The following is a 288,358-nucleotide window of genomic DNA, read 5'->3' on the forward strand; positions in this document are numbered from 1 at the left end:
CTGGTTCGATGGAATAAAAGAGCTGGGAAATTAACTATTCAGAGCAGGTCTACCTTGCCAAACACTGTTAATGTAATCCAGATTTAGCATAGACCCACACAGTGTGACAAGGATGTGGCTTTAGTTCAGTTTTCCTCTGACCCTCTGTCACTCATTCCATGGATTTCAGGCTCTCAGTTCATCTTCAAGGCCCTGAACGGAGCTTCTGAGCTTTTTGGGAAAATTATACAGTGGTCCAGATCTGGGGTTTGAAAATGCTGATAGACAGCAAATCTACTTACAGGCTTTCAATCTGCTTTCCCCTCCTGAATTATAACAGAAGACATGGGGGAAAAAAGTATAAATAACAACCAATAAAAAGTGAGACACTAAAGAACTCCCTTTCATAAATGAGTAAATTTTCAGAAAGGTAGAGGTAAAAAACAAGCAAGAAAAGGAATAATCAAACACTGTGTGCATACGTTACATAAACTCAGTGGAAGAAAGAAAAGAGACAGATGTCACACTGAAAAATAAACCACTAGGGTGCTTATTAAAAGTGACAATACTCCTACAGAAAAATATTGCTGCCTTGCAACAGACATTAGACAGTTTTCCATAAGCAAAAATAATTGTCTTGGTATTTAATGTCAACGATTTACCACCTCCTACAGAGATGCCAGCAAATACATACCCAATCCAAAACATTTTACATATGAAAACAAGGAGCCAAGTTAGGAAAATAAGTACTTGGCTGGCTGAAATGTAATGGATGAAACACTGTTAGGAAAGAGCTGCTGAACTAAACTGGGTCAGGGTCTGGTGATTACTGGGGCTACTGGTAAGCATTACTTGGTGCTACATGCTTAGCTGCAGACCTGAGAGTGTGCTGCTTACAAAAATGCAGGCCTATAGGGAATCAGGCCAGGTATACACATTAATATTTTTGGTTCCCTCACTTCTTTAGTGTCAAATGTTTGATTTTACAGGAGGGGAAATTTTACCAAGTTTTTGCTCATTAGCAAAAACCTGAGAGATGAAACATGGAAAAATTGGTGCATGTTTCTGAAAATCATACTTCAAAGCTGTAAGTGAGATGCCTCTCTTGTGTATAACAGGGCTCCTGTGTTTCTGTAATGTGATAAAATGTCAGACCTATCTTTCTATTTACAATAATTTGGCTGTATTGAATATGTGGAGATATGTCCGAGCATTTTTTGTCTCATTTTTGTTACAGGAAAAAATGGAAAACCATGGTCAACAGCAAGAGATGGAAAATACTAATATCAGCAAGAGTACAAGCTCAGCAGAAGGGGGATTTTCTACCTTGTAAATATGCAGCTAATATATTAATCACAAGGCTACGTAGCCCTTGGCCAGGATCCAAGGATGAAAGATGCATTACTTTTGCCAACAGGAGACTCTCCACCTCCCCTAGCCATGTATGCTACAAAAAGATGCTGAGAATGGTTTTAGGAGTAGTGAAAGCAACGTAGATATGATAGATTTAGTATATAAATATGAACATCCGTAGAACACACCAAGTCTTAACAATATATATTGTGGTTTGCTTTCAAAAAGTGATTAAAGTATTTAATTATGTGCAGAGCATTCTTTAAAAACCCCAAGATTATTAAGTGTTGGGAACACAGTGATCTGTTTTGCACACAGGCAAAAAAAAGATGTGAAAAATTTCCCATAACACCATGGCTTGCAGGGGAGTTTGAATTTGCTTTGACTGCACACAGTTTAAACACTGATGCTGGAAGGTCAGGCAGTGCTCTAAAGAAATCTATCAGAATAAATGGAATTGCTTTGGATTTGCCCTGGATTCAGTTAAACCAGAATCTGGTCTATGAAGTTCATCATGGTTAGTTACACAAGCTAAAATGAATCTCCAGGAAGTTTTTTGTGTTTTCTTCTATTTTATTATGAAATTACGTAAGATTGAAAAAGGATACCTCTAGGTTTCATTAGGGACTACAGATTTTAAGAGAAAGGTTGTTTATTTGTATGTTTTAGAATCTCATGCTCAACTCTAATCAATTGTAATTTATTTTTAATTGCTTTTTAAGTTTCATTAAGCAGTGAACTAAAAACAACTCTGGTCTAAAAGCTCCCCAGAACTCTCCTGCTCAGGTCAATATCTGTTTTCCTCCAGAGGCAGTGAGGACAGGGGAAGAAAGTGAAACTTGTGCCTCTGCAGCCAGGAAGGAGGGAGGGAGGGAGGGAAGGAGGGAGGGAGGGAGGGAAACTTGTGCCTCTGCAGCCCTAGAATTGCAAGGAAGGAGGGAGGGAGGGAGGGAGGGAGGGGAGGGAAGGGAGGGAGGGGAGGGAAGGGAGGGAAAGGAGGGAAGGGAGGGAGGGAGGGAGGGAAGGGAGGGAAAGGAGGGAAGGGAGGGAGGGAGGGAGGGAAGGGAGGGAGGAAGGAAGGAAGGAAGGAAGGAAGGGAGGGAAGGGAGGGAGGAAGGAAGGAAGGAAGGAAGGAAGGAAGGAAGGAAGGAAGGAAGGAAGGAAGGAAGGAAGGAAGGAAGGAAGGAAGGAAGGAAGGAAGGAAGGAAGGAAGGAAGGAAGGAAGGAAGGAAGGAAGGAAGGAAGGAAGGAAGGAAGGAAGGAAGGAAGGAAGGAAGGAAGGAAGGAAGGAAGGAAGGAAGGAAGGAAGGAAGGAAGGAAGGAAGGTCCTACAGAGCCCTTGGCCAGTTGTTTCAGCTGAGAATAATTATTATGCATATCCTGTTAAGTGTGCCATCTATCCTAGGATCTGTCTACTGGAGCATTATAGTAATTTAGAGTAAAACATTTTAAATACATTGATCAGAGTTGGCACTAAAACTCTTTTGAAATGGATCTGGATGGCAGTGTGACATGACACCATCTGGGTTTCTCTCCTGTTTGGACATAGAGTGGGTGTATGCTTTGGCACTGACAAAATAAGAATGTTATCAGTGCAGTCCACATTGACACTTCCCCAGTGAAGCTGGTGCCAAATCTCTCTGAATGAAAACCTGGCCTCCTTGACTTCAACAGGAACTTTGCCATGAACTTCAGGATGGCACACATTTCCCTTCTATCTCGACGTCGAATAAGCTCAAGTGCCATATCTGGAGTAATCTCAGAGGACAGAAGCATTGAGGAATGGACCGGGATACAGGTTTTCACATGGTTCTCTGGCACAGATAAGACAGCAAGGAGCAGTATTCTCCTAAAAATATACAAGTGTAAAGCACTTATTGGAAAGAAGCTTATTGTACAGTCTTTCTGCCAAGCAGTTCATTGTGTGCCCAAGCTTGAAAACGATTGAAAATAGCCATAACTAGATGAAATGTAAATGTTTGCATTAAAATCCTTTATGACAGCAGGACTGGTAAGCCTACAAAACAAAAGAAGAAAAGAACAAAATGCCCTCACACAGCATGACTGCTGACAGAGTAATCTCCAAAAAAGACAAAACCAACAAATAAATACTACAGTGTGTTCTACTTCTCCAGTTACATTTTCTATTTACTTTGGCAATAGTCACTTAGCACCAATGCATTTTGACAGAGAAACAGTAGTGACTAATGGAGGCAGGTGGTATACATTTGAACTTTGCAGACATCAAGCAACAATTGCTGACATAGAGCTGTGGAAATGATGATAAAAATAGAAAATCCAAAAGGTCCGAAGGCCTTATATTAGAAGAAAAATGACAAAACCCACCAAAAAAAAAGAAGATTCATGTGGCTTTCATTCTGGTAATAAAGCTGCAGATGTGGACTCTGAATATGTTGACAGCTAATTAGCTAAACCATGGCAGTGCAAATCGTGTGCTGCCAAGCAGTGGATGAGAAATCTCTTGCTGTAGCATGGGAGTTGTTAGGAGTAAGTATAGCTTGAGAAGGGAACACCAGATTTGTGTTCCTTAGTGACTCCTGTCATCATCAGCAATGCACTTTTAGCTTACACACAAAAGCAAGGAGAAAAAGGACTTTACAGTGTCTATAGAGGAGCGTGTCCTTGCAACATCAAACCTTAATCAGAGTATTTAATTGCAATCTTTGCATGCCACACTTCGTTGTACGTATCACTTTTCATGCTGGCAGACACACTGTGCTTTCTGCTTGAGGGCTGCAGCTGTTCAACACCAGCCCAACAAAACTCCTTGAATATGTACAATTCTAATTCCAATAAAACCAGCAAACAGCAGCATAAATTAGAATGTGACACCCAAGGTGGTGTTAAAAGGACAAACACCTTCTAACAGCAAAGAGTAAGCATTAATAGAGATTAATTAAAGTGTAAGTGAAAGCACAAGCCTGTGTAGAGTCCATGCATCTAGCGGTTAGGAAGGAGCAACTAATTAAAAGGAGGAGATTGAAGGCAGTCAGAATGATAATTGCCTCAATTTCAACCAAGTGAGTGGTTCCCTGTCTCTCCTGCCTGATAGCCATGATCAGGTACTCCAGAAGAACGAGATGACAAAAGAACAGGAGCTGGAATAAACCCCGAATTGGTGTCTCAGCACTAGATAAAAGAGGTATAAGACAATGAGTAACATGGTGCCAGACTTTCTATTCCTCCTGCCTCATGATGTAAAGACAAGGCAGTCAAGGAAAATAGTGAGAAACTCAAATGTGCTCCTTTGCCCAGGGAATTTGCTGAAGCCAAGAGTCCTGAGAGTATCCAGTGTTCTCGGAGAGCAGGAACAGCCAGAGCAGTCCAAATTAACAGCACCTCACCATTTGTAAGGTGTATTGAGAGTCATCCTTCAGAACTGAAGCTGATGGCGATCCTTGAGAGACCACTGCAGTGAGACACATGGAGCCAGCCAGTGCCTGTTTGCCTGCTTCAAGCATCTGATGCCACCTGCTGAAGGTACCAAATTGTTTCCATGTCAAAGCCAAGGTTGGAGCCTGACCAAGGGAGGGCGATGGTCAGATCCTCTGGGATGCCACAAATACTCATCACAGGCACAGGACGCCCCAGGGCATCATCTGCGCCCCACATTGCTCAGGTGACGGGGAGTTCAGGAAAGGATGGCAGGTCATCTTTTTTCTTCAATGAGCACATGCCACGGTCTCAAAGACCCCCACAGAGGGAAATGGACCTCAGCATACCAAACCAAATCACATGCAGGGCTGTTCCAATTTTAGCTGTGTTTCAAGAAATCCAAGCACATAGAAAGTTAGCCCTAGGGCCATCAGTGAGGTATACATGGATCCCAAGTCCAAGTAACCTGGTATGCTCATGTCCATGCAGGTACACTCTCTTTGCTTCACTAAGCTGTGAACTAAGCCCTCCCTATGACAATATCCATATGAACAAGTCAATCACAGGGCTGTGCCTGGGCAAAGACTGGGAGAGTGTGGGTTGTCATAAATGAAAACCCTGCCAAGGAGCCCGCAAGCTCATGGATACAGGCAAGCACATGTCAGCACTGGGGGACACTGGCCTAGGTTTTTTCATGTGTACAAATGGAGACTGTGACCAGGTACAGAGTTAATCTGATAAACACCATCAAGCTCTTTCAGAAACATGCACTCCCAAGGAGTATAGATCAGGAATCATTCATTTCAGCCTAAGGTAAGGAGATAAATTAGGATCAAGCCCTTAAAAAGCCTACTTCTCTTCACTCAAATCAAAGATTATCTAAGATGTAAGCATCTATCATTCAGACACTCACTATTAAGTGACATGATTCCTACTATGAGGCATCTGACTCTAACTGTATGACTCAAAAGCCTGTAATTTGCAGAAGTAGCTGTAGTGCTGAGGACTTTGCATGGATAGCTCAGTTTACCTACGAGCAGTTGCAGTTAGAAATTATTGTATCCTTCTGCAGCATTCAGCTATATTAAAGATTAGTTTGTGAATGTGACCAACAGTAGCTTTGCAGAGAAAAGAGGTTATTAATCAAATGGGATACTCTAACCAGTTTTCTCTGTTGTGTTTTAGCTATAAGAAAGCACGTCACGCAACAAAAGGCAGAGGAGCTGCAGACATGCCATCAGAAGCTCCCAGTAATATTTACTCTGCATGCCATGGCAACCAAGTTTTTGTGGCTGTGTCTACCCCTGGTGTGTGCCCTTGTTTCACAGGCTTGCTTTGCCACCAATTTTGGATTGCCATGTTTCAGGGTCCTGTCTGTAAGTAAAGGCATCCACCCTTTCCAACCTGACCTCCTGCATCTGAATACTTGTGGGCTTTTCCTAATGAACCCATCCATCTTTGCTAGTTAACAATTCAAACAAACATGTCAGTTCTTTGAATGGGAGGAAATATCTTTAAAACATTTAGGAGTTTCAAAGCACCAGGATAGCTTTGCTGAGCTAATAAATACCCAGCTGATTTAACAACAAAAAAAAAAATCCCAAACCCCCAAAAACCCAAAATAAACCACAAAAAACTCTCACAAAAAAAATAAAAAGAGGAAAAGAAAATGTACATATGTAGTCAGTAATGCCCCCATTTTTGACATCTTTGGGTAAAAATGGTGTTTTATATTCTTATTTTAGTTCCAGTTAAGAATTATTCTAAAATATTTTTGTGAAGTGGAAAAATTAATACTCTAAAGAAATTTATGGAATATTTCCATTAGGGGGGAGGCAGGAAACCATCCTTCTGTGCCTCTTGCCACATATCACCCATAAGCATGAAAAAGGTGATAACAGTTGGGAGAAGAGGCAGAGGCATTACATTTTTCAAGTCCTCTGAAAGGTCCAGTTGCTTAGATTTGGGAGGGAGTTCACTCATGACTATTCACAGAATGCTGCCACTTGTGCTGTGAGGATTTGCCTGCCATTTCAACAAAGTGCATCAGTCAGAAAGTAAAGGAGAAACAGGCCTGGTGTGAACGGAATAATTTTTTTTTAAAAGCTTCACTGGGCAAAGGCAGAAGAAAGATAGATGACTGCTTTCAGGTGATACAGGAAGAATACTTTGCACATAAAGTCATTTGTAAAAGTTTTTTAGCAGCACTGGCTAAAGTAGTTGGATAAACAAGATTCAGGGTTTTATTTTGAGGGAGGTGTCCTAGCTATAGTCACTACAATATGGATATGCACTTCCATAGGTTTCTTATATTGGCAGTAAAACTTCTGTGCCAAGAATTTCCTTCTAAGGGACCTCTAATACACTGCATTATTAAAAAGAGGCATTTTCCTCTGCAGGATGATGTGTTTCAACAAACTGAAAAACATGAATCTAAATAGCTCTTTTTCATACAAGAGTAATCTGATGGCTCAGAAGAAAATGTGGTTTTTCCATGTCTTAAAATGCTCTGTGAACCTTACTAATATATTTGAAACCATAAAGAATAAAGACAAATCTATATTAAATAATTTGCAGGCTAAAAATACCTCTTTATTATCTAGTACTTGTAGAGAGGAGGAACCTTAATGGATAATTTTTTATCTATTCATTATTATTGCTGCTGTTGTTTTTATTGCTGTTACTGCTGTATTGTTATTTCAGAGTCTATTTTAAACCACAGTCAAGGCTGAGGTTTCACTGTAATTTGTATAAGTGATCCATAAAATCTACATAATACATTATTGTCACTGCAATACATTAGAGCTTGCATGGAAGGAAAGGCTCTTCGTATTGAATGCTTTCTTACAGGACTATGGAGGATGTTTAGGAATGAAGTGTGAGCAAGCCTCCTGCTCCCATGGCGCATCTCTGTAGTGGCACAGGGGCCAGCTGGGACAGCCTGACAGGTAACACTTTCTTCTAAGGTTTTTCAGTCCTTAAAAAGCTGCGTTTATTGTACACTTGTGCTAAGGCGGAGAAATAGGGATCTTCTCTGCCCATCTGAACACACCCCAAGATATTTACAAGGACATGGAGTGATAGGGCACAGGGGAATGTCTTTAAACTGAAAGAGGGTAGCTTTAGATTAGATATTAGGAAGAAATTTTTCACTCTGGAAGTAATGAGACACTGGCACAGGTTGCCCATAGAAGTCATTGGTTCCCCATCCCTGGAAGTGTTCCAAGGCCAAGCTAAAATGGGGTTTTGAGCAACCTTGTCTGGTGGAAGATGTCCCTTCCATGGCAAGGAGGTTGGAACTGGATGATGTTTAAGGTCCCTTCCAATCCAAACCATTCTATGATTCTATATCAGAGCCTGGGATTTCAGTCAGAGCAGGGTCTTCTCAAGGGCTTAACATCTTTTTTTATTGGCTGTGGAATTCCTTTTCATCAGTGTATGTCTTTCAGTGGGCTGCTGCCACATCAAGACTCTGGTTTGAAGGGATTGTGGTAGCAAAAATGCACTGGAGCAGGGGAAGGGGAGAAATGTGCCTGTCCTCAATGGGTACACTGGTGTCAAGAAACAGCTTGGACAGCTTTGTGGAAGGGAAGAAGCTCCCAGACACTGTGGCATAGGCAGCCACTTCAGTGCTAATTATTCACCCAAAAGTGTTAAGGTAGAGAACTTCTTCCATGAATCTTTCTGTGGGAGACAGGTCAGACCAAAGCAGAACTAAACCAACCAAACCACTTGGCTCCTTCCTTGCTGCCAAATCTTTGATGCCAATGCACTGAGAGTTTTGCATTCTCCAGTGGGAGGTTACAGAAAACCAAATTCCCCTTGTTCAGGGATAGGTCAGGGCCATGGCAGTGTTACAACCCCTCAGTCTCCATGGCAAGAAAAACAAGGGGGGAAAAAGAGAAACTTGGTTCGAAAACATCATATTTCAAATGGGAGCATGTAGCAAGGCCAGTTTTATTTCATGCTCAGCCTTAGGTCACATAAAACCCTTGCCTCTAGGTGTATGAGCTGAGCTCAGCTGGTCAGACCCTGGTGCTAACAACACTAGGGTTGGGGGTTCAATCCCTCTATGGGCCATTTATTTAAGAGTTGGGCTTGATGATCTTTGTGGGTCCCTTCCAACTCAGAATATTTTGTGAATCTGTTATATAAAATCCCCAAATCCCTGTTAATCCTCATGAACACCTCTCTGACACAGGCAAATAACATTTCCTGTTCCTGGGTGGAAAAGCTATAGTATGGAGATTAATCCCTAACCATGAAGACAGAGTGAAGTAAGATTAAAACTGCAGGCACTTTGCCAGCCTACCCATCTCTGAAGTCTAGAATCTCTGGGTTTACCTACTGCCACAAGCCCAAATATTTGCAGCTTTGGTTTAACTCCTAAGGGTGTCAAATCAATCTACTGCCTGTATAATGTTTCTGAATGAGAATTTGTGTTTATTTCCAAGCTGATACAAAGGCCTCCTTTCTACTTGTACCTGCTGCATCCAGATCTCCCTCCTTTTGGTATACATCAAAGGCCACCAGGAAACCTTGAGACAGATTGAGAGACCCTTGGTGACTTGGTAAGGCTGGAGATCAACCTGCCCTGGAGGTGAATCCCACCTGCAGCTGCAGAGCCCCCATGGAGACAGGACATGTCCTGCCACAGCCACACAAACCTCTCTCACCATACTCCAAAGCACGGTGGAGAGCCCCTGGTCCTCTTCCAGCACAAACATATGCACGGCCACTAAAGGAGTTGTTGCTGCTTTCTTGGGTAACCAGGAACAGAAAAGAAAAAAACTAGAGAAGTGACAAGAATTGTCCATCTGAGTTTTTTTAAAAGTTGCTCCTAACACAGCTTCAGCAAATTCAAGTTGGACACACACGTGTATTCCCCAACAAAAGCAGAGAAAGTATTTAGAGCATAGTTCAGTGTTCAGCTGGTATACTGGAAAAGTTTGACAGACAACAGTATCACATCCTTTTGATTTCACAGTGAGACTTTGGCAATGCTGCAATTGTTGGATATGTTGCCTGTGTCCTAATAAAAAAGCTATAAGGAATGACAGTCCCCACTCCAGCCATTGTTAAAGATGTTTATTTTTCAGTCCCTTGGACACTATCCACAGATCAGACACCAAAAGCTCAGTGTTCACAGTTACATCCCCAGGCTCTTTTCAGGTCCTCAGCTTGCATCTGTATTTCCTTCTCATCATTGGGCCTCTTGCATTGTTTTTCTGCCCTGGATGTCCAGGCAGTTTCTGACAGGGAAGAAACACCATGATGTCCAGTGTGATGATGAAATTCTGCTGACCTGGGAGTGTTCACATTAACTAGCAATTCAGAAAATATTCAGGAAAATGACCATGAATCCATTTTTAACAATCTGGGTAACACCACAGGCATGGTGCTCGCTCTTCACTAAGATGGTATGTTAGCTATGATCCTTACAAGACCCAGAGGCAAAGAAACATGGTCAACAATGATGAAGCAAGGGTAATTAAACATATCAGCTAAGGGTTGATCAGAAAGACTTATCTCCACTTGGGAGCCAGCCACCTGGAGTCAGAACTCCGTGGCCCTGTCTCTTACTCCCTCTTTTCTCCCCCATGTTCACATGGGACAAACAAGTCTATAATGTTCAGCAATAAAGTTTTGCTCTGTTTGAAAGCTGGGTATAGCAGACATGGGATATAGCTGTTAGTGACACCTGAATTGCAGTTAATTCTGACCAAAAACCTGATACAAGAAAGAGTTGACAGCGAATGAAGGGAATGGCAAAGAATCCTAATCCTTGTATTTGCTGGCAGCTGAAAAGGCAGCAGACGTCTTCATAAAACAGCTTTGCCCCTCCTGGGCTGACACGGTGCTGTCAGATTGAAAGGGCATGAATGCCAACTGTGCTGCCCAACATGCTTCAGCAGGGGGAAATGCTGCAGCCCGTGTTTGGCAGCGTGATTTGCTGTCAGAGAATTTCATAGCCTTGGGGTGCAATTACCAAAAGCTCTGGCACCTGCCGTGTTCAATCTGTGCTTTGGTACAATCGATGGGTGGGCACCCCAGAGCACCCAGCAAGGACAGGAGGATGACAGCGTGTGGCAACCATCCCCCCCCATGCAGTGCCAGCACTGGGGTGTGGGCATGGTACAGGGAACATGGAGCAGGCAGTGGGAGCAGTGGGCCAGGTTTGGCCCAGGTGGCTGCTAAGCCTCACCAGCTGCGTGCACAACTGGGATAGAGGGAATGAATAATGAATGTATGCAATAAAGCCAGCTTGAAGGTAAAAGAGGAACGGGAGGGCAGAATGTAGTCTGGCAGTCTTCCAAGGGAAGGGGTTTTAATCTTGGGTTTTGTTTTATTTGAAGGCCTCTGATCCTCAGGTGAGAAACAGATAAGGGATCTGCAAGGTTTCACATGGGTACTGGGCACGTGAAGCAAGTTGTCATCCCAACCATCCGTACTGGTTTTGGCATGAATAGAGTAAATTCTGTTCTTAGTAGCTGGTACAGTGCTGAGCTTTGGGTTCAGTATGAGGATAATGTTGATAACACGCTGATGTTTTGGTTGTTGCTGAGCAGTGCTCACCCTAAGCCAAGGACATCTCATTGTCGCATGCTCTGCCATGGGCAGGTGCACGAGAGGCTGGGAGGGAGAATGGCCAGGACAGGTGACCCAAACTCACCAAAGGGATATTCCATACCACCCAAACTCTCCAAAGGAATATTCCATACCATAGAATGTCATGCCCAGTATATGAATTGGGGAGCTGTCTGGAAAGGACTGATTGCTGCTCAGGGTCTGACTGGGCGTTTATAAGCGGGTGGTAAGCAATTTTACTGTACATTATTTGTCTTTTGGGGTTTATTCCTTTCTCTTTCTTTCCTTTTCATCATCATTGTCATCATCATCAACAACATCATTATTATTAGACTTTATTTCAATTACTGAACTGTTCTTATCTAAAGATAAGAACTTGGGTTTTACCTTTTTCCAATTCTCCTCCCAATCCCACCAGGGTGGGGGCAGTTGAGTGAGCGAGCAGCTGGTGGCTTGGTTAAACCACAGCACCATCCCAGCTGCTGGGCTCACAGATTTGGTTCCTGCTGCCCACCGGTGAGTGAACAAGCTTTGAAGTGAGAGCTGTGCTTGCCCTAAACTGGGATATCACTGAGTTGTAGCTACAACATGAGGCTTGTCAAAGGGCTCTGCTTTAAGCTGGTCCACTGAGGTCCTATCAGCTAACCTGGCCTTTTATATGTGCAAGGATTCCCAGGAAGACATGAAGACAATGCTGTAAATGAGACTTGGCTTTCTTCTACACCCTGCAAGGAGGACTCAGGATAAAGATAATTCCACTCTGTTGTGTGTTCAGGTTCTCAGTTCCTCTGTGCACAATTCTAGGCTCACTTAAAAGCACTCAGCAAATAACATACTGGAATACATGTCAGATATTTTTTAATCTAAGAGCGTGGGAAATGTATGCAAAATAAAAATTTAAAAAACCCAAACATATAGTTCAGTTTTCTTGCTTATGAAATCTCAGTGGAATATTTTTCTCTGTGGTCTATGAAGAGAAAAAAACACGGGAACAACTGATGATCTTTTTTTTTAGACTTCCTTTACTGAAAAAATGCTGAACCAATGAGTGATGTTACTAAATATAAATGCTGATCTCTACAGTGGCCACATTAACAGATTGCTAAGTTTTATGAGGCAAATGTGTCTGCACAGAGCTGCAAAGAGCAGAAGATAATGAAAACTTTGGAATCAGATAGAGGTGACCAGCAGGACCATGAGTCAGTAGTCACAGTACACAGAGTCAAAGCCAGCACAATCTGGAGGAACCAAAACAAACTCTGCGGTATTTTTGGAAGGGGAAGGCTGGAAAGCATAGCTTTACCTGGGCAACATGAAATGCAGCAGATGGAAGGATCCTGAGGGGGAGAGAAACTCAAAGGTGGGAAATTAAGCCTCATAGTCCTTGGCAGTCAACCAGGAAGTTGAGAAAACCCAACTGAAACTGTACAACAATGGCAGCAGCCTCCTTCCTTCCCCAAACACACGCTCTGAAAGCGTGCCCCGAGCCAATGAAGCAATGTGCAAGGGACCAGATTCAGTGGACCAGTAGCTGCGTGTTTTTCACAGAACTTGCTGGGGGCTATGGCGCACAGCCAGCCTTCTCTGCTTTGGCACTGGAAAGCTTCCTCCCATGAGGAGTTCTGCTCAGACTCAGACTATTCACAAAAGTTGCCAGCAGATAGGCAGAATGATCCTTGCACAGCTGACTGGTTGCTTGCAGGACAAAGCTGTTGGTTTAGAGAAGCCAGTTTTGTCTTACAGCTTCTGGAAGGCATAGGTGTGGGTGAACGGCTATTTCTACACTTGGTCATTCTCTCAGCTGGCTTCCTTAGTCAGGATAGGCTGGGATCTAAGCTAAAAGCTTACCTTTGTTGAGAATGGGGAGGGAAGAGTTACAGAACCAAAGGAGCCATGAGGGTTCAGGGATGAGCAACACGAAAATGCCTGTAGAATGCACCTAAGTCAGATACTGAAAACCGGGGTTCTGGGAAGGGAAGATGGGTAGAACAGTATCCATCCCTGGCAGGCATCCAAAGCATCCAGGACAGTCAGCTTGCTCATCGTGGCTTTGACCAGTGAAGTGACAATGGTGGTGAAAACAGTCACCAGAGTCACCTGCTCCCCTGCATCGCCTTGCTTCAGTTTCTTCCCCATACACTGAGCTGAGGGCAAGGAACTCAATCAAAATTACTGAGGAGAGCAAATCAAGAAAAGGATAGAACAAACTGACTGAGGGGAGGAAAGTTATTAACATGCAAATCAATGTAGATAAGTCAGGGGGCAAGGGAAATCTGAGTTTAATTCATTTAACAGTGTGGAGATGTGCAGACCAGAGCTGACAAGAATTTAAACAAAGATAATGCCCGTGTGTTATGTGTGTTTGTGTGCTTCACATGGCAACAAGGGACAGTGAAAGAATATATATCCCTGGGAGCTGTAACATTTGCTAAAATAACTTTTCCCAACACCTTTGAGTGACCACTCCTGCAAACACAGGCATTCTGCCAGTCCATCCAAAACTCCAGAATCAGAAAAATGCCCCGCAGATTTCTTAGAAGGAAGGTTTATGCTAACTACTTCCAGTTAAGATCACTTAAGCTGCATTTATTTTCTAAGTAATGTTGACTTCCTGATTTTTATGTGAAAGAGTTTTTGCTTCAAAGGCAAACCATAAAAGTATATTCTCCAGCCTCTCTTCTCAGCAACCTAAGCAATACAGTACTCCAAATCCATCATTGGCTGAGGTGGGGATATTTTTTATGAAACCTGCTGTTATAATATTGGCAGCACAAGTCTGCTTTAACATCACTGATTCCAAACAAAAGGAGACACAGATATGAGAAGATTAAAAGACTAAAAACAGGAGCATATTTTGATTTCCCAGAGAATACAAGATATGCAAGAGTTGTGTTTGCAGAGGACTGGCAAGATGAGGATTTGCCAAACCAGGAGCAGCTGTCATAGCAACCCCATCCAGAAAGAGAAGTGGTGTCAAGTCAGACGTCACCTGGAAGGAAATTTCTCTGCTCAGAGGAACATTGTAATAGAAGGAAAACTTTGGAAGCTGTTGGTCAAGGCACATACATAAAACCTGGAAGATGCAGGTGAAGACCCCACCAGAAAGCAGTGATGCTTCATTATTACAGCTGGTGGTGGGGTCCGTGGCTGCGACCCAGGAAGAGGTGACCGGTCCGGGGAGATGGTCCTGAAAGGAATCGCCTGCCCGAGGTCTGGTATCTTCCTCTCAGCTGCTGGCAGAGGAGCCCTTGCAGAGGCTGTCAGCTCTTTAGTGATATCAGCTCGTGATTCCAGCTCAGCTCTGCAGGGCTGCCTCCAGGCCAAACCAGACCGGAGAGAGAGACGAGAAGGCCCGTGTGGCTGGTTCCGCACGAAGGGAGCTTTATTGTGGGTCCCCTCCGGCGAAGGGAAGGCCAGGGACGAGCTCTCCCCTCTACAGAGGCGAACTGGTCTTTTATAGGGATACAGGGGATCAGCAAGGGGACCAATGGATTACAGAGGGTCTGGGACAGACCAATGGGTTACAGAATGATCTGCATAGGGTCTCCCAAAGGATTGTGGGTCTACTTTTCCTCACCATGACTCAAAAGTCCTTTCCAGGGAGTCCTGCTGGGCGATTGCGAAATCCTTTATCTCAGCAGACATCCCTCCAGGGCAGTGGCTGGGCATATCCCACACTTCATGGAAAAAGAAATTGTTTTATAGAGCCTGGTTCATAGGTCTGGCTCTGCCTTTGCTTGCACAAGGGGCTCTTGGCAATATTACATGTGTCTGCCTCATTTTCCCCGTCTCTCAAATGGGGAGAGGCACTAGGCATCTTCTCAAAGTCCATTGAGACCCACCAATGGAAAAATTCTGCATATGTTGACATGAGTGCCAAGAAAGATGCTTAATCTTCATTAAAGACATTTATTCAGTGGGCTCCTTTGCCTCCCTTGTGTCCTTCTTGTATGGTCCCATGGTGTAATGATGCAAAGAGCTGCTCAGCAAAGTAGGTTGCCTTGCTGCATGTCCTCTGTTCTCTGTGTGAAGGCATAGGGCTTTTCTAGAGCCCTGCAGAGTTGCTTTCAGCATGGACTGCCTGGGCTAGGTGAGACAAAAAGAAAGCCACAGTAAACCAAACCCACCAGAGTCGCATGTCCTGGAAGAGAGCAGAGCAGGAGGCAGGAGCTGGGTGGCTCTGGTGACACATGCTGCCATGAAGAGGGTCACATCATGCTCACCAGATGGGAGACAGCATCCAGTAGGCACACCTGGCTACCTTGGGACCAAAACCATCCCCAGATCAGCCTGCCTCTCTAGCTCCAGCCATGCGAGGTCTCACATTTGTGCACATTTCCCTGACTATGCTTATAAGTGCTGTGTAGATCCTGATACCCCAGGGGTTGTATCAGCCTGTGCTCACTTTCAGTTTGTCATGCTCTGGTCCACTTGGAATGCCAAGGCTAGTTTATCTCAATTCTCAGAGTGTACATGCCCAAGGCCATGAGCCACTGCTCAGAGAAGTCTCAATATTGTTCATTTAGTGGTTTTAATTTAGCATAGCTGAGTGTATAAGATACACTGATATGAGAAATCTGTTGCTTTCCTCTAAATTCAGCCCTTTTGTACTGAACTGTAGGATGCTAAGAATAAGTGGGTACTTTGTCAGCAGCAGTAACATTTCAGAAAGTCCAATTTTCTTCTTGCCTCCCTCAGGTTGCTCCTCCATTGCTAAAGCTCCCCTGCATGTCCGTTCATCATTCAGCTATTTTTAGATGCCCCTTCTCCACAGGCAGTTGATCCACAAATCAAAAAAAGCTGTGGAATCTCCCAGTGTTATGGAGATTTTTGGAGGTTTAATCCTGAACTGAGATCAGACGACAGTGGAGAATTCCTTGACTTTTTTCATTAGACAAGGCTCACAAGACAGAGCCCATGCTGTGACTATAATCCAAAGTCTCCTTAAGAAACCTCAAGTTCTGTCAGGTCCCAGAAAAGAAACATCCTCAGGCCTTAGGAATAATAATGCAATGGGGCCTATCATCCAAAAGCCAGCTCTCATATTCTGTGCAAAAAGCATAGGTTTCTACCAGATTCTAATTTTTATATTGGTAAAGTCAACAGCTACATCCTCGAAGTATTGCAGGAGCATACTTAACATGTTTGTGGCCATTTGCTGTTTAACTTGTACTAATTTTTGATACAGGAGTGTACTAAGAAGCCAAGAGAGAATAGGGGATGGACATAGCTGACAATGTGGGGAAGTCATTACTATATCCTTCAGCTACTTGAGGTGACATTGTTTCCCTACAAAACAAATTGCTTATCACAGATTCCATTACTCAGGAGACAGTAAACAGTTGCCACAATGCATGCCTCTTAGGCACTAAAAAGCCTCACTTGCTTTTCAGCCTCACTTGCTTTTTGGAGGGGGGGGATCTTTTATACAATTAAGCCTGAGCAACACAGGAGTGTTTCTTTTTCCTTTTTTACCCGTTAAGAAAACAAAGGTTGTTGTAGATACTGGTGGTGATTCATTGAATTAGTAAGGAGATTGGTGAGAGGTAAACAGATGCAAAGCTAGAGGTAAGTAGGCAGGAAAAAAAAATAGTGCTAATATGGAGAATGTTTCCTCCTTATTGGGAGGATGACATCTTTTCGTAATGTCCTGAAGCTCAGCTGGTAGTCAGGGCAGTTAGGTTGGCAGTCAGAGTCCAAGGCTGTCACCTTTCCAGTTTAGCTGCTGTCAGAAATGCCATCCAAGGTGTGCAGAAAAGTTATCAATCACTTTTCTGATTTGCTCATCTTATACGTTCAGTGGTCTACAGTCATCAGGTGTCAGGTACCCTGGCCTCTCCTTGAGCCCATGATCTAAAGGAGAAAAAGAAGATCTCCAGTTTACCACTGCTCCTGAGATCTCTCCCCATCCACAGTGTCATAGCTGGTTAAAGTATCACCATGAGGGAGCAATACCTGTGCTACTTAAAACACTGGACAGCTTAAAACCACCTGCCCCAGAAGCTGGGTCGTGAATTGCTGTATAGCTTGAGCAATATATTTAGGGTCTGTCAACACCTTCACTCTGCATTGCCATGAAAGGAAATAAATGTTCAGATTGACTGAAATGGCTCCAAGCAGCTCAGAACATTTTGTAATTGTGCTGAGGCAGCTCTGAATGGTCCTGCTGTCTGAGAGGCAATGAAAAAGGAACAACAGGCTCTGCTTGTAAGTACATTTACTTCTTGACTGTTGAAATCATCTGTCTGAACAAGGTTCCGGTAGCAATGCTTCCTAATTATGTAGGCCAGTGAAGCACCCAGTATTGAGTGCTGCATTCACAGGAGTTTTGCTGTGGCTCCCAAAGGAAGCTGCATATGAAATAGGCTGCTGAATCTTTTGTAAAAAGCATTTGACTTTGTTCAAAAAAACAGTCCTGAAATGTCCAGGTATGGAGTGACAGTATACTGGTGAATACAATGGCTTCCACCAGGAGGATCAATGTCTTGCAGGAGTAAAAAATGGAAAGGAAGGAAGAATGGAGAAGTGCAAGGCTTAATAAACATTTAATTAGACCTCAGTCTTCCTAATATTGGATAAGCTGGAAACAAAACCACGTCTATTACCTGGAACAGAAGTTACTGAAAAACTGAGTATTAACAATCTGCTGATATACGTTTGGAATTTCTATACCAGTTATTTTCATACAAGTGCCTAAGTTTTCATATCAACATTGCTTAAAAACAAGATTTCAGCTTGTATTACTTGCTGACAGCTATCATTTTTCAGCAGTTTCTATCTAGTCATTTGTTAGGTCTCTGATTGCTGGTTTGATAGCTGCAAGTTAAGCATAGCTACACTGCAAGTCACAGGTTACACAAAATCAGCTCCTGGAAAGGCATGCTTCGGTGATCTGGCTCTATTAGCTAAAATATCTTTCAGAGCCTCCTTGAGAGTAAGGCTAGCCCAGAAAGCTGCCCTATAATTCACATTCCTTGATATTGACAGTATGAGCAGGCATAACAACCTACAGACAGAGGAGCCGTGAAACTGCTCACCAGTACATGACAAAATCAGAGTAACTCTTCTGAGAGAGGTGAATACCACTGCTACACATTGACAGCAAATGCAGATTGATTAATATTTCATTGCAGAGCTAAACATTTAATGTGATTCCTCTTTGAAATGTCACTGCACATCTAGGCATGGCTGCCTTTACTTTCTACATGCTACTTCTAAAAAGTTAACTTCTTCCCTCTTACCATGGTCTGTTGCCCATGGTGTGACTTCTCCTGGTACTGTTGCCCCAGGACTTTAAAAAAAATAGAATAGGTATTAGTGATGACAGCTACTACTAGCTCAGTGTTGTTCAATGGTCTTCAAGAGAGTGGGGTGTAAAAACTGCTCTGGAAATGAAACGCTTAATCTTTTAGTAATGGATTATCCCAAAACAAGGTACTCTGATCATTTAGTGAGAAACAGCTTGAAACCTTCCAGAAGTGACAGCCATGCCCTGCAGCAGCAAGCTGTAGCAGAGGTCTGGAGAGTGTGATGTGGGGAACAGAAGCAAGTACCCTGCTCACAAGCTTGCCTTTGAGTAGAGGCACTTCCTGCGGTGGCTGTAAGGCACACGGACCTGCTGAAGCCAACATGCAGGAGCAGGGCAAAGCAGTTTCTGCGAGCTCTGATTTTAGCCAGAGAGAGAGGGAGAGGTGTAGTAAAGCATTCTAATGTCTTTTTAATTTCTCTGTGCACCATAATTAAGTATTAATCCCAGAAGTGTAGAAAACAAATGATACATTGACAGCTACTTGAAAACAAATATTTCACATCACAGTTCTTAATATAGCCACACAGTTCCAGGCAAGAAGCACTTCATCATTTCAAATGTACTATCCTAATTATAGTTTGTATTTTAACTGAGATTTCCTGTCTCCATTTCCCTACCAAAAGATACCACCACTGAGTGAAAGAAAGTCCGTTACTCTTGCTGTAAACTGGAGTTACTTTACTTTAGGGTAGGACTTGGGTCCTGCTGATAAATTGGGAAATTGCTGGTCAAATAGAAAGCTCACTGATACTGTTGTTGGTGTAATATGGAAGACAGTAATACAAATGCTTCATATGGAGAGTTACTGAGCTACAGTGAGTCACACATGTGGAGCATCTACTACCACCCTGTAGTGGGGTCATCAGTAAACCCCCCAGTACAAAGCTATGTTTCTACTTTCTATTCTTTATCATTTCAATTTGGCAGTAGAAAGAGTCCCTGTGGACCCACCCAGCCTGGTAATATCAGCAAAGAATTGCAGCCTGACATCAATAGCAGATTTTGTTTTATATCTTTTGAAAAGTTCATTATGTTTGTTAATCCACTTTGCACTTTCTTTCTCTGGAACAGGCAAGATAAGGATGCTCAGCTAGCTTGCTTTGCAAAGAAAGGTGTTTATTATCCAAATCCAGCAGTTCATTTATCTGAAAAATAAATACAAAACATTTTTTTTATTAAGAGCTTCTGACCTTTGAAGATATTACTCCTAAATAAATACTAATTGCCAATATTATGTGCCACATAGACTTTGCTTTTGTAGAATCTTGTTTTAGTTAATTCTCAGATCACAAGAAACATTTAGTACAAAACCAAGAAAGATAATAAAGAATAGCTACTGAACTTTTTCCCATTGAATCCATGCCTGAGTTAAGTCACTGGACTATTTGCCATAGGGTCCTATAATTTTTGGACCAGGGTCATGAACTTTGATCCAAGCCTATTGGAATGACTGAAATCCTTAACAGAAAACAAAGTTGTCACATGAACAGCTTACTCCCTTTAGCAGCTACTATGCCTTCAAAAGCCCAAGGTTTTAAAAAGTGGTCACATCTGGCAGAGGTTTAGGGAACAAGGTAAAATTCTTGGGCTTAGAGGCAGAGTAATTTGTAGAAAATCACCCTCTCCTCTCTAGAAATTGGCTGCCTGTTACTTGATGAAATACTCTGTTCGTTGGTGATGACCTGGAGCAGAAGTGCTTTACAGCATGACTATCTACAAGCCAAACAATTGTACTTTATTTCTCTATTAAGTGTACTTAATATAGATTTTGCTGGGTGGTATGAGGATAATCAAAGCTACCTGTAGCTCCTGGAGAATGAAAAGAGGATGAAGATATTAATGCATGCAGAGAAGGGCTGCTTGCAGTTTTCAAATGCACATGGAGCACACGGAACACCTTGGCTTCTGTCCTGGAGCCAGGGCTGGTGCAGTGGTCTCATACAAGGCCTGCTGCAGGAGCAGTGCACGGGCATTGCCCCCTGCCCCAGGTGGGACTGCCTCTGAGGGGGACAAGCTAGATGGGAGCACTCTTTTTCCTTAATGTGTTCCCTTGGCACTGGCTTCCACGTGTGTCCCATAAGAAAAATGTCTGTAAAATTACCTGAGTGGTCACAGACTCACAGACTCACTTCTTGGGCTGCCAAGTCTTGCTGCAGACAGGAGCATTCCATGGTGACAGCAAACTTTCCTCCCATCCCCAAGGCATGAGCAGCTTTTAGCCTGGTAACATAGACCTGCATTTGGTTCAGGCTTCATTTAAGATGGGGCTTTTCTGTGCTCTAGTGCTGCCTTGCCATTGCCATACCAAGCTGAACTGATTTATTACCACTGGGGAGACGATCAGCCTTGATGTGCATTTAGAGATGATCGTGCATCTGGTGACGGTCAGTATGGGCCACTGCACCTGCTGAGGAGCTATTTGAGGGTCATGAGGTGTCCCTGTGCGATGGTGTCGTAGGTTAGCAAGCATAGTCCCGGAAGGGACGTCCTTGCTAAGGGGTGCTTACAGTTTCCTCTGGGACCTGATAGAACCTATCAGCTGGCCAGTTTGAATATGGACAATTCTCTAAGCCACTTAAAGTTGTGACCACCTCTCTGATCCACATTTAAGAATAGGCAAACTCCCCCTCCAAGCTCTCTCTCGTTTCCGGCACTGGCACAGGTGGCTGCGGGCCCCGTGTGGGGGCCAGCGGGCCCGGCCAGGCCCTGCTTGGGCCAGGCCGGGCCGGGCCACGGCCATCCTGGAGCCATGGACCTGTTCCAGCTGTGGAACCCTCCCCACTGCCTTGCCGTGGGCAGCCGGAGCGGCTCGGCTCTCCCCCCTCTCCACTGCGATAAGAAACATTCAACATTCCAGCTGCAAAGCTGCAAGGCCAAGGTGAGATTAACCCTTTTACTGCTGTGAAGAGCTGAAAACCTGAGGGAAGAGAGAGAGGAGATGCTTAAAGCTGAAATTCTGTTGTGAAGCTATGATATATCAGAGTATCCTGTTGTAATTTCATGAAGATATGGGGGGGTGGAGTGTTCAGCTCATAAGCAAAAGCACCTGCACTGAGATAGGCAGATGCTGACGCAGCTGTAATTTCATGAGAAGTTTGGACAGGGAGAGATGGACCAGATGAGGACTTTTGCTCCAAACGGGAAAGGAGAAAACCTCAGTCCCTAGAGATGCTCCCAGAGATAGTCCTAACGATGAAGATGATGAAGAACCTTTGCTCCCAGGGAAGGAGAAGGGCCTCTGTTTTTGTTTCTGAACGGCTCAACCTTAAAATTGTACCCCAAAAACCTTCAAGAGTGGACCCTCGAAAGCAGTTGTGGGAAAAGCTGCAAGTCGGGGGAAAGGACTCACACGCAGGCAGAGAGACTCCTCTTCCTAAATGGACTGAACAATATTTGGAAGTGGGCGGCTGTCTCATTGTGATAATGTTTTCATAGCACGAGCAAGAAGAGACTTCTCTTTCTAAATGGACTGAACAAGGATATTATAGAAGTGGTAACAGACTGAACATCTTAAGGGTTGTCTTTTTACATTGTCAGTGGGAGAAGGGAGGAAGGTGGGGGGAGGAGGAGAGTTCTGAAGGTGGTATAATTTTTTTTTTTTTCCCTCTTTTAGGTCTATTAATAAACTTCTTTATATTCTTTCAGGTTTGGTGCCTGCTTTGCATTTCTCCTAATTCTTATCTCACAGAAGATAAACAGTAATGAGTATTTTAGACCAAACCACTACAGATGGAAGGTGCTTAAAGCAGAGTAACTTACAGTTCATTTGCTCTTAGGCAGCCAGGAAATCACGCAGCAATGTGCTGGACCCTAGTAACGTAGATATATATAATGAAGCTGTGCCATATGTTCCTTTCAGAATTCCTATCATGTTCCATTTACCTAATTTAATATGCTTGGCATAACATAGAATATATACCTAACATACTGACATTCGCAGCAGATACTTATAGCAGACTAAAAGGTCTCAAAATTATCCACAGCAGGAGTCAGAGCGTGTCTTTACTCAGCTAAAATATCCGTATATGTTCAATGAACATTTTGTTTCTTGGCGAGGAACATGAAAAAAGGCCACCTAGCTATATTTTAGCCTAATAACCATCCTTCCTGTCACTAGGACAAGTGAGCTTAAAACTGTCTCAAAATTTTCCTTATTTTCTCTGATCCATCATTATTTAAAGAAATATAATAAAAACACTTAATACGCAAAAGCATATATTTAAAATCCTGTCTGCTTAAGGGATTACACTTAAATGTCACTTCTAAAAAAAGACTTATCTAATTTCACCAGTGTCTCTCTGAAAGGTTAAGTATGTAGAACAAAATTAATGCTTATGTTGATGTACAGATTATCTGTCTTGTCATTCAGTTTGATATTTTTCACAGACTATTTCAATGAATGACAGATAAATTGCAGTTACAACTGATTTCTGGATTTTCCCTCAAGAAAAAGGAAATAGAGGGGTTAAACCACCTCAGGAGCTATAATTTCAAAACATTTTTAAAGGCTGGGGATTTTTGTAATAGACAGATATTTGTGTTTTGGGGAGAGAGCAAACTCTACGGTACATGGTGAAAATTTGTTTGTTAATATGCAAGTCTTAAAAAGCAATGACTTTTTGATAGAAATAGCTTAATGCTCTCTCAAACTCCAGACAGGCCTTCACATGCCTAATATTTATGCAGATGTGACAGACTTAATGCTTGAATGACACAATTTGCATTTTCCCTCTCAAGAGACACTGTGTTAGTGCTTGGGACTGGAGTCTTGGCAGTCCACACTAAGCTTCATAGGGAAAGTCCCCAGCTCTCTGGGATTTGGGTGGGGGAATGTGTTCTCCTGCAGTCATTCCCAAAGACTAAACTTATGTAAATAAAGTTGCATCAAGTTCTTCCGCCTCCACTTGCCCCACTCAAGCTTATTTATAAAGTACGTTTCCAGTCAGATTATATTTATTCAGAACAAGCTGTTCCTGACCCACCATGGTGTAATGACTGGATTTGTGACTGAGGGAAGAACAGTGGCTGTTTGCATGGATTTTAGCAAGGCTTTTGACACAGGCTCCCAGGTTTTTTGCACCAAGTTTGGGCTAATATGGTCTGGATGGGGAGGTAAAAGCCTGATTAGATGACGAGGCTCAGAGGGTCATGGATGCCTGTAGTGCAGTGTGTCTGTTCTGGAACCTGTCCTGTCCAATGGCTTCACCAGTGGAGCAGTGTGCTCTCACCAAGTTTTCAGACGATACCAAACTGGGGGGATCAGGCAGTATACTGAGGTGTAGGGCTGCCAGCCATAAGGACTGGGACAGTCTGGAGGAATGGCACAGCAGGAAACTTACAAAATTCAACCAGGACAAATGCCAAGTCTTGCATAAGTGAAGGAAGGAGGCCCTGCAGTGATGTAGGCCAGGACTTAACTGAGCCGGGTGAAAAGATGTGGGGGGGACACAACAACCAAAGAGCAGCCACCCAGCACCCATGGGGAGGTGGCAGGAGATGGAGATGAGCTCTTCTCAGTTATTCTTCACGGGAGGATGAGAGACAGTCATCATTAATTGAAAAGAGACCAATTATAAGGAAAACTCATTCCCTATTGGGACAGTCAGGCAGTGGCACAGGCTTCCCAGAGATGTTGTGCATCTCCATCCTTGGAGGTTTTCAACATTGGATGAGGTAAACTCCTAAGCAACCTGTTGTAGCCTTATGACTGACCCTACCTTGGAAAGGGGGTTGGACCACAGATCTTCTGAGGTTGTTTTCCACCTGAATTATCCTGTGGTCCTAAAACAGCTTCTGATAATGAACAGTGGTCTGTGATTACAGGATTTGTTTCTACATATATATAGCTCCTGTATTAGTTGGGAGTGGCAGATCAAACTTGAAGCTCCCAGAGTGTTTTTTGGAAGTGGACTAAGACCTCTGACGTGTGCATTGACGGTGGGCTCCAGAACACTGGCTGGTCTGGAATACAGGGAGTGTATAATCACCCAAAGAATGAGATTTTGCAATAAATTTCCAAAATGTATTTGTTGGGGGAAACTGCTTAAATAGTTCTAAAATACAGCTTGATAAATTTATGGACGGGATTATGGGATACGATTGCCAGCAATGGCACGGAAGGAATTCAGTGACCTAGGAGTGTGTGCAAGCTTACCTCTTCTGTTTAGACAAATTCAAGGCCAGCTCCTCATCTTCAAAGATAAATAAATGGAAAATTAAACATGGTAAATATTGTAAATATTTCATTGGCACTTCATACTGTGAAATCGAAAACAATCTTTTGCCAGTTCGAAGTTATTAGAGTTTGTAGCTGTGAGGCTTGATAACCATGATAATAAATGGTATTTATATTCCAGTGTAAAATGGAGATCAGAACCAAAATGCACAAATATGGACAAACCTAATTAAGCTGTGATTGGTTTATTCATATCACAGCAGCTGAAGGCTATATGATAAACAGCTTCAAAGCAGGTGCAGCATAAGTCAGTGGCTTCATTATTAAAGATTGACATTTTATTCAAGCCCAAATTAAAAAAAGGAGATTGTATACAAATTGGTATTTCATCACAACAAAACCCTAATTTTCTTCATGAAGTAATTGCATAGTTCCAGTTTGTCATGATAAATCAAGCCTAAACCCAAGCACAGGAAGATCTAAAAAAAGTCAAAGTGCTCTTCATGATGCATGGTCCAGGATATAACCTTGTGAGAGTCAAATGTGGAATAGTAACACATGTATTTATAGCCAGGTCACAGAAACCTTTTATAGCCAACCACGGTTTCAGTGGAAGGAAGGGCATGTCTCCACAGTAATGCACTGTACCAAGGCAGCATTTTTCTATTCAGATACACCTGGTAAAGATCCGACTGCAGTCAGGGGAGCCACAGTCAAAGTTGTGTTTGTATCTCCTTCAGTTTTAATAAAGCAGCAATCCACAATCCTAACAGGGACATTTCATACTTACTGTGAGGAAATATAGGGTGCTGCTGACCTCCTGCAGCAGGTTTGGGTATGGCCGTGAGTGCTCATGAAGGGATGAGCCTTAAACCTGCAATCTGGAGGGAAGAGCTGCATGTCCCACTGCTGCTGGTGCCACTGGAAGAGCGTGCAGGGAGGAAAATCCCCACAGCATGGCTGGTGTGCTCCTCACAAGTGCAGTCAGATGAGATGGGCTATTATGGGCTAATCTGGGAGCGGTAAGGAACAATTTTGTTTTCACTGCACAGCACCATAAAGCAAATAAATAGTGCTTAGCCTATAATGAAACTCGATAAAATTCTGTTGAGTGATATCAGGATTGATCACTGTAAGCTGACATTGTTATTTCCACATTCCTCCGAAAATCTGCCCAGTGCAATGTACAAAGCACTGGCATGATGCCAGAGTTTTTCAGCTCTTAAGTGTTACTAACCACCAGAACTGCAACTGGAACATAGATGGTAACTTAAATATATATGACAGAAATATGATATTGGGAAAACAGGACCAGAAAAACAAATTTGAAAGGGGATAACATTAGTTAATGTTATGACTGAAAACCTCTTACAAGTTCCCATGAATTAAGTTCACATTGGTTTACATAAAGAAAATAAAAGATTGATTTTTTTAAGGTTTATTTTATGTACTGTGCCAGTGTCCTGTGCATAGAATGCTGCCTGGTAGGTACTTGATCAGAGTTACTGGTCTTAAGGAAGTAAAGGCTTATTTCAGTTGGCTAAACTGAGATATACAGTTCTGTGTGAAATTCTGAGTTCACAGCAGCCAGGACAAAATGGGGAAAGTGTTGGCTGAAATCCTTCAGGACACCTGACAACAACAGGCAAAAATGTGAATATGCCAGAATGTCTTCAGTGGCAGTAGATGTCTATCCTCGGGCAGTATAACTGAACTCTAAACATGTATGTGTTTTACAGGGTAAAAGGATATAGCATGGTTATAAAAGTCATGAGTGTTTCTGAGAATTTTTCCATAGGGATTTGGGAAGGAACTGTTTCATCTACTGGCACAATCATGCATTGCAAGTATTGATCAAGGAAAAATTTATTTACAGAGATTTTTCAAATACAAACATAAAATAGCACATATTATATATATATATTTTACAAAAATGAATATTGAAATAATAAACATGGTACAGCACAATACAACATCAATGAGCTAAACATAACAGCAACAGAAATCTATGTCTGGAAGAAGTTTGCTGTTAGTCGTACATAACCAACAGAGCTCTACAGTACCGTGAGTGGGATTTCCAGTGGACGGGAAAACGTCCATTTACTGCATTTCATAAAAGGACTACAGGAAGGGTACATATGCCAAGTAATCATGTTGCATTTTGTAATAATGCTGAAAACACAGAGGCTTAATAAAAGTTATATAGGGCTGAATAAGCAGTGGATAAATGTTTGGGGAAAAAAAATGTGTAGAGATTATACAAAATACTGATAAAGTGGCTTATTGGTCCTTTTTATTAAGTTTAATGTATAGATTAAAAAGTGTTGCAACACCGAGTCTTAAACCACCAGAGAGAAGTAAAAAAAAAAAGGAGAGAAAAAAAAAGGAAAAAAAAGAAGAATCGCACCAAAAAAAGTTTCCTCTCTACTTATTTTGTGCCATGGTCAACATCTGTGCGTGCATGTGTGCTTTCAGGAGTGCCGCACTGAGGGGCTGCCAGGCGCTACCCCAGCACGCGGGCACTGCCGCCCCTCACCAGCCTGTCCAGTAATTGGTGCATGCAGAATTTCACCATTTGCCAAAGCAGAGTTTTCCTTGCTTATATTTTTGTGGAGCAGATCCTGAGCAGGCTTGGGTGAGAGAGCCTGTCCCTGCCCAGCCTAGCTGAGTGGCTTTGCACCACCCTTCACCTCCCTGCCACCCTGGGCCGCCCGCCGTCCCACTCCTGAGAGAAAGCACTTGAAAATTCCTTGTCCGTTGTTGTTGTCCAGCAGACCTGGGCGAGCCAGGCAGGGCCCGTGCCCGGGCCGGCTCAGTAGGGGTATTGCTTCTGCTTCTTGCCCGAGAAGCAGGCGAGCCAGGTGCACACCAGCATGGCAGCCACCGCGCCGCCGCCCGTGCAGTAGTAGGCCCAGCCGATGTGGCAGGTCCCTGCAAAGCAAGCAGCAGGACAAAGGTCAGCATTAGACGGCAGGGAAGGGCCGCCACCACCACCCTCCCTTCTGCCCTCCCAGGAAAACACTTTTCTGAGATTTCAGCCCACTTGTATGCCAACCTCAGACAGGGAACGCGGGGCTCAGGCTCAGGCTCTGCCACTGCAACGGTGGGGCTTGAACCTGGATGCGGCTGAGAACTGCTGGGTGACCATAACCCAGGGCGTGGGGGACCTGGTCACATCTCCCACACACAGGCATCAAACCTGACTATCCACAAAGGAGTGTGGTGTCAGGGGATCACCTGCATGGGGGCTGCCGTGGGAATGGAAGCATAGAGCCCAGAAATACAAAAATAGACAAATTTCCCTATCCCCACCCAAGGTCACAACCCATTAGTGCAAACTTCAGTGATCTTCTGTCTAATGAGTGTCACAATATGGCTTTGAATCCAATTAAAGGTGTCAGCATCTTTATACAGTCAAACTGATCACCAGTAAATGGTGCTGGGGAATCCCACAGTGGACCATAAAGTGATTACTTCCCTTACAGGCACTGTGCCTGCAGTAGGGGATGAGACCAGGAAGACAGCAGCTGCAGCAGGGAGGAAGCCTCTTTAGAGGTCTCCAAAATCAAGGAAATGGCTTCTGCTACTCCACAGGATTTTAACCCTCTTAAGGCAATTTTCACTTGGGCTGCATCATCTTTGTCTTTTTTGAGTGCTTGGGACTTGTTACCACTGAGGTTCTTCCTGTGTTGTTGACATCTTGGGTGATATCACCCTGCTTTGAGCAGTGAGTGCTCTCAGTAAAGCACAAGCAGCAATGCAACACTTCCTTCCCAACCTTCCCAAAACCAGCAGAAACCATTCTTTCCTTCAGAGACCAGAAGGTATCAACAGAGTTTCCATCTAGAAATAGGTGGTATGTTGATATTCTGTCCCAATGCCATGCCCGAGGGCTAGCTTCAGGTTCAGGCAATTATCAACTCAGCTAATCCTGCCTTAGGCACAAGAAACACAAAATGTCTGCTCAGCTTAATACGTCCAAGGCATTCGCATGCCTCCAGGCAGACAGCATTGCCACTGACTGTCTGCAGGACACTGTCTGGCAGGCTTTGTAAGGAGACATTAGTGGGAGGCAACACTTATGCTCCTGGTCACTTTGAAGATCTCAGGCTGACACCACAGCAGGAAACATAACACTTGTGTCATTTTTGTCTTCATAACCCTCCCAAATTTTTGTTTAAAAAATACCCAGTGAAACAAAGATCCTGATGTGACCAAGAGGACTTGAGGAGCTGTGTGGCCTTGGCTTGAGCTTACTAGCCTCTCTCCTTAATGTGCTCAAGCAGACAAGAGAGATTTACTTGGTTTTGTCATCTAGTTGTGCTCTGAAGATAACACCATTCTTCGCTTCCTTACAGAAGACAACACAGAGAGTCTGACTTCCTGAAGAGAAGGACATCAGAAACCCTGGAGAGCTGTCAAGTGCCTGGCAATGTCCCTGATGCTGACACTTGCCCAATCACACAGCAGTCCGTGGAGAGGCCTGTCTCTGGGCCACCTATTGCTTTGCCTGTATACACACCCTGTCCTTAGCTTCTGCTGCTGTTTTCAAAAACAGACTTAAGCCTACACCAGTTCAAACCCACTGGATTGCTTTGAAAATGATCACATTTATACCAGGGTAGGGTGTGCTACAGCATTTCTTGTGATAAGATGGACTCAATCCGATAGGTCTCTGTAAATTGTGAAATATTGCAAAACTACTAGGGAATTGTAGTTGCAGCTTGAAAAAGTAAATTTTTCTCATCATGATGTTTCCAGGTAGAGAAAATAAATGTCAAAATACTACCTTAAAAAGAGTTTAAAGATTCACCTGGTAGCCTGCCCAAAGCTGTAACCTAAGCAGGATAGAATGAAGTAAATTTGACCTTTTACATGGTGTGATTTCAACTTTTGTACCTTGGTAGTGGGAGAGAGCATGTGTGATACATATTAAGAAGAAAGAATCAGTGTTAAATCAGTGTCAGAGATGTGTTCAACAGATACAACACACACGTTCACTCTTGGCTGAAGAGAATAACATTTATTTCTCCATACCATGCTCCATTTACCCAAAGGACCACTGCCCTACTTAATGCTCTGAGGCACGGCAGGCAGGCAGCCTCTTGATCTAACAAATGCAATGTAGTTCACAAGTGTGAGCTGGGTCAAGATGAACAAATGAAAGAATGGGAGAGCAGTGGAATGGATGAAAGAGCTGGGAGCTTGACCTTAGAGCAATAATAACACAGCAATAAACCTGGCCATTATTTCCAGCCCATGTCAAGAGCAATGGGAGGCCTTGGATAGAATAGCTTGATCTGTACTTGGATGATGCTGAGCAGAACAGAATTTCAAGCTGTTGTGCTGAAGAAGAGCCTGCAGTAGGGCAGGTGTCTGAGGGTATAGGACTTAGCTATACTTTTCATTCCAAGTATAGTAAAGTATAGATACAAGGCCAGAGATAATCCATCTCAAAGGTACCCATTGCAATGAGTGCCTACACCGCATAGCCACGTGTCAAAATGAAACAATGCCACCCCTTTTATAACCCTATATTACACAAGGAGGAAAACATTTTGGAGTTATTTTTTCTGCTTTGGTGTTCTCATTTTACCACATGTATGGCCTATTTTAGTCTACTGCATCCTAAAGAAAGATTGTTGGTTATCAATAATCGGGTAGTTTAATTGCAGTTTAAATTGTAAAATTACTTCTGCTTTGTATTGATATAAAACACTCATTTTAAAAGGAACAGGAAGCTTTATAAAAAGCAGAGTTGAGATGGTATTACTGCACTGACATCAGCAAGACTTGTCATATATTCAGTGGTAAGCAAATGGTGAAGAGATTTGCAGAACTGGGGCATAAATTCAACCATCAAGTAGAGCAGTTTGCATTCATGAAGCATGTCATGTAAAAGATTAGAAATCCAGTATTGCAGTTTCCCCCTTTTTTTTTAATGTCAAACTTCTAAAATTAAAAGCAACACTGCCTAAATACTTGATAGAATTAAAGCAGTTATTGAAACCATGTCAATTTTCACACACACATAAAAATGCACAGCAGCTTTGTTGTTTTCCTTAAGGATGCATTGGAATACACACATACACATATACATATATATATATATAGGCAGAAGAGCGCCCATCCATTGAGGGTGTGGAGATGTAAGCAAGAATGTGTACATGTTCTTGCTCCTAAGATGGGCTAGATCTGGTTTTGTGCCAAAGTAAATTCCCAGCAGCTGAACTGGTCTTCTAGCTGATAGAGATGACATGCATCACAGCAGCTTGCTTTTGTGCACAGAACCGGTGTTGCTTTTAACAAACCAGTCTTCACCTGACAGGTCAGTATGGAGGGAGAAACTGTGCCTTCAGCACTTCAGCACTTTGTTAATTCTAGATTATTTTTTCTTTTTTTAAAAGTGAGCACTAATAATTGGAGCTCTGGGTTGTTCAGTGAAGCAGGACTGTCAAAGTTGTCTCAGGTAAATTTGTAGCCAGCCATTAAGAACTTGGTTTTCACCCTTGTTTTACTGGGATTGGCAGCAAGAGTGTGTCAGGATGAACACTGAAACAACAGACCATGGATCTTGAAGCTATAGGGATGGATGGCCATTTTCCAAGCAAGTAAAAGAATGAAAGACTGGAAACACTGCACTCTTTTTTATGAGGATTGAGAAAAATCATGGTCCCTGAGGATAGAGGACAAAAATTACGGTGAGCGAGGACACTATCAAAAGAAGATTTACAGAAAAGGGTCCCATGGAACATAAGACAATATTTACTAAATCAAAAGAAATCAGTAAATGTGGAAGGGTAGTTCTGCAGTGATAAATGTGCTTACTAAAATGCACTTCCATGCCTTTTCCTGATTTCTAATGTGATCCTCAAGGGCATGATATGCAACCCCTCGCTCCCCTTCTCCTCTTGAATATATAGGCAAATAAAGATTAAGACAAATTTGGGAGTGAGTAAAATTTGGCAGCAGAAAATATGCAGATACTTGATCTACCATGGAGCTGTGCCAGGATCCAGTTGCCAAAACATAATTTTACTAAGATTTCTATTAATCATGTCTTATAAATAATTACCACATATAGTTATCGAGGTCTTGGAAATAACATATGGTTTAATCTAAAATAACCAATAATTGCCACTTATGAAAAAATATCATGAATATAAAAGTGTCTTGGATGCAAACCTGTTAATTGCAAGACTTAGCATCTTAAATATTTGTACCTTTTTTGCTGTTAATTTTAAGACTATCCTGGACTTGCAGTCTGGAGTATTTGGCAACCTCTAATCAATTAACCTTAAGTATAGACTATTTTCCAAGATGAAGGAGAAAAGGTTTCAGAATTAGCCAGACTGTAGAGTACAAATTACATACCTTCAAAAATAAAACCTACAATTCCTACTTCCAAGAAGGTGTGCAGGAATTCTAATTAACAGGTTCACATGAGAGTACACTAGTATAGAGAATGTGAATTCATATAATCAATCAGGGTGTTGGAAAAGAAATCAGAAAAAAAAATAAGGAGTGTGATTCTAAGGGGATATACTGGGATTTGGAAATATGAAGGATCTAAATGAACGTAAAAGATAATCAGCTAATTAATAAGAAGGCAAAATTATTTTGAAACAAAGCCAAGATAAATTAAATAGCTGAAGATCTTTTTCTTGACACAGCAACAATGAAAAACTGTCATGTGAAATCAGCTGCAAAAGCAGGAAGAGAAGTTGAAACTTGGAATGAGTCCAGAAAGAATTAAAGTAGTTATGTAAAACAAAGAAAGAACACTATATAAGGTAAAACTGCAGCCCAGCAAACAGCCTGATACATAATAATTAATTCAATGGAACTGGTTACTTTTTCTGTTGCACAGATATGACTTTTTTAATGGTTTAATCTTTTTTAAAAATATAAAATTTTTAATGCATATATATTTTTTCAAGCTATTTTGGTAACTTAGAATTAGTCTGTAACTAAATGCATAAAATTTCATAAAGTTCTGAAGTGTAAAAAAGTGGAGAAAAAATGCCAACTTGAAATTCTTTAGTCCTGCTGTATGCAGACACTCACTCATGATCAAATCGTCCTTTCTTTGGAGGATCACATAATTTTGTTTAATCAAACCTCAAATTTGCTGTAGGTGTGCATTTATCATGAAGCAGTGAGGGAGAAACCAATACCCAGTGTCAATTACAATGCCCAAATTCCCAAGAGCAAATAGCTTACGTGCTGCTAATGAGGAGCTCTCTCAACCTCCGGCAAGAAGCCAGCAGAAAGCTCACCTACTGCAGAAGTGAAATCAATTTCACCTCTCTGAACATCCACAATGCCGAGATTCACAATGGAATAGAACTCCAGACTCCCTTCAGAGATGATGAAGAGGAAAAATCACTTACAAAAGTGTGTTGTATTTTCTCTTTAAGTAAATATATATGGTACAGCAGGTGAGCCCTGCTCTAGTAGCACCTATTTTTCTCCATTTTAACTAGGAAGGGATTCAAAGCAACCAGTTCAGCTGCTCTTTTTGAATAATAAAGAGCACCAAGTACTTGCTCCATGTGGTTTGAGTCCCTTTCTGGATGCTCCTGATTATGTCTACTGACTGCAGAAGGTTCTTGCATGACCATGTCTAATTCTGGTTACAATGGTATATGCCTTATCATAGAATGATAGAATGGACTAGGTCGGAAGGGACCTTAAAGGTCATCTGGTTCAACCCACCCTGCCATGGGCAGGAACCTTCCACTAGACCAGGTTGCTCAGATCATCCAATCTGGCCTTGAACACTTCCAGGGATGGGGCATCCACAGCTTCTCTGGACAACCTGTTCCTGTGGCTCATCACCCTCATAGGAATGAATTTCTTCCTAATATCTAAACCTACTCTTTCAGTCTGAAGCGATTCCCCCTTGTCTTGCTCTTGTAAATAGTCTCTCCTTACGTTAGACAGAATATATGTGGACCTTGATATAGTCACCAAAAGCTTACAAAGATTTAAGAATGGAAGCCATTTGGGTAGCACTAAAGAGGAAATGTTTCTTGATGGAATACTTCCTTTACTAGCACGTAGTTTACTCAGCCATTTTTCTAAGAACTCAGCAGCTGCAGCTCAAGTATGCTTGTAAAGGTTGTGCTCAGCCCCAGTCAAAAAAATGAATGTGTGAAATCTCCACGCTCTTTGCAGAGGATCTGCAAACAAGAAAAATGCTTTTTTCAGCTAGATTGCTCATAAAAAAACACCTTTGAATATTTTCCCTGTAATAGGTCTCCAACAAATTGTCCTCCCTTCTAAATCCTTTTCTTGATTCTTTGGCACTCTATGTCAACACTCAGCCAGATGCTGAAATGATGCCACCTAAGACAAATTAAATAGTTGACAAAGCCTTTTTTACATCCACAGTGCTTTCTGTGGGGCTTTTATGCTGTTTTAGTAACTGCACTGTTTGCTTTGAAAGTGCTTTGGAGATCATTTACTCTAACATTTCTACAGCAAAAGTAATTATCAAGTCAAGAGTTTTCTTTAAGATATTTCAAGCCCTCTAAAACTGGCAAAGGGGAACCTTAATAATAATGATATTTGGAAACAGAGATCCATCAAGAGAGAAGTTTCTGAGAGCTTTTGAGGCTAATCCAGCTGCTTGTTTAGTTCAGGATGGGAGCCAGGCTTTTAAGTCACTCTCTAGACAGTGACTTTGGCCAGGTGAGCCCTTTCACGGCAGTCCACAGATAGATGGGCTGCCACAGACAGCAAGCAAAGGTGTGTACTTGGAGCTATCTGCTTTGGTTGCTGCTGCAGCTGGGCCCCCAGGTTAAGGATATCTCTGACCATGAAGGCATAGATAGAGCTACCATATTTCCTCAAGGAAAGAAAAGGTTTTTCCAAGTAGTTCAAAAAAAGTTCCACTAAAAATGAGTTTATCTTAAATTTTGTGTCTTCATTCTTTCAGGTTAATAAGTTAAACATCTAACACCACTTCACACATCTGGTGTTTGGGAAGTGGCAGCTGGTGGCTTGTGATGACACGAATCATCTATGTTTCAATAAGTGACTTTTACTCCAGATAAACATTTTGCTGCTTGGGCTCCTAGATATTGGGCTCGTAGTGCTGTTTCACCAGATGCCAACTGAGGCTCAATTTTGCGAGTTAAATTGAGCATGACCTGACCTCTCTGGGACCTTCTGTGGAACTTGGCTGCCTGTGCACCCATCAAAACAGAAATCAGCATGTAAAACTGAGCAGTTTCCACATGCACATCCAGGGAAATCAATGGCCTAAAATAAGGGTCACATTGCTTTTAGACATTCAAAACCAATACAAATGTACTTACATGTGTACACTCACATTTCCCCTTTAAAACAGGCATGCAAGTTCAGAAGATTTCTTCACGCAGCTGGAATATGTAGAATATGGAAGCTTTTGCAAATGTCTAGTGCAGTCTTCATTTTAGTGCATATTCTCACCTTAATGCAGACTCCCTCACTATAATGAATTTCCTGATAAAACACTAATTTTTCATTTGTTTTTCTAGTGTGTTACATTTAGAAATGAAAACAAAATGGTATTAGTGCCTCTAGCTCAGCAAAATTGAATGTGTGCTATATGATATGCCAGAATGACGGTTACTTTTGGGAAACTGCCTGCTAATTCCTTTTGCAGACCCAGGGATTTTGTAGATCTGACTCACTTTCACACCCTTCAGTCAGCAGCTCTGTCCTGCTGTGCCACATCACTGCTGCACTAAATGGGCCCACAGGCAACTCTGATGTGCCAATAATGCCACATAACAGTAACAGTCTGCATGGTGACAAGAGATTAGGATTATCTTGATCCATCCTCAGTGAAAGGCAGTCCCTTTGAGCACTGCTCATTTCCTACTCCAGTCTCCACCTCAGGCACTATTAGCCTATTGCCAAATTAGAGTATGGACTTTGACTTGGCCAATGAGCAAGCAACTGTGCTGGTTTAAAACACAAACATCTCTTTTTTTTCTTGCCCCTATTTATTTATATTGCCCTATTTCTAGGAGTTAACACCCTAAAAACAGTGGTAGAAGATGTCTCCTGTTCATAATCTAGTGTTTCAGTGGGAACTCTGCTCCATCCGTGATGGGATGCTGCATTATGGAGCAGGCCTCCAAGACCTTCATACAGGTCATGCTGACTGCTCGGAAGCTGGGAACTACAAGCAGAGCAACACAGCACAGACCTATCATGGCCTTAACCTCTCAACAAGATCTGCAAGAGGTCATTTGTCAAAGGCCTAATCTATCAGTGTGCTTCTTTTCACGATGGCAAAACCATATTTCTAGAGAAGAGCAGGGAGCAAGCCCCTTTACAGGTGCACCAGTCTCTGTCTTTATGGAGGTTATTCCCCATCCCCATTAGCAAAACAGCTCATCTATTGAATGTAATTTAATCAACAAATGGAGTTGTCCTTGGCACAGTATCTTCCTTTGAAGAATAACTCCTCTTTGTCAGAGATGGAGCTGTACAACCACTTTTATTTGATTGAAAAAAATTAGCCCAATTAAATACATAAATGTTTAAGTAAATCCTTTGGACATAGTTCACTTAATAAAAACCAAATAAATATCCATTTTTAAAGAAAGCCGTAAACTGCTGGGCATTTCACAGTGCCAGCTCAGGTCTTCTAGAAAAGAATACTCAAATCCACTTAAATTAAAGGCATAGTTATTTTTCCTGCAGCCTTTTTATATATTGCTTTGGAATGTACGCAGAAATGTGTGTGTGTTTGGCAAGGGCGGAGGGAGGGGTCCCCTCTTCACAATATGGGCCATCTCAGCACTATTTGGAGTGCCTATTAGTCTAATGCCTTTTCAGAGTGCCTGAAGACATGCAGAAGCATTTCTTATCTAGCACACCCACTGAAGATTAGGCTTTTTTTCTGGGTTCTTAGCATTGCTATTTATTTATTCTCTCTAGTTATGAGCACGTTATGGGGGCAGGGGTTTGTCATGTTTTCATTAAGCAAAAATCTTTATTTAATTACTAATTCTAGTATATTTCTGGTTGACATTACATATCACAGTGCACAATTCAGCTGCTTCTCAAGAGAGTTCTTGCAGTTCCTCTTCTGTGCCTGCCTCTTGTTCTTCTTCATCCACCTATAATGTAGATTGCAGCTCCTGGCTTTTATTTTGTACCTTCAACCTCAACCATTTTTGCCCTCACTTTTTGTAAGTCCAAAACAAATACCAGTGCTGAATTCCCACTTTTGCTGGCTCTGTGGTCAAACCTGGTGAGCTTTGACCCTCCTTTCCCAACTGCACATACACTTTCCCTGTGGTCCAGGCTGCAGCACTTGCTCTGCCATCCTGGAAGAGGAGGCTGAATGCTGTCTGCTGATCAGCATTCCTGTGAACACCCTCTCCTTTTAGAGTAACCATGTGCTGAATTACCCTCCCTGTGTCATCCTCACTGGCACCCACAGCAGCAGGGGGTGCAGGACCAGCACTCCCATCATCAGCTTTTCTCCTATTAGCAAGCCAGTGCAGGGTTCACAGTAGCTCATATTTTCTGAGAGCAGATTTTAAATGCAGCATGGTTCTTCAGACAACTCATTTCACAGGCTCAGGAATAGAAAGTATATCATTGCAGCTTAATCAAATTAAATATTCAAATGAAAGCAATAATTACTTAAATTTGTCTTGAGACTTAGTAAGATTAAGTCTTTGAAACATCATTTTTGGCCTGTAGGCTCTAATGAGTATGCCAGTCTCTAATGATTCAGAAAAGACCTAGAGGGTTGGGGTTATCACCAACCAAGAGGTATTTATGAAAGACGAGCAGCGTGGTTATTAAATGGCCCTCGGACAGTACCTCTTCTTTACAGATGGTTTTGATAACATACCATCAAACAGACACTGACATTAAGTAAAAAAAAAATCATAGGCAAGCATTTAAGTTCACTGCTAATGTACATGGAAAGGAGATGTTTAATGGCAGAGAAATCACTGCAGCAAATTTCAGCCCTCATTATGATCTGTTAATTAATGTGTTGACATACGATTGCAGCAGATCAGTGAAACCAGCACTGCTGTCAAGTCTAGGCATGTGCAACACATGGGCTGTGTGCTCCAGCTCCAGAAAACACAGTCAGAGCACTGTGTCTTCACAGTTAATGCAAGACTTCTCATGGGCCTCATGCGTACCTGGAAGGAAAGCTGCCAGCTGACATTTTTCACATGGGATTCTTCACTGACTTTTAAGGCAGAGTGACTCAATTTATGCAAATATCTAACTCATGAGTCAACACTGAGACAGTGAAGGTGGTCTCAGAGACTCTAGTCTGTGTGGACATGACAGTGTTTAAGGTAACAGTTTGTACTGCCCAAATGTTGTCTTCAAAGGGCTCACACTGCCACAACACCCACCTTCTGTGACTCTGCAGAGAAATAACCTGGAAGGTAACACCCTTCTGCACGTGGCAACAAACATGGGACACAAGCTGGAATCCCAGAAGCACAGCTGCTCACATGCTTGTCATGGAAGAGCAGGAACCAGTGTGCACCAGTGAGGTTGCTAGCTGGCCTTTCAAAGGGTGCACTGCTCCATGGGCTGGCCAGGAGCTACTTCAGGCTTCCACACAGGATTGGCCATGGGCAGCAATGAACCTGAATCTTCCCTGCAACAGTTACCACAGTTTTGCCTAGTCTTTCTACTACATCCTTTGACACACCCTTCCATGGAGCTGGGAATCTTAGTTCTGGAACATTTTTTTTTCTGCTAGTTAACTATACATTTCTGTTCTTATTGTTCTCTCTCTTTTGTGTTCAAATCTTTCTATTATTAGGTGAATAAAAAATTTGCAGGAACTTTTTATACTTCCTTGAACAGCAAATTTAGTATCAAAAGAACAGAAGGATAGTAGAGTTCAGAATAACAAGGTAAAGCTTTCAGAGCACATTCCACATCCCCTGAGCAACACCATAGGCGGTTGCTGATAAGACATCAGTGGCACTGTAGTGATGGGTGCTGATATTGGTTATAAGAATTTCTGGTCCCCTGCCAGATCAAATGCACTCAAAACACCACAAAAATTCTGTAGGGGCAACTGGCCTGGAACATCTCTCCCAAAGCAGTATTTCTTTATCTTTCAACCTCAATTCATTTGCATATCTTGACAAGAAACACCTCAGAGATGGAAACAAATCTCCTTACTCCTGAAAAACATCAGTGTAAAATCAAGAGATAATGCAGCAGGTTTATCTTTAACCCTAGGAGACCATTTTTGTCTACTATTCCTTGCACTGGGATTACTGTCAGGCCGTGCACAAGTCCTGCACACACAGCTATGGAAAGAAGTTCTAAGCTTAACTAAGGTTTAGCTTGCAGGGGCTGGAAATGGGGAGTTCTGTATGTTTAAGAGCAGAAGCCCTCGAGTCTGTGGGGGGTCAGGGTGTTCAGTCTCTTCAGGATTGCAGAACCCCCTCTTCCTCAAGTGACACAGGGTCAGAGAGCACTTACAGAGAAGGGTATCAGCAATTGCATTGATCTTTCCTGCTAAATAAGGATCTGGATGTGCATTCAAACATCGGATCCTGACCATCCACACTGTTTGATCCTTAGGTTGCTGCTGTTTTCCTTGTTTTCCAGAACCCCTCCAGAGAAAGCACAGGTGTGAGCCTGGTTTGGCTGCATCCCTGGCTCTCATTCCAGGCGCAGTGCTGTCATCAGCAGTAAGACAAGTAACTTGTTTGGGAGAAAGCAAACATAGGGTGAAAGTGTTATTTGCCAGCTTCCCAAGTATGTGAGTAACATACAAATACACTCTAGGCTTGTGTTAGAAGGCCATAAACATCCCAGAATTCAAAGACAGACAATTGCACTCACAGAGAATTACCCTGACCTGCACTATGATGGGATGCCTCTATCTACCCTGTCAAGATCTCCAGGAGTGTTAGCTCCCATACTGCAAGACTATTAAATCTGATTTATTTCCTAAAATATGCATCCATACATACATTTTCTCTTATAATGTTCTGTAAAATATTTCCAGAGATCTATCTGAAATCCCCTGCCTTGGCACCATACCAGAATTATGCAATATGAATAGCCTACCACACACAGGTTGCTTCCCCAAGCCTGTGCTTATGTCCTAGTTTGCTTTTATGGCCAACACATAGAAGAGCCTAATGTGGCTGAAAAACCCTGGTGATGACTCACCCAATTCAAACTGGTTGGAAAGGTTACCACAGGTTTGTCTGACTTCTTCACTGTCCCAGCCAAGAGGATAGAGGGCACAACCAGAGCCAATCAACAAACCTATGGAGAGAAAAGGAAATAAAAGTTTATACAAGCAATTGCCATTAGCTTATACACAGGCTGCCACTTGGGAATCAAAGTGTCAAACTGCAATTTGGGAATCCCACAGAAAAGGTCTCTTCTTCCCTTAAAAACAGATGAAAACCATTTGGACTGCTGCCTTCTGCTGCAGTTTTAAAGCTGGTCTGTGGGCTGGAGCCAGTCTGAGCAGTTCAGCATCAGAAGCCATGCTCAGCTTCTGAAGCTTTTATCTGAGAGCTTTTAGACTCCTCTTCAACTCTCCAGAACAGCTAAATATGCAGTTTGGAATACACGTGTGGTTAAATAGAAGTGTGTTAATGATAGCATTTACAAGCTGATTGCTTCTGATTAATTAAAACAACAATCAACCAGGGTCCATCAAGGTTACATCAAGAAAACTGACAGTTGTGCTAATTTGTTGCCATTTTGCTTTGGTTTTCACTCTTTCAAAAGCAAGGGAATAATGGTTTCATACCACTTGATCAATTCATACCACAGGTACACACTCCACAAAGTTTTCTTAATTCATCCAGCTGAAACAACTGAGGTCTTGAGTAATTTACCTGTTGTCATACTTGGTTTAACATTCACAAGATGCTTTGCTTTCTCCAGCCCTCATGCTGCCCCAGACAGATGTGTTTTGGCAAATCCTGTCCCTTCACAAGACCTTGTTGGGAATCAGCAATGCACCCATGCACCATGTCTATTTTGCAGAAGTGGCATTTTTATCATATTGCATTCTCAGCTGTCACTGCAGCAGCTGCCAAAAGGCCGATGTAGCTGGCAAAGCATTTTACACAGACAGCCTAGAGAGAACATTTCAATGTATGTTACAACATTTTAATGTTGCCTCCTTTGTGTCACATCTTATTTATGAGACTGGAAACAAAGCACTATGTAGATATTGGGCAAGGGGCATCTGACACTTCACAGGCTGTAAAGCCAAGCAAGCCCTCCCAAGGTTTGCAGGGGTGCCTTTTACCTGCTAGGCAGAGCACAGGGCTTCAAACCCTACAGCTGCCACTTGCTGACCTTGGGCATTATCTCTTGACCTCACATCACCTTGCTCCTCCTCTCTTGACAATAAAGAGCATGTGGTCCCTGGCAAAGCACTTCTGCTGCCCTGCTCCCAGAGCAGAAATGCCCTGGGTGTTGTGACAGAGACACTGTGGACATCACACCAGTCTAACAGGAGTCCTGAGAGGGATTTACTCAGGGCTTGGAGCTTGCTGTACCTTTCTACTGTCTCCATTCTCCAGATACCTAAGCTTCTCATATTGCTGATGTTCCTGTAAAATACAGAAATCATCTTACTATGTTCTTGATTTGCTCAAAAACACACCTGAACAAGACACTAAAGTCCAGAAGTGGTATCTCATCTTTCTTCAAAAGATGTTTAATGCTCTTAGCATCTTGGCTGCTAACAAAGTAGCTCAGCAGCTTCTCTGCTGCTCCTCCAAGCACACCTGCCCCTGGTTTAAGCCCAGTATTAACTCCTTGGATCTCCCTCCACTAGGTTCAAATTTCTTCTCGGTGCTCAAGCCTACTTCTTCCTTCCCTTGTTGAGCAGTCATTGCCTGCTCCTGCCTCCGTATCTGCATCACATAATGAAAAAGAAATCCCTGAGGCAGCCCTCTCTCAGATGGTGCATTCACCCAACAGCTGTGACAGGAGAAAAGCAATTAAGGACATGTGAATGCTAGGTATTTTCAGAACTAATCTGGGTATGGTTGCTTCTAGTGTCCTCACTAATAACTTTCACAGTATCATTTGATTTTTTTTCCCCTAGGGCCATAGAGCTCAGGGCAGCTGGTAGAATCCATGTAAATGAGAACCACTTCTAATTAAATTCTCAGAAAGGATGTTTCTCAGACAAGAGAATTTAGGCCAAAACTGGGTCTACATTTGTTAAAGATAGCCTAAGACTCTCATAAAGCCCCTGTTGATTCTCCCTTGAACTGTTAAAGCAAGAAAGGTGTTGTGAAGCACAGAGAGCATGAGTGGTGTGCTAGGAAGGGCAGGACCCCATGGGGCAAGGAGGAACATCATCACCGATGATGTGAATGTCTGGGGAAAGGAGGAAGAACACATAGATGCCAAAGACAGCCTCACAGACCAGTGGACTGTGGCAGCCCCAGCCAGTCCTGCAGTGGTTCTGACCCCTTCCCACACTGCTCATGGCACCCACAACACAGCCAGTGCCAGCCCAGGCAGCCACAGCTCAGAAGCCGCTCTGGCCTAAAGTGAGCTGCCCTGGCCGGGCTGTTTGCAATCAGCTTGTGTACTTGAACAGAGTGTCTGGGAGACCTTGCAAATGCTCAAAGGGCTCTGTTGTGAGGGGCAGGGAGATGTGTGCAGGGGGTAGGAGGGAAGGCAGGCTTGCACCCGCCTGCCTTGGACCAGATTAAACGGCAGCCAGCCCTTCCTCACAAATAGGTCCTGGGAAAGCCTTCTGCCCAGTTCTTCCAGGAGAGCACAACAGCAGCACTGCAGGCAAGTGAAAGGACTATTAGCATAACAATGCTGCTCCTCCAAAACCCAGAACAAGCTCTTACTCAGCCCTTGCCAATTACTCTCCTCAGGTGGCAAGAGCGCCTAGTGCCCACTGCATTCACAGACTGTTTGTTTTCAGCTCTCTTTAGGTTTTGTTGCAGCAACAGGTTGTTGTTTGGGTTTTTTCCCGTGAATGTTGCTCACAGCACTTGCCACTGCCACTCTCCAAACACAGCTCATCCTTTTCCAAACATGGGTACCAGTTCACTCTTTCTGCCTCTGATGCTACACTGGATCAGTGATCACAAACTTTGGCAATTTATTTCTTTCCGTATTCAGACTCCTTCAGCCCCCTGTCACACCTCTTTTCCCATTTCTGTACACCCATGTCTGTAAGTTCAAAGCCCAGTTTCAGTGAAAATAAATTCTGGGGTTCGGTCAAAAATTCCTTAGCAATGCAATATACTGTAATGTTGAATTGCTCCAAAGGAGTTCACACATGGATGATTGCCCTTCAAGCCATTCCAACACTGCCTAACAACCAGCCCACAGCATCCACCACTGAGCCTCACCATTAGCTGTGCCTCCTAGAAAGAGATAAACCAAATAAGGGAAAACTATGTCAGAAAGCCTCCCTACCCCAGTAACAGATGGCTCTCCAGCTGGGTACTGGCTTTATCAGTGCTGAGTTTCACTTACGGAGTACCAGTCACTGAGCAGTGCAGCTTCTTTTCCGACTGCAGCCTGCACTGACTGGGATGATCAGATCAAGTGGGAAACTCCTGCCTATTGCTGGTGCTGCCACATGACCCCAAAGCATGAGTGGCAGCATGCTTATGTGCAAACAACAAGGTACAAAGCCATGAGCAAGCTCACACGCTTCTTTTAGTGAACACAACTTTCAGGGCCCACGGGTTTGTGTTCCCATCTGGCAAAAAGGCTTATGCCTATTAATATTTGTTTTGTCACAGGTACCAACTGGCCACAGGACTTAAAGCTGTTGCTCTGACATGTCCTTTAACATCACTGGTTTTCAGCTGGTTTCGACTGACCTTCGGACAGTTCCCTTTTGTGGTGCATACGCACCTGTTGCGGATTTGTGTCTATTGACAAAACACTTTTGTCCTCCAATACTTCTTGCAGGCAAGGTTCAGGCCAGGCTCAGGGGTTTGCCTGTTGTAACCGCTGGACTCTGCCTAGCAGGCTGCTGCTCCCTGAGAGCTCAGCGAGGGTTTCCTAGGGCCATGCGATCAGTCGCATCCCAGAGTCCATTTCGATCTGGCTCTGGCAGCCAGCAGCGTTACAACGCAGTCGATGGTAAAGAAGGTAGAGAAGGGTCTCTCATGAAGGTCTGAGATGGCTTTAATCAGATCTTGTCCCGGCAGTATTCAGAGATAGAGAGACAGCATGGTCTGGCTGCGGGGTGGTTTTGTCAGGGGCCCAGGGGCGATCCCTGGGCGGGGTTGGGGTACAGGAGCAAATAGGAAGAAACTGAGGGAGTGGCCAGGGCTAGGGCAGGGAACAGGGGGAACAGCGCAGAATCAGGGGGTTAACAGACTACCACATTTGCCTTCAGCATAAGACTTCCACAAGGATTTAGAGCCTGTTAGCCAGCTAGAAAAAGTTTCACAAGTTTTACTTTATGCCTGGAGGTATATTTATATGTATGAGCATATGTGTGTCACGTCCCATTGCTTTCAGCAGGATTCTACATGACTTCAACAGGACTGATGCTGCCTCGGTCTGCATGTGCACTGAAGCTGGGAACTGGCATTTCAGCTCCCTTATTTTATGCACTGAAAGTGTGGGGTGTGCCTCAAAGCCCATGGTGTTAATAGGACTTGGACAAAAGCCCCTCAGTCCCTTCCCTCCCTTCTAATCAATCCATGCCTGTTTGTAAGCAGCTGTGTGGATCAGATCCTGCAAAAGCAAAAAGGCTGCGTACTTTTACCTTACTAATAATTCATACATGGTCACAGCCAATTTATTTAATCACAGAGAATGTAGATCCCGCTGAACAGCTGCATCCTCCATTGAAAGATCCAAGCTGAATCCAAGGGCTGAAAACCCAGTGGAAATCATTAGGCTAATTTTGCAGCTTCAGTTCAGAGCAGTTACTAGTTTAAGTCAAGAGTCATATTCCGGCCTGCTCTATTGCATTTAGCCAGCTATGCTACCCAGGACACCACACCCATCTTTACAGCTGCTTAAAATGCTTAGGATGCCTATAACATTTTTTAAAAAAGGAAGAAAACCAAAACCAACAATGTCCTGTAATTACCATCCCCTGTCATCTTCCATTATCCACTACAGTCGCTAAAAGAAATTGAAAGGGGAAGAAAATATGCAGATCCATAAATGGCACCTTCACAAAAGGGGCTGCAGCCTCCAGGTGTGAGGGACCCAGTCAGTGGGACAGGGTGAGTCAGCAAGTGGAGGTGCTGGTGGCACACAGCAGCTGTTTTAGATGACGTACCATGCACCAGTGGAGGTGTCAGCACTGTCACAGACCAGCTTTTCTGGAGAGGTTCCATATTTGGGAATGAAACAGGCTCCCTGCCCTGGTCTGTGAAACACTGCTATTGTGAATGCTGCATCTGGCTCAATGTGCTAGCAAGGCATGGGGAGAGACATGCAGGGCTGACTGAGAGCAACCAGATTTGGCAATCCAAAGCTGGAATTAAGACCTTGGCTTCAGTATTTAACACGGTCCCAGACAGCCCCCAGGCTCTTTGTGTGGTCCATGCAGAATGATGGATCCCTTCAAAAAGTAGTCTAAAACCAACCTATGAGGCTAAGTGAGGAGCTGCCCAGACCTACAAATTTTAAAACTACAAACCAGGGGGTCAGACAGTGGATGCCTCGATATTAAACCATCCAGAGTAATCCTTGTCTCTCCCAGATTGCCTTCCCTGTCACTCTTGCTGTGAGTATAATGCATGATCGTATTTTAGTAACAGTTAGCACTTGAAAGATGATCTTGTCTGTCTGGAGTGGTGCTTGTGATTGAAAATAATTACATATAACAGGTTCTGCATATGGTGGATGCAGCAGGGAAGGGACAGTAATTACACTAGTGGCTTGGCACAGATCTAGGTCTCGTCTTTGAAGTGATAAAGAAATGATTTGTGGCATGCAGCAAAGGGCTTACTCCAAGAGGTAAAATATTAACCACTATTAATATCTCCAAGAATAGCCTGGATATGAGCAAGTCTTGAACAATAAATACAGAAGGATTAACAAACCAAGAGATGTTAACAAGATTTTGCTGTGGGCAAAATGACTGCACTCATAAACACCAAGACCTATCAGTAAAAGCCAGTGCACAACAAAGGAAACTTGCAAATCCTTGTGGTGAGCTATCCTCAGATTGCTGCTGTGGTTTCAATGGGAGCCTCCACTCAGGACCTGATATGCCTTAAATAACCCATGCAGACATCATATCATAAATTAATTGCAACTGTCCTGACCGTTCATAGCTGAAAGTCCTGTTTTACAGACTCAGCTCTTCCTCTCACTTGTTGAGGGCACAGCATTCCCTGATTGCTAAATGGCTCATCCTTGGGTTTTTTGTCAGTCCATTTGATCATTGCATCAAAAGCCTGTTAAATAAAGCCAAACCTTCCAGAGTCTCCTTCCTTCTCCCTCGCATAGGGCAAATCTAAGCACATGATTCAGCTAAGTCTGATGATGAAAGCTATCAGTTTGATGAATAAAGAGAGATGGTGATGGCAGTGAATGAGGCACTTAGCTTTGGACTCAGTCTCAGAGTCTTGCTGCTACAAAACGCATTTTAAAATGGAAACTGAACCCGTGGTGGCTTTCCTTGATTATGGGCTTTTCAAGAGCTTTTTACATGCATTCATTTTTTGTACATCCTCAGCTCCAGACACTTACAGCCTATGAATGCAGTGAAATGGACTGCTGGGTACCATAAAGGCCTCCTCGCCCAGCAGTTAGAGGGGTCTGCACTGCTGTAACAGGGACCCTGGGAAGGCTCTGAAGAAGGAAGGAGCCCTTCACCGTGCCTTGTTATTGTAAAAACCCAATTTGTATTTTCACTTAGAAAAATAAAAGGAATGGGCCAGACTTGATACAAGTACTGCAAAGAGAAAATAAAACTGGAACTGAAGGTTGCTTTTTGTACAGTCACTTTTTAGTGAGAAATACCTACTTCAAATTATCTTCCTCCTTGCTCTCCCCCATCATCTACTTTTTCTTCTTTTATTTTCAGACCTGACCAAAAAGAAAACTTGCCTTTTTTTTTTGTTTGTTTTGTACAGAAATTCTAATGTATACTGTTCATCTGACAGATATTCAGGCCATATGGAGAAGCTGACAGACAATAATTTAGAAGTCATCACTTTCAAGACCATTTTAATGATGATTTTTCCTTTCACTTTTTTTTTCTCTATTAGCCAGCCTGAATCTTCAAGGATGATAGAAAGTTTTCACATTCCCATCTGTCACTTGAAGGTAGGTAATCTTGACAAGCAAAACAAAACCAATTTTTAGATGCAGCACGGACTTTCACTATCTGGTTCTTGTGATTTAACAACTCACCTCACTTTAATGATTTTAAAGCATTTACCTCTCATAAAAGTGACTCCAGAGTGTGAAAGTAAAGTGCAGCTGGCACCTGAAGTTGTCTGCTGCCTTCAGACATACCTTAGCCAACAAAAAACATGGTTAAAGAAGAATTGGTTAAAAACTGAGATGCGAAATACTTCAGTAGACACAGCTTCTGAAGTCCGTTCAAAGAACCCTCCAGGAGCTGATACCAAGCAAGCAATGGAGTGATAGAAGTGGGTCAGAATAGATTAAGACAAACTCCAGAGCCTGGGCAGAGCAGCAGGACCCAAGAGAAGAAAGAGGGGAGCAGGGCCGTGCCAGCTGCAGGCAGCCTGGCTCCCATGCCCGTGGGAGTCCAGCCTCAATTCAGTTAGTGAGGGACAGTGTCTTTATACTGACAGCTCTTCGCCCAGAACATCCCTTCTTTGGGGTTACACTTCTACCTGCTCTCATCACCATCACTTTGTTCTTTGATTTCCCTGTTCTTCTGTTAGAGAAATGTTATCACACCAATCCATTACTGTTAGTATCTGTCCCTCAGGAAAACCAGACATGGAGCTGATATGGGCTTTTACTAGGATTAAACACAAGATCAACACTTTGGGCAAAAGTTCTACCTTTAGTTAGTAGTCACTGAACATGGGGCATTTGACTGGTTCCTTACTGAGCCTGAGCTTAAAGTGCCTCATTTGAGAGAGGGAACAATCCTGTGAATTCTCAAATGTGAATGAATTCAGTAAGGGACTCCCTCATCCCAGTGTCTGGGCAGCAGGGGCACACAGACAGAAATAATTCTATGCTGCACCAGATTTCTTCCCATTCCTCCTACAAGGGTCATGACACATGAGACAGCAAGTTAGTTCAGGGTTTCACTCAAGGTCAAGGTGTTTCTGCCACAGACTTCCTATAGTGGGACATTAGAGGGACTCTTACATGCAAAGAAAAATGAAGCATAAGAACAAGAAAAACCAGAGAGAATACAATGCTACAACCTTCAGCTTGCAGATCCTACCTCCAATAACACTGCTTAATATGGAAAGTGATGGAAATAGGGTTTTCAGCCAAGGGCAAAACCCCAACACCCTTTCTCTTCCTGTTCTGAGCTCCAGGTTTTAATTCACAGCATTTGACTTTACTTAACCCCCCTTCTTCTGACTGTCAAGCCCCATACCTTTAATGAGACTTTCTGTGTTACTTTGGGTTACTGCACACCGTGATCATGCCCTGCCTGGCACCTGCTTGGCTCCCAACCTCAGCAAACAGGCACAGTGAAGAAATGCCACCTGCCTACTAGAGCTCTTGGAAAGTGGGGCCAGTGGGAGAGGAAAACTAAAAAAAGGTATTACAAATACATACCAGCATCTAGCTGGCAAAGTGCTGTGTCATGGGACAGTCACACCCTTCATTTTCACTGTGACAGAGCATGGGGTAATGGAGGGTGCAGATGGGAGTTTTCTGACAGAAGAAACATCACTTATCTCTCTTTTTCATTTGATCAAAGGTGGTGTGCACATTACTACAGAGGTGCTTCAGGCTCAGAGAGGGAACTTTCCCCACCCAGAGATGCTTCCTTTCTAGGTGCCTCAGGTGACACAGGGCATACCAAACCTGAGCAGATGCCTCTGCAGTGGCAATTGAGATCTTTGTCAGTGCAATCAGGGGAGTCTAGAAGACATTTTTCTCATCCTAAAGAATACATAAACATAGGTCTGTGACTAGGACACATGTAAGCTCACATAACTCCTAAGACAGCAAAGACATTCACATGGGACTGGCGGACATGACATGGAGGCAGCAGGGAAAGCCATATGCATCTGGATTTGCAGCTGGAGATGGAATAGCCAAAGGCATCTCAAATGGCACTAGGCACTTGTAGGTCAATGACTGGATTGTGCTCCACTGGAAGTACAAAGCCAGAGTGGGATTTAGCCACCCAAATGTGTCACCTTCTGCCAGTTTAATTGCTGTTCAGTATCTTCCTCCTTTTGTTGCCTCTCCAGAACAGTGCAAGATTCCCCTAAGTCCTCTGTCATACCTGCCAGCCCACACAGAGATTTTGCAGACCCTAGGGTATCACTAACAGTGCAAAGCATCCAGATTTAGCCTGATGAGGTACGCCGTAGATATCTATTGATCTTAATGTGAGCTTAGAAACCTACCTCAAAGGAAAATAGCTGTATTGTAAACACCTTTATAAAGTGTATCAATCTGGCCCAAACTTACACTTTTCTTTATTCCTTATCTTCTATCCTTCTGCCTTCATTCTGCCCTTAAGATGCAAATGTTTCAATTCCTGTCATCAATTTTCTTCCTTTATGGGAAATTACCTGAATGTTACAGAAGAAGGAAAAGATTGAAGGAAAACCTGTGTTTCTCCTAAGTGTAAACCTGTATGTTTGCCTTAAAAGAAAACTAGTTGTATGGAAAAAATTTGCTGCTTCAAAATGATCTTGGTCTGCCTCAGTTGTTACCACTCAGAACTAGCTTGGCAAGTCTCTGCGCCGTTTCTCCCGGAGTTTGTCGCACAATAAAATGATTGACACCAATTGTTCTGAAAAGATGTGACATGGTCCAGTTAAAAGCAGAGTGAGTCTGCAGAGTGGAACTGAAACGCTTGAAGAACTCCAGAAAACACTCTGGAGTTTAACTGTCAGCTCATTTTTGTTTGGCAAGCCCTGATCAATGCTTGTACATTATAAGCTTTATGAGGGGAAAAAAAAAAAGCCTGAGTGTTATCACATGCCATCAGACTTCTTTATGTGACAACCCATCTGTGTGCTCACCCCGTCGTTTTGTGACTCAGAATCAAATGCTTGACAGTTCAAAGAGTCTAGAGCAGCATATGGCATATGGCATAATGTATTTAAATAGAAATCATTCCATTAGAAACACAAGGGTGCCTGCTGTAATTAATAAAAGGTAGTTTAATAACTAACTTCCCAAAATGCAAAACTCTCCATGTAGTCATAGTAGATAAGGCATACTCCTTTTCATTAACATGAATTTCAATAGCAAGTGGAGACTGGCCAAAACTAGGCAGAACTGTTCAGAAGCTCCATGCTCGAAGGATTTCCCAGTACGTGAACTGATCTCATGAAAGACGGTAACGAGGGAATGAAGGAACTATATCGTGCATCAGTGAAGATGCCTAACCAGAAAAATGGATAAATAGACAAGCATCCCCATATCTTTTCAACACAAACTGTTCAGACTAAGGTTGTTACAAGCACTATGTCTGGGTTTAATCCGTGTGTACCCAAATAATTGCTTTTCCATGTCTATTAGTTCACTGATTTATTAAAAAGCAATAGTTTTTAGATAATGAATAAAGCAACAAAATATGTCCAGCCAATTCCTTCACTTTGGTGGCATATCCCCAAAGTCACAGGGAAACTGGAACTGATGCAAAGCCTATATCCAGTGGGGGAGTACTGCATACAAGGCTTTTGCCTTTTTTTTTTTTCAGTTGGTTTTACTTCACTTGAGCTGTCTATGGATTAATACAAGATCAACCACTGCACATCTCAGTTAAACTTCAGCTATACTCAAGACTTTAAAGTAACACTTTCAGTACATGCTCTGCAGACCCTCTGGCAAGCCACAGAGAATTTTCCAAGGAAGTTCATACATGGTATTAGGAAATCTATACCTGCAATAAAGATTGAATGGCTCCGCATTTCTACTGAAGAGTGTCTAAGACCCCTCAAACGAGTTTGGAAATCACTTCTCTAGATAGGAAATACAGTAAGATAAATAATGCTGTAAAAGTCAGTGGCAGTCATCAAGCACAGCTGAGAATCACTTTTCACTTTATGCTTTTCTCACTGGTGTTTTACGGGTTTAAGTCTCCTTCTACTCTGCAAAAATGTTCACACCATCAGCACAGTTGATACACAGGCCTGCAGCCATCAACTGCATCTCTATCCATACAGTGTATCCATTGCTGATGGCTAATGCTCAGACAGTGAAGTGCTGTAAAATACATGGGAACTGCTGAAGAAAAGGTCAGCTTAATTCACTGTTTGCTGCTGTAGATGCAGCATTTTTTAGCAGCTTTTTAAATACCCTTTGCATTCACAAGGCTACTTGCACAGCAAGCAGCTAAGCACATGAATTAATCTACACATGAACAAAGGTGTATTCAGTGCTGTTTGCCTTTGTGCTGAACTACAGTGGGAAATCAAAAGAAATGGAGTTAAACGTAAGCAATAATAGACTCCATGTGAAATTGATCATTCGTATGGCTTCCTCAATTAAACTAAAACCAACTATTGCCCCATTCTCAGCCACTTTGTTTTCAGTAAGAGGGACGGTAAGATTCCACACAGCTCCAATTAGAACTGTGTAACACTCAAAATACTGTTTCATACTGTTAGACTGTGTCTGTTTTGTTCTGCATGATTTTCACATGCTGAAAAGCTTGCATCATGAGACATACCCCAAGAAAATATATATTTTTATTTTTAAAAACAAATAAAAATACAGATTATTCTGTGCTTCCTATCCAAAGGAATTCAAACTCAGTAACTGACACAATTTGCAGAGGAAAGACGTACTCTATCGAGTCAATTTCCCTCAAATAGATCCCATTTTTCAGTTTCCCACAAAATGTGATAAATATAATTTTGGATGGGAGCTGCAGTTTGTTACAAATACATTGCACATCTGCAGCTCAGAAAAATTTGGCACTGTCACTTATCCTCTTCAGAGAGAATCCATATGGACAACCTTACCAACATCTCAAACATTCTTGACTCTTTCTGTTAATGAAAACCAGTGTGTGAAAGGGAAGAACTGAGTAGAAGGGTGTGCTTCTCCCATGATGAACTCATGAGCCCACCTTTGAAATCATTCTGAAATGAGTTCAATAAAGTTTAGTAATAAAACTAGGGCTGGAAGGGACATGAAGAGGTCATTTAAATCATCTGGCAGCCTCAAAGTCAGGATAAGCTCTACTTGTACCTTCCAAAAGAACTGTTTGTTGAACCTGTTTTTAAGAAGCCCCTCACAACAGAGACCCCACCACCTTCTAAGACTTTCTATTCTTGTGGCTCTGTGTCTGCAACAGAACTTTTCACTAACCAGTATCTTCCTGTGATAATTTCAGTTCACCCCTTAAACCACGGACTCTGCTAAATCCCTGCTGGGGGTCTGAGAGACCATTTCATTTTTTTCCCCTCTTTGCAGCACCTTTCTCTATAATGGATTCAGCAGTCACGATTTATTCCTTTTTTTTTTTTCCTGCTAGAACTGGCCATTCCATACAGTCTCCTCCTCTTTCCCAGAGGATTTCTGTGGCTGCTGGCTTCCACAATCTACTGGAATTTTCCCTTCAAAAAACAAAAAGCCATGCCAGAATACTATCAGAGCAGTTGAATAATGAATCAAACTTGTTGCTTTCAATAGAGAGAACCCAAATGGAGAGCTAAGAGAAATGAAGACATTGAAGGTGATGATAATACCAACTAGCAAAACCCTAAAATGAACTGTGTGGCTCTTGGAGCTCATCCCCGTCCTCTCTTCCTAAAAACTTTTTAGAAATAATGCTTTATGAGCAGTGGAAGACTCTTCTAGCAACTCTTTCCTATAAAGGCTGTCCTTGGTAAAAGCCTATCACTGCTTTGATACCATCCCCAGCACACAATATTTCTGCTCCAATTTACAAGATCATTGGCTTAATGGATTAATACTTAGTGAATGGAGCATGCAATTCCTAGATACAAGACATGCATTTTTATTTGGACCTAGGAGTAGGGAATGCTAAGGAGCAATATTAGCATTGGCTGGACCTCCTACAAGGATTGAGAGAGAATTTAAGAAAAAAATTGAAACAGAAAATGAACAACCTATGAGGTGAATGTTAGATGGCTGCAGGAGCCACTAACGATGGCACTTGGACCATTTATAAAGTCTTCAAGGAGGAAAAGCCCCTTATTTTCAACCATCCTCAAAGACTAACTATTGTTTGCGTTCTTCTTTCAGAACCAGCTGGCTCCTGTGACCTGTCCAGCTCCTCACTGGCCACTTGTGCCACTGATTCCTGCTTGAGTCCCCACAATTTATAGTTCAGATATGAAATGAGCATCCTATGTTTTCTGTGATGCAAATAAAACCACCTGCAAGTGATCCCAAGCCAAAGCTGTCTGACAGAGTTATGTATCCAGCAAACAGCCCCTGGTTGAAGCTGGAGTGCAGTTTCTGGTGTGCAGGCTGAGCCGAGCTACTTACAGAGGCTGCAGTCCTTCTGCTGCTCCCTGTCCCAGCAGCTGCCTCCTGCTTTCCACAGTTCTCACACAACACTGTCCATACAGAACACTCATTTGCTAAAGTATTCCAGAACATGACTCCCTTTATGCTTGGACAGGGACTGGTGCAACCAGGGTCTCATAAGGGTTATAGGACATATTTTTAGACTTGTGAAAGTATTACACTTAAAACACAAAAGCACAACTAATTTTCACTGCTGGAAATTGCTGAAAACTGAGTATATTTTATCATGAGAGAAACCCTGTCATCCTTTGACTTCCTATTTAAAACTAGAATAATACCCAGCAACTGCTTTAAGGGAAGGGATATTCCCTCCCTCCTGCATCTGACAAGACTTTTCCTTGTCTAACTTACATACTCCAGAGGCACCACCATTGAAACAAAAATTGTATCCAGAAGCATTAGAAGAGCCCTACAACTAAGTCAGAAACATTGAGATCCCTTTAGTCCCAGCTTTTCTAAAATGTAAATATTCGTTTTAAAATGATACCATCACAGCTTCCAGGACCAGCTATTAATCTTTCTTTTTTTTTTTTTTTTCTGTCTCTTTTATTGACACAGAATCCTTGTTTTGAATTATCAGAACAATAATTAGATTCCAGGAAGGAGGGGGTGGGGGGGAGGGGGAGAGCGTTTTTGTCCCCCTGAGAGGAAGAGATAAAAGTTTCATTTCTGAAAGCCGATGTGCCAATGGTGGATAATGGGGAATTGGGATTCCTGCTTAACTGCATGGGAGAGTTCAGTAAAGTTTATTAATAAAACAATTTAGATAAACTCCATTTATGCATTATTTGTACTAGTATCTTGGCAACTGCTTATTTAGCATCTTGAACACATCAGGAATTTTAAAGAGAAATACTGAAATCTTCCCTCAGACTGTAAAATCTTTGACGGAAGTGGGTCTGGGAAGCAACAAAGAGTTTTCTTTTTCTGCTTCTCCTAATTTTTTTCTGCCAACTAAAAACAATTCTCTAATATCCTTGGCATAACTACTATAACAAAGCATAATTTATTTGATCCTTACACAACCCCCTTAGGATTACTTCTTGCAGATAGCCAATTATAAACTCTTACATACTTTATAGCCCTCATTATGTGTGACAGAGGCACACTAATAAATAATGCAAAACCCCTTTTGTACCCAGTCTACCTTGTGAGAATACCGGGGTCTGCTATGGAGGGAAAAAGCGCATTGTAATGCATTCTTATTTCCAAATGGACTGAAAAACTTTCTAGCTTCTGCTTGCTTCCTTGGGACACTTTCTTTCCCAGACTGGACTCCTGTGGCTTGATTCATTACTAGATAAAAATCAAGTTCGAATAGAAGTGGACCATGACATACGGAGTGTCACTGCCGTGTCACTTCCTTGTGACATCCTGTCAGCTGCAGACAAGAAAGGAGGTCTGAAGGCAGAACAGCCAGGTTGAATACAAATGAATGAATATTCGGTGGTAGGCTTTTCACAGTAATGAAGCAGAAAGGGTCAAGGCTCAAGGAACACATTTCACCCTGCCTGTGCTGCCTTTCTGGTGCAACTTCCAGACACTGCTAGTGCTCAGGTCAAGGCTCTGAAGGAGAGCAAAACAGCTCTGACCATCCCTCAGCTGTTAGGATTTAAAGAGCAGAGTGAACAACTCAGCAGAGACATGGGGTTGAATATGCACTGATAAGGTCCTGGTGCGCTGTTTTATTTTTGCCTTTAATTGACATGACTACTTTTTAAAGGCAAAAGCTGCAACTATAATGACTGAGAAATGTTACCAAGATCGCTACAGAGACCTAGGGGGTCCCAAAGGTTACAGCCAACTTCTGTCCCCACCAGGGACTTCTGTGTAACCACTGTGTTACTCACATTGCCTCTTGAAGCCTTCTTTTCCCTACATAAAGAAGACGGGGTATCAGTTCAAAAAGGCAAAGGGATTACTTGCCTCTGTGTGGTGCTTTGAGACCTTGAGAGAAGGTGTTAACACAAGATTTAAAAATCGAAACAGCAAGTAAATAAACAAACCCAACTTTTCCAAAGGCATAGCCCACCACAGCCCTTGCTCCCAGAGGAGTGGGCACAGCTACTTGCACAGCCTGTGATATGGGCTGCAGAAGCCTGAAGGTACAACTCCTGGCACCAAAACTAAGCAATGTAAATGACACATCTCCTCAGCTAGTGTCTCGATGGCCACAGAGAATTACACAGTCTGAGATTCCAGCAGACATCTGGGTCTACAGAATCTTCAATATCCCCACATGGCTCAACATAAATGTGGGATGAGTGCATAGAATAATAGTCTGTGTAGTACAAATACCTTAGCCACAGTTAAGTCAAAGCCCTGCCACTGAGCCCTGTTAGATTATGCAATTAAATCAGCAGCCCTTCATAGCTGGCTGTGGGGATGGCAACGAATGAGAGAAACAGACATTTGCCTTTGCATGCAGCTACAAAGAAATTATCTGCCATTTTAACTACAGGGTTTGACTAATGCACACTGAAGCACTCACCTTCAATTAGTCATTTAACCCAGCAGATCCAGGTGTGATCTGAAGAGGCTGAGATACCGCTAAGTGTTTCTCTCACAGGAGCCATAGGGAATGGCCAGAGGATGTGATAAACCGGTATAATCCAACTGGCTGACAAATCCTGTGCTTCCAGGAATGAGCAAAATCCACAGTATCTTTTCCATTTTGTACACCCCTCCACTTATGACAATCTCAGCACTTACATACCTCATTTGGGAACAACATGCCCCTGGGAAACAATGCAAAATTGTTACTTGATGGTACGATACTCTAACTCATGGTTTATGAATGCATCTTTTATTTGTTTTTAAAAAATGAAATAAGCATAAATTAAATATGAAAACTTTTTGCAGTTTGTAGGAAGAAAGAACAACTAACTTTAAAGTGTAAATACCTGCTATTTTTGGTTAAAATGATTGTGGAAACAGCTTTTACATAAAACCTGATCAAGACAAGGTTGGGGTGTCTACAGTCTGGATATTCCCACCTGAAAAACCTGTTGGCAGTGTCAGGGTAACTTCAACAGGATCAACAACAGGAACCAGAATAAGGCCATCATCCCACCTGGCTGTCACTGAGGGATGGGTTGAAAGGCTTCCTCCTCCCTGTCTGCACCCGTCTGCTTGCAACTCTCCCATCATCACTTCTTCCTTGCCTGCCCCAATAGGATATTGCCACAAGCATTTACGTGGCTGCTTGGGAACTGACATTGTAGAAAATAAGGATTTTTTTCTTCCTGAAGACAAGGAACAACATAGAGTCAGAAATGAGAGTTTGGCAAGTGATAAATACTTAATCCAATTTAGGATAACAAAAAATAAAGATTGTGCCACTGTACTCTGCAGCACATCACTGTGTTCCAGGTCTCAGAGTCTAACATGCAGCAGATCTGCAGAAACTGGAAATGTACAATTTGCATCCAGTCCCCTGCTCCCAAAGGGTGGTTCATTCCCTGAGGTATTCTGCTGTGCTTTGCTCCCTGAAGCACATTGCTTTAATCTGTGCTGAACACCATGGTGTGTCCAGTCCAATTTCAAAGGTCTCCAAGCAATAAAGGTTTATGGCTTTTCTGGGGCAACTGTTCCACAGCCAAATGGATTGCTCTGGTGTGATTTCAGGGGAGCAGTTAAATGGAGGCTTGTATCTGCCTCACCAGGAAAATACATCCACACTTAAGAGCTCTCCTAGAAGAATTTTTTGTGTATATATACACATGAAGGCAAGGTCACTTCCCAATGCTGCATGACAATCTTCTGTCCCATCACACTGACCTTTCATTTCCATTGAGGAGACAAAGACTCAGCTTGTCTCTCATTCCCTAACACACAAACACCACACTGTGAGAACAAGCACCACAACAAACACCAATGGCACCCCCAGGCACAGCAGCCTCCTCTGGAGCATAACAGCTCACCACTGCCTTCAGAGAGTGTTCAGTGCCACTTGCTGTGGCCACATGGACAGCTGAGCAGTGGGGCTTCTCTCTCCCTTGGGTTGACTTCCAGGTGCTCCAGCTTACCACATGCAGTGTGTCATTGCCTGCACCAACAGGCACAGGTGGCAACACGAGGGGCATCCAACAGGACTGCTCCTCCCCACAGCAGCCTGTTCTTATGCTGGTTATTGGGCCACAAAATATGACTTTGGGATAAATTTCATGTCACAAAGGAGCAGATCTTACATTGTGCCATTTCTGAAAAGAATAGTTAGGCACTCTTACACATTCCCAGCTATGCCTTCTTGTCCCCTTCCTCCTCCTCCTCTCATGCAATTTCAAGCTAACATCAAACAGTTCAGGGAGCTACACTTGCCAAAAAAAAAAAAAAAATCACAACTTTTTATAGGGTTATTATTCTGCTGGTATTAACTCTCCAAGTTGGCATACTGATGGATAACATAAGTGCCATGCCAAGGGCAAAGGACCACCCCTTCCCAAGTACCAGTAATCATTTTGAGCAAACCATCAAACCCTAGTCTGGGTCAGTTTGTTTGGAACCCTCTACCCAACCACAAAAACAGGTTGGCAGTCTGATATGGACACATCAAGGGAACAAGGGGCATGTAAACAGTGGTCTGGCACCTGACCTAGTCCTGGAGACGTGGGCAGAGCCAAGGGGACCTGCAGTGCTGCCCACAGCTGAGAGTGGCTGTGGAGCAACATGGTAAATGGGATTAAGAAAAAAGCCTTGGAGACAACTGTGCAGAAATGAGACAAAAGAGGGAAATGAGTGCTGCAAATATGACATTGAGGGATATTCAGAGATATACAAAATAGGAGCAGGATGAAAGCCGAAAGCTGAAGGAGCACAAACTTTCAAGAAGATGGGAATAGCTTCTATATTCAAGGCAGTTAAAAGGCCAAGGAGGAAAAGATTGTGACAGGAGCCATAAACTTAGATTACTTGCATCAATAAGGAAGAATAAACTGTTGTGTTATACGAAGGGGCCCTGCAGTCAAAAGGTAATTGGTGTTGGAAAGGGGTTTCTTAAGAGATAATCCTGTCTCAGTTCTCTGATGTACAGCCCCGCTCCCGTACCTCTCACGTTTGTTCGTTCCAATGATCTGCCTAACTGCCTAATAAGCATCATTCCGTCTGTCATCGCAAAAGGAGTTCATGGCTGCAATAAAAGGCTTGGATGCAATTCAGCAATCCAAAACGCCACAGCTCTAATTTATTCATTCATTTAGTTTTCAGTGGCGCAATGACACTGGCCACAATAGTATTACATGAGGCTGCTTTAAGTATCCAGGAGAGCTCAGAGAGCGGAAAATTCAATTCCCATTGCCATGGTGAGCGATGTATGCCACTGAAGTGAGCTTAACTCCCAGGGTAAGAAGGGTGGTCTCCTTGCAATATTCCTTTTTGAGCTCACAAAGAGCATTATCAAAACTCAGAACTCATTACTCTGACTGGGGGGTGACAATTCCTCCAAATCTCATTTTTGTGGAAACTCCTTCCAGCAAGCAGTAGTACTGAAAATATGCTGCTGACAATCATCAAATAGATTTACTGTGTCGGGCACTAAAAATGTCTGCAAATTTGGGAAGGGCAATAGTTTCTAATTCCTTATGAACTGTCCCAAGACAGATCTTCTGAGGACTCTCTATCATTACCTGCCACTCAATTGACATTAGTTCAGCTGAGTTTGGATATTTTCCAAAGGCAGAATGGTGTAAGAACATAAACAATTTACGTATTGACCCTTCATGTCATAAAAAGGAGTTGGGTGGACAGTTTGCAACACAAAGTCCTTGCAGTAGGTACAGCTTCTTTTTGCTCTGCAGAGCCATGGCAAAAGGTGCCTTTGACACCCCACTTGTAGTGCTTGCTCTGATGTAGTACCTCGAATCAGGGGAGCACAAAACACCACCAGTGACACACTGCATGCCCAGAGCCTGTGGTGCAGTGAATCAGGGGCAGCTGCTTTGTACTCAGCTTTACATAACTCCTGACAGGCCTATGAGCACAAGTCAAGGCACTGTTATTCATACAGTTGTAAAAAATAACAGTGGTTTGAAAATGTTTACATGTTCAATTGTATATAAGCCTTCCCCAGTGAGTACATCTGTCTCTTTTTGCTTTTCTCTGTCAGTCAAAATGCCTCATGAATGCAGAAGCTGAATGCTGCAAATGAACATCAATGGAATTCTCCTTCCAGCAAGGCCCATGAAAAGTGAGGACAGAGAAATTTGTATTTGTAATCTCTTCTGAAGGGTTCTCTGGGCTGGAATTGCCTCAGTTTGCAGCTTACTAGTTTTCAGAAGCCATTTTGCTTTGGTGAATGCTATGCAATGATTTTTTCCTCCAGCATTTGAAATCAGGGGCACCCCTTTATCTGTCATCACTGCCTAGGACAGATCCCGCAGCCACACCTCTTTCCTCAGACAGATTGTGCTTTTACAGGTAGAGCCATAATAGTGATGATTTTTGATAGGAGTGGAAGGAGAGAAAGGTGGCATGATATTTTACTAAAAGACCACTTTAAATCAGAAGGTAGGAGCGAGCTGCCTGCAGGAACAATCTGCAATGGGAGAAAGGACAAGAGAAGGTTAGGGCAAGTCAAAATGTCTTGTATTTGTGACAGGTAAAATGCCTGCCATGGCGTTACCACAGCTCAGTTTTCATGGGACAAATAAAGCCCTTATATTTAACAGTCAACATTATTCCTGCATTTCATGCATATTTCCATGTCTAGGGACATTGGAGGGGGGCTGACTGTGTGCAGATCCTGTGGAAGACAAGAGGGATTTCTATGTCCCCTAGTACTCGCTCAGTTTTTGCTGATCTTCCCCAGCTGTTACAGGGGACATGAGAAGCTGGATGGCTATGACATTCCAAGGTGGAGGTGTCCAGAGGCAGGCTGACTCAGCCCTTGAATGGGGAGGTGGTATCAGTCACAGGTTCTGCTTCTCATCAGCAAGAAATGAAATGCTTAAGACAGTCCCTTAGCAGAGTAATGAAAAACTCTCTTTCGCCCTCAGTAAAAGAAAATCATCACAAGGTTTCTTGCCTTACCCTTCTTTTTTATTTTAATAAAACTATTTTTCCTCAGTTTCTGTGCAGGAAGATCTTAGCTGACCCACTACAGGTCATTCAGTGCAACTGATTTAATACAGGTGGAAGAAGCTAGAGACAAAGAGTAGAAAAATATGACATCATTATACAGTAAAATTTATTTCAGCTCCTGGGGAGAATATTGCATTCATCGGGGAGCAAATGAAATGCTTGTGTCAGGAGAAAAAGATTCAGAAAGTTAATTTGTGGGTCTCCTTCCTCACCTCAACAGAAGAAGGAGAGTTAATGCTGCTCCTTGGCATCAACTTTATAGTCACGGAGACTATCACAATCCACTTATGGATGTGGAGCAAAGCAGCACCTTTCCTAAAAGGCAGCAGTCTGCAGCTGTGCCAGGATGGGATATGCTTGGTGGGCAGCCCTGCTCTCTGCCTTGTGAAACTAAGGGTAGCCATTTGACAGTCAGAGAAAAATTAGGTCAAATCACTGCATTAAAGCCAGGCCAGAAAAAACAGTGCAGATGAGGAACAATAGTCGTGTGACCAATTATAGCGAATGTTGTGATGTGTGCAGGAGCTGGGTTAGATTTTCAGCTAAACTCTTGGGAGAAATGCATTATTTATTGGCATTACTTTGCCAATTATTTTAATGCAATATTTATTACTGCATTAAACAATAAGCCTTAGATCTTTTTAATGGAAGAGGAAGACGCTTGCTTGGTCTCAAAGCAAAACACCAAAGCACAGACAGGTCCCGCTTGCTCTCCCCCAGAAGTTTATTAATGAATGAACTGCTCCTAACAACTTGCTCTCTTTTTCTTCCCTGCCCTCCCCCTTTCCTGTCTTGAACTTCCAGCAGAGAATCAAGTCTTTGTTATCACTCAGGCTGTTGGTGAACTTTAACCCCTTCCAGCAGCCTCATGCTGCCCCATGGACCATGTTCCAGTCCAGAGATGGGTGAAAACATCCCCTGTCCATCCTGCCAGCAGGATGAGGACCCAGGGCTGTCCTGTGCCTGTGTCTGGACATGTTTCAGGGTTCTTCAGCACAGAAACGGACTGGGCATTTGCAGCCATTGAAATTCTATCAGAGGATTTAACAGATTACAGGGGGAAGAATGGGTTTAATGGACGTTCCTTCGTTTCTAGGCTCTCTCTCCATCATATGCAGCCCACACTAAGTAATACACCGGCAACAGTGATGTGGGAAGCAGAAGGAGCCTTGGTAACACCGAAGTGTTTCATTAGTGGATCTTGTTTCTTCCTTTGAACTTCTTCAAGACATTAAAAAATTGCATCATACCATAATTTCCTTTTCTAGACATGAAACATGCTGTGAGAGCTTCGTGCTATGCAACTCGATTATACTGCTCATGCATCTCTGAAGCCTAATTTACAGGCACATTTTCAGGTACAAGGCAGAAGGATCAAAATGCAGTTTATTAGAGCTGTAAGGGGAAATACTGTGGGGCCAGTATTTACACTGCAGTGGCTCCAAGTGTTCAGTGGGAATGAGCTGGACTACAAGGACATTTTAATGTGCTTTGGATCATGCCTGCACTAAGAAGAGATCACAACGGTTCTTATCAGTGGTTGTGGAAACCAGATGCCAGTGTCTAGTTATTGAGGTTTTATGTCCAGGAAGCATGTAAATCCTCTATTTTATCAACCCATCTCCTTTCTATAACATGAATGACAGATGGAGTAAGAGGAAATTGCATAATAAAATGAGTAAAAGCTGATACCAGTTTGAATTTGTTCAAACACTGATGATTATCTCATGCTTTGAATAACAGACATCTGCATGCCTCTCATTAAAGCAGGAGTCTTTGAGCTACCATGTCATAGCTGCAAGTCTTCCTAAGTTTTTCAAATAAAATAACTGGTTTAACTACCAAAACCACCATGTTGTGGTATCTTAAAAAAATTAAACAGCCTTGACTTTTCAGGACTCACTGGCTCCTTTGCATAAACATCAAAGTTCCACAAAAGCAAAACCCCCTGTGGGATTTATAGCATGTAAACAGTCAAATTAATCCAGAGCTTGGTGAGAGATTGACAAAAAAGAGCAGAAAGGTGCAAAGCACAGCTTAATTAGATCATTATATTCCACAATGACCAGCACATGGATTATGGAAATCCAGCTTTAATAAAGTCCTGGATATGCTTATTTTGGTAGAGAGCCGATATTCCCATTTAATATCAAGTTCAGAGAGTAATAATAATTATTATTATTACATGGACTGGATCCAGTATGACCACCTTATGCAGGGAAGCACCCATCTTTTACCTTTGCAGCACTCAAAAGCACTGAGTAAAGTAATTTAGCTAAAGTAAGAGCTAGTGTTTTGAGACAGGGGAGAGGGAGAAACACACCTAAACATCACCAGAGCAATCCAGAGCAATCCAGTCCTAAATCAGGTCTGCTTGCACTGGCCCCAGGCCTAAGTTATCATTAGTTATCACAGCTGGGGTCATGATCAGTGGCTGAGGGACAATGAGCTTCATTGTATTTTTTCCATTTCTTGAGGGTTACAGGGACTGGTCTGTCAGGCCAGCTCCCAAGCTAGGTGGGCTTGCTGGGCAATTTTAAGAAGAAAGCTGTTCTTCAGAATAGTCTTAACCAAACATATGAAAATCCACAAAAAACAGATAGTTTGAGGAGGAGTGATGGGGACAAGAGCCAAAGTATTCAGCCATGGCTGAAATAGGAATGCTTGTAAACAAGGAAATGCAGCTTTTGTGAGCTGAATAGTAACTCTGACAGAGTTCAAGAAGCATTTGGACACTGCTCTCAGGCACATGGTGTGACTCTTGGGAATGGTGCTGTGCAAGGCCATGAGTTAGACTCAATGATCCTTATGGGTCCCTTCCAACTCAGCTTATTCCATGATTCTGTGATTCTGTGGGATGTGGGATAACTGGTGTGGGCTAGCAAAGACATGACATGATGGAGAGGAGAGTTTGCGTGGGGACTTCCAGTGGGCACATAGGAACAAGAGATGAGCACAAACAAAAGTGTCCATTCAGTAGATTAATGCGAGTCAAGAAACTAAAAGCAAATGATGGAGACTTTTTTTGATGCTTTAAGAGGCCACCTAGACACAGAGAGTAGATGGGAGTAAGGCAATAAAAGTAGGTATTTATTTGAAAGGCCTTCAAAGATACCCCCTGGGGAGCCAGAGGCTATTGCCAAGATGGACCCCAAGATGGACGACAGGTCACGAGTTCTTCACACTTTTATAGGTTTGGTTCATTTGCATATCAGGGTTAATTCTCCAATTAAAGCTTCAGTTAATGATGTAATTCCCCTCAGCTTTCCCCCCTCTCAGAGGCTCTTTGGTTTATACTTTTTGGGCCTAGTACGCTCAGGGTATCCTTGGAGAGCAGGCCTGGAGAGGCTTTGTTATGTCTACCTAGCCTGAGAGAGCAGAAATTAACAGGCTACAAGAAACTTCAGAGCTACACACCAGGCAGTACAGGATTTGAAAAATATAAAAGTTAAAACCTAAGGCATCATTTTTCTCTGAAGTTAATAAAAACACAGTTGTCCCATAGGTGTATTCACGGGATCAATTGTGCTGTTTAATAAACCCCACATCAGGATGCAGGGGTAGTGCATTTTGGATGCCCACACCCTCCACCCTTCCGAGGCTTGAAACCCTTTTTCACCTGGGCCATGTTACTCCCTCTAGCACTAACATGGTCCTGGTGGAACCAGCTGTCCAGAAGCCTGTTCAACAACTCCTCACAACTCTGTTAATTCAGGAGTACTTTTAATTTATAATAGCAGACCCATTATGCCTAACTCACTGCTCTTTAACGCCATCAAAATGGAGGAAAATATTTATAATGCACATAAAAATTCAAGCCCTGAGCTTCTTCAAAGACCCCAAAAGCTCAGTTGCTATGAATTGCTCTGAGTCATTATGAAATCTATAGGGCTGCTTTTTATCCAGGAACAATCAAAACCTTCATCACAGGACTCCCTTTGTGCAAGATCTCCTGGTGTATTGAGCAGTTGCATATTGTCGCACACAAAAAAAATTCTGAGAATGCTTTTTTCTTGTAATAGAGTATTAACTACATTTGTACAATACAGAATTACATTATTTTCAGCATGGTTTTGTTTCCAGCCACACTACCAGGCAGAAAAAAATACTTATCATTCACAAATGTCAGCTGAGAAAAATAAATCTAAGGCACATTAAATCATACAACAAAAATGCTCTAAGAAAGCCCCTTACTGCTCCATTCATGCCCTGCAGCTTGCTGATCATTACATATAAAACATACGCTTATTCTCATAAAATGCATTAAGATTTTATGGCACAGTGTCTTGAAATCACTCAGAAACAACATAGAAATGTCATTAGTGGGTGACTGTGCTATGTGAATTATAGCTGTTGCTCAGTATATTATTTCATACCCTGAGAAATTTGATCTACTCAAATCATAATTATTTTCAGTTTCATCTGAACATTAACCCTGCTCCATCTATGGGTGAGTAACTAGCCTGGCTCAAAGTCCATTCCCCTTGGAAAGCAAAGCGTGCACCATCACATTAGGAAAACAAAGAGCCAGTCTCTGTTTCATGTTAAGCTAAAAACATCTGGAAAAATAGGTCTTGTTTTATTTGGTGCACACTGCATGGCTACTCTGAGATAGCAAGGCAAGCACCACTATTTCAGATTAACAAAAGAGTAATAATGTGCTATTTTCTGACTTGGCAAAGAAGATGCTAAATAAATCATGTGAATTATTCAGTGTTGAGAGACAGGTTATATTTTCTATTTCTGCTCTTTGCTCAGTCTCACATGACTTTAGTACATGCAGAGGTGAGAAAAAAGGCCTTTCTTAATCTCTGAAGTATGGCTTCCTCAATACTGACTGTAAATTGGGTTTTTCTAGGTGAATGGTCAGAATCTGGGTCCACTGAAGTGACTGCCAGGAATGACAACACAAGGTTAGATTGGCATCTCCATCCTCCTAAAACTTCTACAATTGGGCAGGTCTTCCCCATTTTCCTCCTTTTCCTTCCTGCATCTTTCCAAATGGTGTGCTGAAAGAAACACTCGTGTTGGCAAATCTCTGTATCCTCATATCACCCCACAAGTCCTGGGGAGAGGACGCCCACCAGTGCTATGCACACGTGCTGCCAAATTCTGCTGAAGAGAGCCTGTTCGGCAGGGATATTTATGCCTCCCTGCTCAGAGCTCAGGTCTGACAAAAGTTATGATACCTGAAAGTACTCCATCAGAGTAGCAATAAACATTCCCTAATGCAACAGAGTGCCTGACTTACATGAAGCCTTTCTTCACAAGCACTTTAAACAGAGGATTACAATCCCCTTGACACCGCATAAATCCTGGGTGACATGCTGGATGCCATGAATCAAATCAACACTCCAAGGGCTGCACCAGACAGTGGCTGGCTCCTGAAGGCAAGGGAAAAAAGAGCCAGAGGAACGCCCCTTCCCTGCTTTGTTGTGCTCATTCGGCACAAGAGCCACAAGGCCATTGAGCTAATCACCACCACAAAAACACTTCAATGCCTCTAACATGTGACATATTCTTTACTACTGTGCCCTGCTAATTTGTCTCAGCTGTCTTCTTTGGTTTTCCTCACTCTGAGAGATACTGCATCAGTACTGGGCATTTTGAGTAATTAAACCTGCCAGGATGCCTGACTTTTGTCCTGGGACACATGTCCATCACCAGCTGAACACACCCAACAACTCCATTCACAGCTGTCTGCAGATCCATATTTTGATGGACATCACGGGACTGTGAGACCTTCCAGCTTTCACCTTCTCTGTGTAACTTCTGCTGTGTCCTGATGATATGCTGGGACAAGGATGGGTATGACCATTCACTGGCTTAAGCCAGGGACACGTGAGGGGAGGGTTTAGATCAGGACCCCACAGGGCATTGCAAACACTGCTGGTCAGTTCATCAGAAACACTAATCCCAAGAACTGGAAGAGAGGAAGGGGAGATTTTTATTGTTTCACTGGCCTTTACTGTTCTCTCAAATTTTCCCAACCACCTTTACAAATGCATACAGGCCTGCATTTGGGGAAGGGCAAAGACTCAGCTCTTTTCTCAAAGGTAAGGATTTTGTCTTACATGCAGTATGCGCTTCAAAATAAATGTTGTCTTGAATCACAAAGTTAGACCAGATGTAAACTTGGACAAGGAATTACAAGTTCAGCTAACAAATACATGCTTTTCAGGTGTTCTCACTACTTCTTATTTGTCTTGCTGGATACTACTTCTTTGGCAATGCTTGCAAAGTAGAGGTTTTATAATTCCATATTACACAAATATAAATCAGTGAAGTATAAGCAGATCAAATATAAACAGATGTAATAATGGCAATAGATTGTATTTTGACCGCCTGCCTTTGAAAAAGAGTGGTTACAATATCATCCTTATTAGTATTTCTTTCTTAAAAGAATTGAATAATGGCTCAAAGCACAGCTAAATATTATAGAATCAGAATTATAGAATCATAGAATAGTCTGGGTTGAAAGCAACGTTTAAAGGTCATCTGGTCCAACCCCCTGCAATAAGCAGAGACATCTTCGATTTGCTCAGGTTCCTCAGAGCCCTATCCCACTCGACCTTGAATGTACCATATACTTCTGGTGTGAAACCAGAAAACCTGTTTAGTTAATGTGGATATTTATAATTCATTAACTGTCACATTTCATAGGTATATAGCCTTCCTTGTACGTGATGTTACAAAGACATAAAAAAAACAGTGTCTTGTAATGTAAAAAAAAAAAAAAGGAAAGATTCTAAGGAATTATGTAAATGGCAAATGATACAAAGACATGGAATGAAAAAAGTAATCTTAACAGCTGTAGTATCACAAACACAAAAAATAATTCCAGACCTAAGAGAATATGAGACATAACAGACATAAGTGATAGCTGTACAGTTGTGTAGATATAATGATGTAGAGTTATGGAATTCATATTATAATATCCTTTCCACCTGGAAAGTTGCAGTCAACTTAGGTCATATTTATTTCTTTAGAATAATGAAAGTGAAACCCCCAAAAATGTGTCTCGAAGGAAAAGAAGTACTTAAGTATTATCATCTATGGTGAAAAGTAAATAAGGAAAAAGTTAAAGAAATGGTGGGGAAGGACAGAAAAGGTGCTGGAAGAGCAGACTGTGTAGTTCAACAATACCAGAAGATTCATATTGATCTGGAAATAAGAAATCCATCATCTAATCCTTCTGTGGTGATGGTACTCCTGCTGCTACAATAACCTTGGAGCAACTGAGATGTGGAATGCAATAATAGATGGTGGAATAAAATAGATTGAATGATTATACTGGAATCTGTCATTTGTCAAAGAATAAACTTTTTCCCCTTTCCTTCTAAAACATTCCTTAGACTGAAGATTGAACTACTGCCCTAAAATGAGGATGAAAGCTCCCCCTCTGAAAGGCCATGCCTCACAGTAAATTTACAGGACATGAGAATTCCAGGATCTCAAAACAAAAGTTTAAATTTTCTTTCCCAGGGATGTGTCCCCTCAGTCAGATTAGCAACTCTTACCTGACTGATTCCTCTCTTCTTAGCCTCAACTGATCTTTCTCATGTCCAACATAAAAGAGTCACAACCACCACCCAATGCTCACCTTTCATCTAACCCATGGTCCTTTTTTTTTTTGCAAATACTGAGACAAAATCTTATCATTTAAATTATGAGAATATTTTGAACTCTAAGAAATGGAAATAAGGAAACCATGTTGCAAAACAGGATGCTTCCTCCCCTAAAATCTTCCACAGTGGAATACGTAAGTCCCAACAGACTGAAGTAAATTTTAACACCTTTTGCATTTTTATCAGACATTTCTTTCTAGGTTTTCAAAAAAAGATATTGCTTAATGTACCTGCTTTTTCCTTCTAGGCCAACACAGGGACTAATGTGCTAAAAATCTTGTGGACTCCTCCCTATTAGGTAGAATTGGCTCATTTTTTCTTTTTACTGAATTAACTACATAGAAGAAAGCTCTTCTACACTCTACAATCTGCAGCCAAATGCAGTGAGACAGTTGCAGTTTTAGAGAGCATCCTTTACTAAATGAAATCCTAACAAATGAAAGTTCAGCACTTAGAAATATGTGTCTTTTCAAACTGTCATGTAAAATCTTTTGCCTCTAACTTGTGTTATATCAAATTTTCCACTTATATCTAGAGCTACAAACTAGATTGATTGCCAGTGTTAGAAATGGACGAGTCCTTTAAAAGCTTCTCCTTTAAAATAATTTTATGCAGTCTTCAAAGCTATAACATCAGAGATATTAACAGCCCCAGAGGCTTTATTTTAAAGACCACATAGAAAAAAGGAAATATTTTAATATTAAAAAGTCTTTTATATAACCCACTCAGACAGGGAGAGGGGGGAGAACCTCTGCTAAACCTTTTCAAAATATGTGAGCCAGTTTTTGCAGCAGATCCTGGAGGTTCTCAGCCTGGATGTCAAATTGTATTAGCTACCCTTCTGTTGTTCCATCCATGAGAAGGGAAGCTGAGGGTGTTACTGCTTGTTGTCATATGGACTGTGACAGCATCAGTTTAGGAAGGTGTATCTTGGAAAGTACAGCAGTCAATATGCAAAATATAAATCGATTACACTTCTTTATAGCTTTAATAGCTGTTGTCTGCCAGACTGAAGCTGTTCAGACTTGGTTACACATCCCTGATAGCACTTGGATGATATAGTAGGACTTGCTTTCAGTAGACATTACCTATCTTCTGTCAAATCTTTCTCCTGTCAAATCTTTTAACCTGTCTGTGAAGCTTCACTTCCAGTAACCACAAGATTGTGAAGGGGCACTACTTTGTTGCAGGCTAAATTCCATGGAGAAATAATTCTCTATGACCAAACAGTTATGTAGTAATCAATGCAATGTCAACAAATGAGTACGATGAAAGATTCCCAGAATGCTCCTTAGACCTCTCTGATGTCTGACACCTCACTGTTGGGTGAGGTTTGCGTTTTCTTGAAGCTTGTGCATCGCAAAGATTCAAGGGCTTTACATCCTGAATCTGAACTAAGCTTTAATTCAGCCACATTTTCTTTGAGGAGTGTGAGCTGTGATATGTTGGGAGTTGTTTCAGCACTCAAGTATTTTCAGGAAAAAGATAGTGAACTAGTAAAAATCGAAGCAAACAGTAGTTTCCATCACTACAAATGGACTGAGAAAAATAAAAAGAAGGTTACAGTGTTTTCACAACCAAATCACACCAATTGCTACTTTTCAGTACATATACATCACTAAGACACTGTCAGCAAGCTTTCTGTCTAATACTCATAGATATTATCATGTACAAGCAAGAATGCAGAATGAGGTACATTGCCCTTAACACTTTTTCCTCAAAAGCCAAGGTAGATTTCATGATGATGTTAAGAAAATACCCCTCTGAAGTAATAGATGTCAAGTCATACTGACTCATCTCAGTCTGTGTCCTTACTTGGCACAGATCGAGTCAATTGACCCGCAGAGTCATTGATCTGCAGTAGAACTGAGGACAGAGCCACGCAATGACCCCTTCAACATCCACATCGAAGGGCCTCGTCACGGGCTGACTGAACAGGAACAGGAAGGCAGCAGTTCACTTTGCTGCAATGCTCCTGGAGTTCTATCCTGCTATTCATGACTGAAGACACCCATTATGAATGAAACACAGATTTATTTCTCCCGTCCTTATTTATTGTTAGTTCTCCTTGCTTGAAAAATGGCCACTTCCCTTCTTTGAAAGATGTCTGGTGTTTTCTAACATCAGCTAATGGACGTTCTTATCGATGGCTGTAACGTATTTGGCATCTCCATAAAGCAGCACAACTTTCTGGACCACAAGAGGAAACTACAAGCCTGTAAATATCCCTGTCTTCTTGTCATTCTGCTCTCCAAGGATGACTTTGAGAGACAAGAAGCCTGACAGAGTCTGGACTGTGCTGGGAGGTGGGGCAAGGTGTGAGGAAAACCCACTGTGCTATCTCGGGGTTCTCCTCACCAGAGCTGTCATACAAGCAACCCCTAATTCCAAATGCACATTCAAGAGAAAAATGTGAATGCTTAGTTGTGCTCCTTGAGCAAGCCATGTGTCACATGGGTTTTCTTTGAACTGGAAGAGAAAAATAGGGTACTGGACACCTGGGACTTTCCCATTCATGTAGCAGTGCATCACCGGGATCTCTCCCTGATCCATTGTATTTTAATTCTGCTGCAAAATCTGAAAGAAAAGTTACAGTGAATTTCTGACAATCCAGCTGCATCAAAAGGGCTCACAATTCTATCACCTGACCACCAGGCACTTCAATTCTAAGAAGCTTTCCATTTCCCTCTGCTATCCAAGGCTTGTGTCAGAAAATGTCACAAAAGACACACAAATCAGACATGGCAAATAAATTTGTAGAAATGCTCAACTAAAATATCTTCTCTAGCAGGTTAACAGGTCTCTGGTGAAGAAAGAAGGAAAACACTTCTACCCCACAGTGTTAAACAGATGTGCTGGGAGCAGATGCCTCAAAAGCAGTAGGAGCTGTGACCAGAGTGAGTAAAATACTTTGTCACGGATGTTCCCAAAAGAGAGGGAAAATACAGTTCACAATGATCTGTCAGGAAACCTGCAGACCTTCACAGACTCTTAAACTTTGTTCCAGATGCATTTGGTACTCTAAAAGTCATACTCTAAAAAGAAGGTCTTGAAATATAATAAGCTTCTATGAAGCTTTAAACTTAGGATCTACATTTATCACACTTTAAATACAACAGATGGATCCACATAATTAGCAGCTTATCTGCATATATTTGTAGATAAGAAAAGAAAATGCTTAATGAGCAAGTAAGAAGTCTGTTTTTTCTAAAACTTCCAAGCCTTTGGGCCACAGCTCTATCTTTGCCCTAAATATAAGAATTCTACTGGCATCACAAGGAGCAGTGCAGGTGGAGGATGCTTTAATCTTTTAAGAGTGAAGAAGACTTTCAGATGCCCTGCCTCCCCATCCCCACAATTCCTGCAATTCAAAATATGAAAGAACAAGAAAGAACAACTTTAGAAAAGAATTAACCTTACTTCAAACACTGTTAGACCATCTAGTTTTAACTTTTTAAAGTCTCCACTAATTACACAGAGCCTTACAGAGCTCCTGCTATGAACCTGACATACTTAGGTTTCTGTTGTAGCCAGTAGTTTTCAGAGGAGACAAACCATTTTTGCTGGTATGTCATGATTAATGTGCCAGGCACAAGAAATACCAATGACAGATTATTTTACTTCTTCGCTCAGAGATCAAAATTAATCTTATCCAAAAAAAAGGAAGAGAAGTCAAGAGATTATATGGACTTATAAAAAAATGTATGAAGGAGAACTTAACTTTGATTCTTGAACATTCAACTTTTTGTGCTTTAAACCAACCGCAGTTTGGGCTCTGGTATCACCAATATTCATACACTGACTGAAACAAGCCTATAGTTTGTTGACTTCACTTATCATGCCTTGAACTATTTAAGCAACTGAACCAAAAGTCACACATCAATGGACAAGCCAGGCTAGAGGTAAGAAAATGGTTAGAAAGTTGTCTTACCCTTACTCAGATGGGAATAATATCCACCTGAATATCACTATTGCTATGGCCCCAGGAACACTGTGAAATAAGTAAGCATTTAGGAGACAGGAGAGGAGACAAAAGCTTGTGGGCTGTTTAGCAAATTCCATGGGTGCGAGAACTGAAGGAAACACTCCTGATAGCTAGGGAAAGAAGTGGGGACAGATGAGTGGAACCAAGTAAAAAATGGGCCAAATCACTCCTGTAAATCCTATTAAGTTTTTTTTTTTCTTGTAATGTCTCTATATAGAGAAAAAAAAGTGAACACTTTTCATATTTTAACTTGGAAATTGGACCAGTTTTTTTATCAACATTTTAGTAAAAAAAAATTATGCTTGAAATTCTGAATTTGATATTTTCTGACAAACTTTAGAAGGAAAGTCAGACATAAAGTTCAGATTTGAATAATGCAACTACTGAGCAGCAGGGACAAGCAGTTACAGACATAACGTGCTGAAGATGATTAAAGTCAAAAATATGTGTCTTCAGCTTCAGCATAGCAATTCATCTGCCTTTTTTTTTTTATTTGAAGAAAATTAAAGTAGGCACTGTATGCCAGCAAGGGAAACTGGAATAGTTATGGCTAAAATACATAAAATCAATATTCTTTCTCTCTTTTCTTTTTTTTTCTTTTTTTCTTTTCTTTCCTTTCCTTTTCTTTTCTTTTCTTTTTTCTTTTCTTTTCTTTTCTTTTCTTTTCTTTTTTCTTTTCTTTTCTTTTCTTGTCTTTCTTTTTTCTTTTCTTTTCTTGTCTTTCTTTTTTTTCTTTTCTTTTTTCTTTTCTTTTAATTTTTTCTTCTTTCTCCCTCTCTTCCTTCCCCACCTTCCTCCTTCCTCCTCTTTTGTTCTCTCCCCCTCTCAAAATGTCTTTTTAAGAAATTGTACAAAAAGAGCAACTGAACAAAAGAACTATCGTGTCAAACTATATCAATAACAAGTTCAATAGTTTTTGTCATTGATTCAGAAGAATTTGAATCCATTAAAATCTGTGAGTTTTAATGTATTGACATTTTATAGGATTAAAAAATCTGAAATTTTGGATTGTTTTATGTCAGTATTTTTCATCCCTGATTTTGTTCCAAGAGATAAATGATAAATACTATCTTTCGCATATTAAATGGTTTGATTTTGCAGAAGGATTAAACATATTGACAATGATATACCCTTCCTAAGGAACAGATGAAACTTAGCTAATCCACCACAAGAACCCACTACAGAGCTAACAGGGTATTAGCTAGCACATGATAGTGCAGAGAGCAATGCTTTTGCTGAAATGAAATGAAGACAATTCTTTTGAATGAGAACTTCTTGACAAAGCCACGCATGAGGAGTGCAGACTTATTTCAGGCCTGTGTTGTGCTGCATCTCTCCCTCGGTGCAGGGCAGACTCAGACGAGTGATGATAATGGGGGATCCCACAGGCGGCTCCCATTCTGCGCCAGTGATTACACACCTGTGTGGCCTTGCCTTTATCTCACTGTGCAGCAACAAGCTCTCATGTGAACATCCTCTCTGTCTGGTATTGGAAGTGATGAATGGAGTTGTTTTCTTGTAAGAAAACCCTGTAAGAGCTCAAATGACTAAAACGGGGCAAGCACTGCAGAGACAGGGTCTGCCTGGAGTGCTGCACCTGGACTGGAGCTCCACACTGCACACTCAGCTCAGCATCCCCAGCATCCCACAGCAGACAAGATTCTTTATGCTACTGCCTTTATAGTGTTGGATCCAACAAATGGCACCTGAAGTGATTCTTTGCAGAGCCTGAGTACCTTTTTAACCATGGTCATAACAAACCAGTACCTCCCAGGACAGCGCAGGTGCTTATGTCTATGCACCAAAGGCCATTCTCCAAGGCAGCCTTCTCTCTTTAAAAAACTAGGTTTGAATGGAGCTACAGTGGGTCAGTGCCAAAGAATGGAAAGGACAAAATCATTCACTGTTCTTCCGTGCACAGGAATGCTGTTAATGTTACAAACCATATTTCAAAGTCACTTGCAGCTAGTGAAAATATCACATTTGCCACTTCACCCTCTGCTCTAAATTCCTATCAGCTTTTATCTTTTCACTAACAAAAGGAAGCACACATGATGAAAACTAATGTAAAGGAAATAAAGAGAAAATGTCCCTTTTCAGAAAAATATAGCAGAGATCAAACTGCTGGGAAAAAAAACAAACAAAAAAAACCCAAAAAACATCTGCTGCTGAGTCTCACGTCTCCCCACAGGAAAAGTTACACTCATTCCTCCAGGACTCGGTGAGACGGAAGTAATGGTTAGAGGAAGGCGGAGAGTCACTGTGTTATTTCATTTGGCAGGAACAGTTGTGTGACCCTCCCCAGTGACAGTAAGACACCTGGATAGAGGGAGGCTTGCAGCAGCAGAACAGCCTCAGTTGAGCTGGCCTGCAGCTGTATGAATGGGTTTTAGGGTCACAGAGGGGGTGCATTTAGTGGTAATTCCTCAGGACGGGGTTACAGCCTCTGCAACTTCACTCACCCCAGGGGTTCTCAAATCCACAAATGCCATTTCGATGTCAGGCTTGCCAAAGTAGGCAAACACACATTACAAAACCTTGTAAGGTGGCTCATTCTGCTGGCAGATATTCAAGTAGGCCTCCAGAGCAGACCTGCCTCAAGCCCAGGCAGATGCCACCTCTAAGCTTTGAACCTCGTTTTTTCCCCCTGAAAAAATGAATGGCTTTTTGCCATTCTCTAAGGTACATACAAAATATCACTCCGAAGGTAAAATAACGTTGTGTGAACTTCTCAGCTGACGGCTGCTTGCTTACACTAGGTCTTGTTGTGATTCTCGGTAGCTCTTGGCTTCCTGATCTGCTGCCATGTTAAAGTGAGCTGATTATTTGGGGACAGTTTCAGAAGAGCTCAGTCCCAGCATTGCCAAATGCCACTGAGGATATTCTCATCCTCATGAAGGCTGTTGACACCTTCAGACACTGCCGAGTCTGTTAAAGAAGTGACATAATTAACCAGGCTCAAAATAATTTCTAATTAGAGTTCATCCAAAACCATCCCTTTACTTTGCTGATAACTCTCTGCTTTAATAGTGACTAAGTGACACTAAAACATTCACACAAAATCTCCATAAACCATGAAAAATCTACTTGAGAAAAGTTTGCCATTAAAACAGGAAAGCAGTTAGAACCACCTGATACGTCAAGTACGACAGAGATGAACTGCACCTATGAAGGAGGACTCATATAAAACACAGTAAGCAGTTTCCAGAGCTTCAGTTCTTCTTTCTGTTTTCCAGCCTGTCTGAGTCAAGTTCAAGACGCACAAATGGCTTATCAAAAGGGATCAGACATGAAGGAAATCAGTAGTCCAGGACAGGCTGAGAAGCAGCTCATGGAGAAACAGAGTGTTTTACTCTGGTCAGTAAAGAAGTGGCTAATGAAATACTGGTGTGGGATTCACAAAAAAAAAAAAAAAAAAAGAGGAGTTGAAAAATATAATGCATAGGAAAAAATTCTGAGGCTATAAAGAGTATTGTCCAGAATATTTAGCATGTATAAACCCTCAAAAGCCAGAGATGCTGACAATGATGTTTGAACGAGTACAGAGTGAGTTTTAACATTCCCTTGCTGACTGATGTATTTTCCTTTCAGCATTCAGTTTCAACACAGACTGGAGAGTCATTAAACGTCAGGAGAGATCCTGTTTTGGAAATGAAGATGTCTGTGTGGGTGTAAGATTAAATGTTCTCCCATCGTTCAAATGACTCAATGTCTGAAAGACCCAAATGCAATATTTTGGTTGAAATGCTGTTTAATCCAAGCCTAGCCATAATTTTGAGCATTCATAAAGATCTGCAAAAGGACAAAGCATGTTATCCATCATTCTACTGACTTAGGAGATTTTACATCCCTTCTGCTCGGTGCTTGGTTCCCTTGCCTGTGTCGTCAAGATTAAGCACAACAGCACAGACAGCAGGATTTTATAACATCCTTGACATGGCTGCTACCACCTCTTGTTACTGTTGGAAAGCTATTTGTCTGAAGCCTCAATCTGTTTAGCAAATGACAAAAACATGAAGCTGGGAAAAGGAGAGCAGAAGGAAATTTTCTACAAAGAGTGTGACTTGTGGTTACAGGGTGCTACTTGTGTATTCAGGATTTGAAGTACTATGTGGGTTTACATGTGGGCAGGGGTCCACAAGACTCTTTATCCAGTTATAAGGTGCCCTGTATCAGAGCAAAAATTGAAACAGGCACACAGTATAAACTAACAGGTCTTTTATTCAATTTATTCAAATTGGACTAAAATTTTGAAAGTGTTACTTTTTACTTGAAGACTTTGTTTCAAAGGACCTAAAGAAACTTCAGGCTGGACCACATGTCGTCTGTCACCCAACAGCCAGCACAAAGCTCACTGTGCACCTTGGCAAATTCAGTAGGAATATGACCATTGCTTAGTGCCTGTCCTGGATCCCCCTGGTACAGCCAGGTGATTTTGCAGTGCAAAGATCCAGAATTAATGAACATGGAATAGTGGCCTGATTTCTGTTCTGATAACTAATTGGTGAGGAGCAGAGCTGCTCCCCCAGAGCCCATCTGGACATGCACGCTGCATCAGGCATCACTAATGAAATGAGGGGGGCTCAACACGCTTCAGCTGAGCCAAGGCCTGGCATTAAGTGTTCAGCCTCTGAAATTCAGCCTTTCCTGAGAAGATTCCTAGCAGTGAGGCAACATAATCAGTGCTTACTTTTTAAATTATTGGCCATGGGTTATGACCTCTGTATTTCAGAAAAAAAACACCTATGACTGTGATTTGTGGCGAGCATCCTTTACCAAAACCATTGCAGGCTGTGGAGATTAAAACAGCCAACCTCACAAACTCAGCAATTCACCCTCGAGGTATTTGATGGATAGAGTGTATTCTTGTGACTACAACGTGTTGTTAGGTTGAATCCACCAAACTCCAGCAGTTAGAATACTCAGAGTAGCAGAGAAGGGACTACAGATGTGAGGTCTGAGTGGAGGAAAGCCAATCCCAAACCCCCGATGTTCATCGCTCTCCATGAACCACTGCAGGCATTCAAGGCAATGCTGCTGCCCCGAAGACAGAGCCAGGGAGCTGCCACCACCCACTTGTAAAATCACAGCCCTTCCCTAGCCAGCATCTCCAGGCTGAGCTGCACTCCTCTTTCCCAGATGGAGACAGGGGGTTGTGCTGCTTCCTCAGGGCTGAATTCAGCCTGCTGTGAGAAGGCAGCGGAGAGTGGGAGCTCAGTCCCAAAGACTCAAAAGTAATCAGGCAAGCGCATTCTGGAAACAATTATGGTTTCCTTTCTCCAGGGAACAAGGCTCTCAAATATTATATTACCTTTCTTCCAGCAAACCCCATATTTATTTTCTGTTACACCTTGTATACATTATCAACATGAATCATTAGTGCTACACAGTGTTACAAAATGAAAAAGCAGATGATAGTGTTGTCCAACAGCATTAAGATATAAAATAAAAACTGTTTGTCAAGTAAGTAAAGCACCAGAATTGAAAATAAAACAGCTCTGCAATGAAAATGCAGAGAGAGAGAAACAATTACTGAGTAATTATTTCTAGCAGGGTTATGTCATAATTGGCCTCTGAATTAAAAATGAAAACAGCATTGACTTGTTAAAAAATTATAATAAATCAGGTGAAGTCAAAAATATGGTTTGTTAGGGTTTTTTAAAAGTATTTGTAAATAAAACAAAAACCCCCAAACGAATTTATTTCTGTGCCAAAAATGGCCATGAAAATCTCATTTTTTGGCATATTCGCACAAGAGCAGGGCCAATAGCCCATCAGTTCACACATTTAACCAGGGCACCTCAGCAGCAGATTTTGTTCCCTCCTGGCCTCCCCTGCTCTGTGTTGAGGTCAGCCCATCTGAGTCCCAGGGCTTGGACTTGCATGGAAGAAATAACTATTCCATGAGAAAAAGAGTGAGAGAGACTGCTTGGGAGGGGGAACCCATATTTGTCCATCTAGTGCAACAACTATTTAAGTACTTCATATTGAATAAAAGTTTCCCCAAGTTGGACAGAAACCAGCCCCCCAGGGAGTGGTTTAGCCTTCCCAGAGAACAGAGCCTTGCACCCCCCTGGCACTGAGGGCAACACCTGGTTTGGGCTCTCACTATCCCCCTTGGTGACCCTCATCCTGAAAAAGTCTTCAGCAATTTCAGGGCAAGCTCCCAAATACTTTAAGGATGACTAAAAGTCATGCTTTTCAACACAGCAACTACTCGGCAGGGGGGAGCGGTAGGAGGGCCTCTGCTTGGTGCAGAGGCTTGCACAAACTGGACTGAGTGCTTTATAGGCCTAATTTTGTCATCATCTGGCTCACTGGCTGCTGGGCTTTCATTAATCAACAGGAAACACCATCCTTGGCTAATTTGGAAAAGTCAATCTGTTATGAGCTTTCACTTGCTTAGAAACAATCCCACATGAAGAGAACAGCATGGCTAGAGCGAGCACTAAAAACAGGCTTTCAGCAGTAACCCCTGTTGTCAGGTGTCAGACAGCAGGGGAGTCTCCTGCTAATGCCTTTTACAAGCAAATCCTCTCCCCTCACTGCAATATCTATCTGTATCACTGTTATTGCTTTCCTGACAATTCCTCTGTCTCTCCAAAGAGATAATTGAAATGTCCTGCTGTTTCTCTGAGTTTGTCCTTTGAAGCCCATTAAATCTTGTTTAGCTATGTATACCTTAGAGAAAATAAACTGCTATGCCATGATTAATCATCTCAGATCCTGGCTTATTTGTGAGGTGGAGGTATACTGAGAATGACTGAGGATGTTGAAGGGTATTAAAGCAAATTGAAATAGAAAGAGAAAAATGAAAGCCCCTGTGCACTAACAAGAAGAGGAGGAATAAACAACCAAAAACCAGGATAAGAAAAAAAATGAACCACAACCCAAACAGAACCTCTTCCTACTACCTGCACAATGATGTCACTGAATATCCCACTGCTCTTAGGGAGAAGGTGAAAAGGAAAACACATGGCAATGATTAGTGACATGGAGGAAGACACTTGGACATACAGCAATGAATACTGTGTCAGCAAGGAAAGGCAGTCCACAAGGGAAAGCAGAGCTTCTATGTAAAAAAGGAGAGGAGAAAATTATATGATTAAATTCTGGTACTTAAAATGAAGAGGGAACAATAGCTGTAAGGATTAGATTCCTCTACTTTAAATAAAACCCAAAAAAAATCCAGAAAGGATATTGGTCTAATTGTGCCTTACTTTTAAATATCCTGGGTCCAAGCAACTATCATCCTAACTGACTTTGAAATCCTATTTTCAAGCAAAAACCACTGCTGTAACAGCTGCTTCTGGAAAATTTATGTGCCTGAAATGGTATATACCTGCTATGCTGTTCCAGCGGTAGCGATCTAGCAGGAAAGCCACTGTGGAGTTAGACCAGATGGCAAGACAGAAATAGGAAATCTCTGCAATTTCTTTAAATAAAGAACAACTAGGGGAAAAGCAGAGAAAGCTAAGAAAAAGCAAAGTGCAGAGAAAAAAAAAGAGAAAAAAGAAAAAGAGACAGCAAAGTTTGGTGGATAATGAAAGGAAATGCAACTTGAAATCAGTGTGAGACAATCACTCCTTATCTGCACACAATTAACAGATAACATGGACATCAAAGGCAAACTCTGCTTTTTGCAGTTTGTATATGCTTGTTAACACAGATTTCTTCATTCAGTAACTTTTCCTCAGTTTGACTCTTCAGAGAACATTCTATGGCTTTTCTGCCAGCTATAGGAAATGAGAAAACACTAAACCCTATTTTTAACTTGTAAGGTTCCTCTCACCCTGGTTTTCTTGTTAGGCAGTTTTCACACAGAACTTTCACTCTCACAAGGAGTGTGGCTGCCCAGTGATTTAGAAGGTTTCCTATACAACCAAGGTCTGAATGCATTATCCCACACATGCTAGTGGTGCTCTGTGGTCCCTTGGTCACAGAGTCACGTCAGAAAATAGGATCATATTAAAAGGCTCAGGACTAGTGTCAAAGGGATACTTGAACTATTCTGAATCCCTGCAATCAGCCTAAATATTATAAAACAGCAAGCTGCATCCTAATCTACATACCCTCTCCCACTTCATTTATTTTACATTAAGCAATAAATTCCTTAAGTTACTACGGAAATCCTTTCTCTGAGCACCATAACTAATTAATCCCTCTGAAAATGGATAGTGTTGGTCCAGAGAAACTGCAAATATCATGCTTGTCAGTTCACTTGATAGTGCCTGATACATATGGCAAAACCCCAACTTCTTGGTCAAAGTTGCATCAACACTTACACAAATTAAAGTCCTCTTGGAGTTACAGGGGAAATATGTCCAAGGCCATAAGCAAGCATATAAAAATTATTTAAATTTTATTGATTCCCTGAGCTGGCTCTTAGTCCCATGCCTTTCAGAGATGTGCTGCCATTGCATATTACAAACATGCCTCTTGGATGGCTTCACCTTCCCCTCAACAGCAGCTGCCTTGGCAGTAAACAGAGGATGTAAAACATGAATCCTATCCTGCAATGAACACACATCAGAAAAAAGGCATTGTCCCCACTGGCCTTCATGTCACAGCTTTCAAGAAGTCCCAGGAATGACAGCATTTTGAGGCCATGAATTGCTAAATGATTAAAACTCAACCAGATGCACTGTGTGGCAGAAGCAGCAGCCTCTGTGGAAAATTCACGAAGGTTATCCTTTGAAAATGCTAATCAAAAGAAAAATGATTTGCTTTGGTACCAGCCACTCTTTAAAATAACAAAGAGTGTGCTCATTTGGATTGCAAGACTATTTGTGTAAAGACAGGAAGAACATGGGTTTAGCATAATGATGAGGTCATGTTGTCAGAAGCCAGCCCAGACAAACGTGTCCCCAGGGGCCACTGGTTTAAGGCAACAGAAAGAATCACCATGCTGGACTGCAGGGATTATTTTTTGCTCTGCAAACAGCACACTCCACACTGCATCAGTGAAAACATTTTCACCATTCAGCAACACGTGGGCTTTGGCACTGCAAACTATGACTTTCTCGAAAGACCAATGAATAATAGGTATTGATAGGCATTACAAGAAGCATGTGTTCAGTGTTTCAACGAAATATGGTTGGCTTTGACATCCAGGACTCTAGCTGTGGGCACATCCCAAAAGAGAGAAGAGATTATCTTTGTTTTCTAGTAGCTCATAATGAAATTCCCAGCTTTGTCCATGCTTGTCATTGTTAAAGCTGCTACCAATGATTAGAAGTGAAAGAAAACCCTACTCACAGATCAGAACTTGACCAGTATTTGGAAACTACTTTTAATACAGAGCTGCCACAGAGAGCACGCATTGTTCATTTCTTAGGATGTGCACAGGCACAATACAGCCAAAGCCTGACATCACCAATGGTCCGAGGAGACAAAGCAGGTTAAAGTGCAAAACTATTAAAATACATTACTGTACAAAGCAGTATTGCTGGGAGAGTGCAGTCCTCAGAAATGCATCTCTGCAGAGATGAGGCAGTGTCAGCTCATGCTATTGGCTGCCCAGAGGTTGTGGGATCTCCATTCTTGAAAGTATTCAAAACTCACCTGGACACAGCCTAAACAACCTGCAGGAACTGTTTTGAGCAGGGGCTTGTGCTAGAGACTCCAGAGGTCCTTCCCTTCCCTTCCCTTCCCTTCCCTTCCCTTCCCTTCCCTTCCCTTCCCTTCCCTTCCCTTCCCTTCCCTTCCCTTCCCTTCCCTTCCCTTCCCTTCCCTTCCCATCTGTGTCTCTCTTAAAACAGCTTAGAGCACAGGCAGAACTGAGCACCTGCACCTCTGTAGGAATATCTCTTTAAAAGCAGAAGAAATAGAGAAGGTGGTGCCATTTCAAACAGGAAAACCACTTAAATGTTCTGATTCCATATGAGTAAAGTGTGTTAGCTGCATTTTACAATTCAAGGAAGTGTGTTGCAAAGGGCTGGAGCAATATGCCCAAACCCACACAGTAAAAACAATGTATAGTCCTGAATCTCAGGGCATTTCAGTTGATGACCTTGCCCTTAATCCTTTATTCCATGCTATATCAGAAGAATCAGGGATTATCAGAATATGACAGTTAAACAGGCAACGGTTCATATTTTGACCTCATTCAGAAGAGTTGTTTGAAGTTATTAACTTATTTGTGCATTGTAATTTCATTCACATACAGTGCAAAGCTGGAGCATTTTATAAAATGGAAGCAATTAGAGCCTGTGCTTTTTTCCAACTAAATGACCCCCATCTCCTTCTAAGGGAATGTAAACCAGAATTAAGATGACTCTAGGCAGAAAAAAACCAAAACTATAATAGTAATTCATACTAGTTGGTTCTAGATGAGGTACTGAACACAGATGATGAAGTGAATTCCTCTATCAAAGGGTCTTATTAAACCGGGGTGTGGGAATACCCTCCTGTGATAAAAGCACATATTAGTCAAGAAATAACTTTCAAGGATGGCTGCTGCCAATGAGCATAAATCAAGGACTGCAACTGATTAACTAATTTAAATACTAAAGACAGCTTTGGTTGCTGTGGCAATAAAAGAAAGGTCAAAAACCTGATGACCTTGGAGGCTCATGATCCTCTGGAGATTTCAGAACCTAAAGTCTGGAAATATATTAAAAGATATAATGCTAGCCAGATTGCCTTGTAATAGCTTGGCTGTTTTGTCAGCTGGAAGACAGACTTTGCAGCATGTTTCACACCAGTCCTCAGTGTGCAGCTAGCTCCGACTATCTGATATCTTTTCAGCATCAAAAATCAGCTGGGACATCAGAGAGCCTCAAACATTTCCTTTGAGCTCCATTGTTGGCCTGTTACTACTCTCAAATTTCAGTTCTCTTTCTCATCGAGCACTTTATTATCAAGTTCTTATTGCTAAGTTAGCTTCCTGGGTAGCTGCTCCTAAATTCATTGTACTTTTCATACTACTTAGAGGTTTGATTCAGAGCCTTTTGATGCATAAAAAGCCACTGGAGAAAGTGGCAGAAAAGCAGCACCTGAACATCCCAGGAGAAACCAACACAGGCCACTGAGCTCAGTGATTTGCTCAATCTGCAGCACCTAAGGATGTGGCCAGTGATACTCAAGAAACCTCCTGGCCAAATGTTACACCTGGCTGCTGTGGGACCTCCACTGTTTCCAGGAGAACGTCATTAGGATCCTCCTGATTTCACCCACCCAACCCACTGAGTAGCAAGGATCTTAGAAACTCTGCCTGCATTGTGTCTGAATTCAGCTGTCACTGAATAGCAGGCATCTGTGAGAAGCAAGCATAAATAAGATGACTGTGTGACCACAACAGCCTTATTGTGTAAAGCATTTGCCAAATTTCAATAATCATGTAGACCAGCCTATTAGCCTTTTTTTGGAAAACACACTCTTCATTCCAAGACATACTAAACAGTCATATGTCTTGTGTTTGAGTGCAAACACTAATTTCTTTTGTCAAGATGGTAGTCAGTTTTTCTGAAAACAGGACTACTCCTGTGCAGAAGGGCTTCGCTGTTTCAAAATAAATGCTGTTTCTATGAGGAATTTGTCAGAACATCAAGATTAGCTGTTATTCCCCACTGCTTTTGTAAAGACTCAGACTACATTCCAATCCTACTTTCTAGAAAATATCTAATAATGCTTTCCTCAGTTTTCAATTAAGATGTTTATCTATAATTGGCATTACATTAGTATTGTATTGCATGTTAACCAAGGTAGCATCCACATTTGTTCTGCCTAAAACCATAGCCACCAAAATTGCCAGCTGCAAACTGGCCAAAACCTTGAGACAAATGCATTCTTGATCATTTGTCTTTAGACTAACCCCTTAAGCTTATTTATTTGCTACTGGTTTTCAAATATTTTAAAAGCTAATCAATTAATTGTAGGTGTGTCCTTACCTACCATGGGGTTTTTACAGATTTCACAAAGAGTATAGAAAAAGTCATATTTGATGGGCATCACAGAGCAAAGCAGGACAAGAGGGAATCAGTCAATTCATTGGCTGAAGAAAGGTGAAAAGGTTCACGGTCTGAGGATGACACTTGAAGTTGTGTGTTACAGTGACACTCTACACAGTGCCTGATTCACCTTCAGCATGCAGGCATAGGGCACCAGAGAGCATCAGTTCAGCTACAGCAGTCACTTAGTTTGTTGAAGGGAAAGCATCCAGCTGGCCAGCTTTGCTCTTCCTAACAAGAAAACACTCTGGGTCAGCTCCCCAGGACATCAGGCTCATTTGAATATTAAATATTTTAACTGCCACATATCTTTATCCTCTCTTTTTTCTTCCCTGAATCCATGAAAGCTTTTGTGACAGCTGCATGCTATTTATTTATGTGAGAGCAGATCATGGCCCACTTGGGAATGCCAGTCTTGATGCACAGAGCTCACTCTCCATTGCTCCAGCAAGAGCAGAAGTACTGATCCTTCCGCTATAAAACTGGAGGGTGCTGGGAAGAATGCACCCATAAAATTTACAGCTATCAACATATCTACAACCTTCAACCTTACTGCATAGTATTCATATGCTATAAACCTTCATCTCCATCCACAGGAGAGCAGCTGTCACTGAATGAATGAAGTTTTCCCTGATAACCACACAGATATTCACTTCTTTTTCCTTCTGCAGAGGAGGGTGTAGTGGTTTGACCCTTACTGGATTTCACGCACCCACCAAACCCACTCTATCACTCCCCTCCACAAGTGGACAGGGGAGAGAAACTATAACCAAGATTCACGGGTTGATATAAGGTCCATGAGAGATCCCTCGTGAAATATTGTCACAGGTAAAACAGACTCAAATTGGGGATATTAATTGAATTTATTACTAACAAAATCAGAGTAGGATAATGAGAAGTAAATAAATCCCCTACCCCTCCTCCGTCCCAGCTCTACCTCCTACCGCAGCAGCACAAGGAGAAGGAGAATGGGGGTGTTCAGTTCATCACATGGTGTTCCTGCTGCTGCTCAGAGAGGCGAGTCCTTCCCCTGCTCCAGCATGGGGTCCCTCCCACAGGAGATAGTCCTCCACAAACTTCTCCAGCATGATTCCATCCCATGGACAAGAGTTCTCCAGAAACTGCCTGCAGCATGGGTCACTCTGCCACAGGGTGCAGTCCTTCAGGCACAGCCTGCTCCAATATGGGTCCCCCCTGGGGTCACAAGTCCTATCAGGAAACCTGCTCCAGCGTGGCCTCCTCTCTCCATGGGTCTGCAGGTCCCTGCCAGGACCCTGCTCCGTGGGTTTACAGCCTGCTCTCAGACATCCACCTGCTCCAGTGTGGGTTTCCTCCACAGGCTGCAGATGGATCTCTGCATCCCTGTGGTCCTCCATGGGCTGAAGGGGCACAGCTGCCTCACCGTGGTCTGCACCACAGGCAGGAATTCCAGCTCCAGAGCTTGGAGCACCTCCTGCCTCTCCTTCTCCACGGACCTTGGTGTCTGCAGAGTTGGTCCTCTCACATATTCTTACTCTACTCTTCTTTGGCTGCAATTACATCTGCTCAATAACTTTGGTTTTTCCTTTTCAAATACATTATCAGAGAGGGTTTACCACCATTCCTCATGGCCTCAGCTATGGCCAGCAGCAGGTCCTTGAAGCCAGCTGACCTTGGCTCTGCCAGACATGGAGGAAGCTTCTGACAGCTTCTCACAGAAGCCACACCTGTAGCTCCCTGCTACCAAAACACAGCCATGCAAACCCAATACACAGGGTTTATAAAGTTTCTAAGGAGTAACACTGACTTTGGTCCATCTCTGCATCGCATATCTACCCAAACTCAGTTCACTGCCAAGCTATGGCCATAACCAGATTTTTCACCATAGAAGCTGAAATTTCCACAAGAAGTTCCAAATGGTAAAGCCGTCAGGAGCTGGCTCCCTAAATTCCCCACCTTCTTTCAAGTTCACAGCCCTAGTTATTTCTCCTCATAACATTCACAATCTCCAGTTAAAACAAACAAACAAAAACCACAACACGAAATTGTTTTTGAGTCTTTTCTGAAGCATTTCAAAATCTTGGCTTTTGTTTCCCTTTGAAAGAAATACACAGTAGAGACAGGAGCATCAGGGGGAGGAAGCCCCTGCTGGCCCTGTGCATGTGCCTCCCCAAGCACCCTGTGGTGCCCCTTATGGGGCTGTTTCAAAAGCCTTTGGCCCTTCTCACTGGTCTTCCTCAGGCTGCAGCACCGGGGTGTGGTACAGCACATGATCCTTATGATCAGTATCTGGGGGTAATAGAAAATACACAAGCTACCCGTGGACTGTATATCCCTAGCTTTCCCTCTTCTCTGCTTTCCCCCCGTGCCCGATTTCCTACTCTTGCCCTTGCTCTGTCCCCTACCAGCAGCATTAGATGTCCCTGCCACCACGCACTGCTGTCCCATCACAGGAGTAACGCCTCGGCTTCCCCCTCCCCTCTTCCCACCCACCCCCAGCTACGTGGCACTTGCCGGGGCTTACGGTGGAGGAATGTTAACAGGAGAAGCCGGTTGAACCAGGCAGGCATTTAGCGGATTTTCCGCTCCGCGCTGCTGGCAGGCGGGACGCGGAGCTGTCGGAGCGTGGGCTGCTGACCCGGGCTCCTCGAGTGCCAGGCAGCCCAAACGCAGCGGCTTTATCGCCTCGCCCGGGCACACTGGGGCAGGGAGCAATCGCTGCTGCAGCTCGTGGGTGCTGTGTGTGTGTCACAGGACTTTGCCAGCAGCCCACGACTCTGCACTCTGCATATTGTGGCCATGAAAGTGCTGTAACCGGTTTAAACAGTGTGGTTTTATGAAGTAAAGGGTGAGTTTGTGTAACTTTTTATAGTCTGAGTGATTTTCTTCAGACTTTTTCTTAAATACATTTGGTCACTGTAACTGTTAACCTGCAGGTCACTGAGTTTCACAAAGAGCTTTTGGTTGTCATTAAATTAATTTACCTTAATTTCAGATTCCAGAGGCATTCCCTCAGCCAAGGTTTGCACCCAGTTCAATGAGCACATGACCAGAGGGCTGAAGCACACCTGCAATCCCACCTGGCCCAGCATCCTGGCTGTGGTGGCCTCACTGGGGACAGGCATTCAATGCCATCACACCCAGGCAGGTGCTTAAAGAAATAAGGAAGGAAGTCCAGCCCACATCCCACACATCCTTCTCTGTCTCATCCCTTTGAACCTAGGATGCATTGAGAGCCAACCTACTGTCTCTTTACCCCTCTCCTAAGCTTGGGCCAAACAAGATGCTTTCCACAGAGCCCAAGAGGAAAGCTGTGAATCAGCTGCATGCTGCTTCTTATGGTGAACTGGGAGACAAGGGAAATGACAGGGCATAATGAGGCCAGCTTGCATTTTTAATTTTTTTTCTAAATTTTTTTTTTTGCAGTGCTCTTTGCTTCTGGTTCTTTTGTATCCTGTATGGAAAAGTTAAGAACATTATTTCTTACCATGAACCACAAGATCACTTTTATTTGACAAATATGGCCTTCCCAAGAAGTCAGACCCAAGGGATAGTCAGTTGTTCGCAAGAAGTTAGAAGAACTTCTGGTTTGATAAAGGAAATACCAGTGCTACAAACCTGCTTTTGTCTAGAACATTGCCTCAGTCCCACTAGCAAAACTGGCTCATGCACTCCATAATTTCTTGGCATTATTCAGTAACCCTAAGCAAAGGCAACATGTTATAATCCATTGCTAGACCTTACCCCATCAGTGCCAAATTGTTATAATTGATCACTCACCCCAGGCAGTCCAAGTTTACTCCAATTGATATGCAGACTGACATTCACAGCCCTGGGATGTTTGATGGTTTTAGCCAGAGTTTCCCATTTTCAGAATATGTTTGAGCTATACATTCAGCTAGCAAATCATGGTAATAATATTAAGACAAAAGCCATTTTATGCAGTTTGGGCACAGGCCAGTTTATACAGCAGAATCTGATGTGTCTAAGCCTTGACTGATGCTCACCACATAAATTCCCCTAGTAATTAACCGGGACTAATAACTCCCAGCCATGCTTAGAAGACCACCCTCTTGCCCTCCCAGCTACAGACTCATCATTTAAAGTCAAATGCCTTAGTGGCTGCTCCTGGAAGGCTGGAGAGAAATGAAAGCATAAACATTTCTGAGGGTGACAGAGAAGGTGGTGAGGAGGGAAATCACACATCAATCAGTGCCCAGTTGATACCTTATTTTTGTAAGAATGGTATGCTTTGTTCGTTCTGCTGATGTGAAATAGAAAAGAGGATGTGGGATGTAGAGGATGAATTGATGACAATGAGAATGGAGGAATTCCAAGTGACAAAGACAAAGCAGCTCTGGAAATCTCCTTGACCAATTTGCCTGCAGCAGTCTACCAGGCTTGATTCTCCATTAGACTAGAAATTTCATCCTACTCTTACAAAGTAAGTGAGCTTTGGTAACCAGTAAGATGCTGCGTTTTTATAATTATGAAAATCTGAGAAGAAAGAATAATCCCAAAGGTTTTTAAAACCAGGAGAAATCACCCTTTTGCTACCTATGTAGGATTCCCCTCTCTTCCTCCCTCTCTCCCTTTTGCTCTGCCTTCTTAAGGAGCAGACACAAGGAGCAAAGAGAATAAAGGCTGTCACGCTTATGGTCCTCAGGATAAGGAGTGTATCAAGGGTATAATTGGAGTGTGCTGCTCTCCTGTTACTTGTTTTCCAAAGCCTGTAGAAAGATAAGCATAAATTAGAGCAGCTCTGAAGTAGCTATCTTCATATCAGGGGCTGACAGTCCTTGCAATACTCTCTGGAAAACACTGGACCCAAGAATTTCCCGTGGCAGTTTATGCTATCTCTACCTTTCCATGGCTTCCCCTAGCACAAAACCAGACAATTAAACCCAGTGCACTTAGCTCACCAGTGTAAGGCTGTGGGTTTGTTGATTGGGAGAAAAAAAAAGACACAATGAAGAAAAAAAGGTGCTTTAAAACGCACTCCAAACATACTTTAAAAGCACTGGATTTTGTTCTTTTGTGCTCACCAGTCTCCCAGGCCACAGCCACAGCAGTGTGCAATCCATATAGTTAAACCAGCAAGCAGCAATGTGCATGTGGAAGAACAGGAAGATATTTGAAAAGGTTTCAAGATGATCCTCCTACAGATGGGTCTTTGAAACAGATGCAGCAGGATAGAGGCTCTTCCTGGACTTCAAAACCAAAATTAGGGATTTATTGGGTCACGTCAAAGACCCCCCTAGCTTCCTATCTGGCCATCTGAAGAAGAACAGAGCAAGTCTGTTACAGACCCTTCTCCAGAGCATTCCTCCAGCTTTGCAGACTCTACAGCTCAAGGACTTTTCCAAGCCAGAGGCAATGCCCTTATACTCAACAGGCCTCGGGGAATTTTCCTGCCAAGAATTTCTTTCATAAAAGAGACAGTTCAGCATTTTAAGCAATGCTATGCACGTTTCTCACTATCTGGGTTAAGAAACACCTCCTTTTGTTTGTTTTGAACTCACTGCCTGCTAATACCTTTTGATGCGCTTCAGTTTTTCTAATGAATAGGAGAGTCTTTTATTCACTTCTTCTTCTTTCACTTTTTTTTGTAAGTCTTTCACATAACCTTTTCAGTAATGTCTTTCCCAGGCTGAAAAGTCCTACCTACTTAGCCCTTATGTAGAAGCTATTCAGTAAATTTTAGCACATATTACAACTTTTTTTAAACTTTACTTTTTTTTCTCCTTCTAGTCCATCTTTTTAGGGAAGGAGGGAAAAGAGAACCAATATAAAACACAATATCCACAACCTGTGGAAACCACCGTCTAAGTAAGGGCCTGTAGTCTTGCTCCCACACAAAATCTGGACTGAGTTATCCCAGCCCCTGCATTGTAACTATGCTTCTAGGACCTCAACAGTCAACTATTTTTAATGAAAAAACAATATACCCCGCTCTTTCAGAGGTTTAATCCATCTCCCTCTTAGCTCCAAAGAGCTTTCTGGTAACCTTCCCCTACAGGCCTTTGGTTCTTCCAGTGGATGTGGTATACTCAGTAAAGCTCTGAAGAGACCTCCAGGAAGCCTTAATATTTCTTCAGGCTCAGCACCTTCTGGGTTACCTCTGTGGTGCAGCTGATCTGTCTCTCCTCCAGACACCTAACCACCCAGACCATGCCCTCTGCACACTTGTCTACCACCCATCCAGTATTATACTACATTATACCTGTATTACATTTCAACATGCTTCATAACCAAGCAACATGACATCTTCCATGAAATCTTTTCTTTCTCTTCCCAAAAAATTTACTCAGCTACAAAGAGATTCCCATTGCTACCCACACATTGCCCCCCTCTCCTCTTCATCCATGCAGGTGGAATCACTGAAGCAATCTTCCTTATGAATGCGTGAGCATCTGCTGAAGGTGTTCCAAAGTATTATGGAGAGATGGCAATTAACAAAAACAGAAAGTGCAATAAAATAGTATAGACAATATATGAAAAATACTGATTATGCAGCTGACATTGAATTACTTAAAAACTATGTTTTTTCTATGCTTAGAATTGCTCATCACTTGATGGTGGACAAAGCTTTTGTTGAATAACTTAGTTCAGCTTTCTTTTTGCTGTTTGTGATCAGTTATGTATGATTGTGTTTGCCTTAGTGCTGTCTTTCAACAACAGGGATGAAAGTCTGTCAGAGCATTAAGTATTATCAATTATCACTGTGGCTATATAAAGAGATACCGGGTCTGTTAGGATTTTTACATTTAATTGTGCTCACCTTGAGAAGGAGAGTTACACAACTACTCCACTTCCATACAGATAGGATTTCTTGTGAGCAGGAACTAGCGCTTTGGGGGGTTCATTTGCATAAAGCCTTATTAATAAAAGCAAAATCATTTGATCAGAATACTGACATTCTAATGAAAGCAAATTTGGATGTTGTAAGGAATGTGGATTCCACCTTGACAAATCACCTACGTTCTTTCTCATTGATTTAGCACTGTAATAAAAGACAATGGTCTGGGGATTTTTTTCCTTTGGGTTGTAATGATTTACAACTGTTTTTTTATTTCCTTTCACACGGCATCCTGGAGCTGCCTCCAACCTTCTCCCCATAAGCAGTAAGAATTTGTATCCTTTGTTACACAGAAATAAGTGTAATATTCATCATCCAGTGGTGTGATAATTGGTGGGAGGCCATTCAGACTCAAGGCAGCCTCTGCCTTCCCTCCTCGCTTTGAAGATGGGTTTCCTCTCCTGTGACACCAGCAGCTTGCTCTGTACTCTGTGAGACTGGGAATAAAAGCATCACTGCCTCAAAGGGACTACCCTGTCCTCTGTCAAAGAGAAACCAGGAGGTGCTGGGAAGGGTGGAACCCATAGCAGATGGGTACAAGCACCTAGAAGACACAAGTCCTCTTCTTTGCAGCAGCTGAGAGAAAGGCTCCCCAAGGGCCTCTTTGGAGATACAAGGCTAAAAATGACCTCTGGCTGCCATGGATTCACAGTAGCATGGCTGGTAAGCAAAGCAAAACGAGCATGTATCTACTTCCATAGTGAAAAAACCTTGTCTTCCCCTATATTTAGGCTTGATACACCATTTTCTTAGTAAATAACAACTGTAAAATCTCGAAAGTGTACTACTCAGGACAGGAACTTGCATTCTATTTGACAGAAAACCATATTCAGATCTTGAACAACTGAGTATGGAATTGTTCCATAACATTGAATTTGCAATGTTGGAAACAAGTTAATCCCACAAGCAAAAGACAAGGCTACGGGAAAGCAACTCATCCCTGTGCTGATACTAATGATAAATGTATGTGCTCTCAGCCTTGGCAATACAATGCACTCTCCCCAGATGACTAATATGCTCAACCAACCAGACTTGGAGACAGGAAATGGACAATTTATTTCATCTTTATTTAATGGTCAGCAAACAACACATTACAATTAAAGCAGGTCCCATCTTTCATGCCATGCACAAGGATTTTAATCTCATGGGCCTACACTGTAAAGCAAGAGGGAAATTTCTGAGGAAGTTCATTAGTAGAAATGACCTTTTACAAATTAATTAAAATACATATGCACTGGCTGAGACTACAGCTTGGAACACAAGCTCTTGCAAGGGATTAAGAAACTCCTCTGCACCTCATTTTCCTCCTGCAGGTTATGAAGACAGAATAAAATATGTCCCCTCCCTTTACAGATCTGGTAGACAGTCAAGAATGGGAACAGGTGAAGAAACCTTCAAACCTACTGGCCAGTAACATGAGATTCTTTACTGCTCATTCAGGGCAGAAACAAATTGCTTCCCAGGTGCCTAAATATAATAATTACTGTTTCTGGGGGATGCTGCTGCTGAAAGCCATGGAGGCATGCTGACAAGACTACAGATTATATCCATACAAAGGGTAGAAAAGAGAAGAGAGGCACCAGGTCATGAGACCTCCTCAGCAACTACTCACTAACTGCTCTCTTTGCATAATTTCCAGATTCATCATTTTTAAAATGTTTCTTATAGGAAAAACTTCAGGAAGGTCCAAGGAACTCTTCACAGTTCAGATCGGGAGTCTCAGATTGGGGTGTTTTTTTGGACATCAGCTCCTCTTTCATGGGAAAAGTTAGGAAATAAGGATGCCCTTGAGCTTCCACCATGAAAGTATATGGAGAAATACTAAACATATGCATTTGTTTGTTATGGATAAAAAATATCCAGGTTTTGTGAAAGTAGAAAAAACCCAAAACCAGTATTAAAAAATCCCACAACAGTTCATTTTATTTTTTCTGCCAAGGAAAACTAGATACTTTCTGAGATCGATTGGTTTTGTACTGATATATAAGACAAACTGAAGCATTTCCAGCACTGGTGCGGAACAACTGGGCCTTCAAAATCACACAGAAGCTAAAAAGGTACCTCGAGTTTATGTCCTTTGATTTCCTGTTTGCTAGAAGTTTTCAGTTTTAGTCAGATACCAAGGCTGCATAACAATGAAGACTACCTGCACAAAATAGAGTTAGTGATATTTACAGCAGGAAAGAACACAGAAAATTCAAATCTCCTCTGAGGAGTTCAGTTCTTTGTTAGGACTTCAGTGCTGGGCCATGACTAGTTACAGAGAAAGCAGACCTCATCACTCTAATGACTGTTTTCATTTAGTTCTTTTACACAACACTCAACAACACCAAAAAAAAAAAAAAAAAAAAAAAAAAGTTTTTGATAGCACTCAGACATTCCTCAGTCCAACAGAGTACATGCTTAAATTTCTGATGTCTCCAAGCCAGTCAGATACAATCTGGAAGCTATGTAGTCCTATTAGTCTGGCACAGTGCTTGAACTAATTATGTAGAGACACAGCAGTTTTGTGATTTCCAAATACAGATGGAGACTCTTCAGTTGGCTCAAGGCTGCATGTACCGACCCTTCTGCATATTGGTAAGATACTTAGGAAAAGTGGAAAGTGTTGCAACATATACAAATAGCAGACAAGAATATGAGTTTGAATGGCTCCACATTGTGCAGAAACATAAAAGCAAATATCTCACCAGGCAAGGGGTTTGCATTTCTTAGTGAAATGCTCATAGGAACAACAGACTGGACCTGTTTTCCAGGAGTCTAAAGAACAGTCCAGCAGTTACATTTAGTCTTGGTGCTATTAAACCAGCAAAGTCTCCTTTATGTTCTTCCCCTAGCCACACATTGATTTTCTCATTTCCTGAAATCCAGCTGAATGCAAGTTTTTATTACATATGCTGCGCTGCAATGATCTGATTTTTATGGAAGACTTTTCACACACACACACAGAAAGGTAGACTACACATGCACGTATGCTGCAGTTCCTGTACACTGAGAGGATTTGGTTTCATCTGGATATGGCTCACCTGTCTTCCTTTGCAGACAACTGACAGAAATTTTTTGGTGCACAAACTGGAGTTTCTGCACCAAAGCAAGATGATTACAATCAGCCAGATGAATCAGAGCCCAGAAGTACCTTCTTCTTCTTCTAGAGTGTATGTAGACATCTATTTCAGATACAATCATAATGCTGCAAGCATTCAAAGCTAGGATAATGAGTCCCCAGCCTAATATTTTAGCCTAAGTATTTTTGTAGCTTACCTAGTTACTTGTTTCTAGGGCCACTGGTTATCAGTTTGACTCCATCTCATAAGTACATGATACATTCCACCTCCCTCTGATATGAAGCTTACAAAGTATAAGAAGGTAATTTATGAGTATGTTTATGTCATTAGACACCAACACATGGGTCAGATTCTAATAAACCTCTGGTATGGCAAGAAGGCAAGAAAAGTTGGGACTGAGACCTCTGCAGATAGATAAGGAAAGGGTACCTCTTCTTAGATCCCTTCTTCACTGTGACTCACCACATCTGCAGCCTCTCTAAGGCGGTCCTGCTTTCAGGAAGTACCTGGCGATCAGCAAGTCACGAACGTGGTAGAAGGTAAGGCTCTAGGTCCTCCTGCTCTTTCCTAGCTGCTAAATCAGGGACACAGTTCATCCCTAAAGGCTCCATGAAAGCTAGGTTATGTACCAGGTGGGTTAGCTACCTTCTGGCCTTCCTTATTCAAGAAGGATGTACAACATTGGGGCATCTTAGGATGTAGAGGAATTTTTGTGGCTTTTTGGTGCCATCTAAAAACACCATTTCATACGACTCAGAAAGAGTTTCCAAAGCAATCCTTTCAAAGCTGTCAAAGCTTGGGAAATTTTCCTTTTGAAATTGTTTGAAACAATTTGCAGAAACTGTCACCCACAGGCTTTAATTTCTCAATCACATGTTACGTCTGTTTGCAACAGCATCTACCATAGTGCTTTCTTAAGAGCGACCAATAAATAATGGATGGCTCACTCATTGCCTTAATTCCTTTTAAATAAGTAAAGAGGCTCTGAGCACACCAAATTACAACATCATTTCTGATGTCCTAGTGGAGTCCGCACTTAAATCAGTTTGAGACAGGAAATCAGGAAAGTGAAGTGATCAGCTGAGTTTTCCAAGCATTACATTAACATCAAAAAAAAACAAGCCCAGGAATTAAATGATTTTACCATATTAGGAAGGCTTTTCTTGAGCCCTCTGAGGCTATTCTAGTCAATCCTTCACAACAGCTGCATTCTGGGTCTCAAGTGGCACTGACAAGTAGCAGCTTATAGTAACACTCATCTTGACAAACTTTAGTCATCTGAAAGTTAGCCACTCAATCTAAGGTACTCATCAATCCTCCCCCTTCAATCAGTGAAGTGAAAGAGGTCCCTGGAGTGAACAAAATTTCTTCAGACTATTATAAAAGCTGCTTAACTAGATGCTGACTGCAGCAGCAGAAATTGTTTATAGGATTTCCATTTCCTACCACCCTCAAGTCAATTTTTCACACTTTTGTGGTCCAGTTTGCCACTTCTCAATCCTTCCACTGCAGCTATGGGACCATGCTTTTAATCCTGATTTAAACAACTGATCTGACAAGTATAAAAAGAGCCTTTAGGTGGGGCAGTGGCTAATCAAGGAATAATTGTACTGTTGATGTTGGAAGGCACCTCTTGAAATTATTTAATGCCCTGCTGAATAAGGGCCAGCTAGACCAAGTTGTCCAGGACAGTGTCCAGTCAGGTTTGGAATATCTGGGTACAGTCTTGGGCAACTTTAAAGCATGACATAACCTTAACTCCCATCTAGTGACTATGAAGGGTCTGGATCCATGAGTCATTTTGTATCCATGAAAACACACACTACCTACCAAGTCCTCTGGCCCAACCTCCTCCACATTCTCTTCTGTGGCCACCAGTGCCACCATTCTGATAGGTGCAAAAACAACAAAATCAAGGTCATAATGTATCTAAAGAAATTATTATGCTTGGTAGTGCCCGTATTCCATTTGATAGTTTCCTTGGCAAGTTCATCATGCAAGTATAGGAGCTGTGTGCTGACACAGAGGGGATGGAAACACACAGCTGGACATGTAAGGGAGGACCAGACCATTCTGTCAGAGAGGCAGAGAGAAGATGACCCAGACCTTCGCTTTTCAGGGTCAATCAGCCATTAAATCAGCTCAGCAGCCTTGCAAAACCATATCCTTAATTTTCACAACAGTCTCTTGTGAGGTTAAAAATTAAAAAAACCCACTCCATTTGCCTTTTCTAGAATGGTCCCAGCATCAGCTGTACCAGTACATCCAAAGGGATGGGAATGGCAAATTCAGGAGCAGAAACTATATAAACCAGGTTTGTTATTGTAGTCAGCACCTTGGCAAATGAAACCTCTAAACACACCTTTAATTAATTGCCCTTTAGAGATCCTTCTTTCTCTCTACAGTGACTAAAGACATAGCCTAGATAACTAACTCAGCTTGGGCAACTGGCATGTAGACAGTTAAAGGCAGCTGAGATAAATCCCCCACCCGTGGTTGGGTGTAGCAGCGCAGGCAGCTACAACTACTCTTTCTCCTGAGGAGAGCTCAGACAACCAGCTGTGGTGGTCAGCAACCCAAGTTTAGCATGTGACTTTCAGCCATGGTGAGAACCCATGATTCCCTTATTCTGCCTTTTGCATGTTTTCCCCTGATTGATGAATATTTTGTCTCTCTTTGTTTTATGTATGCAGTTATGTATATTCATTTCCTTCTTTAATATGTATTAGTTGTAGAAAGTTCCTTGTTCCTCGACGCCCCATTGGATCCTTCCCTGAGTCCCTCCTCTGTGTTGTTCCCATTGGTTCCCTTCCTGTCAATCCCACCTTCTTGTCTCTATCCCATTCGCTGAGATCCCTTTCCCCACCTGTTCTGTACCCAGTTTAAGGTCTCTGGACGCTCCCAGCAATTGGCCTCTTTGTCCTTGTGATTTCACTGGAATAAACCTGCGTGGAACACGTACAGAGAGTCCTCTCTCTTTACTTCTTTGCCTTCGCCTGCGTTCCTGCTTAACAGTGACAGAAGGATACAGCCCCTTTTGGGTGAGGAGCTCTACCCCGTTTTCATTGTGTGTTGGGCACCGAGTGCCGCTTTCCAGAGGGGTTTCAGCGTTGACCTCTGGGCTTCTTTGTGTCGGTACACAAGGGGTAAAACCCCCTTTGCCAGCTCCCAGTGGCTGAAAACCCCTCCAGTTGGGGGACTAAGAAATCTTTGCCTGCAAATACTCTTGCATTTCGCACATTTCACAATGAGAGCTGAAATACCCTGTCCCTTAGCAACCGCCAGAGGCCATTTATTTAAACTTGCAAAAGCTTTTGACCAAGTCCCTCTCCAGAGACTTATAAAAAATGAATAGTCATGGAATGAGAGGTAACATTTCGTCATGCATTGGGAAGTGGCTAAGAGACTGAGATCAAAGATAGTCAGCTTGCTTTTAGTGTAGCAAAAGATTCACAGCAGGATGCCCACAAATTCCACACTAGAGACGTTGGTTATTGAATTTATTAGTGATACAGAGGCAAGAGCAACAACTAGCACTGAAGAAATTATTTATGCTAACCTTTCAGCAATATCCAAGGTATGGGAAGAAAAAGCATAAGATATTTTGTATGACACACATGTTCCCAACTGATCAAGTTTTGAAAGTGATCTTCCCTTTAGCACCAATATGAAGCATTCAGAAGTATTTTCAGGTGGACTGACCATTATGGTGAGAGGATATTAGATGAAATTCACTTACAACATCAGAACAGACAGTTCTTTGCTATTGTAACACCTGTGTAATGTTGAAGTGGACCACTAGATAAAAGACCTAAGACTTCAGCATGGGGAAGACAACAAGAAACATCCCACAGGGTCTCATTCTATTATTTACTGCTTAATGGAATACCACTAAATTAAACAACATTGTCAAGTCTCCTGTGAAAGCCAAACTGCTTCACCTTCTGCCGCTTTGCCATCTAATCTAGGTGATTGTCATCCAAGTCTCCCACTAAAGTCACCAACTTACTTTCTTTTTAGTGTCTCGTAAGGTTTACCTGCATGAATTAAGTGTGGTATATGGTGGTGTTCATTGGCTGGGCTACTCTGTAGGCTCATAATATACCTAGGACCCCAGTACCACAATTTTGACAGAGAAAATAGCCCATCACAAGGAGAAACTTACATCCAATTCCTGAAGCTGCAGAACCATCACAGCCTAGCAAAGGCCAGTCTGTTGCTGAAGAATGGCAAAGTAATAACACAGAGAATGTTTCCCCCCTGCTTCCTGTGGCTGGACACCTCTAAAACGTTATTTTTAGACACAAAGACAAAAGCTGCAGAGTTACCCATAGGGTATAATTAATCCTACATCATATTAAACCATAGAAAGTAGCAAAATTGTCCCAGAACCCAGAACAAAAAATTGCCAGGCTTTTTAAAATACAGTCTGCAGGTGGCTACATGAAACTTTCGCACTAAAATGATGGGGCTTTGCCATCTGAAATGCATAAGCCTATACAAAATCTAACTACCTGCTGTAAATTGAAGCACCATAAAAATAAAACTGAACAATTACTTTTCGAGGGCAGTGTAGATTGAGCTATATATCAGATTTAACATGACTCCAAAGCAGTAAAATTCCACCAAACACAGCTGAAAGAGCTCCAGTCAACACCCAATTTAAACTTTGAACTGAGGGTACAGGTGGGGTTCAGAAGACAAAATTATTAGAGGGATCATGGCAGTGGCAGGGGGCAGGGAAAGCCATTGTGTCACTACATCTATTCAAGAGCTTAAAAGAACTGAAGGAGTTCAAAGTGAGGAATAAAAAAAAAAAAACAAACCACAACAGAGAAGCAACAAATGATGAGGTGCAATTCCGCTGCCAGATACATACATAAGGTTCCTACAGATTTCAGTGTTCTGGATAAAGGGAAATGAAAGTGTTCATGCTTATAATAGCTCGTCTTTCTTTCACTCCTTCCTTTGATATCTCTCCTTAAGCAAAACTGGGACTGGGCAAAATCATTCTTCTCAGGAACAATGGGAGGACTTTAGAGAGAGTTCTCTATTGTTAGACAGCTCTCCACTAATTCAGAAGGTGCCTCCGTTTGTTCTTTATCTTGTTTTTTATATTGTACTGACAGTCCTGCTTAGGCAGAGACAGTTGTGTCTGGGAGTTTAGGGGGGTTGGATTTCTAGTTTTGGACTCTTGTGAGGATTCTCTCCATGATCTCACCTGGCTGAATAAGAGTATTTTGTTACTGCAGGGGTACAAATCCTCCAAGGCAATGATGTTAGATGCAATCTTATCCCATCTTGCAACAGAGAGAGATGTTTAATGCATATCTACCAGACTGGTATGCATATCCCTGAGCTCTGCTACTTGTAGCATGAGCGGAGCAGACTACAATCTGCTCTGATCTGGAAGCCCTTACAGCCACATTATTGAAGCAATGCCCTTAAACTCAGTCCTACTGCAGGCCTTTGAGTTAGTACGCTATGAAAGAAGGCATGTTAAACTCAAACACAACCTGGCACTAGAGCAGTTTTACAGGTCCTGAAGCCATGATGTATTCTGAGTCTGGCCAAACCAGAGAAAAAGCACCAGACCTCACCTCAGCCTGCTCTCACCTGCATGAATATGTTCTTCCTTGAAATTCAATGGAACAATTAGTCCAAGGAAGGCTTACTCATGGGAGTAAAGCTTGGCAGAAACAGGCCTTGTGAAGCTGAGTTGGAAGCATCTGTATCACATGCCACTGTGGAATAATTCTCATCTTGGCCCTGCCAGTCTACCTCCAGCTGGGAAAGCCCCTGATCCCCAAAAGATTTTGTCTAAGACAACCACCACAAAACAAACACAAACTACCACCCAAAGTCAGCTGCAGGCAACTTCAGCTTCACACGTATACAAATACTTCCATGCCAAAGTATGCAGTAGGGTTTTTTGTTATATCTCCTGGCCAAAGATAATCCAAGAAGGGGAAAATAAAATCACTGTATGTGTGTTAACACTTATTATCACTTACATTCCTCACAGCACTTTAAATTCCTATCCCTCCCCAAGCTTTTGGCTGCTCAGAATTATGATCTGAAAACATGTTTGTCCATCCTCAAAAATTTCTGGGATTTCAAAATTGTTTCCTGTCCTCCTTTAGAATTATCTCTATATTTATAGAATAATACATAATATTATTAGTATTGATTCCTGAAAAATTATGAAATGCCAAGACCAAACCCCTAAGCACTCCATCTCTACAGTAGGCAGCAGACAGGTTGGTTAGAGCTTCTCTCTTGGCTAGAAGGTTGCAACTGATGTCCCAAAATCAAGTCTCTTGGCTAGAAGGTTGCAACTGATGTCCCAAAATCAAGTGATTCAGATCAAAGACCTGAGCCAAAGCCTCTCACATCTGATTCTGATAAAATGAATTTGTGTTTCTTCAGAAAGCCCCCAGCCACCCTTGCTTGCTGTGCCTCTCATATTGGAGGCAGGCAAATGTTTTTTCATCTGTTTTATGAACAAATCAGCTAAAATGCAAGATAAAAGGTTGAACTTCTCTAGGGTCATCTTGAAGATAATGGTAAGGTGTCTTCTCAGCTAGAAAGATGTTAAACGTGACTTTGTGACCCTTTTAGAGACAATTGCTGCTGGTGAGCACTGTGACAGTGACCTCCAGCTGACCTGCCATCAAGCACAGTTTGACCAGGTCTCCATGACTGCAGAAGCTCTGCTGCAGGCCATTTTAGCAAGCCCAGATCCGGGAATTTATGTTCTAAGATGACCAATGAAACTCTTCCATCATTGAAGGGCTGTACCCTGAGGCTGGCATTAGACACCTTGTAGCAATTGTCATTTAAGCCAAAGGGCAGTTCCTCTCCTCTACCCCCAGTGATTTGTGTGCCACACAGAGGGCAAATGCAGGGAATCCCATGACCTTTATTTTTTTCCTCCTTCCCTGTTTTGTTTTTGGTTTTTTCGGCCAGGCCAGTTCCCTGGCTCAGTTTGCTATGTAGTGTCACAAACACCAGCACCAGTGCAAGGCTGGGGCCACAAGAGCTGTGGATGGGGACTCCTTGAATCCAGAGAAAAAGACTTGTGTGAAACAGTTTTGGATGAAGAGCACTTAGCCCAAGAAGGGGATGTTCAAGCCTGATAAGAAAAACTTTCTCTGGCCTGTATTTTCAAATGTATTTGAGGCACTTAGAGATTCAAGGTTGGTTATTTCTGAATAGCAGGGTAGAGTCAACAATACAGTAGGCTCTCACATTGTGTTTGGCTTTGGGAGTTAGCTTGGAAGTTTTTGCTAGTATAGTTTCCCAAAAGCCATTAAATCTAGTAAATGGTGGCACAGTCCTGCCCCTCAAAGAATGGGGTACTTAATAAAGATTGTCTGAGGTGCTATCTTGCTTGTTATGTGTTTAGGTGGCAATTCAGAGACCTAGAAGAAATACATTCCAGTGATTGCACCCTATCACAGTTCCCTTTGAAGATACTTTTTAAAGAATTAGTAGGTTTCAATACTATCATGGCTACTTAAGATTGTGTTTAAATGCCTCAAGGTCAGGTCTGACCTTTTTCTCCCACGTAGGAATGTAAGACCTCAATCACACCCCAGTGAGAGAATGCACATTTTTTCCCCTACTTAAAAATCCATAATGCCATTAAAAATGAATACGTTGTTGTTAAATAAATGTATGATGCTAAGATTAAATCTGTTTGCATTTCCTGCCCTCTGTCAATTATTAATATTGCCCATAACAGAAAGATTAATACCTACACAGTGGGGTATAAACATCCAGAAAACAATATAAGCTTTTCTTTTTGAAGAAGAATTATTTGCTCAGGTTTCACATCCAACAGGAAGCAATTCTGAAGTAAGGAGCCTGGTTTTGCACTTGTCAGCACACGACTGAGCAGAATAAGCTGCTGCTCAAATCTGGTCGCAGGGACCATCAGTGGATAAAACCCATATGTTTGCATCCATAGAGTCAATATGGGAGGAGTAATGTATTTCTGAGGACAAGAACTGGAGTCAGAAGCTAAACAATTAACATTGTTTTCATGCCCCTCTGTAATTAACATAGATCAAAGAGGACCTGAAACCATCGATTTCACCACAAACAGGAGACAGCAGAGTAAGCACCAGCACTAACAACTCCACGGCAGACACAAAAGCACCTATTGCAGCCACAGGCACAGGGCTGCAACACCAAAACAAAGCAGCCAGAAAAAAAACTTTGAAATGAAAGAACAGAATTTTTACGCTCCAAGGACTGTCAACATAGGGACAGTGTATGAGAAAAGCTGTTGTTTTAAAAAGCTAGCAAATAGGGTTTACACTAATACAGCTTGTACTTCTTATTGAACGTTGTGATGAGGGAGAATAACAACAAGGAACACTAATTCTGTGGGTAAAGACATTAAATACAAAAGGTATACATTAACAGAGAGAAGAAGGGATAAAAGGAAAATGTGCCATAGATTTTTAATTCTGTGTTTACAAGCTGATTTTCTTTGCATGCATCAGCATTTTGTTTCTGTAAAGAGCATTACATTTAAATCCAGCAGTGATGAGTTCTGTGCTTGGCACCACCAGGTGAATGTGTTTTGACTTTCCATCTGTTTGTCCATGAGAAACCAACAAGTACAGGCTTTGCAATTAAGAAGCACAAAACTCAGATATCACCTGGAAAAAAAAGCAGAAGACATTGCTTGGAACACAAGTAAAAAGCAAGAAAGGGTAACTCAAAACCATGAAGGTGACATGCAACAGCCATAGCTCTTCAAAGACGAGAATAAGCCCTTGTCCACTGCATTATTCAATTTCCACAATTGTGTTTGTTTGCAAAGTGATGCCTGCGTAAGCTACACTCAAGGGTGATGTTAAGGGTAATAAAAGTGTCACGACTACAAATCAGCAAATCAGTATAGCATATGTGAAATACAGAAGAGGAGGGAACTACAAAGCAGAAAAAATTTCCAGCCAGCGATGAAGGACAATAAAACAGAAAATGCTTTTGCCTGTATCTTGTGTTCTTCTGTTGGTAGCACTGCCTGGTGTCACTTTATCTTTCTGCCCTTTTGATCTGCCAGGTGAAATGCTTATCTGCTCCTTTATATTTTTACAGTGACTCCACAGAATCATAACATATTGGGTTTGAAGGTATCAAAGATACAATCCAGACCTTGTTCTGAGGCAGGAGCAAACATATTTTATAATTTGTGCTAATTCCAGGAAATTTTGGATTGACAAGTAACTTCTAGACTGAACTTTGATTTCATCCTTTTAAGTATGGTGGGTCCAATATGTGCTTTTACTTAAGTACAAATAATCACAACAGATGTCAGTCCTTACTGGGATCATTCCATTTCAAGGATTGTTAGGATGGTCTATTATTACGAAGCTGCATTAGCTGCTGTATACTTCGTGCTGATGAAGCAGTGGTCTTTGTTGGTTTATACTGTTTCCTGAAGATCAGCCCTTTGGCTGTGCACACCAGGAGACTAATAATGGAGTTTATATTCACTGAATAATATGTTGTTTGGCACATCCATGAACTTCCACGTACAATAAATTAACATCATAGCAGTAAGTGATAAATTGGTCAGATTAATCCTGTGCTTTGCTTGAGCATCTTGCTACAGATAATATTAATAAACAAGATAAGGAATAAAAAGATGTTTAAAGCCTTTAAAATAATTCCCATTCATGTGGCTTTACAAAGGACTGTGATCAGTTGCAAACTGAATCTTTTATATTTAGACGTCAATAGCAGGTTTTTTTGATCAGTCTTCCTACAGATGAATTCAGACCCACTGAGAGGCTTTAGTGGTAAAGCTTCTGAAATTTCCATTGAATGCTGCTACTGAAAGTTTGGATGTATCTGATCAAAAATTACCATGGAATATTTTTCATAAGTGTTTATTAAAAGCTGGAGCATGGTAAATTGCTAAGTGTACTAGCTTAAAGTAGTTTAAGCTGAATATGGCTTCTTGTTACAGTGATATATTTTCCAGCTATTCCAGATGAAGAGATCTTTATAATCAGAGAACTTCAGAGAACAACCACTTGTGTAACATAACCTCTGCACTCCTATCTGCTGCCTGGGCCAAAGACAAATGTGCAGCATCCAGCGAGCGCCTGCCCACACCAATAGCTGTCACTTTAACTATCAAGTGCTCAGCCTTTATTTTTCCCATTAAACTGTGCTTCTTTTTTACTCAGAACAATGCTGCCTACTTTTATGAAAAGCTTGAAAAAGGTTTCATCAAATAAAGCATAGTGAAGTGCAGCTGGTTCATTCTTGTCTCTTGTGAAGGCAAGCAAAAGAAGCAATTTTAAGACTGCAGCAAAGAGTCACTTTAACCTGGCATAAATCCAGACTCCTCAGAAAAGATACTATGGAACTCTCCTGGCTCTTCTTTTCAGCTGTGTCAAGGTTCTGGCTCTAGAATTCATATTGCTGCATGGTGGGGCTCATCTCATCAAATCAGATAGTATTATTTTTTTTCTTTGGGTTTTTTTTGTTCTGTCCAACTTAGCTTCCAGCTGCATGGCATACCTAGGATGCCTAGCAATGCAAGCCTACGAAAGCTTATGCTGCCCACCAGAGGTGCCAAGAATGAGCCAGCTGATGCAAAGAAGAAGGTGGGCCCACCACTCTTGGAGGTAGCAGTGATGTCTCTGGATGAGACATCCTTTATAACCACAGCTTCATGTTCAAAAGGCAAAATCCTGTCATGAATGCAACATTCTCAGTGATGTAATTTCCTGATTTAAGAAGGCAATCTGCTATCTCAAAACAAAATATCTACCTTTTAGGTAAAGTTGTGTATGATGTGATGACCCATAGTAAGAGAAGACTAAACTCAGTGACACAGGAGTTTCATTTCAGTTTTACAATTATATTATTTCCACTTAACTATACACTGTTACTAACTTCAGGATCAGTGTTTAATCCTAGTAATGACTGTACAGCCTCCTAAAGACCAAATATAACTGCAATTCATTAACAAGAGAGGGGTAGGGACAGAGCTGAAGCTCTGAGCCGCTGGTTGTCCCCACTGCTCTGTTTCTCACAGCCCCAAAAATAAGCTTTCTTGAAAAATAAACCTACTCTAGAGCTCCCAAGTATCACCAGTGCAACCACACAACACCATTTAGCCTGGGGTCCAGGGATTTAGCAGGCACAGGAATTTAGAGACAAAAAATCCCTGCCTGAAAAAACTATAGTCTTGGGTACCCATTAGCCAAAGTCATGCCAATGGAAGCATGGAGCCCCTCTGAAGCCCTGGGAGCCCTATGGGAGTTCCATAAAGTTTGGTTAGGACCAAAACTGGAAATTAGGAATCCAGGGAAGGCCAAGGAAATGAATGGCCTATAAATCTTTGGGATCAACCAGCTTGATTCCAAGGAAGATATAAAGGAAAAAGGAATTAAGAAGTATGGGAAAGAACATAAATGGTAAAACTGCCAAGAAGTAATAAATGAGGAGTCAGGAAGAAAGGGTGTAGGATACAAGAATGAAAAAAAGGAAAGGCTTAGGGGTAATAAAAAGAAGGATTTGGGCCAAAATGTTTGTCAAGCACTCTAAGGAGAAGCAAGACTCGAAAGCAGTTTGTAAGAGCATAATGCAGCAATGTGACAGGGTGGATCTGAGAGCAGCAATAAGATCCCAAAGACGGTGAGCATCTGTCAGAGTCAGTCTCTGTCCAGTCCAATTTCATGCTCCAGAGAGAGTGTGAAGCTCAGGCTACCTCATTTTCCATGCAACCACATCAGGCTGACACCCTGAGGCACGAAACTTTCCATGTTGTAGGTATTTATTCCTTGAGCTTGTCACTCCATAATGAACAAGGACCACAGCTAGTCATCTGCTTATTTGACAGAGTGCTGGGATCCTGACAGCCTGCTAAGCAAGCAGCAAAGCTAGGGAAGAGTGGAAGAGGTGTGGAAAGAAATGTGAGAGATCTCACAGTTAATGTGGAGTGGAGGCAGTGATGTAGTTATAGCCCTACTTTTATTTTCACTTGATGGCACAAAAAGGAAGGTGAGGAGAATCTTTTAAATGAAATATGACATTCCCTTATTAAAGTCTGATTTAGATTTCAGCAGTCTTTCTGCTTTGTATGAGTTTCAGTGCTCCCACACCATGGGCAGCCAAACAGAAGAGATTTAATAAAATAAATTTCAATGGTAATTTCCTGAATAATGAGGGCTTGTTTTCTAAGCAAACAGTCCTTTTGGTGTTGTTATCAAAGATGACAGGGCTAGCCATGTTGTAAATATGAGGAGGGGAGACATGGTCTCATTTATTGACTTGAAAGTCCTGCTAGGCATCTTTGTTTCCTGAGCAAACAAGTCTCTTGTGCGGACTGCATGGAAAAAAACTCATTATCCAGTTTTGTGGGGGCTGCTGTCACTGGAAACAACTGTCTTGCTGCTGGTTTGTCAAAAGCATCATTGTCCAGCAGTCCAGACCCCACCAAGGTCCCAGCATCTATTGTTGCAGTTTGATGCAAGCGGCTTCCACTCACTTCAAAAGTGGAGCAGAGTCAGCATTCCCTGCCACATGTTGGGGTGACCTTAGGTAACAAATCTGCTGCGTTCCTGGCCTGTGAACCTTGGAGTCACAGGCTTTGTTTGGGTCCAGAGATAAAAGTAAGTAACCCCTTCCAATCATTTACAGTAATCTCTTAGACACTATGAAAGACATCCCAAGCAGAGTATTTATATTAAATACAGAGAGCAGGGGACCTTACATTTGAGGAAAAACTAGAAAATAACTGAAAATTCCTCAGAAACATTACTAATAATGCTCCCAGACAAGGAAGTGTGAGTTTCTCTATCTCATCAGTCTGCCTCTGCAGCCACTGTTTGCCATAATAGGATTCAAAACTCCTCCTGAGATTGTATCTGCCCTCAAGGGTAAATAAAGTCAGAGCTGGAACTTTCTGACACAACTTTGTCACTGCCTTATTAATATTGTCAGGCAGTGACCGGAGAATGGGCGACACCAGCAGCATAGCAATTTTAAGGGAACATTTCCTATAATGAAAGTAGCAGCAGTGGTGGCCAACAATTATACAAATACAGTTTGGAGGCTTTTCCTCACTTACTTTTCTGTGGAGCCCACTTTTCTGCACAGAAAACCCAGTGGGAGACTGCTTTGTTATTGCTGAGTTCAATGGAAAATGCACAGTTGCCACATAATTCAATATTATATGCATTTAGGGCCTGACCCAAAGCCAGCTGACATCAATGGCACAGCTGCTATTAAAACTAGGAAGGACTGTGGTTTGGGTTCTCACAGACAAGTGTTCCCAAGCATAAAACTTTACAGGAAATTATCAACTAATGAACAACAGCACTGGAGGGGATGCTGTTTGGAAGGTAACATTAAGTTTTCAGAATTACTCACTTTAAAAACTGTGGTTTGGTTCAGGTTTGCAAGTCAGTGTCTACCTAAGGAGAGTGATGAGCATTCATTAATCCTTATAATCCCTTCCAATTCACATGTGTTTATAAGGATGCTATTCTGGTCTTGCCTTGGAGAGATTTTTGGGCCAACTCCCAAAACTGCCATGTAGTAAGCTTAAAAAAAGCCTCTCAGAGGTCATGAGTTTATGCTTAGGTATTTTTAAATGCTTTGAAATCCAGTGCTGCAGTAAAAAGGGCCTGATGCTTGCCAGACTGAGAACACAGCTTGGGGTTTCTAATGGTTACCTGGGGTGTGGATTAAATAACAAGGTACCGTAGGTCCCGAGCCACCTCTCACACTCCAGCCAGCTCTGCACGTGCTCTTCCCTCCATGGCAATGCCCTGGGGTGCACCAGAATATCATAGTCCTCAGGGAACAAAACAAGGTACCCGAATGCTGTGAGCAGGTACAGAAATAAACACATGCTGTGCCTGGGACCAGCTTTTCTTTCTGGCTGATGGGCCATGGAGATGAGAAGGCAGGACAGTACTGTTGTGAAAGTGACTCTGCCAGTGCCCCTGGCTCCTACTCAGAAGAGCTTTATCTTTCAAACTAGTGGCTCTTTCAGATACGCAATTCTCTTCACAACTGCGTGACAAGGTGTATGCTGCGAAAGGCAAAAGCTAATTCATCCCAGCACCATCCAAAAGCTCATAAAAGCTCTTTCACTACTAAGCCCCCTTGCGTCTTAGTCGAGGAAGAAGCAAGTCCCTTCATCCTGTGGGATTAGACCACAATGCCTTCCACCAACTCTGCTGACACAATCAAGCCCTTCTCAGAGCAAATGCTTTGAGAATCAGGAAAGTAAACAATTCAGTATGTTGAGATATGGTAGCTTTTTTACTGGCACCCTGATAAGAAAACAATTTAATACAGATACGCACTTGCATCCTTTGAATTCCCATACACTCTTCAGGCAATTCATGTCACACAGAAGGCCAGCTCGAAGCCTAAATGCAATAAAGACATTGAATGGTTCTTACCTGATATCTAGCTGGGTCTTGGCCATGTGTTTGGAATTTTAGGTGTGTTTGTGGGACTTTGAAGATACACTGGTTTTGTGCTGGCTTGAATGCTGAATTACTTGCAGTGAGGAATCCTTTCTGAATGTCCAAGATATCAACATTTAGCATGGTTGCCATTGAAAGAAACCAAAGATCTCTCTGAAGATTTCTTTACTAAAGCATACATCGTCAGTGCATAAAAGGGTCATGAAAATGGTTTCCTTTTGTGACCTTTGTCACAGAACCCTCTGGCCAAAGCAGTTTGCAAAGGGTTGTGCAGGGGACTTCGACTGAGCCAGTCATGTAGCAGCGGTTTTCCTTAAAAAGTACAATTGCAATAAGCTTCTCTACAAGCTCATTCTGCCACTGTACCCACAAGATTTGGGGGCCACAATGACAGAGGCCTTTCCCAGAAAACTTTGCAGAGACGTTTGCAAAGACACTGATGACAGAGCTGCAGACACAAGATCTGCTGCAACCTCTCCTGCAGGTTCAGGTGCCCAGCAGCCCCACAAGCTGCGTCCCCCTGAACTGCTGAATCTTCTTTTAAAGAGATCAGGCTGTTTTGCTTTCCTGGAGATACTGGGGAAGGATCTATATGCTCTGCACTGAATGATCTAATGTAATTTGGGGACAAAGCAGCTATTAATCACTCCTATTGATATACAGTAGCTTTATTAATAGAAAAACTGCCAGCAGTGTCAATTACTCATACACTATGTATGCATATTCTATACAAAGAATGGAAAATAGACTTCCACCTTCTATCGGAATTGTAATTGGTAGAATAACTTCTGAAATGTGGGATCAGGTTTTAATAATGTTAAAATATTGTTTTGTATCACTCCCATGCCCTAATTTATCTCTGCCAAGCAGCAAGGCAGGCTCAGAGCCATCAGAATGCTATGATTAACTAGGTTGCTGACTATCTGTGTATTAACATCAGATCTGTGATAGTTTCCCAGTGCCATGCTACATACAGAAGAGGATAAAAAATTAGTTGATCATAGGTTATTAAGGGCAGATGGCATAGCTGATGGCAAGAGCAAGCTCTTTCCCCACATCTCCCTTGCACATAAATTGCAGCATTTAGTGTGATTCAGCAGTTTAAACTCTTTTCCTCCTCCGGCTGTGAGTGGTTGCCATGTTCCAGGGCTCTGCCCCAGACTCCTGCTCTACCTGTCCGGGTAGGTGGGCTGGAGAGGGCAGCAGGGATGCCTCTGGGTCCCAGTGAGCAGCTGTCCTGCCCCAGAAAGCTCTCTGCATGGAGGGTGCTTTCCCCTCCTGTGCCATGCTGAGGAACCAATGCTGCTCAGGAACTCTGGAGGAATGGTAAGAGAACAGGTTCCACTGGTGCCAGTGCCATCACACCATATGGCTGCTTGTGATATTGGAGGGCTGGATTTGGTGATCCAGGTCCCCCCTTGTCGTTCATATAAGAGACAAATGGTATTTAGGTATGGAAGATGTTTAAGAGCAAAGCTGTCTTCTTCATGAATGCTGAATGCTGTCACTGCCTGAGAAGCCCATCTCACCTGGTAAACGCTTGATTTCAAAACACATAAATAAACCTAAGAAGCTCCACAACGCAGAAGTTTCTGATGAACCAATTACAAGCTTTTCTTTGTTCACCATAGCTATTTTTCCATTAAAGTCAAACCAAGTTTTCCCTGTGTTAACTTACATGCCCCAAAAGCCCAAATTCTGTGGAGGCTTACTTGCAGTTTCACACTGCCAACCCCCTTTGGTGCATCTCCTTGTAAGTCAAACTTAACATATGTTATCAGCAAACTTAAGGCCCTGCAGCAACAATTACAACAAAAACTAGGCCCCTGCACAGCTATCCTGCACATCTAGTAGCCTCCAGGAAAGGAATACAAAACATTTTCAGCCGGCTTTCATACCATCCAAATGTTGTAATTTATTTACAAGCCACCTTGCATTCCTTTGCTCCTGCCACAGATACAATGCTGCAGACACAGAGGTATCAGTCCAGCAACAATGTGCTTGCTGCAAGGACTCCTCACCAGCAAGAGGTCATGCATCCCTTGGCTATACATCTGCCATGTTATGAGCCATGTGACTCATAAATATTTCTCACCTTTGAATAAAACAAAAGAGAAAGCTGCAGCATGTTGAGACAGAGTTTTTCTACAGGCAACCCTGCCTTCTCAGCACAGAGAGGCAGCTCAGCTGCTCTTTCACAGCCTGAAGCATCCATAACACCTCTACACCCACCAGGACCAGAGAGCTCATCAAAGCTGACACATTAGGGCCCTGTGTGCTCTTGGCAAAGTCATCTTACCTCCTTAAAACTTAGTAAACCAAGCCACAAAATGAGCTGAAAGAAGGTCCTTTATAAAAAATAGATATGATTCCTAAATTAATCCAAACAAGCTTTCTTGTGTAACTTAATTTCTTTCCACACAAGACACGGAAGAACATAGCTGTGTGGAAAAATCCCTAGACTAAACAGAGGACACCTTTTTGAGCCGTCCACCCCTTCAGAAGAGAACTGAACAATCAGTTTGGTGCCAGATCACACTTCATTTTTGTTATCAGGTTGAAGAGGAGAAAAATTTGATGGTTATCATAGAATCACAGAAAGTTAAGAGGTTGGAATGGCCTTTAAAGATCATCTGGTCCCAAGCCCCACTGCCATGGGCAGGGACACCTCCCACTAGATCAGGTTGCACAGATAATCAATTTAAAGTTCTTGTAGAGCAGGTGAAGGTGGATCCTGATCAGGTGGAGCACTATCCAGCTAGAGTCTTATCCCACATAACCATACTGACATCCTAATATGATTTTTGACTAACATTGTTAACATGAATACCTGTCTTTAGTTTTATACAGTATCCATTTGTGGGATATGAAAGCAGAATGGCTTAAGGGAAGGGAGTAATTCTGAAGTCTCAACATGCAGTAAGAAGTAAGATTCTTCTCCTTTTGAGAAAGTTAATTCAGAAATCCTACAGTGAGGTTAACAGGATTAGTTTTCCAGTTGCCACTGACTTTGCAAGCATAATACCAGATGGAGACTGCAGAGAGGGAAGGAGGGGGGAAACTGACTCTTCAAAATGCTGGTTAATTGCAAAGACCCTGTATTGCTTAAGATGGGACTTGCTGACAGGGAGAAAAATATATCAAAGCACAGAGGAGAGACATCAAAATATCAGAATTTAGCTGAATAAATCTCGAGGGATGACAGAAGATCCGTTGCTTAGAACTCATATAGAGGGATTTCTTGTCCTGCTTGCATCTTGCATGAAGCAGTCTTTTCTTTTTTTCCTTTTTTTTTTTTTTTTTGGTACAGTTGAGTTCTATTCCAGAAAAGGGTGAAGAGGTATTTTCAAGACCAGTCAGAAATTACTCCACACAGATCAGGAGTTGGGATTTAAAGCTAACTGTTGGTACAGATATAATATCCATGAAAATCTGGTTGAATGGGAGGTGTCTGCTTGCCTACCCTTGGAGTTGCACTGCATTATCCATGTAAATACTGCTCTGAAGGCAGATGAACTTCCAACAGATCAGAAGCAGTTGCTTTAAAAATATGTCATGTCATTTCTACATATTCTGATGTGAGGGCTGATCCCTTCCTTTGAATTCCCTGCCCTAGGCTAGGGTGAGGTACCAGTCTCACGAAAACCTGCTTCAGAGACCAAGGCAAAGAGAGGGTGAGATGTTTTCCCTAGGGAATTGCCTGTATCAAAGAAGCTCACAGCTAACTGCTAGCTAGGAAATTTCCAGCCTGAGTAACACTTCCAATTGCCTGAATCAGCTCAATTTCTCCATGCAAAGTTAGAGTTCCACCTACTAATTAGCAATCAACAGAAATCAATACTCTGCATTGGCAACTGACATCCTCCATCTAAAGGATGAACTGTCATCGCTGTGGTGGCTCAGCAGCATCTGAGGCAAGTGCAACAAAGAAGCTGAAGGCTGAAGAACTTGTTCACCTACAATTGATGCCAAAAAGCCTCTTTTAAAATAAAGACAAGGGACTTCTTCTGAGCTCAGGCTTACTGCAGAAGGGCATTTGCTGTCTGTCCCCCACCCACTTACCCCTGTGTCTGGGTAAGAATCTATCTGAAAGCCATCTTGCCCTCAGAAGGAAGCAATACAGAAAAAGCCAGCAGCAATTTCTGGCACAGTGGTTTATCAGAGGAGCTGGTTTTCACCCCAGCAGCCTCACTCTGTTCCTGAGGGGCAGTAAACCCTGTGTGCCCTCAAGCCTCCATTTGTACATCATTCTGGCAGCTTCTGCATATTCTGTATCCGTGTGGTGGTCCTTCTTCTCCTTCTAAACCTCTCTACCAGTGAACACATGGGGAGGGTAGCTTGTCACCATCACTTTAGGCTTCCAGTAATCAGAACCCAAGTGACAATTCGGAGGAAGAGCAGAGCATTTAGATCTACTCTCAGAGACACAAAATGAGCCACCTGGTGCAATTAATAAAAAATGATGGAACAAGCCTAGGCCATTTGGTTCATCAGAGTTCACTTAGCTTTTCTATTTAACGCTCTATTTCCTCCAAGAAGGCAGCTCATGATTTACCGAGTAACACCGGTGTGCTTCTATGGCTTTAGCTTGGAATGCCAGCTGAAAATATGTTTTACTCTGTTTGTATGTGCATAGAGACCTAGTTTTGTGGTGAAGACACCCACTACACACCACCTCTTCTTCCATTCCCTACCTGCTGGGGGCCATTTTAGGTCATACACATTCTTACTTTTACCACCCTCGCCACCCTCTAGCCCAACACTACATCCCACCCCAGAAGTCCTCTGGCACTGATCTAAAGAAGAGGAATGTGCAGGTGTGTTCCCAACTCATCTGCCCCATTACTACTGAAACTTGGCATTCAGTGTCCCACCCACTTGGAGGAAATGTCCTGGAGTTACTCCTGAACTTAAATGCCATGATCTGGAAATAAGAAGGAGAAAAAATAAGTTTTCGCAGTTTTCCATTTAAAATTAATTTCCCCAGTTTCCCATCCAACATTCCTCAGTCAAATCCCAAAGAACTTCTTGACCTGCAACTGCCTATTCATATCAGGGAGTGCATGAAGCATCCCCAAACCTCTCACTGTGTACCAGGGAAATCCGCCTGCTCCAGATCTGCCCTATTTCCTCCTCCCAGTCCCCTGGAGCAGCTGACAGCTTTTAACAAGGAGCTCTTTGTTCGATAAAATGCTACACTGGATATTACCAGAACTTTTAAAACGGATATTTTAAAATTCCCCACTGCCTTTGTAATGGGATTTCTCCCAAGGCCTCACAGGGTCCTTTCCCCTTGCCTTAATGGACATAAGCTTCTGCAGCTCTAACCAGAAAAAGGACTAAATTCAGTTTTCTTCACCTTCAGAAGACTGGCTAGAACAGCTGAAAATGAGGAAATCCAAGGAAATCCAAGCAGGTGCCATATCCTGCTTACCTGCTCCCTGACCATAGTCCATATGATGAAAACAATGCTCCTGCAATGAAGAGTCCATTGCTGTAGCCAGATATCTTAGCAGCGTCTCATGTTTTGATTTATTTCCTAGAAAGTGATGTCTCAAATGTTCAGTTCTTTTGGTAAACCAGGCAACTGCTGCTCCAAAGACTTTGTTTTGTGAGCTGTTCTCATTAGCTTCATGTATTTCATGTTTTTACCCACCATTTTCTTTATATTTTCACATAAAATTCCATTTGCTGTGCAGTGACCCAGTTTCACAGCACATCTGACATCCCTTTGATTTTTTTTTGCTGCCTGCTCTTCACTTACAGGTAAGAGCAAACGTAAGAAGTCTGCAGCTGGCTTCTTTGTGTGGGTCATTTAGACAGATTAGAAACACTGAGGGAAGCACTAACTCCGCTTCTGGCTTCAATCAATACTTCCTCTGAGTTTGACACAAGTCCTCTCTATTTCTTAGCAATCCTTTGCTATGTGATACACTGACTGCCTGATCTCTTCAGGTTGAATAGCAACCTGGCAAGTGGCACTTCAGTAGGTTGCTGCAGAACCCAAATAGCATGTCATGCCAAGTCCCATCACTACCCAGCCTTCTTTTTTATGTATGTGTATACATGCTTGTTATGGCAGAGACACTAGAAGGGAGAATAAAGCTAACAGAAGGGAGAGGACATGTCAACCTTAACCGTGTTTTCCCTGATGGTAACAACTGAACAGTTTCCAGCAAAAATATTTAGTTAGGCTCATTGTGTGCAGGCTTCAGTATCTTACTGTCTGAATGCATTTGCTAAGTCGCCCCAGTAAGTGAATGCATGTGCATATGTATTCATTTCAGCTGAAATGTTCAGGTGTCTCACGCATTACTGATGACTCTGGAGATGCAAAAGCCACCTCCTTCATTTCCTTTCACTGCCTGGGGAGAGGTAGGAGTCTTGGAGGCAGCAGTGGTGGCATATGACCCAGGGATTCCCCTCAAATCTGCCCTGTAGCAGAGGCACGTCATCCATTCGCTCAGCCAACTCAGGGCAAAGCTGCAGCTGGTTCAAAGTGGTTGACACTGGAAACAGAAGGTGCCTTGGTCATGATGGGTAAGGTGACCTCCCCTGTCTGCTTCCTTTGGCATGTAAGACCCAGTCTGGAGGTCTCTGCACTCGCCCCCAATGTGGCTGCAGTTCCATCACCCCTGGGGCTGCCCCAGTCAGAGGGTCTGTGCACCATGGCTGCCCCACATGGCTTTGCACCACAGCCAGCCCGAGCCCCCTCCACCTCCAGCTCCGCATGCTGGCGTCAGCAGCACGCACAGAGATGACCCAGGGGACAGCTGTCTTGGGGGTCTCTCCTCTTCCTTCTCTAGGAGCAAAGCCATGTTCATAAGGGTGCCTTCCATCTCCCCCAACTCCATGTGTTTCCAAGCCCCACATAAGTTGTCCATCTCTTCAGGTCCCTTTTGATCCACTGGGTTTCTGGAGCAACTCTTCCTGTGCTTTGTAAACAGCATTTGCAGGGATGTGGATGGGGAACCTACAGCTGGGATAACACCACACTGTAGCAAAAGACATCTCTGCCTTTCCGAGCCTTTCCTCCAGAGCATTCCTCTCCCTGCTTTCAAGATCTCTCATCTCCTAAAAACCCTCAGGCTTTTTTCTTTCATAACTCTATACTCTTTTAATGTAAGCATGAATCAAATTCTGTTCTTTGTCACTCCCATCTCTAGACCCGGAGTCACAGAGGAGATTTACGAAGTTACGCTGGATTTACACCAGGATAATGAGAGAAAAAACTGGCCCTTTGTCTTTATATTTTAACTGCTTCCCATCATATTTTTTATTTGTGGCAGTGTTATTGTTAGATTTACTTTGATGTTCCTGTTTGAAATTCATTAATCTACAGCTTTAGGAAAGCTCTTTATATTTGCTCTCTACTTGGAATATGAAATTACTTAGCTTTACAAAGTATGTTATAATATTCTAAATTTATGACATTACTATTATCTGAGGAATCTCTAGCTATTCATGCATATTCCCCCTTTGTTTCAGGCCCTTCAAAGTTAGTACAGCTAATTCTACATTTTCTTCTCTTGGCATCAGTTGCACGCTGTACTGAATGCTATTAAATTACAGATCCCCACTCCTTTTCCTGGAAACTTGCTGGCTGGCAGGGTAAGATTAGAGCTGGATATTATATGCAAGGTTTTTTTAACAGCATAGCTTTAGGATGCAGATACTATGTGAAGCTTCAGTGTGATGCCATCCTTAAAAGCATTAAAAAAATTACATTAAGTAAAATGATGTCACTTCTAATCAGAATTTTTATCCCTTTCTTTCCTGATTAGTGCAGCCTTTAGCAGATTTACTAAATATCTCTGCTAGCTGCAACGGCTTCACCTCATGGCATCTTGAGTCAGCATTTCTGGCAGAAAGCACAGCCATCGAGTGAAATTCATAATGTAAATTAGCATTCAGCACTGGAACCAAGGAGGTCATTAGCAAATGTTTCCAAATGACCTGTGGCAAACCCACTTCCTCACCAGGCCTGCTTCAGGAAAAATCTTAATTATTCCCAGAGGGGAGGGGGAAAAGCCTCCTGATGTTCAGCTGGACAACTTGGCAGGGGTAATGGCAGCAGCAATGCTGGGTTGTGCCAGGTGGTGTCCATGCCAGCATGTCCCACAGAGGGATCTCCATGCCTCTCTCCATGCCCAGTGGTCCCTGTGACAGTAAATAACACAGTCCTGGTGGCAGGGAGCCACTCCCCTTGTATCCTTCAGAGGAGCACACACTAACACCTCCCATCCATTCCCCATCAGGAAAAACCCAGATAAGCCCATGTGTCTGTTGATATTTTCGAAATTAGGTTGCTCAACACATACACATGTGACCTAGTGCATTTGTCAATTACTGGATTTTTGAGAATTTTCTCACTAATTTTACACACGGATGATTGCATTTACCCATGTCAAAGCTTTTATTTGTAACCTAACTGATAAAACCAATAAAAACCCATCTACAAATTTGTAGCCTACGAATTCATTCCCTCACAGGTCCCTATATGAAGTCCCTGCAGTTGCTTTCATAGCTTTATTTCCTCTGGAAGCAAACAGAACTATATTTTTTTTATATATATAATTATAAACAAATATAATTGTTTTTTAAAAATACCTTCTGAAATATTTAATGTCAGCAATGAGCTCATTAGCTATTATTTGCTTTGCTGGGAAATGCCAGGTGCAGAGCAGATTGCTATCCCCAGCCAAGCCAGGATGGGAAGATCATCCATCCCAGGACCCCGTGAGATGGGCCAAAGGAGAATGCTGGCAGGCTAGTATGACTCCAGATAAAACATACTGAGATATTTGTGCAGAAAACATAGCCTTATCCTGTAACAAGAGTTTGTAGCTCAGGGATTTCCCAAGTCAGAGTGTCCAAATAAAGGTTTAGTCACTTTCTGCAGCACTGCCTTTCCCCCACCCTTTGCCCAGGTGCTGTGGCCTCGGGGCACTCCCACGCTGGTGGCAGCTGCCAAGATAAACAGGTGCCAGGTAAGGTCAGACCCTGTGTGTCAGAGCAGGCTAGAGAGAAGATAAATGGGATTTCTCCCGAGACAGACTAAGGCAGATCAGGCCTCCCTGTGCCATGTCTGTGTCCCATTGAGCTGCTGACAACCTGGCCCTGCAGTGGTGTCCAGTGCTGAAGGAGATTCTCCTGAAATGATGTAAAATAAAAATACTCTCTGTTTGCTGCTGGCCGTTTCTCCATGGTGCCTTCACTGAAAGGCTGGGCTAGAAGCAGTGAGTTCCCAAAGGTAGTGGTGATGACAGCAAGGGTGGATGGATGGATGGATGGATGGATGGATGGATGGACGGACTGCTTGCTCATATACCCCTCCACTGCCATCAGCATGGGAGCTGCTCTCACCAGGGTTTCCCAGTTACTGGTGATGTAGATTTAACTTTAGAGGCTTCACCCATAGCCCTTGTTTGAAGCCCATGCCAGCCATGGAGGTGGAAGCCATGTAGAGGACAGGCAGTAATTAAAGCTGAATTTTGAAGCAGAGGGATTTCTCCTCCTCCTTCTCTTACCCCTTCCTCAAGCCTAAGCCCTGGGACAATCTCTCAGAGCAGAGATAAAAGGCCAGGTTCCTGTCCCTGAGTTTATTAAAAAAAGTGCAAAGGTGGCAGGACAGGACTAATGGTGTTGCTGAGCTGCCAGGTGACATGGGATGGCTTCAGGACTCAAGCACGTGCTGTCCCTCTGTACCCTCTGTCAGCAAGACCCCATGCTGTGCACAGCACAGACCCAGAGCCTCCCTCCCACCCAAGAGACATAGAAAGACGTGGCACCGAGCTCCCCACAGGGCACATGAGGGGCTGCACACCCTCTTGCATTACCTTCTACCTTAGAGTCAGGACATGGGATCCAAAAGATTCTAAGAGTCCTAATTAAATGCATAAATTGTACGGAACAACACAAAATGCGTCTGCGGCTTTGGAGGACTATGACAATTTCAGGCAGATGGCAAGAGAGGAATTAGCACTTCTTGCAGCACCCAGGCAGAACAGATGCAATACATAATGAGGGTCAGGCAGCAGCACACGGCACAATTCCCTTTGCTCTCCCAGCACACACAGAAACGCTAAGTCACTGTGTCACTACAGATTTTGTTACTGGAAACACGATGAGTGTCAATTGTCAAGGTAAATTAGTAATGCTGCATAAGCAGGAGCGGGAGGTAGAAAGGGAGCTGTGAAAGAGGCAGCTCTAGAGACACAACGCTTCTTAAAGCAGTTTCTCTAAACTCTTCCTTCTCCCGTATGCATACTGCTGTTTGTGAGAGGTGCACAGTCAGTAACTCCCTCTGCAATGGTTGTTTGTTTTAAATTCCTGATGGGAAATATATTAAGTTAATTAAAATTGTTTCAAGGGCAGTGATTCATGAGGCATCTGACTGCAGAAGAATAATGCATCTACCTCTCTACCTGTCTTGTTGGTCCATTTCTTTGTGAATTGCTGTATTTTAATTCATGAAACAGTAAAACATCAGAGAAAAGCAATGGAAAGTTACTCTGTGCTTAACTGTGCAAGAAGTATATTCAGGAAGGAAAAAAGTGTAGACTTAATTTGTCAGCAGGTATAAAAATAGATCTTGAGGCATTATCTGAACTTAGGAAAAAATTTTAATTGGCTGCCTGGGGCCCTCCAGTATTTTCATTTTTCTAAATGAATTATGGTATATTCATTATACAATAGGTGACTACAGGTGTGGAAGTGTTTCTGTGCATTCATTCGGTGGTTCATCCACAATCTGAAAAACTAAGCCAACCAGGTGTAATGAGAAATCCCTGTTTAGGTGGTTGAGTTCCTTCTTCTTTGTTCTGCTTTTCTGCTGGCAGTATTTGAAACCCAAATTTGCATGAGTGAAAAATCTTCCTTGGAAAAGCTAACTCACACTTTGGGGTTCCACTGCCTTGCCAAATAATTCAAGCTGCTTAAATGGATTTGCAAGGTGGATGCTCAAATGCAGATTAAAATGTGAATCCACTTCCCAGAAAATCATGTAATTTATAAACGAGAAATCTTCAGACCTTGAGGTAGCCAAAGTAACTTGGCTTTTAAAGGAGATTACCTTCAAAAGGCTCCGGCTACCAATCTGCTGGAGACTGGATGTGCGACTCTTAAAGCCCCAGAACAAAAGATCAAAGACTGCCTTGGTCAAGCAAAGTATTCCAGTGCTGGGTAAATAACTTCTGCTCTGCAAATAGCATTTTCCCAAATGCTGTATCACAATTCAGATCTTCTGACAGGTGCAAACACAGGCTGGAAAAGTGTGACAAAACATGTCCCATGACTTGTGAGAATGAATTGGTTACCTGAGCATATCCGGCACGTTCGAAAACTGGGGTACAGGGGCCATAATGCTTATGAGAGTACAGACATAACCTCAACACTAGGCAGTGCTAGTTAATAGCAGCACTTTTAAGGCAGGATCCTTTAAGGTGGAGCTTTCAGGGGTCCAACCACCATACAACCCTAAAGGGGCAGCTCTGCAGACCTGCTCCCCAGCTGTGCCCCTAAAAACTGCATTTCCATCTTCTCACCAAGCCCCACGCCACCACACAGGAGGTCATATCTCTGGACACAGGGGAAAGGTGAGGAGGGGCAAGGTAAGGAAATGCTTATCCAGGAGACCTCTCCAGTGGGCATGGCCACTGGTGGGGACAACCCCACCCTTGAGAGAGGCAACAAGTACTCAAAAGTCCCTCTATCTACAAAGGCTGTCACAGGGGCTTCGTACTTTCCTGAGTCACCCCACCAGCATAAAGACCTCAGGGACCAGATTCCCATCACGCCATCTGTGGTGAATTTTCGCTGTGTAAAATGAGTGCAGGAGGGCTTAAAATGAGAGTGAGGTTTTAAATAGCCTTCAAGGCATGAGGGAGACTGCAACATCTGGCTGCTCATCTTCTTCCATCTCAATCAAGTGCCAGATAGAATTATGAGGACAGGCAATAAGCAGACAGGAATAATAAGAGAGGAAAGCAAATCTCTTCAAACCTGAACATGAAATCACAGCACCTTCATCCTCTAGAGGTTCAGGCAGTCCAGTAAAAGAGTCACATCTAAGAGGCTTTGAATCTGTGTCTTGTGACATGTGCTATCAGCCTAGCACAGAGCATCAGCACTCAAATAATTATCTTCCCAGCAATCAGCACCAAATCATAGTAGAAGAGAATTGAAGAATTTCTACAAAAGAACATTAACTGGAGAGCTAAATGATAAATGCTGCAATGTTGACACAGTCTTCTTGCAACTCCCAACAAGCATATTTTGCATTCCAGCTGACTCAAGGCATGTCCTGGGTAGTGGATAAGAGCACTCAGCATACCACAGAGAAGCCTGACTTTGAAACAGCAAGCTCTGGAATACTCACTGGAGAGCTAACACGTCTCCAGAAGAAGGAGCACAGTGGGACCTTTCTACACTGCCCTGCTTTCTGCCTCTTCCACTAGTGCTCACAGCAGGGGTGGAGGGAAAAAAGAAGAGGAAGAAATTAGTGCAATAAAAGGCAGCCAGCCCTGCAGCATCAAGATTCTGTACAATCCTCACATTTAACCACAGAGTCATGAGATGTGGCTGAACAAAAATCCCTTTGGCTCACCATACCTGCTGGCTTTTGGTATGGTTTGTATCATAAACACAAAAGAGAGCAAGACTACTTCAAAGCAGCATCGCTTATTGTCGAGTGTACAGGGATGGGTTAAATCATAGTGCAAGATAGTGCAGTGCTTGCACATTTTATAATGATTTTTCACGGGTTTTTTTCTGCTGTCATTTGCAGTGCCTTCCCTAGGGAAATCATTTCCTCACCTCTGTGATGGTGGCATGAATGAAGACTGACCCCTGCCTAGGAAGCCACATATATTTATGTAAGGTGATTGCATCCATAATATAAAAGCCATGTTTGGCCAGAATTCCTTCATGTCTCACTTTTATTCCCTCTTACTACTTCTGTATTCTTCTCTGTCACAATCATGGCAAATTACGTTATATTTTACCTTTTGTTTCACTGGACATTTTTATAGAAACCTAATTCTCTAATTTTCAGGCTGTGTCTTCTGTATCTTTGTTGTTGACAAAATTTTATCTTTATAATAAGTAACCTTTGGCCAAAAATCTCTTTCCAGTGACTCCCATGCAAACCCAAAATAATCCACCAATAAGCAAAACTTAGCACCTAGACTGGGCACGTCTGAAAATGCTTTGATGTGAAATAGTTTTCTTAGATGCAGATTGATTCTCAAGTGAGTCTACACCAGTAAGCTTAAGCAAGATATGTACTTTTATATGTGCAATACATCCCACCAGTAAAGAGACTCTGTGGAGAGTTACTACAGAGTAGTGAGAGCATGGTAAATTTGTGCATGAGCCTTATCTTACCTGAGCAGACAAAAGCTTTTATTATAACCCCCATTCCACCACGTAAGTTTTGCCTATAAATATTAGTCACACAGCATGGAAGAATCAATTTTGATGATGATGACAAACAAAGGCACAAAATTGAGCACTTATATGCAGGTTGCCTTTGGGCCTTTGGGCCTTTGGATGATTCACAAATTAGTCCTGACCCTCCTGGATCTAACTTTAAATATTTCACTTCAAATGTTTCTACTCTTTTAAGTACCCCTTAACATAGCTGGAATTTAATCTGCCTACCACTAGGAAATTATTTGACACAGACTCTGAGTACAGAAAAATAGATGTTTTCAAGAACAGACTCTTTCAGTTCCTCTATTCAGGAGAGAAAGATTGGTTTTATTTAGTTTCACATTGTAGGACGATATTTCTTCACTTCTATTTAGACAGAGTAGTCCTTTATTTTTCCAAGTAGTTCTGTTAAAATCAAGGTTGCTTGTCTCCACTCTGTCTTAAACAGAAGTAGACTACATAATCTGAATTATTTGGGTTTCACATGCAGCTGCTCCTACTAATGGCATAATCTGATTCTTCCCATTGTACTAAGCCACTTCACTTAGGCCTGTTTATGTTGTACTGGAGCTCAAGGCATATCATCTTAAGTGTTATGCTCTTTACATAGACATGATCTGTCACCCTGGCTTAATTTTAGGATGTTCTGAGTAGATCTTTGACAGGTACAAAGCCTCTTTGAAAACAGTAACAGCTTGTCTGAGTTTCACAGTTTGGCAAGAAATTGATATATACAGGACATTTGTGTGTCTTTTAGTGGGATGAGATCTCACTTCTTTCTCTTTCCTCCACAATGCTGGGCAAGCACAAAGATATTTTTAATGTACCTTTGTGACAAAAAGATTACCAGGAAATATTTTGTTTGGATTTTTTTGTGAAAATCTTTTTTTTCAGGGACACAGGCATTTAGGATATACCTGAAAGCTTCTTCCTGCTCATCCTGGTAAGGTATGATAATTATCAACCTTTGGTTCATGAGTTTATTCCCTAATCAGGGCTACAGCACATGTCAAAGCTGTTCACTTTGAAGGAAAAGCTTTTCCAGACTGAAAACTCAATTTATTCCTGTTAGTGACATTAAGATAAGCAGTCCCTCAAGGGATCCCAGTCCTTATCTGATACACTGCGTTATTTGCAGGCTCTGGTAGAAATTAGGTGGAGTTTCATGTACACACACCTGGGACATGCGTACCCTATTGAACAGGATCTTTCATTTGCACATCAAATGAAGCTTTCCAGTAGCTCAGTTGAGCCCTGTTCAGTTGCTGAATATCATCCCTGTTACAGGAGGCTATGATAATGGCATGCCTATATATCCTAAAGACAAAGGATTACTGCTCTGCAGGAGGTGGCTATCAATCCCTTGCCTATAGTCTTGTATAATGACTTTTCTGTAACAAAGTAATACCTTTTTATACCTTTTTGGAAAATGAGTTATCCCCTAGGAAAGCTTCATCAGATATCCTTCACAGCTCCTATCACAACGGTGAGATCAATTATTGATGTAAGCAGCACCGAGGAAGTTGAGGCAGGGTGCCATGCAAACCCAGAACACGTGCCCATGCACACCATGTACACGCTGGTGTTTGCTTTACGGGTGTATGCCCCTACCATTCCCTTTCTCTCCTGCTATTTAACCTGATCCAGTCTTCCTTCACCTTCATGCTACAAAGATGCATGCTGCTAAGTCTGAACAAGGCTTTGTGCAGACTTTTTCTGGAATCAAATGTAGGCAAGTCCATATGAGGACAAGATTCATACTTACATGAAGAAATTAAGAACATTAATACAAGTATATTAAATTCAACATTGAAATTGAAGTCATTCAACCAAATTAAACACTTAAGTAGGAGCTGCCCTTGAGCCTGGAAATGGCCTTCTTTCCACTTAAAGGAGAATTAGCTGTGGAAGCTAGCTACGACCAACACACCAAGAGAACCAAGAGTCCAGAGAACATTATGCTTGAAAAGGTTTTAAAAGACTAAACAGGGAATTTGTTTAGTCAGAAACAGAGGGGGGGTTTTTTTCTGAGTCTTAAACTCAGAAACAAAATTCCACTGGGGAGCTGGACTAATGAAACCTACAGTGTTGCTTCACTTCACCTCCTAAATATATTACCATAAACATCTAGGCAATGTAATAGGGAAGAACAGTATTTTCCTGGGGATTTTTGAATAATCTCCCTGCACTGAACTGAGATTGATGCCAGTCTCATGGCATGATACAAAATGGTTTGAATTACCTCCAGAAAGGGTATTTCCATTTCTTAAAATAGCTTCCCAATTTTAGAGTAATTTTTGTATAACCATATTAGGCAGCCTAGTGTTAACTTCATACCTATTGAAGATTATAAACATCGCCATAAGGAGCCAAGGTCAAATGCTGTGTGAAAATTGAGCTTGGCTTTACATAAATACAGTGAGTATTCCTGACAGTGGTGGAAAAGTCAATGTCCTTTTTGATGGAAGAACTGATTGCTCTAGGACTAGGTAATTGGCACTCACTTGGCCATGGGAAGTCTTAGGCTCCCTCTCTAGGTGATTTGTCACGTGGAGCTCAGGATGTGAACTATACATCATGAAAATTCTCGGTAGAAGAATTTCTGAGTAATAGAAGAAACACAAGAGGTTTCCTAGATAATTAGGAGAAGACATAAGTAGTAAAGGACTGAACCACAGTAAAAGCAACAGAGAAGATTAAATACTTGTTCAAAGTGGGCAAGGACTTCACTAGATAAATTTCTGATTATTATATATGCTAGATCAAGAATTATGAGAATGTGATGGGGATCAATAACAATCATACTTCAGAGAATTTCAGTGCTTCTTTTCTGGTTTTACTTCAAGTCAGATCCCACAATTTGTTTCTTAGAGTAACAGAATGCAGTATTTCCTTCCTAGAGGAGAAGATTGTGCATCCATAGCACAATCCCAAAGCTGGGAAAGTACACACAGGATGTAGTTTTTCCATTAAATATCCAGTATAGATAACAAACTGTCTCTTCAGTTTTTCCAAAAATCAAATATCACCCAGTCTTTTCCATAACCTGTCAATACTCATGAGAAGGGATGTCAGTGTCATGACCCCCAGCTATTGGGAAAGGATGGTGAGGTACAGAGCTATAAAAAGATTTAATCACAAGCACCCACGAGCTGATTAGAAAAGAAAGAAATCCTGATTTCCAGGAAATCCTTTCTCCAACTCTTGGGCTTGTATCCCATGCAACTGGCAAAGGCAAGGCAAGGAAGTCTACAGTAGGTTTTTGAAGATCTCACTTGAGTCTGTGTTCTTCTCCTTCTCTGGGCTCACACCTAATTCAGCAAGATCCAAAAGATGCCCAAAGTGCTACTAAATGGGTTAGCCTATGTGATGGAAGTCACTTGGTTTTCCTCTGAGCAAGAACTAAAGGCTATAATCAGACCGCCTACAACAAACTTCAAATTTCTCTCATCTCAGTGAAGTCACTAAGAATCAGACAGTCCAGTTAATTACAGTTTGACTGCCTAAACATAAGCATTTGGTGCCACCCAAAATTCCCTAGGGTATCTCAGATTGTCTGCACAGGCTTGGTATGTGTGACATAAGATCTGTGGGAAATCCATGCAATTCTGGAGTGGCAGCTGGAGGCCAGGTAAGGTTCCTTAGGGCATCTCAAATGATGCTAAACACCTGTGTTAAGGCAACAGAATGGAGATTTTTACCCCCCAGTTCTCTGTTGCTTGATCCCTTCTGCACTTCTCAGCTTCTCCAGAAATTGCATCGAAAATCCTGCCACTGGGATTCCGAAGAACTTTATATCCAGTTCTCAGAAGTATAAATAATTATACAAGGCAAGAGGGAAATCAAGCCTGTTTTCTCCCCACCTCAGAGAGATATGAGAAATACACTGTGAAGAGTTAAACATTTGTGTCGGATTAAATTTACCATGTCTGCAGAATTTTCTATCAAAAGGTTACCTTTGAAATAATGTTTCAGCCAGCAGACTTCTGCTTCCCAGCCATTAAATTCTGTTGTAATAAACTTTTACAATATGCATCATTATAGGAAACTTAAATAGGCTTAGCTCTTGAACGAGAATCACAAAGACAGTAGAATAGAGGGAAGAAATGCAAGGTGTCTGGCTTCTTGAATATTTAAGAAAAGGTTCTTCTGTATTAAAATAATGCATATGAGGAGAGGGATTTGGACTTCTGAATTTTCAAGGTCAGGGTGGAAGGAGGTCTGCCTGGAGAGCCACAAACTCCTGATTTCAGCCCTTGCCTCTGCCTCTGTCTTTGCCATGTGGCCTTGTGCAAATCAGAGGACTACCCAGCCACTGAGCCCCTTAGTCCAATTGTGACTGAGCCCCTGGGCAAATGGGTTGTTAATACTCACCCCTCTCAAAGAAGAGTCATGGCAATTGCTCTTTTTATTCTTCACCTTATTGTTCTGATATCTGTGAGGACAGGCTTAGAAAATATAAATGGCTCAGCTTTACAGCAAAACGGTTGCTGGTGGTTTAAAAGTAAAATTCAGAACCACTTTTCTGCTTATAATGAGCATTGCAATGCAGAATGGGCAGCTGCAGAAAGTCCAAATGAGAGACATGGAGGATCAGCCTCCTTATTATTACAATGGTTTATGGAGACATTTGGCCTCAGATATATTCTCCTTCCTATTCTGCTGGTAATTCATGTGTTTAAAGTATAATATAATTGTCCACAGAGACCTTGTTACACTCCTTTCTAAAGCTCTAAGCGTGTTGGTTACTTAACAGACTTTCTGTCACACATGGGTGAAATGAAAATTCCCTTCCTACAGAAGAGTTACATTACCTCTTACATTTGTTTTAGAGGAAAGGATTTATATCCTATTTTGTTCTTCGTGTATTCTTGGAACATCAGCTATTGGCCTTAGGATGGCTAGGCAGCATACATCAGCCAATGTTGCATTTCATGGCTTGGTATAAACACAGAGAAAGATAGCTGATCCTCGCCATGTATAATGGGGAGTTAGACAGGGGTTGACAAAGTCCACGCTCTTAAAATAACAAATCCTTCATCCTGTCTATACAAGGAATGGAACAGAGGCACTGCACCACCTTCAAAGTCTTCTGAGAAGCAGGAGGGAAATATTAAGACAGAAAAACTGTCCTGATATACTCCTTTTCCAAATATTATTTTGCTTCCCTCCCCCTGCCAGCCGACAGATGGTTGCTTTAACAAGCAATGTCTTACATTCATCAAATATTATATTCCGTAGGATTTTCTCTCCTCCTATTGTTCAACAGCAGATTTCAGCTGTTCAGAAGTCTGTGGGTTCACAGACTTGGCTTGGCTGTTTGGGTCGCTGTGCATCTCTGGGATGCAAACTCCTTCTTTGATTAAGTGAGCGCACAGAGACCCCTGGATCAGGAAGAGGGGAAGAGAATAGTCCGAAACATCACTCATGATTTGCATTGCAGTGTCCTTTGCAATCAACAGGAGACTCCGGTGCCCTCCATTTAGGATGCTGGATTCCTTCCCACCAGACTCAGTAATACACTTAATTCTTACAACACCCTGGCACTTTATTTTATTTCTGGCAGTGCTTATTCTAAAGGTCAAAGTCCTCACTGACTTTCTCAATTGGCAATACTATTTTATTTAATTTTTTTTAAACTGCAGAAGGCACATCTCTCATCTGTCCTGAAGCACTTTTGCAGACACAAAGGAAATACAGTCCACAGGGCAACCTCTATAAATGAGTAGCAACAGGGACTCCCCAAATTAGTCCTTCAGAAAAAGCCTTAGTAAATGAACAGACCTGCTGGTTGAGAAACTCAAAATATGACTCAGATGCCGAAGTGACTATCAAAGCAAAGGGTCTCACAAGTTCCTATCCAGGAGGCAGAAATATAAATTTTTAGTGTGAGTGACATTTATTGGTGTTGGTTCTGATTAAGGGAAACAAAAAAAAAGAAGGGATGTTCATTAAAGTCTCTACTCTGGCTTTGCAACATCATTTTAAATCCAAAACACTGCCTGTCAACAGACAGGGAAGGGGGCTTATTGAAAGGTGACCTGTGCTCTCTGTCCTTCGATGTATGTTAAGTGCTGCTGCATTGAAGCCAACCGAGGCCAGAGTCTGGCCTTGTAAATCTTGGTAGGTTCTAAGCTGACGTGTAATCTACTGTGAAAGGACAACTCAGTTTTCCCCAGCTTTGAAAAAGGAATAAGGGCTGGTGGCCATTGCAGATCCTTTTGCCCCTAATGGTGAGATCCAGCAGACTTTGTTGAGGTCTGCAATAAGAGACCTCAATTTTGTTGTCTTCTGACATTAGCTGAGAAAGGTAATAACTATTCAAAGAGTTTGTCTCTCATAATAAAATGTAAGCCAGTGAAGTCCCTAATTTACTCACATAGGCAAATTAAAAAGCTTTGGCTTACTCTAATGTGTCGCTTCTTGCAGCATTCCCCCCATTGTAGCTAATGAAATGTTACCAAGAGTAACACTCTAAAATCTGAGCCTGGGGATGAAATACCCTCAATGCAATGTAAAATACAGGGCCCCCTGTGTGGGAAGGTAGTGGTCCCCACCAAGTGACCCTCCATCCCCCTGTTCTCACTTCTTGTCAACTTTTACCAAGATTTTTGCTTCAAAATGATTCATCTGGAGGTGCTGTCCCATGCAAAGGAAGGCAAAGCTCTTTTTTTAAACACATCAAGGAAAAGAGTTCCTTACCCTCAGCTGGGTTTGCAAACCAGTTCAGTAATTACCTTTGGCAAGGGAGGAAGGGGAGAGTGTTTGCAAGCTTCTGTTTTAGCACATTTGCCTTGCCCACTGCTGGGAGGTGCAGACTTTGTTCTGACTATGGGCTGAGCAGCAGAGTGCAGGTTTGAAGAGCGCCTTTCTTGGCCAAATCCGTTGTTTGGAAGCTGGCGGTGGCTGCTGCTGCTGCTGCTGCTGCTGCTGCTGCTGCTGCTGCTCCCGTAATTGCTGAGTTTATTGCTGCCCGAAGCAAATGAGTGAGTAGGAGGAAAAGTAGGAGGAACAGAAAGTGCCATTAATCTACTCTTTGCTGAGTTCGTGGGGGGAAAAAAAGGCAAGTATAATTCCTGTAGGCACTGAGTATGGTGATGAGCACGGCAAAAGCAGTCAGATATCACATACTAGCATATTAGTAGGACGAAGAAGGCAAAGGGGGTCTCAGATCTTCATAGGCCAGAAAGCCTCTCAGCAGGCTGTTCTGTACCATGGGTCTCACTCAGGGCTGCACTGACTTTGTGTTGCCTTGCAGGTCCTGTGGCGGGACCTGGTCCCAGCCATACTCCACCAAGTCAGGATGTGGCCTTGTCTCTCTGCAAAGTTAGACCTCTCTTCTGAAAAGCACAGAGGGTCAGGTCTAAAATATATATCTTAAATAAAAACAAGAAGTATGAAGGTATTGCCTTATCTGTAAACAGCTTTGCTCCTAGACGTGTCTGCTCACAGATATATTATTACCTCAAATTATTTTCTTAGACAAGACTATCTATCAGTATTCTGTACAAAAAGGAAAATATAAAATGTTGATATCTATATTTTACTGAAAAGGTCACTGAAAATTACTTTACAAATGAAGGAAAGTTCTTAAAAATAGGAACTTACTTTGCAATCAAAATAGTTAATGTAAGTGTTTTTTAATAAACCATTGATAGCTTTCCTGCCACACTGGCCATTTCTCAACATAGTTCTGCTATAATAGAGACCATTGAAGGATATCAAAAAGACAAAATGTTCAGGAAGATAAAATCTCTTTTGTTAAACCAACTGATTCAGTTGTGAATACAGGCAGGCTTTTGAGTATCCCAGCTTTTCTCCAAGTATTTTCCAAAGAGAAGCAAAGTGGTCAGCCCAGCAGTGGAAACACTATGTGATAAAAAGCTGATTCATTTGAGACTGAAAACCTGCACTGATTAGTGTAGAAGGAAGCCCACAAGTCCTCTGCAAAGTTATCAAGGGTTCGAATGCAAAAAGCAAGGTGGGGGAGCAGGGGGCACATGAGGCGTAATTTTTTGGCTTCAAGGGAAGCAAATTACAGGCAGAACCCTAATATTGCAAGTTTCAGACTCCTATCTCTGTGTAACTTGTAATTACATGATTTATTAAGGAGTTTTTTCATGTTTAAGTTGACAGAAGGAGATAAGCGAGGTCATTGAAACTCCACAGCCACTTCATGCTCTTGAAGCACACTGGGAATTGTGGCACAAGAGTCTGCACAGAGATGAAGTAGAACTATTTGTTTATGTTGTTGCTGACTGAATCTGCTGCTGGCATCACCATTTAAAATTTCAAGCATATTTAAAGTGGAATTGACTCAACCAAAACATCCAGCAAATCCCCAGAGATACAGATGAAGAACAACAGTGGCAAACTTCCAGCTGCCATAGCAGGCATTCAGAATCCTCTGGAAATAAATGACTAAAAGGCTTTAAAAGGATAAGAAACAACTGCCAAGCCAGACAGATCTCAGGGCCAGTTCCCGAAGGCCCCAGACATGCATGACTTCAACTGATTTCCAATACTGTCATTCTTCCAGGACAGGCATTATGAGATGCCTGCCTTTGTCCAGGGGTTGATCACAATTGCTGCCTTCTACCCCAGCTCTGTGGTTTACATGAGGATGTGTTTGGTTCAAACAAAGGGTCTGCCTAGCCCAGTTCCAGCCTCCAGCAGCGCCATAAACCATATCCATTGAAAATTAAGAAATGAGTGAACATTTACAACGCTTCCCCACGCACTATTTCAGCTTCTGACTCTTTTCAACTGAGCTGGTTTTCTAAACCTCATGTGCTTCACCTGCTTAATGATCCTTTGTAAATCTCTCTTTCAGTCTCTGCTTGAACTTTTGCATTCATAACATCCTAGAGCAGGGAGACCCGTGGGTTCCTTGCCTGTTATACAGAGAACTGCCTTCTTCTGGTAGTTTTGAACCTGTCTCCCAAGTAGTCCATCTGAGGGACATTTATCCTTGCCCAGGATGAAACAGTGAATGTTTAGCCCTTATCTACCATCTCCATATCCAGGATTTTGCAGTTCTTCAGTGTAGCCTACCTATGTAGAGTTTTCCAGTCCTAGTCCTAGCTTCTATCCTATTTCTTGGCCCCACAGCCAGGCAGAGACTGTTATTTTGCCCAGATATCTCCCAGAGAGGTACAGCTGAACTTTAAGATGGAAGAAGGCCTCAGCACCAAATTCCTGCAAAGGAGAAGGGATCAAACCCAGCTCCACATTCAGAGAAGCCTTGCTAGATGGCACATGCACAAGTCACAGCCCAGGTTTTAGTGAATCCCAGTCACAGGACACAGCACCGCACATCTTCTGCCTCATGGGGCAAGGGCTCGTGTCTGCAGTATGACCCAGTGCAGCCCTTCTCCATGGTCCTGGAGACCTGCCAGCAGCTGGGCATCAGCCAGCAGCAACCTCTAACACAGACAGGAGTGCGCTGAGATGCTGCTGAGATGCCAAATGGTGGAATGGTCCCTTGTCCCAAAGACTGCACAGTCTAAAGTGACAAAAAACAATGGGTTGTTGTTCACAAATGAGTGAATGATGTTGGCTGTATTTCACATTACATGATTTATATGAGATACATGTGACATGAGTCATATAGAGATATATTCCATATACTTTACAGATACATTTTGCATTCCAGACCTATTCTAAATACCTTTGCCTTAGCACAATAATCTGTGTTTGTCACATCCTACATTTTATTTTCATAATTCCCAAGAAAATGAAACTATTCACACTGAACAAATCAGCTTCTCACATTTAAAAAGAAGACAAGTATTTTCTGTAATACAAGCTTTCAGAATTATTCTGTCAGTTGTTTGTGAAATAGCCATACTTTCATTAGACAAATTATCTATAGCCCCAGGAAAAATTAATTTCATGGGATGCAAAAGATTGAAGACCTATTGATAGAGTACAATATATGCTTGGCAGATGTCCCTTGCCTAAGGCATGAAATGGCCTGACTATTATCTTGTCTACGGTTCAAAAGTAATTGTGCACATTGCACACAGAGTCCCGTCCGCCCACAGAGCAAACACCTAGTGATGATGGATATCACTATTGATACATTTCACCTAAAAACTAAAAGTGCTGGAAATAGGACTGTGAATTCTAGAAGGTAATATGAATTCATTAACTGCAAGGAACACACACAGTTGCACTTAAGGAGTAGAGCTGTGACAGTAATTGCTGAATTGAATATTTTTAAAAAGCCCTTTTGTTCCTACTGGCATCAAAGCTATTGTTGAACTGTGCTGTACTGTCAGCAACGTGAATATTAGGGGTTTAGATCCATGCATGCAAAAGATCAAAAGCAGTGATGAAGGATTCTGTAATTATTAGTAATTGCTTCCCAAGTGGCCATTTTTTTATAAAGATTCTTCATAACAAAGTGTTCACTAAAGACTATGGGTTGAACTTATATTTTCATAACAAACACATGAGCCCATGGAAATTATTTCACACATTATCATCATAGCTGCTAACTACCACTAATAAGAAATACAAATGCTACATAAAATCTGGGTATCATTATTATGATTATTGTAATTTTAATGTCAATTGTAATGTTACGTTTTCAATTAGAAGAATTTCAACTAAAAAAAAAAAAAAAAGCCAGGTAAACTAGTTTCAGATTGAGTAAAGTCTTAATTTCTCTAGTTCAGTGTTCAAAATTGTTTCGATCAAGTAAAATATTAATGGTGCATCACCTGTGGACTGCCATTGACTCATAAACAGTACTTTCTAGGCTCAAGCCTCCATCCACTTAAATGGATGAATCTTTGCATAGACATATAACTACAAGCACAGGCACGAAGAGAATTATAACAAACCCAAAAAAGGGTTTAAAAGCTCTGTCATGCCCTCTTCTCACATACCAGTACCCATCCTCTTGCCAAATGCGTTATCTTTAGAGCCTGACTTCATATTTGACCCTAAAGTTTGCCTTGGAGGTGCACTTGCTTATTCCACAACTGAATTTGTCTTGAATAAATAAAAATCAGAACCATGGGACTATTAAAAATAATTCATGCATGACAGTAATAGTCCACTAGGTCTCAATGAAAAACACTGAAAATATTTAAGAAATTAAGTGTTCTGCTGTCCAGACATGGCATTAGGAGCTTTCTCCGATCTTCTGCTGAGCATGGAGATCATCTGTGAGTACACAACCTACACAGCAGCTACATCTCAGTCAAGCCAAGCACCAGGAGGAAACAGATCCACCATGAGCTGGTGACTCCTGTGTATTTCCTAGAGGGACATTTGGAATGCCCAGCTGTACACCTCCAGGACCTCCCTTCCTACATGTCAAAGCCCAAATGCAAAGGGTCAACAGACCAAAGAGTAAGAAAGATGCTGACAGGGGAGGCAAAAAGTTTGGGCTTCATGGGGCAGATGCCACAACTTTGCAGAACTGGCCCATACCTCTCCTCTACATCTGATTCTAAAAACAAGATGTAATTTTCAGTGCCTGAAATGTCCTGTTAAAATCACTGCTAGGATGAATTACACTCTTATGCTCCTCAGGGTAAAAAACCTTACTGTGTCTGTCTGCAAAGTGCCTGTTTGGATGCCAAGCAAATTAATAAAGAATAATAACAGTGGTGTCTGCACGAAAAGCCATCTCATTCTACTGAAACCAATGGGACAATTTAGTGCCTTCCATTATGTGCAAAAAGCAACATTCAGTGCTTTGTTTGTGACCTCTGAAGAAAAACACATACAAAACCCCGTCAAGATATCCTTCAATGTGGGAAGGTTTTGTGTTCCAGTTAGGTTGCTTTGTTGAATATGTTAAAGCACTCCAGTAAAGTTGTCACATGACACTATTTCTTATATTATAATCTGCTATACCTCACAGAATAGCCTCCTTTACCATGCCAAATAAATTAACTCTCTTGCAGTTTCCTTTCTGTCATGGTTCAGTCTCCCATCTCACTCATAAGACACATTGGTACCATAATACATATATTTTTTGCAGGATAAATACTAATTTATTATAAAGGCGAAGTGTGGTTCTGCCCTAATATATAGAAGGCTGTAACAGGAGACTTTACTCAGTCCAGTAGCTTCATTGTTCTCCAAGAACTCCCTCAAGATCATCTCTCAAAATAAAGCCAATTTTTTTTCACTTTCATCACTGCAAATCAGGAGTAACATCACTGAACTTGATGTTTCCCTTCCGGTAAGGAAGAGTCAGGACTGCCGTCATTATTCATGAGGTAAGTGGGGAAACAAATCGTGTCACTGTTTTATTTATGTTTCGTATAATTATTCAAGGCACAGCTTGCATTCATCCTCCTTAGTGCCTGTCTGTTTTTTGTACTTCTCCACTGCACCTTGCCCATTCTTCGCTAGGGATTTTGATATCTGTTTAATTTACCATGACTTGTGCCACATTTTTCCCCACAAGCTGCATATTCTGTGCCAGAGGGAGAGGGCAGGGCAAAACCCCAAAGGAGAAGCACTGAGAAAGCCCACCAGGATGCATCTTAGATGACAAGAAACATGGAGGCCCATTCTCCTTTCAGCACAAGAGAGATTTACACCCCTAGTTCCCATTGTCATTATTGTAGTTATACACATAATTTGTCCCACACACTGAGAAGAAAATAAACTTGAGAGAGGAGAAGTAAAGGGTATTCGAGGGGAAAACCATTTAGTATGTAAAGCTTGTGGCTGCCAGTTGGTAATGAATGTGGCAGACATAATAATGGTAATAATAAGAAAAGACACCTACATGTCTGAGTTAGGGTTATTGTAATACGGCATACAAACAGAGAACAAAACCATCAGGGAAACCACTAAATACCATTTTGAGGATACAGCAAAAAAATATACTTAACACTAAAGACAAAATTAAAAGGACAGCAAAAGCAGAATTAGGAATAAGCCAGGAAATGCAGCAGAGAAATCAGGGGAGCTTTCACTAAAGGAAACAGCAGCTCTCTGTGAGAGTACCAGCCGGTCTGGGGAAGTGGCAGAAATAGATGGGATGCCAGCAGCAAGAGGCAGAAAGCACAGAGGTATTTCCATCCATCAGAAGACAAAAAACAAACACAGTCAGAAGAGACTGGAATAAATTAGTTTACAGCATGATAAGTGACTCAGACTGTTCAATATAGGAGTGTTTAGGTAATGAGATTATGGACCAGAAATAATCACAGAAGCTAAAGCTTACAAATCAGTACTAAAGGAGGACTCTTAAGTGGTGGTTCTTAGTGATTCAGATAGTTCAATGTCTCAGAGAGTACAAAACATAGCCAGAGGTGCTGGGATAGCACTGATGCTGCTGACAGGCAGACAGACATAGCATATGAAATTGTATGTCATGGTGTACCACCTTCCACTTCTTCCTGGTGCCAAGCTCACTGGCATTGTTCCTTTATGTAGGAATAGCAGTACAGATAAGCACTACAGATACAGAAATACAGATGAGATACAATTGCAGCTGTGCTAGGAGTTACCATAAGCCAAATAGAATCAAATATACTTACACAAAAAATGCATTTAAAAACAGCTCTAAGACTTGAGAAGTAACTCTCAGTGGGGAATCCCCACCAAAGTAGGGTGGTTCTCAGGCAAGTCAGGAAAGAGCACCATGAAGCAGGAGCACCAAATACTGGAGCATAGACAAAAAATAAAGCCTCCATCATATAGGACAACTATTTAGGGTAAAAATAATAACCTCCAATTGATGAACTGTTCTGTCCTCTGAGTGTAGAGACAGACCAGGTATGCAGCTGTCTTGTCTGCCGGCAGATAAATGCACCCTGAGAGATTTGGTCAGGATCACAAAGGAAGTCTCTGGTCTGAGTCACAGTCTCAGGCATCTCCTCAGCTGCTTGTTGTACCTCTGAACTGTTAAGACTCTTTCACATGAATGGGGCTACACGAATTTTAAGTAGGGACTTGACCCATTGTATGCAGAACAGATAGAACATAAATCAGGAATAATTATTCTAGCATAAAATGGAGAACCTGTTTAAAATACTGCCAAATGTTGGTTCTGTAGAAGAAATATTACTGAGTCTAAAGCCTTTAGCTGAGAAAAAGCAAAGTAAATCCAGGTTTTGGGAGGTATGAATTATGAGGAAAGACTGATCAGATGTTGCTTCTATAAATAATAACAGCTCATTAATTCTCATTTTGCTAATCCACACATTTAAAGAACTCAACAACCTCTTTACACCCAAGGGAACTCATCCCACTTCTCAGCAGAGTTTTAATTTATGTTAGTAACAAAATCTCATATTTCTAGGAATTCATTACTTTTAAGAAACCTATTACACTATTTTATTGGCAGACTAGAAGATATTATCATAAATAATTGAAACTCAACTACACTTGTTCAGGCATTAACAAACTACATTGGCAAGGCATCACACTTGAGTCTTTTTTTCAAGCACGTTCTTTCATTTATGGCATAATTTTCTGTCTATGGAGTGAGACCCAGAAAAAGGTCTACTGAATACAGAATATGGGGTTTACATGCCACACATGTGCTGAAGGATTTGTTGTGCAAAGTTTCACAATTAATTGCCAGGCCTTATTAGTGGACATATCTCTATCCATGAGAGCAAATTCACAGTCTCACATCGTTTAAATACACAGAAATGGGGTCATCCAGTGAAGATCTTGAAACCAAAGTAAGAAAATTAGTAATGTGAGCCTGATGTTAAGTAAGGCACAACCTGTAGTGCCAATATTAGCATTCATCAGGCAGAGCTCTCTTATGCAGGGATGATCTGAAGTGTGAAATGCAGAAGGATAATCAATCAGAGGAACAGACCTTCCACATGGATAGCAGGCAACCACCTCCTTCCAGAGTTGTCCTATGGGATGTAATCAGTGCAGTGGAGCATAACAGATGATAAAGCATTATGCCATGGTGTCATTGAACTGATTCTTAAAAAGACTGCAAGGTGTTTTCATGCCCTACAAAGACAGCTTGGAGGAGGAAAATCATATCCATATGTGACATGGGTGTACTCATAGATCATCTCCTGGTCTTACAAGAGACTGACTGTTACCAAATAAGGCTGTCCAGAGCCGGCAGGATTCATCTCACCGAACTTTAACCAGCTAAAACTGAAGCATCTTATATGAGCTGATTGTCCAGGCTCTCTCCACACTGACCAGAGCCACCTCCAAACTACACATTCTCTCTTAATATAGATGGGATGTAACACAGGTGGGATCAAGCTCCTACTGGCGAGGCCTATCTCCCTTCACTGAAAATAGAGCAACCAATGACTGAAACCATTCACCTGAAAAACTGAGGGAGGCAAAAATTAAAAACAGGAGTAACAAACTTGTGCAAGATTGTGTCAAGGACTAACAGAGTGAGACAAACAACTGCAAACTGTATCTTAAAAGAGGAGGTAAAACCACCCATGATTTAAAAAAAAAAAAAGAACAGCACTAAACAATGGAAGTTAAGCCTGAGCTGAAATTGCTGTTTATATAAATACATCAGAGCAGCTCAGAGCCGAGGGGGAAAACAGTTATTTAACCTCAGGTTCAACACTGGCCCAAGAGCAAATAAGTACGTACTAAGAATACATAAACTCATTCTGAAGATTAGGAGAAGACTTCTAGCCACTAAAGGACCAAGGGTCTGGAACAGCCTTTCAGAGTAGTGAGATACTATTTTTGGAATATCATTGCCTGTAAAGAAGCTGCTCTGCTATGTTTATGGCATGCTTTAAGACATTACCATGAAGCATTTAAAACTGCTTGTGCAACCCTTGTTGAAGTACGGGAAATATAAATATCGGATAACTATTCTGAAATAGAATATTTCAGAAAGACCCACTCCAATGTGAGAGACCATGCACGTGTCAAAAGCAACTCCACATTTAATTCTAAGTGTTAGGATAATTTATCACAAAGGTTTAAAACTGGGCTCCTTTTGTTTGACTGCCAAGTTTCAACACCAGCTTTCCTGAATGTCAGGATCTGACTCTGCATTGTTATCACTGTCACCGAGATCATGAAATTCCCCTTGTGCCCCACTGGTTCCATAGAAAAAGCAAGTGATTGTGGGCACCAGCTTCACAATGGGCAGCCATGCGGTAGAAGCTAACTCCAGCAGCCCATTGCAAATCAGAAATGGGAGGAGAAGGCTAAAATAGAGCACACTGAACTTCAGCTGTCATTTTGGTATTGTGGCTTTGATATTTTTATTCTTCTGAAAATTACATAGTTACCTGCCAGTGTCAGACATCAGACTGGACTTCAAGCAAGCAAATATACAGCAGACTAAATAAGAGACATGTAAAGAAAAAACACTGCAAGGCATTTTAAGGGAGAGATTTGAAATCCACTGGGTCTCTGGAAGGAGGTCTTATGTTTGCAGACACTTAGAACAGTCATCTTAATTGGTGGTGCTTAATAACATACGGCATGGATTCCACTCACTCTGGGAAACAAATGCAATTCTTTGTAGCTTGGTAAGATTTCTGGAGCTGCTGACACCTCCTGCTCCATTATTTGCAAACAGAAAGATTCCAGAGGATCAAAGTCCCTGGGAACATAGACACCCCTGCCATTCTCCCTTTTGTAAACAAAAAATGTTAGATATTGCAATCCACAGTGAACATGTTCTTTGTGAGTTTTACACCCACAAAGAGAAGATGGTTACATTTAGAAGACCATGTCTTAAGTTTAAAATACAAGACAATAAATGCAAAGCAGATTAAATAGTGAAGCTACTAACATGACATAATGCATCATTTTGGTGTACTATGTAAGGAGGATGCTAACAGCATCATAAAGCACCCAAGCATAATAACAAAACCACTTCAGCTGAAGCAGCTCTGAAAAATGCCTTTTTTATGAGAGTATACTTTGCAGAGAAAAAGCCTCAAATTTTCACAACCTGGTTGCAGGCATTAAGTAACAATCAGCTCTCAGAGAAAAGCTCAGTGATGTATTATGGCATTAGGTCTTGCTGGGAAAGACAAACTGTATTGTGATTACATGCAAAATTAATCCTGAAAAACTGCATTAGAAATATCCATGACTTTAAATTTCAGATCTATCTTCTTCCCTCCAGACCGTACTGTTTAAATGTTGGGTACAGGAATCCCACTGACGAACTCCTGAATACAAGGTTCATACAACCCTGGAAAGAAACAATAAAATTGTTTCACCTGTGCTCATTAAATATACAGTGCATGAACTCTGGCTTAGGAAATCTCATCAGCAGGAAGCTTCTTCTCCCTTTCTTCATTTTTTTTTCCTACCCCCTGAGGATTACTGAAATCTCTGCATTAACCACCGAATAATGACAATGTTCTGCAGCCTGGAGCTGTGACTAAGGATTTGGTCACAGAGGCTACAGGGTAGGGAACCTAAAAGCTGCCATTGAAAAAATATATTGTAATAGAAGTTATTTCCTTTCTAAGCAATTAAGCACCCAACCTTGTTTATCGCAGGTACTTTTCACTTGCAGTGTGCACTTAGGAAAATCTAGCTATGAGAGACAACCGTGCTGTTTCTGTGATGATCATGAAAAAAAAACGCCCCCACAGGTTCAGCAAGGCTCTGTTAAAACTTCTTGCTCTGTAACTCCAACCACTGCTTCTGAAGTGTTGCGGCTGAAAATGTTCACTTTCCACATTCATCATCACCAGCACTTATATATATTGTTACATACTAGCCCTTTTAGGACTCCACAGATACTCCCACTTACGGCCTGACCCACTGAGGGTCAGGCCTTAAGACTCCAAGTGCACAGCCACTTTTTTGGTGATGCATACAGTTCCTGGCTTCCTCCTCCTCCTCAGATCTGTGACTGCTCATTCCCACTCTCACTGCATCCTTTCAACTGTTCCAGCGCAAACATTTATGTGGCCATGCTGGGAATCAAACAGGGAAATTGATCCAGCTAAAAATAACTCTTTTTTTTCCAAGTCAATTTTCAGGCAGAGCAGTTCCTGATGTGGCAAGGTTGTGGAAAACTGGTGGGCAGCAGGATCAGGATGTGAGGCTGGGAGACCAGGATGTCCCCCTGGCATCTGGTTATGTCAGCTCAAGCTGATCGGGACAGAAGGTACAAGTTTTCAAGAATTTCCCATCTGACTATTCAGCTTGCTATTTATTGCACTGGTCTTTCAAGCAATAAATGGCTTGAAAAAGAAAAGAACACGAGAACCAGATGCCCATAATATTTTTCCAAAGTGTACTAGGAAGCACTGGCATGGCCTAAGGAGCTTACCTCTTGAAGAAGACAGAAAATAATAAAATATACATTATAGTCTGAAGCACACAGGTACAAAACCAGTGAGTGATACTGCTGATCAGTGTAAGGAAAGGGATAGGAATTATGTCAAAGAGAACCAGTCTTTAACCACTTTGGGAAAGACTGAGAAGAAACAGCAGAAAACCCAAAGTTCCAGGCTGGCCAACATGGAGTACCCAGGCTTTAACTGCTTTCCAACAGCTCCCTTCATCTCAAAGAATCACAGAATTGGTGAGGTTGGAAGGAACTACAGTGGGTCATCTGGTCCAACCTCCGTGCTCAAGAAGGGTTGTTCTAGAGCAAATTGTACTGAATTGTGTCCAGGCAGTTCTTGAATATCTCCAGTGAGGGAGACTCCACAACCCCTCTAGATAATCTGTTCTAGTGCTCAGGCACCAGCAAAGTAAAGAAGTTCTTCTTCATGTTCAGGGGGAGCTTCCTGTGTATCAGTTTCTGCCTGTTGCCTCTTGTCCCATTGCTTGGCACCACTGAGAAGATCCTGGCTCCATCTTCTTGACATCTTTCCTTCAGATTCTTATATACATTGATGAGGTCCCCTCTCAGCTGTCTCTTCTCAAGGCTGAACAGGCCCTGCTGCCTCCGGCTTTCCTCACAGGAGAGATGCTTTGGTCCCTTAATCATCTTTGTCACCCTACACTGGACCTGCTCCAGGAGCTCCCTGTCTCTCTTGTGCTGAGGAGCCCAGAACTGGACACAGCACTCCAGATGTGGCCTCAGCAGGGCTGAGCAGAGCGGCAGGATCACCTCCTTCGACCTGCTGGCAATGCTCTTCCTAATGTACCCCAAGATCCAAATGACCTTCTTGGCCACAAGGACATGCTGCTCATGGACAGCTTGTTGTCCACCAGGATCCCCAGATCCTTCTCTGCAGAGCTGCTTTCCAGCAGGTCGGCCACCAGCCTGCCCTGGTGCATGGGGTTACTCCTCCCCAGGTGTAGGACCCTTCATTTGCCTTTGCTGGGCTCCAGACAGTTCTTTGCCCATCTCTCCAATCTGTCAAGGTCCTTCTGAAGGGCCACTCCTCCAGGCTTTGTGTCAGCAGACTTGCTGAGAAGGCATCTATGCATTCACCAAATTATTGACGAGTAAGTGAAACAATACTGGGCCCAGAATTGAACCTGGGGGGACATCAAAAGTGACAGGCCTCCAACGAGATCCTGTGCCCCAGATCATGAGCCTCAGGGATCTGCCATTTAGAATCCACCTCACTGTCCAATCATCCAGTCCACAGATTCTGAGTTTGCCTATGAGGATGTTGTGAGAGACATTGTCAAAAACCTTGCTAAAATCGAGGTAGACAACATCCACTGCTCTCCCCTCATGCATCCAGGTAGTTGCACAAGGTCCATGAGTAGTGGGCAGTGTGTATTTGTAGCTATGAATCTGGGCTGAAATACTCTTATTACTGGGATGAGTGAGGCAGCATTGGTTTGCTAATAAAAACACCAGAAAATTGTGTCCAAAAAGAAAGGAGCCTTTAAAAAGCATTTCAAAAAAAGTTATAATTTCTTACAAATTATTTTAAAAAAGCAAGTTTTGAAAGCAATTTTTGCCATCTTTCCCTCTGAGAGCTGCCTTTTTTATTTCACAGTGGGTAACTGAGTGGCATGATGAGGATTAAGGCAGGGCAGATCCAAGTCATATTAGAAACCACTGAGAAATAAGGCTGGCTCATCACTGCTTTAAGGTTAAGTTCAAGGAGTTTTTCCAATGTTTTGATCGAAATAAACAGATTTTATCCTACTGTTAAATTAATGACAATGTCTGTTTCTTTAAATGACAAACACACTTTTGGAAAAGGTTAGTTGCTCAAAGTCACAATACTAATTTAAAGGACACTGCTCACAGAAAGATAGGTATAATAATGAAAAGGAAATGCAAACTATTACCTTTATGAACATACACTACAGATATTTTCAGTGATAAAATTGTCAATAAACTCTTAATTTAACATTTTATTGTCATTGAGCTTAGCAAGTGTAGATCCAAGTCATATCCATGAAGAGTTAACATACACTCAAGGCTAAAGAAAAATAGCCCACTCTGGTCAAAATCATTTATTTGTAAAGGGAACTGGGGTTGTGCCTGTGCACCCAGAAAACAGGCAGGTGCATATCTGGATTTTGGTTAGATGAGGAGTGAACCTGGAGAAATCCCACAGGAATCAGTGTCATTGTCCTAGCAATAAAAAGGTGTGTAAGAGTGTAATTTTAGCCAACAGGCATACGCAGACTCCAGTCTCTCCACCACTCTCTCCAGCATCAAAAAGGATATATTAAATAAGTAGCATGATAAGGAATGTCTTTATTCTGTAGCAAACCCTGCTTTAGAGGGGGAGTTGAAAGCATTCTTGAATTTTAAGCAGCAAGAACTTCAGTAGGAGGTTCTCTCTGGCAACAGTTGAAAAGGCTGAAGAAGACATTCGCACAAAAATGCATCAAATTCCAGAAATTCGACAAGACCGGGTTATGAAGCTGAACAGGGTTGTTTAAAGCAGCTTGCAACTCTCTAATTTATTTCACCTGTCCTTTTCATACTGCCAGGGAGAGTCTGCCCCACATGTGAGAATCAAGTCACATCACTGCAGGCCTGATATCATGCCAACTCTCCTGAACAGCAAAAAAAAAGTCTATTCTGTTTAATTGCCAGGTGTCAAGCAGACTCATTACAGTGTACAGAAAGCTCTCTGTGCCACAGATCAACCTGAAGAGCCTTATCTTTGTGGCTGCTGTCTATACAGACATAATTAAATAAAAGCAGATGGAGGAGGCACTAAATAATTATGACTGCAAGATAAATAAAATGCTGGGTAAGTAACTTCAGAAGTATAATTTAAGCATCTTAGATAAATAAAAAATATCAGCATCTTCTGTGATGTTTTCACACTAAGGTAGTTCAGAAAATTAAAATAATCAAGAAAACAATGAAGTATTAAACTAAAAATATTAAATATGTGTGACACACACATAATAGAAAACAGGTACAAAGTCATTCTGACTCACTCTTCCTACAGGCAAATGCAAATATTCTCTGTGTCTTTTACTAACGCATGTGCCGATTAATCTTGCAATCACATTATCACAAAATCGTGTTGCTTGGCACTTTTTCTTATTTCACAGAACATAAAGGAGTTGTCCCTGTTCTCTACAGCCACAACTCCATAGAGATCCAATCACAGGGACATGCCAAAGGGTCACTTTAGCTGTGCTAGATCTTGCCTGGCAGGCCCAGCTATACAGGATTTCCTGGAGTTTTTGCAGTGAGGTGTATCGATGCCTTGGTCCTTCTTCAGCTATCAGACATAGACCCCAAGTCACTGTGCTGCTCAGTGTATCAAGGTCCCACTCCTACAAACAGTAAATTTTCCATCAACTTCCAAGCGCTGTGGTTCCCCACCAGGTGCCCCAGGTGCAGACACCAAGCCACAACAATCGATTGCGCTGCCATGCTCTTCACGCAATAAACTCGTGCAAGGTGCAGGGGCTGCCAGCCTGGCTCTGGGCACCTGTGCTTTCCTGCTGCCCCCTAAAAGATGAAAGGGAGAAAATCTGTTTCTCTTTGCATTCACAGTGAGATACGGGGGCATATATCAATAAGACTGTTCACTCTCGGCTGAGGTACCCAGCTGAGCATCCGTTCTGGAACCAGAAAATAGAAAAGAAAGAAAAACTTGTCAGACTCCTGCAGCCTGAAGGTTAAAATGCAGGAAGACAGTGTGTACATGGGGAGCTTTTGTGAAATGTTTTGCAGCTGCGTTCCCCTAACACAGCTATATCTAAAGAACAGTTAAGAACATGAGGGTTTGAAGTAAGTGCAGTGCCACCCTAAAAACCCCGTTCAGCCCACCGCTGGTCTTAAATGTTTCTTTGTAAATATGACATTGTGTAGCCTGCTGCAAAGTATTGTTTGTTCAGTGCCAAGTAGTCTGCAGTGCCATTAACTGCTCCTGGGAAGGATCCAGTTAGAAAGTGGGACAAAATATCCAAACAACACTTTTGAAAGAATATCTAATCCACATTGCCTTAACCCTCTAAATACATATCTGCGTAACAGAATAAAAGTGCAGGTATTGCATATTTTACAGATACATAAGATGACCACATAGTGGCCCTATGAGATCCTTGATCCGCAATCTCCTTTCTGATCTGTGTGGCAGATCTATTCCTTGCTTGCATGTCTTACTGGTTTTCTGTCCAGAGGTTTACAGGACTATGTTCTTTGTACACAGAGAAAATAAAATGTCCTTAACAAATGTCACACATAACAAAAAAGCTCTAACCTACAAATATATCAGTGGAAAATATTACATTTTCTAAAATGGTCTTTCAGTGGGTGTGACCCAAGATCATAGAAACAGACTCTTGTTTCATCAGCCACAAAAGGTAACTAAGCACAGCAAGCTCAGCCGTGCTTTTCAGCAATCTAGGAAGTCAACCAGCCAGAAGGTTGAAAACCAGTCATCTAAACAAGCATATATAATCTTTGTCCATGAAAGAAGCTATGACCTCTTTTGAACCATGGGATAGTATTCATTATTGCAAGAAAAGCTTCACAAAGGGAAGAAAATTAGCTGTGTCTTTCAGTTAGGACATGCCTTCTGCACAGCTGGACTACACAAAGCCATTTAATTATGGCAGCAAAGAGCTCAGCAGGGTAACTTGCCTTGAGAAACAGTGTGTGTTAGATTGTGACCAACACTGCACAGTCACCCATCAGCTTGGGCTGCACACAGTATGTATTCCCATCTGTCTCAAGAATGCTAGGCAGATAATCCTGTAGTCATAACCTACTGTAAGGAAGAGGCACATGACAGCTGGGTCAGTGGCTACACTTGAACCCCAGACTTGGAAGGCCTCTATTCAACACTTCTTTAAATTCAAGTTCCAAAAAGTTTCTAGCCTCCTATCTGTAAAAGGGAAATATCACTTGCATCTGTGCTGAGGCACTGTGAAGACAAAAATTTTCCAGAAAGATACTTTTATAACTTACAGTATAGAATTCTGTCAATCAGCTTTGCCAGAGATGACATCAAACTGTGTACTCAAATAATGAAGGAAAAAAAAAAATGCAGTCTTAATCTCCCTCAAATCTTTCCTATTTTGCCATCCTGTTTAGCCCATCTCATCCATCTCACAGACTGATTAGCTTCATTAGAGATGCACCTGTCTTCTCAGTTTAACTTGTGAGTACTTGAAGACAGGCTGCAATGAAAAATCTGATGTCAACCTGTGAATTCACATTCAAAACCGCTGAAACCAGAGTCCTGTGGCAACAGTTGCTTCCCGTTCTCATTTATCCACTGTTCAAGATCTCTGAAAACCACACAACCATTCCCTTTGGTTTACAGCAATCCCAGCCTATTTTCAAAGTGGACTTACATTCCCAGTCTGGAAGCAGCCCCTCTCACCATCTGTTTGCAAGACAGAAGACTCTCCATTGTCCTTGTGTCTTTGGAGGTTAAGAAAAATCTCTGATATTTTAAAGACAATATAAGTGGTCTGGAATTAAATGGGAGCAACCACTAGCATGATGACTAAGGAATGCTTGCTGGATACAGCATAAAGTACTTCAAAGAGTGTCCTGGGAGGAGAGGGGAGAAATGAGAAGAGGAATCAAAGAGATTTCATGCAAGAGACATGAATGGTTTCCAGATGTAAGATCAAATGCAGGTCACTGTGTCAATGGATCAGTACACAGGTCACCATGTACTGAATTCAGAGGTAAGTGGAAGTAGTGGAGGCTGTTATACTCTTGCCAAAATCTAAATTAAGACAATATTCACAACAAGCAAGCAGAAAAATATAAAAAGTTAGGGGGCGGGAAACTAATAAAGTCCAACCCCTTTTCACCCCAAACTTCACCTCCTCCTAGGTCTTCTCTGTCTTTGGCTTTATTGTTTGAAGTTGCAGCTGATTCTGTGTAGATCCTCTGTATTATTTACTTTTGCCCTGTTCACTGGGTATTTTCTTCCAGAACAAAAGTACGGCAAAAGATTTGCAGTTTCAAAACTGATTAAACAGTTAGCTCATGCTTCCTCTCCACCTAAAAATGATGGCCAGCTTCACTGTAGACTGATGGGCTACACCATCCTTTGGCTGGGAAACAGAGACACCCATCTACAGACACAGAGTCCATCATGTCTTCCTACAGATACCAGGTGCTATTAAAGCAAAACTACTGCTAAGCCCTCATTCAGGGAAATAATAAAATAAATAAAAAGCGTGATTTCTGAAAAGGCATACTATTTGATCTGATGCTTTTCAAACTGAATCCTAACAGCTTTCACTGAGGCTGAATTAAGGTCTTTTGAAATTTGTAAAGATTATCACTGACCTATTTAAAACAAAAATAAACAAAACTAATGGGAAAAAAAATCATTCTGCTCTCTTATTTTTACTACAAAGGGAGACAGTCACACAGCCTAAAATCACAACCAGGTATAAATTTTGACCATTCTCAAGAGAGCCACTGAGATGAAAGCATTTGCTTGCTGAGCTTCATTGACTGAAAAACACTTGACTGGGTACATTTAAAAATGCTGCTTATCTGAACTGTTTTAAGAGATTAGTTTGTATATTTATTATGTTAATATTTCACAAGTAAGAAGATTTGCAGTGACTTATTACAGGACATATAACTTTGCAGAGCCCTGAGTCATTTAAGCTGGTACCTTAGTCACTAAATGCCAGCTACACTACTGCACACCACCTCAGTCTGTCCCTGGCAGTAAGCCAGTTTTGCAGATCCTCTTCCAAAATCCAGGTTAGAGTCTGTCTTTCAGCAGGATATTTCTCAGTGGTTTATATTTTCACTGTCACTAGCACGTCAGTAAGACTGCATATCTTTTGAGCTCTGATTAATTTTGCCTTGACACTATTGAAATGCCAAGTATGACTTTAACTCAGGTTCAGAAATGTTAATCAGTTTTGAAATATCCATAGATTGCATATATATCAAGGCCTATAAATACTCAGAGGCATCTGTCAGGATCCACATGGCATTAGCAGTCTTGTTTCTCTCCAGGCCCACAGTCAGGTGTTCATCAGCACTGATAACGAAATACATCATCTTGAAACAAAAGGATGTGGCCTTTTATTAAAGTCTTCTAAGATAAAAAATATAAAGACATAACTCTTCTAAGATATACATTAACTTGCATTCTCAAATAATATTTTGATTATTTACTTTTTCAGAGCTGCCACTGGCCACATTGGTAAAAAAATTCTGTCTAAATATTGATGTCCAAAAAAAAAAAAATTCCCAGAATCACAGAATATTCTGAGTTGGAAGGCACCCACAGGGATCATTGACTCCACCTCTTAAGTGAATGGCCTGTACAGGGATCTAAAATCCTGTGTCTTGGATCTCTGCATAATTAGATCATAATCATAATGTGATTTCTGTGGTTTAAACCTCTACCATTATGCTAGGTATAAAATTTATAGGAATCTCCAGACTTCAGGATATAAAATAGTCATTAATTTTGTGAAAGAGGAAGAAACTTCCCCCAGAGCAATTTTATTGCTGAACAGCCTGCTACACTGTATTAGGTCTGCTACTTACGCTGGAGCATTTCATGCTGGAAACACCAAGATCCTGTACTTCAAGCCCTCATGCTAAGCTAGAGAATAACCTGTATTCTTATATTCAGCTTAGTAGGAAAAAAAAGCTCACAGAAACTATGAGCTATGCCTTCATCCACAAACCAGCCAATCAATGTACTCAGCCAACCTGGAAAAAACAAAAAGAGCTTTCAGTCCATAGCCAGAGGTTCATGCACTGAAAATTGTGCTCTGGAAAGACCATTCCCAGAAGAAAGGGTATGGCCATGTTTTCCAGCCAGATCTAAGTCAGGGCTGATTTCAGTGGCACTGTGACAATTTGCACGGCTGGGTACCCCGGCTCCACGTTCGGAAGTGGCACCTGGAGCACACAGCTCTTGCTGCAGCCGCTGCCCTTCAGAGACACAGTGGATGCTTGGAGTCACTGCTAGAAAGACCCCTCTGCTTTCTTGGCGCAGCTAAGCCTCCTCCTCCTCAGATGTAAACTACAGCCAGCCTCTCCACCAAAAAGAGGTTGTGCCAGTGTATGCATGGGATTGACCAGTCCCCATCACGTGGGGACTTCCAAGGAAGGGGGGTGCCTTGAGGAAAATTCCCAGCGGATTTTCTCCCACCAGGAACAACAGAGCACAAAGGTCTCTCCTGCAAAGAAGATGGGGAACTGTCCATAATCTCCAGCTTTCCTGAGGTGTTAAAGAAAAACCTAAATTGTTTCAGGATGCTCAAGACTGTATACATTTGGAAACTCTGCCTACAAGGGCACGAGGGAGACCTTAGGGTAGAGAACAGAAAGACATTCTTTTAGGAAAACTGAAAGGACAAGAACTAACACCTTCTAAAGGGCATAAGGAAAAGTTTCAATTGGAAGTCTCATTCTGAAAATAATTTATGGTCTCTCAAGCTTGGCTGCTGTGGTCTTGGCAGTGAGGCACAGATCTGTCGGTCTCTGAGTTACCTCAGAATGCAGAGCTCACTTTTAAGAACTTTTAAGCTTCACTTTGAATTAATTTTTAATTAGGTACTTTTTAAAATTTTACTGAGAAACCATAACACATTATTTTTGGAAGTTCAGTTTGGCAGAATGAAAAAGGGCTAGCATTGCAGAAGGGCTGGCACTCTGCAAATAAAGACCTTTTAGAGCGCCCCCGAAAACCACTTATACTTTGGCAAAACCACTTACAGTTGTACAAATTTGCCCAGTATCCATCTAGAGAATATGTTTCTCTGCATTGAGGAGGAGGTACCAGTAATGAGAACAAGAGATGCCAGGCCTGTGCTGGGGTGCTCATCTTGCCTCACCCCACCTACCAAAGACTGAGCATGCAACGCTAAAAGGAAAACAACTGCTTTTGCTCTCTGTGTTCCCATGCTCATACACACAAACACTTTCCTACCAAACCAACCTCCTCATCTGTTTTTGAAAAGTAAACTCACAGACTTGCTAAGCAGTCTGGGTTGCAGGCTTGTCTAACAACCTTGGGTTGTCAATCCAGCAGTAGTCCACTAGGTCTGCTTTAAAAATGAAGCTGTGATTAGCTTGAGGGAAATAAAATTTGCGTCTTACAGCAAGCTCTTAAACTGCACTTTCGACAATCTTCAATGATACAGAAAGGGAAGGAGCTCCTTTTTGCTGCCATTTTATGTGAAAAACACTTGCAGGCTGACCTGGCTTCTCATATATTACTTTTCTACAGAGATTTGCAGCAGTGTCTGAATCGTCTTCCCCCACCTGCTCTGCCAAATTCTTATGGTACAAGCACTTCGAAAAAAAAAGCACAATTGCTTGAAATTACACTAGAGTCAAATGTTGATAAAAAGGTGTCACAGAGGGAATGAAAACTAACTGCTGTGAAATTTAATGAAACCCACTGTGTGCCAAGGGCATAGGCAGCCAAATTGAATTTAAAAAAGTGCCAAGCAGAAAAGCTTGTAATCAGACTAGCCACTATGTTAGATGAGATAAGCAGAATTACTTTTTTCTATCACTAGATCAAAACAGACTGCAATTCTTATGCATGAGATGAAAAGTTACAGTATTTATCTTCCCGGCTTCCTGTGTTCTCAGCACCGGATCTCTGGCTTAGTGGCATGAAATGGAATTTGCCGTCTCCAGTGTAAGGCTTGTCCCAACCCTCGCACAGTTCTTTCCTGACAGTTTTTATTGCAAATTGTTATGGAAAAGAGGAACAAGCTAATCAGAGTTGTTAATGGCTCAGCATAAACTATCTTCAGCCATGTTGGCCCCTTCCACAGCCTGGGCAATGAACTGAAGTCAATAGGGGAGAATAGGAAATAGAAGATAATGCCAGCATAGGACAAGGACCCTGTTCAACAGTGCTCACATGGAGAACAGTTGCCAGAGCATCACTCCACTGCAGCCTGTAAAGGAATCATTTTACTCCTTAATTATTATAACAGCATATTTTGAAACTGTGCTAAGAAAAGCCTGATCTCCCAAACAGAACTGCTTGCATTCATTTGGGGAATAATCCCTCAAACTCTGGTTAAGGACATGGGACAAAAATGCTGTGCAGCCCATCTTTGTTGGAAACAGCTTCAGTACATTAATTTCTTCAGTTGTTTAGGGGGTTATCAGTTGTCTTGGCTCTGGGCCACCCAGGGTGGCTCAGGGTCTGCATCTTTGCCTCACTGATGAGTTTCAACACTGCAACCTGCTTGAACTTGTAACCTGGCCCAAATAGCCAGATTCTCCTTTTGATGGTCTGCTAGGAAAGCTGGAATACTTTCTGGAGAAAAAGTTTCTAGCAAGAGAGGAGATTTCCAGTACTGAACAAAGCTCTCCAAAAACAGCCATTGTGTTTCTTATAAAAGGATTTCTCATAAAAATGTCCTGACTTTTATCACGACCCCTTGATTTTGCAGAATGTGCCTGTAATGGTTTCGGGGCTCGTGTTGGCTGTAAAGAGTTTTATGCCAGTATTTAGTGCCATTCATCGTGTTTTTACTGCCAGAAAAAGAACTTGAAAACTAACAGAATTCCTTGAAATCTAAAACACTCTATAGCACAGAAGCCTTAAGTTTCCTATTTTCCTGTGCATAACCCATACCACATCTGAAATACCCTCTGCAAGTCAGCAGTACCAAAGAATACATCTGTCTGCAGGTATGACAAATGGACTTAACAAGGAAGTGAAGTTCCTCTCCTCTCACAGCCCTCTCCATTCCCACTTCCCCTGCTTCCCTCCCTCCCTGCCTCTGACTACTCTCTCCTCTGCTCATACCTTTCTGAGGATGCATTTGAAGTAAAGGAGCTTTTAGGGGAATAGAGGTCATCTGAACTTTAGCCCTGAAAGTAATACATTTGTCATTTGTTACTAAGTCAAAATTTAGAGGTCTCCTTTTACTTACTCCTTTACAAAGCACACAAGAAATGAGTCAGCATCAGTTCTTATCATATTAGAAATGAAATAAACCCAAATCTCCCTCAATTTCCCCATCTGACTTTGTTTCAGTTAGGATGTCTTTGGAGCAGCAACAGCCTCTGCCTTTTTCCATATCACAATGGATTTCAAGAGTTTCCTGCATTATAACACCAACAACCATAACAGAAGCAACACGGTACACCTGGGAATGTTTGTACAAATTTGCCAGACAGATTGTACTAATCTCCAAATGACATTCAAAGCTCATAGTCATGTAGCAGCACCTGGGCTGAGTCAGAGCAAAATTTGAAGCAAATTTTCTCTCACACATACGCTCCCGAAGGTTCCTCAACATCAGTCTACCCTGGTTTCTATAAATTCCCCAAACAAAGCACTTTATAGTACATCCTAGTAACCCTTCCCAGTAACTGGCATTCAGCTGTACTGTGCCTGACCTGAATGACTTGTAATGCTCCGAATATCAAGTTTGTCCCCAATTTAAAAAAAAAAAAAAAAGTATTCATAAATAGGCTTTCATTTAGCTGCAGGCTTAGACAAAAACCTGAACTTGTGAAGAAGTCAGGGAGTGCACTCCGCAGAAGTTGTAAGGCCATTTCTTATACACCACTGTGTTAGCAGGTTTCATATCCTTTCACAGGGTGCTGTATTTCAGAAGCAGCTTCTCTTATTCCAGATTGACCATTCATGCCTTTATCTCAATACTTTCTCCAACTCCACATCCCTTTGCATTTATTAGAAAACTATTCTTCTCAAAATAACAATACCAATTTATATTACAAAGGCATCTTTATTGGGAAAAAATGCAAGACAACTGGACTGTCAGATTGGAAAAGAAAGGGTCAAAGCTTTACGTTACTATAGAATTCATGTAGTGTTTATCAGAATTCTGTATTTTCTGCTTAATACTCTCTGAAGCTCTTTAGATTCTGCTACAAGATAAAATAACAATGATTTCTAATAAGTAATTGTTTAGATGTTTCTTCATTATAATTTTTCTTCATATTCCTACAAACTACTGCCAAGCTTACATAAAAGTCTGTTAGCCTAGTAAAGAACTGTACCTGCAAATCAATTCAAAGTGGTCGGTCCTCATGAAAGATTGGGGCTTATCAGGCTTATGCAAGAAAATGTGGACTCAGCTGAGGGTGCAGCAGTCCTCTCAACAAAGACTTTTGTTCTAAGGTGTTAGTCCTCATGCAGTTAATATTCCATACCTGGGGAATTAGGTAGAATCTGGTATCCCATTAAGGTCTCTGCCCTGCCACAGAGCAGCAACCTCCTCCAAATCCCTCTAGTCACAATAAGTAGCAACAGTGCTGAGCTCCAGATCCTCCCTTCCCCTGGGTTCCATTAAGGAATACTGCTGTTGATTTCAACAGGTCAGGCTCTAAGGAAGAGCCATTCTGGAGGGGGGAAAAAAGTCTGCCTCTGTTCTCAGATGTACCTGTGACATCAGGGGACTGACAGTGGAACAAACAATGTAAAGGAGATCTAATCAAGCCTGGTGAATCAGCCTTATCACCAGCATTGTCAGGGTGCAGTGACCATGCCCAATTTTTCATGCCTGAGAAGATGTAGGACAGCTACTAGAAGGGATCTGTCAAACGCAATATTGCCCCTCTGACCTGTGATGTCTTGTGGTGGCAGTCATCCCAAAAACAAGGACAGGATCCTTTCTTGGTTCTCTGTGACTTAAGGCCATCTTCATATGGTCTGAATGCCACTTAGGACCTCGCACTTGTGCAATATAAAAAGCTTAACATCACTGAAGTCAACAAAGGTGTTCCACAGAACCAAAGGAAATCCTTGAGTGGGAAGCCAGCCTACATGATGGCCACCGCAAGGCAAGTGGCCGTGGTTGGAGTTTTGGGTGTACGAATACATCCTGTGTTTGTTAGTTACACCACACTCCTTCCAAACTGCTCACTGCATGGAGTCCATACACTGGCTGCTCTCAAGTTCTATGCCTCACTTCTTTGAAACGATGGAATTTGAAAACTGCCTTGTTTTACTTTGTGAAGCCAAAGTTAAAGTCCTAAGATAGTAGAAATGTATATTGGAGAAGTAAAAGGATGTGAGCAAGGAAAGAAAAATGTAGGTTGAATACTGTGAAAGAAAAACTCCATGTGGAATGCATAGTAAGCTGAGTTTCCTAAGAGAAATGAGGAAAAAATAGAAATTACATTGACATTTAACACCAGACTGGACGAAATCCTGGAAAATACACCACTGGGAACATTTCTGTCCTGTCAGTAGGGCATATGACTTCACTCACGCTGGAAAATATTGAAACATTTTGATGCCTGAATGAAGTTCCCAGCAATATTCAAATATCTATTGAAATATCTCAGGAAGCAAAACAAGCCAGATCTTTCAATGCAGAAACAAAATGACTAACTCCAACCCAGGTTCTGCTCTAATCAACACAAATGCAAAGGATCTGAAATGAAGTAACTCTGAATTTCCTCTGACTCCACACCAGCAAAATAGATTATTTGGTCCCCTGCCTCACGTTTTCTAAAGTTTCATTAGGTTATGCAAGCAAAACCTTTTGAAATTAAAAGTGTCACAGAAGTGCTGAGCAGCATTGTTTCTTTCTGATAAAAGAAGAGATAAAAAAGCAGGAAGACTGAACTTCATTCTACAGATAAATAAAACAGCACTCCGGGACTTCTTTAGATCAAAAATTCTGTTCTTAATGCAAAATTCTGCTTAAATGCAGCACAGCTGCAGCAATATTCAAAACATTGCTTTTATATTCAACATCAGTAGGATGACAAGAGAAGCAAAGAGATTCTTCCCAATATTTTAGCAACATCTTTTTTTTATATAATACATCAGCATTTCCATTTTAAATGTGCTTCCAAAGCACCTAAAATCTTACTTGCAGAATTTGCTCCAGGCTGAAACTCTGCATGGGGCTTTTTTTTCCACTGTATTTAGTCAAAATTTATATTAGGATTAAATATAATTTTTTTTTTAATGAATATGTATTCAAAACAATTCAGTATAAACAATTTAATTCACTGGGGTAGCTCTTCAAGAATAAAGTCATCATCAGAACCACACCCATTTAGACTAATGTCAAATCCAATAATCCTAGAATAGAAATAGTGATGTAATTTGTACTAAGTGTCACTGACTTCAAAGGACGCACAAAAATTTGCAGCCTGTAAGCACCCTGATGCTTTTTTTAGAAAGATTTTGAAACACCAGAAGAGTTATCAGAAGTGGTTGAGAACAGAATTAAAAAGCTAAGACAGCTAAGTATGAGGGCTACTCTCCACATCATTTGTCTTCTTCAAGTTACATCTCCTGTTTCAGCAGCATTACAACCCCTGGCTTGCTCTGCACTGTTGTGACCTTGCTGGCAGGGATGGCCTCCTCAGAGCTACTGATTCTGCACCTTAGGACCAGTAATGTTTATCACTGATCCTTCCTTGCTAACCTGTTTTGTGAAAATGGTTGGTGCTAGCTTAAATAGCAAACTTTGCTAACCAAGTCTCCTTCAGTGGGACTCTAAGCAAACTCCCACAAAAAGCTGTGCTGTTAGATCTGTCAGGGCAGCAGCCTTTAGCAAGGCTGCAGTGGGAACTTCTGTGACCAAGGTGAAGGCAACCATACAAAACAGTATCACATCTTGAAAATATACAGAATGTAAGTCTGCACCTTTCTTTACCTCTTACAGGTAAGAGTACCTGCTGTCTTGGATTCCCTATCAGTCAGACCTGATGGCCCATGCATCAAGGAAAGATTCAAGTAATACAGTCTGTATCTAATTAAGAGAGCAGGAATCTAAGTAATGTCCTTTTATTAACCAATAGAGGACGTATATTGCATTGGTTCTTATATTGCATTCAGGCTTCAATCCTGAATTTGTCTTATATTTTAACTCCTATCTGAATACAGGAGAGAGAGAGAGCTGGCTTATCTTCAATAAAACATATGCTACAGAATCTTTAAAATAATTTCACTGTCTGAATTCCCTTGTCCTGAACATCTTCCCAAACAGTAACACTTCCCTGCCTTACTTATTCTGGACTCCAAATCTAAATCCAAGAATTTGACTCTAGGCTGTGCCACAGTATGTGAAGGTACCTTGTAGTGCTGGGAAGCAAAGACTTAGCATAGGCACAAGCAGTCAGAGGATTCAGTTTAGCAAGTCGAAGTCTAGCTGAAAGGGATGAAGCTGCAAAACTATACAGTGCATTTAATCCTTTGGTGGGTGGCTAGAGAAAACTGGAGAAAGAACTAGTGTGAAACATACCAGCTAAGAAGCAGCTTCTATACAGGTTGTTCTGGTAAAGAAACCACAACAAAGCACAGCTTAAATGGATTAAAAGCCACCTAAGTGTTGGATCTTAAAAGAAAAAAAAAAGACAAAATATTCCTTGAGAAAACATAATTTTGCAATGATATATTCTTGGTGCTACATTTTTAACATTTGCATTAATGATCTGGAAGAAAAGCAGTCAGAGTAATTCACCACTGGAACAACTTGCGGAGATCAGGCTTTTCTCAAACTTGATTAAATACCAACTAGAAGGGGTTTTTTTCTCAGAAATACACTCTAGTTCAAACTGAAATTACATGAAGGCTGTCCTATGACCCATCCTACAGCAGACCTCAGACTAAGTAGTCACAGTGTTCTCTGCTGACTTTATTATTGCTGAATCAATGAGCCTATGACACAATACACAGTCACTCACTAGCAAAATTTAAGTGTTGCTTTTCTTGTTTGCTCTTGTTCTGTTACCTTGGGGAGGCTTCTGGTCCTTTCTTTTGCCTCTCCTGCAATGTCTAAATGTGCACACAGATGCTGGATTGGTACCCAGCCTGCAGCTTGTCTTTGTCTAGGAAGAGGATTGCCCTATCACATGTTTACAGGACCACAGCAAAGTCCCTGAAGTTTTGCATTCGACAAGAGGAAGGTGTGACTAAACAGCCTTGAACACCTAACTTGCAGGTGAAGAAGAGGCCTTGATGTTGGACAGAAGCAACATCAAACCCCTCCCTTGCCTCTCCCCAGAAGTTAGCCTTTCAAAAAATATTTTTAGGCTGAAGAGGATGGAAGAACTAAAATGTCATTTTTGCATTTTTTTTAATGTCTGGTTTTTTTCAGGTACAAATTACAGGCAGAGATGGCAAGAATATGTACAGATGGGGGAAAGGATGAAATTGCTAGGGAGAACCACAAAAGAGTCTGGGGTCACTGTTTTCTTGACAGAAGTCTCTTGTCCATCTCAGATCTTCGCTGTTCCCGCAAGGCTTTTCTCAGTTACATTTTCTCCCTATAGGCAGAAAATTATGCTGATCTTAGTCTTCCAGGCAGAAAGCCTCGCTTCAGCTGTCAGATGAAATAATGGTTACTGGTCAGCACCTTTTCCTCCAGCTGCACAAAAACCTTTCCCAGAAGTTTCTAGTTCCTGTAGTCAACTGGAACTACTCTTCCCAAAGCCCCTTTCTTAGCCAGCCTCAGAATCAAGACTGTTTTGCTCCCCTTGAACCCCACAGCTGTCTTTAACTGCCAGCTGTGTTTCTTGAAGCACAACTTCATTTCAGTGACTCCATCTCTCCAAAAAGCCTCTTCTTACATTTTTAACTGTCTCCCCAAGCAAATCCTTTGAGGGAGAGCTTCTCTACATGACCTCACAAGGCCACAACTTAGCATTCCTTCCTCCTCTGTCCCTTACATTTTAGTATCATCTCACCTGCAAAGTCATATTCGCCCATTAATATGCAAACAACTTGCAGATTATGTTTAGATCTGTCTCTTTAAAATCTTTATCCCAAAATTGCAAAGGCTTTCTCTGAGATTTCATCACGGACAATGCAGGACCAGAACATCACCCCACATTCTCCTCATCTTGAGGGATCAGTCCTTATTTTTCTGCCCTCTGCACCCAGCAAATGTTTGCCCTGAGCACCTTATGAGTGATGGAAACTATTATGGCCTCTACTGGCACAGAACACTTGGAGAAGGATTCTCCAGCAACTTCATATAGTACTGAGAGCATTTTTCATAAGGCCACATTTTATTTTCTGAGACAAAATCAGAAGTTGTTAGGAACTGTGTCCCCTTTTTCTCGAATAACCAAATGCTCCTTTCATCACCCCCTGTTTCAAGAGCTCTCCAGATTTTCTAACCAGCAATTCAAGGACCATAGTTTTGGGAGTTTCAGCTCTTCCACATAAGGGAAACAAGACAGAGAAGTAAGGCGAGGAAGAGTAGAAGCCACTGAAAACTTTGCTCATTTAACAAAGGGAGTAGCAAAACTTGTGCTTCGTTAGAGTGCAATCAATGAATGCTAAAGATGACAGTAAACGTGCCAGTTACTGACAGCCACGTGGCTACCACAGTCATGGAAAGGGTTCACTTCTCACATGGCACTCAGAATCAGGGCCATAGTGACAGGTTCAGAGAGGTGTCTCAGCCAGCAGACTGGTTCATGCTCTGTTCCCTCGGATCCGTACTCTGAGCTTCGTTTAGCTGTTCTACGCAGCAAAAGGGAGTTCTGAGCTAGTGAAGATTTCATTCCTGCATGCTGACCATTTTAATGAAAAGCTTCACCTTGCCAGCGTAATGCTCTTTAAATTGGCCATCCTTGCAGTACTTGTGCCTTTTGATCCACTGCCTCTCATAAAACTGGCTAACCTTTAAGTTCATTATGTTCTTAAAAATATTGCTATGTTCTTAAAATCATTGCTCTGCATTTAGAGAGTGAAACTATTCACCAAATTAGTATGTCATATCCGAGCTACCTACCTGCAAATTTCTTGTTTCTCCATTTAAGTGGAATTGACTTGCCACGGCACAATGAAAAGGAGATCAATAATTACAGACTCCAATTTGCCAAAGATTTGTTAAACTTCACTCCTTGCTGTCATATCCTCTATAATTATGGTCGAAGACTGTATCCATCTGCATGACTGTGCCCTCAAGAGGTTACAGATAGCATAACTTTCACCTCCATTGTCATTTCTTCGAAGCAGTCCAAGAGAGATGTCCAGGAGGCATGTTCTGAGAGACCACAGCATCAGTTTGCCAGCTGTGGACTGCCTGCAGACCACTGATGTCCACTGCAGAAAAGCCTGGCCTTGGGAGGTTGGATACTTCTTGTCACCCACCACCAAATTGCCTTAGAAAAAGCTAAAAGCATTTGTTTTTCATGCACGCAGTTGCTGTAATGGTTACAGAGCTGCCACGTGATCATGTATGGGAAAGGAAGCAGCTCCCACAGTTGTGAAAATGAGGAAAAGTCTATGATGCAATCTTTCTAGTAGGAACAAAAACTCCACATGTTTCATCCCAGAGTCATCTTAAAATACATGTATGCTCTGTAGCCAGGATCATCTGAAATCGCAAATACAGACTAAGTACACAGGATCAAGCAATATCCAAAGAGCCCTTCTGACTCTGCCTAGATCTGCAATTTCTTGCAGGTTCTGCCATTCCATTTTCATCAGAAGAGCAGATTTATGGTATAAGCACTCATGAATAATTCACTCCCTTGAGCTGCCACATGCAACTTGGGGAAATCCCAGCTATAAAACCTTGGCACCATTTAGCTAGCACAAGCTGCACTACTTTTTTACAGGTGTTATTCCACTGACCTACTTGGAGTTATTCCTCCTTCACAATGCTAGAAGAAAAGGACCAGGCTGTTTGCTTACCAGCTCTGGTAAGCAAACCTCTCTGCCACCTCTTCATAGCAGTAAAAATGCTTCTAGTGTTGGAGTAAGTTTTAGCAACCTTAGTGCTTTGGCTCACCATTAGCTTCAGTGGCTTGTACATCTCCCCTGCTCTTGGGCCTCCTGTAATAATCCATCCTCCATTGGCTCACTTCCTCCTCAAGTCTGTGTTTTTTAAATCATGTGGAGAAACTTACTTGGATCCTAAACAAAAGGAACACAAGTAAAGACATAAACTAGCTACACTGAACCTGTCTTTATGCTGGTTTCTAACTTCAAGAGAAATGTGGTTTATTCCAACACTTATCCTCTGTCACTGGAGCAAGAGCCCCAGAAGGGTATGGGTGTAGATGCCTCAGACAAAAAGAAAGTGAAACCGTTTAGCCACCTCCCTGTCCTAACGAAGAGGATGAATTAATAGCATCACTCAGTGGCTGCTTATTTTCCTAGGCTTTTCCTTCATACAAAGCTAGCTGGGAGTTCTTCTCCCCAGTTAAAAAAAAAAAAAATTATAAGCATTTTATTTGATAAGATCTTTAAGTGGAGACCAACTAAATGACAATGAGTGCACTGCCACCAAACCATATTCAAAGCCTACATCATGATAGACAGCTAAACCTACAACTGCAATACAGGGAACAAAGAGCTGGCATTCCCTGTTTGTAAATAAGGTGAACAGCTCACGGCTATCTTGACATGAAACAACATAGTAATTATAGTGCCTAAGTTAGACATCTAAGTAAATGTAGTCATGTCATTTAAACAATTACCCTACACTGATTTATAGCAGCTAAGGATCTGATGAGGGATGTAAGAAACTCCTCTTTACCCTAATATGTCCCTTCAGTTTATCCAAATTACTGGCTTTCACCACCTGGCCTCTCCCTTGTGCCCCCCCAGTTAGGTTTTAAGCAGGTTAAGAAATTATGGTTCTCACTTTGGTCTTCTCTTACACACTTCTAGCAGTGCTGAATGAAATGCGAGACAACCATAAAAGCCAGTAGAGGGGAAAATTAGGCATGCTGTGTAACTAATGTCTGAACTGTAAGCAAAGTTGTGGGCAATTTTCATTTCATATCACAGGTTCACATTTCTTTGAATTGTCACCTACTGAGAACAAGCACTACCTGCTCATGCCCTTTCAGGCAGGATGGGATGCTGCCTGATCAGCTTGGACAAGCTTCAGGGGTTGCCATGGTGTGCTCTCAAGGAACCTCTCACCTCCTTGCCCAGGAGCCACCATCCTGCCTCAGAGAAGGGAGCACACCTTCAGCCCACACCAGTGTCATGGGGGAGCGGGGTTCCTCCTGCATCATTCGGCCATCTGCCTGCTGCTGGGGCTGCCGTGTTTGCTGGGATGGCTGTAAGCAAACAGCTGGAAGCTCCCCTGCTGGCCCTGTTCCACAGGCACACGGGGGAGCATGGTCACGAGAAAGGGGCCAAACACAAATTAAAACCAGATGAGCCGAGACAGCAGTTGGAAAGAGGGGGTGGTTAAAGCCTGTGATGGCTCTAAGAGAAAAAAGTCAGACAAAGCGGGCTTGCAGATTGTCACCAAACTGAAAACCTCCTCCACCCCCGACTGCCTGGCTGGAACTGTATAATGGAGCAGGTTTCAAGAAACCGCAGCTCCCAGCAGAGTTAACTCTCCAGCAGCTGCTGCACTTTCAAATTGTCAGACAGATTAAACACAGGAATGCCTGTGGGCCACAAAGCTGAGGGAAGAGTGAAGTGATGGGGTCAGCTTACTCTAAAGTGCAGAAACTACTCAAAAATTTGGAGAGAGGACTCCTTCTGTCCAGGGGGGAGTTACACTGATATCGTCTGGCTGGAGGCTTGGCACAGGGCCCTTTCCCTGCCTCAGCTGTCCACACCAAGCTGGACAGTTAGTGGAGTTTTTGTCTTGTGCTTCCTTAGAAGCTGCAGACATGGCATGTAACCAGACTGCCCTTGCAGGGCAAGCATGTGTTTGGAGGGGAGAGAAGTGAGGGTTCCACTACAGTCCACTCCTCTGGGGCATGAGCCAGGGTGCCTGGCTGGAATCAGACACTGCAGGGCACCCAGAAAGCTGGCACCTGCACTGCCTCAGCATCCAAAGCTCAGAGAAACATGTTACCTTATGGGGGCAAGTGAGTGCGAGCAGTGGAGCGCTTGAATAAGGCAAAAGTGAGTGCCACTGATCCGCATGTCACCGATAACAAGAGGGTGATGATTTACTGGGAAAACTGCCCTGTAAAAAGCACGCTTGTGGATCCTATTTATTGTCTCATACCCTTCAAATACTCTTACAGTTACAGAGACGCCACACAATTACAAGTTAGAAAAAAGAACAGAGGTAATTCTCCCACACACTGTCTAGCCCGTGGAGCCAACAAACCTGTGGCACCATCAGCGGGCAGCGTGGGTCAGCCAGCCCAGCAGGGCTCCTCCCAGGAGATGGTAGGCCACCTCCATCAGGGATAAACAATTCACACTTCAAACCTGGGCCAAAAGCTTGTTGCCAGATCTGTGCAGCGGCAGAGAGCAGAGCTGGAGGGAGCTTTGCCAGTATTAGGGGTAGGAAGGAGAAAGAGAGGTTGTTCCCATATAACACAGCCTCTCCTCTGCCAAACCACAATGCTCCATGTGGATCTGTAGCCCACATGCTTCTCCAGGTACGTCCAACTCAGCTCACAAAACTGCTGTGAAGATGCTGGCCCACAGAAGCTGACTTGCCACACTGCTCTCAAAGGTCACATAATGACCAGACAGGGGCTTGAGCACAAGAGAGCACAGGCCACTGTGTCTTTGGGCCACTTTCAGGCAGCCACACAACCAGATCAGTCATTGAGGGAGCCAAGTGGTCTCCCTCTCTAGGAGAAAGTCTGAATCACCCCTCCCTCTTCCCAAAGCACCAGGGGAGTCTCCACATGTGCAAACAAATAGCCTGGACACCCCCATCCCCTCATCGCAAGAGCACTTACCGCCCAGGAACTGGATGCCTCCTGCCACCCTGCCCACGGTCCTGGAGATGAGCTCGGACACACAGCAGCCCATGAGCGCTGTCAGGGCCACCAAGAGAAGCAGCCCGCAGCCCAGGCCCGTCACCACCGTGCAGATCCTCCACTCGGCACTCGGGATGGCCTGGAAGGAGGCATAGCGGCCACACTGCTCCACCATCACCGTCATCTGGCGGCTCTCATCCCGAATCGGGTAGGAACACCTCCGGAAAGTGCCGAAGGAAACAGACTTCTCCAGCTGAGACCCCAAGAGCCAGTAGGGCATGAAGAAGCCAACACAGGAGGCAGCAGCGCAGAGGAAGGAGAGGAAGGCCCAGACGACACCGGCACAGGTGAGGCTGGAGGCCATCTTTGTATCTGTTTCAAGACCTCTCACAATAGGAAGACACAAAAGTAACTGTGTATTTTAGAGCAGTTTTATGGATAATCCAGAATCTTTCAGCCTTGACAAATCCTCACACTCGGAGAAGCTTGGATCCTAACAGCCAGGGGAATATTTCCTCCCATCATGAAGTCAAAGGTCCCTAATTAAATGACAAAACACAAAAAAGGAGAAAAATACAAGTTCAGTAACACTGACATTAGAAAAAAATATTTGTCTGCCAGAGTGTTTTTCCTTCCTAGGGGATTTCTGAAGTAGACATGCCACTTTTCTGTCCCACCCTTGCAAGAAGACCCTATAATCATTCTCAGTGACACCAGCTTCTGTGGTCAGTGTGATGGTGGTGACAGGCAGCCCAGCTGGCACAGGCTGCTGTGCACATCCAGGAACACTCTGCAGCCACCTTCAGGGGCTCCCTGTGTACTTGCCTCACTCTTCTCCACTGTACATCCTGATCTTTCCAGTACCGATAGAAAAAATAGATGAGGTCTTGCTTATCCTTAGTTAGCTAGACCTTCCTCCTGCAATACCTGGAGAATGTACTTCACTTTATAGATGGTCCTGCCGCTTCAGTGCAAGACCACTCACAGTGCCTAAAGTATCTCAAGATCAGACTCTTGTGACAGAAGTAAAATTTATTAGCACAACCCCAAAAGAAGTGTTGCAAGATGACATTTTTTCCAGCACTCCAAGTTGTTTGGCATCTCTGTGCAAAAGTAACCTTTTATCACTTGATGTCCCAAAGTGCCAGAAACCCGAACTCCAGGTGGGCTTCTGGTAAGTGAAGACATTGCCACATCTTTTGGATTCACCCCCACACAACTCCAAGAAGCACACAATTAAAACACAGAGGTCTCTCTTCATATTCCTGCTTGCATTCAGCCCAGCTCTTCTTTGCCTCTTCCCAGCTCAAACCCAGGAGCCATAACCCTTTTGCATCCTTCTCAGACAACTCCCAGCCTTTAAGCTCAGTATCAGTGTGGCCAAGTGCATTTGACTGTCACAGAAACCTACATGCCGTTCCCAGAGGCTGGGGGTGTATTTCTTGTTAAATTCATGCTGGATCATTATTCTAACTGCATTTGTAAATTTATGATCTTTTCTCACAGTTGCTGCCAAATTAATTCTGATAGCTATTTACAAGGGCTTTTTCTTCTAAGCATTAGACGCCAGTCAGTGAATCCAATTCATGAAAAGGCAATAAAATGAATACTACTTCAGCACAAGGAGGGAATGTAGAGAAAGTTTGTAAGTGAAATTAGCCATGTGCACTACACAAAAGTTTGTTTACTTTTAAAACACTAAGAAGAAGAAATCTCTTCTGTAATATTAAAAAGGCCTCTGCTGCTACTGAAGAAGAGTACACCGATCCACCCATAGCCTATCCACAGAAATGCCTTTCAACCTGCAAAACGCCAAACCCCTGGGGATAAAAACTTGCCAGAGAGGCATGGGGGGGCCACCATTCCTCCAGAAGCATCATCTAGAGAAGGATCTGTCTGTGTCTTGGCGTGGCAACAAAAGTCTAAGCCAAAGTGGGTCACGGCACGTAGGGGAGTTCATTCCCTGAATCCCGGGAGGAGGTACAGCTGCAAATAGGGGACAACATGGAGGGTCGCAGGGGTAAGACCCTGCAAATCCTCCGGCTCCAGCGAGGCAGCAGCTTTGGCTCACCGGAGCCTGCCAGCTCACAGCCTGGGCGCTCTCCCGGGAGGCGGACTCGCCCCTCCGGCCCCGAAACCCCGCTCCCCGCCCTCCAGGGGTAGGAGGGGGCGGCGGAGAGATACGGGTTCCCCCAAGGGAAGGCGGCGGCCGGGAACCAAAACTCGCCGGGGTGATGCCAGGAAAAAACTGCGGGCGAGCGGGCGCAGCGCCCACAGAGCCGGCAGGGTGGGGGGGTGCAGGGCGGGGCAGGCTGGGGGGCAGGAGAGCCGGGAGGGGCAGGGGATCCGAGACGGGCAGGAGACGCGGGAGGCGAAGGGGTGGTGAGGACAAGGGGTCCGAGAGGAGCAGAGTGGGAGGGAAAGGAGAATGCGGGCGGGGACGGGCTGGAAAGGCAGAGGTGCAGAGAGTGCGGGGAATCCGGGTGGCCAAGAGGATTGAGAGCCGGGAAACAGCGGGGAAGGGAAGGGAGAGCGGTCCGGGGTGACAGGGAGATACGGGAAGGACGGGGGCCCGGGGGAGGAAGGATTCGGGAAGACAAGAAAATGAGAGGGCTGGGAATCCGAGCAGGGAAGGGAGTCTACAGAGTCCGGTGCAACGGGCAAGGAATGCGGCCAGGCTGGGTGTCGGAGCGGGGAAAAGGAACGCAGGAGGGAAAGAGGGTCCGGGGATGCAGGGGATGTGGCCGTGCGGGGTGGGGAGGGGTCGGGGAGGAAAGAGACGTTCTGAAGGCTCGTGGATCCGGAGTCATACAGGGGATGCAACGTACCGGGAGCGAGGGAGGGCAGGGGTTCGAGAAGGGAAAGGGGTACAGGGGATCCGTAAGGGGCAGCGGATTCAGCCGCGCAGGGAGTGCGGGAGAGGCGGTGTCTGGAAGGAGCAGGAGTGGCGAGGGGTCTAGGAGTGCCAGGATGGGGACAGGCGCGGTGCCGGGAAGCGAAGGGCTACTTACGGACACGCCGGGCTTGTAGGCTGCCCGCCGCGGCTGCCGGGAGCACATGGGCGCGGGGCCGGCGGGCGGCGGCCGCCCCAAGCGACTCTACCCGCGGTCCCGGCGCGGAGGCGACGCGGGAGCTCCGAGGCGGGCGGGACAGGGACCGGGACCCTCCCCAGCCCGGCCCGTCCTATCCTCCGCACGTTCCTGTCTCCCCCCGTTTGATTCCTCGGGAGGCAGCGCACTCCGCCGCCTCTCCTCCCCCTTCCCCGCCACCGCCTCCCCGGGCGGGACCCGCCGCGGTCGGCGCAGTTGCGGGGCCGCGGACGGGGCCGGGGGCGAGGGGCCGGGCGGCGGCGGGGGAGCGGCGAACGGGAGAACGGGGGCGCGTCCCCGAGCCCTCACGGGGCGGGGCGGTGGTCCCGGCCCCGCGGGGTCGCAGTGGGGGTGGGTCCCGGCTTCCCGAGGCCGCCCTGGACTGGGACGGGGGGTTCGGGTCCCTGGGCCGGAGCGGTGGGTGCCGGGGCGGACTGATGCGGGGCCGGGTTGGTGCGGGGGTGGCGGGGAGCGCTGCGGCGTCGCCGGGCTCGGCGGCTTAGTGCGGGGTGCGCGGGGAGGTGAAGACGGGGACGGAGAGGAGGAAAGAGCAGGAGAGGAGAGGGGGGGAAAGCCGGCAAAGAAGGAGTGTTTGAAGGAAAGGGGTAAGGCTGCAGTCCTTACATGGGAAAATATGGACTAATCTGATGGTGTGCGTGTGATAAGAACTGTGTCTGTCTCTGCATGCGAGCTGCTGATCCAGCATTTTGATCGCAACAGTTCCCGAGTTGGTCTACAGCGAGAGTAAATGGGATCACAGTACCAAGCAGCTCATCCCGGATGGGTTAGGTCAAGCGGAGAGACAGGAGCTTCAGCCCTTTCCCAGAGTGACTTAAGAGGGAAAGTTTTGAGGAGGGGTTGCCTTCTGCACACAGAGCCTCTGGGAGAAAAAGACATTTCCTATTCTGGTTTTTCCTCTACGCCCAAAAACATGAATATATTTCTCAGATACAAGACAATTTTATGACAAGTTTAAATTATGTCAGCACCAGACATGCAAAATCTCTTCGGTAATGTTTCTTTTACAGTTCTGGCGTGTGATTTAAACACCATTCATTAATATTATTAATGCTAAATGGAAGTGAGGTTTATTGCACTCAGTCTGCATTTACACCATTTAATAGTAACAGCAGCTATTTTCAGGATTAAATTACAAAGCTGCTTTATTGTCTTTTTAAAATTAGACTTCCATTTTTTTCCCCTATAATGCAAAGTCTTAAAATCAGAACATTACTGAAAATGCATATTTTCCCAAGGGATAAGAAATGAATTGGAAAGTATCTAGCATGATCGAGTTTTCCACCCTAACATTTCAAGTGTATTTAAGGAAATGTGCTTCAAAGAATCAAGAAGTCAGTTAAATATAGGCTGAATGCTAGAATATATGCAATAAAGTGCTTCACAAGGAAGACAATGAAGGCATAACCCCAAAGCAGCCATACCCACAGCTGACTACCCCTAGGCTACATCCACCTAGTATACATCTATAGTAATGTGGATCAATCTGGTGTTGGATCTCGTGTTGAGGGCCTAAATGATGTTCACACTTTTCAACAGTTTTTTCTTCAGATTCACTCCAGGCTGGGTCTGTGGACTGAGGGCCCCATGAGAACTTAGAACACATCTGATAGACTTCTGGCACCTGTCTTCTGCTGTATTGCTATCTGAATCCACTCTGTGTACTCACCTCTGCTGGGTAAAATAAAACGTGGTAAGTGAGGATGATCTGGAGATTCACTTCAAAAGCACGCCCTTGATTCACACCAAAACATGAAAGTGGATGTGCCCACGGGGTGTCTGACAGAAAGGGAGCTGGTATGACTTTCCCAAAGCTGAGAGCTGGAGCCTGCTCCACAGCATACCATCCTCCCCTCAAATCACCTTTCTGCCTGGTGCTGTGCCTCCACCCCCAAGCATGCACGAGCTCTCAGGTCTCCACTTCTACAAGGAGCTGTGCACTTTTTGGTGAGTGTAGACACTCCTTGTTTACCTCTCGCATGCCTTCACTTGGCTCAGTGCAGTGTTTTACCCCCTGCTATTCATTTTACCAACGCCTGAAATGACAGGGATACTAAGCTAGTATTGTGTCATTGGAACTCTGTTCTTGGTGTAAAGAAAGAGAAGACTTGAGTACTGTTATTAAATCCTCAATTGTTTGAAGACTAAGGTCTGTCATTCTTTCCTTAGCCAAAGGCCTGGGTTATAATGAAACTGTGATAAATATGTCTAAATTAGGCATGTGCTGGGATCAGACATGGGTAGAAATTGCCTGGCATTGAAATGACTGTGGAAAAACTTCTGTTTCACACATGGAAACTGTTTCTCAGTTAAAACTGGCACTGGAAGCCTAGGGAGAAGCAAACAAGCATACATTTATTCATGCAATTTATCTCTTGCATGGTATATGCCAAGGTCCCCAAGTCAGTGTTTGCTTTGCTAATGGCATCTCTAGAGCAGTTCATTTACTTGCCTTATATGGCTTGTACATTCACTCTCTGAGCTGCTGCCATTCTGCTTTCCCTCATGGAAACTGTACATTGAATTCTGCATCTCTCCTGAAGCATCTCATCTTGCCAGCTGTCTCTGAATGCCCCCACAAGCTGGCTACATGACTTAGTCACTTCCAGGGAAATAAGCTTTATTTCACAATCCATCTTCTGTCCCATGAGTTGTGTTTTGATTAGGAACAAATTAAACACATTGTGTATATAAGGTAACATCCAAATTCTCATTCCATTTCTTTCCTAATGTTTAAAACTCAACATGCTTCAATTGTATCAACATTTCATTCCCCTTTCAGGATCATTGTGCTTGGACGTATTTTACTTGAAAGTTAGCTGAAATATTTCTATCCCCATCTAACCTGTTTGAAAGAAAAGGGGAGTTATTACATTGTGCTTTAGGATTCACAATCTTTCTTGTAACCACAAAAGTAGACACCTCCTCAGAATAAAGCAATAAAAAACACATGGTCCTCAGGGTCTTGTCTATACTGAAATAGCAGCTGGTTTTAAAATTGTTCCTGGTATTTGGATTTTAAGAGAATCTGCTTGTGAGAAATCTTCATAGTTGGTCGAGGGAACCTGAGCCACGGATTACTTTCTGTTGCAACCACTGAAGTCAGACTGAATCAAACACCCATGAATACAGTCAGAAAACTACCCTAGCAGGGAGATGGGAAAATATGCTTATAGATTTTACCATTTTGCTTCTCCTCGATCCATTGACTATGCTGCTGTTACAGCTGAGGCACTACAGACTTGATGGAGCTAATCAGCACAGCAGAATAAAGACAGAAAATCCTGTCACTGTACCTAAATCAATCCTGGCTAATATACACATCACAGGCTCAACCACAGGCTCTTTCATTACGGTATATCCTGTAAGACAACATAAAATGCCAGAGGGGAGTGTGCATGTTCCTGAACCCCAAGGAAAATGAAGCAGCTACCAAACCTCTATCTCGTTCTTCAGTCTTTGATCAGGAAAAGAACCAAAAGGGTTTTATCTTTCAGGCCAGCATCTGTTTTCGGTTGTGTGATCTGCAGGACAGTGATCACACCAAAATGGTTCCGAGCATCTCACAAAACTGGATCTTCAGGTCGTGTCTCTACTCGATTCTAAATGAAAAAGGAAGGTATATGTACTACAATAGACTTGAGAGTATGTACCAGGAGCAGCAGAAAGTCAATCCAATTATTCAAATACAGTCTCCAGAAACCAAACAGACAAGTACTGTTAGAGAAATAACCTGATAATTAGTGTATTTGCCTGAAATTATGTCCAATCTTGCAGCAGCTAGGGGGAAAAAAAAATCAACTCAACAGACAGAAAAAGAGAACTCCAACACCTGCAAATTTCTCAGAGGAAGGTAAGAAAACAAATTCAGGTGACCATATCCTGTCCATCCGTATGGTGTTCTTCCAAGTCAAACAAATTGCATGTTTTCTACTGTGGGTGGAACTAGACACCTGGGTAGATTTTGAGCTGTTGTACCCAGACCTGAATCTTGGCCTATAAACTTAGCTCTAACCAAAAGATCTTCTCTCCACTTCTATTCTAATAGGATCCTATCATTAATACTTATTTTTCTGGTGGTTCTTGTGGTAAATTTTGTGAATTCTCTTACTAACAGTTCATGAAAAAAACTTGCCATATGAAAGAGAGTTGTCTTACTGGATACAGTGCTGTTGGTGCTAACATCAGTCTTTTAATCTCTGGGTGCACATAAAAATAACATGTCAATGTAAAACAAAAGAGGAAAACAATCTTTATTATTTGCCATAAACCCTCCGTATGTTGTTTCATCTTTTAAGTTACTACTTATCATCCATTATATAAAAGCCACCAGGTGGTCTGCATTTTGCAAGGCTCTAAAAGAGTAGCTACAGCTATTGATTTTCTCTTTTGTGTCCTGCTGATGACAAGCCTGGTGGCTGTGAGAGAGGTCAAGGAGGTTTATTCTGCACCAGCCCCACGGCTGAAGGGAGGAATGCCTGCTCTGGCCTCACAAACACTGCCAAAGTGACTGAGCTCTGAGATTACAGGTCCCAGACCCGTCCTCCTTTACCAGGGAATTGTATTAGCCCTGCACAAACCCAGGAAAAACATGTGACTGGTTTCAATCCTGCATTTCCACTATTCTTAATTGGACTTTTTAAAATAAGGAACATCTGGATGATTGCTTTCCCAGTAAGAAATGCTCATCTACTGGCAGCCAGCTTTCCGTGCATGTAGACCCAATACAAATAATTTAAGAGTGTCATCTTACTTATGAGTGGGACATCTGTCTGTCTTCCCCAGGTGTTGTTAAAGAAAGATGTGGGGAACATACAAAGAGCAGGTCTTGCCGCGGTGCTTTCTCACACTGAGTGGCGGGCGCGTTTGGAGACATGAGTTTGTTTGACGACACGTGCAACAGCAAGGAGATTTTTCTTTTCATTTTAAAGCCTCAGCCTGGGATCAGCTTTCAGCAGGAGGTCCCAGTTTCCCCGCAGGGCCCGGACCATGCCGGTGCCCCGGCGATGGGGTGCCCGGGGCGGCGGGCGCGGGCTCTGCGCTGCTCGACAGTGACACTCGGTGGGCGGCGGGGCCGGAGCAGGGCTCGGGGAGGCCGGGACGGGCGAGCCGGGGGCACGGGAGCCTCACACCTCCGAGCCCCGCGGGGCTGGCGCGGGTTGTGCCCTGGCCCCTCCGGAGCGTTTGGTGCGGCTGCAGATGAGGAAGGGCGTGCGTGTGAAAAGCGGGGGCAGAGAGAAGAGCTTGCTTCTGTTCTCCATAAAACCTCTGGGATTTTTAACCGCCCTGGGCCACTGTCCTGAGGCTCCTGAGGAGCCTTTGCAGAACCCAAAGGTGACTTTTAGCGGCACGGTTTGGTTAAACTGGGCGTATCTGAAAACGGGGTTCAAGGCAGCGTCCTGTTCCTCCCCCGGCCTTCTTCCACAGAACTGTAGCAGAGGTGCCTCTCCCCATGAGCTCCAGCAATCACTTGCATCTAGGTCACCCTATTAGATCACATTCCCAAGCATATGGCTAATGATTTCTGGGGTTTTTAGAAAGGAAAGCTGAAAATCCTCTAGTTGGGGACAATGGCCAATTCATTTTCCAAGTGGAAGCTCATTTCCTCCCCTCCCCATCACACCCTGAGGGTTTTACAGAACTCAGGGACTCCGTGAAGCTGGAACTTCTGAAATCTCACAGAGATTAATTCAGGGAAAAATTGTAATGCCAGCTCTTGTCAGCTGAAACTCAAACAGAACTTGCTTTCAGGTGTATCCATGTCCAAAACATGTCCTCAGTGGGGGAAGAACCAATCTCCTTTTTTTTGCAGCTGTCCAAAAGGCTTGTCATTAGCATATCCAGTATGTATATAACATTCATATACCTACATGGATATGCATTTATTAGATATATGTGTATTTATAATACATATATTGGTATAGGTATAGGAGATCAGGTTGGTCAAGCAGGACCTGCCTTTTGTAATCCATGTAGGCTGGGCTTGATCCCCTGTTTGTCCTGCATGGGCTGAGCAATGGCACCCAGGATATCTCTTCCATAACCTGGCCTGTTGCCAAGGTCAGGCTGACAGGCCTGTAGTTCCCCAGATCGTCCTTTCAACCCTTCTTGTAGCTGGGTGTTACATTTGCTAATTTTCAGTCATCTGGAACTTCTGCAGTTAGCCAGGACAGCTGGTAGATGGTTGAGAGTGGTTTCACAAGTTCTTTCACCAGTTCCCTCAGTACTCTGGGCTGGATCATCAGGTCCCATAGACTTGTGCATGTCTATTTGGCAAAGCAGGTCACTAATCATCTCCTCTTGGTTTATGGGGGCTTCACTCATCTCCCATACATGCTCTGGAAAGACCTCTTAACCCTCTCTGGGAAGGTTCAGCACCTAGAGTGTTCTCTCTATATTATATTGTAACAAAATAACCTACTCACAGATTGTGCTTTTGCAATATAACTACATATTTCAATATCCTTTTCCCGATGAAAAAGCTAATTAGCAAGGTCGTTACAGTTACCACTTATATGGGGGAAGATAGTAATTCCATTAATGTGCTCACAGGAACTTCATTTATATTACCTCTTAACCTTTACAAGGATATTATAATTTCAATAATTAATTGCTTTTTGCCATTTAATTTGCAGTTTACCATTTTCAAGGGAAATTACCCATTAAAACAAGGACTTTTTTTTTTTAAGGAAAAAATTATTCACTCAAATATACACCATAAACTGACCTTAGAGAAACTAGATATTTGCTAAGCCACTTTCATGTTTGAGTAGAGAGAACTCTGCGCTAGCTCTGCATATTAAATAACTGCCCATTGCTTGAGTCTTTAGACATTTGGAAAAAATGAGGCAGAATGGGGCTGAGACAGTGACAAAAAGGGAATTAATTCTTATCCTCTTCCTTCAAATTCTGGAAGGCAATGAATCCTTCCTCTCTTATTGATGCAGTAAGAACTGACTTTCTTCTTTCTTTGCAACCATTTTGTTTCTTCAGCTGAAGTTAATTTATGCTGCAATACCCATCCATGAGGGCTTCTGTTAACTTCAGTGCCTGAAAAAAATAAAGGAACTTTGGTTCAACCTCGTAAAACACAGAAACTCTGCCCGTGAATCACCCAGCACTTAAGTATATCCTCAAGACAGTGCCTGACACTTTGGAGAATGGAGCTCAACATATGTATTCCTGCTCACACCCAAGTCTCTTGTAAAATAACTCTTCAATGAATCAGACATAAGACAGTGACTCTGTGGTAGTATGCTGGCATATCTCCACTACTGATAAGAGAAACTGTGTCCAACCCCCTTCATACTGAAAGAAATTTAGATAAATATTGGTATCTGAGAAGGTGAGTAATGCATTCCAAGCGGGCATATCTGTGATAGAGTGAAACACATTTCTGAGAGAGGGATTTGCATAGGAAGATGGAAAGAAGGTGACAAAATAAATGAAGGGAAGAGGCACAGGAGAAGAGGGAAGAGAAGAAGCAGGTATGAACTAGACTGCAGCATTGATTTATGAAGGAAAATGTAAACATTTTTTCTGATTCAGGTGCAAAAATTAAACTAGCCCTTGGGCAGTTCTACCTTTTCAACTAGCAAGTCCATGTTTTGTCATCCAAAATGATATACATCTGCATGATATGTCACATGCCTACAGGCACCAACTAGATCATTTTGCTGTGAAAATAATACATTTTATTTTTAATTGCAAAATCAAACCTCCTGGGTTTTTTACCCCCTTCCCCATGAGTATAAGGAGAACCTGGGGTTACACCAGGATTCAAACATAGTATTTCATTTCCACAGCACTGAAGCTGGGGCATATTCTTAGGAGTATTTGCAGAGAAGTCAAAAGTCACAGTCAGACAAATAGGGGTAAAAAAAAATTCTACTCAACTGTCCAGCTCACAAGTTTTCTATGCAGGCAGTGGAGAGGACTGGGTAGGAATCTGAGGACGAATTGCCTTCTGCAAGTGCCTTTCTTTCCATTCTCTGATAGGATGGTTAGCTGTTGATTTTACCTCTGACTTTTAGGTGTTAGAAGATTGGTGAGATGTATTCCTCTAAAAGTTCTTAATTTTGTCTTCAAGTGTTCAGATATTCAAGTTGAAGAGGGCAAGAATAGATTCAGGCCTCTTAATATTAAGAGCTCCCTATATATGCAATGGATCAGCAATTACACCACAGCAAAATAATCTGCTTTTTGACCAGTAAAAGGAAAGTCAAGCTCCAGGCCAGCGTGGGCTTTTCTTGTCATAAGCTTTCTGCAGTGAGGCACAAGTATGTTAATTTTGCCAGTTAGCGCTGCAATCTGCAATCTGGTTAAAGCACCTGATGCTTTTCTTTGAGATGTTACTGTGCCTGTATTATTAGTACTCTAGACTATATCACATAAAAGGACATGGATGGGACAGAAGCAGGAAGAAGCCTCTAATCATCAAAATTAACATAAAGATATCCTTTCAAAACCTCTAAACTGGCAGTTCACTCAACATGACATTTGCTTTTTGACAGGCATGTGCTCTGCATGCACAACAATATTTTAAGATGGCACTGTTTAAAGAAAGTTGACAGTGATGGGTGATGTATATTCAGACTAATGATACTCTGAAGAGAGCTTTACCTGCATGAACAAGAAAGTCCTTGCTAGTTTGCATGCAAAAGGAAGCTTGGGGTCTATTCTGGGGAACTTGATAATCTCTTGTAATTAGTACTGTAATTAGAGGTTGCTGGAAATGCTCCTTGAGCTTCTGCCAGGGAATGTGAGTGCTTCACAAAGCTGTTGACACCGTTCTGTACACCCAGCCTCACCAACAGAGTCAGCTGCAGTAGATGCCAACACAGAACTCCTGCTTTGTCAAAACTCTCATCGAAGCAGAAAACACACAATGCTTTTTCCTTCCAGTGTAACCACAGAGCGACACCAGTATGACCCAGCCCATCACCATGCTCCCTCCTGCTGTCGTGCAGCCCACTGGTGATCCCAGGACACACTAGGTCACCACCAGTTTGCCAGTTCTTGGCAGAGACTCATTCCATCTCCACTGTTTCAGATTGCAAATGGATAAATATGAGCCACATATACCAAAGTTCAGAAACAACACTTGCCTGCCCTTGGGGACACAATTATTTGCTTCCACTTCATCAGTCATGGGGATGCTAGCTCTGTAATAATGCCATAAAGGCAGAAATGACCACCAGAAAGGGGTGCCAGGTAATTTTAGCAAGAAACTGCAGGTTTAAATGTATTTCTTCTGGAGGTAAGCAGATCTTTGCATAGAAATTGTTTGCAACTCAACTGTGTTGACTGCAACCAGTGTCAGCCATTAAATAATAAGTTATTTTTATCCATAGCAGCTCTCCAGCATCTCTGAGGGCGATGGCATCTCGCCAAGGCTTTGGAAGGGCTGTATGAGCTGACATACAAAGATGAATGGTTGAAGCAAGCCCAGATGACATTTCTGAGTCAACTTTACAGAAAGAATCAAATCCAAATATACCAGGTAGCTCCACACTGGAGTTGCTGAGAAGCTGTTTGGCTACCCTCCTGACAGATGTCTGAGAGTGTAACTTCTGGCACTTTAGAAACTTTTATTTCTCCTGAAGTAGCAATAAAATTCCATTAAATTCACCCAAACAGAATTGTTATAAGCACTAGGAGAAGCTATTTATGACACCCATTCCTGTAAAATTAGTTTGATGCCATATTGGTGCTATGAAAATTGCCATGATCATCAACATGTTTTCTGCAAATTTTACTAGCAATATCCCTAAAGAGCTCCTTCACAAGACAATGGCTTTTGTCATGAAGCTGTACAATTTTTGCCTCATGCCACACTACTGCTTTTTCCCTCAAGATCTCCTTGTACACTCATGGCTCCAGATACACTTTTGCCTGACAAAATTGTTAGCTGCCATTTAAAAGGGAGTTTCTACATGCCAGATGTCCCTGAGCATATACTCTTGTCTCTTCTGTGCCACTACAAACATTTGTGCAGGATTTGCTGGGTTAGCAAGGTGAGAATTCTATCATCTTATGCAACTACATCCCAACCAACAGCTACCAGATCCAGTAGAGCAGTTATTAACACTAAGGACTGTACTTTGGATATTGACTATGGTAAAGGAGTCGCCTGGAGCTGAGACAAGCCTGTCATACTACCCTGCCTGTGTGGCAGAAGTGTGTGTGTATAGATGCAAAAAGGGCAAGAGGGCAGAAGCTATATAACAGGAGTATAAAAGGAGCTTTGGAAAATTCAAATAGTCTTCAAAACAGAGACCAGCCAGTCAATGTAATTAAAAAGTGAAAAACAAAAAGGGCTGCAAAAATGCACTTCATTCTACATTCTTGCATTTCTTGTCCTGCCAAGTGGAGTTATACTATCTCGGAGTTCTGTATTGTGGACACAAATATGCAGCTAGCAAGAATTTTTCTTGCTTCTTTCCAGTCCCGTGAGATATTTTCTTGCTCACGGAAGATATTTGTAGAGTTCTATAAACTATGAACACCTGCGACCTTGCAGAGCTTTGTTTATAGTACAGTAGGAAAATATTTTGGCAATGGATGTTTTAGGATTTCAGCCAATCACCCCCAAGGGGTGGCTGATCCTTTGACCAATTAGAATATGAAGAAAAAAGTCTATAAAAGAGTTGTAAAATAATTAAATAGATGAATCTTTCTGCACAGTGCCTGCCTGCTGGATCTCTCTTCTCCTCCCTACCACTGCGGGATACCGCGGTACTGTATGAATCCTGAAAGGCAGCAATAGATGCTACATTTATCACACATCTTCTGTGACTTGAACTGTAAATACAAAATGGCCATAGTGGCTGGGTTCTGGGAATAACACAAATGCTTCAGTGGAGAATAATCATAGTTGATCACTAGCTGGGGGGGGCTTAAGGCTTTGCCTGAGTTTCCACTAAGGGATCAAAATAAGAGCCTGTTCACAAGAAACATACCAGAAAAGTCAAGGGAGGAAAAAAACCAAGAGATGTGACAAACATCCATAAGACATGGACATATGACCCACAGTTCTGGATTAAAATACAGAAGTTGGAGTCAAAGTTTGCAGCAGTTATGGTCTTTGTTAAAACATGTGTTGCTGATGTACTGACTCAAAAGGAATTCTTCTAATGCCATCATTCTTAAAATTTATTAGATCTACCTTTGGCTTGTCATGATCCACGTCACGACCCTGTCATGATCTCGTAGAGGGCCTTTTGTTGATCAGCTGATGTGAGGGCACTGCCCAGTAATTTAGGCATTGCTCTCTAGATTTTCTTTGCTAGAGATTGACTTCAGCTGAGATCAGCACATACTGAAGGATACCATTTCTTTGTCTGATGGGGAATAGTTGCAATTTTTGTTCAGTTGTTTGGGTTATTTTTATTCCACCTATAAAACAGAACACATTCCAGAGACTTTTTGCCAGCAGGACATGGAAAGTCATTGCTTGAAGAAATAGGGCAGCAGGTCTGGCACACATCATTATCATGTGTTATGTGTCCTGCTTCTATTTTTTTTTTTTTTTTTTGGTCAAAATATTCGTCTTTGTTGCTATATTGTTATTATAATGATAAGAGTAATCTTCTATATTAGAGATTTTATCAGCATACTAGTGAGCATATGCAAAGGAAGATAAGCTTTATACTTCAGCCACAGAGACATAGTGTCACTAAGGTGATGCAGTTCGTCAGCCACAAGCAGATATTTGTTCTCATGGCTCCACAATCTAAACCATTTGTTCCTTTTTTTTGGATGAAATTTTGGCCCTCACTGAAGTGAGTGGCAGTGCCATGACCAATGTAATTGACCTTGCCAGGAATGTGGCCACATAGTTTAGACAACCACTTCCTTAGAAAAGTCCTCTATTCTGTAGTGTTCTAGTATTAAATAAATTTAGACTAAACCCTATTAGTTTTGTTGACACAGTACTTCCCTTGAAATCAGTGGTTGGGATTTTTTAGCAGGAGCCAAATAGGAAGATTTCATGGGCTTGGTATGTATTAAAGTGCACACTGTACTGCTAGTGTTATCTTTTCAGTGAGTTATAACAAACAGAAGTTTTATAGCTCCTCAACCAGGTGGCTGATTCAGCATCACATATATTAGAGCCACTACTGCTGACTGTGAGGCATGACAATAAATCCCCAAGTGAGATAGCATGAGCTAACCTAAAACTGTACATTTTCCTGGACCATCAAGGGACACAGACAGGTTTCACTACATGACTGCATGTTGCTGTCAGGGTGACCTTTGGCCAAATCACCACAGTCATACCTCAGTTTCCAAAATGAGGTCTACATTGTCTGAGTTTTTAAAAAAAATTGTTAGCTCAGGGAATTGATTTGATCTGGTGAAAAGTATCTACAATATTAACCTCTAAGAAAATAAATCATTAAAAAAGCCAGCTCTGACTTAAAGACACAGAACATTTTCCTGTGCTCCTGCCTATCACTTGGATTTTCTAGTCCAACCATAGCACAAAAAGGCATCAAAATACTGGAGAAAGCCAAGGAATAATTTCATGGCAGAGAACTAGTGAAGATTATAAGGTAGTGGTGGATTTCTTTTGGGGTATGCTGGAGAGCCTGGCAGAGCCAAGTTCCACTCACCTGACCATCTGTAGGGATGACAGCATAAACATTTTCACAGGGAGGCATAGTTGAGCAGCAATATATCATAGACAGCTTCCTGCAGATACTCTTCTTCACTGCATCTGAAGGCATCAGGACCTGTAAATTGTATGTAAAATAGCATTGTCAAATTCCTTTTATCTAGTCTACTGTAAGAAAAATACAACTAATTATGGGCATTTTTACATGACCTTTCACCTCCCTGACTTCACTTCATAATGCTTCCTGTTCCTATGTGCTCTGTGTGTCATATTGAGGCAAGCCCTGCATTAGTCTATCCTTCCTTCCTCCCTCCCTTCCTTCCTATTACTCTTCTTTTAATGTATTTGTACATTTTCTTTTTCCTTCATCACAGAAATCCTCCTTTATCACTCTCATTTGCCTATGACAACACTCATAGCAAGGGCTATTCCTTCTTCTTTGTGTTTCAGAAAATATTTTCTTTATGTCCAGCTCTGTCACTTCTCTTTTGCCACAGGGTAGGGAAATACATCCAGGCATTTCTTTGATCCCAGTCAACCTATTCATCCACTGAAGTTTTATTGCTACTTAGCCTTTTGTGGAACAAATTCAGGTTACTACTACAAACCTTTTTTTTGTCTTTGTCTTCAGAAAGTACATGTACTTCCAAGCACTTGAAAGTACATCAGCACTTACTAGCTTTGGCTACATAGACAGCAGGTGTCATTCCTGACCACACCTTGTTCTGCAGGCTGAAGTGCGCTGCTGTCTGTAGTGCACCAAACGAGTGGTTTGTGAACACTTTGACCACAGTGGTAACAGTTGTCAAACAGTTTTGCTGTCTGAGGGGGAAAGCCCACAAAACCAGAAACCAACACAGTAAGGAGCTAAGATAACCAAATTAACAGAAAACACCCTGTGCCAGACATTTCTTTACTGACACCTGTAGTTCTGCTGCCGTGTCAAGTTTTGGTAAGAGAACTTGCAGTGGAGTAAATTACACACACTATACAAACTGCCTACCATTGATACACAGAAACTGATAACTGAAATCAAAGTACCTTCTGGCAGTTACAGATCACAAAATCCCAAGCATTTTATCCCGCAGTGTACATCAAATTGATTTAACAGGATGTTTGCCGGTGAGCAAGCAGACTGGTAAGAATATCATGCCAAACCCACCTTTGTGATGCATACAAGCCATGGCACACCAGCTGAGTTCTAGATGGTGACTTCATCACAGTCACATTTGCATTTTTGTTTAAAAAGGTCTGTTCTGAGGAAAAATCTACCCTGCAAATATTATTCGTATCAGAAAAAGAGAGGATTTTTTTTTATAGCTGCATATAATATTCCTAAAAGATGAACAAGAGATAAGCACCGGTGTCCTCATACAAACACGTTTTAGACTTGTGAGAGGTAAAGAAGTGCTCCCTTGATTATTTATCCTCATTTTTTCAAAAGAACACATGTATAGCTAAACACATGCTGTTTCAAAACTCCATTGGTTCCTGTCAGCCATGTTTTACATTAGCTAGAAGCATTCTGGCTCACAAAACACATTCTTGAAGAAATGCACACCCATGAAGAAGCACCTGAAAACAGAACTGGTTGCTTCAAAAGAAAATGCATGTACTGACTAATAGAGGGAATTCTTTCTGGCTCCTTGTATGTTTGTGGTATAACTTGTTGGACAAGACCTGGCAATGGTCGTGACTTATCTGACACTTGTGCTTCAGATGTTGGAGCCTTTCTGACTTCAAGGTGTGCCTTCACTCTGTCAACTCATCCATCAGGTTAACAACATCTGAAGTGTTGTTCAAACAACTAACAACATCCAGCTTATAGGTGGGAGGGGATCTTTCTAATAATAGGATTTTCTTGACATGCTTAAATATCAATTGCTTACACCTGTGATGACTGCAGGCTATTTTATTTCTTCTGACATGGAGAAGTGAGATCCTGGCTCCTGGGAGCTTAGTCAGAAGTAAAGGACATCTAGAAGAAGATAACATCAGTGTAATAGGGTGGATGAGAAACAGAAACTAAGGAAAACAAGATGTCTAAAATGCTTGAAAACCTTCTTGTTGACTAGCCAAGAATAGAAACAAGGCACTACCTAGACCGTTCAGAAAAGCTGGCCTTTTATGTAGAGGATCCATGTGAGGAAACAAACAAAAATTAAATAAAAAAAATAGCCTATCGCTGTCTCCATCATGCTAAGATTTCAAGAGTGGGGCTCTGGTCGCACAGTTTTTTCTTGAGGTAAATGACTCAAACTAAAAGAACAAATAATTAATGAATAAAAGCATTCAGAAGCTCAGTGCTCCACCTTGGGCATAAAGGCAATGTCTACTTGACTTGTTTGCAGTTATTTTCAGGAAGGGTCTTTGAAAGAGCAATGTGAAATCCCCAAACTCCTGAAGAGTTAAGCTACTGCTTGAGTCTTTGGTTTTTGACCTCACACCATCAGACAAATGGAAAGGTGATGTTGTTTTCACAGGTAATACCACAGTTATAACAGCTGTGCACTGTTAGTCATCTTCTTTCCATGGTGTCTTACCTTTATCTGCATACCTGCTTTCTGTCCTTTGGAAAAGCCTACAGAAATTCCTCCATTTCCCCTCAGTACTTCAGACAGGACAAGTGACAACACGAGAGGTCACAGTCTTAAGCTGCACCAGGAGAGGTTGAGGTAGAACACCAAGAGGAATTTCTCCACAGAGATAGTGATTGGGCATTGGAATGGGCTGCCCAGGGAGGTGGTGGAATCACCATGTGGCACTCAGTGCCGTGGTCTGGCTGACATGGTGCTGTTAGGACATAGGTTGGACTCGACGATCTCAGACGTCTTTTTCAACTTAGTTGATTCTGTGATTTTGTGCTCTGGAGCTATGAGACCTTGAGAGTTCACCTCTGTGTCAGTAAATGCACAGCAGAAACAAGATACCCTCCTCATTTTGACACACATTACAGCCACTGCTGTTGGCTTATACAATAGAGATCTCGTTTATTTTTCCTTTCTAGCTATGCTCAAAATTAAAGCACTTACTTTGTGAAATAAATATCGCTATCTGGACTTGTGAAGTGAACCCTCTTTCTATCATCGACTCAAAATCCTTTATTTAGTAAGTAAATTATTTTTATTTATTAATATTTTAAATTTAATGTATTTTTATTTTATTAGTAAAAACAAACAAAGAAATAAACAGAAAAACCCCGAGTGCCACCTGGCACCAGGTGAGGCCTGGCTCTGCAGCCGGCCTGCGCTAGGCCGGAACCAAATCCTCGGAGCGCGTTTCCGCCGGAGCCGCTCCGTGTCGCGGCGCTGGGGCCGGGCCGGGCCGCAGCCATGGCCGACACCGCTGCGCCGCCGCTGCCCGCTGCCGCCCCCGCCCCGGGGCTCCCGGCTGCCCCCGGCACCAACCCGCTGTCCCGCAAGCTCAACAAGATCCTGGAGACGCGCCTGGACAATGACAAGGTGGGTCGGGCGCCGGCTGAGGGCCGGGGCGGGGGCCGGATGAGCCGTCAGGGGCCGCGGGCCCCGACAGGCTTCGCGGCGGGGGGGCGAGTCCTGCCGTACCCTCAGTTCCGCTGCGGAGCTGCGGGCGGCCCTTTGCAGCCTTAATTACAAAAAAAATTAGTTTTCTCTTCTCCAGCAGCATGCCACGCTCCTGTTTTATCCCTTCAGGTCGTAGAGAGGTTTGTATCGCTTGCCTCTTGAGAAGGCGCTTCTCAAGCTTTTTGTAATTTAAATGTTTTCTGGCTGCGGATTGGTCATTCATTTACAGAAAGTAGTCTTACTGATTAAAGCTACTGTAAAATTGTAGACAAAGTCTTCTGTTATAAGAGAAGAAGAAAAGCTCAGCAATTATTTTAGTTGTTTGCCAATTGATACGGAGTGTGTTAAGGTAGTTTTTCCTCTAAAACAGTTTATTAGGTTTGGTTTATTTTTAATAAGACCGTGAACTTGGGGCGAGTACAGGCTATTTAACCTTGTTCTTTGTAACTGCGTGCAAACTGAAGGTCTTTTGTTTTTCTCTAGGAAATGCTGGAAGCACTCAAGGCTCTCTCGACCTTTTTTGTGGAAAACAGTTTGCGCACCCGAAGAAACCTGCGTGGAGACATTGAACGACGAAGCTTGGCCATAAACGAAGAATTTGTGCACATATTCAAGCAAGTTAAAGAGGTGACATTTTTGCAGCATGACTAGCTATCTTACAAGAGTACTGCTATGTAATTGAAAGTTTAAAAAAGGGCTAAGAAAGATTTTTAACTTTCCAGTTTTACTTTACAGTAAAACTGTTTCATTTGTTGAAAATGTTGCATTGGATGTTTCAAACAGATAAGAGTCCTGAGTGAATGTTGATCTTTAGAGGTGCATTACTCTGTTCTGACTAACAGAGAGAGCCTAGAGCAACAATGTTCCTTGTAACTGGGGCATCTAATTGCAGTGGGAAGCTGGGCTTGGACACAGCATTTCTGATCAAAAACACAGTTACTGTTATTTGAATTTATGCAGGAACTTGAGAGTATAAATGAAGATGTGCAGGCAATGAGCAGCTGCTGTGAAGACATGTCCAGTCGCTTGAAGGTAATACGTAAATGGAAGTGCTTTGAATATTTTCCCTTTTGAGGTGTGACTACTTTCTTTTAAAAGGACAAACAGTTATTTTTGAGGATTAACAGCAACACCAAGATGTTTCCATAGTATGCACACAATGTTACTTTAGGATATTAATATGCTTCTTTTAACTTGTTTAGAAAGCATATCAAGGAAGTAATTTTAATTTCTTACAAATTGTAGTTCAAAATGCAGCAATATACTTATTTTGAGAATAGCAATGTGATATCCGGGTGTATATAAGTGGAGAGAAAATATTTTATTAGATTGAATGTGAGATTTGAGGGCTAATTTGTGTATTTCCGTTTAGAATGGCTTTTGCATTGACTCTGTCTGTTGAGTTATGTGTTCATATAAATACCTCAAGTATGTCCATAGGAAAGTATCCTGTGATTCAGAGAGAATTCAGAGAGGGAGACAAATCTGGTATGCATCTTCAGTTTATTGGTTTTGTTTCATAACATGGTCTCAGAATGCTGATATGCAACAAAACCAATTCTGTTTCACCTTAATTCTGAATCCATAATATTCTTGGCGGGGCTGGGAAGTAGGAAATTTGCGTTTTATGGTGTGTTACTAAATCTGACTTGGTTTTAGGGTACAAGTTCGATATTCAATGCAGTGATGAGTATAAACAGCTTATGGATGCTGAAGTGTAGATGTTTGGCCAAACCAAACCTGTTCTGAATACAGCACATAAGTTATAGTATGTGAATAAGAATCCTTCACTAAAAAATCCTGTGAAAACAGTTGTTTTACTCTCCATATGTGTATGTGGATATTAGATGTCCTCCTGCTTAGATAAATAGGTTTCACAGTCATTGTACAAGTGCTTGTAGCTTGATGAACTTGTACCAAAAAAAAATGAGAGTACAGCATAGCCAACTGCAGTACTTAATTTTCAGTTTTGGAAGGAGCTGGGTAATGCACCTCAGAGGTCTCAGATCTCTTTGAACACTGGTAATGTGGATATATTCCGTAGTGCAGTTCAGGAACTGTTAGACTAAGCTCTTAGATGTGGAAATGAGTCAAGTGTCCATGCAGATTTTTGCTCTTTTCTGTCTTTAGATCATGAAGTATAACTACCATCTGTGATTTTTTTTTTCTTTTCCCAGAGTAGAGCTACCCTGCGGAGATTTCTTTTTCTATTGAAGTCAGTAGGTAGTTTTGTTCTGTGCCCCACAGAAAGTTTCCTCTAGAGTCCTGTAGAACTCTTAACTTGTTCAATTCAATCCATATTTTCTGTGTATGAATGTAAAGTTAATAAGCTCCTGAACTAGCACTCAATTGTGAGAGACTTTGGTACTTTATCTGTAATAGGACATGAAGACTTGCAGGCATGTGCTCAAGCTGAATGAGAAGACAAAAATGCACTAGGTAGAGCAAATAGAAGATACAAAGAGGAGGATTTGGGGCATATAATGCAGAAAACTGTGCAAAGAGAGCAGTATATTAAGAAAGCAGAACAAATAGAGGACTTGAAAGGGAATACATTTGGATAAGCCAAAAAGCTTTTTAGCTTTGTTATTTTGTAAGTTTCTAATACCATCTGATCCAAATAACCATATACTGTCACATTTGATTTTAGGACAGTGACTTGATAAATGCAGTGGCTGAAAGGGAGAGAAGGAGCAAGTGCTGAAATGGAATTAAGTGGGGTTGAAGTATAACGAAAGCTTTAACTAATATACTGAGGTGGAGAGGAAGAGAAAAATGTTTCTGTTTGGGATATACAAGAAACATCAAATACCAGCTTTCGCATTTTCCTGGCATGTCTGGCTCATTTGTGACAGTTACCTTGTTTGGTTAGATGTAAGCTCTTTCATTTCGTACATAAAATGATGACAATATCTGGCACGTATTTGAGTGCATATACAGAAAAAGTGGCTTCCTGGTATACCTAGCTGGATTCAGAAAAAATGCTTTTACTTCCTTTCTGCTGTCTTACTGTTAGCACTGTTCATGGTAATCAGTACTTCTGCCCAGAAAGTACTGGAAAGGAAGCAAATTTCTTCTTTTTTGATTATTAAAATTTAGACTTAAGTTGGGTGTGAATGGTTACAGTCCTACTTTCACCTTTCAAAGCATTTCTGTACTTTGACTGCTTTTCTGTTGTAACGAATGTAGTGTCAGGCTGAAATGAGTCAGGGTGTGTACATACTTTTGTTAGACCTCTCAGGAATCTCAAGACTGGCATCTTCAATTTGGCAAATGCTGTAATTTGGCCCTTAAACAGTATTGAAATCATTCACATAGAATATCTTTAGTGCCATTTCCACCACTTCTTTTGCAGTATTATTCTATACTAAATGCATTTTGATTTCAGGATTTTTTTTGTTAGACCATCTCATTTTTCTGTGTAAGGGATCACTGGTGGCATCCAGTGTGAAGCCAGAAATTCCAGATGTCTTTCAGCTTTTCACTGAGCAGTAAGTTTCAGAACACTTTAACTTCAGTTGCAGCAATCCTTTTAATCATGCAGTTGCTGTCTGATGCAGAATTGTTTCTGCATGGATTCTCTTGCACTGCCATCACTCAATAGTTAGGGCTGTAATGAACTTCCTAAGTGCATTGCCCTTAGAATGGTAGAGTCATTTAGGTTGGGAAAGACTTCTGAGATCATCGAGTCCAACCCAGCACTGCCAAATCCACCACTAATCCATGTCCCTCACTGCTGTACCTGAACATCTTTTTAAATACCTCCAGGGATGGTGACTCAACCACTTCCCTGGGCAGCTTGTTCCAATGCCTGACCACCCTTTCAGTGAAGAAATTTTTCCTAATAATTGTCCTTGGTCCATACAGCTCTGTAAGCTGTTGGACTGTAGAGCTAGGCTTGCTTAGACTAGCAGAGCTGTGTTGATCATCTTCTCTAAAAAGTTTGGGTGGACACTGGTACTGAACAGTTTAGCATCCAAAGGAATTTGTTTCATTTTTTGTTTTGTGACAGCAAACAATTTACAGTTGATGGGCAAACAAAAGAATCAGAACTATTTCTAATATTTATAGTGTTTCTGTATTAAATATAAACTAAAAATAAACAGTGTGATTATAAATGTATATAAATATGGAAACAGAAATGAATAAGGATAATTTTTTTTTTTTTAATGCCCGGACATAGGGAGAGTTAATGAATACTTGTTTCAAGAAGGTCTTTTGTTTCAAAGAGTACATTCTTCAAATTGCTTGTACTCAGCTTCAAAAGTATTAGCTATTTTAAAGATTGTTTAATACATTTGATATGTTTGTGTTTTTCACATGCTTAACAATTCTAATTGTATTCTAGGCAGCAAAGGAACAAACCCAGGACTTGATTGTAAAAACCACTAAACTGCAGGCAGAAAAGTACGTATACCACTTTATTTATTTGATGGAATTTTCTTCTAGATGTGACTCTGCCACTTTGATTTATGACTTTGGTGTTTTTTTCAACACTATATGTGTTTGTAGCTTAATTGCACTCTTAGCTTATTGCTAAATCATCCAAAAAGGTGAGAATATGTGTTAGTATTTGTTTCAATAAAAATTTGCTTTATAGGGAAGAGAATCAGTTACAGTGGTACAGCATGCCAAATATGGACACGCTTTACCTAAAGTCTGTTGAAAATGTAAGTTATATTGTGTCATAACAGTTATGGACCAACTCAGTTTCTCATCAGTTTGACAGGCTTCTTGTTATTAATGCCTTGTATCCAGGTGAAATCTCTCTCTTTTTCAGGGACTGCATGAGGGAGTGCAAAGTTGGATTCTAACTTGCTCTGCCTTATTTAAAGCTACCTGTAAAATACAGGAGTGCTGTTTAATGAGCCTAACACAGACCACTTTTTCCCTTGGTTCTCCAGCCTCCTGTGGAAGAAAAGATTTGTAGTTTTCTCTTTTCAGTATTTTTGTTCCTGAGAAGGGGATAATAGCTAATGACAGATTCAAGCAGTCTTTATTGTTTTTATGGTTAGGATGTATGGTTTTATAGCTTCAGGTTTTCTCCATGTAGAAGAGTGAATCTGCTTGCTTTATGAGCTTTCTTCGGAAAATTATATGCAGTTCACTGGAGGTTAGAAACAGTTACTTTGCTGTAGTAAGTTTCTAGTAGAAATTATGATTTTGGATAGCTCTCAGCTTTCAAAATCAGTAGGTTTATGATACGAACTTCAGTAGGAAGTGGATTATGTCCGAGTATGAAGCTGGAGTTTAATCTGTACGTATTTTAAAAGTTGAATGTAGAATAACTGCATAAAATGCAGTGCTGGTTCATATAAAGTGAAGGATTTGGTAAAGACACACTTTCAGTAAGTGAGCAGAAGTCTTAGAAAATATGTCATTTTAAATATGAGTCTGTGAAGTAGTAGGACAAAGAAGTGGTCATAGATTTTGTAGTCTCAAGAAAAGGAAAGCTGCTTTGATTCCTTGTTCTGAAGCAGAATGGGAGATACCAAGACCAGTCCCAAGTGGTTTATCTCTAATTGGCCTTAAATTCCATTAAAAGAGATTATGCAGACTGTACATCAGTACTTCCACAAAATAGTCTTTGCACTGTTGTTTACTTCAAAGACCTTCTGCTAATTCCTTTAAAAGACAGAACATCCCCCTAGTGTGAAGAGGAAAAAGTTTAGGAAGTAGTCTGTCCTTCTCAGGGTCTGTGTGACCTCAGAGTGCACATGTAGGAAAAAGTTTGGAAGTTTATTTTTGAAGTATAGCATGAAGTACCCATGAGCAGAAGCCAAAAAGTACCTGTGACTTTTGCAGGAAGTCTGATAGTTATGGCAGATTCATATTACCATTTATTAGCGAAGTTAATTTTTTCCCTGCCTAAACCTACGAAAAATTGTGAAGATTGTTTGGTTCTATTTGGGACATTTTAGTCATTTGTTCTTTTAACTCATTAAATTACTGTTCTGATGCATTCCTTTGGTTTACATCAAGCACAGGAAGAGGCATCTGCTGCCAGATATTAGAGGGTTCTTGAAGACCTGAAGTCTTGCCTCTGAAAATATACAGGCCTTAAATTGCTGATGCCTTCAACTTAGTGTGACATTTTTTTAGCCAACAAATGAGTAAATGGTGAAACTGGAAGGACATGGCTTCTCTCTCCTCTGAGGGTTGTCCTAAAATGCTGTCTGTTTAAAATGCAGAGATGAAAACTGGACTTGTTCTATTGTGTTCTTCTGTTAGGCTTAGCATTTGTGTGATTTACTTTAGCTGACCATGTTTATATACCTGAAAAAATGTTAGGATTTTGTTCAATGATCCAAAACTGAAGGGGGACTATAAACTTCTAGATCCATTTCCTGCATTTGTGTTTACTAGGGATTTAGATTTTTTTTCTTTTTCTGTACTTGAAAAGGAATGGGTGGCTGAGTGGCTCTGTGTGGGTACTAGGTTTTTTATACTAAGTAGTTTTGGCATAGTATTATCATCTATATAATTAGTTGTAGTTCAAGATGATTTTCAGTTTCCAAAGCTTCTTACCTGAGCTCTTGTTGGTTATCCTAGTCTCAACTCTCTGTTGGTTATCCTCAGATTTGTGGTTTGAAGGCAGAGCTGCCCACCTGGAGTTTCCTGTAGGTAATCCTGATGAGCACTTTGGGACTTCCTATATTGGTGAAATGTGTGATTTTAAGACACCTGGGGTATTTGGGGTAGAAAATTACATGTTTGTCTCAGATTTAGGTTAATACTTCTGCATTCTTGGGTTTTTGCTTTGCAGCATTTTTTTTCTTGTTATTTAGGTTGTGAGCTTTAGACCTGCTTTGGCATAAATGCCAGATATAGGGTGTTACTTGGATAACAAATTTTTAAAGTAATTAATACAATTGCATTTTTGTATTTGTGAATATGTCAGAGTTGGTGCATTTCTTTGGTCAGTTAGGTTTCTTATTCTGAATTTATTTCCTGTGTGAAGTCCAGTTAAAACTACTGTACATTAGAAACAGAACAGTTTTCCTTCACACTATTTAAATTATGGTATCTGCTTAACATAGGAACTAGGATGTTTTTTTTTTTCTTTTTTTCCTTAAAACTGAGACTTACCATAACTTAATAGAACCGTGTAGTGTGAAATAAAGTAGTCCAAGCCATCCAACCCATCTCTTCATAACATAAGGTTAAGATACTGCTTCTCAGTAACACACTCTTGAATAGTGCGTTCATTTTAATATATTTCATAACAAACTTCTGTAATGAAGAAAAACTGAGGTAGTTAATTTAGACAATTTCTGGTAATTGTTAAAAATTTGCTTTCATTTCAGTTATCTTCAGTAGATTTGTATGCTTTTACTTGAGCACACTAATATTGTTTTCAGGTTGCATTAGGTTTTTTATGAATAGTAACAAGGAGATTACTTTGTTTTCAAACAATGAACATCTGTTGTGCTTTAAAAGTTGTGGGTTTGTTTAATTGCTATTGCTAGTAGGCTGACAGAAAAAGAATCTTGCTCTTTGAAGTGAGATTTTAATAATAGCTTTCTCTGACTTGTTTCTCTTGTTATACCTGACTCCATTTTTTTTGGTTTTTTGTTGGGGTTTTTTTGTGAGAAACTGAAAACTTAATTGGAATACTAAACTACTTCACCTTGCATCGGGAACAAGCATCCCAGAGTTCAGTAATTCCCACACCAGAGAAATAACTTGTTTAGTTCCAAATACTGTGTGCAGAATGCCAGAAACCTGGTTTCATAGTAATTCTACCAGGCACTTAATAGTAAGATGTTGTGCAAGATGTTGTTTTTGAGGTTAGCCACAAGTTACAGTTGTCAATGTAACAACTGAGAAGAGAAACTAGAAGGTAATAGTTACTATATTAATTTTTATAAAATTAAGTAAGAGCAGTTATGTGAGTGTATGTATATGCTCACAGGCTTCACTGAAAATAAGTCTGCAGAAATACGAAAGTTGTTGAGAGCTAGAACTAGTGTTTTAGAACTAAAAACCACAATACTCTGAAAACTAGGAAAGAATGGGAATGGAAACGGCTCAGGTACTTTTTGAGTCAGGCTAATGGTTCAGAGCTTTTGTGGAGATTATGCACTTGAACACCTTTGGAAACTATCTTATTTTGGTACTCTCTCTTTATTGTGTTCTTAAACAGAGCGAAATTTGTGTTTTGATGTCAGAATCATTGTTAGTTATATCAATTCCACAAAAAACGGTTCACATAGCCCTGGGATTGTTTCACTTTTTAAAATACAGTTAAATATGATTCCCAGACAGGAATGTAACAGTGTGTACTTCAATTTGTTTTAATTGAGTTACATTCAGACTTGTTCTTTAAATAAAGAATAACAAACACCATTCTTGGAATTAAGTCAATGATTTGACTGTCATGTCTGTGTTCAATACAAGCTCAGAAGTCTTAGGAAAAGTGTTTCAAAGTGAGCATCTGCTTCAGTAGTGCTGTACTACTATCTCTCATCCTTGTCTCTTGGTGGTGCCTTTTTCCTTTTCTAACAAACAACTTTTTTGTTGTAGTCATTTTAGAAATTATGCAGGAAGTTCAGCACTATTTGTAGCAGGTTTGCTTTTATCAGCCTGTGCTAAGAAAAGTGGTGATCTGGTGGTTTGCATTGATGAGATGTATTTCATGCGTTGACCTTTGAAATTTGTATTTACATTTATTCCCATGAATGTGCTTCATGAGAAAAAGCAGTGTTTGCCTACACTTAATTACAATTCCATGTGGGGGAGGGTGAAGGCTTGAAATTCTGAGGCTCATTTTCTATCCTGACTTGTACCAAACTGCAGCATAGGTAACAAGGTGCAGTACAGGAATAAAACCAGCTAAAATGGATCTGAAAGAAAGAAAGAACTATTTTGTCACATTCTAGCCATAACCAGCAGAGAACGTGCAAGGCCTGATTTCTTGCCAGCATTTCTGCCTGGCAGTCATGTACTTTGTTGAGACATGAAGTACTCTTGGTCAGTATGAAATGAGGTATGGTTTTAGAGCTTGCGAAACATTCACCAGAAGTGCAGAATCAGTTATATGGTACCATTTCTGACTGATGTTTGTCTAATCTGCTTTGAGAAGAAAAACCCAGGAACAGAGAGCCTGTGGTCTTCACTGGAAATTGATTTTGGTTCTTTATTGTTTTCTTACTATCTGATTTAGTTCTCCTTCTGCTGCAGCTTAAGCTCATTTGTTTTGATCTTATTCCAGGTGGATGTAGAGAACAGTGTGTAATTTTCATGCCTTTGGCAACATTTTTGAATTTGATGGCAAATTTGAAGCTAGACTGAGCAGGCCCCTTTCAAGTGTCTTTATATCAGATTTTATAAAAGATAAACTGAATATACCAGTCTGTTTGGTTTGGAAATATCAAATAGCTCATCTTTACAAGATGGAAAAGAACACGTTCATTGGAAACACACTTTTAAATTTAATCTCTGTGCACAACTTAGAAACCATGGATCATGGATCTTAAACATTGCTAAACACTGATTTACCTAGTTGTATGCATATCTATATATATCGCATGATTGCTGCAAAGCTTCACATGTGAAAATTTTGTCAAGAATACATCCCATCATATTTAGAGGAAGCCTAATCAGTATGAAAGTAGAAAATTATTAAATTTCTTGAATTTTTTTACAACATGTAAGATTTTTTTATTCTAGTGTTTGGCAATCTGTTTGGTAAGATTTTAATCATTTCAGTGTAGATGTGTTGCTTGACTTTTGATTTAGCCTTTTCAATTTTTCCCCATTTATTTTTTTCACAGAATGTGTGAGATGGCAGGGCTGCAGCATTGCAGGCTGTCTTCAGATAGGGATTACAGGAGAAACCTTCTAAGTTTAAGTCCACTCCCCTGCTGCCACCTATTATTTGCATGATGACTTTGGTAAACTCATCAATTGTTCATCACATAACAAGTGCATTATTTTTGCATTTTGTGTGTGTTGCTATTCATGGAACACTTACCCAAAAGCTCGTTCTTTCCAGTAAAAGCCTTTCCCTGATTTCCAACCTAATTATTGGATATAAATTGTCTGTTTTCTCATCTTCTCCTTTGTCTTAAGAGCTTCCTTCATCTCCTGTGATAAATTAGTTTTTCCATTCCCATGATCATTCTGCTAGCTTTGCTCTAGTAATGCATTGTTCTTGCACACAGATGATCAGGATTGTGATCTATTTTCCAGATGAGGTCTCACTAAAGCCTTCTTAACTATTACTGCTTTTTTCTTGTATCCTGGAAACATTAGACAATTCACTGGAGTTTTTATGTCTTCCTATTTTTTAATTAAGGAGAAAATCACATAATTATATTCTGTGATGAAATGAGTCACTGAATACCTCCTCACAGTATTTCAGTTCTACTTCAATAAGAGATATGTTTGACAGATAAAATGCAGTATAAAAAATTTGTTCTCAGCATTTACAAATGCATTTTTGCACTTGTACTTACTCTTAAGAATGGTTTTGTGTAAATTTTGTGTAATGCTTGTGTGTAAATGTTTTGTTACATGGTCTTGTATATTTGCCTTTCACATGACAGGAAAACAATTCTTGCAGCTTTATACAAGTCTGTTAAAGATGGTTGTTATTTACTTATGAGTTAGAAATACTCCATTGTCCTGAGGCTTTAAAAATATATTGAATCCTCAGTACCACAAATCAAAAGTAATTTCAGAATGCTCTGCTTTGATTCATCCTAGGTGGAAGATGTATGTGGTGGCAAGATAAAATTAAGCTTTGGAAAAGTCTGCTTTTCCTCCACCTCACTTTTGAGCTGTCTAGGTGATAATCCTAACAAACAGTGCACATTTGTATTTCGTTCAAGGGAAAAGTGCATGAAGTGCATAGTTTTCCCAGCCTTTTGAGTTCTCTTGCAAAAGAATTCTGTCTCCCTGGTAACGATTAAAGCTGGGGAAATTGCTCTTTGTTGGAATCCTGTCCTTTGCCCAAGCTCTAAATTCTACCAACACTTGGCAAGAGTTGCATTAATGCAGGATTCCCATAAGCTATTAGTTTTGTTCCTTTATACAGGGGTAACTTTGTTAAAAGAAAAAGCATAACATTTGGGATAACAACATGGTATGGCCTTTCTTCAGCTGTACTGCACTGCTTAGAATTTAGAAATTATATTATCTACAGAAAGGCCAGTGGATCTTGAAGGTGTCTGCACACAGGTACTGACTGCTGTGGGTTATATGTAAGACAGCCTTACAATGGCTTTTGTTGTTACCTGCATTGTGTTTTGTATGGCACTTACTGCAGTGAAATGATTATAGCAACCTTGAGTGGCATTTTAATCCATTGCCCTGCCTTAATAAAATAGATTAAATTCTACTTCAATATCTGTTAGCTTGTGTGTGAGGAAATAAATACAAAAATAAATATATAGAGAGAAAAAAGTTGAAAACAGATGTGAGTGTATTGATCTCAGTAATACCGTACATTGCCAGGCAAAAATCAAAGGCATGTACAATTTACATTGTCATCTGGGATATAGGGTCTCTTTCTTGTGCAGATTGATAACCAAGGCAACTTTCACAGCCATCTCAAGCAGGACTGGCTAACCTGGATTCTGAAACTGAGTGGCTTCTTGAAATCCTGTGTGCTTTGTTAAGAGCTCAAAAGAAACAGCTTTATCACAATTCAGAGACCTGCTTTTGCTTAGGAGAGATGCTTGTCACCAATTCCCAATCCCTATCTTGAGAAAGCTGAGTGAAACATTGCTGCCACCTTGAGGCTGTTGCCTTGTGAGTACCTTGTGAAACTTGCCCAGTGTGCTTGAGTTTAATGCATTGACTCTATTTTATAAAAGTTAATTATTGGGAATGCACAGAGTCCATCAGTGTGCAGTTATGGCAGGTGTTAGCCCAAGACACAGCCAGGGATGGGAATGACTTTAAAGTATGGTGTTTGATCAAACCTCGTTCACCATATGGAGGGAGGATGGTGAAGAGTGAGGACTTGCAGAAGGAGAGAGATTCATTAGCAAGATTGTTCTTTTTTTATAAAAGAGGAGTAAAATGGGGCACAGAGTTCCAGGACAGACTCACTGTCATGCTGTTTGTACAGTTCCTGACTCTGTTCCTTGTTCTGCCACAACCCTAATTCCAGCTGAAAACTGCTATACCCAGTATACTGCACTTCTTAAAATCAGACTTCCTCCTACCCCCAGTTTGGTGGAAGTATACATGCAAAAAATCTGAAGAACACAAGATAATAAGTGGAGATCTTCTGTAAGAGCACCTAAAAGTTTATGCACTCAGGAGGTACACAGGCTCGAAGAGCAGAAGTTTCTCAGCATCCCATCTGCTTCTCTGTTTATGGAAGCTTTGTTTCAGTTGAAACCAAAGAAGGCCTTGCATTTGCCTTCTCTCATCTCTTTGCTGTCTTCCTTCTCTTACTTAAAGGGAGGGATAATCCAGTCTATTTTCAGCTTTGTGGATTGAGACTTTCATGACAAGAGGAGAGACTTGAAGCAACTATTAAAGTTAATCCACTAAATTACATTTTCTGTTGTTTCAACCAAATACAGTGATGATGATGTTGAGGCATTAGACTTGCTCAGCAAACTGTGTGAAACAGGAGTGCTTTGTTGAAAGCAGCATCACTGTGTTAGATTTTAAGTGCCCTTGGCTGATTTTCAGCTTGACTAGCCATCATGATGCCTCTAGGGTTTTTTTGAGTCCCAATATTTAAAATTTTGATTATTAGTGGTAGTAGTTGTAACTTATAATTGAAATGACCTCTTCTTATACCCCAGAGGAGTTCTGAAGTGTAGTTTTCATCAGAGTTTCATAGCAGCAGTGAAGTCAATGCCCTCTTGCCTCTGACAGCTTCTGGTGCTGGCACACCCCAGTCCCTTAGCGCAGGCTGTGGTAAACTGAATTAGAAAATACGTGTAATCTCCACCCCTGAGAAGTAAAAACTGGATTTTTTCCTGCCAGATTTGTTCCCTGATCTGATTCACTACATGATACTATAAACAGTGTGCCTAGCACGGTGGGACGGTCCATGCAGGGCAGGGATGAGCAGGGTTGGCTGAGGCAGCCTAAGCTGCATTATGTTACTGCAGAGCAGACCTGACCCATCTTTCATCCATGCTGGGCAATTGCATAGTTAATCCCAGAACATCTCTTACAGGCCTAATATTGATTTAAAAATACTCTTTCATTAATATCTTCTTGTCTATGTCTTGTATGTTTTGTAGATCACTTGTCTTGGTATTTTTGCTTCTTATACCATGTCTTGCTCTTTTCAGGTTTTACCACATAAATCTTCCTTGAATGTGTTCAAAATGGTGTTGTTCCATTCCCCTTCCACTGTGTTGGAAAGTGCCATGATTTTTCGTGGATGCATCTGCCTGTATAGTTGGTCAAAATCATCCTCCATCACTCTTGTTCCTTTTCTGAGAAACATTTGGCTTCATGGAGACCCAAAATTTGAAATTGTAGAGTTTACTTAGAGAAAATTAAATAGATAGATTGATTTTAAGCATTGCAAAACTGCCAATGTAAAGATAAAATCATTATATTTGCCTAGGACCCCAGTGAAACCTGAATTATCAATTCAAGATGTGGTATTAAAGCATACGAGTTTTTGGTTTTCTTTTTTGATTAGGTCTCTTCTGTGTAACTTAGAAGTACTGGCTTGTTTTCCCCTTTGATTTTCATAAATTTTACTGTTAAAGCACTGTTGGATTTTATATTACTCTCCCTCCTGCTGTTCAGTATGCTAGAGCATTGACAATTGCAGAACATTTAATCTGATCTCTAAAAGAGTTGGTGGAACTGCAGGGTAGGAAAGTCATCCATGTCTACAGAAGGGAAGCCAGTTTTCCACACTTCTTAGCTGAATGAAGTCCACATACTAGCTGGATAGTAAAGAAGGGGTAAATAAATGGAAGCTTACTTTCCAGGCTTTGATCTTGCAAGGAAATTTAATTATACAGTATATAGAAGTGCACTTGCCTGTCTTACCACCCTGTAGTAACTGTGTATTTATCTTGCAGTAATTATATCACATTGGACGCTGAAATGATCTTAAAGGAATTGAGCCTTATTCTTCTGCAAATAACTAATTAGTGCCATCTCAATGTCCTGAAAAAGTAGTCTTTATTTCCTGGAATACTCTGTGCTCAAACCACAGTTTGAGGAAATTTTCTGTTGTTATAGGAGTCCCAGTCCATTCCATTTGGGTCCTTCTGTGGCTGTGAGGTGTGTGACAAAACGTGCAGGAAAATGCTGCCCATGAGATGGTGTTTGCTTATTGCATTCCAGCTCTGTTTGTTTCAGGAAGGGTAGTCAACAAGAGAATTAGCCATTGCATTTTGATTGCTTGTGAGATTAGTGAATCGATATCCCAACTGTATGGTGTTACAAAGAAATGGATCTGCTCTGCAGAAAAGTAGATTAATCTAAGGTTAATTTTGTCATTTTGGGTACTATAGGCTTTTCCTTTCCTTGGTGAATTTGAAAGGAAATAACTGCAAGCATTACAGGTGTACAAGCACAAAGTATCTGGATTAGATAACTTATGATACAAATGCTAAAGGAATATTATTTTAAAGAACTTAGTAATTTTCGAATGTGTTAACATGCCTTTATATTGTCTTTACTGAATAATCTGTGTAAGCTTAATAGAAAATTGTATGTGAAAAAGCAACTCGAGTGTTTGATGGCAAGAATGTGCTATTGTAATTTAATAATACCAATTTCTGCTGCTGGTTGTATTTCCAAAAGTACAAATGTGAAAAAGAAGTCTTTGGGATAAGCATAAAAAACTAATAATCTCTTCACTTTGTTTTATTACAGTCAGAGATTAGAAATGAAAGCACAAGTTGCAGATGCATTCATAGCAAAATTCCAGCTGACACCAGATGAAATGAGTCTGCTTCGAGGCACGAAGGATGAGCCAATTACTGAGGTAGCTCAATGAACATTAAAATCTTTGCCCTGAACTAAAATGTAGAAATGCCTTCGCTGAATTGTACACGAGATCTTATTTTCAGTTTGCAATTGAATTTCTTATGGAGGAATGTACCTTTTAACAGAATGGTGAATTTCTGATGAGTGTGAAATGTGTGATGAAAGATTCAGGTAAAGAGAACGAAAATCTACATTAAATTCTAGTTTGTGTAGTGATGTAATGAGTTTGAGGCAAATGAGCTCTCATGGGGTTCTACACTTCAAAAAGACCTTTATGAAGTGTGAATTTTCAGTGAAGACATTTTAAAACTTCATGACACTCAAAGCAAATGAGAAGCTTGAAGCTCTCTACTACTGCCTTTGTGCATATGTGTGTACATTTTGCATATTCACATATATAGGTATTCAGTGACTTGAAACAGTATAAGCTGGGGCTTTCCCTCAATGTTATTTGGTTGCTGAAGATACTAGGTGTTGATTTGCTTTAGCTACCTTCCAGAACAAGTTTTGGAATATGTTTATGGTTTGAATAAGAAGACACAGTAAAAGGAAACTTGCTCTACAGTAAAAGCAATCTGAATAATGAAAGAATTGAGTATACTTAATAGACTTTTTTATTATTGTAGTTGCATGGAAAGCTTCCCATACTATGTCTCAGCAGGTAGTCCAGATTTATCTCATTTTCACAGGCATCCTGTTCGCAGTTAAAGCACTATTCAAAACATGGAACTGATAACCATAAACAGTGCTAATGAAAGCATAAATGGATTGTGCTAAATAATTGTGCACTTGAGTAATTGCTGTATGCTTTTGTACCACTATTGCCATGAAATAACATTCAGGTTTCTAGAAAGCACGTATTGCAGGGAACAATGACAGCAGGGCTGTGCCAGTTACTCCGTGATTGGTCTGTTTGATACTTTGTCTGAAAAATGTGCAGAAGTGACTGAGATGAAACAGCTGTGCTGCTTTAGTTGGCAGACTTCAGTAACATCATGTGTGTGCATTTCCCCTCTGATAGAGTCAAGCAGTGTGCTTAAAACACCTTTAGTCAGACTTCTGGTTTGGAAATTTTCTTTTTTCCTGAAGGAAGAGTACTTTGGGTTTTTATAAACATGGTCTTCAACACAATTGATGTAAGGCAGTAGATTAAATTGCTGGCCTGTTTTACTTGGAATATGTCTATTTTTATGTGACTTGAACCAGAATGAAACTACTTTCCTGAGCAAACTGTATTCAAATTACAAAGGATGTAACAAACAGTTGCATCAGAATTAGCTGGTCTCCTCCAAGGCATTTGAAATATGTCTTCATAAGAAGGCATGTTTGAAACTGTTACTGGGTTTCCATTTGCACTCTGAAACAGTAACAAAGTAACCTTTTTAGCCATTTGTCCTTGTCTTCTAGGGTTTGGGTTTTTTTCTTCACTGCTGCTGTTGAGTTACTCCCCAGAGAAAGGTTGTTTTGGAAAACCTTAGTCTAATCTATTGCAAATGGGGTTTTTTAATATCTATATATTTTTTAGAAATAGTTACCCCATTTTATGAATATAAAAAATATCAACCTGAAATCATTGTACTTTACAAAGTTTCATTTTGCTCTTTAGTGGCTAACAGTAATGGGAGACAGTGATGTCATGCATAGCAGTGTCCTCAAAAATCTCCCTAGAGTGTTACCTAATGAATGGTAAACACACATACTACCAAGACAGATTAAAAACACATCTTTACTGCTTTTTTTTTTTTTTTGGTGGAAGAAGAGTTTGATGCAATGGGAAACTAAAAAATCTTAAGTCTCTTAGGGTGGAATGAAAGATAAGAAGTGGCAGAGGCGGGGTGTGAATTTTAAAAGCAGCATTTGGAACACAGACCTGCAGGAAACTTAAGAATGGAATTGAAAGAGGGAGTATAGAGTGCTAGAGATTTGGATAGAAATTACTGCTTTTACACACTGTTTGTGTTTTATTTTTAAATTGATTTAGGATTTTTTCAAGGCTTTGGGACGAGTAAAACAGATTCATGATGATGTCAAGATTCTCCTCCGAACAAATCAGCAAAGGGCAGGGTGAGTCCTACTTAAATGAGCACAAGAGAACCATTTACAGTTAAAAGCAGAAGTTAAAGCAAGGTCTCATTCTTTGCTTCATATGACTGTACAGAATATTTTGCAAAAAAAACCCAAACAACATTTTAAAATACTCAAAAATTTAATAATGGTATGTTTGACTTGCACATGCCTTTGCTAGTACTGCCTAAAATAGTATTTGCAAATAAACTTTGTATTTGTCTTGTAGTTTGGAAATTATGGAACAGATGGCTTTACTGCAAGAGACATCTTATGAACGACTTTACAGATGGACTCAAAGTAGGACTAAGAATGTTTTTATGTTTATGAATATTATTATAATGATTCCTTTAATTCTTTCATGTGGATTGAACTTAGCAAAAACCCTTTCCAAGATGCATTAGCATTTTTCTTTCCTTCCTAGAGAAAGATGTGTTCTGAACCAAATAGTTAATTGGTGATTCTCTAATTTTTTGGGCCAATTTCATCATTATAAAAGTGGATTATTTATTTGTGTTTTTAGTAGATGGTTTTCCACAAAGACAACTACTACATTTTGGTAGTCCAAACAAATTTTTAATTATATTGAATTTCATTTCCTTGCGAGTTACAGGGAAGTTGTTGGTTTTAATGATTTGATAGTAAAATCCAGTTTAGTGGTGGATTACTTTTAGAAAATAAAAAAAAAAAAGCCACCTCCTTTTGTCAGGGTGCTCTTTAGAATGAGAGTAGGCTTTTGGGTTTGTTTTTTTTTTTTTCCATATGTACTCCTGATGTAGCCATCCAGGTTCAGTGTAATACCTTGATAATGTAAAATATAGATGCATTTTTTATTGCTTCCCTCTTCTCCCAAGCAAGAGACTGTCTCACTGACAGTAGGATTCATGGGGGAAAAAAATGGTGCATTGTGATTTTTATATTCATTAGCTGTTCTTCAGTGGATGCTGAAACCTCAGATAATAGTTGTGGTTTCACCCTAATGAAAAGTCATAATTTTTCTGCCAATGATTGATTTAGTTTATATGATTTTCACATTCTTGCTTGGAATATACAAGTTTATGTAGTTACTTTGATGAAAGAAAAAAAATAACAGAACCAAATAGCAAAACACGTAGCTTGCTTAAGTACTTGCTCCATTTTTTCTTAATAGTTTACCTAAGTGCGGTAAACAGTTACAAAGGAGCCCAACAACATTATGAAGGTTGAATGAGTCAACATTTGTATGTGGGCGCAAACAAATACTAAGCTTCCTTTAATCTTTTTTATTGTTGAAGTTTGTGATGGACATGTATTTTACAGTACTGCTTGCAGGGGAATTTAATTGTTTTAACACTAACTAGCCCAGGTAGCATATTCTGAAGTCTTCAAAATCAAAAGCCTTTGAGTTTTTAACTCATTTTCTTGTTTGACAACCCGTATAAAATGTATTACAGTGTAAAGAATGTGCTTTTATTTGGGTTGATATTTTATAGATGAATGCAGGACATTGACACAAGAATCATGTGACATTTCTCCAGTTCTCGCTCAAGCCATGGAAGCCTTACAAGATAGACCTGTCCTGTACAAGTAAGTAAATGTTTGCTATTACCTCTAACAGAAACTAGTATTTTGAGCTTATAAAACTTAAAGATGGGTATGAATTACAGTGCCAAGGCTGGTGGCACTTTGGTCCTCTGTCAAATTTAAAACAACACAGAAACTTAAGTTAAAAAAAATCATATTTCAACTACTTTAAATTTCAAAAGTCTTTTTGATGTAATTATGGTACAGGAAATGTCATTGGACTTTTTCTACATCACAAGTTTCTAATTAAATTAAAATGTCAGACTGTTTTAATTTAAATGAATTGTTAATTTCTGCGCTCTCATTCTAGGATTTTTCTGAAGTAAAAAATCCTGTCCAAAACATGTGATTGTGTCATTTAAATCCCCAAAGTAAAAAATTGGTAAAGGCTAATTAGCTTTTACTGAAATGCCTGTGGTAGTAAGAATGTCTTCCATTATGAGTTATACAGTAATCTATTAAAAACTTCTACATATAGACCTCTAAAGTTTAGAGATATTTATATATCTATATCTACATGTAAAATACTACTGTTCTTGTTCAGAACTTGCTGAAGAGTTGTCGAAGTAAATTAAATGGTAGTTAGGAGAGCCAGCCACGAGGTGGCACTCTAAGAACTGTTTATTGGGGTGACCATACCCAAAGAGGTGGTATTTACCCTTCTTTGGTTTTTGGGATTTTTGTTTTCGTTGGGTTTTTTTTAAATTTGCAACCATTGCAAATTACTTTCAGCTACCAGGACTACTGGTACTTTCAGGTATCCAGGACAGCAGAGTAACAGGCATCCTTTCAAAGGCTACCCTTGTCTTTAAGAGTGTCAGGTGTGCAAAGCTGTAGGTACATGACACTGTAAAGCTCCATGCAGCCCTTCACAGGAAAAATGAATAGTGCACATGCACCTTTAAAATGCTGTCAGTGTGAGAGAACGCTCAGATCTTGACATGATCAGTCAGCTCTGCTGGTTAATGTGAGGGAGAAGTGGTGTCACTTGACCTCCCCAGCTGTTGGATGTGGTGTGTTGCAGTATTTCGGGCCATAGCTGGGGATTGCAGTCCTTTCTTGCATTCTGTCTTCTACACCCTCTTTTAAAACTGCAAAAGGTTGGGCACTACTCTGTTTGCAACATTTTATGGGGTTCTTTTTAGATACAGTTTTATTTTCTGTAATGAATACTTTGTTGAAATATGATACTATAAAACTTCATAAAATCATTGTTTTGCTTTCTTAGTTCAGGGAAAAAAGCCCATCTTGTGTATAAATCCACTGCTGGCCAGTCTAAAATGAATCTGCAAAAGAGAATTTTTTTTTTCTGACACTTCTCTCACAAACAATAGTAATAGTATTAGCAAAGAGATTGATAGGTAAGACCTTTCCTCTACCAAAAGGGCAAAAAATAAACACGACTAGAAGATGCAGGCACGTGTCTCTCATACAGATTATCAGGCTTAATTACTTGCTACAGCAGTATTATCAAAATTGCAGTACTGATGCTTTACATTTTAAATCTCAAGATTTAGTTTATTCCCTTCAAAAAAAATTTGTATACCTTTAAGTAACAAAGTGCTGAGTTCATAATGTAGAAGTTAAGTCACAAAAGAAAATAATTTTGTTTTTTGCTTTGTGTATAAGCACTGCCATGTGAACTAAACACTTTCCCTCCAAATCAGTGCTCTTGCATCTGATAAAGATTGTGATTTGATTGACTGAAAGTGAATAAGATGGAGAAGGACAAGAGTGTAGAAACAAATCTACAAATTCTTGTTTCCTTATATTGACTTATATTTTGTTAAAAGTGTCAGAAGGATTGCACCATGGATAGACTTTGGGGAACTGCAGTCAGTAGGGATGTAAAATAAACATTTCAGATTGGTTTTCACTTCCTGGCTCTAACAGAAGAATTGAAAACTGTTTCCTAGAAAATGCATGGAGACATAGCTCAAAGCAGTGTACCTCTTCCAACATCCACTCAGGTTTCCAAATTTTTCTACCTCCTTCCTCTTTCCCCAGTGATCATTACTGTATATTTTAAACATTAAGACTGGGTTGAAAAGAATCCAGATGTTGTTTTCTTCTCCGATCATGAGTATGTGTAATAACATAGCAGTAAATACTGTGTTCTAGTGTAAATAACAGTTATTGCTGAATTTTTTAAGATGCAGGATTTTGTAATGCTATATACCCTGTTCTACTGAGAGCAAAAAGAAAATTAGTAGTTTTCTTTTTAAAGCAAAGTTATCATTATTAAATGCTATTTTCAAATCTAATAATGTTAAGATCCGTTTCACTGCTGTATATTTAACGATCTATTGTATAGCTGCTTATTGGAGAGGAAAAAAAGCTAACTGGTTTCTATAGACACTTGAGATTTTTCATTCCAATATTGCTCATTCTAGACAGTGGGCAGTTGTCAGATCCTAGATCTCTTCCACTTTTAATTGCATCATTTTTGTAAATAGTAATTTATTAGAATTATTTTGTTAGACTTTTTTTAATTGCAGATATTTACTTTCTGAGTTAACAAGTACAGTGTATAAAGAAAAAGGCTTAAACAGAAATTTCCAGATTCTTCAGTGTGCTCTTTCCCCACCTCTTTCAAATAATAATTGAAAGGAACAAAACTGAAGGTTCCCTCAGACTTTTTATGGTAGAGTAGAAATCTAATTGAAATTAATGTCAAACATTTTTGAAACCATATATTATTTTCTTTTAAGTTTTGTTCTCCACCTCTATTAAATGAGTGCAGTACTTACTAAATGCAGACTTAAATAAGTCAGTGAATAACATTCTTTTTATTATTTTATACTTATTCCTCTGCTGGGTGTCATGGGTAGGTGACACCGTGCTTACTCTTTGACATTTTTTCAGTTATATTGTAAAAATAAACTGTAATGTGTATTTTCTTTTTCCCTTTGTAGTTTGTGCATTGTTCAAAATGCTTAAATCAGTTTAAAAAAAATAGAAATGTTCTGTGGCTTGCAAGTATAACAGGGATGTTACCAGTGTTCATTTCCCATCCTTCACTTGCTTTCATGCTTCAATGCAAACAGAAAGGTAGCCTGCTCAAGAAATGAGCCATGTGTAAGTTATTGGCACCTCCTCTACCACCAGCAAGCCACTTAAGATGCAGCACTCTGGGCTGTAATTGTTCATCTATTAAATATCTAGCTCAGACTTCTTTGATTAAAATCAGTGAACAACTATCAAACGAATGTAAGCTTGTTCCTACTAGTCATGTGGTAGCCTAGAAGAAGGAAGAAGCCTTTTGTTGCAGTACAATAAATTGCTGCTTCTGTCAATCACCTGGACCATATGCAAACAAGAGTCCCAAACCTGTCAAAGATGCTTATGTGTACAAAAATTGAAAAGCTGAGTTTTCATTTATTTATTTCTGTGGGGTAAGGGAATGGGAGGGTCAAGGAAAAGTTCTCTCTAGTGTATGTTTAGAGGGGTCAAGAAAATCACAGAATGTGCTGAGTTGGAAGAAACCCACAAGGATTATTGAGTCCATCTCCTGGCCCTGCACAGGACCATCCCCAGGAGTCACACCCTGTGCCTGAGAGCATTGTCCAAACACTTCCTAAACTCTGTCAGGATGGTGCTGTGACTTCCCTGGGGAGCCTCTTCCAGTGCCCAGCCACCTTCTGGGTGAAGAATTTTTTTTTAGTATCCCAACCAAACCTCCCCTGACACAGCTGCAGGCCATTCCCTCAGTTCCTGTCACTGGTCGCCACAGAGAAGAGATCAGTGCCTGCCCCTCCTTTTCCCCTCACAAGGAAGTTGTAACTGCAGTGAGGTCTCCCCTCAGTCTCCTCCAGGCTGAGCAGACCAAGTGACCTCAGCTGCTCCTCATATGGCTTCCCCTCAAGGCCTTTCACCATCCTCGTGGTCCTCCATTGGACAATCACTAGTAACTCAATGTCTTGTTTATATTGTATCAACCAAAACTCACACATGGCTTAAGGTGAGGCCTCTCCAGTGCAGAGCAGAGCAGGACAATCCCCTCCCTTGTCCAGCTGACAGTGCTGTGCCTGATGCACCCCAGGACACTCTGCAGCAGCAGTCACTTGATTTTCTACCCTCACCCCCACCCTTCTTTTTTTTCAATAGTAGTAACCTGATCCTGGAAAGACTACAGCTTCTGCCAGTGCTCCTGTGTAGGAAACACAGTGCCAAGTACTTACTTCAGTCTATTTTGCAATGGTGTCAGAGGAGGAACACTAGAAAAACTGTTCAAATCCAGTAGAAAAACCCCACAAATGTGACAGATAATTAATTTCGCCTGGAAACTTAAGAGCTGTCCAATGAAGAAAGGAGAAAAGGACTGTGTCTATGTGTGTGTGTGTATATATATATATGTAAAACTATATATTCCAGCGCATGTCTGCAATATCAGAAGTCTTGTCTCATCTTACACATTTGCTTTAGAACAGACAGGTGACAACATGAAATTTCTCTTCTTATCTCCTGTTTGTCAGATGTACCATAGGCAGGGCAGGATGATGGAAATTCTGACATCATCAGATGATTTTGAATGCTTTATCGTAGAAGTATTGATGCAAGATTTTCTAGAACCATAAAAATAGGTAGTTGTATTAGCTGTGAAGTTGAACTAATCAACTGTGGTGAGGGAAACTGGTTTTTTTAACCTGTTTTCATGTTTCAATAACAGATACACACTGGATGAGTTTGGGACAGCTAGAAGGAGTGCTGTAGTCCGTGGCTTTATAGATGCTCTTACTAGAGGAGGCCTGGGAGGTACTCCCCGCCCTATTGAAATGCACTCTCATGATCCTCTGAGGTACAGTACTAACAAGAATGTATATGAAATAATATTTTTTTTTGGTTGGCATTTTGAATTCCTGACTCCATAAACCATTGATTTACACTGAAATTTCTGTCTTTGTGTAGGTATGTAGGAGACATGCTGGCCTGGTTGCATCAAGCTACAGCTTCTGAGAAAGAACACTTAGAAGCTATGTTAAAGCTTGTAACTATTCAAGGTAGTACTGGTTTTAAAACATAAATTATGAAGTGATAGTAAGTTTGTGATAAGTAAGCAAGTGCGATTGGTTTCTTAGGCTGGGCTTCAGTTAAAAGTCTGAGTTTAAATTTATCCTCGAAATAATCTCGGAATAGCTGGTGGTTCCATTCTGCCAAAAGAAGGCCCATAACAAAACAGAGTTTAAAAATGTACTTGTTTATTTTACTGTACTTATAATAGATTTACACTAAATTTACAAAGTGGCACTTTAGAGTGTAGCTGAGAGTTCAAAAATTGTTTGTAATGTATTTCAAATATTGTAATTTCCTTGAAAACATTGCTATTGCTTATTACGTTGATAATTTCCATTATGCCTTTGCTCTTTTGTTTAGTAATTTTTTAAAAATATCATTCCTTGTTCCTGTAAGTCTCTTCATTCTATGCTACAAGGAAAATGGAATTTTCATCTGTCATTTAACATTATTCCAGATTTATAGAGGTTGAAGTAGGCTGCTCACAGATAGATGAAGCTTTTTAATATCAAAGCTCTCCTTCATTTCAGAACTGCAGATTCTCATGCTTGGTCTTTAGCCCCTTTGCTTTGTTTTCAGTAGATTGAACCTATACTTTAAAGACTTTTATCCTGTAGAAACTTTAGAATGGTTTGCCACCATAGCTTCAGAGAAAGGTATTTTTTAGAAATTAAGCATGTGTACTCAGTTGTAACAAACTCATTGTAAGAACTTACATTTGATCTGTATCTGGTGAGCTCTTTAGATTGTATGTCTCAGTCCTACTCTGGGTTTTAAAGTGAATACGTATTCTGATTTTCCTTAATGCTGTAAGTATTAATTGGCTTTCCTTATTAATGGTATATGGGAAAGGAGGCTGTTTAGGACCTGTTGTAAATCAAACTGGAGGAATGCTGTTTTTTAACTACAATTGCAGTGTACTATAGTAGTGAATTTAATATTGTTTGCTGACACTATTTCAGGGAGACAGGAAAGCAGGCCTCATGATGGTTTTAGTGTAGAGAAAAAGACATGGCAGTTCTTTGTAGATGACTTGCTTCTGCTGGAAAGCTGGCCCCATGGAGCATGTAAATGTGTCTGGTCCTGCTGTGGGCTGGACTTCTGCTGCTGCATTTTGTTCTGAAATTCTCCCACTTCTTTGTCTAGTGCTTTGCTTAACTATGAAGTTCTTTGGCCTTCTGACAGGACGTCGGGCTGAGATGATATGACCATGAAATGAGATATATTTAGAGCTTTTCAGCCACAGAGAAAGATACTTGATAATACAGAGAATATAAATATTTGGGGTAGAAGTTTCCAACAAAAAATCATGAGCCAAAACCTTTTTGTGGAGAGACTGGTATAAACAAGAGATTCAGTGTTTCAGTCTGAAGGAAAAATATGTTTTCCTAAGCTCTCCAGGAGTGGATCTGCTATCACTGTTGTAGTTTTCAAGAAATGTAAAGAGGAATTCTTACTCTCATACTGGGAGCAACAAAGCTTGGGAGGTGCTGTCTGTAGCTATTCCTCTGTGTCTTCGGGGTAATTTTTTTGATGGCAAGGGTGGTGATTTGATAAGGTCTGTAAGACAAAACAGTACTTAATAGGATACCACTGGATTTAGCAAGAAACATTTATGGGCAGTGAAGCCCTGAAGTACCTTGACATTATATGTTCTTTATAAATTTAGATCCTGAATTGGTAGTGAGGAAAGTATCTGTGGTACTGAGAAACTCAAGTTGAATTTTCTGTGCTTTTGTGCAGTCTTAGGTGTCTGGCTGTGCAGGTTACAGTAAAAATTGAGTTAATTTCATGTAGCCGTTTAACAAGTGGACATCTTGTTTATTTGCAGTTAAAGATAAGGACAGAGATTTGCATCTTCAGAGTGCAGATCTTCCCAACAAAATTTGAGATCTAATGTAAGCATTTCTGGAGACTTTCATCACAAACTGGGATTTTTTTTCCATTCCCCTGTAGAGGGAGCCCAAGCAACTGTCATAGATAAAACACCTATCTGGCAGTCTGAAGCTAGGTCAGTCAGATGTTTTCACTTCAACTTGAGTAGTTTTTTGCAGATGGAACTGCTTCTATTATTTTCGTTCAGGTGTATCTGTTCTGAGTTCAGATTTCTGTTTAAATTCTCCTATAAGCCCTGTGTAATTTCAGGGCTGTGAAGAGTGTGGCAAATCACAGCTATACAAAGATTTCCCTTCTCAAAAACAACAACAAGAAAAGCCATACCTGTTGGTACGATACAGGTGGATTTGGTCCCACTGGATGAAAAGTTGTATGAATGACACTTTTTTTGAGAAACATTTCCATCTCAGTTTTTACTTTTAACTATGTAGCCCATAAGCAGAGTATGCAAAAATGGCTTTTTAAAAGTTTTAAAGTGTTAAGCTTGAAAAAATTTGCTGTTTAAAATTAACCTGATCAAAAATGCTATTAAAATTTTAAGCACTGAAAACACAGTCAGAAAAGTTTTAACTCTTTTGCTGGACAAGCTAAAGCATCTGGTTTTCCTCTTCAGAGTTTAGGTACTCTGCTAGCAGGAGCCTTGCAGTCATACAGAGATCTTCTACTTGAAAGGAATGGAGAATTGCAGGCATTTTAAGAGATGCAGTAGAAACCAATTTTTCATGGAGTTACAGGAACCCAGATGGAGAACAGAAGCTAAACTAAGTCCAAAAAAAAGATCTCTCCTTTTATAGAAGGATACACAGAGAAAAATTATATATGGTTTACAAAGGAGTTGGAAGCGTATCTTCAGTTATGAGCTGTATTCTGAAAGTTATTTTGGACCTCTAAGAATTGTTTATTCTGTAATTCTTTTATGTCAAACTTGCACACTTATGTAACCCATTCTGCTGGAAGATTTCACTGCTTTTGGAATCCAGATATTCTAATTGGACATGAAAATACATGCGAAGGCACAAGCATGTGGTATATCAAAATTTTTATTCCATGTCCTTTGGTATTCAAACTTGTATATTTTTTGAGCTAAAATTTTCATACCAAACAACTTGTTTTTAAGTCAATCTGGTCTAGATACACTATTGCAAATATGTGCTAGGTGCTTGTTACATTGATGAACGGTACAAGTGTGACTGTTCCTACTAAAAAATGTGTAAATTGCTAAGGTCTGTCTGGGAGCTAGCCATTACGTAAAAGAGCATGCACGGTGTGGTTTGTAATCTTGCTTTCTGCCTTGATATCAGTACTGAAGTATATAAGCATGTTTTTAATTACCTTACTAATTCAGTATGTTGAAATTCCTACAGCCACCACACTGAATTCAGTTGTTACTGCTTATGTGGCTTTTCATGTAACTTGGTGTAAAGAGGCATTGGCACAGACCTCTGATCTTTCATTATTTTTATTCTCTGAGGTAATTTCTCTTAGTCTGAACTAAGCAAAATATAGCTTCAGGTCACCTGATTTCTGTCACATGTCACAGTCAGTTTATTTTCTTTAATTGCATGGGTCCCATCTGAAGATGAACTCCTGTTGACAAGTTTTAAATTAGAATTAAAGTATTGCTTTCTCCATAAATCTGTTCTGAGTTGTTACTGAAGTGAGAGCTTGAGGATCTGTTGCTTTCAGTTTGATTGATTTATGACAGCACTGGTTGCCATGCAACAATTCATTTGTGTTTCGTGATAAGATAGGGCAATATTCTCTTTTGTACATCGTTCTGTGAAAGATGAGTTTCAATTGCTGCTGGGGAGGAAGCGTTTGCCAGGGCTGCAGCACGCAGTAGTGTGGAGGTACACATGTCGCTTCATTTGTAACAATGCCGTGAGCTCGTCAGTATCCAACACTGACAGACACGTGTATTTGCCAGTCAGGCCTTTCAAAATGGTGTGTACTGCTGCTCCTTGAGCGTCTCACTGGCCTGGTTGTTTTTTTGGTGTTTTTCTAGTTTAATTTCATGAAGTGCTAATATTGAGCCTTACTGTGACAGCTTCTTGCTAGGTGATTTATTCTTCCCCTTGCTGATTCTACTTCAAATCCTCACGCACTGTGTTGCACTAGGAAACAATTGCATAGCAAAAGGTAATGACTCCGGGACTGTTTTGCCATGCAGCTATTTCTTAATGGCTAGATTGGAAGTACAGTGGAGGTGTGAACTAGTCATGTGGAGAAAAGAACATACAGTTCATAATGCTTTTTATGGGAGGAGTACCTCCTACATTTGTTTATTTGTTTTATAGTCTTGAAGAAAAGAGAATTACATTTCCATAATCTTAGAATGTGTTTGCTTTTACTATAGGTGTGGAAGAAAATATTCAAGAAGTAGTTGGGCACATCACAGAAGGTGTCTGCAGGCCTCTGAAGGTGAAGTATTTTGTTTTCCTTAGCACTCTAAATACAAAAACTGCTCTGTCATGTTTTTTTAGAACTTGTGCTCCCATCTTTTCAATGTATTTTCATTGCCCTTGGTTAAGAATTAGATTGTCAACTTCTGAAGGGTTTTTCTCAAATTAAAGATTCCTTTGTAGTTATGTAGTTTATAATAGTCATATAGTGAGAGGTACTAGGATGCTAAATTTGAGTCTTGATTTTGTTTTACTTTTCCTAGGTTGAGTGCTGATGTACAAAAATACAGCTTTGTGATAAGTATATGGGAATAGCTGTAGTGAATCAAATGAAAAATCAATGTAATTTACTAACCTGTTTTTCATAGTGATCATTATGCTTAGGGAAGAGTATACAGGTTATGCAGCTGTGTCATATTTCTGTAGGATAGTTTCCTTGCCTGTTTGTGAATATACTAAGGACTTACTGAGCCATAACTTCTTTGTATATAATAGATCTCAATGGATGTTTTCTTGCATGAATATGTCAAATTGTTATAATTTATATAAAATGTTGGTATTCACAACATATCCTTCAGGAGGGAAGTGAACATTTCAACTCTGTTGTGTGGAAAGCTGGTTCCTTTTCTGGTTTGTGGGGTTTTATTGGTTTTGGTGGTTTGGGTTTTTTTGGTTTGTTTTGTTTAATAACTCTAGCTCTAGTATTTGAAAGACACCATGAAAATTTGTTTCCTAATTACCATTTTTCTGCTACCCCAGTTTTTTGTATTTCTGTCACATCCTTCCATACTTGTCTTTTTTTTCAAGCTACAGCCTTAGTAAGTTTAGGGGACGCATTTGATAGAAATAATTAATGACGATCCATCAAATGATTGAGTGACTGGTCTATTGAATGTGCTTCACATAAGCACTGAAGTAATCAAGGTGATGAAGCTGATACCCATTATTGCCCAACTGTGCAGTGTATAAATCCAAGTGTTTTTAAAGTAAAATCTACTGTGCTAAATACTATTATAATAAATTTCTCTTAGGATGCTGTAACTATAACAACCATATCCAGTTGACAAATACTCAGTCTCAAATGTGAACAGCTACTTTCTGGATACTATACATAAGTTACTGATAAGAAAAGCATAAGGTCTCGAGAGAGGTAAAGTTCAAAAAGGTGCCATTTATAATGTCACAGAATTACAGAAGAGTTGATGTTGGCAAGGACGTCTGGATATCACTTGGTCCGAACTTCCAGCTCAGGCTGGGGCACCTAGAGTTGCTTGCCCAGGACTGTGTCCAGGTGACTTTTAAATACTTCCAAGGGTGGAAGCTCCACAGCTTCTCTGGACAACGTATGCCAGTGCTCAGCCACCTGCACAGTAAAGAAAAAAGTGTTCCCTGATGTTCAGACAGAATCTCTTGTATTTCAGTTTTGTGCCTGTTGCCACAGAATTATGCTCAACCTTCACAACCTTTTAGTTTTTGATCTTTTGGAAAATACCATGACACTACCCTAACAGACAGATACCACAGCTTTGTTTTTTTGGAAGATATTTTCCAAACTTTTTGTGTTCTTGAGTCAGTTCTGTTAATACTGAATGCTGATGTTTGAGTTCAGTATTTCTGTGCATCCCAACAAAATTAATTCGGAATAAAATCAAACTCCTCTGTTAGAGGGAGTTTTGGTCTTAGAGATATTAGTACTTGAGATTTTTATAGTTAAGTACAGAGCACCTTTCATTTTGATTGCCAAAATCTTTACACTTGCATGCTGCTAGTCTCTTTAGAAATACCCCTGAAATATTGTTGTTAGTTAGTTACTGTGCAAGTAAAAATGAAAAAAAAAAAATCTTAAAAGAACAATTAATACAATCCTGTTGTATTCTGTATTTTAATAGAATGCAGCTTATGGTAATTCACTGCCAGTCTAGACTTTACAGTAAAAAGTATGGAACTTTTATTGTTTCCCCTGGGGAAGGAAAAAAAAGGTAGAAAGAATCCCCCTGAGAAACCCCCAAGCAGAAGAGCCTTCATACAATGCAGAATAGGTAATTAGATAGTTGCAAGCCACCATGTTCAGAGGAACAACAGGAATAGACTCAGTTTGGAGGAATACATTGTAGAAGAGTTATGCTTACATGCAGTCTAAATTGCCCACATTTCTTACTCATAGGTGGTTTGTGTTTTAGGCATTCAAGTGACTCTTGAATACTCCCTAGTAGTAGATATTACCACAGGCCTCTCATTTCAGATGGAGGCAGGAGAATCCTAAAAAATGTTTAAATTAAACTATTCCTATTCTCCGTAGCATTTAAGATGAGTTCAAAACAAAATGTCCTTGATGCCCTATGTGGACTCCAGGTAGTCTTTTATGGTCAGCTAACAACAGGGCTACAGGACTCAAAAATAGTGAAGAGTTCTAAGTCCAGAGCTTCCCTGAACAGGTTAGGTTGAGTCGCTTGCAAATTTTGGTTCTCCAGTGCAGTGAAGACTTCTGTATGGGAAGCAGCACTTCTTCTTTTCCTGCTTTGTTTCTTAATTCTTATTTTTCTTTCATGACCCTAAAAATCTCTTTTTTCCCCTCTCCTTCTGCCTGTTCTGTCTTTTTCAGTTTCTTAATTATTTTCTTTTAGTTATTCCCATTTTTTTTGGTCAATATTTTTTTTCCCTCTTTTTCCCCTGCCTGCCCTATTCTCTTTTGCTGTACAACTAGAATATGCTCAGTATTCATGCCTGCATGACCTAGGTAACACTGGAGACAGATATTTGTATATAGACCTTTGTATATACAAACACCCTGAAGAGCAAAGTTCACCTTTGTGTTGAAATAAACTTTATGCATTAAGTATTGTGAATAAGAGTTAAAAAGTATTATTTGGTTTTGGTCTGTGAATTAGATGCAAACTGAAAGGATTGAGGAAGCCTAATCTTAGTTGGTTCTCCCTGCAGCTGGCTCTGAGATGAAGGCACTGCAGCACATTGTGTTCCTTTGAACAGCAAATAACTCGGGAGAGTGGGTAGTGGCTGCTGATTTGTGTGTAGCCCTTTCACACATAGGCACGTGCAGTAATGGTGCAGTGATAAGTCACTGTCTATTCTGCTTCATAAGTGCATAAAGATCGACCCTGGGGTAGCTTTTTTGAGTGGAGACTTGTGTATACCATGGAGACAAGACATAGATGTCCAACTGTAAAGGCAGTCAGCACCATTTTGTTGTGTAGCCAGTATCTCCTGATTGAGATAAACAGTCAACATAGCTGGTTATTAGTTTCAAATATATCTAACTAGATACTGGTAGGAGATATATATGCTCTCATTTAAGTGAGGAATGTATTTGCCCAGGTGAAGTTTGTTTGTTGGGCAAAATACCTAATACTTTGATGTTCTGAATTGCTGCATGATGCTAGAAGTCTACTGCTGTAGAGGTGTGATTCTGCAGCATTGCAGCTGTTCTTGCTATTCAGTGCTGGGGAGGATTCCGGTATGTACAAGTATTAATCCATCAAATGATCTCATTATTTTTAAATTTCCAGTAACAGCAGAAGTCTGTAGGGACTGTAGGATTTTTGGAAAGCTTTTTGGGTTTGTAGTTTTTCTTTTTTTAAGAATACATATACCTTCATGTTTTCTGCCCAGATGCTTGGCAGCCCAGAAGCACTTTGGTTCAATTGGAACGTTGTAGTTAACTGGATGTTCTCTTTTTTAAATTTGTTCCTGGTTGAATTTATTTTTTAAAAATCAGAGATACATTGCATATAAAGTCATAGGAGGCTGGCTTTCGAAATTTATGACCTGAAGGATGTTTGTATTTGTTCATGATGCAGGTTAGAATTGAGCAGGTGATTGTTGCTGAGCCAGGAGCAGTTTTACTGTACAAGATTTCTAATTTGCTCAAGTTCTACCACCATACAATCAGGTATGCAAAATGAAAAAGTATGTTAAAAATGCCTTTTTTCCCTAGTTGTATATGTAACAATCTGCTAAGAAGAGTACTTATGTTGCTTAGTTGTTGCTCTGCACTATAGCATCAGGAAGAAACACATGTGATAACAAGCAGAAACCATTTACCCATTGCCATTCCTCAGTTCATATCAAAACTGCTTTGGAGTATAGCATCAATTTGCCACAATAACTCTTTCTTTATTGTTCTGTGTACGTTCAAATAGTATACAGAAAAACTCTACAAAGCATTTAAGATAACAAAGTCAAGTTCCCTTTGAGGAAATGTTATTAAAGGAAATTACTTCTGGGGTTTGTTTGTTTGTTTGTTTGTTTTTGTTTTGTTTGAACAATTGTGTTTTGATAACTTTTTGATAACTTTTTTTTCCTAATTATGCACTTCCATATCTCAGTGTTGAAGATGCACTGATCACCTTCCAAGCTTCCAGATGCCACCAGGAATAAAGGAACTGAAGAAAAGCCAGAGCTGCTAATTTATATATAATTTATATATTGTGGCATATGCTGTAGTTCATGTTGGTTAGAAAGAGCAGCAGCAGAAAAATCTTCCTCCACAGCCCTGGACTGAACTGCTGAGACTTGGAAACATTAATATTACTACTTGAGCTTCTCCATCTAAAATATTTTAGATGTCAGGCAGACTGGGATAAGTGGTTCTTGGGCACCTCCCACCTTATTTAAAATCCTCAATTGTGATGGCAGGTCTATAGTAGAACACATATAAGAGCTATTCCTAATTTTATTGTCCAAAAATCCTAAAAGATTTTGGTGTCATTTTTCTGTCTCCAAAGTTAGATTTTCCCTGTGGTTATAAAGCTTGATGCAATTGAAAATGTGATGTTAAAATGGAAAGTCTTAGTCAGTCTTGTCTGTTGGTCTCTGTCCTGTTAACAACACAATGTTTAAAGACCACTGAAGTACCTTCTACCAGCTGAATAGTTTCCTTTGTATAGAGAAGGTGCACCTCACTAGTGAAGGGAAAAAGCAGTTTGAGAAATGATCTCTTAAATGCAAGATTACAATCTGAAAATCGAGATACAGGTTTAGTCCTGTTATGACACAATGAATTTTCACTGCCAGTTTGTAGCTTAAAAGTGCAATTCCTATAGACAGAGGGAGGATATATCTGTGAGAGGAGCCTGGTCCTGTAGTGCCATTTAAGGGGCATGTGGTGTCTGTGCTGAGTGATAGTTTAACCCTTGGAACAGCAAGGCATGAATTCTTACATTTTTGGAGATGCCTAGCATCCCAGTGAAGAAAGGAGAGAGGTAATGCTATCCCTAGCAGGCAATATGATAGAATATTGTTAACTCTTTTTGTTACATAATTTCTTTTCTATAACAGAAGTGGATTTATAGCATAATAAAGCAAAAACCCAGTACTCTACAAAAAAGTTGGTGCAAGTTTGATAGCCTGTATTTAATATCTGCTTAATGAAATACTTGATGGTGCTTGTTCTTACAGTCAACTTATCTCTCAGCCATTATGGAGAACTGTTCCCTGTAATTGTTTGCTATAAATTTTCAACTTTGAAAATAATCTTATTTGAAATGATATTTAAATATCTGACTAGCATGTTGTTCCCCCTTTAGATTTGTTAAATAATCTTAATTTTGCTTTCAGTGGTATTGTAGGAAACAGTGCAGCCACACTGTTGACAACAATAGAAGAAATGCATTTGTTGAGCAAGAAAATATTCTTTAATAGCCTGAGTCTTCACGCAAGTAAACTAATGGACAAGGTTTGTTTCAAAATTGTACAGCTTTCATATTTCAAGACATGTTTCTTTTTCCCTTTGTCTAGTAAGACTACCAGGTAAATAGCTGTTTTATACGTCAGCTTTTCCTGAAACTGAAGTCTTGTGTTTTCTGTATTTTAGTTACGGACCTACATTACAAACTTGCTGTTTATATTTTAATTCTATTGATAGTGGGAGGTTTGTGGATACATGGCTAAAATCCTGCTGTTAGCAGTATTTTTCTGCAGAGCAGTTCACATATTTTTAAAATCTACGAGAAGCAACAAAATAGGAAATTTTCTTAAGTGTAATAGAGCAAAGTCAGGCAATTGAGCTGTATAGTTTGTATTAATGCATCATCAGATCAGTAGTTAATTGTGCATCGTTCCTTTTTTGAAGTTGCATTGTATATCCCAAAATGGTAAGCTAACTAAAACAAAATTCGGGCTTTTCTGTCTATTATAAAAATAGTTTTACCACATGAACATTGCTGTAACATTTGTAAATGCATTTCTAAATTATTTAACCTTCACCAAAAAAAAAAAAACCTCCCTGAAAAAATATGTTATTTTCCAGAAACTTCTTTGTGCAAAAGACTTATAATTTGCTGGCCACTCAGTCAGGTTTTCTGAGTTTTGTCAGTGTTGTTCTGTGGTCCTGAATGAGTTGTCTCATTCAGCACAGCCTGTCCGGTCCTAATTTCCTGTCTTTCTGCAGGGGCTGGGGAATGCCTTTCTCAAAGAAGCAGGTGTTCCTCCTGTTCTCTCCCAGATATCCCAGTGATTCATTTCAGTGGTTTCGTTTGTTCACTGGGTTGCTCCTTAGCTGCTACCACCCACAGTCTATACTTCTGAAGTTCACTTAATGCATTGTTCCTGTGGGGTACTTCCATTTGAATGCGGTGTCGGATCAATAATAGTTCCTTTGCTATTAATGCTTCTTCAAGGATCAGCTAAAGCTGAGTTCCTCAAACATGCAACGGGCAAGGACAACGTTAATTTTGCCAAAAAACGTTTTATTTACTAGTATGTAAGCTAAAATGAAATATTTGTGTAAGTTGTCCTAACGTGAAAAGAAATCAGTGATGTACCTTAGCAAAAATGTATGACTGCTCTTTGCTTACAAAGTGCTCAAGGAAAGACATTTTCTTGGCTTGAAAACATCTCTGTATTCATTTCTTTTCTGTTTATTTATCCTGTTGGGTATTACATCTGTACTCAAACAGGATCCATCATGATTTCCCTACTCACAGGAAAATCAGTTGTAACTCACTGTGTTTGCGGTTTTGTTTTGGGTGATACACTGTTTTCAGTTTGGAAATGTGTAGAATTCAGAAGAAGAATGATAAAGGAATTATGGTCCCCTAGTTCATAGTGTGTGTTCTTTCTATTGTCACTATGGGAAGGTTGTGTAGTTCTATTTGCCCCCTTAGTTCCCCTTCCCTCAGCCTGCAGTCTGGATGTCACCAGTTCTTGATGCTGTCATTGTTTTATAAAGTAGTCAAATTTTCTTTTACTGGCCTTAAATGAAGGCAGTGATTGCACTGCCACCTTCAGTGGTGTTTTATTACAAGTAATGAATGGCATACCGAGCCTACTATGTAATGGGAAAAGATCATAATATTGCTCTTTCTCATAAACACATTTATAAATTACGTCTGAAACGTTGACAATATTACATTGCCTATGTGCCCTATGAAGCTCTTTCCTCAGAATATAATTGAGGTCAAAAGCTTTAAGAGATTTAGAGGACTGTTAGATGTATGGGTAACAAAGGCTCCCACAATTATTTATTAATCTGCTTCAGGAGTTAACAGTGAGATAACTCTATATCTGAGAAGAAATCTTACTGTTCTAATGTGTAGTTTTTGTAACTGAGTTTTAGGTAGTCCTCTGTAGCACCTTATATTATTACCCTTTGTGAGTGGATTACTGAATTGATAGAATGATGTCTTATCTCTTCATGACTGAAATTAGTTTTGCTTCATAAAAAAATACAAAATTTATAGGCTGATTACCCTCAGAGAGACATTAGTTTCCATCCGATAAAGACCTTTTTTTAATCATAAATTTAATTCTCTTGTTACTTAGCTTTTTGCGTGTTAGTATACAGATAAGCAGGTTTTATGCCTTTTCATTTGTCTTTGTAAATTTAGTAGTGAATGTCACAATGCATTTACATTTTGAAGAAACTGAAGGTTGCTTTTTACCATCCTTTTTTTTAATGTGCGTTCAGACCAAAACTGTGTATATGTAATAGTAGGATTTTCTTCACATCCCAGCCTTTTTACCAGCTTTTTGCCAGCTGTGTATGCACTGCAGCTGCTTCCAGATTTTTTTTTTATTTTCAGAGAAGATTAAACCCCTGGAAGATGGACCCTTTGTGCTTACATAGGCAATTGCAAAGGCTTCATCACTGTTCCTGTTGTGCAGATAGAGAATATTCACTGGGAAATTTAGTAAATTACTTTTCACTTGAACAATCTGGAAATTGTGGTTTCTTATTTCAGTTTAGATTATGCATCTTAAGGCATTGATAAGCCTGTTTCAAAGAATATCAACTGTCCAATACTTTGATTAAAATATGATTCTTAAGGCAATTTGAATAACTTTGGAAATCGATTAAAATGCAAATGGATGTTCTTAAGTAAAAATACTTTTATTTCTATAGATTTAAATGCCTCTTCTGTTTAGATTATTGGAAAGTGGTGAATGGCCTGTCAGGTCGACAGTTTTAATGATCATTACTTCCTCAGTATCATCTCTTGTTGCTGATAATTTGCTTTTTTAATATCTACATTCTATGTAGTAGTTGATAGACCAGAATATGATTTAAGCAAATCTTTCACTTAAATATAGCTAGTTGGGAACATATTTTAGACAAAGCAGGTTTCATTAAATACGCTAACTCTTCAAGATCCCATCCTTAGGATGTAGACAAATGACAGGATGGTAATTTGATGTCCTCATCACCATAGACAATTTCATTCCCTAGATTATTGATTATCCTGAGTTGAGCATTGCCTTCAATCTGCCTGGGATTTAATTTTGAAAGCACAATGGGAAACTGAGACTTCAGGCTTTTCTTTCTAGGACAAGAAAATAGCTTCCTCTTCATATCTATTTTTGAGAAGAGTCCCATATTACATAAGGAGTGTCACAAGTGTGGAGGTGTATGGAAGCTTTTAGGCAGTCTTAGATCAGGATTTTCCCTCTTGGTTGTCAAGCCATCGGTGTAAATGATAGAGGGAAATCCCTGGTTACTTCAGAATACTTACTGCTTTGCCCAGAAGCACTTTGCTCTGAACTTTTTTTTCATTACATAAGAAAACCTCAAGCATCCTGGTTGTAAAATAGTCAGCAGCTCTCAACTTCAAGCTGTTTGTTCTGAGAAAGTTTTTTTTTATGGTGTTCTCACTTAGACTTCTCAGGTAGCTCTGTTTGAGCTGAAATCCAAGTGACAGAAATGTTTAGCAGACTGCTGGAAAGCAAGTCCATTGTTATCAAAGAAATGCAGTACACCAGGGAGTCTCTTTGGCTCTGACACTTCTTGAAACCTGTCAAGAAGCTTGGTAACAGAGTTGTTGCAAAGCCAGTTTGTTTTTAGGGTTTAAAATGCCATTCATGACTTTGAGATTCTTGGGCTGCTGTAGGGCTCAATGTTGACATCCTACAGAAGCTGTGCATCACCAGCCACCTCCTGTGTCACTGAAGGTTTGGTGCATCAGTTCTTACTGCAGACACTGTCTCTCCTTTGCCTTGTTGGCTCTTACCCTTCAGAGGCAGTGTTGGGCAGTCTTGCCAGTACTTTCTAGCTCTGGTAGGAATTGATGTGTTCTGGTTCTTGGTTGAACCAGAATGCTTGTTGGCCAGGATTGGTGTCCTTATGCTGAAAAAAATGTGTATTTGTTGCTTTTTAGCTTTTTTGGACCCAGCCATGGGTCTACCAATCGTGCTAGTAAAGTGGATCAGAATTATTGTTACAATCCTTATGTATCCTTTTACATGTTTCTTTTCACTGTGTGCTTATAAATCAAATATTTAGGAATTCAGGATTCTGCTTGTGTTACTCATTGTCTGCCCGTTACAGATGACCATTTTAGAGTTGATTATAAATCCAGGAGAAAATAGTGAATGAAAATAATTGTCAGAACAGCAGAAACGGTTCCAATGAAACTGGGAGTAAAGTTCAAAGTACTTAATAGACCAGAGTGGATGGACTGCTCTTTCAGCCATCTCAATATGGAAGTTGTTTAATATCATGAGTGCATTGGTGAGGCATTTAACGAGTGTGTTAGATATCAGCATGTTTTATTGGACCAGCTGTTAAATTAGGAGAGTGGGAATTTTCAAGCCCACATGTCCTTCCTCTGGCTTCACTAGTGTTCCAGAACAATTATTAAAGGAAAGAATAATTGTGAACATTTAATAAAATGGTATGAGAGTTATCATAAGGGCACTAGAGAAAGATTGCGCCAAACTCCAGTCATCTGCTGTCTGAGCTGTTAGAAGACTATTAGTAGAGTATCCCAAATTAAGTTTTGGGATTATTATTCCTTAATGCTGTTCTTTTTAGAGTAGATGTATGCAAATTAAATGCTGTGATTGCATTTTATTTTAAGTTTGTCTGTAAGAGAGATATTAAAATGTTGCATGGGAATAATTGTAAACTTGTCCTGCATAATTTGATTCCTGCCAGAATGAAACCTATTAGGTTTCTGGGAAATCAGATGTGGGGCAGATTGAATAAGACTGATTGTTGTTGTCGTGATCTGAATGCTGTTGTGCTTTTAGATGGATCCATGGGAACAAAGCAAAACTAGTTATCTTTTCTTCCAAGACCAACTTGATAGCTGAAAAGATAAGCATGCCATTAGGCATTCTACTTTGTTGACCTCTGTAGGATCCTAAAAGGACCAGAAAATCTTGAAACAGCTTCTCTGGTAGACATGCACTCAGGTTCCTTGGAGTGCTGGTGAATATTGTCTCATCTGAGGAGAATGGGCTTCTTCAGTTGATGCTGCTCAGTGTTAATTGACAGCATAAAAAATCCGTAACAGTTTTACAAGGTTCCACTCTGAAGTACTTTGGATCTGGCCCCTGCCGGTGGGGGTTTTTAAGAGGCTATATTTAAAGTTGATTAGGTTCTTATAAAAGCCACTAGCCTTCCATTTGTTACTCATAGGTAGGGCTTTCTCTGTGGAATTCTGTGTTTTAAATTACCATCTTGTTTTATTTGGTAGTAGTATCACGGAATTAAAGAATGGATGAGTTCAGCAGGAAACTCTAGAAACCATCTAGTCCAACCATCTTGCTCATGATACAGTGTCAGCTAGAGTAGGTTGCCCAGGACTTGCTCCAGCTGGGGTTTCAATGCCACCAAGGACAGAGATTCCAACACCTCACTGTGCAACTGCCTCCAGTGCTTGACTAACCTCACAGTTAAAATTGTTTTCTTGTGCCTTAATCTGTGCCCATTGCCTCTTGACCTGTTACTGGACACCACTGAGAAGAGTCTGTCTCTGTCTTCATCCCTCACTTCACATATTTATAACAGCCCCCCTGAGCCTTCTCCAGAAAGAACACAGCCTCTCCTTGTGTAGGAGGTATTCCATTCCCTTCATGAACATTGTAACTGTTAACTGTCTAATGTTCAAGTAGCATAGTATATAAAGTTCTGATCGACTGTACAGTATTTTCAGAAGAAAATCTGCCCTTTTTTAAAATGTAACCTTTTTTGTAAATGAGAAAGGGAAACAACATACATGTACATGCTTCTTGATTGTTGATACTGCCTTTTGTTTTTTCTGTGTTTTCCTTTGCTGTTTGTAAAATTCTATAAAACATCCTTTGAGGTACTTGCTGTCGTAGACAGAGAAACTTGCTCTAGATTATATGTTTGGAGGGAGATTGCTGGCTTAGTATCTGTTCCCCACTGATAATTACGCAGAAAAGAAGATAAAAATTTTTGTACTAAAGCTTATGTACAACTTTCAGTATCCATTTCATAATTCATTTCAATTTTATATATTGGATTTTAAAAATGGGTAGTTTCTTGGGTTTTTTTGAAAGGCTGAAGAACTGTTTGACATCATTTCTGTATGACTGAACTGGTAGTTAAAACCAATTAGATACTTGATACTGTGATAGAGTATGTTTTAATGCAGTTGAACTCACTGCTGCAGAACTTCCCTAATGATGTTTTAGTTAGCTGCTGTCTAGCTTGCATCTGAAAGAGGTACTTCAAAAGTAGAGCTCAGCATGTATTTGAAACCTATTTTTCTGGAAATAGGATCAATTATAATGATCTCTTAGTGCATGTAAAACATTCAGGGAATCAATTATTTTTTATTAGAATAGTGATTATTGTTCATGAGTTGGAGTCTCTAGGTTCCTCTATAAATTTGAAGTGTGTGTTTTTAAATTTTCTTTTCCAATTCTGAAAAAAAAAGCCCTGACTTTGTATTCATGTGTCAAAAGTTTGAATTTTCCAAATTAATATAGCACTACTTTGATTCTCGTTCCACTTACTGATAATTTTGTCTCTATTGCAATAGTCAGGAATTTCAGAATAACCCAAATAAAATCTAGTGATCTAAATCTTTTTTCCTTGCCATATTTTCTTCTTCCATTGCTCTTACAAGGAGACAGTGGACTGTAAAGGAACAGACTAAGTGCAAGATGAAGCTAATTTAAGAGCTTCTGAGCACTAGCTACTTCAGGAGACAAAAATTCTGTGCAAAGCAGCCTGAAATTGTCATTGCCATGATCTGTGTGTGTGTTGGAAGTAAAAACTCCATCAAACTCTAGTCTCAAAGTAACCCCAAAATATCCCTGAACATGGTTCAGTTCAAGTCTGAGAACAGTGTGTTCAGGACACAATCAATACCCCTAATAATAACAAGAAACAAGAAGAAAGTCATTCAGTGCTGTAAACACCAGTAAACTTTACTACTGATCAGCACTCAGTGCCTCTTTTCGAATTTCGGTTACTTCATCGCTAGAATGTTTGTTTCATGCTTTCAAGACCACTTGGGCTGAACAACTTTTCTCTGAACCTATTAGATTTAATTTTCCCTTAGTTGCTTGAGTTCAGTATACTCTCTCTTGGAAAGTGAGAATAGAGGAACACTTTATATTCAGAAGGATGAAAAAGGTTTTCGTTAAATCTCTCTTGGTAACAGTGGGGGGCCATGTATGGTATCTCAAATGTTTCGAAACACGAAGTATGAAAGTTCGGCCTGGTTTCAAAGAGGGAGAGCTGGTTTTTTTCTTTCTTTGCTGGCATGTTCATCAGGTATAGATTCATTTCCAGAAAGCTCTGTAATGTTATGCTCTGGATATGTTTGTTGTGCTCTCCTTGGTTTCTTTGGCCATCAGCCTGTGCCCCTTGGATTTTTATTTTTTTTTATCTTAAAGATTCAGACATCCTTATTACTATGCTATTTATCAGTATTTCTCATTTGGGAAGCTATGGAACATGTTGCCCATGACTTGGAGCCACCCAAAGCTGCTGCCTTTTCTTTTGAGCTGGAGTCTTAAGGGCACTGCAGAAGTGCATGCTGCATTGCTCTGCTGTGGCCAGGTACCCTGACTGAGACACGTGGGCCGGTCCCATCCAAACTTACTGCTCCCTTCCTCCTTCTGGAGACATTATGCCTTTAAGTCTTAACTTACTGTGTATTGCTGAGGGTTTCCTGACTCCCACATGATCCAGCCACATCTGTCTTTGCCCTTGGATGGGCAGAAGAGAGGAAGGTGGGAAGTAGATTTTTGGCAGAAGGAAATGAGGTTGTAGTAAGGGTTTGGAGGCCACAGGAAGACAGTTTGAAGTAGCATTGGAGACAAAAAGATGCAGCTGTGCTTGGAGTGGAACCTAAGAAATGTGCGTTGGGAAAAAGAAGTGCTAGATTTTTCTATAAACATTTTATAAAGTATTTAATGAGTATTTGCCTGTTACAAAGAAAGGGCTAAATAGAGTATGTGAGCCTGGGTTAAAAATAGCATAGAATTTCAGTCCATTTCAGAGGATCCAATTTTCATAATTTGATGTGGAAACTACATTTTTTTTCTCTGATATACACAAAATTTCCTCCTTTGTTTTTTAAACATCTACATTACCAGCTTCTTACCTTTGGCATAAGCCTGCATTTCAGTTTGTGCAGTCTCATTGCAGTTCATGTAGGTTTACTTGAGTTAGCTTGTGTCCAGTTCATTTGTGTACTGGCAATTGAAGTACAAGATTGCTGGAGATTAAAACTGTTGCATTTGTGACTACAGCTCTCAGACTTACCATCGTGGGCTGTGCAGCCTTGTCATGAACTGCTGCAGTAAGGCTCTCATTTCCCAGAGCTCTGCATGCACTAGATTCTGAAGTGTTTACAGGAGGTCCTGCTCAAAGTGAACTCAGTGGTGCCAACAAGGTGGCTATTCTTTGGCACCTAATCTAGTAAATGTACTTTTTTCCAGTACCAAAACCAGTAATGTTTGGGACTCTCCAGATGGTAAAATAGGCATAGTCTGAATGAAAGGAGAAATTCAATGTTCAATTGCTTATTTTGCACTGAATGAGATGGTTATGCTGAAAGTTGCAGGCAGTTATTGTCTGAAATGTGCTAGATTTGTCCAGTGTCAGATTAAAGTTTTTCTCTGCATGCCTGCATGTAATTTTGTTATTAGCTGGTTGCATTTGTGCTAACAGACTGTATGGTGTTTGCTGTGAATGAAATTAATAAAAAACCCCACAAAGAGATAATCTTGTTCTTCAGGTTGAGCTCCCACCTCCTGATCTTGGCCCAAGCTCTGCTCTAAATCAGACACTTAACTTGCTACGGGAGGTTCTGGCATCTCATGACTCATCTGTTATTCCACTGGATGCCCGTCAGGCTGACTTTGTGCAGGTACAAGAATGTTTGACTGCTTTATGTGTGTGAAGAGGAGGGAGAGGGGCAAAAAAAGAATGTGTAAGTTAGTTTCAGTGCACAAAAGATAGATGGAACATTAATCTTTTTGTCTGGTCCCATTTTGGAGCTCTCTATCAAACCAGAGTTTGTAATGTGAACAAGAGGGTGACTAACAAAATGGATAATTACAGTTGAGTATGGAGTGCTACTCTTAACACAGTATCTAAATTCTGTTATCCAATTACTACTCCATTAAGTAAATACACCCTCAAGATTGCACAATTACCAATTATCTAATCTGGGTTATTCTTCCTCCTGCTAGGCTGGAATCTGTTCTTCTCAGGTTTTTATACTTTACCCATCACTGCGGTAGGTGATCACCTGCTGACAAATCCAGTAGAAAACTGCTTTCACAGTTGGAAACTCTCATTCCTCTTTATTGTGCTTTGGGGAATAAATACGTGATAGAATGAGGTTAGAAGCCTCGTGTGACATGATTTCCTCCCTCCCCTCCCTCTTCTCTGTTTGCTATTTTAGGTTCTGTCTTGTGTGCTAGATCCGTTGTTGCAGATGTGTACTGTGTCTGCTAGTAATTTGGGCACAGCTGATATGGCAACCTTCATGGTAAATTCACTTTACATGATGAGGACTACTTTGGCGCTCTTTGAATTCACTGACAAACGTCTAGAAATGTTGCAGTTTCAGGTAAGCTTTAGCAGCCCCGAAAGAAAATGAACTTTTTACTGATTTTTGCGCACTGTAAGTTGTGATGTGCACATATTTATCTTAAAATCAACCCAAAGCCAACATTATCAAAATCGGGATGATGGGATAAGAGGGCTTCTTGTTGGAGACCATAAGCAGATAGCATCTTTCATTTTAAACAGACAAAAAATGATTAAAAGACTTGGGTTTGTTTCGTTCAGTTGCAGATAAACCCAGATCAGTGAACATTTTCATCATCCTAATCATTCTAATATTTATCTGCAAACTATGAGAAGAAGCAAATGGAAATTGAAAGCTCAGTCAAATGGCTGACTGTATTCCGTCATATAATTAGCACTAGATCATCATCTATTTTGTACTAGAATATAGTGTAGTTGAAGTTACAGCTTCAGTCCTGCTTTCTGCCTGTCTTTTCTCATTTGTTTGGTTTCCCCTCACATCCCAGGCTAGTAATTCATATGTGGTACAATTTTGAAATGGAAGTGAAAATTCAGAAACTGTTGACTTACAAAATCTTGGGCACTTCCCATTTATATTTTACTTCATGAATATGCCTGCAATATATCTCAGGAGAGCTTTTGGAGCTGGGGGACTTGAAAAAGGTCACAGCTTCTTATTTTAAGGGATCAGCAAGGATTGTCTGTGAGCCATTTTTCACTTTCTGCTCCTAATCAGAATTTCTAGCACCTTTTAGCTCTGAAACAAACAGGCAACCTCACCAAACTGTCTGAGGTATTTCTAATTTCTATTATCAGAGTTCCTTTCATAGGAAATGCTGCAATTGATTTACTCTTCAGAAAAGCAGTAGAGCTGAAGCTTACACATTTAATACCATTTACTTTCTTCAAACATATTACAAATACAGGAACAGACTGAAAAAAACCCCTTTAAGATTATACATAAGTAGGTTATTCAAGTGGAGTTAGAATGGCATATTTATTGCGAGAAACATTTTCCATAGAAAAAGAATTCACTAAGAGAGTTAAAAACTCCAAATTGAAATATTAAGATTTCCCTCCTGATTTAAAAAGGAAAGTGTGTTCTTCTAAACAATTATAGGAAGCAAAAAGATGAACTCTTAATGTATCAGAAAAAGTCTTACATTTTAGGAGACTTTGATATGTTGCAATTTTTTTTCTTTTCTTTAGGATTGGAAGAAAAAAAAAGTTAGGTAGTTATCTGTAAAAATGAAGTAATAGTGTATGTATACCCAAATGTCTTTCTGAGACTGCTCAAACTGAAAACTGATTGCTGCTGCTGTGACTGGATTAAGGGATTAGGTTTTCCTGCAAAGTGAAGATTATATTAAGAATGTAAAATACTCTTAAAACTTTTTTTGTATGAAGATAATTAAAACAAAATGGATAACTGTAATTTCATTGTCTATTGTTCTTTCAGTTAACTTTTTTCAAATGCATGTTTATCAGTATTGAATTTAAAATCAATTCTGAGTATGATTTAGTTTCAGTTTTATTTTCCTTACAAAAGACTGTCTCCTGTTTATTGTAAAACTGCCATGTTATTGTCAGTATTTTCAATAAATGGTGAATGATTTTTATCACACATTTTCAAAGAATTATAGCAAAATAAAATTATATAGGAATTTTTAAGATCAAGGCTATAATCTTCATTTTTGGTGGTGTTGTATTTACAAATACAAAAAAAATAGGTTCTTTTATTAGTCAGACCTGAAAGAACTCTCTGCATTTTTATTATTGGTTCCTTGTAATATGAAAAATGTGAATGGATAAAATAATTATGCTGTACATATTTGTAATATTTCCTTGTTTGTTGATCACTCTCCTTATTTGTGTTTTTTTCTTCTTGTGTTTCTAGACCTTTTAACCCCAGAACTCGTTACATTTAATATTCTCACACACTCTTTATAAATACCTTATGCTTAACATTTCAGATTGAAGCTCATTTAGATACACTCATAAATGAGCAAGCTTCCTACGTGCTAACGAGGGCTGGTCTGAGTTACATTTATAACGCTCTGCAGCAGCACAAGCCAGAGCAGGTGAGCTTACAGAATTTAAGTGTTGAGGGGGTACCACACACTTGCCAACTAGTAGAATTTTGGCACTAATGTTTTTGCAAATTAGGCTCCCTCTGAAAGCAAAGATTCAGTAATGTCTGTTGGTTTTTCACATGGGACCAGGACTATTAGACAAAGGCAGCTTGCAACTACAGATTCCCCCTGCACTGTGTGTTCAGCAGGCCTAGCAGGGTTGGTGTGCAGCAGTCCTGTACTGCTTGTCTGGTGCATACCAGCGCTTCCATGGTGCCTAGAACATACTAGACCTGCTGTGTATGTACACAGCATTCATCTTCTTCATTGCTTCCGGTAGCACCCGCATGGAGTCCATAGATAGCTGCATGCATTTGGTAATTGCTGCTTTTTTCTTTAGTGGAAAACTGGCAGATGAGTTTAGTAGTAGTTTGAGAGAGTTTCTTCCTTCGTCCTTACTTGTTGCTGTAGCTATTCTAGTACCAAGACAGTGAGATTCTCAAAGTGAAAACTTGAGATTTCTTAGAGGAGCTGAAAACTGGAATTCAGAGCTCACGCTCTCCCTTTCTTGTGAAGCACAGTTGCAATGTGGTAGGTGTTAATACAGTCCTTCTTCCCTTCAGCTGTGCCTGTGTCCTTTTGTGATCTTTTGTAGAAGTGAAAAACAGTGTTTTCTGGAGGAAGCGAACTCTATTGGAGAGCTTTATGTTGTTTCTTCAGCTAATAATTTTGCATAAAGTGCCCAAACTCAACAGACTTTTAAGTGTAAAGATGAATAAATAAATGTATAAATAATCTGGTTAATAACTCAACTTAGTTTTCTATTCATGAGCCTATCTCCTGTTTTAAAATCAATTTCAAGTGTCTAGGGCAGGTTGTTAATGGAATGTAGCAATTTTCATTTCTGTCTGTGCAGCTGCCTGGCTGCAGAGGTGATGTCGCAGAATTTTCTAGGGGTCTAAGCAGCATTTGTGCATGGTATTGCCATACCAGCACAGAAGGCTTACTGGGAAACAGGTCTGAATTCTTCACAGCCCAAGAACAGATAGAGCAACATTGTTGTCTCTTAAGTCTGGAATACCAAGAGGATGTAGCCAGTTTGCAGTTCAGTTTTTATTCTAGACCTTGTAGAAGGCTAGTTTTGGCTTTATTTAATAGTGAAGAAGGAAAAAAGGATTTGAAAGGACATATTAAGAATTCCATATTCTCAGCTTTTAATTTGAGGGAGTGGTAGAATACAAATGAACTGTTAACAGCACTTTAGTACTGAAATGGTTATACAGTTTACAAACACTTAAGATCCTGTAGCAGGACCAAATAAAAAGTAACTACTGAACTGATTACAGACTTTATTATTTATCTTTTTCTATATGTTAGTATGACCTTTTTTTATCCCTCTGTTTGATTACTGATTCTTAGGGTCCTCTTTCAAATTTGTCAAGTATGGATTCTGTGTCCCTGAAGGTTGCAATGGTAAGCATTTTTAACTTTCATATTATGGTGGTGATGCTGTGACATGGTAAAGAATACTGTTAATTATGTGATTAGAAGATACTCATCTGTAGTAGAAGATATTAATCTAATCTGTCCTACTCTTTAAGAATAGCTGAATTACATGTCTGGGAATACTTTCTTCATTTGTAGTAATTTGACCACTTGAAGTAATAAATAACATAAATTATTTCTGAAGGGGTAGTAATAGAATATTAGTTTCTAAGCCTTGAGAAGCAGAGCTTTACTTACAAGAATGCTGTCCCATGAGTCATCTTAAATTGCTAAAAGCAAATACTTAGCTCTAATTAGTTTTAGTCACCAAAGTTTCTTTTTTTGCCTCTATGCTTTGAAATATAGGTTCTGCCATCATTTATAATCTTTGTCCTAAGGCTTTGATTTTATGCAAATGGTTCAGTTTTACTCAGAAGTTCAATTCTGGGTGTATGTCACAGTTATGTTTTTTTAAGTTGAAAGCTACAATATATTTTAAAGCAAATTATCAGCTGGTATTTTTTCTTAGTGTGTGTGAAGGCTATTTTGCATAGAGATAGCAATATCACAGTTCAGTAGGCAATAATATATAATCTGTCATTCTTCTTGCTTAGCTGAGTTTAGCTTTATTCTAAAAGTTTAACTGTAAAGGCCTGCTCATACAGCAGTATATGTACACACCCATGGAAAAAAAGGGGATTTTAAAAGAGTTTTTAAAAAACTTGTATGTTGAATGCATCCCAATTATGGTAGTGTAGCATATTTTTTTCTGTTCAGGTTTTAAACCAGCAGTTCCCAGGCTGGTTGGATGAACAGAGCTCTGGCACAGAGCACTCAGTGGTTTACTGAGATCAGCATGTGTTCTTATTAAAACTTAGGAATTTTGCATTTAAAATATCTTCTATTTATCATAGTCTTGTAGATTAACAATGAATTTAAAGGCTGCAGCTTGGGGACCTTCTCCTTGAATTACATATATGCAAGTCTGTTATCTACAGTAGTACATAATAATTTCCCTTGAATAGTTAAGAGAAGAATCCAACTGTTTTATTTTGTTCATTACTTTACTTAACGTCTGCTTCTGTGAACACACTTAAACCAGAATGGAACCAAGTATGCTGAAATCAAACCCACATAAATCCAATCTATCAGCCTAATCTATTGGCTTCTCAGGATTTAAACCAGGGGGAGTACTTGCAGGCAGATTCACTGCCTCCCATTTATGCTTGAAAGTTTTCCAGGTCCCAGCCTTTTAAGCTGTTCATATGCACTTGCAAATGCGATGCTTGCTAGGTCCATACCCCTCGCAGCAAAAGCTCCCTTGCTTTCCAAACAAGGGCAGAAAACCAAAAAAAGTTAATTTGTGAGAGCTGTGACTTCATTATTCATTTTTGCCTATGTTTTATATGGTGGAGGGATGTGGATTTTAGGATTTACCAGCTTGAGAATATATTCATTCAGTGAATGAATGAATAGGAAGTTTGCCATCATTGGATAAACTTACTTTGGGCCTTGTCTTAGTGAATAATTCCAAGGATGGAGATTATACCGTTTTTTTGGATAATCTGTTCAATGTTTGATGACATTCCTGATGAGAATTTTTCTTCTCATTATCTAATCAAAATGCTCCTTAGTGTAATATGTGTTCAGTATTCCTTGTGTTTTCACCTGTGAGAAGACCTGGTTTCATCTTCTCAGTAGTCACCCATTTGACCACACAGTCACAGAATGGTTTGGGTTGGAATGGACCTTAAGGACCATCTTCTTCCAGCCTTCCTGCCATGAGCAGGGACACTTTCCTCTAGACCAGGTTGCTCAAACTCCTATCCAGCCTGGCCTTGAACACTGCCAGGGATGGGGCAGCCACAATATTTCTGATCAATTGTTGAAGACAGGAGTAATGTTTCTTCTTAGAATCAAAGCACTACTCGTTTTATCACTATATTCTGTGGGAGAAGAGAAGTACTCTTAGAAGCAGTTCAAGAAGCCTGAAGTGGGTGATTTGCTCTTTGTTTTTCTTAACATAAGCAGTGACTCCCTGCCAAAAAGTAAAAAGAAACATGCAAAAAGAATCAGGCAACATGTCTAACTTGGACAGAGTAGATATCTCTCCAGAGCTGTCTTATATTCCCTCTGCATTGAACAGACTCAGTGTGATCTTCAGTGATGTATAAGTACCTGCACCAGCTGGATAGGAAGCTTAGATGGATAATTATAAAAGCTGGATTCTCATTATTTGCCCTCCACTCATATTCCTCAGAGTCAGGAACAAAATTTTGGAGGCAGAAGTGCTGAAATCAGACATTTGTTTTGGATTATTAAGTTCTGTCTTTTAATGTAATCGGAAATGTTTTCAGAAATTTGTGATTTTACCTATTTTTGCAGAACAGCAAGTTGTTAATATGTTGATCTCATATTCTCATAGGCTCAGTTTGATCGCTATCTGTCTGCTCCAGATAGTCTGTTAATGTCCCAGCTGAATTTCCTTCTGAGTGCCACTGTGAAGTAAGTACCTTACCTCTGAATTTCTATTATACCTGAATAATGCTCACAAAGATGAATATGATAAGTTTTAGTGAATCATGATGAGAATTCAAGTTATCAGCTGTGATGATATTTGCGTTGTCCTTTAGGTCACAGTTCAGTTTTGTTCTGACTCTCCTCTTTTGAACAAGCAGTGAGGAGTATGTAATTCTGTAACTTTCTGAAGTAGTTACTCTTGATTTATGAGGCACCATCAAAATGAATTACATTAATCTATTTTGAACGTGTTCTGCTGTGTCAGCATTTTTTTGTCAACTTAGTTGTATATTGTTTTAGAACTATTTTGTAAGCTTGTCAAAGACAGGTGAAATACATAATTCTCCAAGATTTCTTTTATCCCCACTGCTTTGTCAGTTCTAGAATTTTCACCTTTGTTGTCTTCTGCTGTAGAATATTGGCATTCTTTCTCATTGAATATTGTGCTGAGATTATTTTACTTTTCACCTAATATATTTTTTTTAAGAGATTTCTTCTTTGAAGTATGAAAGTCAGAACTTTATTATTTATCTCTTACCTTGTTTTTTGGATATAACTGAACCCTAAAGCTAGGGAAAGTGCCACGAATTTCTTTCCAATTAAGTGTGAACCACATGAAGATTTTCTGTAGTACTTAGACAATTATATGTTGGACTGATCAAAAACTTTCCTTGACATTATTTTTCACACTTTTGCAAAGAATGCAGGTTACAGAATATACCAGAAACTAAGACAAGCACATCACATTTTACATAATGCAATAGTATATTCATACTAGTACTTCTCCTCGGTGGGATTGTACTACAGCGTCTTGCATTTACAAAATGACATATGTCAAGGGAAAAATAATTACTGTTGGGAATCAAATAGAACAGTTCAGTTGGAAGGGACCTACAGTGATCAGCTAGTCCAGCTGCCGGGTTCTCATCCTTCATTTCCCAGGTTCTCCTTATCCAAAGACTTCCAGTGTTACACCATACAGGTGGAGCATGGCTGGGAATGCTGGTGCTTTTCAGCTGGCTTTGGGTGTCTCTGCCAGATTTACCATTCCCACAGCTCAGCTGGCAGAGCTGACCCTGTTGTGGTAGAGCTCTACTCTCTGTGCAGATCAAACAGGGTAGCTTGACCAGTAATGTCAGTGAAACATCACAGCCTCTGCTTCTCGGTGTCAAGGCATTAAATCTGTATTTTAGCTCTTGATATATTTTTTGAATGTAGGTCTATTTAAAAACCATAATAACAGTAAAGGTATTTTGAAAGCCTCAACTTTTCATTGCTAGCACAGAGGCAATTTTAAGAGGTAGATGCCATGCTACCATAAAGACTCTGTCACTGTGAAATTACTTGAACTAAATAATTCCTTCTGTCAGGTGACCCAAGGTGATGTAGGCAGTCTTAGCTTTATCCCATTGATAAGCTTTTTAAACCTCTCAGCACATTTTAAACCAAATTCATATTACCTTGCAGAAGTGGACAGTTGAGAGGTAAGAGGGAAGCGTTGTGTGAAGGTGATGGCTATAGCTGCTACAGCTCAACTAACATGCAGGAGTTTATTAACCTGCTATAATCAGTGCTATAGGTCAGATTCTGCTCAGAATTAAAACAAAATAAATAAGTTAACTCATTAGCCTTCAAACACATAGCTTTAAACCCAAGAAATCCTTCTAAAGTTAAAATACCCTTTTACAGAGATGCTTGTAGAATCACTGTCTTGATAGTCAATATTTTCGATGGTAAATAAGCCTTGAAAATTCAAAATTTTCTCAAAATTGAAGCAAAACATTTAACCAGTGCTATAATTTTAGTCTCTGGCTATAGTAGTTGGAATTTTCAATTTTGAAGATATATTCCTTGAAATTAGGTCTTTGGTTCTCAGAATCAGACCACATGCTTTTGATAAAGGACCAGTGTATTACATACTCATTGGCAATATCATTTAACCTCTGCAATTGTGAAGAACATTCCTTCCAACATTACTAGTGCATGCTTTTGTCTTTCAAATTCCTTCACTCATTTAAAAAGTCTAAAGCTATGTATTCATATGGTTGTTGGTCTTGAAAAGCTCTTTTCATTCGTGTTGGATCACAGAAACTGAATGCTGGAATTACTATTTTTAGCAAGTGCTGCCATTTGTGTTAGTGATAAATGTATCACGTTGTTATGGCAACTGAAATCCTAATGTACTGATTAATGACACTGACATTATTTGATTGAACAACACATGTGATGCTGTTCAGTCCTCTGAATATTTTAACAAACTTTTTTATTTATGCATTTGGTTCAGTAGTTTTACACAAATTCAGTGTGTAATGCTTTCATAAAAAATCATCATGCTGCACTAGCTTAGTGATCCCAGACTGAGGTCAGAGACAGTTGCCTTACCTGAACACTCTGAATATATTTGCCTTATAATAGTGGGTTTGGATTCGCCATTATAAGGGCAGTCTTTTTTTCAGGTATTCTAATAACCTAGTAATACTGGCAGTTGATGCTGTATATGAAAAAACTGGGTACTGTGTGTCAGAATAAAATGCAGATTTGGTCTTCTAATCTGCTTTCTCATATCTTCTGTTCCTTAATGTTTCCTGTAAAGACAAAGATTTTTGTATTTGATCTTTGAAATTTCTTTAACTTGTCAATTCCCAACAGTCTGTGAATTCAGCCGTGATTTTAGTGGATGCAGTTTTGTTGTCTTTGTTTCTCTGCTGCATATTACAGCAGGGCTGAATCTGGATTTGTGGTTACCTTGGTTTCCTCAGCTTCTGCTGGAGTTCCTCTTGCATGGGTTTGGCTGTAAAATAGTTGTAACTGCTGTTTCTAATAGATAAAAATGCATCTGCAACTGTAAACACCATCACCATGATGATTAAACTAATTCAATGAGTAATGTAAAATAAAATTACTAGGTTGTGTTAAAAAATTTTTTAACTTTCCAGTTAAATTTAGCGTTCAGTCTGTGTGCATTGTTACTCATTTATCTCCAGAAAAAAAAAAACAGGACACAGACTTTATAGCATTGTTGTGTTTTAAATCTCTGACCACTATCACTAGTTTTTGTGTGATTATGGAATCAGGTGCTGTCAAGATATAGCAAATAGAATATATTTGCTAGTAGAAAAAAAAAAAGTGTGTATTTACAAAGGACAGTAAGAATCCACTGGAGGTAGAAGGTAGATCACTAAGTTTATCAGTCTTTTAAAAGATACAGGGGAGTGCAGGTGGGAAACTAATGTACACAAATTAAATCCTTCTATTATTTTTTGCTTGATTGTAGAAATAAAGAAGCTCCTGTCTTGGGTATCAGGTCATATATGTGAGTTTGTCTGTGTGTGATAGAACGAGAGAAAGAAGCCTTTTTTTTTTTTAAACTTTGATCTGTTTTCACAGTTGAAATATAAGGCTTTTTAGTGTAACTAAGACTGATTTTTAATGTGTATTTTTAATGTATATCTTTAATTCCTTGTATGTAATACAGTTATATTCCCTAAAATTTTCAAATTGTGTTGTTTTGGTTTGGTTTTTAGAGAGCAGATAATAAAACAGTCAACAGAACTGGTCTGCAGAGCTTACAGCGAGTTATATGCAGCTGTGATGGATCCTTCAAATGAATACAAGGATCCAGAAACCATCCTACACAGATCTCCTCATCAAGTTCAGGCACTCCTTTCATAGTCCTGCATCCCCCAGATTTATCAGAATCCATAATTCTGTATTTCCTGAGTATTTGCATTGAATTATTTTTCTGCTTTGAATTTGGATGTGTAATTGCATAGTTAAAATATGTAGGAATGCAGTTTTCTTTTATCTGCTTGGCAGAAGTCTAGTCTTTCCCGTGTCTTTGAATACTTTCAACAGGTCAGAAAATAGAATATAGATTGAAAATTATTTTAATGTTTTTCTCTGATGGAGATGGACCTTGACAATGTGCAATCTCTTTGAAAAAGGAGAAAAGCTTTTTTCCTTGCTTTTCAAGGCTTAACCAGTGTCTCTTATGACCTCACCAATATTTTTATTTGCTCTGTAGTCTGTTCTCTCACTCTTTTTCTCAGCCTGCCATCAGTAAACACTGATAACTGAAATTTTAATACAACTGATACACTTTGAATGACTCATGCATCACTTTTGCAGCTCATAAATCATTTCAGAATACTTGATGCTCTTGCAAAGCCTGTTGATTAAATCTTTGAGGCAAAATTTGTGTGGTTTTTTTGCAATCTATTATCTGGTGTTTTCTGTCAGAAAAATAATTGTTTGAACTACATGCTTGTACATAACCTGGAACTTAAGGCTTTAAGTTATTTTTATAATTCTGTTTTACTGGAAGTTTGGTTTAATGCAGTTGTTTCCAGTAGGAATCTTTGTATCACTGGAAACTTGCTGATCTCCTAAGGCTGGGACCAGTAACAATGTAGGTTAGGAAAGTGGTTTGTACAGCAGTATGGCCATTCCTCCTTCACATGTACATGATTTTTGTTTTGCTTGGTTTTATGTACAGAAAAGGTCCATCTGCTCCAGTACAAGTATTCATTCAGTTCATAATCCACCAAGAGATTTCCATGGTTTGCATGATTCGGGATTTATGTGGGAGAGCTGGAGTGCATCAATGTCCCAGTCTGATGCATAGAAAGCCATAAGTGAAGCTTTCATTTCTCTCCTCCGTTGGTGCAAGCTGAAGGTTCCCTGTAGAAGCCCTGATAATATAGAGTTATGGTTCAGGAGCCTTCTGCTTCCAGGAAAAGAGGAAAATAAAGGGGGGGGGGAGTAGGACACTTGTTCTCTGTTGGGCCTTGTGATAATTTTCTGCAAATTCCTTAAACATAGTTATTTTTTAGGAAAGTGTTGTTCAAGAGAAACCTTAGGAAACAAAAAGTTAGTAAAATGGATTTGTGACTAGGGTTTTGTTTGTTTGTTTTGAAAGGATAATTTAAGCGAACTGTTTTGTTGGAAGCATTTCACTTTTTTCTTCTCTTTGTTACTGTAGGAGTGCCACGGAGTTATTACAGTCACCTGAGTTTACTCTCACATTATATGTGGCTTATTTTATGTGCGTCAAGGGGGAGATGAGCAGTCATTCATATTGAATAACTCATTTTACTTTTATTAGTAGTAATAGTGCATATATAAAATACATACTTGGTGGCAGCCAAGTCTGCAGTTTAGTGTATGCTTGCAGAAGAGCAAGACATAAAGAGCAGCAGCAATACGTTTTAGCCTCTTGGAAAACTCATTGCACAAAATGCATTCAGTGCGCTCAGAAAGCAGCTTCTGTGGTAATGCCACAATAAAGCAATAGCTCCTTTTCCAAATGGGAGTAATTTGTTGGTATAGAAAGTGTAAGTGTCCCTGGAGTTCTAGGTCCAGGCATAAATCTTTCTGTAAATATGAATGTTAGATTTATTCTGTTTAAAATCCCTAGACCTGTAAGACAAAAAATTCTAGAAGCTGAAAAAAGCTCTAATGGAAAATTACCAGGTAAGGCTCTTAATATTACTCAGATTTTGCACTGCCATAGTATACATTCAGGCGGCTGTTCCTTGTTGTTCAATAATGTTAATATTGCTTAATATGCCTGTAATTATTATCTAATATATGAAAATTACATCAGTTGTGAAAGGACTATAAGTTAGCTTGAGATGAGACTACTCATAAGAGTGAACTTTTTCCTGAAATAACACTCAACCTCAGTCTCCAAATTCAGTAGTTTGCATGAGGATTAGTCAGAAGTTACTTCTATCTTTGATTCCATGTAGAGACTTACTCATGATTTTGTCTTCTCTTGGTAAAAATGCAAAAGCAATAGAAGTTGTAATTTAGGAAAATTAAAGTCAATTGCTAATTTTGGTCTGTGAATTAAAGTTGATGACCAATGGTCACAATAAGAAAGGACATCAATAAAACCATTTGATTTACTGACTCTGTCTTCAATGTTGTTATTTCCTCTTGATTGCCTTCCTAGGAGTAGAAAGGAAAGCATGATTAGATTATGACCTGCCTTTTCCATCTTGGAATTTCTGACCTTTTTATTTTATGAATTCCCATTATTTCCACACTAGGAACCTTGAAGCTGCAGTCCTCTGATTAGCTGGAGGATCCATAAGCATTGCAGTAAATGAAATCTCTCCAGGTGTCAGTACCTGGCCCATTTTCAGACTAGTTACTGCATGTCTGTCTTGAGCATCCCATGCCTGAAGAGATGCTCCCATGGCTGGGCTGAGTCAGACAGCTCTTCTGGTGTTGCTCCTTACCACTTTTCCTGGGGGGACGTGGCTTTTCCTGGAGAGAGCAACTCCCCCCTCCATGCTGGGCAGCGACTGGGGCAGGTGGGAAAAGAGAGGGGTTTGCACACTGCCCGTAGTAGGCAGCACTCCCTGTATGTGACACCCTGACAGCCCTGTTCTGAGAACAGATGTGTTGTCTGGTACAAAGAGCACTTTCCTGGGAAGTGGGAGAGCTGGGTTCTGGGCCAAAGGAGTTTGGAATCGACATACCCCATCTTCCTGGCGAGCACCCAGCCTTCTGACTGTTGTGTAGTATGAGATGGGGCAGGTCTGTTTCTTCTCTTTTGAATTTAGCAGCTGTGCATAAATCAGTGCAAAATATGGGAGGCAGGAGATGGAATAAGCAAGGAGGAGTTTAGCCCTGTGGCATGTACATAAGGGGTCTCTGAGGCCTCCAAGGTCTGGATCTTCCTCCATTTGTTACATCAGAACCTTATCTTTGGTTCCAATACATGAGTCCCTGAAAAAGAATCAGGTTCTCAGGACTTTTTGACCCACAGAATATCCAGTGAGCAGCAAGATACAGAGTTGGGCTTGGGTTGGACCCAAGGTGGTTCATCTGCGCTGGTGGCAATTCCTATGTGTTCACTCCTACATGTACAATTTTCTCCTTCCTGCTTTATAAATGTGCACACCACTGAGGAAATACAATATAAAAGTTGTTTTAATTACAGCAAGCAAGCAGCAGCCCAGCCTTGGTGATTTTTTGTTTTGTATTACAGGAAAAGAGAAGCTTGCAGAGATTTGGAAAGGTGATAATCTATTTGTTTTGCAGCATTTCAGAGTGCTCCTCCCTGTTCTCTAAGATTTATGGCTCTAGCCCTGCATTTTGTCTGTTAGACTCTGCTGTAATTATTTTTATTAATGTTTTGAAATCAGTGTTGAGGGAAAATACTTTCAGAACTGCTAAACTTTTCCATTTGTGTAAAAAACTCTATCTGTTCTTTGATCCCTTTGCTTGGCTTGCTGAGTCACTTTGCGGGCAACCCAGGGGGTGGGACGCTTATAAAATTTTGAAAATTAAACAAAGAGGTCAGACATATTTCCATGAGCAAAACACACCCTCCAGAAAGGAACACAGACATGGGTGTGGTTTTACTTGAAATCCACTGCCACCTGCTTCTGAGGGAAAATGCAGGAAAAGAAACATTTGCTTATGATGAGGGCACCCATCCAAAACGGCCTGGGTAGGGTTAGATGCTGCAAATGGATGGTGCGTTGATGTTATGTGTGAGTAGTTCAGAGAATTTTCAAAAATCATATAACTCAACATATTGAATTTACTTGTTAAAGATTTCCAGAACTGCTACATCTTTTGCCCACCAGTCTCAAGAACTTCGCAAACATAATTTCAGGCCAATCCAGCAACTGCTCCGCAAATTCTAACCCTTGAATATTTAGAGTAAAATGAGATGCTTTGAGTCACCCAATGCATACAAAGCAGTGGTTGAACTCAGAGCAAATGTGTGTCTTGAAAGAATTTCGGAAAATGGGAAATGAATATAATTTGAACTTGGATATTTGTCCTGAGGGGTATGGGGGTAGGTCTCTCTGGTGGTGCACTGCACAGTAGGAAACCAACTTCAGTTTTTCAGAATCAAACTCCTTGGAGGTTTTTTGAAGGTGCTCATGTGCTGCTGTGCTGAGCTGGGTGTTGGCTGTCCAGCGGGGCGGCCGAGCTGTGATCCAGTGGGGACGTCCATGCCTGGTGTACGTCATTACCGAATGCTCAAAAGGTGGGTGAACCTCATGGCACACAAAGATCTTTTTCCAATATCCTAACTATCTCTATCCTTTAGTCAAGAGCCACCTTGTGCAGAGGTAGTGCAGGTGTGAAGTAAACACAAGACATTGGTTCTGGCTTGGTCCTCAACCAACTGTTCATCTGCCCGGAGATGGTGCCGGTAGATCTCCAGCAATCTGCAGAATCCTCTGGTGCAAAGCTGAGGAAAGACAAAGTACAAAGGAACCCTTTACGCCTGAAAATACACACTTTTGTACATAACTGTACATATCTTATGGCCTAAATGAGGGTACGACTCCCTCATGCTACAGTCATCACACAGACTTTGCATACAATGGGAAGGTGAACCACAACAGCTTTGCTCCTTACTAAAGAAGTTTGTTTTGACTACCTTGCTTTAGCAGCAAGGAAACCTTGATGGAGCAAGATATGGCTGAAAGGTGTTTGATAGATTACTGCAGAGGAGCTGACGGAAAAGAAAGAGACTGTTGCATGTTTCATATTCAGATAATGAAGCTTTCACTTGCTGCCTCGTTCACAGATGTGGTATTGTCAAATTGCAGGAAAATGCCTGGTAGACTGTATCATTGACTATTTTAGGGAGGAAAAAGAATCAGAACACACTATTTATAGAAGCCACACAAATAAGTACAGAGTTCTTATCAGCCAAAGATAACATTAGTTGTGATTTATCAAAGTAATCTTTATTTTATGGAAAATGGATAATAGGGTGTAATTTAATCCTCTGTGAATGTAATGTATATTTCAAAGGGTTCTTTTTTTGTCAATAAAACCATTTGTTATACTTGTTAAACTAATTAGTCTTGTTGCTGTTGCTTAGGACAGGATAAAAGATGCCCATTAATGAAAAAGGAGAGGAAAAGGTAGGTTTGAAAGTTTGTGAAATATTTAGGACTCATTGCAAGCCAGTTTTCTGATCAAAATGGATTTTGCCTCTCACTGCAAGCCTGTGTTAACTGAGTTTGTGCAGATGATACATTTCCCTTTTTTAATTAAAAAAAATAGAGGATTACCCCAAAAATTCATCTCATTTCTGGGTGTTTCACCTGCTCCAGGCATCCAGGTCTCCTCCAGCTTTTTTGGCTACCAATGCTGGCACAAGCTACCAACCCCAGAGCTGAGCGCCAGCAGGGAGGGTGACATTCCTGGCTGCTTCTCCCTGCTCTCTGCATTTTTTCCACCATGTGCAAACACATTCCAGGAGTCACAGAGAAAGTGAAAAGGGAAGAAAATAGAGCTGTCTGGGTGCGTCCTGTGCCGGTCCCTGGCCAGCCACACGCCTTTCACTGGGTGAGGGCAAGTTCTACTGGGGCAGAGCACGGGGCTGAAGCTCAGTTGAGTCTTGGCTCTGAGAGGGGTCCTGGCAGCAGTGCTAGGCTGTAGAGGCAGGACATGAGATCATTCTTTGGATCTGCAGTTGACCTTGAAAGATCAGAAAGTCAGAAGTGGGTAAGAGTCAGAAGAGGACATATATTTTATTATCATAATTTTTTCTTTTTTTCCTTAGTGTTTTTGATGTCCTTGTTTGTAGCCTGGCAGCCTCATGAACTTTTAATAGGAATTTATGAATGATTTTCTGAGGATAACACTTAAAAGACTGGCTAAGCTCTTGGAGGTCTTCTCCCTTAGAAATGTCTCAGAAAATGCTCCTCAGAAGGACCAAGTTACTGGGAAATCCTTAGTGGTCTTGTCCTTGTCTGTAGCAATTTTGCATGATCATCCCAGTTTCTTGATTATCCTCGTACCCTCCATTGTAGAAACTGTCCAAGTGCAACATTTTTGATCAAGAATTACTGCATCCAGTGGTTTCAAAGGACCTCAAATCTTCTGGACACAGAGGTGAGAAGCAGCCTTGGTCACACTTCCAGCTCCCAGGCCCCCACTGGAGAGACTGTAGAGCAGATCTGCCCTCTCCAACCCTTCCCCACCTTGCTCTGAGGGCACCTGCCTACTTCAGCAGGAGAGACTTGTCCCTCTATACAAAGGACAGTCCTCTGCTGCATCTGTTACCACTGTCTGGAGTACAACTCATAGCTTGGGATAGGGCTGTCCACCTCCTTCTCAGCTGAAAAGAAAGAACGGGCAAATTACCAGACAAGCTACTTGATTCATGTAGGCAAAATAAAACCTCCTTCAGCAGCCATTCAGTCAGAAATCTGAGTGGCAAGTCCAACACTTCTACCTTTGGATCAGGTGGCCCTGCTGCCTCATACCTAAATACTGTGGGGACAACAAACTTTTATCCCTGTGAAGATCCATTCCCACCTGTAGCTCAGAGAGAAACTGTGCCTTAGGTCTGGTGCTCCAGTCCACATCAGCAGAACACACTGGGTGTCTTCTTACAGCAGCCCTGCTAACACTGCAAGGCAGAGCTGATGTACCCCATGGGCTTCCAGGACAGTGACCCAAGCAACTGCCAAGATCAGCTTGCCAGCACTTTGATGGGGAAAGGGCTCTGAATCTGAGGAAGTTGTATCCTTGCTGTGCTCTCTTTGGTTTCAGTAATAATTTCTACTTGAACACGTTCATGCACCATTCGGTTATTGTATAAAATACACTAATTTCTGTGGATCCCCTTCCCCAGGCCTTTCGTGGCAGCACTCAGGAATATCACAGTAGTGATAAAAAACTGTCAGCTTTCTAATTAAATGGGATCAGTTTAGAAAGCCCTTTGAGTTTTATGTTTCTACATCCAGAATGACAAAAGGACTGAAAACTGCCAAGCACACCCAGAGCTGCATCAAAAGCAGCATGGCCAGGAGGGTGAGGGAGTTGATTCTGCCCCTCTAATCTGCTCTTGTGAAATCCCACCTGGAGCACTGTGTCCAGCCCTGGGGCCCCCAGCATAAGGAGGACATCCACTTTTGCAACACTTCCCACCCCCATGACTGCAAAAGCAGAGCCCAGGGAGGGAGGCAATCTCCACACAGGGAAGTGCAGAATCTGTTCCAGTAATCCCTACTGGGAAGAGGAAAATAGTGACCTTACTTTAAAGCTTACATTTTTATGTAAACACTGACTGATGTGTTTTTTTACTTTTCCTTCAGGGAATTGATATGGGCTGAGAAAATTGCAGAAAGGTGAGAGGTGGTATTTTTTACTGGTATTTTTTCTGTCCTGCAGAGTATGTCTTGTCTTTCATAAACAGGTGAGGAGGTGCCTGTGGTTGTGAACATGTTCTTCCTTTTTCTTCTTGGAAATCCACTCTCAATTAGTCCGGAACATTAGATAAACTGGTGCTAATGAAATAAAAGGTTTTATTAGGTTACACAACGGTATGCAGTGACATAGGGGACAAAGTCAAATATTTACTCAGGCTAACTTTAGGAAAGAAAACAGCTAAAGAGATCACAAGTGAAACAGCTGAAAATAAAAATTGCACCTGTCAGGTAGATTTGTAAATTAATTAGGGGGATAAATAATGTAAGGGTGTTATGTGGAGAGCAATTGATTTTTTTCCTACCTCTCTGTTGCAAGCCTTTGCAGTTACCTCCAAACACCTGCTACATGATTGAACTTTGGATCAACTCTGCAAAGCTCTTCAGCATATGATTAAGACCAAGTGACTTCATGGCAATGTAAACATGTACTTAACTTGAAGTCCAATAGGTGCCTGAGGCCCAAAGGCCTGAGCACAGGACTTGGTGCTCAGAGCAACGCTCTTCTGATCAGGTCAAGAAAATTGCTTCAGAAGAGATTAACTGTGCTGTGGAATTGCTTATCTCCCCCCACAGACACCACAGTGGTCACCAGTTTGGAGACAGCTATCTGCAAACTGGAAACTGGGTTTGTTTGGGTTGGCATAGCTTTAAGTAACTAGAGATCCCAGTATGGCCTGAAATACTCTTAAATGCCACAGTCGCAGCAGAAGCAAAATAATTTGATGGGCACTTAACCAGCCAGGTACATAGACACACTCCTGTCTGTGTTTGTCTGGACAGAATGTGTAGGCTGCAACCTTTCCCAGATGTTTTTGAGCAATATCATTCTCAGCATGTCTGGGATGTCATGAGACCTAAGCTCTGCAAGTGCCAGCCTGGAGCCCGGCTCATGAGCAGCCTGCTGCTCCATGCTCCTCATTCAACAGGTGCTTACAGTGACTGCAGCCACAGCAACGTGACTTTGTACAGCAAAAATGAGGCTGAGACCCTCTAAATACATCTGTCTCCTCCATCTGAAAAGCTCAACAGCCAGTGCAAACCCCAAATTCCTGAGTAGAGATGACTTTACATGATTTAGTAGGCATCATTTCTCCCATCCCCTAAAGTCATATTTTCTTACCAGGTAAGTACACACTTCTGAGAAAAGAGAATGGACGAGCACCAGCATTTCTGAGATTGATTTTGCTGATTTTATGGTTGCAGAAATGCAGTGGATTTAAAATGTGCTGTTTGGGTACTGAGATTTACAGAAGCAGAAAGTTTTTCGCTTCCCAAGTACACTTACCCTGGGTGTATTTTCTGTAGTCATGATGTTCTTGGTCTAGAAAAGTTGCTACAAGTGTTGTCTAAGTGGAAACCAGAATTGGCTCAGAGCTCTGTTGCGAGTGACTGAAGTGGGTGGAGTGGCAGAAGGGGAAGCATGGGACTAGTTGATTTTTTCATAGTTTATTTTTCCATTGAGTTCCCAAAGCTGTAGAAACTTATGCACACAGTTCAGCATACAAGTAATCCTACTGCATGTATATATTTCAAATTCAGCAGGTGAATTCAAAGGAAGGGGACATGTGCATACGTATGTTCTCGTGACCTCCATCCCACAGGCGTGTGAAAGGCTGCAGCTCATTTGAGGTTTGGTCTCTCAGCAGAGGCACAATCTTGGAATAACCTCTAAGAGTGTACCATCACATCTGAGTTTTTTCTGGGTGCAACTGGAGACAGAGAAATAACATTGTTCTGGTCAATTGCTGAATCCAACAAATGTGCTTAGAAGAAAACTCCCAATCCAGCTCTCTCCATAGAGAAAGCTGCTGGCAGATTGAGTTTTTAACAAAACAGTGGGGAAAAAAAATCTTTCTTTCTGCATTTTGGTGTGTTAAAAATACAAGCAAAATTTTATATATGTATACTGGCCAGTGTTTACACTTTCAGAGAATCTCCCATTAACCTCAGTTAAAACTAATCTGTTCACTGCATTTTTGATCCCCTCCTAAAAGGAAAAAGAGACTAATGAAATAATAAATTGTGTAACTTGGATATTGATGCTGCTTGGTGTTATAAGAGCACAGAACATGGAAATCCTCAGGTACAGTTATTTTCCATTTATCTATTTTATAAAACATACTTTTTAATAGTCCATATATATAAAGCTTAATCTTCAGTTTATGTCCTGGTTTCTGCTATGCAAAATGGAAATACATTCAGTGCTGTGAATTTAGATCCACATTTTTATACGAAGCCCATTCTTTCTAGTTTCAAGACATAATAGAGAACATTTGCAACTTCTTTATGACTCTCCTATATACACATTGTTATTTTAGAGTCAAGCTGCTAAATACGTTGCCTGTGACTGATTCCTTGTGAAAAGTCTTAACTGCAGCAATGATCACAAGCAGGTTTTGGTCCAAAAAGTGCGACAGAGAAAGAAAGTAGGAGAAAACAACATGTGCAGTGTACACTTTGAGTGCAACAGAGCAAGGGTTGACTTAAATATTTTAATCTGAAGGTCAAAAGCAAGTTGGTTTGGCAGATTGTATCATGTTGCCTGTAGATCCCAGCTCCTGAGAACAGGAAACCCTAAAATCACAAGTCAGTAAAGAAGACATTCAGTAGGATCAGAGGAAGTGTGAGGGACAGGAGCAAGGAAAGATAGGGTTTGCAGAAAGATGTGACATGGAAAATGCTCACCAGAGGCAGAGATTACTTGAGGCAGAAATTAAGATACAAGTGGCCCAGAAAATAAGACAGGAAGCTGCTCTAGACCTTCATGGCAGAGTGAAAAGTCAGAGGAAAGTCTGGCAAGCTCAGATAAAGGAGGTGGTTGTGGCCTGGGCGATGGGGACTGGGACTGTGCAGAGGCTGCAGGGACACAGGGAAGGAGGGAAAGGTATTTCTGCGGATAGGGGGCACTTTTTCTTCCACGGTTTCAGAGAGGTGCGGAGGGGGAGTGAGCAGCAAGATCAGAGGGTACTCACTGAGCAATGAAACAGAGAGCAGGAATTAACGGGGAGCTAATCATCATTCCAGAGTGAAGGATCCTGCCATGAGGTAGAAATGACGGGCAAGAATAAAGGCTTTTCAGGTTTCAGGTAATAACAGTTCAGACAGGCCCATCTGTGTCAGAAACATCAATACAGTGTGTTACAGATGTTCACATGCCAGGCACAAACAAACAAACCCCCCTTCATTTAGAAAACACCAGAGTCACCTTTCCGTAAGCCTCCAAGCTACACAGCTGGCACGATCCTTGTTCCCATCTGCAGTGCCATAGGCTGTATGATACAGCCCGCAGGTGATGGAGACAGGTGGGCCTGTGCCTGTCCCTTGTCCCCGTGCAGAAGGTGGAGGGACTCTGGAACTCTGCCAGCGGGACCCTTTCTGCTTTTGGCACCGGCACTAGAAGTCAGCGAGCCCCGTGGGAAGAGAAAGGGAAGTGAGAAGAACAGATGGAAATTGCCCTGCCCGAGCCCCAGCAGTCCTGATGCCACTGTTTGCTAGTGGTGTGGAGCTGTTTGCTTGGAGCAGGGGGACAAGCAGAGGAGAGGTTTGCAGAGCAAAGCAGGAAATCTGGGTTTCTTTCGTGGTTGTCACCACTGGTGGGGAAGCCACTTAATCTCTGTGCTTCCGTTCCCCCGTTCTGGGTGTGGACACCCGACTGGAGCCAGGAATAGGCACCGGCCCTGGCGGGGTGGGAGGAGCTTGAACACACGCGTGTGTGTTCTCTGCTGCATATTCACATCCAAAACCACAGCTCTGAATAAGCAGATATTTTATTACCCTCATGCTGGCAGTCCAATCTGAATCTTTCCACTCTCTTTGTGCCCTGTTATCCGGCTATAAGCTGCAGAAGGATGGCAAGGAGGAGGCTCTGCTTGCCCCCCCCCCGGGAATCCCCTTGCATCTTCTTGCAGCAGGAGATTAAATATGCTTACCTCCCCTTCTTACTCTGCCTCTCCAGCAGTGTTGTAGATGGATGCCAGATCTCTGCCCTCATCTGAAACACCGTTTAGCAAAGATTACGAGGTAGTAAAGTGGTAAGAATAGTTGTATACTTAAATACTAAGAGAGGTCTTAAAGCCAGAAAAAACAGCCTAGCATCAAGTTCTTCAGATGGTAGCTTGGGACTAAAACATGTATATGTGCCTGTGGAGGACAATCCCAGGGTTATAAACACCTACAGGACCACAGTTCTAGCCTTGCCTAGGACGTGACCCAAAGTAATTGCAGCTTACATTTTTGCTGCTGCTCATGTTTATTGAAAGAAATTACTTCTTCATTTTTCTACCTAGCAAGATTAAAGTTTTCACTGAGAGCTGTATCTGATGGCTAAATAACTATTTCTTGTACAGTAGAGGCAGAACTGGCTTTTTCCAGCTCCTGATACTGCTGGTTCATCCTACAAAGATGTTGTGAATCTAGTCATGGGGAGCAGAAATGGGGAATGGGAGTAGAGATGGCACAGATATTTACTCTTGCCTAGGTTGTCCTATAAATCCTTAAGATCTTCTACCTAATAACTGAAGATTTGTTTTATATTATACACCCTTTTCCTATTTTCTTCTATTCTTCTGCCCTTATCTTTTCTATATCAGAATTACCTGACTCTCTTTATCTTGTCACTTTGACTCCCTTCTTTTGTTGCTAATGCAGTTTCCCTCTTTTACCTCACTTCCCTTGTAAAGTCTCATTGCCTTTGTGCTTTTTTTCCAGGAGCATCCTCTTCTGTCACAAACTGCAGATTCTATCTTTTAGCCTTCTCCCATAGTGGTTGATTTTAATCCTTAGTCCTAGTCACTAGTGACTAATTGGATTGCTTTCATAAAATCATAGGCATTTGCACTAGGAATTTACCCTGTGGTAATCTGAATTTGTTGTTACAAAATCTGAGTCTGTTTTTACTACTTCCAATCAGTTACTTTTCACTGTGAAAAATCAGGTTCAGGGTGGGTTTTCCTCTAAGTTCTTTATTTTGAGGACCATTAAGGAGTATTCTCTAAAAAAGGGGATTAATTTTTTAGCCTTTCCCTTGGTTTGTTTTTGTTTCTGGGGTTTTTTTTTTGGTTGGTTTTTTTTGTTTGTTTGTTTGATTTGTTTGTTTTCTTCTTTTAACAGCCATGAAACCTAGAAGAGAAGGTTTTGAGTTAATTTCCCTCTCTTCCTGCATCCTGCAGTTGCTCAAGCCCTTTCTCCTGTTACCTATCTCTTGGCTCCTTGCCCCCGGAGCTGCCTGGGATTTCTTTACCACATGGCACTGCAGCAGGTAGTGCATTCCCTAAGGCCTCAATATCAAATCTCTAATTGCTCTAAGCACCATGTTCTTCCTGTGCTCACTAGGCTGTAAATTCACTTTTCAGTGGCTCTTCTATTTCTTCTTCAGTATTGCTTTTACTTACAGATATTTTAGAAAATTAATGACCTTCTCAGGCTTTCTGTACTTGTTTTGGTGGGGATTTTTATTTTCTTTTGGTTGGTTGTTTTGTTTTTAATAGGTAGAGCCTACGTCTCAACTGGTGGAAACAGCCATGCTGTAAAACCTTGGTGCACCCTTGGATCTCATGCAGTTGAGTGTGTGTGTTCTCCACATCTGAAGGAGGATTCAGTAGAATGAAAAAAGATACAGGGAATGGCAATTAAAAGGATGAGGAGAATGGAGCAAACTGCTTATAAAGAGAAACTGAAAAGGCCAGATTGCCTCAATTTGGAGAAGAGAAGGCTGAGGAAAGATATGACAGAAGCTTACAAAACACAAAGATGATAGTAAGGGGAATAAAAAGCTATTGTTCACCTGATCCATCAATAGCAGAAGCGTGGGCACTCAGTGAAATATGAATGAACATATAACAGAGAGTAGCAAGAAAAAATTTTACATGGCAATTAGAGAAATTTGGGAACTTGTTTCCACTGGAGGTTGTTTGCATCTGGACCACCAGATGCAAAGGGACTGGAGAAAAACATCATGAACAGCAGGTTGATAAACAGATCCTAAAGAAAAGAACCCAGGAGGTACCCTCTAACCTCCATAATCCTACAATTGCTGTGTAGGGCCCTACAAGGACAGTGGGCCTTGGGTGGCACCAAGACTTGTGTGCTGTCCCCAGAGAGCCAGGACATACAGACACTGATCTGACCTGATCTGATCTGGGAGGGCATTTCCTGCACTCTGCTGCCTTTCCTGTTTATTGCTAGAGATCATTAAACAACTAGAATAGCACCACGTAGTGGGAAGAAAGAAGAGCAGGAACATGGCCTTTTGGGGTGGATGAATGTTCAGAGGCTGGCAGAGTTAATAGGAGTCAGGAAAATTTCAGAGGGCTCAGGTGAGACTGAGACACTGGGATGCTCAGCAGGAGAAGGCAGAGGGAAGATGTGATGGTCAGAGACTGCAGCCTCACTCCAGCAAATGCCAGGGGCAAACGGGTCTTCTTCTACACCAAGCTACCTTGTGAGATAAAAATTGCAAGAGAGGAAAAACTGATTTGTAGTTTTGCCCTGCTGCAACTCATTGTGGGTTGCAGTGATAATGAAAATAATCCAGAAAGGAAATATGTGGTGCTCCTGCAAACTGTTAAGAAATAGACTTGCGGTGTGTTAAAGAGAAAGTTTGTTGCACCAAAAGGATACTTGGTGATTAAAGCCAGTTTCTGGTTTTACCCAGCCTTCCTGTACAAGCTGATGAGGGCTGCTCACCTCCTTTGACGTCGAATTTCTGCCCCTGGAGTGCAGGAAATACAGAGCAGGGAGGAGTGGCTGATACACAGAGAACTGTGCTGCTGTCCAGAGGACTGTAGAAATGGGCTGGCAGGAACATCCAGTTCAAAAAGGAAATGCAAAGTCCTGCACCAGTATGAGCTTGAAGCTGACCAACTGGAAAGAAGCATGACAGAAAAGGACCTGGGGATCCTGACAGACACCAAGCTGAGCACGAGTCAACAGTGTGTCCTTGGGCAAAAAGGCCAATGCTATCCCATGCTGTATTAGAACCAAGTATTCCCAGCAGAATGAGGCAGGTGACCTTTCTCTCCTCAGCACTGGTGACACCATACCTGAAGTCCTGGGTTCAGGTGGGGGCTCTCTGGTACTAGAGAGACACAGACATACTGGGTTGAATCCTGGGATGGAACAGAGAGAGGATAATGGGACTCGAGCAGCTGACACTCATGGAGAGGCTCAATCTGTAATTTTTAAAAATAATATTTGTTGCCCCTGGTCTTTAACCTTGTCTACCCAAACTGGGAGCAGTTACAGCCAGGGACCATCCCTTTGTATCTAGTGCCTGAGAAAATTGATTTAACTGAGCATTTAATGCTATTCTATAAGCACTTTTTCCTTTGAAAGGATGTGCTGTAATGTCAGAGTATGGAAATCCAGTAAATACATCCACTGATATTATAAGGTGGGAAAATCATAAGTGAGCGAGAGAAGCGTTTTCCTGTTATGTATAATCAAGCTGTGGGAAGCACAGAGGTGGCCTCACCCAGCATCTCAACAAGATTTAAAACACCGCTGAGCACATGCAAGGTGAATATCAGAAGTTCATCATGGTGAATAAACATTGTGCAAGACATAACACACTCCATGTTTAGAAAATCTCCAACCCATAGTGGGGCTGGGGGCCTTGTGTGAAGGTGGACCTCTTACCACTCCCCTTTGTGAAATCCTGACCACCCTGTTTGGCCCTTCTCCCAGACAACTGTAAGCAGGAGGGGAGTCATCTCAACTTTAGATCTGGTCCAGGATGGCAAATTTGCAACTCCAGTTTATTTGCAACACACAGACATTAAAACATATAATTAGTAACCAATGGATAATCTTTTAAATAACAGATTTTGTGTGTAAATCTCTTCCCATTGTCAGCATTTCTGCATGATCCCTGTTTACCTTTTGCTGGGGAGTAATTTCACAATCAGCTTCAGCTAGTCCATTTTCCAGAAACCCAAACTGAAGCTTAAAATAAAATTGACTTATAAAAAGAACTCTAAAATATGCACAACATAGGAAAAAAAGGAGGGAAAGGTTTGCCTTGAACCCTGATAAAGAGCTGAAGTGTAATACTGCCCTGGTCCCTATTTACCCAGTGCAACAGGCAGCTGTGTTTGGTCCAGCCAAGTGAAAACAGCAGCAAAATGTTCCTGTTTATATTGGGACTCCTTTAAATCTGTTTTGGCGGCTGCTTGCTTAGCTCTAATTTATCAAAAATGAGACACCGGGAAAGAGTGGTTCCAGTTTAAAACCTTGAGGCAGGGATTTTTGCTGGCATCAGTGGTGCTGAGCAAAGTTGTCCAAAAAGCTGTCCAAGGCTCAGCCAGAGCCAGGCACTGCTGATCTCTGCACACCGAATCTGCGGGAATTTGGGAGGTTAAAGGCTGGACACAAGCCAGAGGTTGTACAAACAGGACACTTGACTCCTGTTTTGTGGCAGATGCTTGTGCCAGCATCTTTCTCTCCTACAGAAATCTTACATCTGCCTGTGTTACTTAAGACCCACATACTTAAGAGCCAGACTGGTCCCAGCAACAAGTCCCTTCACCAGTGGCTCCTTCTGGAGCATTTCTATTGTCTAAAGTGGATGGTGTCTTTTCAAATGCAGTCCCAGCCCTCATGTGGGCAGGAAAAAAAATCAGACAAACAAACAAACAAAACCTCCGCAAATCATTTTTTCTTACTATTTGACCTGTCAGGACTTCAGCACTGGAGAAACTGGGTACCTTTCATTTCAGCAAGGGGAGGGGAGGCACTTTTATCACCTTTTCACATAATGTCTGAGGATAAATTTAAAAAAATAAAAAATGAAAAGAAGTGTCAGATTATGATAGTCTTCTGAAACTTTCGAAACATTTTCAGATTAAAGATTTTCTTGGAAACTGATGACACCCTCTCATTTTACCCAAGATTGTAAAATATGGCCTGAAATACACTGTGGTTGGACAACAGAGAAAGAGATCCCCACCCAAGGATGTCACTATTGAGTGCACCCTCAGCACATTTGCAGGTGACACCAAGCTGACTGGTAAAGCTGAGACACTGAAGGACAGGATGCCATCCAGAGGGATCTGGACAAGCTCAGGAAGAGGCCCCATGGGAACCTCATGAGGTTCAACAAGGCCAAGTGCAAGGCGCTGCACCTGGGTTGGGACAACCTCCAGCATCTACACAGGCTGGGGGATGAACAGATGGAGAGCAGCCCTGCCCAGAAGGACTCAGGGGTGTTGGTGGGTGAGAGGCTGGACATGACCCAGCCATGTGCACTCACAGCCCAGAAAGCCAAACGTGTCCTGGGCTGCATCCAAAGCAGCGTGGGCAGCAGGGCCAGGGAGGGGATTCTGCCCCTCCGCTCCACTCTGAGACCCCACCTGCAGTGCTGCATCCAGCTCTGGGGTCCCCAGCACAGGGAGGACATGGACCTGTTGGAGCAAGTCCAGAGGAGGGCCATGATGATTAAAGGAATGGAGCACCTCTCCTATGGAGAGGGCTGAGAGAATTGGGGTTGATTAGCCTGTGAAAAAGAAGATTTTGGGGGGACCTAATTGTGACCTTTCAGTACGTGGAGGGACCTTACAAGAAAGGAAGGGGACTTTTCACAAGAGCATTTAGTGACAGAACAAGGGGGAATGGTTTCAAACTGAAAGAGAGTAGGTTTAGATATTAGGAAAAAATTCTTTACTGTGAGGGCGGTGAGCATTGGAACAGTTTGCTCCGTGAAATTTTGGGTGTCCCATCCCTGGAGGTGTTCAAGACCAGGTTTGGATGGAACCTATGGCAGGGGGCTTGGACCTAAATGATCTTTAAGGTCACTTCCAACTCAGTCCATTCTATGATTCTCTGACTCTGTGACTGACCTTTAACCTGCAGTTTGTGGGAGCCAGGACTGCACATATTTGTTGGGGTAAAGTTGCTAGCTAGCCTTAGCACTTTCAGTCAGTCTGTTTTGTATCTGCACTGTTGATTCTTGCTGGGATAGTCAGCCACAGTTGTGCATAGCACTGTGATTGCTACCTGTGTAACCCCTGTGATTTCAGATTATCTGAAGAGCACTGTGCTGTTGAGATACTGCTCAAAAATGCAAATATGCACTGTGGGAATGCCCAGAAAAGATGGTTTCCCATCTGACTTCTATTTTTGCAAAGGAAGATAAACATTAAACAGTGGAAAGAACAAAAACATGATGGGAGTTAAGAGTGTGAGGCAACAGGAGAAGATAGAAAAGTTCTTCAGATGAAGGTTTTTGCAAAACAACAAGTACACTTGCCTTGAAAGTCACAGACATTGTTTTCATATGACAATAACTCTCACACAGAGGCCTCAGGCTCAATGTAATCTTACAAGGTATTTTTAGATGAGGGTGGCTATTGCTGCTATCAGTGTCTAACCTCAACTATCCTTAGTCTGCCAGTTCCTTGCTTACCTTTTAAATCTCTTGCCTTGTCCTTCAATAAAAGCTCAGATTTCTGTGTCTTCTGTGTATGAGCAGATTTCCCCCAACTAGAGGAGTGGAGGATTGGTGCAGTGAGCTCAAAGCAAGGCTTAGACAACACCAATACATATAAACCTAGAGGTGAAAGACAGAAGTTTGAAGACCATTTAGAAGGCATAACTATAAAAAGGTGTACGATTCTCTTCCTCTTCCCCTTCTTCTTCCCCTTCTTCTTCCCCTTCTTCTTCCTCTTCTTCTTCCTCTTCTTCTTCTTCTTCTTCTTCTTCTTCTTTGCTCTTTTTGTATCATTCAGACAATGTGGATTTTTCCAATGAGATGTTTTAGCTATGAATTGTGAAGTTAAGTCTATCACTATCTTCAAATGGTTGAGAGCTTCAGCCATGAAGGGTTGTGGTCACCTAAAAGCTACTTTGCAAAGCACTCTTGGTACAACAAAACCATCATGGTAATAAAAAGAAAAAAAGGGATTCAAATCTGAGACTACTTCAATACAAAAATTCTGCACTTGGAAGTAATTTCCAGCAATGTAATGATGCTCATTTACAGGGATAGGACTGGGGTCCAAAAGAGAACTAACAGACTAAACAGCTTGCTCAGTGGGGCTAAGCCCTTACCCAAAGTGAAGGGAAGAGAGGGGGCAGTGTGGCAACAGGAGGTCTAAGCAGGCCCGCAGCAAGCCAGTCTTTAGAGCAGCCTGGAACATTAGTCATTGTGTGGCTGAAGCCATTTCAGCTATAAAAGATGCCACCAAACTGGCAAATGCTGACAAATAGCTGATAACATCTTTTACCTTACACTGCCTGAGTCATCCTCATTACAATTAACACAGCAGCTTGTAAATTAGGGGTGTAATTGCCTTAACATTCCAATAGTCAAGAAAGAGAAGAACAAATCTCCCAAATTAACCCCAGTTCCTGGAGGTGTGTCTCTTTCTCATGGAGTGTTCATCTACACTCATGATTCAGCTACCCCTTTTTGGTGTCCAAACTTAAGTAGCGAAAATTGGTTTGGAGGCCATTCTCCAAGAAGTCAGAAGGCAGCAGTGATGGAGCAGGGTCTGTGTCACAGAGGCATGAGTGTGCAAGAAAGGTGACCAAGGCATTGAAATGAGGAGCTGTGTCTGCAGCAAGGGCATGCCTTCTACTGACACCGTATTTCCCAGCAGATCTCCTCTCCAGTGTCCTCAAGGTTTATACAGTCCTCCCCAGCCACGTTATCCAAGTGTCTTCCAGAGGACACTGGTGACAGGAATGCCGTCTGCCACAACAGGCTCTTTCAGTTTCACCCATAACCTCAAAGGCAGTTTATTTCAAGTGCCCAGCATATGCATTGCAATGATGAGTAAATTCGTGCCTTTTCTCCTTGGAGATGGAGCCAGTGCCTAGGTCCAGCACTATGGATCAGAGAGAGCCTTCAGAGGGTAATCCAGTGACCCCAGCTAATAAAACACAGGGTGTGCATCAGTCCTGCTGCAGAGTGCCTCTTCCTCCCTCTTTGCTCACCTCCTACTGTCAGGAATGTTGATGCATTTTCTGTACAACCATCCAGCTCTTTCAGACCAGAAAAGAGCCTGCTCTTCCCTTCGAGGCTCTGGAGAACTGCTGCCAAGAAAAAGTAGAGGAGAGATGTGTCTGGTGCTGCAGTGAGCTATGAAGACAAGGATAGCTTACCTCTCCTTTCTGAGAAAATTGGGGCATCACATTCCCTCTTTAATCCCAGAGCTTTGTGGTATCCTTCTTGATTTCCATAATATTTCAAAATGTTTGAGGGCTTTTGGGGATAGCTTGGAATGGATACATTTTTGTACTCTTCCTTAGGTAAGTGTCACTGCATCAGAAACAGGATCTCTGGGCTGCACAGGTCTGTCAATTCTTATCTTCTTAACATGCTAATATTTATTTCTATGCCAATATTTCCCACTCGATGAAAGAGCTTTTCAGAATTTTACTCTAATATATTCACAGGCAAAAAACATATCTACTGTCTGTCTTTGATTTGTAAGACTAAACAAGCTGACAGCTTTCTCTGTCCGTTCATAGAAAAGGTCTCATTTCCCTCAAGCATCCCAGTGAGAACTCTGCTTAGAGAAGCCAAGGAATTCCTATGATATGCATAGAAAATTACCAGGCACGAAACATTTCTGAAAAATACTGTGGTTTAAGGCATTCTATAATCAGCATTTTTTACTTTTCCTTCTTAACACATCGAGGTTGTCTATTAAAATGGACAGCTGTCCTAATAATACAATTCAAATTCTTAAAATGAAATTTCAAGAAATAGAAAATCCATAAAATAATTGTAACATTTTTTAAAATCTAAGCATTTTCAGTAGAAGAATTTTGATATAATACACAACCTTATGTTACAAGTCAAAATATCATTAGTAGTTTCAATGATGCTTTAAATTAATCTGATTTATACATGTGTTACTTAATATCTCTAAGCAATATTTGCCTCATTTCATATAGATTTCAGGTTGCTTTTGGCAGTTTATATATAGTAGCTAACTCCTTAACACATTTGTGAATGTGATTAATTTATTTTTAGTTGTTTATGGCAAGTTAATATGTTTCTATAAGTAGCAATGATGGTAAAATTCTCCCAAAGCATGGCAGCTACAGATGCAAGCATTATAAAGACTAAATAGTGTGTATCATCTTATAAATTTGTCCTTGAGATAATACAAAATGAGGCACAGTCAGTTAAGATATTAATCCTGTATGTTTAAAGTCCCTGACAATGAAACTATTTTATAAAATAGCTTTTAAGGCAGTTATAAGAGCGGTTCTGTCTCCATTAACACCCACACACACATTAAGCAAGCCTCCATTTCACTTTGATAATTTTAGAACTGGATGGCTCTGTTATGAAGCTGAGAAAGCAACAAACTCTGTGTTCCTTTTGTGCTGCCTGCAAAATGGGGGAGATGATCTCCAAAACCGGGTGGGTACACCTCACACGGACAGCAGGGCTTGCACCCAGGTGTTGCCTCCGTGCCTCCTGGGGAGCTGTCCTCATTTTACAAGGGACCATCATGGCTGGGACCCTGTGCTAACATTTTGCAAACCTTTAATGTCACAAAACTGGTCTGTTCACTACAGAGGTGTGACTGGGCACAAAACTGCATGTCAAAGGCTGCATTGCATCCTGGAGGGTGTATGTATGTATATATATATGTATATATGCACAGTCACATCTGCTTTAGCACGGCGCTTCAGTGAGGCACTTAAACCCAAAACGATGGTCTGAAGAGGCAGGGAAAGGCTGTGGGGAAAGGCAGACTTGAGGCAGACCTCGGCAGGATGTGGCTACAGCAGGTACTGCGAATGATTTCCCTGCTTTCTCAGCCTTGCCTGCTCTCTAAAGCAGCTGTGCTGCTACCGCGGATCCTCCCGTTTGCAGCTCTAGGGCTGGGATGCTTTGAGTACAGCTTAGGTGAGCTCCTAACTCCCAGCAGAGCTCGAGCAGGAACTAGATCTTCAGATTTATCTCCCTCTGTCCCTCTCCCCCCTCCCTCCCTCTCTCCTCTCCCCCTTCTCCTTTGTGCTTTCAGCTCATTAACTCACTGATTTCAAGCTTGGTCCCAGCAGATTCTCTCAGAGGCAGAGCAGTAGCTGAGCTGCACAAACATATTTGTGTGTTATTATCTAAAAGGAATTGCTGCTGATTGATTGACAGGAGGGCAAACTGAGAGACAACAAATTCTCCCCTGCTTTCTCTTCCTCCCCTCCTTCCGCCACCCCTTCTTTTGGGCAGTAAGAGGGAAATAGCTTGTGCCACTCAACGAGGATAAGGCACCAATATGGGTAACAAAAATAAGCACGATTCGGTGATATAAGATGAAAAGCTGAGGCACAGAAGCACTCAGGCTTAGGGGGAAAGCCCAGCTCACAGCTCATGGGCATTCAGAAGAGATCCTCAGCTGCTGCAGTTGATGCTGTCTGGTTTCATTCACTTGCAAGTGTTGCTCTGGCAGGAGACAGACTGGTGCCAGAGCAGCGTGGCTGTGAGCAGGTGACCCACGGGGGTCTGTGCCCTGTGCATTGCTGCCAGACCCCCTGGCAGCCCTCTGCTCCTTTCATGCCCATCGTGAGGAGGGCTATCTGGAGAAACTATCATGCATCGATGCCTGTGTCCATCTCAGATTTTGTAGTGACAAAACCAGCAGGATGACTTCTTCAGAGAAATACCCCCCAACAATGCTAGAGCTGCTGGGTACACAGAGCAACTCAGGTTTTTTTAGTTAGTGGTTCAGGTGCTCTTGAAGCCCCATGTTGACCCTAGTCTGACATTTTCCTCCATGTCAGGATGAGATCCCATTGTCAGGAGAAGCTCCAGCATAACCACAGCACTGAGGAGGAGTCACATCTCTAGAGCATTAGCTGGAACAAAAGACGTCCCAAGGCAAAGCAGAAGAGCTACTGGTTACCACTGGTTCTGCTGGTTTTCGTGCTGGTGTCAGCCAAATCTCTTCAGGATGGCACAAGAGGGATGGGTGCAGAGGGAAATAACTTCGCTTCACCAGAGGCTGGAAGGAGAGCACAGTACAGCAGGGTGGGAATCAGGTGTGGAAGCTCAGCAGAGCAAGTAAGTTAGCATCCTGTCCCCAGTGTGAGAAGTGTTCCCATGCTGCTTACAAAGCCAATGGTAAAAATGGAGAAAATTATTATTTCTGGGCCACCACCCTGTGCAGGGATGGATGGAGGGTGGCCAGCTCTGAAGGAAACCCCGCAGCACCAGCGGCTGCCTCTGAGTGGACGAAGCCCCTATTGACGTGGCCCATGCTCTGCCCTCTTGGGCATAATTATTTAGACTATTCACTTCCTAATGTTTGCTTTAGAGTAACAGATAGATGCACCACATGATATTTACTTGCATTTTGCCTTGGTGCCAAGTACTACTACCCTGTATTCTCTGTGTTGAAATGTAACAGGGGACACCACCTGCTTGCTGAAGTTTTTTGTCCCAGTACACAAGACAGAAAAGGAGCCAGATTTTTTTCTGCAGTGTTACACACAGGAGGATGAGCAAACCCCCATCCATGCAGGTTTGCACTGCAGCAACTCTTAAGCACATCCGCTTTACAGCAGCATGTGTTTAAATTATTTGCTAAATCAGGGCCTTCAAACGGAGCCAAATCCATTTCGGGAAAAAGGTCCCAGTGCCAGCAATTAGACAGGGACTAGCCAGGTCCAAATTTTTTGCCTTAATTATAGGAAGGTATTTTATCTACTAGTGCATTCTTTCAAGTCATACATATAACTCTTCCACAAGTAATCCAGGAGGTCAAAAAAACATTTTGCAAAGCTTCCAAGATGCAAAGGCACAATAAGAGGAAACAATTATTTTTTCCATTAAATGACAAAAACAGAAAGAAGGGTGCCACTTCTATGGAAATCACATTGGCTCCCCTGCTCCTCTGAGGCTCTTCTAGGAAACAGGACTGGGTTCCTTTGGTTCCCTTTGAAGAGGACAATGTCACTGAATTTCAAGCCATTCATTTGCAGAGACCAAAGACAAATATTTTCCTGAACTTTGACTACCTGAATCAGGGAAAAAAAAATGTTTATAAACAGACACTGATGTTATTGATGACATACCTGGCTGAAATCACAAAGGCTTATCAGTATTCAGGGGCTTCTGAAGTAGGGTTTGTAAATGTCTAATATGTGTGTAAGTGAGCTATTTCCTGTAAATCAATGTACCTTACTTTTGACTTCAGCTTAATAGCAAACATACCCTCCAAAACAAATGACACAATCATCGCTTTATCTCTACATGAATGCTGTCCTATACCATTCTGCTCTTTTGTCTTTTTCTTTCAGCAGAAAATTTGTACTCGTCATAAGCTTCAATTAAGGTAAATGAACGCTATAAATCTGGAATCCCTGAATGTATAATCAGCAAACAAAGGCTGGTTTCTTGGATGTTTTTATTAAGAGGATGTACCTTAATGAATAGATAGCAACGAATGCTAGAGATGACAACATCATGGCAAAGTGGGGACTTGCTTTATATAGTTTTAAGAGTGCCTATTCTGATCATTTAAGAGACCAGAAGAATAACATGGAGCAAACACACTGGTTCAGAGATCAAGGAAGAAAACCAACCCAATTTCATTTTGTCCTTCAGACCACAGAAGATAGATGGGTAGAGTTTCTGTATTCTGGATTTCTGGTATTAGCAACATTTTCATGGCCAGTCACCCCCACCAAGTGATGTAAACAGACAGTATCTTGAACTTGTTGAAGTCCAGCCAGTTTATCATACCTTCATGTGCCCTTGTTTATTTTTAAGAGCTGCCATGTGGAAAGCACACCATTAGCCAAGCAGCAGAAGCTGATTGAACTGGTTCTCACACCACTGGTGAGCCTGGTCCACAGCTCCATCCTGCCCTTTCTCTCCAAGCCAGTACCAGGGTCTAACACACATAATTTGTCCTACAGAGCTTCTGGAGTAGACTTGTTTTGTCATTTCCCAGGCACCAAGTTGGCAAAAGGCAGTTTGTCTGTCTCTTTTATGGCTCACAGGGAGCCCAGCTGAATTGCCATAAAGTGGGAACCTGCACTGCCATGAGCTTTCTCTGTTCTATGAGCCCAAGGTAAGCAAGCAGGCCGGCCTTGCTCCCCCAGGGCCATTGGCATGTCACAGGGGGCTGGCCCTTGGGCCCTGCTCGCTGTCACGTGTGCTGGGCGATGCAGGTAAATATCTGATGTGGTGCTCTTTGGACATGGGCTGTTTGCCAACCTTCAGAAAAGATTGAGGCTCTCATTTCACAACTGAAGGGCGGGAAAGCTAAAACATTTGGGAGCTGGCCCTGTTTGAGTACACACATCTCTCTTGCTAAATGGGATGTCTAAATTGCTAAGTCTTCAGCAGTGTTTTCATCAGTAACGTAGCGTTACACAGAAAGCTCTTAGAGCAAAAGACAAAAACTCACCCCAGCAAACAGTCAGGGCTTGAGATCACTTTGAGATTCATTACTTTTAAATTATGTTCTCAAATTGAAAATGGCTGCCCAGAGAGAGGGAGGAAATAGCCTGGACCATCTCACATATCTACGGCACTAACCAGGCAGAGCAGAAGCTAAACCAGACTGCTCTGAGCAGATGTGTATGGAACATTTCTGCCAGCACTGCTTGCCTGTGTGGATTCTCTAATGTCCAGACAAGAATGAGTTTATCAGCCATCAGCTCCCTTCATGATAATTCTCAGCAAAAGGGAAGAATTAAACCACTGGATTCACACATTATGGGGATAGGAGAGACACACATATGCCTGTAAATTTTCTAAGATTATGTATTAACCTTAGGAAACAAGAGTTATTTATCTGCTAGAGCAGAAGGTGGTACAGCAGCTGTTCCTAAAATCAGAAGTGCTTACTGAAAAACCCAGCAGCGTGTATCCATTAGCTAAGAGGAATCTTTGCCATATATCTTCAGCCATACAAACAGCCAAGGATTCACCTGCTCATCTCCCTGATGAACACAAACACCTGCACAGCTCCCACTTTGTGATACCATTGAGATCAAAGACAAAATCTCCCTGCACTTCAGTGGATCAGTCAAATGCATACTGAGATCCTGCCCAGCCGTGCAATGTAAGAGAATGAGGTCATCAGCATGGTGAACAAATGTAGGTAAAATCCACACACACTCCCATTGCCTAAACCCTCTGTGCATTTCTTGCAGCTTGGGTGCAGGATAGCCACCTCCTGGAGAGCCCCATTTGTTTGCCCATGGCATGGTCACCATCATTGCAAGGCATCACACTGCCCTGCTGTGCTAACACTACACTGGAGGGCTGGGCACGCAGCACCATGCTTTAAATTTTCCACTCTCTTCACCAGACACCTGGCTTTTGTGCCATTGACCCAGTGAAAATTCGTCTCAGCAAACACCAGGGACATTTCTCCAGCAATGTGGCTGGGACAAGAAATCCACTGAGCTATAAGGTGCCCAGAGTCTATGAAAGCTGATTTCATCACCATCGCTCAGGAACTTTAGCCATGATTTACATGGGTCTACTGAAATTCACCATCCCCAGGGGATGGCTGCAGTGTGCTGCGCAGGGACAGGGATGCAGATGGACCAAAGCATCCTGGGGCACTCCTCCTGCCAGCTGGGCACTACTGGAGCCATCCTTGGGTCTGGGAAAGTCTAATGCTCTGTCAGGAAAGTGTGCTTGAAAGCCTGCAATTCTGCTTCGTGAAGGCTCCATGCATGGCTGAGGTCAGGCTTGAGGTATGCTGGGAGAATCAGGAATTCATTCCCTTGCTGCAAGCCTGGTGATGGGGATTTTCTCCGTAATACCTGAATTCTGCTTTATAATAAGAAACTAATTACCTTAAATGAAGTGAGGCTCAGTGCAACTAGTGAACTAGATGTAAAGTATAATCATCCCTCATATTGACAGGACAGCAAGTAATTGGCTAGTTTCCTGCAATTTTCACATCAGCTCACTTTGGTATGCAGTCACTTCACTGCTCTGCCTCAAACCTCCCTTCTGTGCCAAGTAAATAGGGTGCAATCTTTTCCATTTATTGTAAGAGGTTTTGGAGCAAGCCCTGCACATGTGGGAATTACAGCTGCAGTGTTAAGGATGCTGCCTGCTGTCTCTGAAGCTCTCACTCACAGAGCTCATCACACACCAGTCCATAGGCCAGCGGCCAGAAATGCACTTGTTAGCTCCTTGTAGATACACCTGTGAGGTCATTACAGCAGGACAGACAGATTTTTGTGGACTGGTAGTCACTGAAAAAGCCAATGCTCTTCACAGATTCAGGCCACTGGGTCTGACACAGTAAAGCAAACTAAAGTCAGATCAAACCATTAAACTCCGTCAGTTCATGAGAGTGTTTCAGCAGTCCTGTGTTTGGTACCATTTAGCAAAATGAAGAAATTAGTGCAGTTACAAGAAGCTGATACTTCCTTTTCTATTCATACTCCAGAGAACTTCGGGCTTCTCCAGGTTTACTACTTCTGTCTGCCTGGAAAAATTTGAACCTGCCTTGGCTGTTTCCTTGAGCAATGTGGCAACCACCAACTGGGAAATACTTTCAGTTACTGATCCTGGTGTCTATTTCTGGAGTAATTTACTGAATATATAATATTTCAGTTATCACTGAAGCAGACCCTGGTCCCCAGCTGCCAGTTTATACATCCTGTGGATTTTCTGTCCTCATCTCAGTTAATGTTGAAATGTTGAATAGTTATTCTTTATTGATAAATATTTAAGTGAGAGAAGTATGCTTCTGAGGGCTCTTGCAAAAGAGATGGCTGAGGAGAATTAAAAGGAGAGGAGCTGATTTGAAGCCAAATGTAAATCACAGTGAGGATATGACCTGTGCCTCTTATCCTTTGGATGAACAGCCACAGAACTCCAGAACTGAAGAACAAGACTATAGCCCTGTAGATAGCCAACCCCTTTGAGGGTATTTGTTTGTTCATTTCTTAGGCAATGTCCCTGGACCCAGCCAAGGCAGTCAAATACAAATTCCTAGAAGGACAGAGACCCTATCTGTAAATGAGAGCATCCTGCCATGCCTTACTGCGGCTGTTCCCTGACAAGAGGACACAACCTCAAGTTGTTCCAGAGGAGTTTCAGATTGGATATTAGGGTTGTCAAGCACTGGCACAGGCTGCCCAGGGAAGTGGTGGAGTCACTGTCCCTGGACATATTTCAAAAATGTGTAAATGGGACACTGAGGGACATGGTTTAGTGGTGGACTTGGCAGTGCTGGGTTAATGGACTGAACGATCTTGAAGATCTTTTCGATTGTAAATGATTCTACGATGCTATGACAACACCAGTGGCTTTTCTGTCCTCTCCCTAGGCATAAAATTAAGAGGATCCATGTCCTCTTTCCTTTAGCTGATTATGGAGCTTTCTTGGCCTCTCCTTGCCACCATAAGCATTAGCTTTTCCACCGTGCTAGGATTTGTATTTATTTGGGTCTCTGTTTCAAAACACAGTAGCCCTGACTACAAGCATTTTACTGCATCTGTATTTGTAAACATGCTGAAAGGTGCACAGGATCACATCTCTGGAGACAGCTGAGCATCTCATGGTCCTGTGGAACACAACAAGAAGATGAAAGAGCAAGACATCTCATATATGCATCTCAGGTGGAGATCTAGCTAAGGGGGAGACAGAAGAAAAATGGTTCTCATGAGCAGATCTGGTCAGGAGCAGTAAGACTGCAGGTAAATTGTCTCCCTAAGGTATATTATTTTTAGTACTTGAGCACAAGTATCCAGGATACTTTTCCTTTGAACTGTGCCTCAGCCATGTGCTTGGAGCCACCCTCACCTGTCCTATGCCCCTTCAGTGTCTGGAAAGTGGGACAGTTTCAACTGAGAAGAGCACAACCCTGCCCAAAAGGTAGTCAAGGTGGTTGCAGCACTGCAGGAGAAGATGCTTTCAGCTCAGAGCAGGCAGGGAATAGAAGATGTCTGCCCATCCTTTGGTCTGTAAAATCAGTCCAAGGCCACTTGCCAACTTCTCACCACCAAGTTGTGGTAGAAGTGGAGTTTCTAGATCCCAGCTTGGTTTTGTCTGACTTGTTGCTTAACACTCAAAATGTGGCCAGCTCTAGAGCTACTCAGAGTCAGAGAGCCAGCTGCTAAGTGGGATTTTACATCTTAAATTTTTTCATGGGAGCAGATTAGCGGATTAGTCATATTTTTTCAAGTGCTGGTCCATAGGATCTCAGAGTCCCAGCTGTAAAAAACAGGATAGTTCCCAGGTTTTGGAACTGTTTGGGAAAGAATGACATTTCTTGTGAGGAGTGTGAAGTCAGAAGTGAAAACTGTGCTTTGGTGTATGAACACACATCTCAGTGAGTTCCTGGGATAGAGGTGTTAATAGGTGCCATGGATACGATAAAACAGAGGACTTGTTTCCTGATGGAGTGATATTACTTTCTGTTTATTCATATTACACTTATTATAACACTATCAGCGTGAAGAGGGTTATAATAATGAGGACAGCAGAGATAAGATCATGTGCCTGCACAGGCTGCTGGTGCCTTGCACACAGCTTGATCCTATTCAAAGTCTTAAACATACTTAAATCCTATCCAAATCCTTTATCACTTTAATCCTCTTATGGCTTTAATGCTTCAAAAATACACCCTGGATCACTCAGCCTGACAACCTGTAAAGAGAGGAAAGGCTGGGACTTTTGATGGCACATGTGGCCTGTGCCTTGCACGTCTAGCTCAGGGCAGAGGGGGTACTCAGAAAATCCCGTGTGGCCGGGCAGGATCCCCCTGTACCAGGGGGATGGGAGGGGCTCCCTGACCCCTGTCTCTGGGAAGTGGGATGGTGCTGAGCGTCATGGGCATGGGAACACGTTCCTTTCTGGGAGAGACGAGATGGAGGTGGGTTCATGGTGCTGTAAATGAAAGCCTCTGCATGGCAGTGGGCTGTTTGAAAGGATGAGTGTCCCCCTGGTGCTGACACCCCTTTTCTTGGAACAGGCACAGTGCCAGAAATCCATGTCACTATCATTTTAGGATAACGATTTGGAGGGGGAGGGTTTATTTTCCAGTCTGGGTGCTCACTGTGCTTGGCATGACAGAGACATCACTTTGGCTGGAGCCTGTAGCTTTGACTGGAATATGAAAAAAGAAAAATGGCAGCAACAAAGTAACTCTTTGGGACTGAGGTTTGTTCTACAGGGAGATCTCTTTTTACCTCTAAAGTTTAGGCATTGTGAGCTGAGGGAGGGGCATTATTATCTACCATAATTCTTTTTCCTGAGACAAAATAAGAGGTTAGTAGGTTTGACATTAAAGGATGCTTTTAAAATGTTCTTTTGCAGTATATTTCGTTGCATATATCCACCAAGTGTGGGAATAAAATGTGATACTTAGGGGTTTACTCATCATGTGGCTTCTCTTATTTCAATGAAAATAATTGATCCCAGATTTGTACATGCAATAGTGCTTTGCAAGGAACCACATACTGTACTGAATGCTGCATACTGTACTCGTATTAGAACTTTGTGTCAACCCATGTGAATTATTTGCAAGGCAAAACACAGAGGAATTCTCTCCAGGGTAACACTGAGGTTACAGCAGTTCATTTAGCAAAGACAGATCAGCTTCTGGGCTGGGAAAAAAGTTTTATGATCTGTTTGTGGGGCTGTTCTGGTTCAAATATGAGTGTGCCAGCAGCAAATGCTAACTGGAAGAGGAAGGCACATCTCAAAGATCTGCAGCAGTGACCGTATTCCAGCACACACTGCAGACGGCGCCCTGGGGACGAGCTCCCGCTGTGGCTGAGCAGGGACAGGGAGCACAAGTAGTGCTGGGCTCCGACTGCACTGCGGCGCTGGGGATGCAGGCTGGGCTCCCTCCCTTCTCTCCCCATCACCTCCCCACCCCAGCCTCCATGCAAATGTGGCCCAAAGTAACAGAGTGACAGAGCTGCTGGGATGATAGGGCGGTGGCACCCCCACAGCCTTCTTACTGCTGATGACAGACACGCACCAGGAGGGAGCATGTTTTTGGGTTAGGCGCTACCTCCCCACCCTTGCCCACCCTCATGACAGCACAGCCTCTTCAGCCTACAAGTTCAGACCTCCTGATTCACCACTAAACTTGTATCATCCTGCAAAACCCTCTTATGCTATCAAGCCAGACCTCACAGATATTGCTTTGTGGGCTAATGCTCGTGGCTGCCATGTACATCAGTGACAGCGTGCACGAGCCAGCCCAAACTAGGCACCTGCCAGATGCATCAGGACCCAAACTGTTATCAGCTAATTAATTTTTTAACACTAGGACACCTCAGGTCCCATATGAATCCCACAGAACACAGCCTCACCACCTGAGAAGCCTCTTTAGTGCCCTGAAATGCTGACTTCATACAGTTCAGATCACTGAAGCTATTTGGGCTGTATATGGGGAAAATTGCATCCCCACCTCCTTGGCCTTGTATCACACTTCTCCTCATGGTAAAGATGCAGTGCTATGTTAAGTCTTACCCCCACTCTGCCCTCCATCCTGTTGGGAATTTGTCTCTTCTCAGAGAAGCCCACAGAGTCATCTAACTCCTTGACCCCCTATGAGTGATGGAAGGGCAAAAAATACAAGAGGACCTGCAGTGCCATTCAGGGGAAGAGGGTGCCTCCACAGGCACTGAGGGTCAGAGTTACGAGCTTGTTGTCCAACAGCAAAAAACATGGGAGCTATGAGGTCTGCAGCACTGAGTATCCAGGTTTGAAGTGTTCCAGCAATGACCACAACCAATAAATATTAGCAAATTTAGGGAAATTTCAATTTCCCTGGATTACTTAACATTTCCATAGTGTTTCTGATGACATGTACACCCCAAATAGATATGGGGAGGTTTGTTTGTTTGTTTGCTTAAACTTTAATTTGCTGTTGTTGTCATTGTCGGGGTTTTTGTTTGGGTTTTTTTAGTTTGGTTTGGTTTGGTTTTTTGTTATGTTCATGTGCTTGTTTTGTCTTCATTTCCATCCCTGCTTTCTTTTTTTCCAGCACTGCAATATTTCGAGTCCACCCTTGCAATATTTCTGATGTGACTTACACCCAAAGGAGCTAGCTCCATATGATGGAGGCAATTCAGCACACAAACTACAGTTTTCACATTACCTTCCCTCCTTAACCAACTCCCCCAGAAATTCCAGCATTCAAAGATGAATTCTTTACAGGTTGTCCTAGAGAAAGGGTGAAGTCCATGCAGGGATACTGAGTAGCCCTGTGCATAGAGTCTGCTGAGGAGACCAGCATCACAAACCCAAAGATGAGACTGTTGCACCAGCTTGTCCATCTCCAGAAGAATTGGTACCATCCTCTGCACCACGTGTGTTGACACCTAATAATCTGATCTTTTAGTACTCTGTCAACTTGGGAAATCTACCTGTGTCCATCTTCTGAGCTTGGTTCTGAGTATCAAGTCTGTCTGTATGTGCCTTTGTAAGACTTTAACACTGGTGTTTATTTTGCCTGTGTGTGTTTTGACTTTTTTTTTTTTTCTTTTCATTCTCTTTGACCTTAGGTATGAATTCCTGGAGCCATAGGAAGGGAAAATTCTTGTATCACCTATGGATGTGAAAATCACCTTCACAAATGTCATATACAAACAAGCTAAATGATGGCACCCTCTGTCAAACTAGATTTTTCCATCACAGCCAAGTGCTGAGGGGTGTCCAGGTGGGAGGAATGGACATGTTGCTTTCTACCTCTGGCCTAAACTCCTGCTGTGATGTGTGAAAGAAATCAAGGAAGGAAAAAGCATCCAGCTGTTTTACTATATTTAGACATCTTGTGTCTTTCTCAGGCTGGTTGAAGCATCTGGAAGTAGAGCCACCACCACTTGAGCAATCTGGGTTTGGGACAGCCCCAGGGATGTTCGTGACCTGTTTGTGCTGGGGCTGTGTGACCAGGGTTTGCACAACCTGGGCCAGACAGTTCCCCATTGCAGAGCAGGGTGAAGCAGATGTTGTGAAAGTCAGCTGGATGGCAGTAGGCTGAAGGCAAGTGAGACCCTCATTTCTCATTCCTTACCTCTCCTGGATACAACCTGGCTCCCAGTCTGGCACTGCCCTCCCTCTACCCCTACCCTCACATTGGGGTTTGCCCCTGAAGAACAGCTACACCAAACCCGGGATGCAATGGGGTCAATGTGGCAAAACCAGAGCCACTCAGCCTCCCCTGCAGCCCCTCCTCCCCCTCTTTCATCACTCATCAAGTGCTAAGCAAATGTCTGTTTTCTGAAAATGACTTGACCATTCATTCTTTCCATTTCTAGAAATCAATGAGAAATGGAGAGCTTGGAGGGAAGCTGTGGCCACTTCATGCTACTGCCAGCAGCTGTAGTAAGCTACTTGGACCTGAAGCAAGCATAAGGACATCTGCTCCAGCCTCCTGATACCAGAAGCCATAAAAGCTCCTGCAGGATGCTAAAACAACCTTGGAGACTTCTGTAACAAAGACTCAGATCCTTAGAGACTTCACCTGTACCACACCCAGAAAGCAGGGGGATCCTTCTACATATTTGGCCCTTGCAGTGCAGGTAGGTCATGGCCAAAGTTGCTGAGAAAAACAGTCCATTCCACTGTGCAACAGCCAAAGACAATATGATGGCAATAGAGATGCATCTCAAAGATTTGGAAACAAGAACTTTCTCCTAAATTGTACTGACAATTTTCCTGCAAGAAGTAAACTTAACTTGTCTTCTCCATGGGCAGTCACAGCTTAGGAGGCTTCCCTTGTGTCTTGGCTTCCATTGTGCTTTCTTCCAGGGCTGGGTAGAAAGGTGTGTTTTAAGATGGGATTAAGAAAGGCAAGACATCTGAGGTCAAGAAGATTAGCAGTGAAATTTTGTTTAGCTAGGCAGATCACTAACTACACTGTACTGCAAGAGCTCCAGTTCAGCTGGCCCGGCCCAGCTGTTGAGGTAACAGGGAGTCTTGCACCTTTCAACAATGCTGTGGGTTTATTTCCCAGCAGAAATACTTGAACTCTGTCCAAGTGAGTGACTGAATACTGCCTCTCACTTTTCCCCCTAGCAGAGGAGGACAAGCAGGCCCGCCTGGAAGGGAGCTCACATTTCTTCCTGCCTTGCTCTCCGAAGGCATGTGAGCTCAGCCTCGTCTTATCACTCCAATCTCTGCGGGCCTGAGCCTCCGGGGTTACAAGAGTTCAGGACCACACAGAGTCAGATGCTACATTAGATGGATAACATGAGTCCAAAGCCGAGGCTAACACTGAGAGCTGTGCAGTGGGAAAGCAGATACCACATTAGCTGAGTTCCATGATGCTTTCAAACATACTTTGATACCATGATGCTGGGTTTTATCTTTTATACGCTCAATTTGAACACTTTAGTGAGATATTTGTGAAATTCTGCTAATCAGTTGCAGCATCACCTAGATGTTTCATCTTTTTTTAATCAGAATGTTACCCTGTCACTTATTTCACCATAATGGTCCTATAAAAAGGTCTAAAAAGGTTAAATGCACTACTCTGATGTCAAGGAGCTTGACAATGAAAACATAATTTTACAAGTTGCTGCCAGACAGTAAGTTGTGAAAGATTCACCATGACCAGCAAGGAGACTGGATATGGCCTTCCCCAAAAGTCTTTGGAGTATAAATATTTTTTTATCAGCTGTGTAAAATACCAATGCACTGAGTGTGTGCCAAAATGCCGACCAGGCTGCAGCATGTCTGACTGACCATAAAGGCAGTCTGGGACTGAGAAGGCTGTGGTGGATATAGGCTGGGTATCTTCTCCTTGGGACAGGCAGCAACAAAGGGTTTCTAGGACTTTTCAAGGCAGTAACTTCTCTGACCTCTGAATGCAGGAGGACACTCATAGCAATCATGCCCCCTAAAGCCTGACTGTTATTGTTCTGTTTACTTAAGCACCTCTCCAGTTCTCAATAAGTAGCAGCAGATTCCAGGCAGCACTAAGGCTAAGAAATGGATTATTGGTAGCTCAGAGATATTCTCCCAGTGCTGGTCCCCTCTTGTGCAGGTCGAGTACTGCTCCAGCTGTCACCAGGGAAAAGCTGCATTTGCTGCAATTTTGTTTTACATCCCCTCCCTGCCTCCCCCACAATGTACATTATGGAAAAATAAGAGCAGGCAAGGCCCTCCATTCACTGAAAACCAGCAGTGAGGTAGACTTATCAGGGGGATTTTCCAATATTTCAAGGTCTGGTTTAGTGTTTCATTTTGGCACTTGTTTGTCTTGATTTATCAGAGGGAAAAGGGGACCAGCCAGCCAGCTCCAGAAGGTTTTACTCAGTTGTGATGATGGTGAGAAGGGTGCTAAATCAACAGCAGAAGGTTTGGTGATGTTTTCATTCTGTAACTCATCTGGCAATTGTAAGACGTACGGCAGGCTTGACCCATACATGCCCTGACCAAGGCACCCTGTACCTCACCACCCTGTCCCTGCTAGTGCAATCCACAGTTCCTCAGCAAAAGTGGAAACTATGAAGGCACTTTCTCACACGTACTGTCCCAAATTCCTGCTGTCTATGGCTCAGGGAACAGAAGCTGTCCTTATTCATGTCCTCCATGAGCTCTTAGTGTATGAAGTTGTGAAAATTGGTTTAGTGAATGCTCCCCTCTCCTTTTTCTTGTATCTCAAACTAAAGTACAAAACACAAAGATCAAGACAGAATGAGAGGCTCTTGGATGTGGTCTCAAATGGCAGCAGAAATGCTGAGAGAAGGGTAAAAGAGAAAGGAAGCCAAAGTAGTTGATTGTGCAACATCACGATATTTTTATGGTATAGTAATGTCAGATTCAGCTCCTTCCTGCAAATTTCAAGAGATTCAAAGATTGTGTTCTCAAATGTTGTTTCAGAGAAATATTATTTCCATCAAGCATATATCTATGTATTTCATAGCTGAGTGCCATCTCTCTAAAGTAGGGGTAGGACAAATACTGCATGACTTGAGTGACTGATTACACTTCATTAAGAGCAACTATTGTATATCTAAAAATCCAGGGCAGGAGCAACCTACAGAAAAGCGCATTCCTGTAATCCTTAAAAATAATCAACAAATTCCCAGAAATTAGGGAATGATTGGAAGGCTATACTGATTGAATAATTAAGCCAGAACAGATGATTCACTTACGCTAATCAGCAAAAATACATGGAGAGAAACTTGAAAACCACTCAGCTGCTGAATTGCTTGGCCCAGCGGGAGTTGTCGCTTGTTTTTATTGGCCATTAATTAACTGATGCGTTTAAAAAGGCTAAATATAAAAAGGGGCCTTACAAAAAATGACGGCGGCAAGCCGAGCGCTGTGTTTCACCATGACAGCTGGAGTAAAGCTCTCTGGCCGGTTATCGCCGTCACTGCAACGCGCTCGTCTGGAGCCTCTGCTGCCGTTTTGCCTCTGCCTGCTCCGGGCACAAGCGCTGCTTGGCTCAGGGCTGCGTGTTCCTCGGAGCCACGGTGAGTGCCGGGAGCAGCCCAGGGCCGTGGCTGGGATGTAACGCACCCGTGCGCGGCATGCGGCTTTTCCCTGCGCCAGCTGCGGAGATAATTCGTTCATGGAGTTTTGGTCACACTTGTCTGCGCTTCTGAGCTCTGGCAACTGTGCTGCCTGGCACAGGGGCAGAGCCCGTGGCAGGCGGGTGGTGGGGTGGGCTTCAGGCATCTCTGTGTGTATTTATAACTGCTCCGTGCTCTGCGACCAGAGGCAGCTGACAGCGGCACTCGGTGAGGCTGTGCCCAGGACCCTCATGCCTGCTCTCCGACCAGCCACTGTCAATCACGATGCTGAGATTTAAATTTCATGAGCTAATCCGGTTCCACAATGAAATGTCTCTCAGCTGGAAAATGCCAGTTCCATTAAGACAAAAATTTTTTTTTGGAAAATTTTGGTTTTTTCCATGGAAGTTATTTTCAAAAAAAATTGATCAGAAGCCATCAGTCAAAAGCATCCCTATTCAGCCTTTTTGAGATGAAATTTGATTTTCTGTTTCAAAGCAACTTTTCTATTTTGTATTAAGAATTTTTCAAATGTTCTAAGTCCTAGAAAAACATGGTATTTTCATTTTTTCCCAAAAAGGAATCTGACCAGAAGCATTATTTTTCTCTTTTCAAATTGTCTTCTAAACAGTTTATTCTTTTTGTCATCTTTTCATGTTCCATTCCTAAAAAGAAATAATTTTTGAATCATCAACTGTCCTTTGAAATGTAAAAAGTTGGTTCCCACAGAGCCCTTTCTAACAGAAGGAATGTATTTCAGCGAGTGTTCCTACCATAAAGAGCTTCCAGACAAAACTGATTTAAAAGTCATTTAATTTAAATTTCCTTTTCTGCACAAGCTTCTGCTGGTGCTCACAATTGTTTCTAGATCTCTGTTCTTCATTCATTGCAGACTCGTTCTGACCTCAAGTCCCACTTCCTGCTAAGCCTGGGAATAGAGATTTATAACTTCACTGGGTATCGGACACCATGGATTTGGTGAAGATACTGCTTTTACAACATTTCATAATCTTCCTCTCCTCACTGAAGTCTCCCTGTCCCATAGGCATAAATGAGGAGACTGTCTCTCTTTTCCTGCTAAAATTAAGGCTACTTCACAGGTTCCAACAGTCTCCTTTCCAATCCTCTGAAAAATATCTGATTACACTCAGCGCATTTGTTCACAATCCCTATTTAGCTTTGAAATTCGCTGCTTCTCTATCAAACCTGCAAAATGTCTTGCCTATCTGAAAGCTTGTCTGCTTTTTCAAACTACATTGTTTGTCCAAGAAGGGGAAGTATCTACCTGGAGACTTTACCCTGCCTTTTGTTGCAGCTCTATTTTGCAACACATGTTACTCTCAGGAACAGACATCATGAAGAGCATGAGACAGTGGGAGGAGAGCAGAACATCATCATTATGCCAATAGCCCATGTTGTAGGCCCTGGAATAAGATTCAGGGGACCAAATACAGACATATCTGCTTGTATCCTCTGTCCGCCGAGATGATCCCACTCTTGGTGTCAGGATAGGACCAGGCTACTTCACCCAAAGCCTGCTGTTCCATAGGAACACACCAAGTCACACCATAGAGACCAGCCCCACCCCCCCACGCACCTTCCAGCTTGAAGAGAGTTGCTAAAATAGGGCAAGAGGGTCTTCTAATTTGGAGGAACCAATGCAACCAGAGATAAAAGCCCTTTGACTATCCCGTGAAGAACAAAACCGAAATCCAACGGTCCTTCCAACATCGTAACATACAATCCTGCTTCCAATTCTTCATCAGATAAGAATGTCTTGTGCACTTTGGGCCAATTTATTCTGGAGCAGAAAGCTGTAGCCACACACAGCCCACCCCACTGTTTCCTGTGGGAGTTACTAAAAAATCTTCTGTCCTTCCATTCCCCTGACCAAAATATTTCTAAACATTCTGAGAGGATCTTGCAGGCAACCATGTGACTACATTTAGGAAGCAAGCAGACAGCAGCAGGCAGTCACCAGGGGATGCATATTCATTCCTTTTGCATCTCGCTGAAGTTTTTATGAAAGAGAGCTTAACCTTTCTTTGGCTTGCAAAGCCCTAACCGATTAACTGCTATTTATACAAGATAATTCCATATAATTGTTATAGGAAGAAATTCCCCCTATCCAAATCCTTAGAGACCATAAGAAATACAAGAACAATGAGGAGTATCTAGCCCTGAATATTTGACCTCTTCTACTAAATTTTAGAATCAAAGTGGAGTAATTATTCCAGCATAAATTCCCTTCTATTTCAGAACACAATGTGTACCTAGGGAGCTATCATGGAAGCGTGCAATCTGTTGGTCATTTCACCATGTAGATTAGACCTAAATATTGTTTTCCTACAGTTCCTCAACTACTATCTTGCTTCAGATATAGTTTAAAGAAAGGGAAATTCATCCCACATGCATTAACTGTTCTGCCAAATGAAATTCAGTAGGGTATTCTGTTTGTAAATCTTAAAAACTATTAAGTGGAGTAGATTATTCAGCAAATCTCAGACATAACGAATTAACTTAAGAACTATATGGAAGATAATGCTCCAAATAAGAGAGATTACCAAGCAAAAATTTTGTAATGAAGGAGATCAAGCTGAAATTAAGCCTGTAGGGAAATCTTTTTTCCATAGTTTGAGTTTTCTCACCTTCCTAAGCCTGTTTTGCCATTATAATGGCATTACCGATTAACGGCTCAAGTAAAGGATTTAGGATTCATGAGCTTCATTTTAAGATGCACCAGGAAAGGAGCTGGGTTACAAGAGAGCAATGCCTGAACTTCCTCCAGCTCTGTAGAAAGTTCCTGTGGGCATTTGTTACCAATGGAGATGAGAGCTTAGACAAGTCCTGTCTTTGACTCAGACGTCTGGCAGTAGCTCTGCTTGGGGTGGCCTGCTCCCCAGATTGCTCTCGTTTGCAAGTCCTTAATAATGGCCAATTAGGTCTACTACAAAAGGAATGTTGAATGGACACAAAATTAACTGACATAAGGCTTTAAAGAGGCTACTTACTACACCCTTCAAGTGGTTATCATAGATATTATAGTGGCCCCTTTCCACTGCAACCTAGACTTGCCTAAACCACTGGCAGTAGTGTCAAAATTTTGTACCCTTCACAGGCAGACTAAATCCCCCCTTGGGTTTTCCACAGGAGGCCCTCAACCCAGCCGCAACAGCCTATTTTCTTCTCTTTGGTATGTGGCTTTCCTTGCTGGGAACATCCAGCATATTTGTCTCTGGAGGGGTTGTGCAGCTCCCTCAGTTGCCTTGGTCAGCCTCAACCTTTCCTATAGTCCTGTCACAGCCATCACCTGCTCCTGTTGAGCCCCTTTTCTACCTTCTCAGCCCTTGTCCTTTGTGCCTCTAAAGCAGCCTGTCTGCAGCCAGGCCAAGAAATCTGCCATGGGAGTTTAACTCTGCTGCAGTGACAGTTTTGAGCACTACTTGGGTTGAGCAAACTTACAGAAAAGTTACAGCAGGCTTGGAGCCAAGTTGTAGGACCTGGTGGATGATTAAATGATGTAGTGTGAATTGTTGTAATCACAGCAATCATAAAAACATTTTCTGAATGCTCTGAACTGCAGCCAAATAAATTGTCCTGAACTGCAGTATATAGAAAATACCAGGATTGTCATGCTAGTTTCACATTATTTTGTGATCTTCCTGAAAACTGCATCCTCAGACAGGCACTAGTTTATTCACAAGTTAATGCACAGAATCAGATGTAAGACTAGATACAACAAAACAATATTTCAGAGAAGCACTATGTAGTACAAATACCTAGGGTACCTCAGGGTATCCTAAAAAAGTGGAAAGAGGTCACCTGTGAAAGTCAGAGAGTTTTTCTGTTGGCTTAAAAGAGATCAGCATGTATAACCTTAAAAAATGCAGAATGTTCAAGAAGAAAATCAGAGGTCACTGAGTTTTTGTCACGTTTTTAAGGTGCTTCTACTATAAAATGAAGCCCTCTTTGCTGCCATTAAAACACCATCCAAAATATGATAGCCTTGATATTGTTGAGTCTGCAACAGAATATAAACACATTCTATTGGCAGCGTTGCATGAAATCACCGCTTTCAAGTGACCTTCAGAGTGGTAACACAACAGATCATATTCTTCATTATTATTATTTCCAGGCTGCTCACCATAATATGTGAAGGATGAGCCAGACAAGCAAAATTGCATCTCACTGAGCTGATTTTTAATGTCTTGATTTGTCAAGTAATGGGGTGATTGTTGGCATACATGATTCTCATTCACATACATTGGTGATAATTGCAGGAGAGTATCCCGAGCAGCTATTTTTCAAGCACTCAATATTGACGATTATCGTGAAGAATTTCCCAGCCTGTCCTGGATATAATTAACAGCTTGAGCAAAACATCTTATTTACTGGTCTTGCTAAGCTCTTCTGAATACACTTTCAGGGTGGTGAATTGACTAGTGCATGCAATCTTTAAAGGATCAGATTGATGGTGCGTGCTGAGAAGACAAAAGGCTCTCTTTGACAAATAACAAGAAGTCTAGTTTGTGGATTTCACTGAAGAAGGGCGTCAGGTATTAAGAGGAATAAAGGCTGCAGTGTGGTGGGCTGTATTTTAGCTCTGTGCATGGACTTGATCAGCAGCACTGGAAAAGTCTTTTAAACAGTAATTTACACAGTTCGGGAGGGGAAAAAAGGCTTCTGTTCATTGTTTGCACATTAGAGTAAATAACATTTGATGACAGGAAAAGGAACATTTGGCTCTCTCCGCCCTAGGACTCTGAATTTATCTTTTAAATTGCTCACTTATGGTTATGGAGTGGATTCCTTAATGTCTTTTTTGTAGCATCCTGGGTTTGGAGGTTGCTGTATTTTCTTTTAATTAGTGCATCCCTGGCCCACCTTGGGATGCTTGGCAGGGACTGGGAAAGGTACAGTGGCTGAATTGATGTCCGCCTCTGCGCCACCAGAGCAGTCAGCTTTTAAAATAACCATGCCTGATTACAGGATGGCCATGGACTGACTGACTGACTGACTGCAAGGGCTCAGCTCATTAAAATTGGACTTGAATAATATAGCTTGACCCACTTATGCAACCCCAGTGATCAGTCACTATTTTTACAGAGAAAAACGCTTAAGGAAGCTGAGTGTGATCTCCAAAGCACTGGAGTGTTGTTCTCCTCACCACTTTCTCTCTGCCTCTCATAAACACTGTGACTGTCAGGTTTAACATACCAGTATTTGCTGATGAGAGAAACATTTTGCTGCTGCAAACCCTGGGCTGTTGTCACCAGTGGCTGTCCCCAGCAGACCATGCTGCTTTCTGGGGGCTTGTTTGGAGGTCACATATTATGGGTGGTGCTGCCTGCACAGTGGGCTCACAGCTGCAGGGCTACAGCTGGGTTGGTTGTTATTAACAAGCACTCAAATCTCATGCTTAAATTGCACTGTAAAAGCTTCCCCTCCCTTCTCCCTTGTTTCTCCCAGAGGAGAACGTGGCTGCTAGCCAAGCAGCTTTTTTAAGACATTTTTTTCAGACAGGTGCCTATAGACCTAATTTTTGGGGAGGGAAAGAGAGGTAATGCCAGAGGAAGCCATAGCTGCTGAACCTGTCCTGGGTCACGTAGACTTTGCAGTGGTCTGCATTCCAGGAGGATCTCATCCCATGGCTGGGGAACCTCTGCATCAACACAGAGCTGCAGTGTGAGTCCTGGTCACCCCTCCAGGAGTGTTTGCATTCTCATTTTCCTTAACCATTTTTGTTGAAGCTGAAAAACAAACCAGCCATAAATCTTTCCATTGGTTTTGGTGACCTGTTTTGTTGGCTTTTTTTCCCAAACCCCAAATATAGAGCAGAATTGAACCTGACAGTGTTTTCTTTATGTTCGTCATGATCTTGCTACTAATTCACCTCATGCTATGCTGGAAATATGCCCAACAAGTGTTTTTAATTTGAAGGCAAAATAACAGAAAAAGTTATATCGCTTGCAAATTGATGAATGTAATTTTTTTGTTGTTTTTAAAAAATTATCTGCTCTCATTTCCAACACCCTGGTCTTGCAGATGTTATCAGTATGAGAAAATCAAGGTAATGCTGGAGTAGGCTGTTCACAGTTCAGCTAAGAACAATTCCAGCCCTTTGCATGTTTCTTTGTTTGGGTTTTTTTAAGTGCATGAATGGTTTACAAATTCAGCAGTGTCTCAGGTGACCTTGGACAAGATTCTTCCACTTTGTCTCCCATTATATGCTGGGGTACTGCACGGCTCCAGATACCATACCATGTCTAGACAAGACTGTCAAAATCATTTCATTACCTCACTCCTGTTAGTGATCTGGGCCCTTGGTCTTCCTGAACCCCAAAGTGCCCTAAACAAGCAGCCTTTGTTACACCAGTTTTCTCAAAACTGTGGATTTCCACACTCTAGACCAGTTCTACAGGGACTTAGGAAGTAAAGTGGAAAGGCAAACTTTTGAACTGTCGCAGTAAAGTAATTACAAAAACTTGTGTTTGCACCACAAAAGAAATTAAAAAAAAAAAAAAAAAAAGAGAAAACAGGAATGGGGAGGAGAGAAAATCACTTTGAACACATTGAGTAGCAAAATAAAATTTACTAATGAAGCTGGAATGAACATTCCAAGTGAAGACCATTTCTGAAAATAACTGGGAAACATAAACATATGCTCATCTCATCTCCTTTAGGCGCCTGTTGGAGAGGAAATGCAACTGTGGAGGAACTTTCAAAGCAAAGCACAGGATTTCTGGTCCTCCTCCTGTTTTTGTCTCTTGGACACAGACCAGAGCAGCACAGCAGTATTCGCAATAAATATTCCTCGCTGGTCAGTGCCAGCAGGAGGAAGAATACAGGTTCAAGCCAAATGTCATCACTGGCCTGGCATGCCCTGACACCCAGAACCCTCTGCATGGGGAGGGGACCAACCGAGTGTCACCTGCCCGTGCACTGCTGCAGCCCCATGCAAAGCAGAGGCACGGCAGGGCACTCCTTGTATGAGTGTATTCCCCCCATCTCTGACGTGCTTGGGCAGAAATGCTCCTTTTGATCAGCTTCTTGAGACAGAGCTTCTGTCACAAGTCAGGCTGTGTCTGTAGTGCACAACAGAGACTAGAGGGGTAGGGAACATACTGCATGCAAATACCACAACCACCCCGAATCTGGCAAGGGCTTGGTGAGCTATACATTTACTAACACATATAGTAATTTTTAACTGAAAATCTGTCATATTTTGGCTTAAGCACTCTAATTGTATATAGTAATAAAAACTGCTGAGGGTAAAAATTCAGTTCAGTAGTCGCTGAAAAACTGATTTCAACCAGGAAAAGAAAGACTCTCTGAACAAAACTTGTAATTACTGCACTGCAATGAGTTAATACAGACTGCAGCTTGGTAAAAGGACAGAGATGAACCAGCAGATATATGTAGGGAGGTTTATGCTAGCACCTACTCCTACAGGGTATGAGTCAGGCCAGTGCTGTTGCTCTTTCACTTTTATAAGCATTAACCTTCTTTGCAAGCTTTTGAGCTACTACAAAATTTCAGGTACAGTTTTTCAACTGACTAACCAGCTAAAATGTCTGCATGGGAATAGACAAGCTTAAAAAAATATAACACAGGTAAAAGAGCAAAAAAAAGGAAAAGAGAAAAAGGAAAAAAAGAAAAAGGAGAAGAAAAAGAAAAAGAGAAAAAGAGAAAAAGAGAAAAAGAAAAAGAAAAAGGAAAAGGAAAAGAAAAAGAAAAAGAAAAAGAAAAAGGAAAAGAAAAAAAAACTGGGTCCATTTAAGAATAACAGTACAAGTAAAGCTGAAGGTCTAAACCTTTAATGCTTGAGGCATTTTACAGATATATACTGTTTTAAAGGTGATTTGCTAACTTGACTCGATCAGGGATTTACTTATTAGCTGTAATCCAGTTCAGCCTCTTTCTTAATTTGAGCTCAGATCTGTAGTGTTTAGAGAATATAAATTCAGAGGGTACTGCTCTCCTTTGGAGCAGACAACAAAGAAAGCCCAAACAAATCCCTTTTAAGACATTGACTGAAGCATGGGACCAAGCAGAGAAGTGGGACACATTTAATCCCACTGCTCTGAGGAGACAAGTGACAACTTGAGGGTGAGACCAGAAGGTGAGACCAAAGACTTGTGTTCGAATCACCTTCTCAGTGTGGTTAAAGTAACTATTCTGACTCCTTTGACTGTGAAGAAGCTGAGAAGAAGCACAAAAGACAGTGTCTGTTTTCAGGTTTCAGTACCTTTTTTCCCCAACTCATTGCGACACAACCTATGCTTTAGAATTTACTTCATTTCCACAGGTTTCTTTTCCTTCAGACAATTAAGTCTTATGAGTAGTTTTTATTTAGCTGTTTTTCCATACTATATATAGCTAGAAGCAATTTTTTGTTCCCCTTCAAACCCACACATACATGGAAAAGGCCAGTTTAGCTTCAGAGGTATACCTGTATCTGAACCTAGTGGTTATGGCACTCCTGAAAGAGGGTGGGAATGTGTACCTTCACAGAGTCTTTAAGCCTGCTTCCCAGAAGTTACATACCCAACTGGGAGTTATTTGAATAAGGCAATCTCATCCCTGTTGCCAGCACTGAACTCCTGCACAGCCAGGGAAGTGAACACTGAGCAATCTGTAGCAGCTAGCAGAGAAAGCACAGGAAAACAAGGAAAATATCCTGATGAGCCATGGTTGAGAGACATCCTCTAGGAGGTTCCTGCCAAGAAAAGGAGGGCCAGAGCTGTCATTCCTGGAAGTTTTAAAGGAGGTACAGATGTGCAGAAAAACCCACAAGAGACCTTTGACGTAAGAAGGGCCAGGACTTTCTGAAGAATTTTCTTTCTGACACTGTTTGTTTTGCTGTACTCAGCCATTTCCAGTTTTGAAACCTTTGTGCCTTTCTTCCTTCACATATAAAACTTAAAGTAATAATACTTTAAAAAGTCTACATGTCTGACAAAATTCAACACCTCTCTGGGTAAATACATCCCACTGCGCCCTGTAGCTTTCACTGTGAATCAGAAGAGATGACTAATGCCATAACTGATTATTAAAAAGAAAATTATTAATTTCTTTGTGAGATAAAGTCTTAGAATTCTTTTTAACACTTTAAAACCAAGGAAAATTCGTTTTAAGGATATAAAGCACAGGCATGTGGAGTTTTTGTAGATGTAAAAGAGCATTTTTTTCTCAAGAGCTATTGCTGATTTTTCTTTTTGCTTGACAGATGAGCTTATCAAGTGTCACTGACATTTTTGCAGTACTGTGCTAAAATATGCTTCATTTGCTACTCATCTGAGCACTTCAGATATATGTCATTCAGACGGCACTAGAGGCTTGATCCAACAATCGTGTGGGCTGGAAATGCCTCAGTTTCCTAGAGACCTCTTGGTTTCATTCCCAGTGCCTCCACCAAGAGTAGCAGATAACCTGGTAAATAGAGCTCTTTCCCAGGCAGTGGGAAGTGATAATTTGAACCTCCTCAGACTGGTCCAGAATGTCTTTCACCACCTTTGGTGCACTTTGCTCAGTCTGTAAGGCAGCTCAAGGACGTACTTAGGCATTCAGTGCTTTTCTAGGCAAGAATAAACGTATACAATGAAGAGAGGGCTGTATGCATTGCTTACCCTCTGCATCTGTGAGCACTTCATCCTCAAAAACCATCAGCCATTTGAAATAACACTGTAACTGGGGCCTCAAACAACAATACCTGATGGAAAAATTAAGTAGAAATTAATTTTAAAAAATTGGGTGGTAGAGACCACTGCAGTCACCTCATCCAGCCCTGTACTGAAAGGAGAGCCAACTTCTAAGCTAGATATGAGGATGGGGGTTCCTGTACAGTCAAGATCTGACTATATCCAAGGATGTAGATTTCCCAAGCCTCTTTGGACAACCTGATCCAGTTCTACAGAAACAGTTTCACAAGTACCAAGTGTAGAGGAAAATCACTTCCCTGAACCCACTGGCATCTGCTGATGCAGCTCAGGAGCCTCCTGACCTTCTTCACCCAAACTTGTTGTCCTCCTGGACCCCCAGGTTGCTGTCTGTAGAGCTGCTTTCCAGGCAGTTTGTCCACAGTCCATAGTGCTGGTTGGGATTATTGCACACTTGCACTCATCTTCATTAAACTTCATGAGGTTTCTGCCAGCTTGTTTCATCAGCTTGCTGACACATCACTGAATAGGAGCCCTACTTTCTATTTCCTCTCCCCACTTTGGTGTCATTGCTATACTTGCTTTGAGTTCACTCAGCTCCATCATACATGTTATTAATAGAGATATCAAACAGTATCAGCCCCTCTATCAAACACTAATGAATGTCACTCATGACTGGTGATCAGTTCAAGCTATTGGCCTTTATTCTTTCAGTGGGAAAGCCCAGACAGATTTTTTCACCAGCGTTGTGGTTCATCCACCAAGTACAGACCTTCCCAATTTGAGCACAATGGTGCTATGGGACAGTGTGTTTAAAGCCTTGCTAACAGGCTTCTGTTTTCTGAGCCAGTTATCTCACCAAAGAACACATTCAGACAGGTCAGACATGACTTGCCCTTGGTACTGGGGCTTCTCCTGGAAGTCATGTCCAGGCACATGAATTGTGGTTGTCCTGTGCAGAGCAGGGGTTTGGCTTTGATGATCCTTGTGGGTCCCTTCCAACTCAGGATATTCAATTGTTCTATAATTAAGTGATGGTATTTCTATGATCAAGATGCCATCCCAGTCATCTTTCTCTCCTTCATGTGTCTGGATGTGGCTTCCAGAAGAATTTGCTCCATTGTCTTCCCAGGGACTAGGGCTGGGATGATCCTGACCAATAACCAATTGACTGGTTCATAGCAAAGCTTCATGCTCTCAAGCCACTCTTTCATCCAAAGTGGAAGCCCCCCCTCCTCACCTCCTCTCTCTGACCTTTTTAAAGATAGTCCATGGCACTAGCCTTCAATCAAACTCCCTTATTGCATCCCTCTGATCCTAACTAAAAGATTGTGGCAGGGATACATTTGTTACAGGAGATTTCTATTTACTTCTCTCTTAGCAGCAGATGCAGGCTCAAGAAGAAAACATCCGAAGGGAGATATTTAGTTCCAGAGGTTATATTTGTAGTTTCTCTTACGAGATTACAGCCCATGAGCTCCTCTGACTTCCAGTATTGGTTTTCACACACTTTGCAGAATTTGAGGACTTGTAAATGCCGGAATATTCTTAATGTATTGCACCTCTGACAGCAAATATATCCTTTCATTGAAAAGGTTTGGTTGCTAAGTTTCTCTACTTTATGGAGATTGATGAGATTTACCTTACACTTAGGGCTATGCAAATAATTGATTCTGGAGTTCAATGGCAGAACACAGATGAAGCCAAACCCAATATTTTGAAGGCTTTCTTGCCAAAATAAAAAACTAAAATATTTAAATTTCCTTTTGAAAAGAACATTGAACTCAATCAAAATCCAAATGTTTCATTTAGTTTTATTTTTAGTAAAATAAATTAAACAAAACAAAACCAACCCCCCAAAAACCCCAAAACATGCACCAGCAAAACATCAACTAAGGGGTGAGGTCACAAAACCAGCATGGGGAAAATTGTCCATTTTACCTGGTTTCCCAGTGTTTGGCAGACTTTTCCAGATCACAGAACCATCACTGAATCTTTGAATTTGTAAGGGACCTCTGGAGATCCTCTAGGCTAATCACTGTGCTCAAAGTAAGGCAGATGAGAGCAGCTTAATCTGCAAAGCAGGCTCCACATGAATCTGCCTCTTCACAGGATCTGGCTGGGGACAATCCCCGCATCTTTCTTGCCATGTGTTTGCAATGTCAATGTCACTTTACTGGCACCAGCCTGAGTGGTTGCAGGAACATGAAATGTCACACAGGCACACCTAGGATATAGGTTCTTACACTGGTTAACGGGGTGAAAATCCCCCTCAAATAATTTTTATTTTTTTTAGAACAATGGAAGAAATCTTAGCTATTCTGCTAATTAATACTCCTCTGCTGCAAAGAGAAGATACACAGCAGAGATAGGGTAAGGCAGAGCAGTTCCCACACTACTGAAGAAGCTTACATAAAGCAGGCTATTCATGTCTCTTACAAAGCACAATTCTTTGATTTTTTGCTGTTTGGTACTGACTTCCCTTAGTGAGACTCTACTTAAAATGAAGAATACACTCTTGAGTGGAGGGATCTGATCCTGCAGGGCTCACTCTGTTCGTGCTCCTTGTCAGCAGAAGGAGAACCTTGTGTGGGAGGATGGGGCTACACAGGTAAGGAGGCTGGGTCATGCATTTCTGTGTTTGTAGCCAGCCCCACACTCAAGGCTGGCTCTAAATGGTACCCTCAGAGTTCAGGGCACCTCAAAGCTATTGTGCTGTTCATCTCTCATTATCATAAGTTTGGCCAGAGCTGAACTGTGGGAGAAAGATTTGACCTTGGCCACTTTGAGGACCTGCTGCCAATACCGCTCAGGAACAAGGTACTATGAAAAGCAAAGCCCCAGCTTTCACTCTGCTCACAACAGGTTTGGCTGCTCATTTGGTGCACCCTTCCTTAAGCTCATTTGTGGAGATGGAGACCCAGCAAGCCCCTGTGGTGTTACACATGCTCCACAAGGACCAGATCTAGCCAGTCCCTTGCACCTGCTGAACTTTTACCTGGGTCCCCTTTTTTAGATAAGGAGGTTGCATGGGGAAGCCTGTTCCCATGCCTGAAGGGTCGCACATTTGGCTGAAAGGTTTTGGGAGATGTTGGCTTAGGCCAACATTTGCAAGGACTTCCACTCTGGTGTGGTGTTGGTGTGGAAGCAAGCTACATGACTTCTCCAGACTCTGTTTCCTGTGGTGCTTCTCTTCAACTTTACCCTGAAATCCCTTGCTCTTGTTTCTCCTCCTCCACAGTATATTCATGTCTGATACCGGCAAAAGGCATGTGGAGAACCTACAGCCTTTCCAAATGTCTAATATTTAGGCAGAAGGATCAGAGCAGAAGAAGAATCCTACATCCAGCTTTTTCCTGTGCCATTGTCACAGCAAACTGCTCATAGTATCCAGAATTTCTGTTGCATGTGGTGAATGGGAGAACAGCTTTACTGTTTAGGTTTGAGTTAGAGCTGAAGAGTGTTACACAAATAGATCCACTTTGTAAAATAGCTCTGCAATGTCCTCATAAAACACAGGAATTTTCACCACAGCCCCAAATTTGAGCCTTTATTTATATTAAAGGAATTTTGGACCCCTTGTAATTGATCCCCAGATCACTGATGTTGGGGGCCCATGGGTAAAGAAACAGCCCATGGGTAAAGAAATCAGTGAGTCAATAGCAGGGGTGGATACAGAATTCAGGGACCCGTGGTGTTGAAGCCTGCATAAAAACTAGGTCGTCAATTTTTTCAGCTTCTCTTTTAGACATGACTATAGAATGGTTCATAAACACTTCTGCAGACATGAACAGTAAGACTTTAAAGCAGTTTTACAGACAGAGAGTGTGTTAAAGCTGGTTGCAAGTTCTTCTGATAAGTGACTCAGAACCTGTTGGACTCTACAAAATTAGTCATTTATTAAAAGGTGTGAGAATAATTTCTTGATCTATTAATGAATTCACTCTACTGTAAAGTGTGACTAACTTCCCATAAAAAGAGAGCAAAACTGTGGGTGCACATAGTCACTTTGTTATCTTCCTGCCATAACTCTGTCTATTTCTGCACTGTGCATGGGCACATCCAGGAACTGAGTCCACAGGTGCCTGAAGGCACTTGGGCAGGGCTGACAGACTCACTCCTTGAAGGGAAATGTTTTCTTGGAAAGTCTGACTCTATTCTTATTTGGAATACAGGGAAAGCAGCAGCAGCCTCTCTCATTTGCCTCATCAAGCCTAGACCTGTTTCCAGTCAAGCTATTAGTCCCAGCCACTTTTTAACAGTTGTGGTTTTACTGACCCAGCCTTTATTTTATATTTAGGCCATTTTCTTATAAGAATTCACAGCTGTGACTGTCATTTTACTACAGTGAAATGTGTCAACAGGACCAAGAATAGCAGCTGTCTGTCAGACCTGTACCTCATGTGTTAATGGAGATACCAAGCATTGGAAACAAAACAAAAGGCACAGAAACACAGAATGCAACTCTACAATGAAATTCATCTTTGAAACAGTATGCTTACTTCTTTTCTTCCCTAAAAGAGATAGTAGAGGTTTTTTTTAATTAACTTAGAGGGGCTTATCACTTCCAGACCAATCTAAAGTAATGGAATTTACTGGGATAAACCTTCTGCTGGGAGGACTGGAAGGTCCAGAGTCATCTGTACCTCTTCATCATCACCTCAGCCACCTATTCTGATTGATAATAGCTGAGAACTTGTGACTTCCAGCTTCATAGGAAAATAGATATGGCCTGGGAGTACAGCATGATGCTTGAGAGGAGGTTGTTTCAGCTCTGCCACAGCTGCCTCAGCTCCAGACATAAAAACTTTCACTTCTGCAGGAGCTGCTCAGTTTTGAGATGCTGTGGTCTGTGGTGCAAAGACCAGCTCTCACTCAGTAACTAGCAGAGTCCCTAAGGGATCTGAGACCTTGTGGCACTCCTATTGCTCAGATGCTCAAATCTTTCATTTGACCTGCTAATCAGCTTCTGTGCACAGAAAACTTTTACTGAAGCCACCCAGATTTCCGTGGGAAACTAGTGTGGACTAGTTTAAGGACTAGTGTGTAGCAGTATTAGCCTACAGATGATAAAAAATTATGGTTAAGTGACCCCTCAATATCTGTCAGGAAAATTTCAAGTGCCTTGACAAATCCTGCTTCCTAACCCCAAACTAGCACATAGTAAGTCAGTACATTGAGGGGAATTAGGCATAAGCAATTAGGAGAGTCTGACAGCCTGCCTGAGTTACTAGTGTTGAGACAAGTTTAAAAATTTACAGGTCCCCGAAGGCACAGACGCAGCAGAGGTAGCTGAGAGCACTTCCTTCAGCATCTGGACTGATGCTTAAGTGGTTCATACTAAAAGGCTTTAGAACCGGGTTTCTGAGATCTTTTTTCTGGGAGGGCTGTTTACTGAGCTGAACATCAAGCTGGGGCCGGATAGCAAACTTCATGTGAAATGAAATTTCCCTCTGTTTAAGAATGTAATGTAAAAAGCTTTACAAATTGAGGCCTGAAGTAGAGCTAATACAGTCACATTAACTTTTCCATGTTCGAGGGATATGCATGTAGGGGATTTAATTTCCAATAATTTAAGACAACCTTTATTCAAAACCTCAGCCTGAAGGACTAAGCAAAGGTAGTCCCCAGCACAGCTCTGCACATGCCACTCCTAAAGGAGATTAATCCAGATCCCACAAGCATGGTGTGTCCAGAACAGACCTCAAAGAATTTATTAGCTCAGCATGGGATAACAGGAGGGCTCAGAGGAGTGCTTAGGGACAGAAAAGTTGTAGAAATTAAACTCATTATTGCCCTTTCCAGCAGCCAGTCTGGGGTCATCAGTTTTGTACAACATTGCAGTGTTTTATGGAAGGAATTTGGGTGCAGGGCAGGGAGAAAGAGTGGTATAGTAATGTGCACTGTGCCTTTTAGAGAAAGAAAAATATCATCAATAATTATTATCATGTTACTCTAAACCATACAAAGAAGGAGTGTACCAGCTTCAAGGACACATTCCCTCTAGCACTGATGCACATGGAGTTTGTTCAGTCATAGACAGTATCATATCAGCATGATGCACCTAGTTAAGAGATTCTGAGATTCTAAAAATGAAGAAAACCTGACACCTTTTCTGAAATAGCCTGTGGTGATGTACCTCCTCACCCTTAGGTGGATTCAATGCTTGGATCTGGTTAAATGCTTATTTTTCAGAATGATATGTAGAGATGGCAAAACCATCACTTCTTTCCATAGCTTGTTCCACTGGTTAACCTTATTTGTCCCCTGACATCTTGGCCTTTCTGGTCTGAAGGTCTCTGAGTTCTGCATCTGTACATTGGCCTGAGTCCTCAACCAAACTGAAAGCTCTTTCCATATGTTTTGCCCTCCCTAGAGACAGCAGTACCTATTATGGTCATTTGCCAATAACCGGGTTGCAACTAAGCCTTGGTTTGGATAAGCAGACCTAGCTCTCCTTATAAAACATTTTTCTCAGACCTCAAAACATTTTTATGATTCATGTTATGACCTTGGACACAAATACTGTGCTTCAGGGAACCTCTGGAGAGTGAGGGCTGAACCCATGAGAGTGTGGCTCTGCTTCAGATACTCCTGCAAGAGATAAAAGAGCCGGGATGAAAAAGGTATGTGTTCCCCAGGAATGCTGAGTGGTTCCCTGGGGGAAGAGCTTCAAAGCAATGGATCTGAAAACCAAAAGTATCTTAAATACTGATATTTCAGCAAAGGAAAAAAGAGAGATTTGATTCAATATGCAAAGAGTTAAATCAGGCAACACAGATGGATAATAACTAAAAAATGAATTTGTATTTATGCGTTTGTGTTCACAACCACCACTGTCAACTGACTGTACCATGTGTCACTAAATAACAGGCAATGTTGAGATCACACTCTCCTATTATTAGAAATGTAATAGTCATATCTTGTTTAAAAACCTGTTTTTAAATCTGTTGCCACCTGGAAAACTAGATTAAACAGATCAAGAGTTAAGGTTATCTACAAATATTCTGAGCAGAAACATAATTAGGGCTGTTATTATGATTATCATTTAGTGGGCAGTATAGAGGAGACTGAGAAGATAAGCCACTATCAGTTGCTGTTGAGGGCTAAAGTGATTATTAAGCTTGTAAATTTGGGCCATGTGTTTTCCTGGCAATGTGGTCACATAATGTTGAATAGCTTCCAAAAACCCAAGGCAGGACTGCAGGTGGTCTCTCGTAAAAAATTTTCCAGTGTGGCACCATCAACAGACAGGTGAAGTGCTGGTGTGTGCCAGAGCCTGCTTGCAGCTCTCCAGTACCAGGGCAGTAGAGCATGTAGGATGAAGTTGCAAAGTGGAGCATAAAGCTGCATGCCAAGCAGCCCCATGAGTTTGCCTCCCGATGTGAGCCCCTCGGGGCCCACAATGTCCATCCCAGATGATTCACTCTGGACACAAAGCACTCAGCACTGCTGCACAGCACTTGCAAAAGGAGGCTGTGATAAGAAGAAATTCCATGCTAGGATGGAAGATTGAAATTATTGAACCTCTAAACAAACATGTTTCAGGATGTGTAAGTGCCTGAGCACTCTACATGTGCCTGCAGCACATGACTGGAGGACATAAAATCATAGGATGGTTTGGGTTAGAAGGTATCTTAAAGATCACTTAGATTCAACCCACCTGCCATGGGCAGGGAAACCCTCCACTAGCCCAGGCTGCACAAATCCGTGTGGGTGGAAACATTAACCTTACCTAGCTGAAGATGTCTCTGCTCATTGCAGGGGAGCTGGACTAGATGGCCTTTAGAGGTCAGCCCAAACCATTCTATTATTCTGTGTGGGAACACCACTTGGAGCATCTTCCCGAGTAAGGAGAGCAGCCAGCTCTGCAGCACCAGCTATTCTTCTCCTCTGCTCCCTCTCACCTCAGTGAGACAGACAACTCCCCAGCAACCTCACCCTCCCTTGGAGCTGCATTTCCCAACTCCCCCAGGTCTTTACCACACCTGCCACCAGTGATCTATTGCTGTAAGTTCTTATCACAAGGAAATCCTCATGGGATTAGGTGCTGGGACCTGTGTGCTTCCATTTCTCTCCCTGGTACCTGCAGGGGGAACTGGTGGCACCTGCAATTCGATGTCTGCATTGCACCAGGGACAGGGGGAAGTCCCCAGCAGGGACCCTCCAACACACAGCAAAGAGGGTAAGTGCTGACAAGAGCAGCTTGGTGCCACAGGCAACTGGCAGAGGTCAGCATGTCTCTGCAGGGACTACAAAGGTTAATGTGGCTGTCACCTACTCAAACAGGCTGACTAATCCAAAAGACACAGGCACTCCCCAGCAGCCCTCTCTTACTGCTGCCGTGGCTTCACAGAACCCAGGAGATATAAGAAGGGAGTTAGAAGTGACACGGGTTTGATGAGGTTGGTGGGCTCTTCCTCAAACCTTCCCGTTCCTTGGAGCAGACCAACCACTCCTATTGAACACAGCAAACCAGCAGCAGCCCCTTATTATTTGAAGCTGCTGCTGTTTTGCAGCTTGCTTAGCTGCTTAGTGAAAAACCCTCATTTTGTTTTCAGAAACAGAAATAAATTGCTTTCTTTCAGATAACTGATATTTTTCTTCCTCTTGAAATACTCAATGGACCTGTTTTTATCTGTGTGGTGTTTACTTTCCAGGAGGCTTTGCCACGTTTGCAGCTTCATGGGATTTTTTTGCCTCAAGCTTCTCCACAAAATACACAGAGAGCCCAGGGCTGGTCTCTGCTGTTGTGAGGGTAAATCTGCACCCGAGACAG

General features: G+C 41.6%; 2 protein-coding genes across 3 annotated transcripts; one reads left to right on the forward strand and one right to left on the reverse strand.

Moving 5' to 3' along the window:
- Window positions 1-27,612: 27,612 nt before the first annotated feature.
- Window positions 27,613-162,188, reverse strand: LHFPL6 (LHFPL tetraspan subfamily member 6; the record flags this gene model as incomplete). Its single annotated transcript, XM_082277881.1, has 3 exons — window positions 27,613-27,731; window positions 39,984-40,082; window positions 161,804-162,188. 3 exons carry the CDS (start codon window positions 162,186-162,188, stop codon window positions 27,613-27,615), a joined length of 603 nt encoding a protein of 200 aa, XP_082134007.1.
- An 18,678-nt stretch (window positions 162,189-180,866) lies between these two features.
- COG6 (component of oligomeric golgi complex 6) lies at window positions 180,867-236,226 on the forward strand. 2 transcript variants are annotated; one of them, XM_082277576.1, is made up of 19 exons: window positions 180,867-181,011; window positions 181,576-181,719; window positions 182,053-182,124; window positions 185,441-185,499; window positions 195,913-196,024; window positions 198,008-198,090; window positions 198,320-198,390; window positions 199,563-199,656; window positions 204,323-204,451; window positions 204,562-204,653; window positions 208,919-208,983; window positions 212,780-212,871; window positions 214,539-214,656; window positions 223,421-223,552; window positions 224,093-224,260; window positions 226,194-226,301; window positions 227,712-227,765; window positions 230,203-230,282; window positions 233,822-236,226. In XM_082277576.1, exons 1-19 carry the CDS (start codon window positions 180,883-180,885, stop codon window positions 233,967-233,969), a joined length of 1,950 nt encoding a protein of 649 aa, XP_082133702.1. In that variant the 5' UTR covers window positions 180,867-180,882; the 3' UTR covers window positions 233,970-236,226. The 2 variants fall into 2 exon arrangements, with proteins under 2 accessions (XP_082133702.1, XP_082133703.1); XM_082277577.1 differs by lacking the exon at window positions 226,194-226,301.
- The last annotated feature ends 52,132 nt before the right edge of the window (window positions 236,227-288,358 follow it).

This window comes from Coloeus monedula (genome assembly GCF_965178545.1).
Source record: "Coloeus monedula genome assembly, chromosome: 3".
NCBI lineage: Eukaryota > Metazoa > Chordata > Aves > Passeriformes > Corvidae > Coloeus > Coloeus monedula.

Excerpts from the sequence above, each read along its gene's own strand:
- COG6 (XM_082277576.1), top strand. The coding sequence starts at position 180,883 with ATGGCCGACACCGCTGCGCCGCCGCTGCCCGCTGCCGCCCCCGCCCCG. Across the intron at positions 181,012-181,575 it reads CGCGCCTGGACAATGACAAG|GAAATGCTGGAAGCACTCAA; the intron begins GTGGGTCGGGCG and ends GTTTTTCTCTAG. Across the intron at positions 212,872-214,538 it reads TTCTACCACCATACAATCAG|TGGTATTGTAGGAAACAGTG; the intron begins GTATGCAAAATG and ends TTTTGCTTTCAG.